Raw genomic sequence first — 254,788 nt, forward strand, 5'->3', positions numbered from 1 at the left:
GCAGCATCTGAAGGATGTTAATCCATAGCACTGTGGAAACCTTGACAAATGCTTTTCTTTTGGGTAAACCACAAGTTCTCAGTTTACTGAAGATAAGAGATATCATATAGTTATCAAATTAGGGTAAACCGGTGTGATTTTTGTATAACCTTGTTTTTTGTCACCCAAAGAAAAGATGCAAACATACAGTAGCTTTTCCCTGCTTTCTTCTCCAGACACACTGATGTTTGCCATGCACCAGAAAAAAGTCCTGCTTTCCAATTGTCTTCCCTGAGATTAGCTCAGCTAGTTGAAGCATGGTGCTAATAATGCCAAGGTTGTGGGTTTGACCCCCATAGGGGTCACTCTCCTAAGAGCTGAAGTCAATCCTTGCAGGCCCCTTCCAGCTCAGAATATTCTGTGATCCTGTCAAACTGTGGGCTCACCTAAAATCCGATGTGATCAGCAGTTTGCTGTGTCTGTTGATGCCTTAGGTTTTAACTTTCATATTTTTCAAATCCTGTACTGCCTGGTGTGTAGCTCTGAAGTTTCTTGTAGCCTGTTAACTTCTGCTCTCTCATGCTAGGTAGACATAACAAAGCCTCTCCAGGCCTGCTCTCCAAGGACACTCAGACTGTCCAAAATGTGTAAACCAAAGCCTCTAAAGGGAGGGGGAGGGCAAGCTTGGGGAAACTATATCATTAACTGAAGCTTTAATTGGAGAATTAACCCTGCAATGCAAATGAACCAAACTTATAAAAGTGTGAAGAACTCATGACCTGTTGTCCATCTTGGGGTCCATTTTGAGAGCAGCTTCTGGCTCCCCAGGGTGTACCTTTGAAGGCCTTTCAAATAAATTCCTACCTTTATTCCCTTATTCTTGTCTAGTCTCTGTTTTTAGGTGGCCACTCAAGGCATCACTGTCACCAGGAGACACTCGGGCACTGAGGCAGCTGCGCTGTTGGGAAGCCGCCTTGGTGTATAATTCAGGGAGCGTCGCCGCTCGTTTCACCTTTTCATTCTGTGTTGCACAAGAGCCACAGAGGATTTTAAGAGGATGACCCACGTCCCTCAGCAATTTCCAAGGATACTTGTCTTGTCTTTAAAATAATGCATTTGTGATTCATGGCCAATAATTTCATGGTTTATGTGTGCTTTTCTGCTGTGTCAAGGATATTTAAGAAGTCTTTGACCCCAGAATGTGTGTGTCTGTTAAGAGGTGATGGGTGCAGCCCATACCACCCACACTTCTTGCTCAGGCAGGCTGGCAGTGGCTAAAAGAGACGATTCAATCTTTAATCTTCCTACTTTCTCCCCAGTTTAAATCAATACCAAAAGCAGAGGGGATACTCTTGTGATTTGGCTTAAATCTCCTTCTGATCTGGGTAAGCTGAGTTGAGATCAGGCGTTTTTATGCTAGAGAAAGTGATTTCTTACATATAGCCCCCATCATTTCAAGGAGAAGTTGGAGAAAGGAAAGGTAGGCAAGGAAAAAGCAACAGTCCAGTAGTGACAAAGCCATTCCTGTATTTCCTGGGGAATATTGCTATGGGGACCCATCAGAGTGGTCCATAAAAAGCCCCACGCCAGCTAAACTCACCATGAAGAGACCTAAGTGCAGCTAAACCGGTCGCCCATGCCCTTTACAAGGCCTGCTAAATCTAAAGACAAAAGAAGATGTTTGGAAAATTAATTACTTGTTCCCCAAGTGGGTTCTTTGTACTTCCCTGTGTTGGCTCCCTGCTCCTTGAGAAGCAATTTGTAGGATCAGGGCATGAGTTTGCTGAATCCTGCAAAAAAACCACTGTAGATGAGAATGGTGGGGGGGGGGGGGTCTGCCAAGGTGACAAAAAAGGGTCCCTTGTGTCACCAAGCAGATCAAGGAGCAGAGCAGACACTGTCCCTTCAGAGACAAACTGTAATTAAAACCCATGGGGCAGCATTGAGAAAGGGACTGACATGGCATTACCCATTATTTTGAAGAGTGTATCAGAAAGGAAAGGCGGCGGCCAATTTTTAGGTCTGAAGCAGTCCAACTTGTGGCCCTTGCTTCATTAGCAGCAGGCATCTGCTGTGGTTCTCCTCCCCGTTTTTTTAGCTTTTCACAGGTGAGTTAAAAAGCTGTTCCTTGAACCATGGGCAGGGCTGGCACTTTGAAAAATCACTGCTGCAATAGACTGGTTTGGACCTGTGCTTGTCACAGTTTTCCAGGTTGCTGCTGGTGTTTCACACACCCATCCACTGTGGCATTTTTCATCACCGTGACTGCCCTTTGCAGAGGTCTCCTGCCAGAAATGCAACCTGGGTAGCAATTAAGGACACTTGATGAAAGGCATCTGCCCTCTAATTCATTGTTTCACTTCTTGGCATCCTTTTGTGAGTGAACTGAAATGTACATGCTAAATAATACTCACTATGAGGGATTTATTACTTTTTTAATGCTATAAGTAACATCCAAAAACTATAGCTCCAAATAACATGTGTATCAGTCAAATATGTCTAAGAGGTGAAGTTTTAATAGCTGCATTTGTTGTCCTGCATTGCACTTCTACTAGATTTAAAAAATGTAATAATATTTTACTCTGGTCCCTACCAATACAGGTTTCTAATGATCTGCACAGAAATCTTATGATTTCTGCCTTAACTGTTAATTGTAAAAGGAAGGTGAAGAGTGAATGATCTTCTTTTCTCCTCATAATCTGCAAGGATTTCCCCTCCAGCTTTAGGACCCAAGTGTATCTCCCACTGTTTGATACCACTCAAAAATGTAACTGTAATTATTAGCAAACCACCACCAGCACCCAGTGAGAGTCTGAACAGAACCCCAAATGTATTATCTACCAAACCAGGTATTTACATCTGACTGCATCTCAGTCTTCTGAGATTCTGTAGTAAGCAAAAGATGCTTATTCTGGCACTTTCCCCAAAGCAACCTACCAGGTTTCAGATATTACAGACATCAGTCAATGCAGGTTGAGCACATTTGCAGCAGAGACCCCCTGCACTGCTGTCATGGCTGTAAGATTAAATTAAAAAGCACAGTTATCTTTTGTAGCCTGCAGCACCGTTATCTCTTCAAACACAAGGAAGCCCTATGCCTTTTACACTGACAGAGCAATGCCAGGGACTCACCAAGAATGCTCTATGCAATGCTGTTTAAAACAATTAAAATCTGTGGCACTGGGATAATTATCTGAACTCTCATTTATTATATGGAAGAAGAGAAATCTGGCTGGAATTTTGGTAGATCTGGTGCCGATTTTCTGCCAGGAAAGGAATTCACTGTAGCCAGCAGGAAGGCTTTCAGTTTCTCATCCACTTGGCCCCCCTCTTGTTTTAATATGAGCTTGCTGAGTGCTGACAAGGGACATCGTGATGTGCAACTCAGCATTTCATAAAGCAAGCAGCGCTCCCGCCGAGGGGCAGGAGGGAGCACGTGGGTCTGCCGAGGGGGGGGGTCCCTGTGGGGACCCATGCAGAATTCCCCCCAAACAGAGGCCCCTGTCACTACCATTTTTCAAAGTGCATGAAGGAGGCTTGCAGGGTTTTGGGGTTTACCGCTGTTTTTTTCCTTCACTGCTTGTATTTGCCTTGGCAGCTGGGGAAATACTGAACCACATTGCTGCAGGTTTGCTGGAGGGTTTCTGGGAGGCCCTGGTGGTTTCTCACTCTGTAGCTAGCTGAGGGCAGGGAAAACAGCCTGGGAAAAGAAAAAAGACTACCACAAACACCTCTGTCCCTCTTTTTCCCATGGATCAGTTCTCTGACCTTGTTCATGACAAGCCTGCCAACCACCCATACTGGCCCATGGCAGGGGCCTCGGGGAGCAGAACCAGCCCTTGTGTGTGGGGCTAGCAGGAGGGATGACAGCCCAAAAGGCAGCAGCCCTCTCCTCACCTAAAATAATTGGTGTAAAATACCAATTTCAGCTAAATTTTAGTAGCCACACCAGGCTGGCTGACACCCAGTTCAACTGAGCCAGATTTTACATCAACTGCGTTGAATCATCATAAAACTATCTGCAAACAATTGCTTACAAAAGGCTCCCTCCCCTCTCAGTTACTCCACACTCACATTTTTTGTTCCTGCTATGTTGTCATCGTCATGCTTTAGCTTAAATAGAGCATTGCCAACACTCATACTGCTTGAGGTTGCACTTCAAATCCACTGTTTGAGACAAGCAGTGAAGCAGGAACTACAGCACTTAGTTTTCTTTTGCCCTTTTCTCCTCTCCTCTCCTCTCCTCTCCTCTCCTCTCCTCTCCTCTCCTCTCCTCTCCTCTCCTCTCCTCTCCTCTCCTCTCCTCTCCTCTCCTCTCCTCTCCTCTCCTCTCCTCTCCTCTCCTCTCCTCTCCTCTCCTCTCCTCTCCTCTCCTCTCCTCTCCTCTCCTCTCCTCTCCTCTCCTCTCCTCTCCTCTCCTCTCCTCTCCTCTCCTCTCCTCTCCTCTCCTCTCCTCTCCTCTCCTCTCCTCTCCTCTCCTCTCCTCTCCTCTCCTCTCCTCTCCTCTCCTCTTCTTACCTATTACTTTCCTGCCTTTTCTTGCTTCTGCCTGCTTTTTCTTTTGCCTTGACTTTCTTTCCTTGCTTGCTCCTTACTTCTCCCTTTTCCTTGCACTGCTGAAGAAAGCTGAAAAATCCCTCCTGGGCTCACCCTGAAGACGAAGCCAAACTCAGGACTGGCTTAGCTCAATTCCTGCTTCTGGAAAACAGCAGCTGGTGAATCTGTTTTACCAGTGGGATGGATGTCCCTGCCTAGGATGACAGCATCCACTGGTGGATGCTGGAGACAGGAATGGCAGTCATCTGCAGTGATGTGTCCCAGCTGCAGCCAGATGCCCCATGCCGAGCCTGGAGTTAATGGACCCCAATCTCCTCCAGCAGGGTCCTGGCAAGTCTAGTGCAGCACCTGGCATTGCCCCATCCTGGCCAGTGAGCCATGAGGCCTCAGTCACCTCATCCAAGTCCCATGGAATGCTTGGGATGCCCTTGTTCCAGCTGGCCCGTGAGAGTCAAACAAGGGGCTGAGGACACTTGCCTTTAAGCAAGCTCACTCGCAGCTGGCGAGATGTCATCGTAGTAAGTTGTTGTCATCACCCGCTCTGCTGGTTGTGATAATAAAAAGAGACATTTTAGAGTTGTACAGCTCCAACTGGGAGTGTTTCCCAGCTGTGTGTGCTTCTCAGCCATGCCACAGCTTTGCTCTGTGTTAAGCAGAGCTTGAAGTGCCTCAGCCTGTGTGACATGAAAAGCTCCTGTATGGAGCTCTGCAGGTTCCTCACTGCGCCCTGCCATGCTGCTGGGATCCCTTGAACACCCATGCAACTCATGTTGGTGTTGTCTTATTGCCACAGCCCTGCACCTGCAAGACCGGTTATGACAGTTTGCCATGAAAAGTAATGGCCACCAGCATGAGAACCACCTTCCTTTTCCATCTCTCTTCCTATTCCTGAGCTGCTGCTCTCAGCTTACATTAGAGAACCCCACAAAATCATTGAATCATATAACCATTTATAGAATCATATAATCATTTAGATTGGAAAAGACCTCTAAGATCATTGAGTCTAACCAGCAGTAAGTTTGAGCGGGTCAAAAAAACCTCCCAAAACCCCTATACACTTACCATGGGAAATTTGTCGGCAGAGAGGTAACAGATGTCACCAGAGAGGATGCTTAGGGGAGGCCTCTCCTCCGAAGACCTCCTGTACCTTCTCTTCCCAGCTGGTCATGGGGGTGAACTTTCCTGTCCCTTCTGTTTCTCCCCTTTCATTTTTTTACCTTTCCCAAAAAGTAGCTATTACCTCTGAAGTCAATGCACGTCACCAGCTACAGACCCTGTGAATAAAGCTTTGTGCGGGTCCAGCTCAAGTCTCAACATCCTCCACACAACAACCTGGGTGAGGCTGTGAGCAGCTGAATACCAGCCAGCAGGTGAGCACCAATGGCAAATGGTGCCCAGCTTCCTGAGGGACTCTGCCTGCCAGCTCCTGGCATTCCTGCATAGGGATCACACAAGAGGCAGGCTGCAGGAGTGATGCAGAGTTGGGCAACCAGGAGAGAAAGTCCATGTGTTACCTGGTGGCCTGTAGGGGGACATTTATCCAGTCACAGTCCTGCTGAAACACCGTCAAAGGACCTAATCAATGTTCCTCAGAATGGCAGAAAGCCATTCTTTACTCAAAGTGAGTAAAAGAAACTTACTATTTGATTCTTGTAGTTGATTCTTCCTTCATCTTCCAACACCTAAGGCAGCACCAAAGATGAAAACAGATTTCTATTCTTAACCAAAACAACTCACAAGGCTTCCCATTTTGATTAACAGCTCCAGTTCAAAGAGGGAACATACAATTATCCAAAATGAAGCTAGAATATCATTTTCTCCCTCTCCTCTTCCATGGCACCATTCCAGCGGTTTTTCACAGGGAAGAGTGATGCCTTATGGGTTCCCCGTGCACATATGCCACATCAGGTATCATTAGAAAGCCATTCAAAGGGATGAATGCGGGTCTGCTTTAAAAAGTGACAATATAAAAATGTCACTCTCTCACCTGACACATCTGACCAAGCAGAGCATACCTCTATGTGCACTCGGAAAATTGCTGTTTACTTTCATGACTGAAATGAAACCTTGTCCCCACAAGCACACACCGTTACGCTCAGCCTTATGCATACGTGGCATCTGGTTTATTCAGTCAAAATAGCTGTGCACATTGTTATTTTCAGGATTTGAGAAGCTATTGCCATGGGGACTGAAGATCCAAATAGATCCTGAGATCAGATCACAGGAGGTTTTAAAATAAAATTGCCACTTCTGCCAATAATCATGTGAAACCAGCTTCAATGTGTAAGCACAGAGACTCACCACCTTGGTGGCTTCATACAAATCATAGTTACTGAAACAAGAAGGATATTCTATATTGTTCATAGCAGCCTGGTACCAAATGTGTTTTCAGGATTTAAATATGCAGAATGTCTCCTCAAAGGAGAAGGAGATGGTGGTAGCCAGCTGCAGTAAGTTTGTGTTGGTACCATAACCATAACTCCAGCTGAATTTTCTTCCATCAAGGAACACAAAGGCAAGTTATCTCTTGTTCCAGATTCACATAGAACTGCACTTGTGACTTTCTCATCTCTGCAGGAAGACAAGCTATTACACAGAGAGAGAGAGAATAAATATAAATATGTATATATATAAAAGTATATATTAAAATATATATAAAGATATATATTAACTTAGAGTGGAGTAGAACTTGTTTAGCAGAACAGAAGTCACTGGAATCTGCCTCTTCTTCTGTGTAATCTCTGCAGTGAAGCAATCTCAAGCTGTGCTAGCAGCTCTGGCAAATGAAGCGATGTCAGGGCAGGTTAATACTTGGATATGAGAACGTGAAAGAAAATCCGCCTTTCTAAGGATGCTGTAATCAGAGCTGCATTAACCAGGGACAGAAACAGCCTGCTCTGGCTGGGTGCAGGGAGGCTCTGGTTGCACAACATGCACACAGTGTGCAAATGCATGTTGTGTTGCTGGGATCAAGGGATGGGGGCTTGGGGGATGGGGTGGAACCAGAAGCCCCCCAGATCCACCTCAGCTGCCTTTGCCTTTTTTGTCATAATTATTTTCATTAAATTGTCTTTGCTTACACACAAAAAAATTTTAGTCTGAGTTAGTGAAATCAGATCAAATCCAAGTGAAAGCTTTGGTGTCACTGCAATTCCACTTTGAGATATTTCTGCCTTTTTTCTGCAGTGCAGATGTTAGTCCTTCAGCTCTCAGCAACGGTGTTTAGGGGAAAGAGTGTATTACGACCATGTACCAAAATCTGAAACAGGTCATCACCATTTGTGATGGTGTGGTGGGTTGACCCTGGCTGGAACCCTGCTGCTCACCAAGTCACCTAATTACTCTCCCTTCTCAGCAGGATATGGGGAGAAAAACAGGACAAAGGCTCATGTGTTAAGGACAGGGAGGGATCACTCACCAATTACTGCCATCTGCAAACCAGACCCAACTCAGAGAAATTAATTTATTGCAAATCAAATCAGAGCAGAGTAATGAGAAATAAAACCAAATCTTTAAACACCTTCCCCCCACCCTGCCCTTTTTCCCATGTTCAACTTCACTCCTGATTCTTTATCTTGTCCCCCTCCCCAGCCACACAGGGAGATCGAAATGAGGGCTGTGGTCAGTTCATCACACGTTGGCTCTGACGCTCCTTCATCCTCAGGGGGAGGACTCCTCACACTCTCCCCATGTACAGGCGTAGGGTCCCTCCTATAGGAGACAGTCCTCCACAAACTGCTCCAACACAAGTCCTTCCTTCCTAATGAACTGTTCCAGTGTGGCTCCCTTCCATGTGGTGCAACCCTTCAGGAACAGACTGCTCCGGCATGGGTCCCCATGGGGTCACAAGTCTTGCCAGCAAACTTGGCAGGACCTGCATGGACTCCAAAGGTCTGCAAGTCCTGCCAGGAGTCTTCTTCAGTGTGAGCTTCCCACAGGGTCAAAGCCTCCTTCGAGCATTCACCTGCTCCTGGGGCTGCACATGGACTTCTGCCCTGCCATGGACCCCCATGGGCTGCAGGGCCACAACTGCCTCACCATGGGCTGCACGACGGGCTGCGGTGAAATATCTCCTCCAATGCCTGGAGCACCTCCTCTTCCTCCTTCTGCACTGACCTTGGTGTCTGCAGAGTTGTTCCTCTCCTACATTCTCACTCCACTTTTCAGCTGCAGTTTCCCAGGAGTTTTCCCCCCTTCTTAATTCTGCTGTCCCAGATGCAGTCCCAGTGCACCGTCCCAGTGCACCATCCCAGTGATGGTGCTTCCACCATCACTGCTGGGCTCAGCCTTGGCCATTGTTGGGTCCATTTTGAAGCTGGCTGTCACTGGCTCCATAGGACATGGAGGAAGCTTCTGGCAGCTTCTCACAGAAGCCACCCCTGTAGCCCCCCTGCTGCAAAAATCTTGCCATGGAAGTCCAGTACAGATGGTAATGTGCTGGCTCCTCACATCTGTGCTAGCTAAACACATCTGACTATGGTTGATCAAACTACTCTCTCCCATCCCCGTGTCAGCTATTGTGTGTCACTCATCACCTCTTCAAAGCATCAGTGTCCCAGTGCCATGGCATTTAGGAAGCTGTCAGTATGGCTTCTCATTATTGTTCTGGAGCTGATGAAGGTCACCCCAACCACAGAGCTCCAAACCTGCAGTTAGGTTATTTCAGAAGTGATCCTCCAGTGCCACCAAATCAGAAGCTACAGGAGAAAAGCCATCTTTTTTCCCTCGTGCTGCCAAAATACAAGACCTTATCTGATGTGCAGGGCCAGCAGTTGATGATCCTCGTGGGTCCGCTCCAACTCAGGATATTCTATGGTTCTATGAAACTTCTCATTGCTTGAGGCTGTCAGCACAAGGGAGTTTGCAAGTTGAGATATGACCTTGCAGTCTACCAGCACTCCAAAGACTTTGTAAGTGTTCACTAAAATGAGGTTGTCCTGTCCAGATTCTCTTTGAGAGACCAACCAGAGCCAACCAGGGCTCTCCTGTGTTTCATGGTCCAATTGAAGCCCTGAGGTGGGTGTACAGGCTGGTTTGCAGAAGCTTCAATAGTTCTGGGAAGGACAGGCCATGGTCATGTGTCCTGCTAGCTGTCAGGAGTGGGCTGTGACAACAGAGCTGCCTGTCCCCTGCTGAACCTCACCAACACCAGGCCTTGTCAGCACAGCCAGCTCTGAACCGTCCATCTTGGGCACACACTGTGACCACACAGAAATGTGCAACACCCTGCTGCAAGTGATGCTGACAGTCTCAATGATCCCAGTGCTATCCAGTAACTTCTGCCTGGCCCGTGACTCTTGCAGGATGAAGTACAGGGGCTTTGGGTAGCTGACATAAGTCCCAGGGCTCCCAAGACAGGCTTTCTCTCAACCACTGTGACATTCTCCACTTGCCACAGTCTCCATAACTTGCGTGAAGACTTTGAGGAGTCCTTTTGCCCAGAAGACACAGTGAGGCAGGGAATAGGAAGAGAGATGGGAAAAGACAGTGATTCTCACTCTGGTGGCCATCATAGCAGAGCTTGCAGGTGCAGGGCCATGACAATAAGACAAAACTCCCAATTATGGCAATTGAATTAGCCACTTTGAAATATAAATTAAGAGTCATTCTGTGGACAGTCACTCCCAGGTCCTCAGGGACCTTTCCTGTAAACTGCATTCCTTTAATGTCTCCTTCAGCTGCAACATCGCCTGTGCCAGATATTTCCTGGCCCTTTTTGGCTCTGGGACTGGGCTTCAACCAGTGCATTTCCGGGCTGCCTGTGCCAAAGGCTCTGGGCCATGGGGAAGACCGCCCACAGCCATTTCTACAAAACATTTTTTATAGAAAAAACAGTGAGCCCATCAGGCTTTGCTGTTTGTGGCACAGCCCAGCCCAGCCCAGCCCAGCCTCCTGAGCACCTGCATCTCAAAGCCAAAGCCAAGAGGGTGGTGGATCCATGGTTTTGCAAACAGTATCTCAGGAGCCCTGCTTGGATCCTCTGGGCAGGATGACATTCTGGCTCCTGATCATCATCTACCTTAAACTTGGAAAAGCTGGTATAAATATCCGTGACCCATCCAGTTTCTGTGGCTGTCTGGAACTCAGACATGAGGAAAAAGGGATGTCTTCAGCTCCAGGTGGGTGCCCGGGGCTGAGTACATCCCCCTCCTCCTGGGGCTTGGGCTGCCTGGGCCCAGGGCCAGCTTTGACAGTGCAGCTGCCTGGCCTTGAATCAAAGAGCTGTTTGAGAACAAGCTGTGAGGAGCCTTGGCAAGGACTCACTCCCCTTATCTCAGGCACTGTTTTTAAGTAGGGCTTTTGCCCTTGGTCTCTGCCTGAGCTACACTACAGCTATCCCTGTACCTGGCCATATAACTCCCTAGTCTGGACCTGGACATGACCTGGGACCTGCCTCAGCTCTTCTTGCCTGGGTACCATAGCAGTGGATCCTTGTCCAGGAAGCCCCTATTTCATACCCAAGTTGCTGTCACCCCCAACAGTAGCTCACCAGCTCTTGTGTGGAGCCGCCTGACAACAGGAAACAACAGAAGATGAGGAATTATTGCATACTTACTCTGGGATTTCCTCTGAGAATAGCAGAGGAGGAAAGTGATGCTCTGAACCAGAAGGAGTAGAACCTAATTCTCCCAAAGCATGGACAATGATGCTGAGACAGCAACTTGGCTCAGACAGAACACAGAGGACCTATGAATAACCAGAGGTTTTACGGTTCCTCCTTCACTAACAATGTCCCCCAGATTCTGAAAATGCTAGCAGACTATCCAGCTGCTCCCTCAATGCTTCTGTTCCTCGTCTGCAGATAATGAGGCGTTTGTAAATCCTGACCCTAGGCTGTTCACTAATTCTCCCAAAGCCAGCCTCAGGCCAGCTCCCTCACCAGCTCTTTGTGTTGCCCCCAGAAGTGACTTCTTCCAGCAGAAAGGGCAGCTCTTTGGGACTGGTCCTGGCACAGAGATGCTGGGGAGGGCCCTCATTTCCCTGAGCCCTTTACCCATCTGCACAGCTCCTGAGAGCCCACTGGAGCTGCTTGTTTTTGCAAAGTGCCATTGACCATGCTGCCTATGGGCAGTGGGATAAGGTGCTCTGCTGCAGAGAAGTATTTCAGACTGCCAGGTCTGCCGAAAGACTGGGAAATGACATCAGAGAGCCAATTTGATGAGGTGAATAGTCTCACTGCAGCCAGAGAGTGTTTTCTTGTGTGCACCATCCAAACCTATGGCTGGAGTTTTCTTCCAAAAAAGCAGCTGTTTTCACCCCAGACTGGAGTCTGGCACAAGGCAAGCTGCCTCCAGGGTGGGTGACCAGAGAAGGGACAAAGCAGCAACAGGACAACCAGGAGACACTCATAACCTACTGCTTTGAAGGAGGAGCACACTGTACTCTGGGACTCTTGGGTGTCAAATTCACACTGACGTGTTTCACTGAGCACTAACTTTCTGCTGTGAATATAAGGACTATGGTGGGTCAGACCAAAAGTGTGTCTGAGTAAGAATTCAGTAAGACTGTTGCATCTCCAACGGCCACCAGGAAATGGATGTATTCAGAAAAGCATAAGAACAAGAAAAAAAGTGATGCTCCCCCCAACACTTTCCCAGTGTTTCAGTTATTTTCAGATTAGGGGTTTCCTGACCTGGGGGTTGTGGATCTTTCTACATAGCAACTTACCACGGGCTCTTCAGTGGATCTGTCTCACCTCTCCTGGAGTGCACATTACCTCTTAGCTCATATGGCACTTGTTGGCAGCCTTTGACAAAGCTGGAGTGCCTACCAGGATTTAGCTCACAGTCATCACTAAGCCTTAGTTACAATGAGGTAAGAACATAACTCTTTCCCTATGAAGACAAATTTTTTACCTCAGTGATGGAGAGAACTGCAAACACGCATTAATGGTCTCACCAAAACAATACATGTACCTTAAGGGAAGATGAGGCGTTGCTTTAATTTACTTTATGCATTACTCATCCCTTATTGTAAGAGAGCAACACCCGACGAGACGCTGCTCAGCCAGTTGCTGGAGAGCTGTACGTACGGTGGGACAGCCACAGAGGGTCTGGGCAGGGACCCCAGCCATGCAAGGGTCTGAGCCTGCACCAGTCATGCTGTCTCTAGAGGTACTAGAAGGCAAGGCATGAAGGTTAACATCTGCTGAGAGCTAGAGAGCACATGAACAGCGCAGATTTTGTAGGGCAAAAAGGCTTTCTGTCGCTCCGGTGTGCCAGTGGTAATACGTGGTTACAGCTGTCGTGCATTCCAGGTCAGAGGTGCTCAGGTATCCCATTTTGAAGTGGGCAAGCAAGGCATGAGACCCATGGGTGCTTCAGGTAATGGCTTAAACTTAAGTAGCAATCCTTGCACTTTCCTGTGATTACAAGTGGCATGATTTACAGACTGTTCTTGCCATGTGGTTTGTAGCAAAGTGAGCAGCAGTGTTTCAAGATGATCCCACCTTGCCAGCCACCCTGCTACTCTGCTGGGGAGGCATCCATACCTCTTCTACCCCAAAGGTCTTGGGTTCAGCTGCTGATGGCTGTGAACACAGACCAAGCAGCTGACACATGTTTTACTTGTCTCTCCTGCCTCGCCTTCTAACATCCATTAGTAGGGTGGGACTGAATCTTAAAGCAGTGCACCTAAACCTCCCCAATCCTTCTTGGAGGGATTGCCAGCAATAATGCGACTCAGGTTCATTACATTTTTTTTACATGCTGGTTTTCTTCAGATCTATTGTCTGGTGGATACAGACAAAATCACTGACTGCAAAAGAACAAGTGACTACCTACCACAGGATGAGTGGCCTCTGACTCTGATACTGGAGGTGGATTCCTGAGCCAACCACATGCACTTCCCAAAATATAGCAATATTAATTGGGCTTATCCAGTTTTGCTGAAGCCAACAGGTCATCCCAGAAGCAAGCACTGCTTAACTCTGTTCAGTAATGGGACACCTGAAAAGTTCTTATTGCCCCATATCTTTGAATTATGAAAGATCTTTCCTCCTCACAGCTCTTTAAGCTACAGAGTTTATGTTAGAGCGCTGAAGGCACCCACAGACCTTGGTGGTCCTAACCACCTGCTTTTGCTCCTCTTCACCCTTTCCCATCTCCCAGCCAGGACACCAGCCCCCCACATTTGGGCCAGGGCTGCAGTGGAGCTTGAGACTGGCACCATTGCAGCATCACTGGGGCAAAGGGCTGAAATGGAGTATGGGGAGGCTGCTCAGGGTCAGTGAATCCTTTAAATGTGCTCATGGCCCTGACACTTATCTTGCAGGTCTTGGCAACGAGAACACATTGATATGAAACTCATATGGTGATGAAGAACGGCCACTCAGGTCCACATGGTTTGTTCTGTTTTCAAAGTAGCAAAGTACTCATTCATTATATTTTAGTAGTGTCTGTTAATTACAGTGCCAAAAAGCAGTATTTGCTTAACTGCACCAAAATGTTTTCTCTGAGTACACGCAACTTCAATTACCAAGTCAAGAGCTTCACCACAAAGCTTTATTCAGGAAGTAGAGCCAAGCAAACTTCCACATAGCTCTGTCTAAGAGGTGTTCAATTCCTGAGTGTCTGTTTGGACTAATGAAATGCACTATACAAACTCTGAAAGGCTTATATCAAGGAAGAAATGGGAAAGAAAAAACCACTGAATCTATAAATCCTACCTAGTGGAATGGGTAGATTTAAGGATTGGTAAATTGAGTTATTCCAACCTGGAGACACTTGATTTTCTTGTTGCAAGTTTTCCTTTTACCTCTCAGATTACGCCTGCCAAGTGGTGCTGAACAATAATCTTTTGTTCAAGGTAATGGTGAGCAACTCCTCCAGAGGAGAACTGCAACAGCCCTGCCTAGCAGGGATCACATCAGCATTGCTCTGCTGTCCTACCAGGCCTGAGTCAGCCACAGCTGGCAGCTACAGCCACCTTCCTTGGGGGGTAAAACAAAGTTGTCAGCTGCTGAATCTGCTTTAGGAGCTCTCCTGAAGACAGATAGAGAGCTGGAGCAAATTTTTCTTCAAATGTGCAAGTGACAGAGCCTAGAAGCCATCTCTGACAAACACTGGCCACATCGGTTGTGCCTTTTTGGCTTTCCCTGCTTCTGGCTCCTTCTCTTCCACTCCTAGCAACAATGGTGCAGCACATGCAGATAAAGCTGTTGGGAAAAGGCACGGAGGAAAGTGTGTTGGAAACTACTTGGAAACGAGAGAGATGGAAATGCTATATTGATCCGCCACGTTTGGCACGCAGCTCAATGACGGTGAGGAAGAGCGTTAGTCTTCCAGATTTTTACTCATCTCCATCAGGCTGCAAGCCTTGTTTGGCCAGAGCTGTGAAGTACAGCTCAGTTGAATGATACAAGTTACAGTCACTTGAATGATCCAAAGAGGGGTTGGGAGAAGGCAAATAAGAAGCTGAGCTGTCAATTAGAGGGAGAGACTCTGAAAGAGGTTTGTGAAAAACTTATATATAGCTATAAGGATCTGTTGCAGAACCTGATGTGGTATAAGATGAGGTAAATTTGAACGTTACGTGTTCTCATTATTTTGGGGTTTTGGTATTCTTGGATAATACTCTGCTTTATGCAAGGTGTTAGATCACTGCTTACCACTGTCTACAACTACACCACCCACATACATCCTCTTTTCTACCACGAAAATTCCAGGTTTGACTTCAAGGCAGTGTATTTGACCCAAACTCATGTGCCCAGGCTACCACTGATCTGGAGGTGCTGGGTCTGTCTGCACGCTGTCCAAACACCCCCAGAGCTGCACATGGGGAGTGGCAGTGCAATAATTTTGACAGTTTGAGGACAATTTGTTGGGCAGAGCCCCTTTGTGCTCTGCATTACAGTAGGTACAACACCCCAGCTGCCACTTGCACTTGTGGTATGAAGGGCATGTCGGCAAAGCGCTGGATTTGCTTTTTCCAGGTAGGGCGTGCTTGCATGGCAGACTCACCAAAGGGGATTCGAGGCTTCCCGAAACATCTGGATTTGTTAGGTGCTTGTTGTGCAGCATTTCCCAGGTATACAGCAATGTTAGTGCAGTCATGAGGAGCAGAGGGAGATGCAGAGCAGACCCACGACACAGCCTTGGCTGGCAGAGCTGCCTGAGGTCACTTTGTGCATGAGCTGTGCCAGCGGGGTCACCCCAGAGTGCATTAGGGGGGACGAACCCACAGCTAACAAGATCAGTGTAATCCTGGGACGCATCAGGAAGAGCATTGCCAGCAGGTTGAGAGAGGTGATCCTGCCGCTCTGCTCAGCCCTGCTGAGGCCACATCTGGAGTGCTGTGTCCAGTTCTGGGCTCCTCAGCACAAGAGAGACAGGGAGCTCCTGGAGCAGGTCCAGCGTAGGGCGATAAAGATGATGAAGGGCCCAGAGCATCTCTCCTGTGAGGAAAGGCTGAAGTAGCTGGGCCTGTTCAGCCTTGAGAAGACACGACTGAGAGATCTCATCAATGTCTATGAGTAAGTGAAGGGAGGGTGCCAAGAGGATGGAGCCAGGCTCTTCTCAGTGGTGCCGAGCAATGGGACAAGAGACAACAGGCAGAAACTGATACACAGGAAGCTCCACCTGAACATGAGGAAGAACTTCTTTACTGTGTAAGCGACCACACACTGGAACAGTTTGCCCGGAAAGGAGACTGCGGAGGCTCCTGTATTGGAGATACCATGAACCGTTTGGACACAATCCTGTGCCATGTGCTATAGGCTCGCTCCGCTTGAGCAGGAAGATTGGACCAAATGTCCCACTGTGGTGCTCTCCAACCTGACCCATTCCGCGATTCTGTGTGCACAATACCTTCAGGCCCTCCCCACCGCCCCCGAAGGTCTCCCGGAGCCCCCGAGCTCCCGGCATCGAGCTGGAACCCCGCGGCCGAGCCACCGCTCCACGTGCAGAGCTCCGGTCCGCCGGGACTACACGCCCCAGAATGCCATGCGGGCAGGGGGCGGGATCAGGGCGGGGGGCGGGACCAGAGCCGGCAGACCGGCGCCGCGATTGGACGGCGTCTGCCCGCCCGCCGCGTCACGTGAGCTTGCACCCCCCCCTTCTCCACCCCCCCATCCCTCTCCCAGTCACTCAGCAACGGCGCGCGCGCGCCAGCGGTTCCCCCCCCCCCCTCCCGCCCGTTTCCCCCCCTCGCGCTCGTCACGGAGCGCGTCCCGCTTCCCTCCGCCCCTCGCGCGAGCCGCCGCCGGGAGCCGCCGGAGCCGCCTCGCAGGAGTCGCCGGGAGCCGCCATGGCCGAGAACGCCGCCGCCACCGGCCTGGAGAGCCACCGCATCAAGAGCTTCAAGAACAAGGGCCGCGACGCGGAGGTGCGTGTGGGGCCGGCAGGGTCCCGGCCGGGCCCGGCCTCCGCCTCCGCCGGCGGCCGCCAGAGGAGGGGCCGGGCCGGGCCGGGCCGCGCTCGCGGCGGGAGGAGGCGGCGGGGGGAGCGCCCGAGGGGGGTTTTTTTCTTCGCCGTCATGCGGGCGGGCGCGGCCGGCGGGGGGCGGAGGCGGCGGCGGGGGGAAGGGTTGGCGCGGCCGGGCCGCCCGCGGGCCCCTCCGCCGCCTGCCCGGCTCGCCGGGGCCCGGGCAGGGCCGGCGGGATGCGGCACCTTCTCCTCTTGCGGCGCTCCCCGCTCCCACCCCGGCGGCCTCCCCGTCCTGCCACCTTCCCCCCGGCTGTGGGCTCGGATGGGGCCTCGGACAATGGTGCCGGCGGCCTTTTGTGCCGCCCCCCGGGGCGGTGGCGGCCCTTCCGCCGGGGCTCGGGGCTGCCCTGCCCTCGTCCCGCGATGCCGCTGCTGCACGCGGAGGCTTGTGCTGGTGCCGGGGACCGCTCCCACGCTCTGGTGAGCCTTGTTGCAGTGTGCTGTGCTGGCCCGTTTTGTTCCTGTCCTACCGCGTATCAACCCCTTTTTTCTTTTGAATTTTTGTGTTTTGTTTTCAAATGTTGGTAGGCACATCAGTAATGGTCTGCTGGGCGTCTGCGTCTGCATCGGGAAGGAGTGTGGTGCTCGGTAAAGCTAATGGGGTAGTAGTTTACTCCCCCGAATTTGAGAGTTTCAGGGTTATTGCAAGCTTATTCCCTAATGATGTTCCAGAGGTCTTCGAATCTGCGTGTCATTATCAGAGACATCTTCAGTTCTACTCGCAGTTGAAAGAGGAAATCCCAAATCTTGTGTTTAAGTTTCTGTAGTAGGAAAGGAAGGGGGAGTGAGCTCTGAAATCAGGCTAGGATTGAAATCGGCTTAGGCTTCGCTAGAGTGAAAACCTAAATATATGTCAGATTACTTTGACTTCACCTGAGGGTGTTTTCCATGCTTCTGTTGATTTTATCACTTAACTTTTGTAATCAGCAGACTGGAATTTTAGTCCTCTGAAAGCACATTTTGTATTTTAGCAGAATTCACACTTCGGCTGCTATTGTTTGGGTGGAGACAATTTTATGCAGGTCAGGCTTAGCAGCAGTGGTGTCTTTAAGATGACATTCACAGTGTAAAGTAGTCTTTAATTTTTATTTAACTCTGCAACAGTGAATCTTTCTCACAGAAAATACTGCATGTAAAGAGTATAACTTCAACGCTTCTGGCTAACATTAGGAAATGTTAGAAAGTAACTAAAAATTGCCCAACCTTCTGTTTAGCAGTTGCTTCTCAGGGTAAGGAGGGGGCGTGGTGCATTTCTTTTTCCCCTTCTCATCAAGTGAGGCGCTTCCTGCTGCTCCTCATTCATTTTGTCCTTGTCTCATCTCTCTGTATTGGTTACCAGCTTTGTTGCTGCTTTCTCAGTCACTGGCCTGAATCCATCAGAGCTCTAAACAGGGAAAGGTTAGGTATGTTCATGCCTAGTGTGAACTGATCTGTCATCCATGCTTGCTTACATTATAGCATGCCCAAGTCTAGGGGAATTAAATATCTGCCTCCATGGGGAGGAAGGAGGGAATGGACTGCCTAAGCTTTGCTGAGATTACTTCTGCCAGACCAGCTAAGGTGGCTTAGCTCTCATTTTCCCCTGAAGGGGAGTAATTATTTTGGAGTAGTGTATTTGCTGTTATGGAGAAGTATATCCCTAGGGTTGTCCTCCAGTGTGCTGACTGATTTCCTTTCTGTGGCTGAGCCTGAGACTGGTGCAGAGCTCCAATAGTGGTAATGTAGTTAAAGCTGTCATATCTGCTTTTGAAAAGGGTTAAAACCTAGGTAACATATTTCTTTTACACTAACAAATAGATAAAATGCAGAGGTATTTTAAAGTTGTATACCCATGGAAATATGCTAAAATGGAATTTAGGGTCATTTAAAGTTTGGAAATGTTTCAGTGTCTTTCAAAACAACTTAATTTGTATTAAATGTCTGAGATTTTCTACTAAAGCTGCTTTTTGACTCTTTTCTGATCAGGGTATTTAAAAGTTCGTGTTAGGAGTACCCTTCTGGAGTAAACTTTATCTGACTTAAGTCTCTAAAAGTAAAACAATGTAAGTTAAGTTTAGAATGGAGAATGGATGAGCACAGCAGAGCTATATAATTGCCATTAGTTACTGTGCCTCTCTTGAGGAACTGTTACACAGACTGACCGGCTGATTGCACAGATTATCTCTATGTAGTGAAAGTTATTGGCTCTTTACAAAGTATTTCTTTTCTACATCAAATATACTTAATTCCCAACTGTCAGCAATTAAATACACTTGTTTTTCTCCCTGTGCTGCAATAAAGAGTTTTACATAGAGATCCTGCCTCCAATTTTCTGTACTCAGCTTTGGAAAGCAGGAGGCATCAGTGCTTTCATTGGCATTGATCTACATCTTCTCGTTTTGTCAAATTCCACCAAAGAAAAATGAAGTGTTTAGAATGATGGCATAATAAGTCATGGTCTGATATCTAGATTATATCCTCTGGAAAATTGAAAATACTCAAAGATGTATGCTCTCAGCTTCAGTTTGAAAACAGTGGCGCTTGAGTCACCTTCTGCCTGGAAACAGTCATTGCCTTTGAACACATCAGGCCTGAACACATTTTTTAGTAATCTTCCTTTGGCTGCTGTTAAGTACTTGTGAGTTACTATTGATCCCCTCTGGGTACAGACTCTTCTGGCAGACCAAAATACTTACTCCTTTAATTTGTAGTTAACTCAGATTTTATTACTGGGTTTGCTAGGCCGTATAATTGTCTTTGCTTTATCTTAATGCAACTTTAAGGGAAACAAAAGATGAGTAAGTACTTTTGGATTTTGTTATGACAGACCTCAGTACCCCATGCAACTTCTCATTGTACTTTTCTAAGAGCAAGGGAACAGATCTGCTGAGCAGAAGTTGAAGCTTCTGAATCCTTGACCTGCACAGGTTCATTCTCCTTTTTCTAGTTTCAGGTTTGGGTGGAAGTTCCATACCTCTTTGTTGTCTTCCTCTCTTAGGAAGGTAGAGTTGTTGATATTGAACTGAAATTCTGATTTTGGGATATTAATACTTCTAAAAAGTATTTAGCCCTCAAAAAGGATAATAGCAAAATCAAATGCCAGAAATTAAGTGTTCTTCACTTAATATAAGCTTCTGTTCTTTCTTTTATTAGTGAGATTTTTTTATTTTTATAGGTACTGACATGTGATTAGCAGCAGACAAAGTTAAACTCAACCTGCAGAGATGATCAGTAAGGAGCCAAGACACTCATGGCTTCATCTGGACAGACAACTGCCAGTTCTCTCCTCACAACCTTCTATATACTCCAGAGATGTGAAAGAGCTTTTTAAATTGTTGCACATATAATGAGAAGGCTTTCCTGTGTGATTATGGACATGAGTCTTAAGTCTCAATGATTTTTTTTTTTTCCCCCTAAATATCCAGCACTGGTTATTCCAGTACAGTTGAGGCTTTACAGGGCAAGATTAAACAGTTGCAATAACTTAATTTGTGACACCCGTTGTAACTGCTGTGTTTATTTGTTTATATTGATATCTAAGCTAGCCTAGCTTTTAGAAAACCTAATTTGAACCTTCTGATTTTTGCAGTTCTTCATTCTTTGCTTAGTAACATCCTTCTTAGCCTTTACTCCTTCAATATCTTGATTAGAAGGAGCTACTATTACAGTAGCTGGCACCCATTCGTTGACTCACAGTTCTGATGTTGAAGGTGATGGATCAAACAATCAGCCCATTTCTTTCTGTCAGGATTAGTCAGCATCCCTGACCAAAACTGCGGAAAAATTCTTGGTGAGCAGAGGTGTTAAAATTTGTAGGGCTGTCTGCATGAGTTGCTGGTGTTTTTTGTGTGTGATATAATGAGACTCTGTGGTCATGTAATTAGCAAAGTTCATACTAGATTAAAACTCCATGTGCACTCATTCAAAAGAAAACAAACCAACCAGAAAAAGAAACCCAAAACCTAGTAAGGAGTTAGTGCATTATAAACTGAATAACTTTATGTAAAAACACTTTAATGATTGGGATTAAACTTTTCTGTTCGTATACTTGTCATACACCTAGTCATAAGTAAAAAGAAGACAAGTCCTTTAACTTCTGTTGCTTAGTCTGTAGGGTTGTCCTTCTGAAATTTGTTGAGGACTATTTGCCAAAAGGAAATACAGCCACGCTGTCATCCTTCACCTACTCCTGTTCTATTTGATTTTTAGCTTCAGAAGTCCTGGTCACTGATGTCTTTTCTCCAGTTACAGGCAATTGTATCACCTTTTAGTCTGTATCACCTTTGGGATCAGGAACTTTGAAGGATAAAATTTTATTCTGTACCTTCAGCATCCTCACCCCAAATGAGGCAGAGGAAGAAACTGGGCTTAGCCCAGATCTCCATCATCAGCTCTGGCAGATTCAGTGTATTTACTGCTCCTGCATTGCTAACAGTGAGGATCTAGTTTTTGAGGATGCTTGAATTCATTCCCAATTTTCTGTCATGCTGCCATGAATTTTTTTGCAAGCAGAGGAACATCATTCTGGGAGAGGCCAAATCTGTGCAGTCTCTGGGCATCTGGGAAAAGGTACAGGTTGACTTAAAGCTGTGTTCCTGTCAACTGTCAAAGGCTCTTTGCAGTGGAGGTTCCATACCTGCACGGTGTTAGCGAATGAGCAGACATGCTGCTGCCAGCTCATTGCTGGATGCTGTTCTGTGCACTGAGTTTTTGCTGTCTCCCTGTACTCCCCTCCAAGGCTTCATGAAACAAGTAAGGGTTGTAGCAGTCCCAGAAATCCTGTTTCTCCCAACTACTTTGTGTGCCAATCCAGTTTCTTTCAAGATTTCACAATACAGATTGATCGGCTCTCTGCCTTTCACTTTGGCAGAGGAAAGGATGCCAGAATGGAGTAGGGCTTTAACAGCTGGTTTAGGTAGGTTTAGGGTACTATGGGCTTTGCTGTCTTAAGAGGCTCACTGGCTTGAGTCTCAGTAGGTAAAGTGAAAACACAGGTGTCATGTAACTTCCTATTGGGAGCTGGATGTAATACAAGATCTGATACTCTCATGTGGAGTTTCTAACTCCAGCTGCTTCTTTGTTACCCTTTAAACCCAGTATATATACTCTTGGGAGAATATAAGTGTGCATGTTTGTACCTTGAAAAGAATTACATGGGTAGGAAGTAAGATACAGATGTGGGAAGCCTCTTTGGTTGCTACTGCTCCAGAATTTTCCAAGCTTTATTCTGCATGTAGATAGTACAATGCTGTGAAATGTTTGTGACTCGTGGCAGAAGGCAAACACCTAATAAGTCCACTTAGGTGTACTGTGTAGTGTTTTCATTGAGGTTCAAAATCAATTGAATGCATTGCATTTTAAAAGATTTAAATGCACAGATACATTAGGAAATAATTGTTTATTTCAAAAATACCTGTGGAGAATGCAGTTTGGAGATGGTATCTTGTGATGAACATAATCTTCATAAGCTGATTGAGATCTGTGCTTGCTATATTGAGGCCCAGTTATTGCTGTTTGCTGTTGTGACATATCAAGCCTCTGGTAATCTTCCTGTAATTACAGAATTTGTTTTTCTTAATTCTTGTGTATTTCTAACACTACAGCAGTGGCACTGGTATCTCTAAAGCTTTTTTTATGAAAGGATTGATTTTTAATTTGTAGAATATCGAAGTCTGGTCACAGATGGTAGCAGTGTAACAGACTAGTTTTAAAGAGCTCTTTAATTTTCACATAAATTCTTTGAGGCTTTTGTAATATTTGTACAGTTCCAGTACATATCCAAGCAGGATGTTTTGTCCTCTAAAACTGTGTTATATGAAAGGACAGCAATTAGGAGGATGCACCAACTACAAGTAAGTGATCAGATTTGTAATTATTGTGGGATTAGAAGTGGAATGAGGCATCTAATTTATAACAGGCTAGAGGAGGCAATGAACTAGTAAATAATGGCATGTGTCATCAAGTAGTAAAGGCAAATTGTCAACTGACCTGATCTGAAATGAAAAAGAAATCCAAAATCTCTTATCTTTTCAAGAATAGAGTCTGTCAGTTGTTTCTAAAATACCTGGTGTGGGAAACTCTGATACTGAATTGATATTCCTGATTAGTAATATAATAGCAGAAAGTGGACTTTGTAGTCCATTTCACAAAATTTGACATCGGTAGCCAAAAGCACTGGTTTCTTCCAAAAAGTTGGTCCTGCATCAGAACTGTCTGTGCCTTGGGGTGAAGTAGTTGCAAGGCTCTTCATGTTTCTTTAATTTTCTGCTCCCTTAGCTTCCTGAGCCAGCCCTTCACATCTGGAGAAGACCAGTGGTGGCTCAAAGAGGTCAGTGTGAAGGGGAGAAGGTGTATCTTGTCTAGTGGTATTTAACTGTTGGATTGTTATCCCTTCACAATCAGATTAACACCATTAAATCTGCTGGGGAGGCTCTTCTGGGTCACCTGACACTTGTTTCCTTTCTCAGGCTAAGCAAATGTTGCAGTCAGCTTTAAACTTGATTTAGTGTGTAAAAAATACAGCAAGTAGAAAATAGGAATATATAATGTAGTAGTGGCTACAGAACAGGAGACAAGTTTGTGTCATCTTCATTCAAACACCTGTTACTGAATTACTCATTTCCCTCATACTCTGTCATGTCTCATCAGCTGAGGACTTCTTCTTGAGCATTTTTAATCTTGGTTATTGTCAGATTCAGTAACAGGTGGACTTTGGAAGTGGTAATATAGAGTAAGTGATTTGCAAAATCAGTTTGGAGAAAAAGCTTCCTTTCAAGTCTTGTAAGCCTTGATAGAGATGTGTTTTATTGAGTGTTCAAGCCCCACTGCAGACTTGCTGGTGTGGAACATAGAGCTCATCTGTGTGAGGAGAAGGTGGTCAGTGACAGAGGGTGCTAGGGTGGCTTGTGCCCAGGTTTTCAGAGGTGCAGTAAGGGATTCCTGGCCAGGTGCAGTGTCAGATTTCAGGTTTGCAGTTCTTGGAGTCCTAGTCCTTGCTTTTTCTTAGTCAACTACAATGTAAGTCAGAAGGTTGAGAAGTTCTGCTGAGAGACATTGTCATGTCTTGCTCAGGTAACTGAAGTCACCCTAACCAGCAGATACTGTCTTTGCATGCAGCTTTTTGGCATCAGGGCCTCTAACTTCTTTTCATGCACACACGTAATGCTAGATGCAAAGTCAGTGGTAGTGATTTCTCTGCAATAAAAGTCTGACTTTCAGCCAGATACAGAAGGCTTTCCACATCAGGAGAGGATCCTGAAATTAGAGCCCTGCTGCAATTCATCAGGATCCTGTTAACTACTGTTCACCAGGTGTGCAAGAGGAATGTAGTGTTCTTGTCACTGATCAAACAGCACTGAAGAGCAGCCTTCCAGACAAGAAGAGATGTTCAGGGAGCACTGATATGTACAATCAATGTGACAGCACCTTTTTTTTAATGGAAGGATATATAAATTGGAATTTGGAGAAACTGAAGGAATCCTCAAGGAGAGAAGTATGATACCCAAAATGTTCATGTAATGTAAGCACACTGATTCTATGTCACATTAAAAAGTGAGGTAGAAGCATCTAGAATTCATGATACTGAAATGATTAAATCAAAAGGGCAGCTGACAAGGTTCATAAGATTGTGGGATGTTGCTAGAGTGTATTTTCTAATTCCTAATGCTCCATCTTCTTCCTGCGTTGTCAGCTGGGTTTGTTGTTTTCTCTTGCATCTTGAGCAGAATGATCTCTTCATAGATTTAATTAGGCAGCTAGCACATGTTTAATCTTTTTTTGCCTTTTGATTATATCTTTCAAAAAACAGCAAAGAAAATCTGATTTCATTTGAGCTGTGTAATATTATACCAAAAAAAGCTTGCTGTGGTTGAATATAGCCTAGCTCTCTAGGGAGTTGATTTGTTGGTTTTTTTCATGACACCCTGTGAATGTATGCAAATTGCAATTGTTTTCCCATTTTATAGATGGAATAACAAAACTTTTTTACCCACTTCACAGGGAGATGCTTATAAATACATCATGGATTCATAGAATGATCGTCTGAGGTACTTTGATATTACAGTTGAAGACTGCTTAAGTATCTGAAAAGGGAGTGTCTTTGTTCAAACATAGATTGCACAAGAAGGTATCTGGCTAGTATTTAGCCTTGTATGTTTGTTGTGTTGTTTTTTTTTTTCTTTCTAAGGGAAACTAGTATAAATATTTGGCAAGCTTAAGAATGTCTGGTCTTCTGGTGTTTGGCCAGAAATCTGTGAAGCCTTTCTGAGCAGACACTTAATTTTGTAATGAATTTCTTGAAAGTGGTTATCTACAATTTGATATAAGTTTGTACACTTAAAAGTATTTCAATCTTTATGTTGATCCAAAGATTGAAATTGTAGTCAGTTGTTTGCACTTAGTTACCATGAACAGTCCTAATTTTGCTGTGCTGTTTTCATGTCCTGTACACAAGTGAATATGGTATTTTGTCTGTGAAATATGGTAGTAGGTGGTGGATTGGGTTTCTGGTAACATCTATTAGTAAAAAAATGAAGATATACCTGAGTTGATCTTCTAGACTCCTCTTCAGACTCTTCTAATCTTCTGGACTATGGAAGGGAAAAGGGCTTCCTTCTCTTTTGGAGTGGCAGTCAGGTTTTCCACTTGCCTAGACATGTCTGCTACTTTTCCCTGCTCGATAAGGGGATGGGAGGGATGCTCGCTTAGAAACTTTGGGAGAGGACAGAGGGGGTATCATGTCTTGGGTGAGACCAAGGAATTGTGTAGGTACTTGATTTGTTTTCCCTCAAGGACAGGTTAAGCCTCTGTTTCCAGGAAACTAAAACATTTACTCCACTGCTCATGTGATATAGGAGAATAAGTAATTGCCTTTTTAGAAATGTGTACTGGCAAAAGCAGATTACTGTAACATAAAACTACCAAATCTCAAATCCTTGTACCTATTTAATGTGTCAAGAAGCCTTAATCTTGTAACTTTCTAAAGAAGTATGAATAGGAGTCAGTTGTAATTAAACTATCTTGTTTATCCACTATTCTTGGTGTTTATTTGGCATATTACAATATTTAGATAAGGTAGAGCTGGCATCTTTGTAAAATTCAGTATGCCCTTCTCTTTCCAAAAGATATCTGCATCAAGTTTTTCTTCTCCTCCTGTGTCTGTCAGTTTCTTTTGGGCTGCAGCATAAATGACCAAACACTGCAGTCAAGTTTTTCAAGGTGGACCGTTGTCAAAACGGACATGGCAGGTGACTGCATTGCCGCTGCTTTTTGGGACATTCTGTGGACAGGTTCCTTGGCCTTCTAGAGCCACTGGACAAAAGTAGTACTTAGACTTAGTTGGTGTCTGCTGGTTGGTTTGTGCCAACCAGCTGTTGAGTGATGAGTTTATTTTGGGATGCTATGGGATTACCTAGAAACTTCATTTTGCCTTCAGGTGAAGCCTGAATGGGTACATTTTGGTCTTTGGTCTGGTGTCAGTAAAGGTGTGATTAACAGTGTTAAGATCTACATCTGGATGGAAGTGCTGTAAAACGTTTGACAGGATATAATGTCCCTGATTCACACAATAGCAGTAACTGGAAATCTACTAGATTTTTGTATTCCTTCCTTGAGTTTTGATGTTGAATAGAGAATTCCAGCTCTTTTATTCTTTATCAAACCAGCAGGTAAAGTGTTGATTGTATTCCAGACAGCTTTGTATCCTTCAGTATTGGTGCAATTTGTGTTGAATTCGGCCAACTAACTTGCTTTAAGTCCAGTCCGCTGAGGGTTGTTTGATAGGTTTGTACTTATAAACTGGGTAATTGGTATATGGGAATTAAAACATGAGTGCTCACTTCTCTCTTCTTTGCTGGTAGTAGCTCAGTATGGAGGTTAAACAATTGCAGAGAGGATATCAGTACCTCGAAGAATATCCTTACAAAAGAGCTAGTAAGAAATAAAACATAGCAATTGCTTTTCTGCCAAGATCTTTTGGAGCAGTAGAAGCAGACAATGTGGATGGGCAGCTCTGTCTGCTTCCACAGGGCTTTCAGGTGAGTCAGCATCATGAGCAGTAATAATTGGAGGTTTGTGGCTTTCCATATTGGCATGAGAGTCTGACTTCAGTGAGTCATTACCCACCACCAAGTAAAAGAGTTATGGTAGATCTCTCATTCATCCAGTTTGCTGAGGCTAGCCAGGTTCAGATACTTGAATTATCTTGCCACAGACTAGTTAACAGAAGGCAGCTGGGCTTAATTTTAGGGGCCCCAAACTGGGGATTAAAAAAATGTGGCAGCTCCAACTGCAGAAAAACTAGTTTTCTTTCAGTGGTCTTTATTAACCCTGAGGAACACAGGTCCCAGACAGATCATGACATAAAATACAGTAGCATAAATACTGCACTCTGCTCCTAATGTACCTAGTACTGTGTTAAATGTTACAAGCCAAAAGGAAGCTTTAAAATATTAAGGTTCTGCAGCACACAGAGAATCTCAACTAAGTTTTAATATCTTCTGCAAAATAATAGAATGTTTACCTAACAGAGGAGCAAATACCTTTTGGGTGAAATAGTAATCAAATGAAATAAAACTGTCTTGGAGTATCAGATCAAGGTACTGACACATTTTGTTTGGCTGCTTTGGTAGATCTGTTGCTTGTATTGTGGAGTCCATGCCCCTTGCCTGCATTTTTAACTGGGTCAGCATAATTTAATGTAAGCTGTGATAACAAAGCCAGAAGTGAACTTCTTCTAACTTTGTAGTCTATACAACCTGAAAAAAAATCCCATTTTTTCTTAGAAGGACAATTTGGAGCTTTGTTTAGGAGCACTTGGTCATTAGGTAAGTCTCAAAATTGGGCTTGGGGAAGAAGAGTCTGCCTAGAACATACACTGGTGGGAGGGGGGGAAAGATGGGTAATAATTCATGATGATTGTAAGTAAGGGAATAAACCTAGCTAGGAGGGTTAATTTGGACTAAACATTTGGTTTACTTTGGCATGGATGTCAAATCTTTTTGTATGTCCAACAGAACTAGATGGGATTGGTGTGCAGAGCATCATTGTTTTTAATTCCTCCCGTTGTGATTAAGTAGTTGCATTCACATCATTGTGATGCAGTCCCAGAATTCTTCATCCTATATTGTGATATACTTGCACTTCTTGGAGTAAGCTATATGCACTTTGAAAGTGTGAACAGGTAGAACAGCAGTATCACCTTCTGTCAATGTCCCTTTGTCTCTTTTCATCTGAAGCCAGCTGTTATCAGAACAAGTGGAACAATATCATCAGTTTAAGTCTCAACTTTACACATACTAATTATATGCCTATGCAAATTAGGAATATTTAGCTTTTAATGTTAACCAAAGGTAGGCAGCTGACAATCTTAATCATCTCATCAATTGTATACAAACAAGCATTTTGATGGGGGTTTTTTCTGCCCCAAACCAGCCCAGCTTCTGAGGCTTCTGCATTTTCACGTGCATTGCAGTATTTTGTACCTGTTGAAAGGTGTCAGGGAAGGAATAAGAAAAAAAGGCCAGTAAAGCAGTTTCTAGGCAAGAACAGTGTTTACTTCATCAATACAAACATCACCTTTTACTGTCTTGCACTGGCACCTGTGTTGTGAAGTATATAAATTGTACTCTAGGATATGCTCATATGCAAGAGGGAAGGCATTAGTTAAATCCACTGGCCCAGTTCCAACAGCTCAACTGTCTTTTTTTCTTTTAGTTGGGCAGGTGGAAGTTGTCTAGAATTGACTTGTAAATGCTAAGGTGTTTGGGTACCCTGTATGTTTAATCAAGCTGCTTTACTAACCCAGCTATGTGTTCAGGGTAGCTCTTTCCTCTATGCACAAACTTCTGATTTTCTGAGACCTGTTTCTGTAATGCTGAGAGGCAAAACCAGAAATAAAGAATTTAGTGATGTTTAGATGCAGAGAAATTAGAATTGGTCAGTGATTTTGTTCTCTCCATTTAACAGCTGAATTTTCAAAGGAATTAAGTGCACATCTTACTAAAGTTCTAACTAACTAAGGTTGGTTAGGAAACATAACTTTTGTATCCACAGAATAGCCAAAGCTGACATTGGGCTGTGGTGTTCGTCTTGTCAAGATGGTCCTCGCTTTCCCACTTCCACGGGCTCGCTTGAGGCTGATATGTGCTGGCCAGCCTGCAGGAGAGTGGGGGTAGTCAGCTAGCTGGTTGTGGGGCAGCTGGCAGTATTGATGTGCTGGTTGGACATAAACATCTGTTTCTTGCCTCTTCATTTCTGATGTTTTGTGGACTTGCTTGCTCAAGTTGTAGTGGAAGTGGTCTAAATGTGTTGATTAAAAGATGACACTGCTGAGGTATCCCACTTAATGAGGTGGATACTCAGGATGAGCACCACACTGAGCTCTCTATCTTGTTACAATGCTAGGTAGATTTTTAGTTGTTAAATGCTGGTTATGCTTTAATCTTCCTTCTGACACAATTGGTATAGCTAAAAGTAGTTAAAATTAAAATTCATACCATTTACTGTTGCAGCATTTGATTATTTTTTCTGTGCAGAGAATGTACATTATTAAGCATCTTGTACATTAAACTTAATTTTTAATTTCAAGGATTCTGTATCCCAGCATACAAAATGAAATGTAATGACCTGAGCTTCTGACTAGTTGTATCATCCACACATTTAAATGGTTTTGGCTTGCTGATTTGTACTGTAACTGGGGATGAAGTAATCTTACCAAGCGTCCAGAATTCCATGAGTCCAAAAGTGATATGCTTAAGGGACTTCAAAGTGTTTGTAATCAATCAAGATTGATTTTTAGATATGAAGTAGAAACTTAAAATTAACAGAAACCCTAAGAGTAGTTCTGATACTAACTTGTGAATGAGATTGAGCTTGCAAAGAGTAGTAACATTGTTTTAAATCAGTATTTCATAAATGGAAGACTATTCCGACTGCTTTGTCTAAGGTGTGATTCTTGTCCTCTTGAATTAGCTTGAATTTTTTTTTTTCCTGTAGCCTTGTATAACTATAGTAGGGTTTGGGGTTGTTTAGGTTTTTGTTCCCCCTCACTCTGGTACAGCACACTACATTATGTATTTGCTACAGAGGATTTTGAAAAGTCTTATCTTGTTCTCATGTACAAGTACAGCTGATTGGTTTTGGGTTTTTTGGGGTTTTATTTAGTTTACAGAAGCTATATGGGTTGCCTTTTCAGGTAGTTTAATGTATTTATTATACAGTTAAATGTTTTTTATGTTAAACAAAGGCTCGAAAAGCTTGTTAGACTTACCTCCTTAGAATCTCAATGTTATTCAACACTTCAAAGTAATCCTTGTTTTTTTTTCCTGAAAGGTTTGCATGGCCCATGGTAAGGCACCAAGTGGCAGTGTGACAGCAGTGGTATTGACTCTTTAACATGTAATCCTATGCACCTTCACATGCAGTTTCATGAATGGTACTGGTGAGGCATGTGTGGTTCAATGAAAGGTTTCCAAATAGTCACTGAAAAATAATTCTTTGAATGTGCTGGTGATACAGCTTGTGCTGATAATTCAGAGTTTCAGAGGCCTTTGCTTTTTGATATCAAGAGTTTTATGCAGTTTTGTGTTCTGTCGTAAAACAAATATCAGCTGAAAAATAAGGAGGGCATTTCCCTTTGCCACAGGTGGCTGAAACGGAACTTTTGAGTTTCTTGTCATCTTGTTGAGAGACATACCACCCTTGTTGAGAGATCTGAAACACTGATCCGATGAGGACAGCTGTATTCTGTGTTGCTTCTGCCTTCTGAGTGTGTCAAAGGCAGTTTTACAGGGACTGTGGCATTCTTTTCATCTTTTTTTTTTTTTTTTCCTCCAAGGTCTAGTGTCTCTTAAGTCTCTTGTCTTTTGTCAGCTTAGTATTTTTGTGTTTTGTATCACAGTGAAACAAAGTTCCCTTGCAGCCCTTAACACAGCAGCCCTTAACACAGCAGCCCTAATGTGTGCAGTAATTTTCTTCTTTGGCATATGAAATTATTTTCAGATTTGAGGGAACTAGGAATTATTTTTCCTTCAAGTGGAAGGTGTTAGAGAGAGATTCTTCTTATGTAACTCTTTGTATCTGATGTTGGGAGAATATTCAGAAATTCAGGGTAGAAGTGAAACACTTATTTATCTAAAAACATCTAGCATCTTTTGGGGTGAGGTTTATGCTTTATTTTATACAATAACAAAGTGATGAGGAATTTGAAATTAGAAATACTGCTCAACATCTACTTTTGACTCGTAACAAGACTTACAGTACTTGGTGCATTACTGTGGTTATGTCAGCCTGTCAAACACACTGGTAAGTAATTGTTCCTTACCTATGGTGAACTGGGGAGAAGAAATCTCTTGCTACAAAAGCCTTGTGGACTTAAGTCTGACTTGAGTCATGTATAACAACTGAGATGTAATGTTGTAGCACAGCTTGGTAAGTGTTGTGTTCTTGTTTCTTAATAGTACATGCTGCCTGGTAGTTACTCATTTTTACTGTTTGCACTTCGTGCATGGTGCATTAACACCTTGTGTTTAGGAGTGTCCTCATGGTTCAGATTCTGCAGCTGTCATCGTTTTTGTGATTTGTAGGATTTTGCCTATGCCATGTTTTCCCTTTCTGAGATTTGGAGTCTGTATTTTTTATTATTCAGTGAAACAGTTCAGCTTTGGCTTGGGGGTGTTGAGATGTGCTGTTTCAGTGTTCCATGAAGTTACTTGCTTGAGTACATTATGCTGAGAAGTGACCATAGTCAGAAGCTGTGGATGTCAAACCCTGTATTAGATCCATTGGTAACCTCTTGCTAGGCTTCAACTGGTGTGGTATCTGTAGACTGTAGCAGATGTCCTCCCAGCTTGGAAGCTGGGAATGAATCCTGGCTTAAGTTGCAGAATAATATTGTCTCTTCTCTCTGTTTTATCTGACCTGTATTAGCTGGGGAGAATGTTTAGCCTTTCTACTACTGTGTAAATCTATTGTAAGTGCCTGTCCGTTCCCTACATGCTGGGTCTTGCAGGTTGTGTTAAAGTGTGTTATTCTGCTTACAGTGGTAATGATTCCTTGAAGGGAGGCTAGCAGTGCTGGTTAAAACTGCTTCTTTTTTATGCTATTACATTATAATACGTGTGCTTCTTCTGAGGCTGTAGGAAGGTGCTGATGACCTGCTGTATTTCTAAAATGGTTCATCTGAAACACAAGCTTTAAATACTTTCCTTTCAAGAAATGCCAAATCGGGACAAAAAAATTTCTGAATCATTTAAGTCTGTTTTTTGGGGAATAAAATCTGGGCTTTGCCAGTCTTCCTGTCCTATCCTGTCCCACTCTTCCCACCTCACCCCACCAGATAAGATTAGAAATTTTGCCTTTTGATCTGCAAGTTTTAAAATAAGGCTTTCAAAAGTCCAGCAAGAGTATCCAGAATATAGTGCTATATGTATACCTGCATCTTGTGTAATCAGATGAAGTTGAAACATGCTCTAGGTCTTTCATGGCAAAGATGACTAAATTGTGGACATTCAGAGTCGTATCATAGAGCAGTCTGTCACTAGTGTATCAGCTCCAATGGTAAAGAGGAGAAAATCAACCTGGGCAACAGTCTGGAGAAATCCTCAGTAAGCATCATGAATAAAACTAGGTAATCAAGCCAATGTGAAGTGCATTCATGTGTTATTTTATGTACAGTCTATAATTGCCACAATTGTCAAGTATGAATGAAGTAGAATCTGTGGTCTTAAATACATTCATATGCAATGTTCATCTCATATGTCAGGGACATGAAGTGTCAGGTTAGAAATAGTGTCAGCAGACTTCAAGCTAGGAGCACTGATCATGTCCCAGCCGTGGCAACCAGGTTTAACTGCCAGAATGCTCCACAGCCTCTTTGGGGATTTCAGTCCCATATGCTTGTAGGAGGACTCTAGCCCCAACATTGTATCACTGATTCTTGGATGATCCTAATGACCCTGACAAACAGATTTTTTTTTTTTAAAGATCCTATGCCATCAGGAGACTCTGTAAGACTGAGAGCCCTTAGTTTAGTGGGAAGTTAGATAACACTCATTGGTTCCATGGAGTTAAGGCTGAGTGATATCCCAGTTAACAACCTACTTGCTCTGTGAATGGAGAGGCAGCACTGGACTTAGTGGTGGGTACTGCCTGTCCTGCCTTTTAAAGGAGGAAGGTAAAAAGAAAATGTACCAGAGCTGCTTTAAAAGATAAAACACTCATAGTAAGTTTAAAAGGAAATACAAAAGAACAGCTAAAAGGATAAAACCCAGCTACTATGGAGATTGCCTTAAGAGTATTAGAGCTCAGAAGATCTATGGTACTGGTCAGCAAAAATGTGTGCAGAGGTGATAACCTTTTTTATGGGTCTTTCTAAAGAGTGGTAGCTTTCTAAATGAGGAAAAGATGGGAGATTCTTGCACATTAAATTTGAAAACTATAATGGAGTAGTGAAATATTTTGAAGATCAGCTTGATAAAAAACAAAAAAAAGGTAAAAAAATATTGGGACAAAGCTGTAATAGGGTAAGATCAGAGGGGCTGAAGTAATGGAAGTATGAAACAAAGATAAAATCCTAATGGAAAATCTGAGTGAATTATTTGCCCTTAGAAAGCTTAGTCTTCCCAGCAGAGACTTTATGGACGGCTGACTCTGAGTAACTGTCTTTAATAAAGCATTGTTAGAGAAGGTTTTAGAGTAAATTGACGAAATGAGTAGTAATGCCTTGCCTGGGACTGCACTGTATTTGGTTTTCTTCTAAACCAAAAATATCAAGCTGCTGAACTGTTCAGCACAGCATATAGTGTTCCTTAAATCTGCCCTGCTTCCAAAAGAGTGTTAAGTGATAAATCTTATTGTTGTCTCCCAAGGAGCTTCAGATTTTGTCTGATTTTTCTGTTTGGTATAAGTGTTCTAGAGTATTATTGCATAGATAAATGAGTCAGTTGTAAGTGGGGAGCAAATCTAAAAGTAAATTGTGCCTTGCATCAGTTAAATCACTGAGACTTCAAATTCAGCACATACAGTATTGGATTTTGGAGAGGGAAATTCTAGTGGACACTCAGTTGACTGATTATGATGGGGTATGCCTTAAAATTTAACATAATTAGGAATAAAATACGAGATTTTAAGGGAAGGTGGGATGGTGTTGCTAGTGATAAGTTCAGTAGAGTTTTGATGTCTAGAACACAGAATGACCAAGAAAAGGAGACTTTACAGCATTGTTCAACTACATTTTTTTATTGAAATGCTGAGTTACAGACTCATAGAATGATGTGAGTTGAAAGGAGCCGTAGAGATCTAGTTCTAACCCTCCCACCATGGACAAGGACACCTTCCACAAGACCAGGTTGCTCAAAGCCTCATCCACCCTGGTCTTGAACACTTTAGGTTTGGAATATCCACAGCTTTTCTGGGAAGCCTGTGCCAGTGCCTTACCACCCTCACAGTAAAGAATTTCTCCTAGTATCTGGTCTAAACCTGCCCTCTTTCAGTTTAAAGCCATTCCCCTTTGTCCTGTCACTCCATGCTCTGGTAAAATGTCCCTCTCCAGCTCTCTTGTGTCCTGCTTAAGTACTGGTAGACAGCTGTCATGGGGAAGAAGTGTTGAAAAACTTAAGGCTATATAGTATCCTTAAATTTGACATGTTTATTAAGATTATTCCAATATAAAGTTCTAATAGAACAAGAAATTTGAATGACTGGTCTTGCTAGTTGCATCTGATGACTTAATGTGTTCTTCATTTGTTCAGATAAATGAACCTACCTGATGGCCTCCCATTCCCCAGCTATCCAGTCCTTATCATACTGGGCTGTTGCAGCAGGCTCAGATGGTCACAAGTATCAAATGTTTATCAAAATGATGAGATGGGGAAATATGTGCAGTTCTGATAGATGCTGTAGTGCTGGTGTTCTCTTACTGTAGTGAGGACTTGCTTTGTTTAAAGTAGTAGAGTTCAATCTTGTAGATGTAAAAGGAGAATTTTGTCCATGTTTACATTAATGAGCAGGTTAATCAAGCAGTGGGCAGGAAGACAAGCCTTCTTTACTCTCGAGTGAACCCAAGATACTGAATTTCAGAATGGAGAAGAGACAGCTTCAGGGAGATCTTACTGCAGCCTTCCAGTACCTTAAGGGGGCTTATAAAAAGAAGGGAGGGAGGGTTTTTATACAGACAGATAGTGACAGGACAAGGGACAATGTTTTTAAACTGAAAGAGAGTAGGTTTAGATTAGATGTCAAGAAGAAATTCTTCACTGAGGAAGTGGTGAGACATAGGCACACATTGTCCAGAGAAGTTGTTGATGCCCCATCCCTGGCAGTGTTCAAGCTGATGGGGCTCTGAGCAACCTGATCTAGTGAATGCCCATGGCAGGGATGTTGGAACCAGAAGATCTTTAAGGTCCCTTCCAACCCAAACCTTTCAATGATTCTATGAAATGAGTACTGCTGTGCAAACTGGTTGAGAACAGTGAAGCTATTGCATCTATGTCCTGTATATATTCATGGTGTGAAATCTGCTAATTTCTTCTACCTGTGTTTCGTCTTTAGCATGTTTGATATTTTCATAGATGGCTGATGGGGAGTGCTGGTGTTTGCTGTATACTGCTGGTCTTCACTGGTACTTTTTTGTCAGGGAGTTATTTGCCCTAACTCAAAAGGAACATGATAGTGGCAGTGAAGGTCAGTAGCAAGGTTAGGACATAGAAAGTATTTTAAAAGGCTAATTTTAGTTAGTGTGGGTGATCTCGCTGGAACTGCCAGCAGTCATCCAGTCCTGTTCTCCTTTGAATTGCATTCTGATGGTACATGTCTTTTCTACTGATTGTTAAATGAACCTAGGGAGATTGCCTTCAGTAGGCTAAAATTATTCTTCATTCTTCTGGTCTCTCTTAGCTAAGAGGTGTAGCAGCATTGTCAGGAATGCGTTCTGAGTGCCCAGTATCTTTAAGGAGCTGAGATGCTCACAGGCTGGTTTGCTGTGTTTAGGCTGTAGATCCTAAGGAGTCTCAGTACCACTGTACTTTGTTTTCTCTTTCCACAAGCCTGATCGGTCTTGTTGCATTGAGCTCAGTCATCTTCTGATTTTAGCCAGAGAACTGGTATAGGTTATATGTTTGGGTTGTGAATATGATTATATGGGAGGATGAGATTGTCTAACCTGGATTTACTGCTGCCTGTGGTCTGCACATATAAACACGTGGAGAATCATTTCAGTGAAAACATCTGGAGAATCATTCTAGTGAAACGCCATGGGAAAGTCAATATTTTGTACCTTTGCGATACTATTTCTGGTTTGTAACACAGCTTTTTGTAAGGTGTATAATCAAAAAAAAAAAAAAAGAAAAAAGGGAACAAACCAACCAAACAAAAAAACCCAACCCAAGCAAAACATCAGAAAAAACATGTGCATCCTCATAGGAAACATTGAGTTATAAATTATGCACAATTTTCCATGTCTTTTGATAAATAACTGCACTTTTTACTTAGAAACAGCTGATTCCAAAACAGAATACTACTTTCTTGACATACAAATGATTTGGGGTTTTTTTTCATTTACAGACTATGAGAAGACACAGAAATGAAGTTACAATTGAATTGCGGAAGGTGAGTCTGCTTTTGTTTATCAGTTGTGTTACTTTGCTAACAGTGGTCTGGTGTCTTAACTAAATATTTTTCCATAAGCTTTGCTTTATAGCCCCAAACTTACATAGAAATGTGTAAACTTGTTAAATACTAACTGTGGATTCTAATTTAGTTTTCTTCTCCAATTTGCGAAGCTCAGTACAAAAGAGCAGTACTACTTCACTCCAGTGTATCACTTGGAAATAATCTATTTTCAGTTTCTATACCAGTTATTATAGTGGAGCTGTCAGCTGTTCAAATGTTTAAAATCTCTGAATGGAAAAAGGGAGAGTTTTTGCATTTAGAAAGAGAGGTTGTTCTTTTATTTTGTTTTCTGAAAATTATTGCTTCCATGCTATAAAGGGAGTTAATTTGGGGGTCAGATTTTGGCTATATTGGGTAAATGTCAGTATGGCTGGGAAGATCAGGAGTATGAGAGCTGATCTTGTTCACTGCTCTGCCTAATTAGGGCATTTGTTACACCCTTGTCATTCATAACTCTTCCAACAGCCTTTCTAGGCACCTCAAAGACTTGCTCCTAAGAGATGTTTTACAAGCTAAGAGAAGGGGAAAACTTCTGTCTGCCTTTGGGTACCTTCAGTGTATTTGAGGACTTCATACTGGCCCCTTTAGCTTTATCCTGTTGAGACACCTTCAGTTCTTCACCCTTTTCTTGAACGTTCTCTTTCCTAGATTTGACTTGTTGCTGCTCCTCAGATCCAAATTGCCTGTATTTTCCTGGAAGTGTGGAAATCTGAAAGGATGCAGGCTGCAGCTGAGGTTTAAATGGAACAGTGAAAAACAACTCTTACACAGTATTCCTCTTGATATTGAGTATGTTGTTGACAGGCACACAGTCTGTGATCCGTTATATCCTTTGTACACTTCTTAGAGTGCCACAAAGCAAATGTAGTTGTTTGTTTTGTTTGCATGGTTAAATAAATGCAGATTTTAATTTTTTTTACAATTGACTTCTGAATTACATTTCCTTTTTCCAGGCTTTCCCATTCTGTTCCCCAGTATGTTTCAGGGCCTCTACAGCTTGGCATAACCTGTATTTTCTATTAGTTTCATTAATGACCTCATAAGTGTTTGGTTTGAATATTCTGGGTATAGACCAAGCTCCTTTTGATCTCCCATTTGATGCTTATCTCCAGTTTGCCAGTTGAATCCTTGACAGTTTGAGTGGTGCTTGCTTAGGAGTGCACACCCACCGAATTCCATCTTTTTTTTTTTTTTTCATTATTTCCAAACTGAGAAGACAAAATCCTTGCTGGAATCAAAGTGAAGGGTTTGTAAATATAAATTATGTTGATAGAAATCAGCTTGACTTGTTTTTGAGAAATTTTGTCTGCACTTACCACCTGATTGTGTAGGACCAACCAAAAAATCTTGTACTAGTATTTTCCTGGGATCCTTCTGTTCCTCTTGAAAAAAAGATACTTTGTTTTTTCAGGTCTTGCAGAAAAACTTCTCTATCTCATTATATTATAAAAAGTAAATATTTCTAAGATTCATTCTGAGACTATAATAATTTGTCAAATAATTTAATGCAGATGTCTGGAAAATGATCAGCAATGAAAGTTTATGCTGACATGTTAGAGGCCCTGTTTGTTCAGAACTGGTGTAAAACTTGCTTTATAACTCTGAAATCTGTACTGGAAAGAGTCATTCATAGCACTTGGGCAGCCTGTGCCTGCTAGCAAAGCAGAGCTGTAAAAGATGGCTTAACTAATGCAGCATATCCTTATACATCTCGTTAAATTGAGCTGGAATGTGAGTATTCCAGTGCAGTCTTTGGAGAGAGCTTTGCAGTGCAAAGTGAGAGTTTTAATTTTAATTTAATTCTTAAAATTGCGTTTTGTAACAGGTCACAATTTCAAGGCCAGTTTATTACAGAAGCGTGGTGGGGAGCAAGTCAGACACTTAAGGCAAGGGATTGTTCTGTGTGGAAGGAATCCTCCATGTGCCAGTAATATGTGAGTGAAAACGAGAGGAAGCCTATGAGCTGCCGGTGACTTCTCACTGAAAATTGCACACGCAAAGATCAGTTACACGTTTAGAGGAGAAGCCTGAGCATGGATGTAGGTCAGACTGTAAATGAAGAGTGAACAGCAGCTGCAGCACTCTTAAATGCAGGAAGTGGTGTTCTTCTGGAGTGTTGGTTGAAAATCTTCACTGCAGAGACCAGAAGAAATCTGCTTTAATAATAAATTTAGCATGTGTCAGCTCAGGTGGTGCTGGTGGGCAGCTGGTTTGCTGTGAGAACTCTGTGGCAGATGAGATTCTGTAGCATTGCTTCTGGTATGGAATTGAGACTGAAATGTTGAGGGATGTGTTTTATCAAGTTCCAGCAGTGGAAAGGATAAGTTGTAATATCATTGCTTCAGTCTTTATCTTTACAGTTAACACTGCTACTCTAGCATGAGTATGCCAAATTCAGGAAATTTGTTGGCATGACCTTAGTAATCCACTGGTGCCTCTTCAAAGCAAAGGGCTATCTTCTCTTCATTGCAGCTACCCAGATGCTGCATGTATACCTGGCTTTGAAGAAAAGAGACAAATTGAGTATATTCTTGATCTGTACAGTTGAAGCACTACATAGTCATGGGTCTTTTGATTCACTGTGGATATAAATATTAAATGAATGGATCTAATGAAGTTGCTCACATCTCTGTTTAGGAAGATGGAATAAATAAAAAATCATGGCTTTGAACAGTAGTAAACAATTTCTGCGTGCATCAGTGTGAGGTGTTTATTCTCTTGAAATTACAGACATCAAGGTGCATTTGCAACACATTGTGTTTCAAGAATATATTATCTCTATTCACTATCTTCACACCACAACTCTTATTCAGGAAGAAACTATTCTTCTTCCCATTTATTTCCCAATCATTTATTGTTTGCTTAGGAATTTAATTAACAAAGGTTAATAAAGCTGTCTGGCATGAAAGGGTAGCAGTAGTCTGGCAGATTCCAGGTTGAGGCATGGGTTTGCATCATGAGCCAGTCAGATGACACTCCTGATGGTCAGATGCCCTTGTACTGATTCCATGTTGGCTTTGTGTTCTTTGCATTTTGAGAATGGATCTGCTACATTTCTGGAAAGATAGTCTTGGTCTCTGTTTGTTGTTTGTACAGCCAGCAGGCCTGAGAGCTTAAACAATAGCCATCTCCCTTACCTGACAGACAAGATAACAGTGTCAGTTTTGGTGATGGAGACTGCCTCAGGATATAGAATACAGAACCTTTCAGTGTAGTGTCTTGGTGAAGTCTGATTAAGAGTGTTTATCACTTGGTTTCAGCATCACAGAAACCTGAAGGCTGCTCTGTTAGTAACAGGAACCCTGGAATTAATTGGCTTAGTCTCAATCTAAAGGGATGTAGGGTGGATGAGCAATGGTTAGGATTCAGTTTAAGGTTCTATATCTAAAGGAATCCTGTAACTCCATTGCTCTGAGAGATCCTTTGATTCTGGGTGCTTGGCTTTCTCTGAGGATGAAATTTGACTTGGGCCACTAGTGTGCCTAAAGAAAGGTAGTCCTTAGCCAGGTCAATGATACGGTCATTGAGTTAGATGTCACGCTTCAAAGGAAGCCTTAGCACTCCTAACCTCAGCAGAAACACAGGATACTGGCCTGCTAACTGGAATCCTAAGAACTTCCACGATCTCTCACAAGGTTTATTTTTGGCTTTCTTGGCAAATTCAGCTGCCCCTGAGAGCTCATAGACATGAGCTCATGAAAGCTCTAATTGCCAATTAAGTTTGGTGCAAGGCAAAGCAATTATTTGCTAAATAAGTGGTGGATTAAAGAGTCATGGGCATAAGTCTTTTTTTTACCTCTTTCCCTGGCATACTGTCCTTGTTTCTACTCTGATCTTGCTTAAATAAGATTGCATATGTCCGTGGTAGCTCCTAAATAAAGTAGAAGAGTCCTTGAAGAGGGGAGTGTGTCTTCATGTTGCTAGGAGTGCTTGGGTGGGAAAAACCTTTTTCTGATTCTCAGTAAGTCTGAAAATCCAAAAGAAAAAAATCTTCAGTTTCAGGATAGTAAAACTTGCATCAGTTACATGTCTTTTTCAGTTCAGTATGTATGTATAGCTTTTTATTCACTGTAAAGAACATATTTTAGTACACAATATAAGTCTACCAGTTCCAAGAATGACTACAACGACAGGGACACCGAATCACTATTAGTATGTTTGTCTGGAAGTTTCCCTATCAAGTGTTAGTAGCACAAATTCTTGGAAAAGAATTTGCATTTACTTGTCTCAACTGATTCATTTAAAAAAAATAACCCTAAGAGGAAAATTACATTCCTAATGGATTCTTTTAGAGGCTTAGTTGAAAAGGGCTCTGAAGAAATTCTTTGGAGGCTTGCTTGAATCCATTTTGGTGAGACCATGCTGTTCCCTGAATTAAGAGGCCTCAATCTTTGCAATCCGTGCTTAGGGCTTAGGCCATACACTGGTGTTTACTTATTTTTAGTCAATCTGCTCCTCTTCTGAGACAGATAAGCACTAACCAAACAGGAACATTGTGATTGCTCACTGTTGTGACAAAGGGGAATTAGCAAACTCAAATGTAGAAACGTTGCCTATGTCTCCTAACTGTGTATCTGTAGCTATGTGCTTTGTCTGAAGAACAATCTTGGAATCTAACTGCCTTTGCATGCAAGTGGCCTCGTATCCATGGGTTGTAGAATCATCAAATTGACCCGTTCACCTTTCTTACAGTTCTACAGGGTTTTTTAAAATCTCTCTAGGCGTTAATGAATTCTAAGACAGTAAGTAGAAACAACTAATGGTCCTTTCCAAACCATTAAATAAGTTAACTCTTTCCCCAGATTCATATCCAAGAGCTGTTAGTAAAGGCTCACTTAGGCTACATAGCCCACCTAAGAAAACTTTCATTAAAAGGATATTCAGAAGAAGTTTTCAGAGCATCCCTTTAATATGATGAGGTTAGAGTGGTAGGCATTTTCTTTTTTTTTTTTTTATGATGCACCATGACAGGTACTCTCACCTTCTAAAACCAAAATTGGAGATTATGTGTAAGTAAAGCCTAGCAGTTCAGCTCAGCCTGTCACAGTGGTAGCTTAAAAGAGATGTCCAGAAAACCTGAATCTACCTCCACCACTGGCTTGGTCCCTCAGTCTTTCCTTGGATGTAATTGTAAGGGGAAGAGCTACTTGTTGTCATCTGTGAGTATATGTAATACTGGTGTAGCGGGTTGAGCTCGAAACCGGGCAGAAACACTAATTAAATGTAGTGGTTTTGGTTCAAAATATTCATTACTTACTTATTTTCCTTCTGTGAGATAAGAATTAGGAGAAAAGCAAAGCAGGCACAAACCTTAAACAGTTGCAGTACAATGAAAGAGTTTTATTACTAATAGAATTAAAAGTAAAGAGACAATAACAAAACAAAATTAAAGCAAATCCCCCCCCCCCCCCCCCGCCCAGCACTTCTCTCCTTTTACCTAGCTCACACAAGGGATAACAGAACATGGGATGTTAGTCAGCGTTCCAGTTCTTGAAAAGTCTCTCTGTTATGCTTAAGGGAAAAAAGGGTTTTTCCTTCAGTTGCACGTGGTTCCCAAACTGCCACTAACAGCAGACCCGCCCGGAAACAAACAATCTGCTGTGTGTAGAACATCTCTCCCATGAAAAATCTCACAGTTCCTTCACACTACAAAACATGGGCCATCACATGGGGTTATTCATCTTTTTAAGGATAAGTTCTTTTGGCCTGCACACAAAGGCTTTTCTTCACCACAAGTCTCTAGCAGCCTCTTACTACTTCTATATAGCCTGGCATAGGCATTCTTCACAATCTTCACAGGCACACGAAGATACTCCATCCCCCCATGTTCTTCAAATGGATTAAAGAGACAAACAGTTTGTGGTATTACAGTTTCTTACCACGGCATGCAAGAAGGTTTCTTTTAAGCTGCCCGCCAGAATCGCGGCACCGCCCTCTTTTCTCCCGCTGCCATTTCCAGCTCCGTCCCATGGGACTCACTTCTCTTTCTCTCTGACTCTGACACCGCCATGCTGAAGAGTGTTCTTGTTCGGGCTTTACGGTGGGGAAAGCCTCGCTCCCTCTGTGCTGCTGGCTGCGTGGTGTCGTCTTCAGTTCAGCACGAAGTGTGCTGGCTGCAGACAGGAGGCTCTGCCGGCTCCCGTTGACTCCGCCGGCTCCGCATGGAGAGGAGAGGGACCCGCCGGTCCCCAGAAGCCGCGCTGGATGGGTTTAGCTGTGAGCAGTCCATGGCTGGTTTTAGCTGCCTGTGGCTCTGAGGCAGTCCCCCCCAGCCACCCAGGGTCCGTGCCACAGCGTTGGGAAAGGGGCAGTGGCCCCAGCCCGGCCCGGCAGGGCCGGGAGGCTCCGGAGCCCCCCTCACCTTCTGGCACGCGAGCTCCGACCAAAAGAGGAAGTTCCGCCTTTCTGTGCGGTTTAAATATGTAAATTGTGAGAAGCATAATTGGTCTTAAAGACTGTCCATCAACTCAGGGTCAACCCAATACAACTGGCTAGCATTAGGAACTTCAGTTCCTGATGTTGAGATGTTCTTAAAGTTCTGCTTTTGGTCCTCAGAAGACTGAAACATAATTATCTTAAGTTTGTGCTACAAGAACTTTGACTGGCTACTGAGCTCCTAAACTTTCCCCTGACCAGAAGAAACACTTTGTAATGGTATTTGTTACCTGTGGGCAAAGATTTTCTTGTTTATTTCTTTTCCCTTTTAATCTTGAAGCCGCAGAACAGTTGACATTCTTCATAGAGCTTTCCTGCATGTCCAGTGCTGAAAAATACGTAGAAATTCCTATTTGACACCCTTCACAGTTCCATTAGAGCATCCCATTGGCCATGTCCCATAGTACTAAGTGCAGTGCAACACAGAGCTTGTTGGATGTTCTCTTTACCCATAAGGAGTCTTCCGTTAATCATGTTTTTGAACATTTGAAACCTGCTTGCATTGGTATACATTTTTTTTTAATCCTATGGCCATCTTCCAAGAAGATAAACAAAAGAAGTACCAGGATCTGCAGGACTTGCATAACTTCCTCTTCCTCTTCATGGAGCTTGACCATCCCACTGTCGATGAAGCAAATGATGGGCATCTGTCATTAAAACTGGACGAGAAAGTGCACTCCTGGTATCATTACTGTTATCTATTAATTTGGCATGTTTGCCAATGCTTTTGTTTGTATGGAAACCTTTGTAGGCTGCTGTAGGGGGATCTCTACCATAAAGTTGGCAATGCTTATAACCAGCAGTCAACAGCTGTTTATGAACTTTCATACTTACTGTACATAGAACACGTGGTTCAGGCAGTGTTGAAGATCACTTTAGAAGGAGACCTGCTGAATTTTGTTTGTGACAAGGTCTTACCCTTCATCAGAGATTCTACTCTGATGCCTCTACCTTTGAAAGGGCTATCTCACCATGCTTTGAACAGGACAGCTGTATCCAGGTACACTCATTTGTCTTTGTTTTCACCCCAGGAGCCTGCAGAAGAGGCTGGTGCTTTGATTTAGGCAAAACCTTTTTGGGTTTGCTACAATATGTCGAAATACAAGCATTTTAAGGCCACAGCAGGCTGCAATTCGTCTTCTTTTACCTAATGTAGGAGAGTGATTGGTTTGTTAAATTACTGGAGAGAGGAGTTTAGCTGTCCAGGGATTGGACTCTTGCAGATGAACAGAGCTGTTTCAAATAGCCCTGGAAACACGGTTTAGGACTGGAAGGTTTCATGAATGCTTTGACTTTATAAGAAATGCTAATTAGAATAGAAACTTTTAGTACTTCTCAGTAAGTACTAGCCTCTGCCTCAGGCTGCTGTGGAAGCACCTCTGTATTGGTTCTTGACAGTTGTTTTTCAGCCCAGCCACCTGCAAACAGTGAGTATCTACAGGAACATTCTTGCTTCTTCTTTCTTTCCTTGGCTGAGGTAATTTTTTCTGGAGCCCATTGCACCATGTGACTGAAGACATTGCCTGCACTCAGAAACTGCAGTGTCAATCTGCAGTCAGTTATGTCCCATGAAGTTCCTCTCTATCTCTTAAGGGGGAGGAATATCTTGGCCTTGGAACATGGACTGTTACTTGTACTTAGTTTGGTTAACATTAACATTGGGAGGTGTTCTCTGAGGTACGCTCGGGTTGCCAAAGGAATTGGATAGTTGTGTCTGCAGGTATAGAAGGCTTAATGGAATAGGAGAGAACCAGGCTCCTGTTCAGCTCAGTGTCTGTTATGGGAAAATCGGGTAAATACATTACAGGTCTTTATGGTGAATCCATCTGTTACTGTGTTCTGCATGATGCAGTTTATCTGCACAGTGCTACTTTCTCGGCATTTAACTGCCTGCTCAATTCCATCTTCCTTCTGTCCAGATCCACTTGCTGACAAAATGCCTGTGGTGCTTGTCTGTATGGATGTGATCCATGTATACAGCCATTACTGCACGGCTCTGGAGAGGCTGCCACAGCCAGTCTAGGTGGTCTTGTGCACTCTTTGAGGATCTAGTTTCTGTACTTAAAACTTGACTCAAATTAAACTGTGCTAAGTCTGTGGGATGTTGTCTTCTGCATTAAAGGGTTATTCTGGTGCTTGTTTGTTGTTTTAGCATTGTCTTATCTTTTAAAAAAAAAGTATTGCTTGGGAGGATTTGAAACTTGTTTTAAATTCTTTTAAGATGTCTAAAAGGTAAGCAAGAAATTTTTGGTCCTAGGACTGCTGGTTTTTTTTAACATATAATAAAATATTGGGGACTCTTCAATACATGACTCTATTTAGAGGCTTTTTATGTATTACAAACAAGGTGTGGTATAATAAAATCTCTTTAGTGAGTACTGTGGTTATCAGATAATTTGAGACTGAAAAGCCTGCCTTTCCCTGCTACCATGCTAGATTTCTTCTTGGTGTTAGAGCTGGCTCTTACTCTTTTTCAACATTTTGCATCATTAAAGAATGAAATCTTAATGTGCTTGTTGAAAAAGCAAAACCAAACATAAAAAGGTGTTCAGATACACATACTGCGTCATCATCTTCCGTTGCCCCTTCTGTCTTTGTATCTCTAGACATACCAAACAAAATATCAAGTCTAAAATTTAGAAGAGACCATTTCACAGTTTTGGTATAATACTTCTAGTACATTTTAAATTTGTAAAAAAGTGTAAACAATTGATGATTTGTTTTTCTTTCTTTTTAAATTACAGTTTTATGTCTTCAAATTTGTTAAATTGGGAATGTTAAAATGAAATGTTAAATGGGTACTTTACCACTGGAAAGATAATTTTATTCTTCTGTAAATCCTTAACGGAGCTAAGACTGGAGGGTGTCTTGTTTTAAGTCAGAAATTAGGCTAACAGCATGAGTAGGAAATACTGCAAGTGCCAGTGTGCATGGAGCAAGCTACTTTACACACAAGATGCAAATAAATGTGACCAGGGAGCTTTGAAACAAGTTTAGCTGAAAAATAATCCTACACTGAAAAAGAATTTCTGTTATGTGTGGCTAAATGTTAACGTCATGCAGAGCTTATGAGTATTGTAAATGTCTGTTGGAAAGCCAATCCCCAAACTGTAAGTTTTGATTAATTCAAATGTCATGGATTGTTGTAGATCTGTCTGATTAGCAAGCTGAGAGATTCTTACAGCTGAAATACTGCAAATTCTATTTGCAGTTACAAATACCTTTAAAAAAAGGAAACCTTATCTCTACTTATGTGTTGAAAGGGTCCATTGTGTATCACCACCCTGTACTAATAAGCATTAAAAGTGGCTTTATTTTTTGTCATTCCTTTACAGAACAAAAGAGATGAACATCTTTTGAAAAAAAGAAATGTTCCTCAAGAGGAAAGCTTAGAAGACTCTGATGTTGATGCTGACTTCAAAGCAGTAAGTTCCTTGATTCTGGAATTATTTTTAAAACTTTGGCGATTTCTCTAAACAATGCATTCTGTTGTCTTGCAAACAAATTTTGAAAGCAAATTTATGAACTAATACACTGTTAAAATAAGTTTGCTTGTATTAAATGTATAAGAAGGCTATAATTTATCAGCAAAATTACTAACACTTTTTTTTTCTTTTCAAGCAAAATGTAACACTAGAAGCTATACTGCAGGTATGTTATATTTAACTTTTTTTTTTTAAACAAGAGGGGTGTGTTCTGTGCATTTTAAATTTTTACTGTGTTTTTTAATTATTTTTTCAGAACGCCACAAGTGACAACCCAGTGATCCAACTGAGTGCTGTCCAAGCTGCAAGGTAAAAAAAAAATGAAGATACAGAAACATAATTTATACACATCTTTCATTATGAAAGTTACTTACTTTTGCTTTTAATTTGACAGAAAACTCCTATCCAGTGACAGAAATCCACCTATTGATGACTTAATAAAATCTGGAATTTTACCAATTCTGGTAAAATGCCTAGAAAGGGATGATAAGTAAGTATTCTTTTAAAAATGTTCATTGTTACTGGAAGTATGCACCCCCCCCCCCCCCCCAAAAAAAAAAAAAAAAATCATTATTTGAAATGAAACTGAGGTTTTCAGCACCATATAATCTGACACAGTGGATCACATTCCATGATGGTAAATCATAAGTTCTCCAGGAATATTTATTCTGCCACTGAAATGTCATTTAATTTTTTAGAGCTTGTTTGAGCGTATCCAGCTAATGGAGAGAGAAAACCTTACTACGTTTCTCACTGGTTTTCAGTACTTCAGTGTTTTACCAGCTGTTTTTAAGAAACCTGCCACAGGCTTGTTGTGTGTATGTGCATGAAGGCAGAGAACATGCCTGGTCTTTTCCAGAATACATTTGTCTTTTTCATTAAGATGATTAGCTTAAGTTTCTGGTTTCTTCTCACTGCAAGGTGTGTTTCCTTCTGGCTCTCTGCTGCTCTCTTATGTGATGGTAGAACATGGTGAGCATGCTCTCTGAGTCCTTGTTAGAAAACAAGAACTTCAGTAAAGAAGGTAGAGAACACTGAGCATATAGTTGCAAGAATTTAATGATGTGTAAGAAACAAAATGTGCCATATTCAACAAAGCATGAGCCCCTGATTCAAATAGATGGGGATTAACACAATTGAGGTAAATATTTTAGCCTGTCTTTGATTTTGACATAAATGTATTTATAATATTTCCATTTTCAATGTTATTTCTGAAGCTATGAGAGCTAGGAACTTCAAAAATATGGTTTGTTATTTTTGGTATATTTTGATGGCTGCAAAAATACGAGCTCTGAGTGGGGGGGGTTTCTAGCTTGTTTAACAAAACAGTTGCTTAGAAGGCAGCTGACAATAATGTTCAAATCAGGAAAGCATTTTAAATTGGGTCATGAATATCTGCTCTCGAAGTAGATGGCTCAGTGCTTTGAAAATTCCTTTAATTTGAATTGTCTGCTAGTTTTTGTATGATTTACCTTTGTAAATGTTTAGTAAGTCTTTCAAAATTGAACTCAACATTTTAAAGCAGTCCTTTTAATCGTGATTGCTATATAATACTTAATAGAGTTAAACTCTGAAAAGATTTTGCATAACAAATCATTAAAGCTGTTGTTCATGTTAATACTTGAAAGCTTATCACAAGAGAAAGAAAAAAGGGACTAGCATAAAACTAGAATTTTAATGCACTTGGTCCTAAAATTTCAAGGTTTGTAGGTAGCTGCTGACAGCTACGATTTGTTTTTACCTCCTGTTTAATTCTTTTGCAATCTCATCCTCAATAAAACCTCAAATTGCTTTGGAAATTAATACACAAAAAAGTTTAAAAGAAGCAGGTACTATGGCTATATATTAAGCATGACTGATAAAGACACAAAGAACATGGAAATGAAAGTCACCTAACAGTAAATATTCTCTGTTCTTCCTAAATGCAGACACTTGCTGTTGTGCTAATGACCACGGGCTGTAAACTGTTTTGTAGCTTGTAGAACTCTTAACCTTCAGTATTTGCTTGAACAGCAGTTTTCATGCAAACTGTTTTACTAAACTGCTGTTGGCATAGACAACGGTTGGCAGACATCTTGGAAGAGACATCCTCCCAGCTTTCATGACACTTGTAACTAATTTTATCTGTATTTAATAAGTAAGGTGTGTTGCTGTGTTTTCATACTGATTCTAGATCTTTCCCCTGTCTGTGATGGAGCAGAAAAATGTCTGTATCCAAGTATACCAGCTTGCACTTGATCTGGAATGTAATATTGGAAGAATCAAGTTTAATTCGTTGTTTGGATTTTTTTTGTTGTTGTTGTTACTAATAGTAATTCAGAGCAATGGATGGTTTACAAAAGGTCACAGAATGCAAAATTTCTTTTTTCTTACAGCTTTTCCCCTGAAATATCCAGGCTTGGATGTTGGGGTTTTTAAAATTTTGGCCCAGTGGTACTGCCTAAATGTAGAGTATTTCAGATGGATACAGCTAGTAATACTGAAATGAGCCATAAAATAGTCTTCAGATCATGTTTCAACTTACTAGTATAAAATTATTTCATTACAGTCCTTCATTACAATTTGAAGCTGCATGGGCATTGACTAACATAGCATCAGGCACTTCTGCACAGACTCAAGCTGTTGTACAGTCGAGTAAGTATTACAACTTTGGTTTTCTTGGGGAGGAGGCAGTGGTGGTGGATATTGTGGGAAATACAAAGGGAAGTATTTGGATAATGGATGCCATTTCTTATCAATGCCATTAAAGTAATAAATACATGTTTGTCCTAAAGATTTAGCAAAGACTACAGAAGCATTTCTATGTTTACTCTCAAACATTAATCTGGTTGTCACTACCAATTAATGTTAAGGATCCCAGACAGGATTTTCCCATAAAGAGGATAGAGAATGACAGGTGATACAATAACTGACAAAAGTTTTAGTCCTTTCTCATTCTCGGTTTGATTTCTGAAATCGTGTACCATTAATTGCTCCGTGACTAACACTTAAGTTAGGAATTAATTCTTTCTACCTCAAAGGTATGTTCATAAATCTTATTAAAGTTGTTAAATACGTACAGTTATGTAAGGTTGCACATTTAAATACATTGTTAAGAAAATGACCATCCTTTCCTTGTCTGTATGATTAGTATCTACTGTACGCACAAGTTTGTTGTGTTGCTTTCATTTCTTGTTTAACCAGACAGTGAGAAAGGAAAGAAACTCTGAAGTTAACTGAAGATAAATTAAGCAAATACATTTTTCAGAATTATATCTATAGCTTTGATGGATCAGCATACTTATCTTAAAAAAATCACCTTTAATCACCTTAAAATAAATACAATATGTTGTCATTAAACAGTAGATTATAGATAAGGAAATATATAATAAACTGTCTTTATTTACTCATATTCCGATTTTTATATGGGAAAATGGTGACTTAGTTATTTGACTTTTTTTAAAGTGTATGAACCTGCCTATCAAATGAAAATGCTGGTTTGTATGTTTCCATGGCTGATAAAATAATTCATTAATTATTAGATTCTGTATAGTTAAGGTATTTGAACAATAGAATAATAATTATTATTAACCAAAATAAACTTTGGTTAAAGTGATCTTACCAAAATGAGCTTTGGATAAAAATCCAAAAGCTTTAAAAAAAAAAAATCAGTATCTTGAATTTGTTTCAAAAATTCCTAATGTGATTTGGGCACCTCTGTTTTTAGATTGCTTTTCTGGTGTCTAAGTACCTTTGAAAATCTACTCCCAAGTTTTTTCTTCCTTCTCAACTTGTTCATTGGTTAGTCATTGTTTTCTTTCTTTTCCATGTCCCACAATGTTACCCTGTTTGAATGAATCTAACAGAATGGATGTTTATAGTTTTTGCGTTGCAGGAAAAAATGTGGAAAAAATCTCAAAGTAAAAATTAAAAGTAGAATAAAAGTATGTACAGCACAACTAAAAGCATTGTTGGTACCTGAACAATTACTAGAAGTTCAAGTTGGGACACAGGTCTCCCAAAATCTGTTTAGTTAATGCTTGAAAAGAAGAAAATGTACTAAAATGACTTCAGAGAATCAAAAAGCATTTTACTCATGAAGAGAAAATGGATGAAGTTTAGTCTAAAAATCTTGCTGCTTTGCTTGGGAGATGACTAAGGGAAAACAGTCTCCCAGGTCTTCTCCCTTTAGATAAGGAATGGTTTGAGGAAACAAAGCAATAGACCCTTGCAGCTACAGAAGAGGCTGGTGCAGCCTTAATACAAAACAAAGCGGCCTCCTGCAGTCAGGAGGGACAGATGGTATTTGGAAGGCCCAGCAAAAGAGGAGAAGTACTATATGCACAGAATAGCTCTTGGCAGGAGCCAGTTTGGAGCAGGAGTAATTAATCTTTTGAGAGTGGTAGGTCAGGTAACCTCAACTCATGCTCTCTCAGGTTGTCCTCCTGCTTGAGTGCTATTATGAAATAACTTCATTCCTGGTTTTGACAGCATACCAGGATTGCAGTCTGGTATAAACTACATAGTTGACCCTCTTCTCTGAAATATGTTGAATGCATATATGGCTGAATTGTCAATCTCAATCTCAATTGCTGAGAAGGAAGCTAAAATATTCCACTTGAGCTAATGGAAGTGGGATGATTATTACAAGACTGAGTGTTCTTAAGCAACAGTGTGCTGCTGTCCCTGCTAGCTTGTCAGTTACAGGCAATGGCTGAATCACTCCTCTGGGGTGGGGAAGGAATTTCAGGTTGTTTTTATTCTTCATCACTCTGTATTTTTCAGGAACACACATCAGAGTTTTTTGCCTTATTATCGCGCTACATTATCAACACAATATTGATTCACAGTTGCTCACAAACTGTGTTGCACTTTTTAAAAATTTCCGAAGCTATTTCTGCAAGAAAAATTACTCTCTAACAGTATGTAAATTGATCTAGTTTATTCAGGCTATAGGATGAGTGTGATCATATACAGATACAAAAAATTGCTGCAGGAATTACTGTCTTTTAAACAGTATGGGTTGTCTGAAGGAAAACAGTGCATGGGAATAATAGTGGGATGGTTTCTTAGCTCTATCAAATATATTTAATTCCACAGAGAATGTTATCTAAAATTAGTACCACTTCCTTAATTTGGTATGTTGCTGGCATTATATAAGAGCAAATTAAAACGTGTCTTGGGACTGGCAGATGGACATAAATCTTCACTGCATATGGAAACTAACTATAGCCACCTCTTGGGAGGAAGCTATTTTCTTAAAGTCAAGATATGAAGCACGTTTGCACAAGTAGGCATGTCATTCTGCTTGGTATGTGTTGTGATCCTGGATAACTGGAAAATCTGAATTACCAGGACGTGAAACCTCACACCTGCATACTTGAGGGTCTGCCTACCACTTTGAGAAAAATGAGAAAATGTATAAATGTGGGGAGCATTGTTGTTTAATAATTCTATTCTCAAGTCTATTTTTCCCTTCTCTAGATAAATATAGAAATGTTTAACTGAGGTTTTGTGCACGCTTGATAATAAAAACATGTATGAGGCATGGTGGAGAATGTGTTCTGTTTAAATCAGTGAAAATGTTGCTCATATACCAAGATTTAGTATTAAACAAATCCAATCTTTGCATTCTGCAGATGCAGTACCCCTCTTCTTGAGACTACTTCATTCACCACACCAGAATGTTTGTGAACAAGCTGTCTGGGCTCTTGGAAATATTATAGGTAACTTGTTGTTTTAATGATTTGAATTCAGGGAGCATTTCATTTTAGAACTTTGAACATTGGCATTATCATAAGAGACTATGTTTCCTCTGAATTCTGTGTCTTGATATAATTTTTTTAAAATACATAATGTGGCCAGAATTACATATGTACCTCCTGTTTTTTTTCTAAATAATAGTATAACTTGCTATGCAAAATATTAACAGGATAAATTTTGTGTTTCCTAAAATATACATACATGGCTGTACGTATGTATATTTAATGAAATATGACCTTTTAGTAGTAGACTGTTGGTGAGGAAACATAGAATTTCAGTATCCCAACATGTCATTGCATACATTTCAAGATTTTCCATTTTTAATGTAATTTCTTTTGCAACAATTTTCATTTCCGTAGGTGATGGTCCTCAGTGTAGAGATTATGTCATATCACTGGGAGTTGTCAAACCTCTTCTGTCCTTCATCAATCCCTCCATTCCCATCACCTTCCTTCGGAACGTCACATGGGTCATTGTAAATCTCTGCAGGAATAAGGACCCCCCACCGCCTATGGAGACAGTTCAGGAGGTAAATAAAGAATTATGAGACAGATAATGTTTTATACTCTGGGCTAGTAGCCAAATGTTTTACATTGTCATACTATGAATTTCTGCATGTTTTTTGTCACTGCACATGTGTTGTACCACTTACCAGTTGTTACATGAAATACTTTGACCAATTTGGTGGTTCTTACAATGCCTGTAATAAAGGTATTTGTAGTGTCTGAAACTGAGTAAGACTAAAGTGATGATCTATACAACAAAAAATTAACACACTAGAAAGCATTAAAATAGTCAGCATTACATGTTTTCATTTAAAAAAAGGCTACAAATGTGATTTTATATGTAGAAGAATTCAAATGTAATTATTTTCAGCAAGAAGAAGTGTAAGTAGTGTGGTTTGTGTTTCAACTCAGTGTGAACATGCAGTCCACGCCAAGTCCCAACCTGAGCAGAAATCCTGAAAAGCCTTTTAAACTGGTGAACAGAGCAAATGCTCCAGTAGATAGGGTAGGCACAGTAGTAAAATGGAGCTATTTGACTAGAACTGTAGTTGTAAGTACAGTTCTTGATTTTAAGATAAATTCAAAAGTGTAGATACAGTTCTTGAAGCCATGTGAAATATGTTACTGTTAACAACTAAACTTTAATGAAATTTTTAAAGTGAAGCAGAGAAACAGGGAAACTTGTACAAGTAATGCTTTACTAAATAAAACACTCTGTTCTAAGCAGTTTTATCACAGCCCAGTTTTATATTTTCACCATATGTGATTATTAAAAAATTAAACTTTAATCCAAGAGGTTTATGTATTGCTGTTAGGCTAATAATTTTTATTGTGTGTGATAACAAACTTTAAAAATAGCAGCGGGGTGTCTTGTCTCTGTTATTTGCCTGTTTTCTCTCAAAATACGGTCTACATTCTGTGTCTGGAATATAGTACTGTCTCATATTTTCACAAATTGGAAGTATAATACACATATTTTTGTACATACTTTGAGGGCAGGACCAGCTGCTGGAAAGTGTGTGATTACAATATGCTAAAGCAGACTCAAGCTAAGATTTGTGATTACAGTACTTGGATTCATAATTTTACCACCAATTTTGTTCTACTGTAATGACTGATGAACTTCTTTTCAGATTTTGCCAGCATTGTGTGTTCTCATTTACCATACAGATATAAACGTAAGTAATTTTTAAAGTTTTAGATATTTAGATTCTTTGTTTTTGCTAGAAAGATAATGCTGCAGGATTGTGTTAAAGTAGTAAACTTGGGTTTGTGTGTTAATTTATGTATAATTAAGTCATAAATGCACAATTAAATATGAAGACTCATCTAACTGTAGTCATTCAGAGCACAAAAAAGAAAGTGAAAATACCATTTCTGAAATACCTTTTGTAAAAGATGGCATTTTTTTATCCTGTACATTTGAAATACCTTTTAAAAATCCTATCTTGTGGAATTGAGCACTAGAAAATTAAAGTGCCAGCTTTACCATCAGCTGCACTTTAATTCTGCCCCAATTTATAATTTTGCATAGATGATACGTAATGTATGCGTAAAAAAAATTATGTGTAATTCTGTATATCAGTCCAGTCAAGTATTGTGATCATAAGGGTAAAATCTGACTTTTGTAACCTGTTGGGTGCCTGACTTTGCAATGTTTAACTAAAGAAATCACATATGAAAATATATTTAAATAAACAGTAATAAACTATTGTTTTGTGGCACCTTTGACAACCATCATGTTTCCTTCCTTCAGTACTTCCCACATTCCTGATTCATGAGTTTACCTGGTTTTTTCCAAGTAATGTCCTAGGGGACGGACTTACCTCATGGAGCCTTATATATTGGGACTTCAGAACAAAGCTCTGTGTAACCGAGGGATATTGAGCTGCTTTTCTCCTCCTTCTCCTATCAGGACTTTGTAATCCCTACAGTGATCCTTTAGTTTAGGGAAGAAGGAATTGAACCCTTGTGTCTGGTTCAGGGATAAAATAAAGCATAAGATTGGTGGGACTATCATTTGTTAGTTCAACGCTGTAGTAGTGGTGTTTCTGCTGCTTTTTTAATGGTTAAGTGGGCTTGTCTCCACAAAATATTTGTACAGTTTAATCTGGGATTTTGCCAGGGTTTTCCCAGTGTAATGTGAGTGGGAGACAGCACACGGTGACTTTTCAATGCGTAATTTGGACAAAGCTGAAAGGAATTAATTGTGAAACCAAATATACTTCTAACCTGTAGGCTCTTTTTCCCTGGCAAATTTTAAAGTTTTGCAAGCAATGATTGTATGAGAGCTTATTGATGTAGGTATGAGACTGTGATGCCAGGTTTTGACTGATCCTCAATTAGGGTGTCCATCATTTTGATCCTGAGAGTCAGGTGCTAGTTTGGAGGTACCAGTCTGGTCCCAGCCTCTCTGTACTGGAGCAGCAAACCTATCTTTGGAGATGAGTCAGTGATGCAGGTAGGTCAGCCCACAGTCCTGTGAGCGCTTCTGGCGGCTGCGGCTCTTGTCACCAACAGGGCTGTGGGGCAGCAAACTGGTGAGGCACTATCTCTCACTGCTTCTGCTGCCATAGTGGCTCCACTGCAGCACGTTCCGCTGTCCCTGCAGCACAGGAGGTGAGGGCAGCAGCAGGCTGTGGCAGGAAAGCCTTTGGGCTGTGCTGGCTGGCATCCAGAGCTCAGTGGACGCAGCCTGTGGGTCAGGACTGGAAAGTCCTTCCTATGTTCTACTACTGCAGTATTCAACTATTCTCAAAGCGGGTAATTTAAATGGGTATCTGTTTCAAAAGTAGACTAGATCTAGGTTCCTCAACAGATGATGTCCTTAGTGGGGTCCAGATTTCTTTTCCTGCAGTTCCCAACATCATCTTTATGTGATGTGATACCCCTCTTTCTGCTGGCTTTGTTTCTGCTTCAGGTACTGCCTTTCAATGACTAACTTTTGTACCTGTCTATTTTTAAGGGCTTTCTAATCGTCCTTATCAAGTCATCAGTGACTATTTTTTTTTTCCTTGTAAGATTCTCAGATGGCCCTGCATGATAGGCATTCCTCTGTGGATTTTGCTTTGCTTGAACACTTCTCAACAGTTGCCACATTACAATAGTTGCTAGTCCTTTAGTTGGTATAAGAACTCCTTTCCTTTGCTGTGTTTTTTATTCTTAATATGAAGGCAGGAAAAGGCATACATCCAGAATTGTTTGCAGTTTCACTTCAGAACTGCACTAGGGATCAGAAATGCTAAGGTGTCAGATGGATTAGAGACTTAAGGGAATTTATGTATTCCATAATCATAAAATAGCACAGCTAACAAATTACAGCGGCGCTAAGGAGGCTGTTGGTATTTTCTTCAGGAAGTTACTAGCACAACTACTTACTTGAGCTGGTTGTCTATCTTAGAAATGCAAATCAAGCCCAACAGTTTACCTTTGTGAGATGATGTATGGTGTCACTTTATGCACCAAAATGTAGTATTTAATTAAAAAAGAATTTGAGAGGACATCCAGAAATTACTCTGATGGAACAAATGGCCCTGGTTTTCATAGTTGTACATAATTAACATTTTACTGATTAGGTCTCATCATAATAATGTTTAAGTTTTTCCTATAACTAAATTGCATGTTTTTCTCCTCTCCACCCCCAGATAAGTGGAATGTTGTTCACTAAATTAAGCCTTCATTATACCAATTTTTCTGTTCAATATGTAAACCATGTTCTCTCCAATTTGTAGATTCTTGTGGACACTGTTTGGGCTTTGTCCTACTTAACAGATGGTGGAAATGAACAGATACAAATGGTGATTGATTCGGGAGTTGTACCTTTTCTAGTTCCCCTTCTGAGTCATCAGGAGGTTAAAGTTCAAGTAAGTCTGATTCAGTTGTGTTTGAATAGTCCTTTGTATGCTGTTTGCTAAAAAAATGTGCCTTACAGTATGTATTAGTGGAGTTAGTGAGATGAACATTTATAGCTACATTTTGTGCAGGTAAAACTGAAGAAAAAGTGTTACCTACACTGGGGAAAAAATATTAAAAAGAAAGAAAACTCAAGCAAAACAGTACATACAGTTTTAAGTAAAGTGACAGGTTAAACATTAATTTCTGTTGTGTGACTACCAGAGGTGCCTTCCTTTTGTAGTCCTAAAATATTTAATGACAACAGATTTTACATTTTCCAGAATTCAAGTAATATGCACTCTTGCTGTTGCTGCATACATGGTTGTGCATATTCTATCTGAATAGCTCATGGAAATCAGTATTTTGGAACCTTTAGAGTATTGAAATATTTGCAAATGCTGAGTCCTTTTAGTAAAGTAAATTTGTAATTAGCTGTGAAAGGTTAACTGAGATTACTTGGTTAATTTCAAAGACAATGGGAAACTAAAACTTAGTTAATGTGTACTGGGTTTTTTATGAACCATCCGCTGTAATACGGAGCTCTTTTGTGTATCTGCATTTGACATGTTTGTTTAGTTTGTACTTCGGATGAGATTTGGCTGTCTTGAAATTTGTCAGACTAGTTCACGTGATGAAAGAAGTCTCTCCAGTATTTTGTCACTTGTAAAGCATTTTACTGACCAATACATAAAGATGTAAAGTCCATTTCTGAAAGTCACCTGAGACTCAGTAAGTAGTTGTGAGGTTTTGAGTGCCCTAGTGGGGAGCTGAATGGAGAAGTGAGCAACCTGAGCAGACATAGAGCCTAGAAGCGGTTATTGGAATTGTAACACAGATCAGGTACATGATGAATTAATCTTCTAAGGTTTTAATATTCTTTTAATTTCTAATCTTTGCACTTTTTGAGTTGAGCTGCAGTGCATTTATTCTGTGATGTACTGTGTCTTTTGATGAAACAGTACCCATTTTTCTGATGTAGCTCAAAGGATGAAGTGCTAAATTGTATTTTGCAAAGTGTTTTTATAAAGAGACATCTTAAAATTATCTTTGTTATAGCATAAGTAACAGCATTGTCTTTAACATGCAATTTTTTTTCCTTCCCACTCTGGATATTCAGACAGCAGCACTGAGAGCAGTAGGCAACATAGTAACTGGTACTGATGAACAGACACAAGTTGTTCTCAATTGTGATGTTTTGTCTTATTTCCCACATCTCCTGACGCATCCAAAAGAGAAGATAAACAAGGTATGATTTGCTTCTTCCTAACTTAGTATTTTTAAGAAATAAAACAGTAGCCTGTGGAATATTACAGAAGAATTTCCTACAGCTGTTATTTCCAGCAATTTTGTATAAAGATGCAGCCTTTGAGGCTGATGCTTAATTAGGACTGAAACCAGACAGCCATAGTGAGTATCCGTGCATTGGTGTTGATGCCTCGTGCTTTCTGGGAGGACTGAAGGGTTTTGCTTTGGAGTGTGATACTCTTTATTTGCAAAGTGAGTAACTGGCTAACTTCAATTACAGTTTTTTATAATTTAGGTTGAGTCCAGTGAGTTGCATAAGACTGATCCAGTTTTCCCACTCCACCTTTTCAAAGTGAAGTTTGTTCTCTTGTTCATCTTCTCCTTCAAGGAAGGAGGGTGTATCACTGCCCTTTCCTGAAAATTGTCTCTGCACTTCATCTCCTTCCTTTTGGCAGAAATAACTTCACTGCTGCAAGGATTGGGTGGAGTAGAGAGAGTTTGATGCAAGTGATCAGTGCCTTGTTTTCCAGAGCTGTATTTCATGTTATTTGCTTTTTTTTAGTCATTGTGCCATCTTCCATTGCAAAGATGGTCTGTCTGAGGAGAAGGCTTTTTTGTTTAGATTATGTGATTCCCCCATATAGTGTATCATTGAGGAAAAATCTATTCGTGAGGAATCTCTGTTTCTTCAGGCCCTGTCAGCTGTGAAGATTTCTGAAGAAGTTATCTTTGATAGTCAAACTAATGTGATTTATTTTTGCCTGCCCTTTTAGCTCTTACAAAAGAATGATGAAGAGCTCTTTTGAATGCCAAGGAATTATTTTTGTACAAGAGATGTACTGAAATGCTTTGAGTTTTTTTCAAGTCTGTATTGTGAGAGGCAAATAGAAACAAAGGCAAGATACACATCCCTAAAAAAGTGGGAACCCATGTTTTTTTTCTGCAGTGCTTCATAATTGCCTGCTTGCTACATCTTTTAAAAGATTGGAGCCTTTTTAAGATGTTTTGGATTGACAAGTGTCCCTCTTTGTAACTGGGAATTTCTAACTGCCATGAGATAGGTGGTAGCTGTGTGGGTGAACCTCCTGAAGGAGTAACTGCTGAGCAAAGTCACAGGACAGAGTGTCCTGTGTGATACTTGAATGCGCTTTGTGGACACCACTTCATGTTAAACAAAGTAAATGGAAGGTGGAGTCCTCCTTTTAACATAACAGAAAGCTACTACTGAGCTGTCAGTAGTAGGATTACAGGATAAGTCCTTTTTTAATGATGCTTTACCAGTTTTCCTATTTTCTTTGCAAAACTGATTGAAAGTTTAAAGCTTGTCTGTGACTCCAGCAGTGCAAAGTGGATATAAGGTTTACATCAGTATTACTCCTGAGGTATGGAGACACTCCTTGTGTGAGAGAGAATCTGGCCCTGTGGATCAATCATATTAATTTTACATTGATTCCCTGTTGTCTTTCACAGTGCTATAAAAGTTTGTGTGCTAGAAGTGCTAGCACACAAAGGAGGAGGCCTGTTTAGTGATTGCTCATGGTATGATTTTAGGTTTTGAGGTGGTTAGGCTTGGTTGAGTTCTTTTTTTCATTTGCTGACTAGTTTTTGAAAGTGTTTTGCTTTTTTGCTTTATCCCATTGTAGGAAGCAGTTTGGTTCCTTTCCAATATCACAGCAGGAAACCAGCAACAAGTTCAGGCTGTAATAGATGCTGGGCTAATCCCCATGATCATACACCAGCTGGCTAAGGTCAGTCAAGCTATCAGCTATGCAAGTTGTCATCCTCTTTTTATAAATCTGACATGAGGAGTTTGTGATTTTTAATAAGTTTGACAGATGTTTCCATGCGGATTTTAATGAGCTATTAATTTTTTTTTTCAGGGGGACTTCGGGACACAAAAGGAAGCTGCTTGGGCAATTAGCAATTTGACAATAAGTGGGAGAAAAGATCAGGTATGTGTAGTGGGATTTCAAGCTGTCACTAAAATGTTCCACATGCAGCCATTTGTGTAAGAAGCACAATGTTGAAAGCAATTTTTTTTGTTTTTAATTCTTTAGGTTGAATACCTTGTACAACAAAATGTAATCCCACCGTTCTGCAATCTACTCTCAGTAAAGGATTCTCAAGTGGTACAGGTGGTGCTGGATGGCCTGAAAAACATCCTGATAATGGCTGGCGATGAGGCTAGCACAATAGCTGAAATTATAGAAGAGTGTGGAGGTAAGAGCTTACTAGGCTTTTAAAAAATGTCATTTGCTGGATGTTGTTCTGTCTTCTCCTTGCTGCTATTGATGTTTACTGCAGTGTTATTCACCATGGGCTATTTGAGTAAACAAGGGAGGCTTGTAATGAGAGATGTTACCTTTTTTCTGTTTAGTTTGGAGATGGCTGTGTAGAGGCAATTGTTGAAGGAGCTTTCTGTAGCTTAGGTATTTTTTAGGTTTCGATGAGAATTGTAATTCTTTTCATTTGATAGTTGCACATACTTTGTCCTGTGGTAAAACACACAATTTTTGCTCTAGTTCATTGCCTTGAAAGCAGTTTGAGGACCATAATTTCATTACAGACCAAAGCTGGATGAGGAGTCTTTCTGATATCACAATCCAAATTGTAACATATGCTAATTAATGTATTCTAGCAAAGAGATACTGAAGAACATAATGCACTGGAAGCTTTTCCCTTGTGTTATTCCATATCCAGTTTGAAAATGGGACTAGCTGCTTTGTCACCTTGCTGTTTTAAACTTACAGGCAACACACAAATGTAGCCACTTCTTTTTGGTGGTACATGGAAAGCACAATGACTAAACCAAAAGTTATGTAGTAGACAATAGTTTTAAAAAATAGAGTTTTATCTAAACCAGGAGAAGACTCCATTATCCATTGTTCATAAAATGGAATATTCCCTGGCATGTAAAGTTCACAAACTACTTCTTTGCTCTTAGAGACAGAGAGAGCTGCTGTGTAGGTCATATTGTCAAACTGAGCTACATCTTTTCTAATGTGTTTCAGTAGTAATGTTTAATCATTTTTCTTATTGAAAGTAGTCAGTTACTCTGGGTTAATCTTACAAAACTCTTCTCCATTTTCATTTATTCAGGGTTAGAGAAAATCGAAGCCTTGCAACAGCACGAGAATGAAGACATTTATAAACTAGCATTTGAAATTATAGATCAGTATTTCTCTGGTGATGATGTAAGTATGCAAAAGATGGAAGAGTATATGCACTGTGCTGTTAGCTTAGTAACTACATTGTCACTGTTCCTCAGTTCCAGTGGTCATACATTATCTTCAAAGTTAGTTTTCCTGGTCCTGGTTCAGTAGAGTTTCCCTCAATTTAAAGTCTTTGAAGAGTTTCTCAATACTAGGACTTCTCTTCAGCAAAATCAAGAGGACTACTCTAGTTTTGCCTAACAAATTGATTGATGCTGACTTAATTTTGTCACATTGACATGTAATTACTTGTGATTAGAATCTAAACATTTCTCTGGCTCTCCTTTTTATTTTCTCATACATCAGTCTTTGGAAGGGGAAGCAGATCCTTACTTTCAGATAAATTTTTGTATTCCAACTCTGAATTTGCTCAGTCTGGATTCTGCAGTGAAAAGTCATCAAAACTATTAACACTTTTTGCAGCTGATTGTTGCCATCCAATATTTTGTTGCACCCAGATTAGGTACTTTGACCCTCTGGTTCCAGCTCCTCCTGCTACTGGCTGCTTGTGAGTTCCTAAGGAGCACTTCAACATGCAATTCGAAGACAAATTATCTTTTCTAGGCCATCCAGGGTGTCTGTAGTTCTGCAGCCTAGCAGAACTATGTTTTCAGTTCTTCTTTTAAATTGAACTTGCCAAATGCCTGCTCTAACTTCAGGACTCAATAATCTTCAATTCATGGGCCCGTCACGTGATTGGGAAGTTAGTCAGCAGAGGCTAAGTAATGTGAAAAGTTTCTTATGCCTGTAGTGATTCTGTTAGCAGTGTCTTAAAGTCTCTGTAGAGACTCTTGAGACTTCTGCGCCTAGCTGAAGAACACAGTCTGGTTGATGTGGGTGGAAAAATACCCCTGTTGAGGTTAGTACTCCTTTTGTGCATTTATTTTTTACATTAATGCAATTTAATCTATGTCTGATGGGCTGAATCTGCCTCCTTTACTCAAGAGAAGGACTTTCCTTCAGATTATTATATTACTGTGTTTTCTGGAGCTTCTGAAACTTAAAATTGTAGAAGTTCCATGATTGCTCCAGGGAGACGAGATTGGTTATGTTAGCCTGATTGGCAGTGTTAAGATGGACTGTCCAGGAGTATTCTTACCTTCTGTCACTTCAGGATCTTCTGTATTCTCATGAGATGTTGCTGGCTGCTCAATATCCCTTCATTGCTAATCCCATCTGCTCCTTTCATGTGCTCTGTAAAGTGCACAGCTTGTACTTTAGGAGCAGCACCAACAGCTTCCTGACTTCAGTTTCTTGTGTTAAAGGCGGGTGACCTTAGGTGGGGTTACTTTGTAGTACCCCTGCAGAAGGCAGAAGTGCTAATTTATCAAAACACAAACATTTTGCGACGCATTCTGAAACCAGACTCAGTCTTCATGTGGGCATGATGTGCAGATTGTTGCTGTCACCAAAGGCCTCAATCTCTTCTCCCCAGTTTAGACAGTGTCACCCAAAGTAAAGAGAAAGATTTTAGGTGCGTCAGTTCTGATGTGTGCACTACTGTTCAGATCCCCACACAAGAGCTCTATCCTGCTTCAGAATGACACACAATCTCAAATGAAGCTCAGAGAACCGGTGCAGCTGGTAATTTGCAAGAGGATGGGTAGGGTTTAACTTGTGGATATTGTTGCTACTGATCGTGTTATTTGCTATTCCTTGAGGCTGTAAATACCTAAATTCTAACAGCTCTGAGGAAGCTGGGTGAAGCTGGCTGCTGATTCCTTTCACTCTGTATCCATAGAGCAATGAAGTACTTTTGGTTTAAAACCAAATTCAGATTGTGCTTATGAGACCTATATAAAACTGCTCTGAAATGGGTAGTTCTAAATCCTTCAAATTCTGATAGGAGATACTAAGAACTCTTTTAAGTTTTATGTAAGTATTTCTATCAGCTGCTGATAAAAAAATATTTTCATGTTGAAAGAAAATGGGAGAAAGTACAAAACTAATTTTGGAATCCACAACTAGTGATCAGCCAACTCCAGAAGTACTAAAAATTGGCACTGAAAATTAAACTGCGTAGCTAAAATAATAACTGCTTTAACCAAACAGCAGCACTATCCCTAACCATTACAATTTTCTGTTTCTCTGATGGTATTAGAACAGAGTAGATGAGTTGCTCTTTTTAAACGTATTTGAGGAATTGAATTGGAAAAACAGATCTAATTTTATTGCAATAATATTTTTTTAAAAAAAGAAAATAAGAACATTTGTTAATTTCTTCTCTGTGTACCCAGTCGTGCAGGGAATTGGCCTCTCACGTGTTTCTGTTGTTGTGTTTTGTAGATTGATGAAGACCCCAATCTCATTCCTGAAGCCACTCAAGGAGGTACTTACAACTTCGACCCAACAGCCAACCTTCAAACAAAAGAATTTAATTTTTAAGTTCAAAAAAAGTGCAGCTTCTCTTGTCCCACACCAGTACGAAGCACCACCAGATGGCTACCAAGTGAAGAAACAAAAGGCTCCAAGACACACATGCCTCTTCGTTTGATGCTTCTAAAGCAAGCCATGTATTGGTCACTTTGCAGTTGCCAAACATCACTATCACATGGACTGTAAATGCATATGCATGATCTCTTGAACTGTTTCACAATTCTTTTTAACAGTCCCAACTACCTTTTTTTGCCTTTTTCCTGGTGCCACATGCTGACAACCGCAATCTGCAGTTTTGTTAAGAATATTCCATAGTGGTGGCACATTGGCTTTCCACGGAAAAGTAGCTTCTTTGGAAAATGGTGCGCTGTGGATCAAGACACTTTGGTATGATGCGTACATTTTGGAAGACTTTACAGGGGCCCAGTTTGCTCTGAGCCTCCATCATCGTCCTCCACAAACATATTTTCATAAACTTTATGTGGAAGAATAGATTCAAAAATGCAAGCCAAATGAATTTCATTGGTGAAACTGAAATAAAAGTAACTTATAAAAACAACACTTGGCAATTGATTAAACACTTAAGTTTAAAACAAACAAACTACTTCAGCTATCAGTAATTGATGTGTGTTCATTAACTGCCTCAGAAACCAGGGTTGGAGAATGAACTGTAGATTTGGACTGGTAAAGCTTTTGCCATTATACCTAATTTTTGAGAACAGCGAGCCCTATTTGACCACTCACTTCAGCCTGTGTGTTCCTGCTGTTTTGAAGTAATCAAATGCTGTGCATGGTATTTTACCTGAGCTACAACCTGTTATGGACTTGAACTTCTGTTTAAGCTGAAAGCAAGAGTCCCAGACTGTAGAAAAAAATTCTGTCCAAAAATGTATTAGTTAAAAAGAATCTTGCTTTCAACTTTCAGTAGTCAATATCTTCTGTTTTAAATTGATAATTGGATATGGTTGATTTATATTGGGTTTAAACTGTGGAGCTTTCATGTTTACTGTAATTTAGTCTTAAAATATTTTTTACTTAGTAACCAGTGCTTATGATGATGTGGTTGGCAACAAACCAGCAACTACTTAGAAGCGTCATAAAAGCTTCATTCTTGGAGTATTGGAAGAGTAATTCAGAAGTTAGTCTCAAATCTTATTCATGTGATTAAAAACATACAAACTGGTTGATGTGTGAGGCTGTATCGAAGCTGCCGTTACTCAGCATAAACCTGATGTGCAGCGCACATTAAATAACTTTATATAAGGTATATGAAGTCACTGCTTTTGGAAAATCGCCTGACCCAGTCACTTTCAAAGGGATTTTGGTATTGCTGGGGCGAAGATCGGTAATTTTGAAATTCTGTAAGCTATCACACAAACTGGTTTTGTTGCTGTTGTTTACTGGGTGTAATTTCCCAATGCATTGATGTGAAGGGATAGAAAAATCTAAACTAATTTAGTTATTGGATGTGGGTTGTATTTACTGTGATGAAGATAAGGACAGATGCCATCAGAGCTTTGTGGATCAGCTGTTTTTCCACTGATGAACAACACATAGCAGGTGTGCATTCATTAAATATATATCTGCCAAGGTGGAGCCACTTTAAAGAGTGAGTTGTCTTGTATCTCAGCTGGATACAAGCGTATGTTTAAACTGCAAGATTTTTACTTGCTAGATAATCTGTTTTAATATAGTGGTTTGGCCTCTGATTATTTATAGGTTTTATAAATTTTAGAATCAATTTCTCTTTAAGGTGGCTCAGATTTTTCAACTCTTGTGCACATAAAATTGAGTTGAAGTTCATTGTGCCTTTTTTCTTTTCCCAGAAGTTGAGTTGAAGCTTCATATGGTAACTGCATCCTATTCACACACTATAGTCTAAAATCTTGAAACTGTGTGGTGTTCGCTAAAAAACTAAACAATAAAAAGTCAAAGTTAGGTAAGGTCACAAAGATTTTGTGAAATTAAGAGTTCCAGCAGATGTTATTGTGAACAAATATTTTCCCTCTTCCAATTCAATCTAGTCTCCTTTATGCCATATAGACTGATGCATACCCAGTTCAGCCTACACTCACTGTTATTCTAGAGATTACATACAAATTGATACTGAAACAAGTTTTCCTCTACTGTAAAGATTCAATCCTTTTCTTGCACTCAATGCATTACAATAAAAGTGAACATCAGAGAACTGGGTAAGGCAGGACAAAGTGCTTGCTCAGTTCTTTCTGCTGTGACCTTATCAGCTTTTGATTGGGATTGCACCATTTCATAGTTAATAAAGGAAACAAAGTATATTGCTGCACTTTTACGTTTTCAGAACAGTGTTTAAAATTGCATTGTTTTTATTATTTTTTTAAACTATCAGTTAAAATAGACTAAAACGTTCTTTCAAAGAGGCATCTAAATGTGTTCCTAATTTTGTATATGGGCTTAGGTTTTGTAACCAATAAAAAGCTGCTATCAAATACTATAAAAACATTCAAGAACTTATTTTGAAGGTTATGGAACTGCTTAGTCTTCATGGATTGACTTAGGGGTTTTTGTCTTTGACTAGATATTAGTTAGCAGAACTCCGCATCAAAGTTCAAAGTATGTTACAAGTATGAATAAAGTAAGCTAATGCAGTCATCTCTGAAACTTTGGATACGGAGTTTTATACTTTGTATGGAGATGTTTCCCAAGTGTGTACAGGGGGCTGTGCTAAGTGGGCTGCAGCTGCTCCATGTAATTACTGAAACGGTGACTTCAGTTCAAAGGCTTGAAGGTGGACCAAGAGTGTCAAGGAACTTCCACAGTTGACTTCGACCTCTAGAAATGTCCTTTCCAGGCTCCTGGTGTGAGGCTGATTGCTGATTCAGCACTAATTTAAGCTCAGGATGGTGCACAGGGGCACCCAACTCCTGCCCAGTGTGGGTTGGGAGGGAGCGTGCACCAAAACTGGCCTTGGGCTGGACAGCCTTTCATAGCCAGCATCCCTCCTCCCTGGCACGAGTGACGCCATTGGGATGCTGCTTGGGAACAGCTTGGAACCGTCAGAGGCTTGCATTGTCCAGCAGCCTTCTTAGTACAGTCCTGCTTTCATTACGGTACAGCACCAGTGGGAGGAGACCACTTGAACTGTTTGAAAGGTGCCTGTGACCGCAACCATGGCTTTGCCATCCTTTCTCTGTGTCAGTCTGGGTCACCCAGAGAAACCCCTGTCCCCATGGGTGGGAGATGGAGATGAGCTTCCAGTGCTGTACTTAAATCTTTACAAATGCTTGTCCGTGGGGATATGAAGGACAAAGATTTCATAAGAACCTAATTCCCATTTCCAAAAGCTGTTTAGTCCCTTCGGTTCCTTCAGCTTTCAGTTGACAAACTGAACTGTGTTGGGCTTTTGCAACCTGTTAATCATCCTCTAGATCCTGCCTAGAGGACTTGAATGACACTACATTGGAATATATGGAATAAATAATGCATTACTTTAGCCATGTCTTATTTAGAAAGAGTAAAACCTAGATGATATCTTAATGTTCCCCATACTTCTAAAAATACAGAGACTTCAATCTTGTTTGCTTGATCTACTAAACAGAGAAATGAGTAAGAAGGTCCACTGTCAGGCAGATTTTTAATTGATTTTTTTTTAATCTCAGTGAACTGAATGATAGTTGAGGCCCACTTTGTTATTCTGCTCTCCTCTAATGCCCTCTAGATTCTGAATGTCTTTCAAACTAGTCCTTTCCACCAAATGCAGTGTGTTGTGTTCCTTCTATTTTGTTACATGAAAAGTACTCCATTTTGTGGCATAATTATACTTCTATTCAAACATATGTAGGACAACAAATTTCGCCAAGCCATCAGGAAGTCCTTTTCAGGAAGAAAAGGAAAAAAACCCCAATCAGTTGAAAACTGTGAGCTCCAGCAGGCAAAGCCTTGGTAGGTTTTGCTGCAGGGGTTTGTCATGATTGTCACTGTCACCTTGACAGCAGCATGAGCTGGAGGTGCCTGAGCTGTACAGGTCTGCTTCAGGCTGGGACATTACTTCAGGCTGCTCAGGAAAACTGCCTCGTGTCAAGATGCAGAGTTAGGAGCTAGAGCAGCTTTCTGCTTCCCTGATCCTGCCATAGAAATGGTAACGGGGAGGTCTGCTCTGTGCTGGCCCTGGAGCTCTGCACACAAGCAGCTTCGTGTTCAAATGCACTCATGATACAGCTTTCTTGGGCAGCATCCCAGTTTAAAAAGGAACAGAAGAGCTGATTTTTTTCCAACCTCAGTTGTAAGGTTTTAATGTCAGAGAGATTGCAACCTTGTGTATCAAACCTAAGAATGTTAATAGAATGAAGGTTGAAGGCTTTAGGCTGCTCTCTGCCTTTATCTACAGCAGTAGAGTCACCACACAACTTCAGAGGAAAAGGGGCAAGTTCTGTGAAGGATTTACATACCCTGCAGGGGGACTGTTCCCTGGACACGGTGGGGGAACTGCAGGAGGAGGTTGGTTGTCCAGTTTGCTCAGTACATTAAGTGGGCTCTAGGGACAGAGGTGTGGAACATGGATTAACTATCCTCTTTCCTAAGTAGGGTCCTGTGGAAAACTGGTGGTTGGATTATTTTAATGGGCTGAAATGAAGTGTAACGGAGCTCCCATCTGTATCTGTTATTTGCAGGCTGATCATCATTAGTGGTTTTTGCTTGTTTTAACCCTAACTCATGGAGCCAGATGATTGCCTGTACAAAATTGTTTGTACACGAAGAGGGAGGATGAAACTGAAATATTTTGCCAGTGGCTTCAGCAAGTTCAATTCTAGGTTTGTGCAGAGAAATGCTTAAGGGAAGCTGCAGCTCCTGCCCTGAGATTAGACCCGTGAGTGTTCCTTTCTGTTTGATGCAGTTCACAGCTGGTTTCCCCTGCATTTCATACTTTTATATCCTGGTAGAGCTCCCTGAAATCTGCATACTGCCTGCATTTTATAATATTGAAAATATGGGATTAATTCCTTCTGTTCTTCCTGTGATGATCCCAGTTTACAGGAGGTCTGGCCCAGTAATTGTGAGAGTATTTACTTGACATTGGTTCTCAAGGAGTGGTTTGCATGGTCTTAGGTTTTGTCATTTTAAGCATGGCAGCACATAAATCTCAGGAGGTGATAGGTGTAGAGGGAGCATTTGGACTTGTCAAATTTTCATGTTTAAACCAAATACGTAGAAAATTTCAAAAAATGTGTTGTTTCATCAAAAGAAAAGCGCTCTTTCAGTTGTTTCACATCTCTCAGTCACTGCCTGTACTGGTTTAGAACAAATATTAATTTTTTTTAAAAAAAAAGAGGCTAACCCCCCCCACCTTTTTAATGCATGTTTAGTTCAATTGCTGCTAAAATGTTGCATCTCACATGGAAAAAAGTTCTGTCCAAAGGGCTCATTTGTGAGCACTTACAGGGAGCTGGATGTGCTGGATACTTAGCAATAATGTTCACTTCCAACTCTGTAATCTCAGTCTCAAATTCTCAAATTTCAGGGCTCTGTGCTGAAATATTTAACCCTTTGCTGAGAAAAGGGCCCAGTCCAAGGCAAGTAATTAGCAAGGTGGCAACTTGCTCCTGCAGTGGCAGCATGTTCCTTTCTCCCTGCTATCAAACTGCTGGGGTTTTAAACACAACCTCATTGTCAGCAGCACAGAGCCAAGTGTTTGCACTGAGTTTTGCATGGCTGTCGGTATCCAGGGAGGTGTTTTTATGGAAAGTCAACCAGAGGTCTGTTCTTGAAATATTAAAAACTGATGGAAAGGGAAGAAATCACATCTTGAAAAGGTCACAGTTTTCTCTGTATTTGATATTTTAGTCAACATCTAAACTCTTCAATTTCTGCATGAGTTTTACTGACCTCAGTTGTGTATTAGCTTAAATTTAACAGAAGAAAGATTTGGCCCCTAAAGGTGGGAAAGAAAATATGAAAATGTGAGTCCTGCATGTTTAGAAATGGAAGTTTACTGAGGTCCATGATTTTTCTTGATGTAACCTGGGGGCTGCTTCTCATGCTTCCAGTTGCAAGAATACTGCTACAAGTATTCCTCAGGGCCTTTGTTTGCTATTACCCCAGTCCCAGTCACCTGCTCAAAGAGAAGCACTGCAAGCACTAAAGTGCTAACACTGAGGACGTGGGGGCTCTCTTCTCCCACCTTGGAAATCGTCAGACAACAGGCAGCTGAACTGCATCTATGTTCCTTCCAAGCTAAGACTGTGTGAGAGCTAAAAGCGGTGGCAGAGAAGCAAAAGCTCCTTGCTGGATGGGTGTCAGTGCCGGCTGCAGGCTCCGTGCCTGGGGACTGACTTCCCAAGTCAGGCTGTCCCCCTCCATTGCACCAGAGAAAGTTGGTGTGCACATAATTTGCCGCTTACTTACTCAGTGTGTAGTTGCTCAGGGTTATAGAGTGGATGGCTGGAACTGAGCAACTGACTCGAGGCTGCCTAGCTTTTGTTTTACAGCTGAAATTTCCTGCACTGTCCCTGTTTTTTAGGGTTTGGGTGTTTGTTTTGGTGGGGTTTGTTTGTTTGTTTGGGGTTTTTTTTTAAGAGATGTATTATTTATACTGCTGTTCTATCATGGGTATATCATGCAGTCTCAAAACTCACAGCAGGCATGTCATCAAAAGCTCTTTCCTGGGGCATATCACCTTCAAGAAAATGGCAAGAGCCATTAAGTTCCAGCACCAAGAGACTGAAATAATTCGAAGGATGCATCTCCTGTGAGGTGCTCCTGTGTGGCCGTGGACTGGGCGGTCGGGGGCCGCCTTTCCGCAGGCTGCTGATCGAAGGGACAGGCAAAAGCAGGGCGAGCTGGGGCCAGCCCTGAGGGCACAGGAAGGCATAGCCTGTCAGAAGCCATTCTGTCAGAAGCATTTTCAGCCTCCCCCTCTGGTCAAGGCCCTTATCTTTCCCAGAGAATTAATGCTCTAAGGATCTGTTTTCCTGCAATTTTCCTGCCTCCAGCAGCATGTGAGCTCCCATGCAGTGGTGGAGGTGGCTAATGGGGTCTTCCGCTCTGCCAGGGAAAGGTACAACAAGGTTATTTGTTACCTGTGCTGATGGTGCTGGGGGCATAGATAGCAATGTGAGTGTTTTTATTATGTGGAAGAAAGGTAGGGTGCAGAAAAGAACAACAAAAATATTGAGTCTGGTTTTTTTATTTAAGATAGAGTGGCATCTCACTGAAGTAAGTCACAAGTGCAGGGAGGAAATACAGGAGAATAAAGGTCTTTCCAAGGGAGAAAGCCTGGGGGAACCAAGGGGACTAATCAGCACCTTCCTGCCAGGCTAAGGTGCTGTATCACCTGAAGCCCTGGGGTTGCCTGCAGCCATCTCCAACAGGACACGTCCCCCACCCTCACAGTAATTCCTAGGCACTGTCTTTGCAGAGCTGCTTTTCCTCAGGAGCATGGCACACATTGTGCCCATCCTTCCCAGGGCAGCTCTGGACACTCAGGATTATTTTCCCATGTTTGCAGCCCAAAGTCTGCTCTTCCTGGCTGAGCTTCCCTTGCTTTGCCAGTGATGGGTCCACCCCATCCTGCAGAAATAGGGCATCTGCAGGAATGGTCTGTCATGTTTTGCCTCTGTGTTGGACTTCTTCAAGGAACAGGGAGAAGATACTTCTCCATCCTTTTGAGAGCACCACCCTGAGGCACATTGTGCAGATATCTTACAGCTGGTGCAGTGCTGGACCCCTCCTCCAGCCCTGTACTGGCTCAAACCTTACGTCTCTGAAAATACTGCCTGTGTGGAAGGGTGGAGTTTCAGCATTGATCCTCATTTACACCATTATTAAATGAAAGGGCTATTGTTAAGGGCTGTCAAAAGCCAGAAAATCACGAGGTATAAAGTGTGTGTCTTTATAAGTAGTACAGATTCCCCCCTGACCCCCCAGGAAATGAGGGCCCCAACTCTTCTCTCAGCTGGTATCTTTCTTCCCCAGGAAACCCCCAGCTGGGTCTGTCCAAAGTCCTTTCCCACCATTATCAAACCTCCCACGGGCCCATGTGACTTTGTTCTCCCTCTGCAAAAACGAGTGGCTTTGTAACCCCACCACTGTTTGGTTAAAAAGCAAATATTTCTCCTATGCCCAAGGCAAAGCGTTGCTGCAGAGCTGCCGATCACCAAGCAGGGGTTTTTTTGTGCAAGTAGTTGTGTCCTGTTGGGAAAAAACCTCATTGTCACATGCAAAGGTGTTTAGCCAGCACAAGCCAAAAAAACCTAATAAAAATTTGAGGTGTAAGGGAGAATTTAAGGACAGTTTGTCAGCTCTGGGAGCTCCAGGGAGATTGTTTCTCACAGCAATTAGCAGACAAGACATTGATGGTGCTGGTCTGGTTTAAAGCATTAGAGCTTTTGAGGTGAGAAGTGCCCAGGTTGGGAATTGCCAGGAGCAGAGGTTTGTGCTTCTGGTCTGACCACAGAGAGGCAGGTGGGGCACAAGCAGAGGGGGACACACTTATCAGGTGTGGGTCATAGCAGTTGGTTAAATTATCTTTTTTTTCCCCCCTTTTGGCAGGAATTTAATGCAAGTCACGCTGTGTGAAGTATGAGATGGGGTGATGACGCACTCCTGGCCACCGATGCATGGCTGAGTTCCTAACCCAAATCCCAGCCTTCACCTGGCATTTTTAACAATATCCAGATGGCAGGCTCAGGGTTTCAACTCAAGCAAATGCATCATGAAAAAATCAAATGTGGGAAAGCTTAGACGAAGGCCAGTGAATTAACCCTTTGAAGGCTGTGATGTATTGAACAGTAGTGTGTCATTTGTCTTAATCACTATTGCATGACTGGCTTTTAATACCATTTGGCACCAGTATTGATTCTTTTTAAGAGATGGCATCACATGTGGTTCTGCTCTTTGTTTTTCCTTGGTGAGTTACCTGTGGGGAATCTTTATAGGTGGTATTTCCGGATTTCTTTAAGAGGAAGAAATTACTTTACAGCTGTTAGGAGTATTAAGCAAAAATTAAGACATTCCACTGCATTATACAGCCTGTCTCCTAAGAAAAAGGGGAGATTGGAATCTTTTTTTCCATGCTGTATTTGAAAAGAAAACTCTTCTTAGCCTTTAAAAAAATTCTTATTGACCTTTTTTCCCCCAAGCATTTTCCAGGTCTCTGGCTGCTGCCCTAACACTCTCCTCCCAGTGTTACATCCAGTCACAGATCCCTCTCATGCACCCTGTGGCTGCCTGTTCCTTCTTTAAATACTTCATTGGCAACCGTCCATGCCCTCACCCTGCAACCCCGGGATCTCGTGGTTCCCCTCTGATCTCAGGCCCTTCAGCAATACTGAAACCCATCAGGGAAGCTCCATCAGAAACTGCAGGACAAATGGCACATAGGTCCATCTGAAAATAAAGCAATGGTGCCAACAGCAGAAATCAGCTACTGTGCAAGTAGGAAGTGTTTTGTGTCATGGACTGGCTGAAAAATGGAAGTTGTGAAGAGAGCAGGGAAAAGGGGAGTCATGCTTCCTGTGCTGGTAAAGAGGAAAAGATGAATTGTACTTCCTGTACTGGTTTTAATGTTGGTTGTTTGGGGGTTTTTTTCCCAGTTTGCTGCTTTCCTGCTCTCTGGAGGTGGATGGAAAACTTCTTGACAAAAATGAAAAAATAAATCTGTGCTGGGTTCCCACTCAGGAAGCTGCTTTAGCAACCAGTCCCACAGAAATGTTAGTAAATCAGTGAGGAATGAGCTATGCCCTTTCACTGTTTGCAGTGTGAAAGAGGAATGAAGTGTCTTGATGTCCTTGAAAAAAGCAGCAAGACATGCTGGTAACTCCCACTGCAGTGATCCCTGCAAAACAGAGAAGAGATGGGAGGCCCAAGGGCTGGAATTTCTAATGGGCCTGGGCAGGGAGGCTGCTCTGGCAGCTCCAAGGAAGGGTAGATACTTACATGTATGGCTCATCTCAGTGGAGGGGGGGCTGGGAAGGTTAATGCACAGTTATGGATTTTGGTTATGTCACTGTAAAGGTTTATACACACCAGAATGCATCCAGAAAAGCTTCTAAAAAGGAATCTTGAGCAACCAGAGGAGGCTCTGGGACAAATAACCTGAAGGATGCTTCAAATTTGTGAGGAACCTGAAACAAAAGTCCAGAGGATTTTTCTTTTACCTGCTACTCAGAGAGAAGCTGTGTTATTTTAGAAATCAGTGCCTAAACTGTGACACCTATCCCATGCCCAGGAAGATGGAAATTAAGTTGGAGGGTGCTCCATGAAATCCATAAGGAGAGTGTTTTAGGGATCAATATCACTCCATGTGGCAGCGGGTCTCCTGCAGAATTGCCAGGAAGGAGGTAACAAACTTCCCTCCCTAGAGCTGGCTGCTTCCTGCAGACTGCCATGCTGCTCCCTCTGAACCAGGCAGGAGTTTTGACACTGAAACATTTAAGTGCTGTTGGGTGCAATTAAAGCAGGGCAGTGCTCATTAGACTGACTTGTTTTAGCAGATTTTCTCCTGTCCAACACAGGAGAAAAGAGAAATCATTAGAAGTAAACTCTGCGCTGCTATTTCAAATATTACGACCCGTCATTGTTTTGACAGTCTCTGAACAATGGCATAAATGGGCTGAGTAATGTGACCAAGCGTCCAGAAAAGTCTTATTCCAGAAAACAAGGATGGTAAATCACATGATGCCCCGTGAGATGGGGTGTTTTGCCAAATTACTGCTTCAGGGGAAGCGAGAACAATTTCAGCAACTGGAATGTTGCTTCATCAGTTTCAAATGTTCAGGATTTCCATTGCCCCTTCTTCCCCACCTCCCACCTTGCTGTTCTAATTTTTAATTGGTGATGTCTACCAAGCCTCGTGGTTATCTCTATTTGCTGCCAGAGGAGCCTATTTTTTATCTTTTTAAAGAGCTTAATAAACACTCAGAGGAAAATGGGAAGGCTTCAGTGCCTCTTTTAACTACCAGCAGACAATCCTGTAGAGTCAAATGCAGGCATCAAGAGACACTTAGGAGTAAGACATCACCAGAACAGCCTTTCAGTCTCTGCTGAGTTTACCCTAATGCACAATTCCCTGTTTTGTGCCGTGCGAGACACAAGACCAAAACAGCAGCAAACTCAAAAAGGACAAATTATTTGGCATGGCAATGCAGCACAGAACCTTTTGTGTTGTGCCTCTAGAACTCATGTTCAAAGTGGCCAGCAGGTCATTGGACACAGGTGCTGGAGCCTTGCGTGCTAGAGGCAACAAAGTGACCACCTGCAACAAGCTGGAAGTGGATCAACCAGCTTATGTCACCTGCAAAGATCTGAAGACGTGATTTTGTTCTCCTTACCATGCACAGAGGTCATCATGTAATTCATTACATGATTCAGTGCTGTTTAAATACACTCCTAACTCTGAGTGCTTAGGCTGCATCGATGCTGCAGCACTGTTTTATAGCACGCAGTAGTTCCACATTAATGCAGCTAAAACAGTTGGGAAGGATGACTTTATTGAGACCTTCCTAGAAAAGTCTGACTCTGTTTCTTCGTGACTGTTTGAGCTCTCTATTCCAGCTGCTGCCTTCTATGAAGTGTGGCTAATAACAGCACCAGTAACAGCTGGACAATTAATTCCTTAACAACTGTAAAATGTTCTGGTATGAACAGAAGAGGATTTTGCCATGTATTTCTCCTTGGTGTTTCTAGGCTGAGTATGCTGTTCCTTGAAAGCTGATTTCTGAACAGAAACAGAAATGAAAAATAGAAATAAAAAATTTGTATCTTATCTCTCCCCTTCTCCCATTCATTTTATAATGAAGCAGGGACTACTATGAAAAATTTTAATTTTAACTCTGGATAACAGAATCTTGGATACAGGAAGCCCTCAGGCACACATTTTATAGATCTTTCCAGTGGTAAGCTGAGCAGGATTGGACAAAGACCATCACTGCCACAAGAGACCTGGTCCTGCTAAGAGCTGCCAGGGGTGGGGGTTTTTTTGTTTGTCCTGGGCACAGCTGGGTGTGGAGAGACCTTTGGTCACCAACCTGCCTGTGCCCATAGGTGCCCCTGGTTATCAACCATTGCATGTGGAGTGGTCTCATGCAGTTTCAGAAGTCTTAGAGACAGGGTTTTGTCTTGGCTGCTCAGGCCACCATGAGGATATTTAGAGGTTGACTGGCCATGGAGACGTATTTCCAAGCATCTTAAAGTCAGGTCTGATTTCTTTATATTTAAACATAATCCAAGGAAAATGAGGGACCATTTTCATAAAATCATTATTTGATAAAAAATATGGATGGAGAAAGAAAGAACAATTACAAGAAATGCATAAATTAATATACACACATCCTCAAACTGCATTACACCATCAAATCCCAGCTTGCTTCCATGGCTCGAAGATTATTATACCTGTAGATGCCACATGAAAACCAATTAGCTGTTTGGCCATTTGAAGTCTGGAGCTTACGATGCTCCCAATCAGCCATTCCTTTTAGTGCCTTCCTTCTTTTTCAGCCAATGAACATGTGATTTGTGCTGAGAAAGAAGCAGCATGGGGCACATCCAAGCTCCCCCCAAGGGAGGATCACCCCATCTGGATAGATGCATCTGGGCTGGGAGCTGCAGAATGAAGAAAGCTTCTGTCCCTTGCACACATCTCTGTTATAATTCATAAATGTCAAAAAGCACCCTTGCTGAACCTCTGGACACACAAGTGCCGTGGATGAGCTGAACATGGTGACAGTGGGACAAGCTGCAGCTGGGGATGAGAGTCCAAGAGATGTGGCCAAAACTGCTCCACGATGGGAGTTTTGCTCAGAGACCCTCCTGCTGGGTTTTGATGGTCAGGTCCTGGGTGTTTCACAGCATGTGCCAACTGCAGCTCTGCTCATTGTAGGGGGTGCCTGGAGGCTGGAATCCTCCGTGACAAATCTGCTGGCAGCAACGAGTGGGAAGGATCCATTCAAGGTTCAGGTTTGCTCTGGAGCTTGCCTCCTCTCTGCCAGCCCCGTGATGGGCTGCTCCCGGGGTAGGGAGCTCTGCTCTGAGCCCCGCAGCAGCATTCCCAGGATGGCCAGGACTTCCTGCAGGCCCTGGCCAGTGTGGGCACTGCACCCCCGGAGCACCCAGCGGCGCCCTGCCAGCCCCCCCTCCTGCAGCATCTCCCCCAGCTCGGCAGGAGCCAGCGCTCCTGGCACCTCCTGCTTGTTGGCCAGGACAAGCACAGGGATGCCAGCCATGCTGGGGTGGCTCAGGGCTTCCTCCAGTACTGCCATTGCTTCGGCCAGCCGGGCCATGTCTGCGCTGTCGAGCACAAAGATGAGGGTGTTGATGTCCTCCAGGTAGTTAGGCCAGCTGGCCCGCAGGCTGTCTTGTCCACCAACATCCCAGAGGGTGAAGGATACTCCACAGGGTGTTTGAAGAGACTCCACGTTGAATCCCACCGTCGGGCAGGTCTCCACAGCCTGGCCGCTCTTCAGTTTGTACAGAAGGGTGGACTTGCCAGCAAAGTCGAGCCCCAGCATGACAACTCGAGCATCTCTTTTCCGCCAGCCTTTGGAGATCAGCTTCCCCATTAAGATACCGCTGCAGCTGGGGGGGTGGGGGGGGGTGGGGGGGGGGGAATGCAGCCAAAAAAAGATAGAAAGCAAGCGTATTTCCTCGATGATGTGAGTTAAAAACAGAGTGCTCAGTCCTGCCCCTCCGAAATAGCACCTTAGGTTTTGCTGAAGAAAGACACCGGCAGCCTGCTTTTGCTTCTCTCTGTAGCTCAAATGAGGTGAGAGTGATTATTTATGAGGTGTGGAGCAGAGCCAGGGAGTGATGTTCAAAACAGCAGTTTCCATACCACAGCTCCGCTGCTGCTCACTTCTTTTCATTCAGGACCCGAAGTGATTAGTGCAAAACAGAGCTAACACTTTGCAGGAAGAGGTGGAGAGACTGCGGAGCAAGTTTCCTCCTCGCCACATACATAAATAAATGAGCTTCTGTTCATTGGCTTGTCTAGGAGAAATCCACCCCCTGCAGGACAGGACAAGGAGGAACCCGCGCTTCAGACCAGGGTTACTCTGGGAATTTGCTGAATCACAGCCCAAGGGTGGGGATTTCAAGCCTCTTGAGCAACGAGACAACGATTTTGCTGCCAGTCTTACGTTAAAAAGTACAAAACAAATCACTGTATCATCAGCTTTTGCTACTTTTTGAGCAAATGGTAACAACAGCAATTTTTTAAAATGCACACAAGTATGTTTTTTTAATGTCTCACTGAAATACAGTGAGTCAAAATGCTGTTCCTGGGGCAAAAACCCCATAAAATTCTTTACATCAAAGTATTTACGACATTTCAACTTTTCTAAGTGAAGCAAAGTCAGTCCTCTGAGAGGACTGAGGTGGCTGAGGGAGTATAAAAATCCCCTAAAAGAACGGAAAACTGTTTAACAAGACAGCACCCTTAAACTTTACATGCCAGAGGCAAAAATGTGCTGCTGCAGCAGCTCCCAGCCTCGCTTGTGCAAGAGCGGCTGATGACAGCCAGCAGAGTCCCAGCAAAGCCGATGTTTATTTATCTTCTTTATTGGTTGGGTTTTGCTCCTAAGAGGCTGCTCAGAGGTGTGCAGACCTCACCTCACAGCAGTAAGGCAGAGCTGCTCTCTAGCCACCTTTATTTGAGAAGGAAATGGGAACCCTGCTTTCCCTGGGACCATGGGGGAACTTTTAACGCATCTGTGGGAGATGCAGTTTCCTCAGCAATGATCTCCACATGACAGCTCCATGTCATAACCTCTGCTGGGGATGAAGTTCAGCACGGCACGTGGAAGGGACTGTCTGGTCAGTTGGTGGTTGCTGAGAGGCATCTTTCTTCCTCTGGGGGCAAGTACTTCAGCACTTTTTTGCAGAAAGGAAGATGAATGAGAAACAAAAGAGCACAAGGAGTGCAAGGGGTCCTACAGAGCACGTTTTGCAAGATACTTCCGTGATAAATGTCTCTCCCATAGTTAACCCACAGAGCTGGTTGGCACCAAGAGCCTCCACCAGCTTTATGCAGCTTGTGAATGCCTAAGAAAGGTTTTAAGAATCACGGAATACCAGATTGGAAGGACCTCGAGGATCATCTGGTCCAACCAACCTTTCAAGGCAAAAGCATGGTCTAAAAGAAGCTCAGCATGTCCTCCAGCCAAATCTTAAAAGTGTCCCCAACTGCTGGAGAACACACCACTTCCCTGGGGAGATTATTCCAATGGCTGATTGTTCTCATTGTGAGAAGTTGTCTCTTGTGCACAATCAGAATCTCCCCAGCAGTAAATTGTACCCATTACTGCTCATCTTTCCCACAGACTCCTTGTAAAAAGGGATTCTCTGTCTTCTTTGCAGCCACCCTTTAAATATTGGAACACAGTGATAAGGACTTTCATAAGCCTTCTTTTCTCAAGATTCAACAATAAAACTGTGCAGCGTATGTTCATGTGTGATCTTTTCTAAAACCAGTCCACAAGTGCAAAATTGGCAGAAAGCTCTCTAGATGTGGATAAAAAAAGAGGACTGCAATGTGCAGTGGATTCTGCCCCTTCTGGGCACTGTCTGCACACCCTGAAGTGTGTGTTGCTGCCCCGAGGGTTATCCTTTTGTCCATGTTCTTCACTTTCTAAAGTAAATTACATTGGTGTCTGGCTCCTTGATCTGCTTGTTCACCATTTTGGAATAAACTTCCTTCCCATATTTCATTGTCCTTTAAGATCAGTATAGTTGGTATTTTCAGACATAACAGTGGGTCAAGAGAATTGTGCCTTGATCTTTTCATGTTTCTCCTGCCTTTGCTGCTGCCCATCTTCTCTGAGACTTGGCAGGCAGCTGCAACACACATCTGTTTCATCTGACCACACATTCACAGTACTGAAATTTCTTTCAAGTAAATTAAAATATAGGTACAGGAAGCAAGGTGGAGACTCTACCATTCAGTGAATAACTGAGTATTTGAAATATAATGTGATGGAGTCTTTGATTGCATCACTCCCTCACATGCTACAGAAGAAGGCTGCTTCTGAAAAAAAAAAAAGAAAGGAAAAGGGAAAGGGAGAGGGAGGAAAAGGAAAGGGAAAGGGAAAGGGAAAGGGAAAGGGAAAGGGAAAGGGAAAGGGAAAGGAAGAAATAAAGACAAAATAAAGGATGCAACTAAGCACAGTTCTACTGATGATTCCCTTCAGGTTTTCTATGGCACAAAATACAGTAATTCATGGGCAAATAGAGGAAACTCTATGTTCTTTTTCTTTTTTTACTTGCTTATACCCTATGTATTGAACCGCAGCCTATTTTCTTTCTTCCTGATAATTATTCCAGATACATGGTGCACCCTGTGCCTACAGAGCCTGTTCCACCCACAGCTATGTTACAAAAACATAGTATTTCCAATAAATAATACATAGGAGCAATTCCAAGTCTGTTTAAGATAGAATGAAAGAAAAGAAAGTAAAAGCAGACAAGATGAGCTCTGAGTGCATCTACTGCTGGAACAGAAAGGCCAGGTACTAAATAATTCAGATGTATTCAGAGACAAGGACAGCCCCTATTCAAGCTGTGTTTTCTGTGGACGGAATAAATGTTCTTGTCTTGTGTTTCATTTCCCCGAATTCTCAGGAGCAATGCTAATCCCATTTATAGTTTCACAGAATTTCAGTCAAATTATTTGTTTGCTGTTTTTTAGGCATGCATTTCTCTGCTTCCTAGATATTCATCCCAAAAAGCAATAATCAGTACTAGTAATTAATACAGGAATGCCCCCTCCTTCCTGTGCCCCAAATTTTCCAATAACAGGGATTTTGTCCTGATCACTCTATTCACTGTCATTTGTTCAAACCTGTGCAACCTCTTTGGAAGGCAGCTCCAGGGAAACAACCCTTCACAGAGCCAGGAATAACAGGTGTGGTTCTGGTCCTTACTGTGAGTGTTCATCCAAATGAGCAAGTAGATCTCAGTCCAGCAAAGGCAGAGTGTGCCTCCCCATCCAGATGTGCTTCTGTCTCTGAGAAAGGCCACCAAAGCCACCATGCACTCAGTCCTGCTCATGTTTCCTGCAAGATCTCCTCATTATATCACATATGGAAGGACCACCCATGGAGGGGATGTTCAGACCAGCAGCTGGTGAGAAAGCCCGCTGGGAGCTGAAGGAGGCCCTGAACACAGGCAGATGTCTTGACCTGGAGAGCACACCTGCTACTGCTGGCAGCCACCTTGAATGGGACTTCCCCTAGTTTGGCCTAGGAGAGTTCCTTGTGGACCTGCAGGGATCACTGGATTTGACCTAGCCAGTGCCCCAGGCTAAAACCACAATAAAGCCAAATGCGATGGTTCAGGCTCAGAGAAGTTTGGCCTTTTGCTTTTCTGCATCCTGCTCCATTCATCTTGTTCTGCCCCCGATTTCAGGTGTGCCTGCAGGAAACTCACTCCTGCTAACAGACTCATGCCAGTTCACTTGGCACGTGCCCAGGAAGCTGCCTGTTCCATCAGGGTCAGTGGGTAGCTGTGAGAGCTGGCAGCTGAAGGCAAGCTGCTTCCTCCCGAGACGAATTCCCAGAGGCTTGAAACATGGCTTAGCATAGTCTGAAAGTTACACAAGACAGCCACAGGCTACGACATGCCCTAGAAAAGCCTGCCTGCAGTGATGTCTCTTGACAAGATATGATCGCTTAAAGTTGTACCAACACCCTAAAGTTCAGAATGACAAGACTCACACACCAAAAGACAGCAGGTGTTAAGTACTTGTCCTTCTGGTGCCTGTCAAGCACTCGGAGAGGTGTTGGTACCTCCAGGGCATTCCTAGTGAGGTTGGAAATAGGACATTATTCTCACAGCTTTATCCTGTGGTCCTTGTTTTCCCCTCATGTGTCCTCCTGGGACAAACATTTGGTGAAGGAAAATGTCTTTTGGTAGCATAACTGGCAGCAGATAGGCTATCAGCTTTGTGCTTTCCACAGTTAACTCTTCCCAGTAGGGAATGACTCTAGCTGGAAAGCACAACAAGTCACCTGCTACACCCTCACTGATGCCATGTCAGTTCTCAAGGGAGGAAGCTTGGTCCTTGTCTCAGTCCCCACCTGTCTGCCCTGCTGGGACCCACCCCTATGTTGGAGGATGGCAGCCGCTAGGACACAAACATGCCCACAGGTGTGAAGTCCTGCCCAGCACAGATGCCTGATGGCAAGGGCTGGGGGTGCCCCTGTATCCCCCCCAGCCTGCCCGCTTTCTGGCTGGGGACAGTGGGACAGGTCCTGCCACCAGACCCTGCCATAACTCCCTGCATTGCACCCTGACAACAAGGTGAATGTGGAGAAATATGGCACAGAGCAAAGACTTTTTACCCTCATGTTCTCATCCCTTAGCTGGCAGGTGCTTCAACAGCAGGATGATGAGGAAATGAAAATTATTTGCCTTGCTTTGATTCCTATTTGAATTACTATGTCTTTTGTATATGACTGTAGAACAGTTTTCATAAATATTGTTACTCTAGTCTCTGAATTTATAATTTCCAAAGCTGTTTATAATTTTACCAGGATGCTGGTCCTTTCTCTAGACTTACTTGTTCAAGTGCTACCCAAGTTGTTTTAGTTTTTCCCACATAAATTGGCAGGGTTCTGTATTTTTCTGTCTATGTCACTGAAACTCTCATTCCAGGTCCTTCTTCTTATGTCTTAAATTTACAGATCTCTTCCTCCTTGACTCCTAACATCTTAGCTTTGTCTCCTCTGGACAACTCAAAACTAAGCTTTTTTGGCATCCTTACCTATCCTGACACTGTCATTCCCTTTCCTGATACTATTCATTAGCTCTTCTTATGGTTGGTCTCTATCCCAGCTTAGGTCATACACTCATCTATGCCACATACTGCATACATGTCGTTTTCACTTTAGAAACTAATTAAAATACAGCTCTGACTACCGTGAAAGGCCTTAAGCTCAATTCTTCATTATTATTAATGTTTCTAGTTGAAGAGAAAAAGAAAAAAGAGCAAAAAATGTGTACGATTACGAAAATATCAGTGTTATGTGTGCCAAAAAAAGGCTCCCGTATCCTAGTATTTGCTCCTCCATCTGTTGAATGTAAAAGCCATGAAGCAAGGACTGGCTTTTTTTGTTTTTTTTTTTAGTATTCCTTTGGTTTCTATCAAAAGGAAGCCCTACAGAAACTATGTAATGATGCTTAACTCTACTCCTATCAGCACTAAATATAATATAGGTAATATCTGTTACTTCTATGGGAAGTAAAAATGATACCTTGGAGGTATGCTGACGAGGTTCATCTCTCCAGATTAGTCTGGAGGAAATTCTGCTTTGCAATACACAAATCCAGTTCCCGTTAAGGTGGCCTTCCCTCGTTCCAGTTCCAGAAGAAGAAAGTGAGATGAAATGACACTGCAAGCATGGACCTGAAAATGCACTTTGTATGACTTCCCAGGCTCCAGAGCAACAGTGGAGTCTCACTCTCAGTGCTCCTCAGATTCAGGAGGTTTGGATGCAAGGTTTTGTTTTATCATTTGTTCATAATTTTTGTCTTAGCTTGCCTGTTTAGGACATTTTATAAACAAAATTTACTGAAAAGATACTGGAAATTAGCAACAAGAGTAAAAGCTACAAACTGTTCTTTACTACATTTCTGTCTGGTAAAATGGAAGAAAGCAATGAAAAATCGTGAAATTTCAGAAGTTGCATTTTATCTCTCTGGCCACAGAGTGTCAATGTTTTCCCACACATTTCTCAATGGAGAGTCTACATCCAGCGGAATCAGCTCCTGCCAAACAGCAGATGTCAGTGCTCCCGCTTTGGTTTAAGGGGAGGTCCTTGACACCCTTTTGCAGCTGGATCACTTTGAAAGAGATTTTGCTGAACAGCAGCTGTAGGTTTGTTTTGTGTGCCTGTTCTTTCACATCCACAGGAAGCTGATGGTGAGCACAGCAGAACAGAAGTGGAGTAAGATGTCAGCTCCATGCAGGTCACATTTAGTTCCAGACTCTTTTCACATCAGATTTAGCTGGCATCATATCCTAGGCCTCCACAGTTTGAGTGAAAACAGTTAACCTACTGATGGAAAAAAAAAAATACTTAATGAGGAGAGAAACAAGAAACACTTCGAAGAATTTTCTTCCTTTAATATCCTTTAACAGGTCACTGATAGTTGCCATCATGACTCTTCACTGTTTGTGGTCACTTACAGAGGTACAGACACAGAACAAGCTTTTCAATCCACAACTGACAAGATCACAAAATCCCCCAAATTTGGGTTTATCTATGACTATGCCGTTGTGATCTCCGGGTTTGACAACATATCCTTAGGAATGAAATTACAGAATCAGGTTGCATTATGGTTTGGGTATAATTCCATGCCATGCTATTCTCCATTTTGAATTTCAAGTGTCCCCACTTTGGTCACTTGAGGAAAGCCCTTCGCAGTCACCTGCTACTGCTGTCAAGAGACATAAGGTGAGGCTGTCGGTGTAAGAGAGAGGGATCAGCAGCTGAGTGGACCATCAAGGCCAGCAACACACATTATCTGTGTGATGTCTGGGGCAACAATTCCTTTTGTTCTACAAAACTTGTCTCTGAGTAGCATTGCTTTGCCTAGTTGGCCTATTTAATGGTTTCATAACATTTCCAGTAGGTCACAACTTTTCCAAGAAGGGTATCAGGTTTCATAACCCTTTTCCTTGTAGAAAAAGAAATGCTAGAAGAAGGTTGCTTTTTGTTATTGCTGGCTTGTACAAAAAGCCACACTGAGAGAAAAAGAACTGAAACTAGTTATTTGCAAGATAATAAAATTATTTCTGCTCCACACAGAGCATGTTTTCAGCTGTGTCAACTGCTTGTAAAGCTCAGATACAATAAAAACTGCCTTACACTACTGTTTAAGGACTTACTGCATGATAAAATTCGGTGAAAACTAATTGGTGATAACTAATAAGAAGAAACATAAACCCATGTGAATAAAAAAAACTCTGACTCAGAGCTCGTATTCTGGTGCTTGTTAAAACAACTGGGTTCCTGCATATGGTAACTAAGCAGGGCTGTCCTGCAGAACTACAATCACAGCTCTGTTTATCCAGTTCCACCTTTGCACCATTTCCTAGCAATGTCAGGAAAGGCAGATGTTCTTGACAGACAATTCCTTTGCAAAGCCACAAACACAAGCTGAAAACAAGTGCTGTGTATGTTCCCTTTCTGGCTTTTTTGGGCCTCCCATGGAGGCACTGATGACACTTTTCCATGTATCTTACTTATGCCTTTTCTTTCTGTTGCTCCAGAATTCCCACAATGTATTCAGCAGTACTTTCCTGATGCCAGCAGCACAGTAAGCAGCAACTTGGCAGGAAAATTCTCCTTTTACCCCGGACCTACCACTGTGCTTTCCTTGCCTGATATTCCAGGGCAGAATTTCTTCAGCACCACTGATTCCCTCTCAGAGCAACCCATCCACCCTTGATCCTGGGGTTTCCGAAATTGATTTTTTCATTTTCTTTTTTTTTTTTTTAATTACAATTTCTTCTTTGAATTTAGTTTTTTCTTAAATTGACCACCACCAAAAAGATATTGATACTTCCAGTGGGCTTGACCCTACTGCTTTATGTTTCAGATCCATCAGCTCCCCACTCCCTGCAACCCCCAGCTGCCTTCTGACCCACTGTCAGGAAAAGAAGTAAATTTTGAAAAAGGAGGAAGCCATCTCTTGGTAACAACTTTGTATGAACAGAAGAACTCTCTTGGGAAGGCCGCTTTCCAGTCTTCCCTTTCCTGGATCCTCCCGCACCATTCCGTCAGCTACTTGATCTGCAGGTGTTGAAACGGCACAGTAAAGCGACAGGACTGTGCCAGTGCTGAGGTCTAGCAGGGCTTTATATACTGCCTAAACGCCCTTGAATGAAGAGAAGTCGCCGTGTGACTGTTACAGAAGACCCTTAGCCCTGTCTCTGGGATCCCCCTGGACTCAGGCCTTACTGGCGCCAGCTCGCAGCAGAGCCAGCCGTGATCCCGCCCCAGCCGGGCTCTGCTCAGCCGCGGCCAGGGCAGGGAGCCTGGGCTGGCCGCAGCCCCTCCGCGCTTTGCCCTCGGCTCCGCGCCGGCGAGGATGCGGGGGCAGACAGGTGCCATCCGTTCGGGAAGGACACTGAGGTGCTGGAGCGGGTCCAGCCAGAGAAGGGCAATGAAGCTGGTGAAGGAGCAAAGTCTTACGAAGAGCGTCTGAGGGAGTTTAGGGTTGAGGGGATTGTTTAGCCTGGAGAAAAGGAGGCTTAGGGGGAAACTCATCGCTCTCTGCAGCTCTCTGAAATGAGGGTGGAGCCAGGTGGCGGTCGGCCTCTTCTCGCAGGTAATTTAGTGGCGGGACAGCAGGACAAAGCCTCAAGCTGTGCCAGGGGAGGTTTACGTTGTACATTAGGAAGAATTTATTCACAGAAAGAGTGACTGGGCATAGGAATGGGTTGCCCAGGGAGGTGGCGGAGTCACCGTCCCTGGAGGTGCGTAAGGAAAGGCTGGACGTGGCACTCAGTGCCATGCTCTGTTTGAAACGGTGGTGTTCGCCCAGAGGCTGGACCCTCGACGATGCCAGGGATGTTTCCCACCCTCTCCCGTCACACTGCAACCCGCCCCACACTGGGAGGGCGGGGGGAGGGGCGGACAAGGGGGACGTGTCACGCGCCCGCGCACCCGCGGCGCCCAATAGGGAGCGAGGATTCGCTCACGTGACGGAGCGCGCGCGAACGGTCAAGAGGGAGGGGGCTCCCCCCGCCCCCCCCCGCTCCCGCGTCTCTCGGGCGAGTCACGTGATGCGGCGCCGCTCTGCCCCCCCCGCTCCCCTCCCGCCGTGGTCACGTGCGCGGGCGCCGGCGGTGCGCGCGGCCCCGACGGCCGTGAGGGGCAGCGGGAGCGGCGGCTCCGGGGGGGACGCGCGGGGGCCGCGCCGGGCGGAGCGGCCGCGGGGAGCCCGCCGGGAGCCCGCCAGGATCTGCCGCGGGCACCGGGTGAGCAGCGCCCGCCCCTCGCCGTCCCGTTAGGGCGCTGCGGGCAGCGGGCGGGCACCGCGGCTCTGAGGAGCTGCGAGGGTGGTGGTGCCCGTGCGGAGCGGGAGAGGGTCCTTGTCGCCAGAACAGGGCTGGGGTGGGGACCCTCACCCGCGCTCTGTCTCGCCGCTAGCCTGTCTCTGGGATCTCCCCACAGCCCCCTGGAAGGCTTTAATTGCAGGTCCTTAACGCTGTGTGTTCTTACCGATTTTTTCTTTTCTTTTTTTATTTTCCTGGTTCGTGATGTTTCGGTTTATTCTTCCCTTTTGTCGCCGGCTTCCTGAAGGCTGAGTGAGATACCCGGCTGGTCGGAAAAAAAAAAAAAAGGCAGGAAAAACTCAACGCTTTTTTTTTTTTTCCTCACCTGGCTTTCTATGAAGAGTTACAGCGTTTCTCCGGCTTTTTAACACGCTTCTTCTAAATTGAAGGGGTATTTGTTTTGTTTTGTTTTGTTTTTAAGGAGCTTGCAGGGTTCCAGTTTAGAAAGCTCTTGTAAATTAGTACTAAAGGGATGTTTCCTTTTTTTATAAGGAACGTGCAGGGTTCTGATTTAGAAAGTTCAAGTGACCCGTTCGTGTTGTCCTCTACTGACGGAAGGTAAAAAGCGCTTTAATCGTTCCGACAAGGGGTGGGATTATGAGAAAGAGGTACAAAGCGTCATAAATGGAAATGTGTTTGGAGCACAGAGTTTTTTAGGAAAAACTTTAGAAGCTGTTTGGAAGATGCATTCATTCTTCAGTGCCTTAATATGGTTGTTTTCCCTTGAATGATTATCTCTATGCATCAGATTGAAAGACAGGCATTACCTCAGAAGATGTCTTGTCCTAAGTGAATGGATTTGAAAAGTTGCATTAATGGCTCAGCGTAGGGGAAAAAAAAGGAAAAAGGCGTAGTGTGGTTGTAATTACAGTTTTGTAATTGGAGTTTTGTTATGGTGGGTAGATGACTGTCATCCTCATAAGGGTGGTTTCCTGTGGCTAAACCAGTCATGTTCAGTAGTGTTCACGTGCATGATGATGCTTTTTGCTTGCTTACCTCTCTCAGCTGGTTGCTCAGAGCAACCAGGAGCTCTGGTTGTCAGCCCTTGGATCTGCAGTTCTTTCTGCCCCTGTATTGCTCATTAAAGGCATCTGAAAATAAATTGTGTAGAGGTTTGGAACACATGGGTTTTGTCATAGAAATTTTGCTTTCTGTAAGGTCCAAGGGAAGTTAAGGCACATGTTTTCAGGGAGTGCAGTCTCTTTTCATTGGCAGGGAGAATGCCTCAGTAACGTCACTTGGTTCATACATCTGATTAATTCCAGTAGTATTGTTAATATAATAGAACATAGAATCAATATATTATTTTCTCAATGCCGAAGTATGAAATCACAAAAAGCAGATGTAGACTGGGGGAAGGAGGATCAATGTTATGTGAAGGATTTGAGTCGTCTGTGGTTGGAGATGTATTTCAAAATAAAAAGGGATTAAGTGTGCCAGTCATTCTGTGTTGTTTTAAAGCCAGATATCCCAGCTTTTGTGTTCTCACTGCTGTTCATAATTCCCAAAGACAATTAAGAGAAACGAAGGCCTGAGCCTGCAGTTTTTCTGTGCAGGAGTAGGTCTGCCCGGCTGGAATAAACTGCAACATTGGAGCCTGAGGAAAGAGTGAAACAAACAAACATGTGATTGTGTTCCAACAGCCTTTGCAAGTAAGGGGATAATCCTTGAGGAGTTAACTGTAGATTTTTTTTTTGTTGCGAGTACAATTGGTACTGTTTTCCCGGTAGGATGTTGTGTTAGGCTATTGTTCTATCCAGCGTGGATTTATTTAGCTGAACTATAAACTCTGTAGAACGGTATCTAAAATCACTTTAACAAAGCATTCTGTAAATACTGTTTTTTTTTTTTTTTTAAAGCAGGGATTCATGTTTGCCTGCATGTGCCACTGTGAATCGGCTTGCAGGCTTTTTATTTAGAAAGCAAATTACTGAGGAGATGAATGCGTAGGCAGCAGATTAGCACAGAATTTTTGAGGGGCCTATGTCTCCCAAAAGTGTGTGGCTTTTTAAAATTGTGAGCAGATGTAGATGTTTTCCCCTAGTGTTGCTGCTTACTCCGAGGTCAATTTCTTTTTCATCACAATATGTGGCCAGTTCAGTTTCCTTTTTTTTTTTTTTTTTTTTTTTTACAAGTCGCCCTTTCTTGCTTATTTTTAGCCTAAGTGAAATTGAGGCAGTAATCTCTGTTTGTGTTCCTGTTTGGACACTGAGGTTATTGGATCATTTCGGAGATGTCACAGCGGTGAAAGAGGTGGTGTTGATGTAAACTCCCTCTGCTGGTTGATTTTGCAGCAGAAATAAAGCTTTGTGTTGTGTAATTGTTTATCTCTGCATCATGCAGCAGAAATTAACAGTTAAGAGGTGGCATACAGTGTTTTTAAAAGCAACTAGAGCACCCAGTTTAAGCTCAGGAGTTTTATGCTAATAAGGTTTTTAATTGCACTTAACTTTAGAGCTGTGTGTTGATACATGACAGATACTCCTCAGAGCCGCTGCTGCCTTGTTGCACACAGAATCTGAAGAATAGATTGAGAGCTAATACATTGAGAGAGCCATTAGCATGCAAGTTAAAATACCTTGATTACTTGGGGCTCCATCTGGTACATTTGCTCTTACAAAGTTACTTCTCAGCTGAAGTGCAGCCCTTGCACAGTGTGTGCTATAGCAGGGTCCTATCAGGAAAAGTAAATAACCTTAGGTCTGGGACTGATGTGCTGCAGGAAGGGTGAGTGAAGGACGCTGGGTTTTTCTGCGCTACTGCTTGCCTGGAGTCTCCTGGATCATCAGCCTTTCATAGCAAGGACTTGCCCAGAAGAAGCTCTGCATGTGCCTGTCCCCCCAGATTCAGGCAGATGTTGCACAGGGATGAAACATGAGTGTGATTGGTGTGAGGTATTGTGGTATCACAGAGCATCTGCTCTTTCGGAAAGTGTGCAGTGTGTCTTACAGGATGCCAGAACCAGTTTGGTTTCAGTTTTGATAACAGTTACTTTACTGACACCTCCATTTAATCCTGTATTTAAAAATAGATTCCTCAAATACTTTTTTCTCACTGTAGACTTTTTTTTTTTCCTTCCTGTGAGTGCCAGAACTTCTAATGGAAAACTAGGAAATTGGCTGGGGTTATTAAAGAATCTGTTTTTAGAGAGAAAAAAGATGGTGTTTCTACCTAGGTCGAGCATTTCTTTTCCGTGTAAAATTAGAAGAATAAGTAGTTAAATCAGCTTTCTATGAACAGTTACAGTTAAAAAACAGTTGTCAGTATATTAAGCCCAGAACTTCGAGGTTTGTGTGTAATTTCTCCCTCTTTAGACAAAAGGATAAAGAAAAGTAGCTGCTGTGACTGCTGTAGAAATGTTGAAAGCCAATGATAGGTACTCCAGCAAATGGCAGAATCCAAGGACAGTAGTTAATATTTCAAGAGGAGGGGAAAAGAGTGTCTTTGAGGAGAAACAGTACATATTACATAAAAGACAAGAGAGGGTTTATTTGTTATTTGTTTGGTTTAAGGATTTTTGTGATCCTTGTGGCTGGTAAACCTCGACAGACTTTAGGATTGAGATTTATTAAAGAAATGAACTTGCCAGTGGCAGATGAGTTGTCCTTAAGACCCTTTTGAGGAAAACCTCTGAAATAAGTGTAGAATTGTAGTAACAGTTGAAATGGCTGAAAGTATACAAAGTTGTTTTGGATGAAGTGATGTTAACACCTGTTAACAATTGTAAGGGTCTTCACCTGTGGATGGATTTGTTGCTCATATCTCCAATTTGGGAAGTCTCATGTGCTTGAAGGCTTTTATCTACTGGTATTTTTCTGACAAGATGTCAAGTTGAGCTGTGAGGTGCAGGGAGTGCAGTGTAACTTGCATAAGTTTTGGAAGTGCTTGGAAAGGTTTTGTCAAAGAGCAGTGATTAACTGAGTCATACAGAGCAGAAAAGAAGTCAAATGGGTTAGAGACCTAGTGCATAGATCAGGAAAGGAGAGATAAGGTAGCACATTTTAAATTCATTACTTTTAGAGTAGAATAGGTTTTCTGGTGCTGTAAAACTTGTCAATTTGCCAGGATATTCTCTAGCAAGATAACATGTTGTCTTCATGTCTTAACTTCACAGGATATGTTGAAAATTTCTTCAGTGAAGTAAATAGTTTTCTTAATATCCAGGTTGACACATTTGTGCTTTGGCAGTTGTATATTATATGAGGCAAGTTAAATAGGAGAAGTCAGAAGGGACACTTACTTGGTCTGCTCAAAAGAACAAGTCATTGCTGCCTTGTTTTAATTGATTGATAGTGTCATATGTTAAAAGATTTGCCAAGGTGAGGTAACAAATCTTAGCAGCTAAATTAGCCTGTGCTTGTAACTGGACTAGAAATTAAGAAGGCTTAAATGCATCCAAACCTGTTTAGCTGTGTAGAATCTGCTGTGCCTTGGCATCAGGTAGACCTAAAAAAAAAAAAAGCTGTTCTACAAATAAATTGATTATGAATTTGCCATCTGGAGATTTCAGGTGTTTTTAAGACCTGCTTCAAATGTGAAATGCAGTTAAGTCAGGCTCTTAGTAAGAGAGGTGCCTGTAGAGCAGAGCTGAGTTTGTTGGATCAAGGTTATGAAATCTGATAAGGAAGCAACCCTGCCTGGGTTTTGTTTGTGTTAGGGCTTTTTTTGTGGACATAATTCCACTGTGACCTCAGTGTTTCTCAGACTTATTTTTTTTACTACTATTATTACTTTTTTTAAACCCCCTTCTTCCGAGAAACATCTGTGCTGAGTAACAGTTGACTGTTGTTGTTAAATGGCTTTCTGAAGCCAAGCCTTGGTTGCCAGCACAGTTTTGAGAATCAAGCATCAGAAGAAGAACAAAGAGCCTGTCTTGTGTTCTCACTGTTATCCATATCTGATACCCAGGCATCATCAAGAAGCAGCCTGACTTGGAAGCAGCAGAGAACAGAGGGATTGGGTTGCACTGAAGCAAACAAATGAAAAGGAAAGAGTTAAGTGTTGATGAGAGGATAGCATCTGGGTGGAGACCACAATTCTTACCCCTGGAATGATTCCCTACCTTTTTGGTTTTTACTGTTTTATGATGATTTGTCTTGTCACTGACATTCTGTGGAATTCTTCACCTAATGCTCTCCACATTTCGCAGAACTTGCTGATACCCCCGGGCATGGATCATAGATTGTAAGTGGCAGAGTCCCTTCAGGGTGTGAGCGATGTTCTGTGCAGGGTTGAATGCCTAGAGAAGCTCTGGATGTTAGTGCTGTCAGCTTTGCTCTTGAGCAGCATGCTGCAGTTGCCCTGAGGAGGCTGGGAAGAGGGAGTGCTGGAGAAGGATGGACTGTGTACATCTGTGTTCATCTGCAAACGTCTCTATACCCAGCCATGTTTCCAGCTTTTAATGTGATCCACTTTGTTTCTAAGTAACAGATTAAGGCAATTTTACTTAATTACATTCTCTGATATGTTTCACTGCGTAATTGCACAAGCTCATACTTTCCGAGTCTCTCACAAATAGTTTTTGACCATAATAGCTTTTGATTACACAAGAGATGGCAGATTTGGGTCATGTTCACAACAGCCCCAGCCTTATTTTTCTTTGCATGTTTTATATACGTATCAACTGCTTGCTTACATGGCATATGTAACTTATAAGGCTACAAAAAAAAATTCACAAGTGAAAATTTTATGAATTGGAATTGAAATTCCCTTTGAAAATGCCCTCAGAATGCCACTCTGCCACCAGTGGTTATTTGCTAGGTCACAAATTTTTAATTAGTTTGCTTGTACAAGAGCAGCTGTTTGGCTGCATTGGATATTAGTTTACTTAAATACCCTGTTAAGAAAAGGTCTGTTTTTCCAGTGGCTAGCTATTTGTTCACCTAAATACATGGAAATACAATTACATGTTTCATACAGAATAGAATGTTTACTTTCAGAGCTACATGTCTTTTTTTCCTCCACATAAAGGAATTTACCTTACTGTCTGTTGATAAAAGTGCAAAATACACTTTTTAATAAGCTTTTTGATTTTTTGGTTTTTTTTTTTTGTTACAGCAATGTCCTCTTGCTTGTAGAAGCGTCATGACACACAGCAGCATCATGGTGGATGTAGGCAAGTGGCCAATATTTACCTTACTGTCCCCCCAAGAGATTGCTTCCATTCGGAAAGCGTGTGTGTTTGGAACGTCGGCCAACGAAGCCATTTACATCACGCACAGTGATGAGGTGAGCCTGGCATCGAGCTGGGTGCATGCTCCACAATTAGCTGTTTTCAGAATATTTGTAGATTAATAGCTTCTCAAAAGCATTATGTGAAATTTGTGGTTTCCAAAACATGGTGGATGTAATGTTTGGTGTGTTTTGTTTTTTTTTTTTTTTTTTTTAAAAGTTTTGTGTGAGGACGGTATAGATGGACTATTTAGAAAACTTTCAAATGGCAAAGGCCAGGTTGGATTACATGCACTTTTGAAGACAGGAAGAATTTAAAAGAAGTTGTGGTAGCTTGAAGTTAAGTGCAAACACACAGATACAAAGATAGAAAATGAGGTTATGGCTTGCTAAGTAAAAAATAAGTGGAAGATTATCTGTAGATTTTAATGATTCAGAAACTCATTATGAGTTAGCACAGTGCTGCTGAAAGAAAACAAGCTAGGTGTTCTGGGATGTATTAATGGGAAGGTTTCTCATACGACTGGGTAGAGAAGGATTTTTCTTCCCCTAAGTCCTGTCAGTAGTGCCTGTAGGATGAGCCTCCCACAGTATAGCTCTTTACATGCTTATGCTTTATTTGCTATTTACAAACTGCTTTTAAAAGAAGGTGGTGTCTTCCGCTTTTCACAGTTTCAGACTTTTTATGGTGCAGTTCCTGAAAATAAAAAGCCTAACTTCCAGGACTGTATGAATTGGAATAATTCAGACTCATCAGTTAACATCCAAACTGCCCTTGTGCTGACTCTTGGGGTTGTTAATTTCTGTGCGGGAAGTCTCTGGCCCGTGGAGGTCCAAGATGAAACTCTGTCCCCAGTTAATGAAGGCCTGAGTATTACACATCTGTGCATACCTGAGTATAAATCATCTGAAGTGAGTATGCCTTTGTTTTTCAGGTATTTGTTTTTGGACTGAATTGCAGTAATTGTTTGGGAACTGGAGATAATCAGAGCACAATAGTACCAAAGAAATTAGAAGCCTTATGTGGAAAGAAGATCTCCAGTCTCAGTTACGGAAGTGGACCCCATGTTGTTCTTTGTACTGAAGGTAGAAAATTAACAATTAGTATAGAAACATAAGTTAGAGATTTTAAGTTCCACTTCCATTTAACAGGAATGGATTAAGATGTAACTGTATTAAGTTGCTAATGTACACTAAGAGGTTCTTGTTGGTCTTAAGTGGAAGCAAATGGATTTTGTAATAGGTAAAGTTTCCATTTCCATTATATTGAAGCACTCCCACATATTTCCACAGTCTAGAGGTTATGCTGTGATACATGAATATAAAACATAGTATATAATTTTTTAGTGTACAGATGATTCTTGTAATAGTTTCCCTTTTTGTTAACATCCTTTCATTTTCATGTTGGTATTTGCTAATGTCTTGGAATTCTGTCTCAACCTTCCTGGAATTTTTAGTGGTTTTCATCACAAATATTTTTGCAGATGGTGAAGTGTATGCTTGGGGACATAATGGTTACAGCCAACTTGGAAATGGCACAACCAATCAGGGCATTACTCCTGTTCAAGTTTGCACAAATCTCTTAATAAAGAAAGTGGTGGAAGTAGCTTGTGGCTCTCATCATTCCATGGCGCTCTCATTGGATGGGGATGTAAGTTGAAACCTGTTCAAATCTCTTAATCTCCTTGTTGAAGTGAATAGTGGAGGTGACCTTGCAGTTTGAACTTCTCTCTGTTTCTACAGTGTAATTACAAACATAACCTTTTCTCCTGCTGCCTCAAACTAGGGTGTCCTTTTCTTCAGAGCAGACTTGAAAACAACTAAAAAAAAACACCCCAAAAAACAAATTAGTAAGCCCCCCTGCAAAAAAAAAGGCAACCCCAAAACCAAGGGAAATAAAGCTTAGTAAACTTTTGTGTCTCTCACAGGGGTGACACTAGAAAGATGTGCCACTTACAGGTGAAAGAATGGTTTGTGAGGTGCAAAATGTAACTTATTTGCTTGCAGGTCTGTTAGGGGGTGTGTTGAGTTTGTATTTATTGGATTAGAATTTAGCCTGTTTCTTGTAGAAATGTCTTGCATTTCCACACTGGTACTGCAAAAGAATGTTGCTCTGCACACCTCTGAATACCTTGGTGTGTAGCTTCATGCTATGTGGCTTCAGGCTACGTGTCATGAGAGACACAATTAGTTTCCAGTTATGCAGATTTGACCAGTGTATGCACAGTGGAAAATCTGGTTTCAGCTGTGCACTAACAAAAGAAAAGCTCTAATTTTAAAACCTTTTAACAATGAAAAGGGAAACTACAGTTCTTTCCATCCTGATAATCTGAGCATGTCTGTTGTGGTCCAGTATGGAATAACAGTGCAACAAAATATTTTAAGGGTAGGAAAGAGAGCTTGGGTTAAATGGTCTGTATTTTATCTGAAAGAAGAGCCTACACTTATGGAAGATTTTGTGCTGTCATGTTTGACTTGGTTAAACTAAAAAAAATCTGGTGAGCATGCAGGAAGGAGAGGGCAATCACGCATTGCTTAAACAGAGGTGCCAGCTGCTGTGTGGTAGCTGCCTGTGAAGGCCATGCTGTCTCTTGTCATAAATGTGACATGCTTGAAATCTCAGTGGAAGTAGGGAAATTTCTTTGTGTTGACCATGGAGTTGATACTTGCAGCTTGCTTGCCAGTGTGGCTCGTTAATATACTTTAACTTGGTTTGTTTGTGTGCTGAGCTTTTGCCAGAATTGAGTGCACTGAAAGCACCAAAATGTGTTAAGCAGCTTTATTTACAGAAAGATTTGGCTGCCAACCCCCTCGTGACCTGATATACCTGAAGCCTCAGGGGGACACTGAAGTTGGAAGTATTTGTGGAAATACCTGGCATATTTGGTTTGTATGGTTCAGTGCAGTTTTAATGCAGTGCAAATTTTAAAAAGAAGTATTTTAATGATAGAATTAAAGGAATGCAGACATTCATGCTTCTCTGGCATGTCCTTTGGCATTTTGATCTACTTTCTGAGATTCTCTACCTAAATATTTTCTGTTAGTGAAATTATTTTATAAAGCATCTTCAAATATTCAGTAGGAATCAAAGATCCAGCAGTTAGAAGTAACAAAAAGCAAAGAACTGATTCTTCCTTTTGTTCATATTATTCATTGTAAATGAGTTGTGTTGGTGGGGGGGTCTTTTGTTCTTGTCTTTGGTGGGTTGAGGTTTTTTTTTTTTGGAGCTGATTGAGGTGTTTGTTTTTAATGATTTTTAGTGACTCTTGTTTTGGTGTTGCAGTAAACAGGTAGCTTCTAGCACCAAAGGATGTGCAGTCTTCTCATGAGGGTACCTGTCAGTGTGCTTGTACTGCCAAGCATGTGTTTCTAAGACAGCAAACTCTTGAACTGGGTGAAGCACCAGAGAATGAACCATCAGAAACAGTTTTATGCCAAGCTGTGGACATGTATGCATGTAATAAAAATTGGAGGCACTGAAAACACAAAGTTATAAGTATTTTTTAATAGCATACTACTTCCCTGTCTTCCTGACTTTCAGATAAAAGGAACTAATATTTTTGCTTGTATTAGTACTAGTTTGCCGCTGGAAACTTTAAACTGACAGAAATTGTGGGTTCTTTGTTAATGCCGATGTATGAGATAATTTAGCTACTGTGAAACATGGGCTGACAAAAACCTGTTCTTTCACAGCTCTTGAAAGATGTGGAAGAAGTATGCTGAATGTCCAGCAGTAACCTGGTTTAGAGTTCTATGAAGAAAACTATAAAGCTCTAAACTGGGGAGTTAAAGTATGTCTGGGGAACAAATGACATTCCGGCTTGCATTCCTTTTCCCAGCATCATGAAATTATAAAGACAGTCACTATGCTCTTTGTCTTACACTCTGACTTGTATTTAATATGGAAATATGTTCCTTTTGTTTTCTGTTTTAGTCAGATACTCATTCTGTTGCAATAAGCTGGAAAAAGTGCTATATTCATACTTGCTAGATCAGTCCTAATGCTCTGTACAATTTTCATCTGTTGAAAATGAATTTCAAGCATTTTAGCTTGTTAATTAGGATAGTTTACCCAATCTGATGCTGACTACAGGAAGATTATCTATTGCTATCGTTACTATTATTAAGGCTTAAACTGTGTGGTTTTGTGTGTTTTTATGGACAGCTGTATGCTTGGGGCTACAATAACTGTGGTCAAGTTGGATCTGGATCTACAGCCAACCAGCCAACTCCTCGCAGAGTTTCCAACTGCTTGCAGGGTAAATTTGTAGTTGGCATTGCTTGTGGCCAGACCTCCTCCATGGCCGTAGTAAACAACGGTGAGGTAAGCGCTCCTGCTGCTGCATTCCCTCATTCTCTGTTACCTGAACCTACCAAGCTGGTGTCTGAATATGGAGAAATGCTGACAGGGAGTGCTCAGGCTAGGGCTGTATAGACAGAGTTATCCTGACAACTTCTGTGAGGCCAGCTGAAGGAAAATACTGCAAGTAACTGGAGATGCAGTCTTTAAACATTTCTTCTTATGGCAAAGACTGTATTGGAACACAATTCTTACCAAGTCTGCAACTGCAAGAATTTGAACAGTTGTATTAACCATGTCTGTCTTCATTTTGCAATAGATTATTTAACATAAATAATGTTAAAATCTCTTAATTTGTTAAATTAGTCTCAGTTTATTTCTGTAAAACATGCACAGTTAACTTTTCTGCAAGGATACGTTGGCTGATTGTGTTTTTTAAACACATTGCTTAATTACCAGCAACAAACCCAAAACATTCTTTTGACCATTACCCTCCCATTGTGCTACTGTTCCATTTGACATAAGTTTATGGTGCTGTCTTGCTTTTAGGTATGAACTATAACTGCAATTTTACTGCATTTCAGCAAACTCAGTGTAGCATCTCCTCATAAGTGGGAGGACTGTAAAGTCCCTGAGGTTGAGATGAGCTTTCATTGTACATACGTCATGGTGTGTCCACTGTAGCAAAACTAAGGGAAGAATTAAACTGGGGACTTCCATTTAAACTGATCAGCTTATCAGAATAACTAATTTCATGTTATCTTAAAAAAAAAAAGGGAAAGTAACGAGGAGAAAGGATGGCATAAAACGCAAAGTGTTGATGCTATGGGAGAGATTTTGGTGTAGTGTAAGTTTCTTGCAGAATTCCTAGTGCGTCAAAGACACATTTTTTTAGCTTCTTTAAAAGGTCAATGCAGGGCAGAAAAGTTGAGTGAAGTAAGTCATTGCATTTTACTTAGTATCTTTTAACCTTCTCTGTATTGCTCTTCAAATAGCTTACAATTTTTTAATAGTAAGTACTTGGCTTGTGCTTGAAGTCTTAAATGCTCTGTACTTCTGGAGAAGAGTGGCTTAATTTTGTTTTCCTCATGCACTCAGGTTTATGGCTGGGGTTACAATGGCAATGGTCAGCTCGGCCTGGGGAACAACGGCAATCAGCTGACGCCGTGCAGAGTGGCAGCGCTGCACAGCGTGTGTGTGCTCCAGGTATGCCCAACGTGGAAACAGAATTGTATTCCTGCTGCTAGCTTCTGCTGGAACCCTCTCTTTGGAATATTATACCTGCTGCTAGATTTCACTGTTCCCATGCTGAATTTTTTTTAGCTCCTAGGAATTGCATTTTGCTTATATAAATGCCAATCAGCTGTAAAATCCTTGCTTTGGTAAATACTTGGGAAGATTTAAAGTTAGCTACTATAACTATTGTAAAATACTATTTGGATACAAATTGCATTTTTGTTACAAAGCTGGATGAAATAGATTAGTCACAAGAAATAGAGGCAAATCAGATGTTCAAATTGGTTCTACTAAGTATTCTAAGTTTAGTGTTCTGATTAGAAGTTCCTTTAGAAGCAAGGGGAGAGGAAAGAGAAGAGTCATGGGGATGGGTTTGATTGTTTGGTGGTTGGGTTTAGTTTGGTTTGGATTTTGGTTGGGGTTATTTTTGTAGCTAAAGAATCAAAGTAAAATTTGGGATTTCCTGGGCTTTTAAAAAGTAAGGCTCTCTGTAGAGTTGCATGTGATAACTTGGGTTGAAGGGTTGTTGGCTGTTGAACTGCAGTTCTCCTCATTACAGCGTACTCATACTGTACGGTATTGAGAATAATCCAGCTCTGAAGTACTTTCAGAGTATTGCAAGATGTGATGGAGAAGTTCAGTGTTCATGTGAAAAGAAAGTAGGTAGCGTCTAGGGAGACTTGTGTAGTGTGCAGTAAATTACTTGGGAGTGGCCGATTAAATTAATGAAGCTGGGACTTCTCCAGTACCTACAGCTAACTTACTTTGTGTTAGCTGTAAGGACTGAGAAATAACACATTGTAGCGCCCAGTGAAGAATGCGTGAGATACTTACCATGAGCTAGTGGAAGGTAATGTGTGCGATATTTTGTTTCTCATCTATGTTTGGTTCAGGAGTAACGCTTTATACATTTACTTACAGATTGCCTGTGGCTATGCACACACTCTAGCACTAACAGATGAGGGCTTGCTCTATGCCTGGGGAGCTAACACTTACGGGCAGCTGGGGACTGGCAATAAAAGTAACCAGCTCAGCCCAGTGCAGATCATGATGGAAAAAGAAAGGTAATCTTGCTGAATCTGTTCCTGGATTGATAAAGTCTGAGCATGTGTTATGCAGTCTCTAGCACTGGAAGCATGCATGTGTAGGGCTTGGTGGATTGTTTTTCTATTGCTAATGTTAAAAACATGGGAAAGGATGGTAACTTACTGTTTACAGTAGACTGAGTGCTTTTTGCTGTCTGTAATGGTTATTGAACACAAACACACTTTGCATTTACCTGATACTTAAAGATAATGAATGAATAAGTGTTATGCTATTCTGTATGTGGTTCCTTTGCTTAAAATTGGAGCTGTGAAATCAATAAAGCAAGCCATGAATTGAGGCCTACATTAAAAAAAAAGAAGAAAAAGTGGGGAGAAAGGAAGCACCACCTTTTGCAAGAAGTGACATGTGAGGAAAAACAGTTTTTGAAAGGTTGAAAATGGTCCACCGTGAAAACAGAACTCAATTTGCAAGGTTGCTTGAGCTGACAATTAGTACCCATTTTTATTGCTTGTACCAGTTAGTAGTTTTTTAGTTTCCTGGACTCATAAAAGAAAGAAATTAACCCTTGTAAATCCTCTTTCATCATCCTCATATTTGGGGATAGCTCTTTTGCTGCTTACCTACAAATGTGGACCTCAGTCCCATTCTCTGGGCCCTTGTGTATACCTGCAGATTAATGTGCCTTGTCTTGGTCTATAGATCTCTTAATTTGCAATCTCCTCTTAACTGGGAGACACTTCTGCTTGGTTTTTCTCTTCCATCTGGAAAGTCATTCCTATTTTTTTGTTGTTTCTCCCACTGAGCATTAATTTAAAAGCTTCACAGTACTAAGAATGTTTAAAATGTCAAAAAAGGGGGTGGGGGGAAGAAGAAAGGAACTATCACAATAAAAACCACTGAGGTGGGGCCGGTTTGTCTATGAAGGAACTGACACTAGCAAGGCAAAATGAAATATTATTTAAAAAGCTGTGAAAGAGAAATGTGTATGTTTGCAGATAGATCAACTTTGTTTTGTTAGTGATTTATTTCACGAGTGAACTAAGGGGAACTGTTGCATTTAGAACTGTATGTGAACTCAAGCATGGGGTTATAATAAAACCAGCATTTGTTCAGTGGCTGAAGGAGGGAGAAAATACCATAGAACTTCTGCTTGGAATCTAAGGGAGAGATAAGTCACTTGAACTTGCTCATCTTGCTTGACTTGGCTCCCTTGGAAACGGTGCTAAAAGTGGGTGATCTGTCATTTCCCATGCGGTACATTATTGCTGCTCCTGATCTTTTAGTTTATGTAATTCTTTTGTCATTTATATTTAATGCTAGCAACAGTTACTTAGGAGGCTTCATTTGGTGGTGGTGTGAAAAATATTATCGAGACAGCATGTTAGGAATGTTTAGACTTTATTTTGTGTTAGCTGGGAGGAACAGCCGTGAAGGTCAGCTTCCTGAATTTTGGTGTTAAGTGCATGCTTAACATGTTACCCTGTACATGTACTGTAAGTGTATGTATGTGTACCATATGTATGTTTATAGGACATGTTCTGCTGTACTGCTGAAGTATAGTATAGTCTGTAAAAAAAACAACTGTTCTGCCAAGGAAAGAAAGTTTGGAGAAGGCAGTAGTTTAGCTTGATAGCTGTGATAAAAAGTAAGTTGTCCCTAAAACAAATACTCTGTGATGTGTCTTGTAGAGATGTTGCATAGAGGTTCATAAGTTGATAATAGTGTAAAACACCCAATCAGTTTTCTGCCAGAAATTATGAATACATACACTGAAAGTGATGTAGATTCTTTGAGTTTCATCTTGAAATAATTTTTGCACTTAAAATATGAACTTTGTGCTAAAAAGTTTGGTTCGGTTATTTTTTTGGCCTAAAAATCTAACTCTTAATGGATATTGTTCTGTAAAGGAACACACATTTTTGTATGTGTATTCTTAGACTGCTTGGAAAGATATTTGTTTGTCCTGGTTGATGTGTCTGGCACAAAAGCATGAAATCCTCTGATGTGTTTTTACCACAGAGAAAAAACAGGAAAGCATAGCTTTTATTTTGAACATGGGAACATCCCTGTTTTACTTATCACATTCACAGAAACTCTGGCAATGTCTTTGTGGTGTTTTAATTGGAATTGTGTTTCTTCTCTGTTCTTGCAATGTTTCAGATAAGAATCTAGGGATTGCCTGAGCAACAGAAGAACAGGATAGATAAGTGAACATCAGCAGCTTTAGTGTTTAAAAAACTGTGTGAGGTGCGTGAAAGGACTATGTAGACTTTATTTAAAAAACAACCATAGCTCTTAAAGGCTTCATTCCCCTCAAATGAAGCAGTCTGTGTTTCATGTTGGATTTCAGTTTTGAGGAAAGTAAACTTAACAGCAAAATAAGAAGTCTGAAGTACAGGCAGTGGGTCAGATCTCTGTCAACCTACAAAAATCAAAAGGGAGTAGAAGAAATTTCTTCTTGAGAATAAGTTTCTGATGTGTGTTGGTTTTAAAAGGGAAAAACAAAACTTGTTTTTTCTTCCTGCCTTCTTCCATGGCTATGAAAAAATAGGAGGAATGTCAGCTGATGAGAATGACATAGTTAAAGCAAAATCTGATTACAATAAAATCTACAAGCAGTCCGAAAATGTCACTGTGGACTTTTTTAATACCTGTTCAAGCAGTATAACATTTCAGCAGGACAAAAACCCAGGTCCAGGAATGTTGATGCATAGTTTGATTGGCTGTTATTTTGGTGAGGCCTGTGGAAAGCCACTGGATTCCCTACTGCGAGCGTCTTACCGGATTTCTTGTGTCCGCAGGGTTGTGGAGATCGCAGCCTGCCACTCTGCGCACACGTCGGCTGCCAAGACGCAGAGTGGCCAGGTGTACATGTGGGGCCAGTGCCGGGGCCAGTCCGTGACCTTCCCCCACCTCACCCACTTTGCCTGCACTGACGATGTGTTCGCCTGCTTCGCCACCCCCGCCGTCATGTGGCGCCTGCTCTCCGTAGGTGAGCTCCAGCTCCCGCAATCCCTGTGTCCACTGGTAGTGATGAGTACGGGATATTGCTTCCCTGGCAGGCCTCTGTTCCAGGGAGGGTCAGCAGCTAGTTGTTTTTTGCTTCTGAAGAAAACAGTCTGTTTCAGCAGCTGAGGATCCAGGATAGGGTTAACAAGGTTGTTGGCCAGTGTACATCCAAAACAAACACTGTTTTAACATTGCACGATGAATATTTTGTATTTCTTACATTTGTGTTGTTTCAACTCCAGCTCAGGTCCAGGAAGGAATCCTGAGTCATTTAACAAAACTTTGGGGTTTTTTTCCTCTTAAAACTATTCTTGCTTGGAAGACTGCTCCTGAGGCTTGTTTTTTTGGTATCTAACAACTTTGGATTTTAAGTGTCGTCTCTAGCTTCCCCTCATTAGTATTGGCCCTTCTAATATGACTATGAAGGAACAAATCTCTCCCCTATGTTTCATGTTTTGAAAGTAACAGAATTCCAAGTTTTCGTTTTGTGAGATGATTTGTCTCAAGTCTGTTTAGTTTGACTTTTGTCAAACACAGACAGGCTTGTAAATAATAATCCCTGTAAAACAAGACTCTTACATAATTGCTTTTTCTGTTGAAACTCTCTTCTTATACTGCCTTGGATTACCCTGTGGGATGCAGTCTCTGTGTCCAACAAATAAGCTCAAACCTTTTTTCTTTATTTTCTTTGATCCACATGCTGCTAATTCTTATTTGACCCCAAATAGGATATAAAGCACTTAGCTTGCACTTCCTGGAAAACATGAAGGTGTTTTCATGTTCAAAAAAAAAAAGGATGCTTCATCTTACATCTGTTGCCTCAGTTCTCACGATCTCTTAGGACATCTAATCTATTTTTGTATTGACAGCAGACCCTAATTTTGTTGATCCCTGTATGGAATTGTTTTTGGGGAGTGATGGATGACATCCTAAGTAACCTTTCTCCAGTAAAGCCTCTCAGACTTTACTGTTGCATTTGGCTTGTCCTAACCCAGCTCCTCTGTTTTAACTTCTCATTTAGCATGTTACCACATTTGTAGAGGTCCAGATAACAGCATCTCACCTGTAGGGGAAAACTGAGTAGAGTTACTAAAGAGAGAGGATTAGCTTGGAGTGGTCTGCTCCTGAGTAAATCTGAGTCTGCTTTTATCCCATTCATCACTTTCTCCATTCTCTAATCCTCTGCAATATGTGCTGGTCTTACTCTCTCTTGCCTCCACCTCTTGTGGAGGTCTCATGGTTGGCCAGTCTGTTGCCTTTTGCTAATAGTGTGGGCTGTTTAATGACATGTCTTCCTGGTTTCAAGTTCCAGGTTTTTATGAGGTATTTCCAGACAGAGTATAGCCACGTGTCTGAACTCTATACCTGCACTTTAATTCCTCTTAGCCTTTGGGGATTCTTCCCCACTTACTCTGGCAATCTTACTGAATATTTAAATCAAATGAATTAATTCTGTGGGCATTTTTAAACCTCCATTTTCCATATGCATGTTTTCCTTTCTCACGTTTTAATCGTAGAGGAGTAAAACCCTCCCTTTTTTTTTTTAATGTGGCTTTTTTGATGTTGTTTTGTATTCTTAGGGAGAGCTAACTCTGTGTAAAGGTTATTGTCCTACTTACAGTTATGATGGCTCTGCCAAAAAATGAATCAGCCAGTCAGGATTGGCTGTGGTGAAGTACAAATCTGCAGCCTTTGTGCAGGACTGAAAGTATCTGGAGTGAAAGTTGATCTACATAGCTTAAGCTAAGCTCATGACCTAGCAAAAAAAGATCACATGAGCAAGTGGAGAGGGATTGGAGCATGGTTTAGTTAGCCCAGAGGAGATGCAGCTTCTGTGGGTGATTCGGGTAAGTCAGAGGAGTGCAAGATCTGTGGCACAAGTGTGACTCATCAGTTCTGAGTAGCTTGTTCCAGCAGTATTCCTTTTAAAATGTGAAATAATTTAGTGTCCCTAATGGTGAAGAATGGTTTGTTGATTGTATATGGATGAACAATATACAGTCCTGTGGGACACAGGAGACAGATCACATCCCATTTAGTGGAAATCCACTTATTTTTCTTTTCTGTGTTTCACTTCTTAGAAGCCACGTGCTTTGAAACACTTTTAAGATTCATCAGAATAATGAGTTAAATTAGGTTTTCTAAAACTTTATAGGCCTTGCTTTACCAGAAGCCTTAGACAACTTGTGCTGCAACTCTTGTATGATTTCTTGTGTGCTGCAACTCTTGTATGATTTCCAGTGCCATAGGCCTTAGTAGAGGGAGCTGTGCTACTTCTGCTTTAGTCCACTTCCAAAGTTGCTGAGATTTTGTGTCTTTGGTTGTACTAAGAGCACAGTGTCTGCTGTCTTACTTCTTCGACAGCACTGATGCTGGATTTTGTGGTGGTATAACTGACTCCTAAACTGAGTAATTGTTGTCAGTGATAGTTCATGTTAATGAGCCCTGGCAAAGACTTCATCAGCCTGCAGGCTGTATCCAGTCTGCCAGCACAGAAAGGTGACCAAGTAGTGACCTGTTTTCTTTTTAGGCCCAGCCCACACCGTGTCAGTGTGGCTGGAGTGCTGCAGCCCACATTCCCTGTGAGTTCAGGGGTGTTGCAGACTCCCATTAGCAGCACTGTGCAGGTCAGGGGGCAGAGCTGAGCCAGCACGAGCACTGAGCTGCCTGGAGGCTGGGAATCTCATGGGTAGTGCCCACATGGAGATGGAGTTCTCCAGGTACTTTTCATGGTGCTGTGCTACTACTGGGATGGAATGGGAACTGCTGACCACTGCTGCCTGTAACTGTTGTGGAGCAGCCCTTCCCAACAGGAAATGCTGTTGGATTAATTAATTCTTCCCATTTTGCTGCTTAAGCCAGTGGAGCCCTGACACAGATGTTTTCCTTGACATGCTCTTGTTTGAGCTGCTAGCTTTAGTTAATGATGTATGTGTTCCATTTAAGATGCTTTTAATATCTTGTTTTGTTTGTTTGTTTTGAAATTGTTTCTGTAGAGCATGAAGACTTTTTAACGGTAGCAGAGTCTCTGAAGAAAGAGTTTGACAGCCCGGAAACCTCAGACCTGAAGTTCCGTGTGGATGGAAAGTACATCCATGTCCACAAAGCTGTTCTGAAAATCAGGTAGTGGTTGTGTTTCACAGCTCTTGTTTGTACAGAACAACCCCTTAGTATATCATCAAAGGGGCAAAAAAAGTAAAGAGGGAGGAGCAACCCCTAAACCTGTAGTAGGTAGCATCCGTTTATCCTTAATAGCTTTAAATGAAGTGATTGTAAAAGGGGTGGTCCAGATTCATTATTCACTGAGCCTGTTCGTTGTTCCCAGGATAATAAATTATGTTAAGTTGGTCTGATTGCAATATATACACAGATGTTTCTGTAGCATGGACAAAGTAAGAATTTAATCTTAATGCATAACAAAATCTACAGTGTTAGGGAACCAAAATGTGGACTGCTGGCCCTGATGGGGCGTGGTAAAATATTTGTGAGTATTGCAGAGTGCCCCAAATATGTATTTCAGGGGGACTGGAATGTAACATTCATGTGTGTGTGCAATAGTGTTCCAGATGATGTCTCTGTCTCCTAGGTGTGAACACTTCAGGACGATGTTCCAGTCATACTGGAACGAGGATATGAAGGAGGTGATAGAAGTAGACCAGTTTTCGTACCCTGTGTATCGTGCCTTTCTCGAGTACTTGTACACGGACAGCGTTGACCTTCTGCCTGAAGATGCAATAGGTACTGCTGATGGTCCAATTGTGTCAGAAAGCAGCATCCAGAAAAACTGGGACAGGGCATGTAGAATAAGTGACTAAATATGACTTCTAGTCTAGCCTATAATGCATTTTACTGGTGATTAATTAAGCTGTTTTTAAAATGCTGTTGTAACAAACTTAACTACAGCAAAAATGGTGCATGTGTAGAAATAAACTGAGAGGAGTTTTGTCAAGGCTGGGAGAGAAACTGTTTCTCTGGGTGAAAATGCTTGTGTATTTTACTAAATTGAGTCAATTACTGTTTAGCATAATATCAAAGAATCTCTATAGATCTAATGGGGAGGACTTGGACAGCAGAGCAATTACAGCAAGCTGTAATTCAAGCCCATATCTTGATAATAGTTTTTTACTCCTGTTGTGGTGCCTGCCTCTAGGTATAGAAGTCAGTAGGACAGCTTTCATATTTACAGAGATTAATAGGAGAGTAGCATGAGGTAATAAAAGGCCTTTGGTCACCTGTAATCTGCATTTTCTGAATAGTAACCTACTTGGAAAAAGCACATTATAGAGATACAGAGTTTTGCAGGAGCAGAAACTGATGTTGAAAGAACAGAGATCATTTTACACCTGACTGATATGATGGTGTTTTAATTGCAGGGCTTTTGGATTTGGCTACTTCATACTGTGAAAACAGACTGAAAAAACTGTGTCAGCACATTATCAAGAGAGGAATTACTGTGGAAAATGCATTTTCATTGCTCTCTGCTGCTGTCAGATATGATGCAGAGGTAAACTTCTGAAGTTCAATCTCTTAAATGGGTGGCTGCTTCCTGACTTAAACTGTGGAGAAAAGCAGCTGGTTACATTTTCATATAAGCTCTCTCTTACTTTCATTTAAGTACTATTTGCCACTTTCAGAATTTGAGAATGTTGGACGTACAAAAACTGTATTTGCCATGAGGTGTATCTCCTTTTGTTATTTTTGTTTTTCCCTGTAACCCAGTACTGGGAAGGTGAACTAGTATGCAGATATTTCTGAGGATGAAACACTAACTCTGAAACAAGGGGAGGGTTTAAATACAAAGAAAAGAAAAGTAATATAATGAAAAGCAGTCTTTTTAAGCCTTAAGTTACTTATTTGTAAGGCTGTTTGTTGTGTGATGACATGGTGGTAGGTTGGGGATTGAGTGCATTTGGGATTTGTTTTTGTTGGTGGGGTGGGTTTTTTTTGGCTTTTTTATTTTGTTAGATACAAATACACTTCCAGTTTTCACAGAATGATAATGAAAGTGTCAGGATAAGAACTGCTTCATGGGCCTTATAAATGTTGAAGACAGAGGAACAGTGTGTGAAAAGGGAGCGAAACCTCCTTACTGTGGAATGTCTGACTTCACTACTAGATCACTAACATGGTGCTTAGGGAACTAATCGGGAAGTATTCCCAGGCTCGCTTTGGCTGTTTGTGGTATCTGTGCATTGTGTTGGCAACTTTGCAATTGGTTGGTTTTGAACTTGCTGCTTCTGCTTATAAAGCAGTTTTCTGGTACTCAGTAAATCAACTCATTGCTTTTTCTTGTACTTAATTTCCAGCAACTGGCATGCAGGTTGCCCTAACGTATTTCAGAGCCTTGAAATGTGTTGGTTGGTTGATACATCTCACCCAAAGGCTGTGTTAATGTCTGATCTACTGTGAATAGTGATGTCTTTGATAGAAGTTCATCAAAAATAGGAAGATTCCCACATTTTAGCCTGCAAAGATGGTTTGCAGGATGGGTTTTCAGTGTGTGATTGATTATGCTTGTAAGGGTTGTAAGAAATGCAGTTACTCTGCCTTACCTGCACCTCACTAGCTAAGTGAAGTTAGAACCATATGCTTCAAAGCTGCTTCCAGGAGAGAATGGGTGATGCTGCGGGGTTGGGCTTTAAGAAGAAGTTGGGTTTACATGCTGTAATGCTGGCTGGGGGCTTGGAATTGCTTGGCTGATGTAGTTCATTCAGGGGGGTGTGTGCCTGGAAGACAACAGTTAAAAGAATTCACTAATTTAATATACCTCCATGATGTGAAACTCCTGCAGTTTCTTTTGGTGACTGACTGAAGTGGCTAAAATTAGGTCAGGGTTGGCTTCTCATTGTAGCTTTTAAAATAATCATTGGCTGTACCTCGTGCCTTTATTCACCTAAGTCTATAATAAGTACAGTTTGCTGGGAATGCATCCATCTGCAAATGAAACCCAGCCTTTCTTTTTATACAGAACTTTAGGTTTTCCAGAGTTACTTACTAATACTACAATTCTGTTTATTGTATGCTTCTGTTGCATTGACTTGGAATATGAATTTTTTAATAAAGCAGTGCAAAATATTGTAAAATGTATGATGTAATTTTCTTTAAAATGCTAGTTAATTCTGTTATTTAAAAAACCCACAAACATCAGTGTTCAGTTCTAATGAGCTTGTCTTTTTTTGTTGCACAGATGCCACACAAGTCAAGATCTGCAGCTTCAGAATGCCTGGTTTTAGGCCAGGATATATTTTTATATTATTGTTGTGTCAAGAACTCTCACTGGCACACACAGTTGCTCTAGCTTTCAGTATTGACCTTTAGAGAAAACATTTATATTATTCAGTCTTTTGTACCTCATGGGGCTTAGAGAGTTGTGCAGATTTGTTATGTCTTCCTGCAGTGCCCAGTCTGCTGAGCAGCCAAGGAAGGGTGTGTTCTCACATAGAGAGTCTCCTACAAACATCTAATAAAGAAATGAGAACAGTGTGGGGAGTTGCCCTTTTGTCAGGGCTGCGGCATCCCCCTTACAGCAGCTTAGATCTGCTCCACAGGGTAGATTTCCTCCTCAAAGGAGGAGCTGGAAATAATCTGAGTGGGAAGTGTTCTGTGGGGAACCTTACACTGACAAGAACTGTGCCTTGTGTTCTTTAAGAGATCCTCTGCCTGACATCACCCAGGTGCAATGATGGTTGTGAGGCTTTTCTGATTATTACATGGAAGGCACTTCCAAGTAAACTCAAATATCCAGAGCTCACTTTCTGCAAGAATTGCTGTGCTGCACTGTGCTCCAGTACTGCTTTTGAATCACATTTGGGAGACCTGTGAAGTACTTTGTAACACGAATCTGTTTCTAATGCACAGAAACACCTGCCTAATCTTTGCTGTACAAACTGTCCAGTCAGGATACACGTGCACTGAGCCTGGGGACATGGAACTTCAGGGCTCTAGCTGGGCCCTTCTGTACACAGGAAGGAACTCAAGCAACCTTACAAATAGATTTGAGTTTATATTATGGAACAAAAGAGCTGAATTTTCTTTATCCACAGTCTTGGTTTATACATCATTACCCCAAGATCTCCTATTTATATTGGGAGTTTCAAAGCTGTCAGTGAACGCAGATGAAACTCTTCAAGTGAGAGAACTTAAAATATATATTGCTCAGAACAGCTGATTTTTGTGACTGCTGCTATATAATGAGAAGCAAAGCTTAGTTCCTTCCCCTTGTAACTGCATTTACATAGTGAAATATGTGGGTAGAATTATTATTTTCTGTTGCATTTACATAGTTAACTGTGGGGGAGGAAACACTGAGAGCCACTTGGTGTGTTTGTCTAATTTGCTGCAAAAATAAAACACAAACAGGCGTTTGTGCCTCAATGAAATTTTCTGTGATTGAAAGCAAAGATAATAACTTTTTTTTTTTTCCCCCCCTCTTTAGGACTTAGAGGAATTCTGCTTTAAGTTTTGTGTCAATCATTTGACAGAAGTGACACAAACTACAGCATTTTGGCAAATGGATGGTCCCCTGCTAAAGGAATTCATTGCTAAAGCCAGTAAATGTGGAGCCTTTAAGAACTGAAAAAATGAGGCCGTAAGTCACGATGTTTGTAGGGTTCTTTTTGCAGCCACAACAGAACTGTGTGGGTCAAGGCAAGTGTTACGTGCACCAGAGGCCCTGAAATGCCACAGTGAAAACAAATGTTTCCAGTGCTCAAGAGTGAACTGTTGTAAAAACATCAGGCACAATACTCACTTGCATTTAGCAAACCCAGATGGTGGAACCAGCTCAAGATTTCAGGCAGAGAGGAAATGCTGCAGTGTGCAAAGGATTCCAGCTGGTGTTCTGGACTTGCCTTTCCAGCCTAGGAATCTCAGTTCTAGAACTGCCTGCTCATATTTCCAATTTACTGTTTGGGGTTGGAAAATAGTCTGACCTGAGCCACTGAATGATGTCACTTAAATCATTAAGTCCCTGGGATTATAGAGAAGCAAATGGTGCTGTTCTCTCTTCCTGCATTTGCATGACTGTGAATGAATTGGCCATTTGCTGTGTGTAATTAACCAAGTGTATCCAGTGCTTCAAGTGTGCAAAAATAATGTATCATCAAAGCCTACGCAAGTGACTTTGAAGAAAGGAGTTACTAGGAAAACTAATTTGAAGTAAATCTCTATATTTGGGTATATTTTAATATAAGCTGTAATGTGTATTTTGTGTAATCTGTTCAAGCAATATTTATAATGCTTAATGGAAATAATTCCCTCTTCAGTGACTTCAGATCACATTGGTTCCCTCTGCAGGGGAAGGGAAAGCTGGGTGGGGTTTTGCTTTTAATTATTGTCTAAATTTAAACTACATGTAATAAAATTCACTTTTTTGTACCTCTTCGTTAGCAAACCTTGGATTTTGAAGAGCGTTGCAAGCGTTTTTGTGTTACATACAGTATCTCTGTTGCTTCAATTAAAAAACCTCATCAAAACAACAAAGGGAAAACACAAACAAACAAAAAATAAAGCCAAAACCCAAGTCACCCCAGACAATGAATCTTGCTGATTTCACTGTGCCTGACAATACCTGTGATCTTGGTTTCAGAAATGAGCAAATTTCTTTGTAGGCACCAATTTTAGACCTCCGTGATTCTCTATGGATCTGATTTTTTTTACACTAAGTCCTCTGTAAGTCAAGCTAACCCTTCAGAAGGTATGTATGGACATCTTCCTCTTCTTATTAATAACAGAGCTCCTTGTTAATGCGTTTTTGTTTTAGGTGGGTTTGTTTTAGGCAGACTAGCTCTGACTGGCACTCAGGTCATGGGCTTGGGCAGTAAATGGGTGGTGTGTCTAGGCCCAGAGGGGCAGCAGACAAACTGTGGAAACAATTAATATTATATTATTTTGTTGTATGAGGCGTGCCTAATAGTTTAGGAGCTTGTTTTGGGTGCTGTTATTCTGTGCTTATTGATCCCCACCTTCCTACAGAACAAGCTCACGTCAGGAATTCTAAGTGGTCATGGAGAGAGCACAGCTGTTGTGACAGGAGGCGCACATGTAACGCCAAGTGCTGTTTGCCAGTGCTCTGCTTGCCCCTGAGGCAAGGACTGGGTAAAGCATGGCCTGACAGTGTTCACCCTCCTTGGCCCTGTCCTGTGCAGCAGAGGGGGACAGGGAGCACAACTCCACACACAGCTCTTTTAAAAAATGTTTTATTTTGTTAACTTAAATCTTTTGTGGCTAAACAAACCTTTGCTGTATTCAAACAATATTCCATAGGCAAAATACATGAATGCTGAATCCTTTCTTAATGGAGAAGGGAAGAGCCAGTCCATGGTTTTGCTCCATTTGACACTGTACATGTTCTGAGTATACAGTGCTTTACCCCTGCCATTACAGCAGAAACAGCTACACACTGACCAGTCAATAAAGAATAATTTGGCTTTTTTAATGGATCTCTTGTTTAGAATCCAGAAGGCTTCTTTGAGTGCAAGTTCTGCTCATTTATCTTTGGGAAAGCCAAAACAGCACTATGCTCCTTCAAACATCGCTGCCCAGACATGGACAGGGAGGCAGCTATTTATTGCCCAGCCAGGAGAGGGTTCCCACAGTTAAAGTGACTTTAGCAAGTGTTCTGTGGCAGCTGAACACTCCTTGGCTCTGTTGAGTTTTTGCAAAAGCTAAATTTAGTTTGTAACACTCATTTATATTCCATTGTAAAATCTGAAGATTTGAAAACTTGAAGAACTTGATTGCAATAGTGAGGTACACAAATGGGTGTAACATCCCATTCTTGCACTCATTCAGGCCTTGTCTTGGGGCTGGGGAATTGGACACTGACCAGATTCTGCTCTATGGTTTTAATCATTAGGAAGTCCTAACTATTGCGACCATCACAGACAGGGGTTATTCAGACATCGTACTGGATGTACTGGCCGTGTTCTCTGGAGGAGGAGCAATGACTGCTTTTAAGTCCTGCAGCAGCTCAATCTTGTGATCCAGTCTTTTCCTGTTTTCCAGAAGTTCCTGGATTTTTTCTTCTGTTCCTATTATGAAAAAGGGATAAAAAGCTTTTATTATTAAGGGATAAAAAATTTTATTATTATACAAAACTGTTACTAATATAGAATCTGTTGCATATTTGTTAACATTGAACATGGAGAGGCTCTGAGTGCTTGGTTTAACCTACACTAAAACCTCTGCCTTTCTGCAGCAATGTCGGTAACCCACCACCCTGCACAGCTGGTGTCTTCACAAAGAGCTGGACTCTGTGTCTGCTGAGAGAGCCTGGCTGGTGTGTCAGAGAAAGCACAGAGCAGGAGTCACTGCCATCCCTATGCTGAAATCTGTAACAGAGCTTTTGAGATTAAATTTAAAACACCTTAGCATATGTAAAAATTAGTTTAGTTACTAACCCCATGTTAACTGGGATATGAGCTTTAACAGTTCTGTTTTCAGAACCCATTTGTGTGAGAACTCCTCCAACAATGGCTTATTTTAAATCTTTAAAGATACCATCTCTAAATTGCACTCCTAAAGCAAATTTACAAGCCTAATGGATTTTAGCCAACAACAAAATCAAACCTAGAAAGAGATGATTTGGACAACTGCATTCAACAGCTCGATTCTCAAAAACACAGTTCAATAGCATTTATTCTTCTGCTTCTGGCAAAATCATTATTGACAGTATCCTGATGGGATTAACCAAGTTGTTTACCTTATTTGCAAAGCCCTGCTTGACTGCATTTCTGCTTCCCTCTGCTGCTTCCATTTCCCTAATGTTAAAGATTAGTGAAGTCAGTGAGAGCTCAGTAAGGAACCTTGCCAGCATTCAGAAGCATTACCACAACCTTACAGTGTTAATTGCAAGTTTTAAATGAAGCACCTGCTTTGTTCAGTTAACAGGACACGCAGAGGTGTGGGTGACCTCTGAGCAGCAAGGCTGGCTGTGAACAACAAACGACCGTCTCAGTGTGTGAGAATGTTGAGCGTTTGGATTCTAGTAAGAAGGAAAAGACATTTTGTACAAACTGAACGTATTTTTCCTCTTTCTTTTGGGGAAGAAAATGTTGAAGGATGTCTCCAAAGTTGTAATGAGTAGAGTGGAGAAATTCTCTCCAGATGTTTTTACCCTATGCCACTTGGAATGAGAGAGCCTTAACTGATTTGAAAGAAAAAAAAGAAAGCAAAGCACTTTGGCCCTTTGCTTCTCTGCTCCTTCTTCCTGTGTAGTCAGAAAGCACAGCACCTGCTGTCTGTGGGTGGATGTGGAAGATGATGGACATGCACACATTTTTAAATACATTACCCAGAGTTGGGTGTGGGTGTTGAAAATGGGCAGCCAGAGCAGCCACTGGGAAATTCTGGTAGCATTCACTGAAGAGGGACCTGGTGCCCCAGCCTAGCTCTGACTGAAGAGAAGCAGATGCCCCTTCCTGCTGCAGTCAGGTGACATAGATTTGAAGAAGTTGGACATACACAAGTGGAACCAGGGAACAAAACCCTCTCAGAGAGCATTATTATTATCAGAAATAAACAAAACATCTCAGCTGATTAGAGCATGGTGCTAACAATGCCAAGGTTACGGGTTCAATCCCCATATGGGTCACTTAAGAATTGGACTCGGTGATCCTTGTGGGTCCCTTCCAACTTAGAACACTGTGATCCTGTGATGATTCAGCATTTGGGAGCACTACAGATGGAACACACGCAGCTCAGACACACAGCTCAGTTTCTCCTGCCAAAAGGATGTGGCAGAAATAGAAGTAGTTCAGAGAAAGATGTCAGTGATGGGAATGAGTGGCCTACAGAAGCACTTCCACAGGAAGGCAGAGAACAGATTTGGAACCTTCTACCTCATACAGGAAATGACATGACAGGAAAGAAAATGTATTTCTGTAAAATCAGGAATGGCCTGAGGGATGTAGACCTGGAATGACTGCCCCAAGTGCTACAGGGCTCTCAGTGAAGGAACTGCACAAGTTTTTAAAATTAAGTATCATGGCCTTTGTCTCCACAACCTTTGTCTGAATTGCAGAATTTGCTGCTACGAACCCCCTGGAAAAAAATGCTGTCAAGGAGCTCAAAAGCTCCTGGCCAGACTGCTGACCAGCACAGAGGAGAGGGAAGCTGATGGTGGCATCCTGCCCAAGTGGGATGCACAACAGAACTGAAAGCAAAACTAAAAGAAGTTGGTTTTTCTTGGAGGAGAGGACAAGAACCTCCAACCTGGAAACTGCTGCTGAGGCTACAGCATATCCCCTGTGGAAGGTTTTACATGCAGTCAGGTTTGCAGTAAAGGTGCACACTGCAAAAGGACTGTGGATCCCTGCATATAAAAGGGATTTTAAAAAGCCCTTTGAACAGTTAAGAGTTCAGAGCAGCCTTGCTGTGCTGGCACCTAAGGCTTTGGAACAGGTTTTGCATGATGATCCAAGTAGCAAAAGATAAAATGCAAACAATTGAAGTTAAAGCATGGCAGATGACCCAAAACCATCAGCTTGAGACACAGTGTTTATACCAGTCCTACTTTATGTAGTCGACTTAGTACATCACCACAGAGACTTGCTAGCTAGAGCTTACAAGAGATTACAACAACAGTAACAATAACCAAAAAAAGAAAAAAAAAAGCAGGTGGTGATTTGCTTCCCTCTCTCCAGTTTCACTTGTAATTAACATGGTTTTCATTCCTTTCTCACTGGTTTATTTTAAAAGCTCCTCTTGGATCAGTTTTGGAACCAACCTCATTATTGACCTTGAAATTAAAAGGTCTCAGAAAAGAAGATTGTGTGGTACAGGAAGAATTGAGCTGCTTGAGTTGTGCAGATTTGGAGAAGGAACAACTTGTACCCATGAGAATCACATGGTTGTGTGAACAGAGGTGCTAATATCAAGAGATTTTCCTGTAAGCTGAGAAGAGGATGAAATAATTGATGCAGCAGTGAAAGAAACAAGTGTGATCCAAGGTTGTGTCACTGAGGAATTCTGAGCAGAGATGTTTTAATGTCCTCAGATGAGGCACTGGTGGAACCTTGTGTCAGACAACTGCAACACTGGACCATCCCAACTGCTGAAAAAGGAATTTAAATGCAAGAACAGGAGACTGAAGGGAGGAGCCTGGCTTTTTGAGTCACGTGAAGGGGAAACAGCAAACATCATTTTCACATACTGAACTTCAACATTAGCTAATCCCTTTTCACTGGAATAAATTAAAGCAAAAGTTAGAACAACTGTTGGGAGAGGGAAATGGGAAGCATGAGACTTGCCCTGTCTGAAAAACAGCTTCAGCCTTGTTGCTTCAAACAGCTGAGAGTCCAAGCCCAGAGTTTCCTTCCACACCAGTGCTCCCAAGCAACCATTCCTGCCTTTGTTTGCATTTCACTCTGAGCACTCTCATCTTGTTTTTCAAACCACAATTGCCCCCCAGTCCAGGTGAGTTCTGCTGGCCTTTGGCTGCTGTGTTTCACTGGAAAGCATTACTCTGACCAGCACTTAGCAGTAGAGCTGTAATGCTGGCAGGCTGCTGAAGGAAGGGAGAAGGAACCCAAATAAGCTGCAGGAGAGGGGAGTTCCCCTGGGGTGGAGACCCTTTGGCCTTTTAAATCTGTGGAACTTTGAGTTTCTCCCTCCTTCAGGTCAGCCAGCCAAATCTGACATACTGTATTTCTAAAGATTCAGGTAGCCATGGCTTTTATTCAACTGTTTATATAACATTGAGAAAAAAGATCACTGGAATTTTCATTTTAAGTGATTGCTCTATCAAAATTCTCATTAGAATAACTTCAGTGCCAATTCCCAGACCAACTGCTCTTCTGACAGCTTTTCTGCACATACCTGAATGAATATTGGACAGTATATTTTCAAACAGTCCACAGTCAAACAGTGCCATCACTGTCTCTTCATACTCTGGAGAAAGAGATAATTTGATGAAATACTACTGCATAAAGGTTTGCAGAGCCCTACATTAGAAGTACCACAAAACAGTAATTACTTATTTTCCATTGTACTGACTGCTTGAGGTTTTAACATGTCTTCCTTCTCACATATCTATATTGAGAAAGAAGGATCAAGTTGTCAATTCTACTTTCTTTTTTTGTTTCATACAGAAAATTATTCCCTTTTTGGGTCTGCACCACATGAACAGTCCATTTACAGAAGAGCAATATACTTAAGTCATATTCCACTGCAGTGTGCCAGGACTGTGATGGCAGGGCTGACTGTACCAACTCCTCCTGACAGATCACGTGTGGGACTGAGCTATCCCTGTTTGATGTTAAGAAACATCCAAGAATGCCACCTCAGTTTCATACCTGAGGCTTCTGCTGAAGCAAAATACAAAACGCTCAGAGTTCAACTGACCATTAACACACAAGCTGCTCAGGAAGGAAGACGTACCTAGCTGGGACATTTCACTTTCCATGCATGTACTTCAGTTACTTTGCATCTAAAAGCATTCTTTATGCAAAGGTATTACTCCTAACTTTGAAAAACTGGGAGGACAACTGGAGAGCAAGGTTCAAAATTTTCTTTAACTGTGTTGTGAACAAAGCAACAACAGACTGGAATTCTTTAAAAACAAAGTATTTCATACAAGCTGATAAACTCATAGAAACCCCAGACACTAACAGCTGACAGTAGAGTTGTAACAAATCATCCAAAGCCTTAAAATGTACATACTTAGGGATTTTCACTCAGAAGAGAGTGCTGATATTAACAGACAGCTGGTCCCTCTGTGAAGCTGCAAGAGCAACACAGACTTATGACCTAAGTAAAACCTGGTTCTCTTCAGGACCTCTCTGTTCTCCAGTGCCTGGGAGAAAAGACTGGACTGAACCTCCCTAAGCTTATGCCAGCGGGTAAAAGGTGGCTTCAAAAATTCAAGTCAGAAGGTCTCACTAGAGATGCTAAGTTGGCAGCTCTTACATAATTTTGACAAAGAAGTTCCTTGGAACTTTCATTTTAAGTGGTCATTGAAAAGGGAAGGTCATTCTCAACCCCCTGCACAGCTGCAGAAATAAGACAGGACCGAGTTATTTAGCACCACGGCTTCCTCAGGAAGGTGGCCCAGGGCCAAGTGCCTGGGATTCAGATCTGCACCTCTGCTCTGACAGCAGAGTCCCTGCCATGGGTCCCCCAGAAATGTACCTGTTTCTGAAGTGTTGTCATCCATCAGTTTTTCCTGAGCCAGGTGAAGTGTGTCCAGCATTTCTTCAAATATGTCATCCAGAAGCCCAGCTTGTTTGCACTTCCTAACAAAGTCTATTCGAACTGTTAAAACACAAAAGCATTCTCATTCAGAAGTGATGTGTAAGGTGGGCTTTGCTCCCTCTCTTCAGAAACTAAAACTTTGGCCAAAGCCCTTCTTCCAGTTACAAATACTTTTGCAAATCTCTGGCTCTTCCAGCCACCTATACAGCCCTTTTCAGTGGGAACAAAAAAGTAGCCAGGCAAACATAAGCACTGTTCTGGGTGTATAATTCCCTAAGCTCTAGATTTGGCTTTGTTCATCAAAAGCAAACAGCTCTACAACTCTAAATGTGCCATTCCTAAAGCCTCATGATACCCCCTAGTGATTGGTCTTGTTTGCCTTTCCACCAATCCTTAGGACCACACCACGGACTGAGCTGGCTAAAGCACTAAAAACAGTGCAATAAATGAATCAGTATTAGATTTGGTAAAAATTGAGGCTACTTTTACTCCTAGTGATCCAGGCAACTCAACTTTTTTATTACAGCCCATTTTATATACCTACTTTTCCAGATTTGGATTGATAGGGAAATAACCCTTTATCTCAGAGCAGCAGGTCAGTGACAAGTTTTAGTAAGATCAATGCAATGGGCTGTTCAAAAGCAAAGACCTATTGGACAGCTCACGGAAGTCTGCCAGTTTCCATTAAAAACAATGTTACATTTTACTGGAGACATTTGTGAGGAAAGAAATGCCATCTCACTTACACGAGACCCTCTACGAGTATTTCAGGATTCTTTACAGGTCTCCTGTTCTTTACAGTGCTAGTGAAATTCAGAAAAAAGCACTGGGCAGCCACCTGCAGTATCATGCCCATACACTAAGCATATCCATAGCAGGGTGAATAATCACCACTAGCACATTCCAAAATTCCAAGTGCCATCAGAATCCCAACAAGCAATTGCAGCATGAGCTTCAGGGTAACACAAAAACTGCAGCACTGAAGGATAGGTCCTGTCATCCATCTCAATGTTGTAATACCATATTTATGCAGTAAAACACTATATTGTGTTAAGCACCCTATATACACCCAGGCTTCCAAAGGTAAGATGTGCTGGCACCTCCTCAGAGCACCTCCTCTGTTAACCCCTTCCAGGGTTCCCATTTTAGATTTAACAGTACTGATACGGAGGAGAGGCATCAGGCAGAGGCACCCCTGTCTGCAGGAGACAGCTGAATGCAGCAGCCAGCCAGAGTGGGGCCATTCTCATCTGACATCACACAGGAAGTCTCACTCAGACAAACCACAGGCATTTGTTTGCTGCAGTTATTAAAGCCTGCACATCCTGCAAATCAGACTTCTGCTGCCGCACCAGAGCTTGGAGAGCCACTCGCCTCAGGAGAATCATGAAGATACATCTGCAGCACAGCATTTGCTACCAGCCATCTCTACACTCTGCACTTCATATAACTGATCACAGTACCTCCTAGGTGCTCCATAAAGTTGTTACCAAATGTCCAAAACATCAGAATAAGGCTCCTTAACACTGAAGTAGTGTTAAAGAGGGCATCCTTTATTCAGGCCCGAGGTCCAGCAGGGGATATTCCTAATCTTACGTGGACACATGATTCTACATTAAGTGTGTTATTTATATACACTCCCTACATGCCTATTACATATCTATTACTATAAATCCCACCCCATCAGTCCTTTGTTCCATCTATCACTGCATTCTTGAGCCAGACATCATCTTCTTATCTTCCCACTGTCCTTGTGGGAGAAGCAGTGCTTGCATGCCTTGTTTCTCCGCTAAAAGTTTCACAGGCACAGTAAAGACTGAATTAATCCTTCTGGTATCAAAGTGTGTCTCACCTTTATGCCTGTTGTTTTTTCTTTTTAGTATTCGTAAATGGTTTTCTTCTGCTGTCTCTTCTGTACTCTGTAAGAAAATCAAAACAATGTATTTTTACATCATGCTGACATTTACTGCCATTCTCATTATCACACTTCTGTCTTAGCAGAAAGATAAAAAGCAGTCCACATTTCTGTGAATACAGCTTCTCTGCATGGCTAACAATAGTCCTTTCCAGATACTCCATTTTGAAAATGGAAGCAAAAACTGCGTCAATGCAAAAACACTTAAAGAAAAGCCAAACACCTGGGACACCACCATCCTTAATCACTGCATTTGCAAATAGCAGAGAAGTTAACAAATGCCTACTGGGAACTTCCAGGGCAAATGATGTTTAATTCCCTAGACCTGATGTAATACTAGAAAGGATCTGGGAGTAAAGGAGGGGGGGGGTATTTTTGTTTTCTTTTGGACAGGATGCAGCCATTCCCTCCTCTTCGTGTCATACCATAGCACTACAAACAATTCTGAAGCTGTCACAGAACTCCACCACTGTGAAAAAGCATTGCTTACACAATGGTAAACAGTTTATACCACAGTGATAAATCCTGGAGCCCCTCAGCCTTTTATTTATACTGTTTGTATTGATTTCTCAGATTGCTGCCATGGGAGAGCAGCAGAAACAGAACAATTCTGTGGGTAACTGCTCAAATGAATCTCAGTTACAATACCAGGACTATACTTGTAGTCACAGCTGAGAAATTCTGGGAGACAAATACCCTCCCCTTATGACAGTGCTACATAAAACCTGCAAAGATCATTCACATCTGCTCACATGACTTCCCTTTAATCTCAAAACCTGGGAAAGGCAGATTTTTTTCCCCCAAGGAAAGCTGAATGCCAATTCTTCTAGAAAGGAGAAATCCCAAACCCTCCAAATGTCAAAGGGAATTCCCGTACATGCTTCTGTAGAGCCAAAAGAATCATCTCAAAATTTGAAATAATCCATATTTACAGGTTTTCTAACAACAGCCTGTAAAACAACTGCCCCTGCAACCACCAGGATGTTTATCTGATAGCTCCAAACCCTTGGGAAGGCCACCTTCACCAGCAGAGCCAACAACTGCCTGATCTGCAATGAAAGTCTGCCACACTTAGCATGAGCACAGGCTCACAAAGAAAGAAGTGAAGTTTAAAAAGCCAGGGGACTCATCAACAGCAGTTTTTTGTGGAAGCCATGTCAAGCCCTAAGCAAACCTGGTGGTATAATACTTCCAAAGAAAAGGAGCCCCAAAGGGAAACTCTTTCTGTTTGTGTCAAGATCACAGCCACCGAGCCAGCCTGGTTTGGAGGTTCCTACTGCATTTGTGCCGCGTTACGCGAGGGCAGCGCTTGCTCTGCCTTGCAGCAGCTCCAACTGCAGACAGGCTTGATTTGACTGAATGGCAAGATCCAAACAAGGCAGCTGTAGAGGACAAGTAAACTGCTTCTGTGAGGAAGGCCCTTTCTGAACAATTTCAGAATACTTTCATAAATAAGTCCTTTGCTGTAGCAGGTGTGGGTCCCCAGTTCTAGAACTACTGAAATTCAGAATTACCATTTCTTCTGTGATGGTGGGAGATGTCAATGTACGTCTTCTTTTCTTATTAGCTTTATCTAGGAATCAAGAAACAACAAAGTAACAAAAGTGACAACCTCAGACTGACCATCACACAACATTCAAATTCCTTCTTTTCCCAAAAAGCTATAGAAGTGAGGCACTTTGGGTGGAAAGGCACGAGTATGTTTCAGCTTCCCCAAACATCTGACATTTCAGCAGAATTCATGTTATTTCCGTTTAAGAAAATTACAAGCATGAACCAACCATTAGGAAAAAGTGCAAATCACTATAGCATTAGGATATCTCTTAACCTTTTAAATTCAGTAGATTTTTAATTGTGGTAGAGTGAACTTATTCATCCTGGCAGCAGTACTACCTCCAGGCAGTAAAAACTGTTTGGCTTCTTTTCCGAACAATTCTCACTTATCTTAATACACCCTCGAAACTAAGACTGCGTAAAGAATTATTTTAGGTGTCTCAAAGAAATACAAATGGCATTAGGTTTTTCATCAATATAAGGACCCTCCCAGAAAACCTCCAGAAGCCATTTGACTTGTCAGTTTATTATTATTTATGCTACAAAGTGTTTTTAGTGATGTGGTACGAGACCTCTGAAAAATTATCTGCTTTCACTGGGTTCTTTCCATCAACATGCGCCACACTCTTGCCAACATCATAACCAGCAGCTTTTGGAAACAGCTACAGCATCACCAGCAGAGAAGGATAGCTCTGGCAAGGAGGACATGGCAGGACTAGAGGAAGGCAGAGAAGAGTTCAACCACCCACCAAAACCTGAATGTTTAAAGTACAGTGGGGTTATAGCAACCCTTCCCTGTTTAATTCCAGAACCTTTGGTCAGCACTTACTAAGGCCTTTCCTGTTAGAAATCATCCTATTAAGAGGAATGAGGAGCCACTGTTGTACAAGGAGGCTGTGGAAACAAGTTTGCGCTTTGGACACTGCTGCCGTACATTTGTATTTTTCATGGCCTGAGAAGAAATCAGTCTCTCTCACTTCATCCAAAATAAACCCATAAGGACTAATTTGGGGCAGTCTGGGAGCCACTGCTGTAGGTAGAAAGTGTTCCCTGCTGTCCAGCATGATATTTTTTACACATGATGGGATTTTCTGAGCTCTCCCTGATATTTGCTGTAAGGATGCCTCATACAAGATGAACACAGTATGAAGAGCAGCCCAACTCCTGCCCTGCAGTGTTGGCTGCTCTCCTGCATTTGTCAGCCTTTACTCTGTCCACATCCAACTTTTCCAGTTAAACAGAGGTTGGAGCATGTTTCCAAATCCAAGCTGCTCTCCCATCCTTGCTGCAGAGCTACAAGGAGAGTTCTTGGCCTCTAAGGCACCTTATCCCCTCTCAATCATGCAGCAGAGCCCTGACATTTCAGCACAATAATATTGTACAACCAGAATATTGAACCAAGAACAAGGGGATCTTCCTTTACCCCATTTTCTCCAAACTCCTGGGGAAAACAGGCCTGAAGAGGCAGCTCCTGCTCCCACACAACCCAGCACTGGCTCAACCTGCCCTGGGGGAACAACTGTATCACTTAATCGGAGTTGGATCCTGGAAGCCAAACTACTATGTAGCCACAGCACTTCCATCCCAGCCTGTCTGTGTCCCTGCCCTGTGCGGAGCCGCAGCCACCTGCGGTGTTCCCTGCCTGCCCAGGCAGCCCAGGAGTGGGGCAGACAGAGCACCTGCCACCTCAGCCTCCTCGCCAGCTGATAGCCCTGGCTATTCCGAGTGCCATGTGTGCGTCCAAGAGCTGCCAAGAAACAAGACATTGGGCTTGGGGAACTAAGCGTCTTTTACCCAACTCCCCAGTTGCTCCCCAATTCCCAGGGTACAGCTACTCTCAGGAGGTGAGAGAAGCTCATTCTGGAGGCAGGGTAGACACTGCCAGCAGAATCCATTTACCCCTCATAAACAGAAGGTCTCTAAATTAAGTGCCTCTGGAAGAACTCCTCTAGCAGAAAACTCTCTTCTCAGGGAACATTTTATATGCAGCATTTGAAGACACAAAAACCATCCAGTATCTAAAAGGGGCTACAAGAAAGCCAGAAAGCACATAGTGACAGAACAAAGGGAGATGGCTTCAGACTGAAAGACAGCAGGCTTAGGTTAGATATTAGGAAGAAATTCTTTACTGTGAGGGTGGTGACACTCTAGAATAGTTTGTCCAGAGAAGTTATGGATGCCCCATCTCTGGAAATGTTCAAAGCCAGGTCAGATGGGGCTTTGAGAACCTAGTCTCGTGGAAGGTGTCCCTGCCCAGGGCAAGAAGGCTGGAACTGGATCATCTCCAAAGTTCCTTCCAATCCAAACCATTCTGTGATTAAACCTCTTAAGATTTAAGCCCTCCTTACGAACAAGGTGGTCTAGTAGGCTGGACCTAATGCCTTAACATCATCTTGTACTGGAAACAAAGTAATCCTGGCGCTGTCCAGTACTTGCACAGGAGACCACCTGGGACCCTGGGCACACCCAACAGACACTGACAACCATTAGACCACAGAAATCAAATTAATTTTGAAAAGAGAAGGAAGGTCAGGACTCAGAATTATGGATAAGTAAAATGCAAAGCTACTAAGTAAACTCGGAAGATGCATGTTAGTGTGGTTAGTGAATCATAGCAGTATCAGGTATTAGACTGTATGTCTGCCTAAGAAGCCCCAGCCCTCATGACTAAAAGCTTAACAATAATCACCTAACCTACCCCTTAAGTGTCACCACAGTGGAGCAAGACTCTGTCAAGAAGATTAACCAAAATTTGCTAGACTTCAGTGGGAGCACACCACTGTCAGCACACGTGCTCACAGTTCAGTTGAGCTTAACTTAAAAGTGAAGGCCAGTCTAGGACCCACTTCACTGTGAGCAGAGTTGTATGCATTAGGCTAACAAAGTCCAGCTTTGGTTGGTTAATTCAGTGAGATTCCCAAATACCTCTGAATCAGCAAGGACCAGGACTGCAAAATGAAGCTGCATTTCTGTAGCCCAGGAAGCAATCTTTAAACAGGGGTTGTAAACCTTTTTGTTACACTTAAAAAGCTCTTTGGGATCCTTCAGAATGAAAAGCCCTATTTTAAAAACTACTGCAGTGAATATAGAAAATGCAAATGTGAATGTCTGCCTAACTACAGATAAATCCCAAGGTGACCTCTCCTGTAACAGCCCCCTCCTTGCTAATCTAGTGCAATGTCATGGGTTAGCAAGCATAGTCGTGGAAGTGATGTTCTTGCAAAGAGGTGCTTACAGCTTCCTCTGTGACCTGACAGAACCTATCAGCTGCCCAGTTTGAATATGGACAATTCTTTAAGCCACTTAAAATTGTGACCACCTCTGTGATCCACACTTAAGAATAGACAAACCCCGGGGCAGAGCCCCTGTCTCATTTACAGTGCTGGGACAGGTGGCTGCAGGCCCCGTGCAGGGGCCAGCAGGCCCAGCCCAGGCCCTGCTCGGGCCAGGCCAGGCCAGGCCACGGCCATCCTGGAGCCGATGGACCTGTTCCATCCGTGGAAACGCACACCCCCCCAGCTCCCCCTCTCCAGTGCAGCCAAGATTCAGCTGAGGCTGCCCTGCTGTCCAGCAAAAGATCATGTGAGCAACAGCAACAATCGATAATCGACATTCCAGCTGCAAGGCCTGGGTGAGATTAACCTTTTTAGTGCTGTGAAGAGCTGAAACCCTGAGGGAAGAGAAAGAGGAGATGCTTAAAGCTGAAATTCTGTTGTGAAGCTATGATATATCAGAGTACCCACTGTAATTTCATGAAGGCATGGGGGGTGGAGTGTTCAACTCGTAAGCAAAAGCACCTGCACTGAGATAGGCAGATGCTGAAACAGCTGTAATTTCATGATAAGTTTGGACAGGGAGAGATGGACCAGATGAGGACTTTTGCTCCAAACGGGAAAGGAGAAAACCTCAGTACCTAGAGATGCTCCCAGAGATAGTCCTAGAGATGAAGATGAGGAAGACCCTTTGCTCCCAGGGAAGGAGGAGGGCCTCTGTTCTTAGAGATGAAATGCTCCCAGAGATGGGTGAAGAGAACTTTTGCTTCTGAACGGCTCAACCTTAAAATTGTACCCCAGTAATTCAAGAGTGGACCTTCGAAAGCAGTTGTGGGAAAAGCTGCAAGTCGTGGGAAGGGACTCAAATGCAAGCAGAGAACCAACCTGGGTGGCTGTCTCGTTGTGATAATGCTTTCATAGCATGGGCAAGAGAGACTCCTGTTCCTAAATGGACTGAACAAGGTTATTATGGAAGTGGTAAACAGACTGAACATCTCAAGGGTTGTCTTTTTACATTGTCACTGGGAGAAGGGAGGAAGGTGGGGGGAGGAGAAGTGTTCTGAAGGTGTGGTATGATTTTTTTTTCTTCTTTTAGGTCTGTTAATAAAGTTTTTCATATTCTTTCAAGTTTGGTGCCTGCTTTGCATTTCTCCTAATTCTTATCTCACAGAAGATAAACTGCAATGAGTATTTTGGACCAAACCACTACATGCAAACACAAAAACTAGTGGCTTTCCTGTCTCATATGGATTTTACAAGCTGCTTGGGCCTACTTGCCCAAAGAAGAGTAAGAATGATTCCATGAAGGATTGGGTCCATGGTTGTTTAAGTCTGTTTTCAAGGGGATTTGGGGAGGATTAAATTTAAACTTCTCCTCCTTCAAAAAACCTTCTTGATTTTTGTGCATACATGTGGATATCAACCAAACCACTCCTGCAATATGAGAAATCCACCACTCAATATGAAGGTGGTAATATTTATCATGTTCATATGAATTACTGACTGTAGGATGCAAACTTTTAAAACAAATTAAATCAATGAAGTCATTAAAGAAACTCACCATAGCGACTGGTCCTATTCCCTGGGTCATGTTTTGGGCAGAACACTCTAAAATTTAAGTTCAATTTCAAGAAAAAGAGAAAAAGTGTTAATGAATATGCAAACAGTTATGTTGACTGATTTTAACAGATATTTTCCCCTCTTTTCACTGAACATAAACAGAAATACAGTTAAAATATCAGGATTTTTGTTCAGCATTACCCACCTCAGAAACCACCTGCTTTAAAGTCCCATGCATGCACAACTTTGCATCTGTACTTCTAGAGCCTCAGTGGACTCTCAGCACTGAAGCTCTGAATGAGCAGTTCCATCAGCTCCCTCTGTCTGGGCCTGCTCACTGCTCAGAACCCAAGTCAGACACATTTCATGGGGTGTGGCAATCACTGTGGCAGACACACTGAAATGAGATTAACGCTCCCAAGGTGAAATGCCACAGTACTGACACTGCTCCATCACAGCCACTGTGGCTCTGCCCCCTCGCCCTGCCCCACGCAGGCCAGGAGCCTCCTCAGGCACATCTGCTCAGCGCCACCTTCCATTTCTCAGCCCTGCAGGATGCGCTGGCAGTGCCACAGGGCACTGCCACGCACAGCACCAGGCACTCACTTGCCTGGAGATCTCTGTGCCCCACCTTCCCTCTGCCCTGTGCTCAGGTGTGCCCCTCTGAGCTAGTAGGGCACCCCTGCGTGAGATCCAGTAACTTAAAGCTGCTCAGGCCATTCGTTACTTAAAGACTTCAGTAATATGTGAGATGGGAATATTTTCATTAGTTCTAGGAGAGCAATGTGAATTCCTTGGAAGAGGCAAAATACAACAAATTTATCTGAAAGTATTCCTTATCTTTCGGACGCAATAATGTGCAGAGAACATGAACCAGCTTTTACAATACACCTTTCTTACAGAAGGATCCCAAATCACTTTTTAAGCAAAAATGCCTTGTCAGGAGCATGGCTCAGTTCATCTCTTCCTTACAGATCTATTTGCACAACTGCTGCAATTGTTAAAGGGAACTGCATTTACTAGGACATTTTCTAATTATTGTAATTATTTTATTTTAACAAAAATAGAAGCACTGCCCTTAGAAATGCAGACTGTTCCCTTGATGAGGAACTTTTTTTGCATGAAATGTGTCTTGATGCACAAAAATCTGATTTAGGTATGCCTAATAATGCAATCAGAAAGCTATGTAATGGAGACACCTTATTTACACCCTGATTTTCTAATACTGCTCTTTGGAGAATGTTTTTTTGTACTTCCCCTCCCTTTAATTCTAGCCTTTTCCAGTTAAAAACAACCCATCCTAAGCATCCTAAGAATATCTTATAAAGAAGAGACAATATGTTTTACTACTCAGGCCACTTTATTTAGAAGCAGTTCCCTACCATCATTTTTGAAAGACAGCAGTGCAAATTGCACTTATTTCTCCACCTCTACTCTTACTGGCCAGTTCCACAGCATGGTATACTTTTTCTTTTTATTCTGCTCTATTTGTTTTGATGATCACTACTCATCATCACAACAATGGCAACTCAGAATTTAAAAACACCAGCTCTGCCTCTCAAAGGAATTTTCTCTTTTCAGTATGTTGTATTTCACCACGAAAAAGTGCAGGGGCCATCAGTCCACATCCACTGTTTTTCAAGTCTACTCTCCAATAATTTCAGCTAGCTACAATTTTTGTGCTTTATTTGTGTCACTGCTACTGTGCTAAAGTGTTTAGGTTCAAACCTTGAAACCTGTCCTACTACCTTTATCTAATCCAGTCCTTTCCCAGCTCTTCAACACAGGATGCTATAGCCTAGTTTCCTAGGCTACAAGTGTCACACAGTGATTTAAAACAAGGCATTTTTAAGGGTCTCTCTTCCAAATCTCCAAGGTCACCAGCTCCAAAAAGCCACCAAACCAAACTGTAAATGCAAGCACTTCTTTACCAGTTTGTATCTAGACTGCTGTCAGTCCCACTTGTTTTTCAACATCTTGAGTTCAGTCATCATGAGCCTGAGTTATCCTTTCTAAAGCTATAAGATGAAAGCCATTTATTCTGTGATCATAGAAAGTTTCCATCTTCCCAGCTATGCTCTTTCATGAGTTTTGCAGATTCACAAAGATTTTACAAGCCTCAACTAAACATCCCATCCTCCCTGTAAAGCCGGGCTTACAGCCTTGCACAGACGCGCTCATTTTAGATGGAGAGCCCTGTGAACGAGCCAGGAGTGCAAATGTCTTCCACTGCAACTAAGGACTGCACTAGCCCACCACAAGTACTGATTAGATGATCTCTGAATTAATCTAAGACTAACATGACCTGTGATCTCTCTGACCTTGCACAGAAATGAGTATCAGGGCTTTTATGCACCTCAGACTTTACTAAAAATTCAGCATTTCCAAATGTCCCTGAAGCCCCAATTTTTCAACCCCTTCATCTGCATCCTCCAAACAATTTGTTCCATTTGTCAATGACAATGCAGGCAGCCCAAGGGCACTAGCGTGATCAGGACATGTTGGGGTCCCTCCCCCCTGCCATGTAGCCCTGGGAGGGGGCCCCGGGGGGGAGGCACGGGGTTTCCCTGCCTCGTTCAGCCTCGTTCCCCATTGGTTGTTTTGTGTTCCCCTGTGTGGGCAAGGACCCTCGGGTCCCGTGATTGCCTCAGTTCCTCGGCAGAGCCCCGGCCATGCGGCTGGAGAAATAAACATCTCTGAAACATCTACCAAGAATCAGTCCATGCATATTTCTTTTCCACAGGCCTCATTGTCTGATAACATGTGTTGCAGTATCTGCACTGTAACAAGGACAGAAAATTTACTTTGAATCCATTTAATTGTGTTAATGCTAGCAACATGAAATACAAGGTCTTTGGTGGGAATCAAAGTTCTTTGCTAGCATAGGGAGGGAAAATTACCTGAATTTGCCTAATGTGAGCAGACCAAGAAGTGCTGTAACCTGCTCTGTGCTCAGACCACATTTACTGGAGCTTCTCAATCAACAAAAAATTTAGAATTTTAGTAACATTAATAAAAGTCTTGCTCCTTGAAGATTAGCTAGAGAGCCAGTAAGGACTAACTTTCTCAGTTTTGGCCTAGTGATCTTTCAGGTATGTTACGGGTTCAAACACTAGATTCCCTCCATTGCAGTGAAGTTTTCCTGTGAAATGAAAACATCTCTCCCACAGAGGATCAAGCATCACTTTGAGAGAAGAACTTATTTCCTTCCCTAAAAACCTTTTAGACCCCATGCAATGAATTCCCTCTTGCTGACACCCCCAGGTGCTGGCAGTGACAGTCAGAAGAACTCGGTGAGGTACCGGTAGATGCCGTTGACTTGGTCGGTCTCCACGGCCGCGTCGTCGCAGAGCGCGCAGAAGAAGTGGTAGCTCCTGCGGCACGCGCGCTCCTCGCAGCCCACCGTGGCCCCTTTCTTGCGGCAGAAGTTGCACACCTGTAACAGGAGGGGGTTCACCAGGTAAACGTCACAGGCAGCTACTCCAAATCCTGCCAGACAGGGCAAATGTCATCCTCTGTGGGGAAATCCAGTATTCCATTGCAAGTCACCTCTGTAATTCATCAGGCAAGGTCACTCCTGCAAACTCCTACTCTGGTATTACTTCAGCCATTTTGTGCTATCTTACCTCTATTTCATACTGATGAATTTGTAAAATGAGGCAAAGAGCCATATGACAGCACTGAGGAACTTTGCCAAGTTATTTCAACATTAATTGGTATTAATGTTTGTATTTATGTTTTCTAGGCGAACTTCATAATGAAAAAAGTGCCACTCAGGATGTACAGGGAGGAGGGCAGCTGAAGAAAAAGGTAATTAAAAAACCCCTCTTACAAATAACCTTATTTCTGCTAAACTCAGAAAATGTTTCCCTTTACAATTGTGGATTGCATTATTTTGTTTTAGGCACTGGCTTAGTTCTTTACCAAAGTCTCAGGAAACTTCTGTGGATACTAAAAAGCTAGAAAATCTCTCTGCTAGCTTCTTTGTATCCACAAACTTCGACTAAGGACATAAAGGCCAGGAAAAAACCCACCTGCATTTTAATACAGAATGAACTAAATTTCACCAAACCAAATGTCAAATCAATGACTCCACCACTAAGCCTGTAATTCCCTGATCTTACGAGATCAGAAGGACCAGCTATTTTAATGAGTTTTTTAAAGCACAGAACAGGCCAGACAACCTTCAATACCATGAGACACGACTAACTGCAGATTCAGAAACATTTCCTTACCAGCTGCTTTCCTCTCCTGAGCTCTTTTAACACTGATGCCACATCAAATCTTATTCCCAGATTTTCTGGGTTCTGATCTTCAGATTCCACAAATCCTGAGGAAAATAACTAAAGAGAAAAGAGACAATTTTAAGAAATAAGAATGACTCAGTCACCAGTGCAGAAAAGAGATGAGGAATACATCTTTTCTTCTTGCTCTTGGCCTACCTAAGGAGGTTGATTTTTCTCTGTGCTAGGAGGTTTCACCTACACTGAACAAGCAGCTGTGCTTAAACATTTCTGCAGTCAAAAGAAATTTCTCCTTCCACATAGGAGATTTCACACAACCTGAAGATGAACTAAGAAAAGATAACAAGGTGAGAAAGTTAAAAAACATGAACAAAGAAAATCTGAAATTGCAGAGTAAGGATGAGAAGCTCTTCTCAAGACCTCCACACCCTGGACATCTTGTTATGTGCTCAGTTGTTCAGACCTACAGCTGGATGCAACATTTCTCTGTAATAAGATTTCCATACAGCCCAATGCTGACAACAGTTGACTCCAGGAGAAAAACAGACACATGCACACGCAGGCCACTTTAATTCCCACAGAATTCTGAGCCATGACAATGAGTGAGGAAGGGGAAGTTCTTGGCAATTATTTCCTAAACATTATATGTAGCTAATTCCAAACAAAAGGGGCTACCCTTTCATCAACTGGCAGGCACAGTCTGTCTGCCAGAAGGTGACAGCTGACTGCAAAAAATCCCAAACAGTGCAAAGAAGCCTAAGGCAGAGAAATGAGTAAAGTTGCTTAGAGGAGAAAGGAAGGAGAAAGAAGAAAAGAGAAATAGAACAGAGAGAGAGAGAGAGAAAAAAGTTTTAACATTGGAGAAACATTAAAGCCCTAATAAAACCTGTTTCAAACAAAACATTCAAGTAACACTGTAAAAGAGGTATCAAATGTTCATGAAACATTCTGATAAAAAATAACCAACCAAAAAAAGGTATCAGAAAAATAAAGATGTGGACACAACAATTGTGAGAATAAGAAGGCTGGGACAGTGACAGCCAGAAAGCTGTTCTAGCACACTCCCCGGCACTAAACGGCCCTCAGCTATATTCTCCCTCTGCTGAAGGGAGAATACAGCAGCTGTAACTGATTCTGAACACAAGAACCAGCTCCACCAAGATTCCAGAATAAAGGGGAGGCAAGAAGAGTAGAAGGACTGCAACACACTTAGAGCTTCACAAATATTTTTATATAATCAACTTCAGACATTTTTATTCCTTATTTTAAATAAGGCACAGACTGGCAAGCTTTTTAACCATCATGTATCAAGTGATATGGATATTCTCCTGCAAAGGTTTAAGTACACAGCTTTCTGTGGTCTGAGAATCCTCATCCAGTTTAGTGTCTCAAGAAAACCTATTCCTATTGCTAGGCTGTATGTGGTCTTTGTGGTGTTTTCGTGTGCATCTAGGACCACTGATCAGCAATAGACACACATGAAAATACCACAAATCAACAGCTCCAGCTGTGCAGACACATCCTCTCCCACTCCAAAATCCTGGCCAAGCCCTGTTGCTTTTCACTGCTTTTCAATCTAATATAAACTTGCTGGTTTGAGTAACCAGCCTTTCAATCTAGACATCATTGCAAAATCAAAAACAGACAAGCAGTGGAAACTTCCCCCTTATCCCTTCTCCACTTCTCTTTGGTACCGACCAGCTGAAGGCACTCACCAGACAATCCTGATGAGCTGCAATATCTCTCTCTGTGGCAATGTACATTACAGAGCTGGCCTCCCCTTCTGAACAAAACGCACACGTTCTTCTCACCATCTTCGCCATTATCCAGAAAGCACCTGGAGCAGTAAAACTGGGACAAAACACAAAGCAATTGACAACTTCCCTAGGCAAAGCAGGACAGAGGAAAGCAGAGCCTGCCAATACCTGCCCTCTCACTGCTCCTTCACCTACATCGCCTCACCCTTGGTGCTTTGCTCCTCCAGTAACAACTACCAATACAATAGGCAAAGCCCGCTCCTGGCACAGCAGTGGGATGGAAACCAGACCCCAGGAGCTCCAGAAATTTGAGCAGGAGAACGAGTGGTTTATCTCCTCTTGGAAAGTCACTAACAAGTCATAAGGGGTAATACAAAAGTTTTCAAGCTTGCTTGGCAATATCTGCTCCAAAAACAGATCCAAGAGCAGTCCAGCAAGTCATGCCCTAAGGTGTGAAACTCCTTTTATTTGGAGAAGGGCAATCACTCATAGCAGTGTTTTCTTAACCTACTGCTGCCACATGTGGGTCTGTGAGTCAACAAAAGACAGAAAAGCAGCTACCCTGAAGCTTTGCCAGTGCTTTCCATGAGTTCATAGAAAACGAAAAGAAACACTAATTTCTTACTGTAAGAAGGATGTAGCAAAGTAGAGTGGAGAGGTCTGCAAGTAAATTGGGGCAGAAGAAAAAAATCATAAATGAAACATTTAAACATTCTCTCTCAACAAGGTGAAGCACTAACAGGAGTGACAGTTTTCCCTGAGCCCTGGGAATTGCCCCAGGGACACCTGTTATCTTTTTCTGGCCATATCCACTCAAGTCTTAATTGCTCTTCTTCACACAGTCTTTCTTTTTATCCAGCAGCTGCAAAACTTTGATGCCAGCTACTTATTCCACAAAAACTGTCGAAGTGTTTCTGCACAAGCCTTTACACACATCCCCCACCAGCAGGTTAGAGCATCACCCCACAACATTTGTAGGAGAGTTTTACTTTGTCTGTGTTTTTTGTGCAAGTCCACCACAGAAATCTTCAACAACTTCCCACTCCTACAAGGTGTGATACTCCAAAGTATCTTCTGTTGGAGACGTCACCTCCGACAGCACAAACTCCTGTATGACAAGGGGGAAGAAAAACCTGTGTTTACTTTCAAGAAATAGGAAGACCTGAAGTTAAATTATTCTAGTGAGAGGTAGTAAGGTCCAAGTACAAAACAGGCAGGAAATCTCACAGTCCAGCAAATTTTGCAACCTTTTTCAGGCTTTCAACAACCTGTTTTCATTAGTTCTCATCTTCCTTGCATAAAACAGACTGGGTAGCCCCAAGTGAAAACACCACCAGAGTAGAAGAGGATTTTTTTAATGTTTTCACCTCTCTGGCTCACACTACTGATAATTTATTTATAGTCAAAACAAGTCACTTTGCCTTTGCACACAGCTGGAGTTTTTTCCCCTCTGTCCTTCTATGTCTGGCAAGCAAGGCAGGGTAGAAACTGATTTCTGATACCCATCTATACACTGACCATCATTTAGCAGTTTCAGAACCTGAGCAATAAACAAATACAATACCAACAAACAGAAACACAAAGACATAGTGGAACTAGAATAGAGAAGAGAAAATTAAAAAGCAGAACAAGCTAGAGTTTGAATGGTCTAGAATACAGGAAAAGCTCTCTGCAGCAAAGCAATACCTGGAATCGATGCAGATACATAAGCCCTGCTCAGGCCCAGTCAGAGGATCCAGTTCTAGGAATTTTGCAAGGAAGGGGCTAAAGGTGGAGTCTACAGTCCCTGGTGTTCTTACAGGCTCCAGAAAAATCCTGGTGCTGATGGAGAACAGAAGACAAGGTCAGCCTTGGGGTTACTCCAGCACCTTTGTAGGAATCCTGAAGCAGTAGAAGTACAGCTCTTGGCCATTGCTCTGTGCAGAAGCAGCTGGCCTGCACCTACTGCCCCGTTTTTCCCCGTATCCTGTCCCTCTGTGGTGGGTTGACCCTGGTTGGATGCCAGGCACTCCCCCAAAGCCATTCTATCACTCCCCTCCACAACTGGACGGGGAGAGAAAATATAATAAAGGGTTCATGGGTTAAGATAAGGACAGGGAGAGATCCCTCACCAAATACCATCATGGGCAAAGCAGACTCAGCTTGGGGATAATTAACTGAATTTATTACTAACAAAATCAGAGCAGGATAACGAGAAGTAAAATAAATTTTAAAACCACCTTGCCCTCACCCCTCCCTTCTTTCCAAACTCTACCTTCTTCCCCCAAGAGGCACAGGGAGATGGTGAATGGGGGTTATGGTCAGTCCATCATTCATTCCTGCCACACTCAGGGAGGAGAGTCCTTCCCCTGCTCCATTGTGGGGTCCCTCCCACCAGAGACAGTCCTCCACAAAGTTCTCCGTGAGTCCATCCCATGAGCAACACTCCTCCATGAACTGCTGCAACCTAGGTCACTCTCCCACAGGGTGCAGTCCTTCAGGCACAGCCTGCTCCAATATGGGTCCCCCCCAGGGTCACAAGTCCTACCAGGAAATCTGCTCCAGCGTGGCCTCCTCTCTCCATGGGTCTGCAGGTCCCTGCCAGGACCCTGCTCCAGCATGGGCCTCCCACGGGGTCACAGCCTCCTCTCAGGCATCCACCTCCTCCACAGGCTGCAGATGGATCTCTGCATCCCTGTGGCTCTCCATGGGCTGCAGGGGCACAGCTGCCTCTCCATGGTCTGCACCAGGGGCTGCAGGGGAATCCCAGCTCTGGTGCCTGGAGCACCTCCTGCCCCTCCTTCTCCACTGACCTGGGTGCCTGCAGAGTTGCTCCTCTATTCCCACTCCACTCCTCTCTGCCCGCAATTTTATCTGTCCAATAACTTTTTTCTTTCCTTCATAAATATATTATCACAGACATTACTATCATTCCTGCTGGGCCCAGCATTGGCCAGTGGAGGGTCTGTCCTGGAGCCGGCTGGCACTGGCTCTGCTGGACATGGGAGAAGCTTCTGGCAGCTTCTCACAGAAGCCACCCCTGAAGCCCCTCCCCACCCCCTCACCCCCAAAATCTGGCCATGCAAACCCAACACACCCCCACAGGAGCCTGTGCTCCTCCTGAGCCTTCTGCTACAGAGTACTGCCAGGAAGAGGATACAGAGCTCAACGGGGCAATGGATCTGGCTGGCTGCTCCTACGCAAGAAGGGAGAGGCTAAGGGCAGGTTTCCAGTTTCACAGTTTAATTACATTTCATCTGAACAATGCCTTGCTTTTGCAGGCATTAATCCTGCCACTCAGGGATTCCAGCTGACACCCTTGGATCTCCCTGAAAAGGCAAGAAATCTTTATTCCTTACTCCACTCTTTCAGTAGTACTCATGACAGCATTGCTGTTACTATTTGTCCTGCTGTCTCTTTTTCAAGTTGAGGAATCTGAAATATTTAGCTCTTCCTTGTACAGAAGCTGGTCTGCAGTTTTTATCCGTTGTCACTTCTCTATCCCTTCTCTACTCCTCTGGTTACACTTGAAGAGGAGCAAACCACCTACAAAAGGATGGACTACCATTCACACTGCCAAGTCACAATGTCACTCTGTATTTTTCTTCTTTCCTTAATAATTCTTACTATTCCAATCACATTTTAGACTGCTTCTGAGCACAGAGCTGACAATTCCATAGAACTATCCTGGAAGCACAAAGCAGTGAAGAAAACACAAAGCTCAACACACAATGGGGCCCATAGTGATCAGAGCAGACAAAACCGGGTGGAGGGCTGGGGGTTTGTGCTGCCACAGCTTTGGGGAGGAACGAGAGGCGGCGTGGGAGCTGTGTGGTCTTGTTCTTTCTCTTGCTTACCAGGAAATGTTTTGCACCAACTACACTTCCAGGGTATTTCATGCAATGCGACCACAAACAATGGAAGGCACAGAAGTACCCCAATTTGTATGTAACTGCAGGGTGAGAATTTGACACAGAAATCATAGGGACAGATCCATTGGTTTGTCCTCCTGGCCCTCCCAGAAGGGATGCCTTTCAGTGAGACGCACATACTTGTCACAGAATCAATTAGGTTGGGAAAGGCCTCTGAGATCAAGTCCAAACAATAACCCAACACCACTCTGTCAACTAGACCAGTACTACAGAGTATTACAGTTCTCCAGATCTCTTTCCTAAGTGACATCAGATAGCAGGGAGGGCATCAGCGTTATGGTTGTTTCTCTGACACATCCATCATCTTCCACTTATCAATGCTGGATTTTCACCAGCTGTTTTACAGTCAATCCCTTCCTGTCACAAAGTCCTTCTGCAACACTTCGCTTCCACTGTCACCACCACAGGGAACCCAAGGGGACTAATTCAGCTGTAAGATTTGGGGGCCCTTCTGCTGCCCTCCACTCATGACAGAGCAAATGAAGCTGCAAAACAGAAGACAGAGTAGCAGCTGAAAGGAACAGTCACACCTGGCCACTTCTGTACGTGTGCCATTTCCTAGAAGCAGGGCTGGGTTTTTTTTTGGTTTTTTTTTTTTTTTCTGCAACAGTGACTAAAAAGACGAAAAGGGGAAATGAAACAGAAAGTAGAAAGGGACAAGAACAGTGCTGGCAAGAGCATACGGCTTGCGCCACTTTCAATTTCAGCAATCCTGCTGAAACGTTATCAGTTTGTCTAAGTAATTGCTCTCCAGGCCCAGCTCTGAAAGCATCCTTTCATGTAAATATCCTTCTTTTACACAGGAGGAGGCTAAGGCACAGAATCTCACTTAGTATATCCATAGGGGAGTAAGGAAAAGAACCCAAGTCCCCTGACTTCCAGCATGCCATTGAAACCCACTGCCTCAGCTCCTGCTCTGCTCTCCTTTCCAGCGCAGTGCAGGATTGGATCTATGGAAGTAGGAAGAAAGAAAGAAATCACACACCTGTTACCCCACACTCACCATGTCCCTCATTTGCACTTTGTGGGGAAACAAGCACGGCTGGAGATGTCATGGACATCGAGACTTCAGACGCGACCTACATTCCCCTTCCCATTCTCCCCAAGTCATTACAAAACAAATACATCCAGATTTCTCAAGGAACAAGAACAAAGCCATCTTTCTGATCACCTTTCACTTGTGACCATCTTGTTCCAACCCCCCAGCCGTGGGCAGGGCACCTTTCACTAGATCGGGTTGCTCAGAGCTCCCTCCAACCTGGCCTTGAACATCGCCAGAAACGAGACATCCACAGTTTTTCTGAGGAACCCGTGCCGGTGCCTCACCACTCTCACAAGTAAAGAATTTCCTCCCAATTCCTACTCGGGCCCCCGGTGCCGCCCTCACGGGGGTCCCGGTGCCGCCCTCACGGGGGTCCCGGTGCCGCCTCATGGCCCCCCCTCATCCCCCCCCAGCTCTACCCGACCTCCGGCAGGGTCCATTCTCGGACACTGCGGGGAGACCGGGGGTGCGTAACCAGCGCTGAGGAGGCGCCGAGCCCCGCGCGCTCCCCGCTCCCCCCCCACCCCGCGTGCCCGCGGTGGCACTTACCGCCCGCTCGCGGCCCGGCCCGGCCCGCGCGAGCTGTCACTCCCTCTGCCCCCTCCCCCACCCTCAACTCTCCCGCGCGGAAGTGAGCGTGCCCGGCCGGGACACAGAGCATGCGCGGTGCGCCGCCGCTGCCCCGCCCCGCGCAGCCGCCCGCCGCTGATTGGCTGCAGCCCCCGCGTGCCTGGGGAAGGCGTGCCGCTGCGGCGCCGCACCTGATAAGGGAGGCGCGCCCGGGGCCCCCCCGCGCGTTCGGGCGTGCCGGGGTCACGGATCGGATACGCGGGTTCGATTCCCGTGCCAGGCACTGCCGCGGGATGCCGTCGGGCAGCCATTTCCCGAGGGCTTTCTCCATGGAAAAGGCGATATCCCGCATCCCTCCCTAGCCCCGTGTTCACTTTTCACAGAATCACAGAACTACTGTTCAAGCTAAACCTCCCGTGGTGCAGTTTCCTGTCAGTTGTTGCCAGCAAGAAGATGCCGACCCCGCCCTGGCTACACCCTCCTTTCAGGCAGTTGTACAGAGCCGTAAGGTCACTCATGAGCCTCCTTTTCTCCAGACTAAACATCCCCAGCTCCCTCAGCTGCTCCGCACAGAACTTGTGCTCCTGATCTTTCACCAGCTCTGCTGCTCATCTCTGGACTCGCTCCAGCACCTCAATCTCCTTCTTGTAGTGAGGGGCCCAAAAACTGAACCCAGGATTTGAGGTGTGGCCTCACCAGTGCCAAGTACAGGGGCACAATCACTGCCCTGCTCCTGCTGGCCACTCTATTGCTGATACAGGCCAGGATGCCATTGGCCTTCTCGGCCACCTGGGCACACCCTGGCTCACGTTCAGCTGCTGTTGACCAGCACCCCCAGGTCCTTTGCTGCTGGGTCACTTTGCAGCCACTCTTCCCCCAGCCTGTAGCGCTGCAGGGGTTGTTGTGACCCAAGTGCAGGACCCAGCACTTGGTCTTGCTGAACTTCCCCCAGCAAGCTCACCAGCCACATTAACAGGCATGTTCTAGCTCATCAGGAGGCCACACCAAACACAACATGGAGTTTTTAAGATCAGCTCCCTTTACCAGCTAGATCAGCTTTGGCTTTTCAGCACTGCTGGTATCAGTCCAGCTGGTTTCCAAAATCCCTTTACACCTGCCCAGATGCAGCATATCAGAGCTAAGATCCCTGTGTCCAGGCTTGGAATTAGACTATGTCTATTAGCCAAATGCTGCTATACAATTCCAATTCCCAGATCTATTACCTAGATGATATTCAAATGAGTCAACATGATTCATGCATCCACAGGTGCATAAATCTTATGCACCAAACATAAATCTGTTCTTCAACACAGGAAAACATTCACTGTGGATGAAAATCAAGTCCAAAACCTTTGTGATCTCTTCCTCCAAGTGCTGTGCTACTGAGCCATATAGTTCTGCTGAAATACATAGAGCTGGAAATTGGTGCTCAGCAATTTTTTGTCAAAAAAAAAAAAAATCCATTAATATGCTCCAGTCCAGTTTCTTTTATACCTGTACCATAAGTGATCTTCAGCTGCCTTTGCATTTGTATGCTTATCTTAGGTACTAATATTTATTTCCATGAGGCCCTTATACATCCTCACGTCCCTACTGTCCCTCCATTGGGACCGTCTTGCTCACTGTCCTGCTCACTGTAAGAACTGTGATTCATATCTCAATGCAACTAATTCCCATCGTGCTCTCTTCTTTTTTGATACCCCCAACAGCCTCACGAGAAATCCCAAATGTGTCATTCCACAGGTGCTTTTGAGTACTTCACTTGGAATATCTTCACCTGTTTTTCCATCAGTGCTTGTGCTCAGTGCCTTTACAAACTGCTCTGCTAAAGCACAGGCGACACGAGGGGCTGTGCTCAGAAACATCCCCATCTGCGAGCTGTTACAAGCAGAGGAACAGACAGCAGAGCAGAGAGCAAGCTCAGGGGAGCGCTCCTGTGGCTATTACCTGCAGAGGATACTTGCAGGACACCCTCAGCAGAACCTGTTCTAGTAATGCTGCAGAAGCAGGCAGAAATCACACCGTGTAAGGTGATTTTGCTCATGGATAGGTTATGATCTCTGGCCTGGAGGAGGAGAATGAAGGAGCACTGGCCTAGAGACAGACGTGATAAACCTAACTAGCCAAAAATCCCTGTTTCACACACACAGCTTCTGTGACATTTATGCTCACAGCAGGCCCTCCCATATGTGCAGACCACATGGAGCAATTAAGTGCTGCATCTTCTGAAACATTAGGTCTGTTTTCCTGCATCAAGAAACAGGGCTTTTCCTCATCAGCCCAGTATCATTAATTCCTACCACTGATCTGGAAAATACAATCAACAGCAGTAAAATGTATCTTCTCCCCCCAATGCTTTAACAACATTCCCATCTTCTTTTCCACATTCAAGTCAAGCATAGACACAGAAGTTTTCTGCATTTTCACTTGTTTAAAAGGCTAATACCACTCCTGGGTTACCCATGGGTTTGTCACACACTTTGGCATGTCTCTGGTTAACACTGAAAGATGTTTATCCCAAGGCATATTCCCTCTGAGTGGAGACAGATCTTAAATGAAGTGAAAAGGAACTGAGCTGAGCGCTGTCTTCAGCTAACACAGGGGCTGCAATGACAAAGTGGCTGATGAGGGCAAGAGTGGGTAGCTCTGACCCTCTGAAGAGGTACTGCACTAACACTGGGGTAACTCCACTCTTCTACATTTATCCCTGAAGACGGGTGGTGAAAGCCCACGCAAACCCAGAGTGCGATGACTGGGACCAAAGCCGAGGAGACGTTTGCTTGCTGGATATGTCAAACTCTGGCAGAGAAGAGCTGAGGTTTCATTGTAAGCAGAATGGATCACAGGTCTGTTATCTCTCTTAAAGGTCCACTTTTAACACACTGAAACTCTGCATGCATGCTGAGACTTGAGAAATTCAAGAGCATCCTGTGTTGCAGCACAACCCCATGAATTTTAAGCTTGAAGCATCCAAAACAAACTAAAAAAAAACCACTTAGGGCCACAGATACCATGTTTGTCCACAGTTACACAGCACAGATACGACCCAATTAAAAGAGAACCCTAAGCCATGTGGGCATAAGATGTCCATTGCCTCCTGGCCTCAGGGCTGAGAACTGGTTCCTGCTTCTCCTTCATTCTGCAGTATAGGCTTGGACATAACCAGGCCAAGACCTTTATTTGTTCCAACCATTTCTCTGAAAACCGGCACAGGAAGAGGGTGACATGGTGAGCACTGAGGTAAATGGGCTTGGAATCTGGGATACCAATCACACAATTAACACATGAATAGCAGGTGGTCCTTCCAAGACTCATTAATCAAGGAACAAAGAAAAAGTGCAGGTACAAGACTCTCATGTTTACCTTCTCCAACAAAGGTAATCTGACTTCAAGCCAACCACTTTATTCCATAAATGACAGCCTGAATGAGCCTTTTTTTTGAGCTTTCATGCTAATCAGCTGGCTGTATGGCAGTGATGTCCCTGTGAGCTGGGATACCTCTCAGTGTTACTCCTTGAGGCTGAGAAACCCCTGACCAACTGCAGATCTCTGGTAAGAGACTGATGTCACACATAGCTTTGTATTACAGTGCACTAGATTTTGTATTCATAACTTTAAATCATTGCTATATCCTCTGCAGTAACAAGAGTGAACTTTGCTATCAAACTATGTTAAGTCTTACTTTTACAACGTTTTTAATAAAATCAGGTTTTTTTAAACCTTTGGCAGTGGTTCTTCAAGCATCTAAATTGCTCATCTGCAATACCTCCTTGCTTGCCCAATGCTACAACACATTCAAAAGCCACCCACCCATCCCTTGCTCCATTTCAGAGCCACCTCCTGCATCTGCACTCTGTGTCTCCTAATGTAGCTTGTTTCTCTCTTACCAACAAACCGTGGTGAGGAATTCTGTGGCCCACCTGTCCCACACTATACAATACAGCACTGAGATGAGATACATTGGATTTCTCTGTGTGTCACAAACGTGGAGAGGGGTGCAATCCAACAAAATCCAGTCATTTTTCTCCTGCTGCAGCAGGACTTGTCCAGCCCACTTTGTAGCACAAACACAGCTCTGCAGAACTGTTCTGTCTAATTCCATCTCTGTTCAGGACTATCTGTCCCACCAGATCCATCAGGCTTATGTGTATTTTAACAACTCCTAGTGCTCACACAGGCAGCCTTGCATTCATAATGATTTTCAGAAACCTGAATTTTGCTAACTCAGACCTGTGGAGGAGCACAGAAAGCACCAAGGACCTGCTGCTCTCATCAGTCGTGTCTCTGCTGCAGACAGCACGGAGGAGGAATTCTTCCAGTGCACTGTGAACTTGCAGATTAGAAGCAGGGAGGAGGAAGACCAGGAGAACATAAATTATCTAGGAAAAGTTTGATGCCTGTTCTTAGGACAAACAGTTCTAATTCTGCAAACTACAAAAGTGATGTTTAAATGTAAATTCAGAAAAACATCAGGTGAAAGGCATTTTAGCTGAATGCAGTTAGCACCACGGAAATGAGGGCTGTTCACTGAGTAGTCATCCCTTCCATCATATAAATCCCCAGCTACAAGATGTGTTGACAGTAGGAAAGCTTTGCCTATAAGGTTTTTTTCCTGCACTTCTGAACTCCGCACTGACAGGAAATCTCTGTCTCTGGCATGCTTCCAGCTTCATAACCATAATCCCATGTGAGTTCGGTTCCAGCTTTCACATGTCTAAGAAATAAAACACTTGGTTAATTTGTTTGAACTAAGTGAAACAGTACTGTGCTTACAATTTGTCACCAACAACACACATTCAAACCCAAAAATTGTAAGGGGCAGGGAGCATCACACAGGCAGCTTGTTGGGAGAGAAACAAGGGATACAAGAAGTCTCTGGCACACTGGTGCTGCTTTGCCTAACAAAGCTATGGAGATTGCAAAAAGGATTGGAGTCTAAACAATGTGCTCTAACTTAGAGGGAAATTCTGAGAAACAAAAATCAAACAAACAAAAAAACCTCACCAAACAAAAAACCAAAACCCAAACAAAAACAAACAAAAAACCCCCCAAACAAACAAACCAACCCCCAAAACAAAAAACAAAACAAAACAAAAAAAAAGAAAAAAAAAAAGAAAGGAAAACCATCTAAGTGATACATCTAAATGAGCAACATGGTTTTGTTATTTTTCCTATGTACAGTGCATCACTGAAGTTTGAACAGATCTCTAGATAAGTGGTTGAAGACTGTCATCTTTGGTCTGACAAGCTACATTTTAATGCAATTGCACTATGTGCACAAAGCCCAAGACTCAGAATTAAACACATGCTCCTCATGAACCAGCTGCTCTGACAGTACAATAGAAGAAATGTCTAGAGGTAGGAAATTCATTGTCCAAAATGAATGCCAAACTAAATACCTGAGACTAAGATGCTGATGGACAACTGATGGAAAATGTAGTAAAATATGAGTATTGTAATGAAGAGAGTAATTCTCTGATGTTTCTCCCTGGATATGATATAGGGGACATCCAGTGAATTCCCAGGCAGCAGACAGACAACAAATAATGAGGACTTTTCATACAGCACAAAATTGCAGCCTGGGACTTGCTGACTTGAGATGTTTTAGAGGCCAGACATGTAAACCAAATAAAAAGGTGACTGGGCAAGTTCATGGAAGGAACACAATTACGCTCAATGTTTCAGATGACGTCCTTAATTTAGAAAAGTTGTAAAAGGGTGATGCCCAGAAAACGGAGAGCCAGTGAGGGGAACTCTCCTTCAACAGTCTTCTTCCCTGAGTGTCTTTGCTGGTCTCTATTACCTCTCACTACTGGCCTCAGTCCCACTACACTTCTTTACTGAGTACCTGAGCAAGAAAGACTAGCTAAAACAAAACCTTTTTTTGACATATTTCAAAACATTGTCTTCACAGTTCTTGGAAACCTCCCAGTGCAATCCACAGCATCTGTGTCAGCATGGAGCAGAGCTGCAAGGCTCCACAAAAGATCAGTGTTGCCTGGAACTGGTTTGTCAGAACAAAGCCTCTCCTCTCTGTTGTATTCTCACCTAGTACTACTGCTGGCATGTACATCAGCTAACTTCATTCATAAAATTAATCTTTCCTCTTCTAGGTTTAGCTGCTGCCATCTTGTGTCTCACTGGTACCAGCTCTCTGTACCTCCCTTTCTCTTAGACACTAAGGAAATATCTGCATCTTTTACTTTCAGAACAAATTTTCTGTGGATACTAAAAAGCTAGGAGCAGAGGAATTTTCCAGCTGCTGTAGCATCTTGTGAAGTTTTTCTTTCTCATGCAAGCTAGCTGAGAAACGGTTTGAGATTTTTGTAAACCAAGACTTTATTGCACAGCTGTGAACTTGTTTTCCAAGCTGTTATGGTATATTGAAGAAAATATTTTGAATGGGTGTTGTAAAGCCTCCACCAATCATTCTAGAAGGTGGTTGATCAAGGGACCACTGGTGTCACGCCATCCTTGTGAACAAAGCTATATAAGCTGATTTATATAATTAAATATAGCTGTTTTGGCCACTTATCCCGAAACTGGACTCGTGTCGTTTTTCGCCATTCTCGGTACAACAGCGACAATTTTCACCTCTGAGTATCCTATTGTCACATCCCCATGACATGCCAGACCACTTGCTTGTCTTGATAGCTGTGAGGACAAGGACTGAAGCCAGCTTGTTTGGCCCACAAAGTGTCTCAACCTTAATATCCTGTGGGGTTCAATCCTGTCCTATGGGACCCAGATCTGGTGGCCATTCCTTGAGACACAACAGTGGGATGAGTGAATCGTGTCTTTCCAAATGACCATGCTGAGTTAAACCTATTTCTCCACTGAAGAAGATATCAGTGAAGTGGACACATCAAAATTCAGTTTCCCTACTTTACATTTCAGTGCAAAACTGAAGAAAAACTCATTAGTGATAATCAACAAGTTCTATTTCTTCTGTCTTCAGTGCACAATAAGAAGTCACCAATAAGAAGGTAGTTTTGTGCTTTCATAATCTAAGCATCTGCCCCACCCCTCAGTGTAATTATGTCCTAATAACTAAGCACTGCTTTTGTCCCCTAGTGCCTTGAATGAACAACATTAAAATTCCATAAATTCACCTGTTCGTGAAGAATGCCACCCATGGAAAACTTCTGTTGTGAGTTTCTACAAACACACTTTGTGCAAAGAGATTTGGGCAGCAGCTGTGCTGTAAAATGGAAAAATCTGAATTAGAAACAGTCCAACACCACATCGTTGGCTGAAAAAACTATTTTTTGTCACTATCTGTCACTACTAAAGGTAGTTTTCTCCTTCCCTTCTCCAGCCCACACAGAATGTTTATTACCCAGTGCCATTGCCAGGGCAGCAGTGCTAGTGAGCAAGCAATGGATTAAACGATTTTGTGTTGACCAAGTACAGGATGTGAAAGGTCACTCAGGTGCACATAGGAACGTATGCTCATGGGTGCAGAAGAAAGGTTTCTGTAAGATGCACTACTAATACTAACACCATATTACCTCTGCAAGGAAGAACAGCTTAAACATATGCAAGGGCTTTGCTGTAAGACATAATCATGCCAATGAAGAGAAATAAATTATTTGCAGAGTACCTGCAGATGTGTCTATGAATCATTTGTCTTAGCTGGAGGTACTTGGCAATTCATTGCTATTTATTTCTTGGCAAGTCAAAACTGAGAGACTTATTTAGCAGACATGTACACAGTATGACACAGCACTTTCTGAACCTATGATTGAACAGTAGGGTAGGTTTGTACAATAACACAACACCTGTCCTAAACCAGCACAAACTATAATTTGCAATGGCTGGGGAACAAAATAAGCAAGGCTGGGAGAAGGCAGGCAGCTCAACAAAATGTGCTATTTGCTCTCTGAACCCCCAAGAAAGGCCATCAGGAAAAAGTTGTCACTCATTACTGGGGAGTATGTTTCTCAGGAAGCCAATGGTGCCAAAAACTGCAGCTGGTACATAGCATGTATCAGCTTATGGAGGCACAAACAGCTGGTATGACCCAACCTACTGTCCTGTGACCTGTGATTGCAGGGAGCACCACATGTGCCTCTCTTGTCATGCACCTACCACACATACTGTTGATGTGCAAAAGCTTTCTAGTTTAAGCTTAAATAAGTAAATGATGTATTTGCAGACACAACAAAGAGAACCCATGCAACTTAGTACTTACATTTAGAAAACGACCCACATTTCCTTCTTTTGTGGCATCCAGTACGTAAATATTTTCTTCATTAGCATTCTTGGGAAGCATCCCATCACCATCAACCTCCTCACAAAGTGCATCTTGTTTTGACTGCCTGCTATTTTCCTTTTTGCAGTCAGCTTTTAGGGGTGCATTGTTAGATGGCCTCACGATACACAGGTCATTCAGCACACCTGACTTGCCACAATCAATGCCCTGCAGTGACAGACTCTTTCTTTTGCATCCTGCACTGTCCACATCAGCAGAGCCAGTCTGTCCAATTTCCATCAGATGTTCTTCCTTCTGCTGCTGGGTGGATTCTGTCAATGGACATGTATATTATTTCTCAGCACCAGTTTAAGGCCAGAGCCTTACCCTTGTTTGGCCCTGAACTCTTACCCACCCACTCTTTCCCACATCCTCCAAAATCTAAGCAGCTTCCTTGCTATCTACAAGTCTGTAACACAACTTTTCCATTACTCTCATCAATCCTCCCACAAATGACTGCTTCCTCCTTTGGAGCCTTAAGCACTTGCTTAAGGTGTCTGTGAGTGACCTAGTGTCTCACTCTTCTCAAATCCCACTCCAGACTGACTTCTTCCATGTAGCCTTTTTTATCATTCTCCACCTTAACTCCCAAGAGAATCACAAACTGTAATTAAGACAGAAGAAAGATGCATGTGCAAATAGTATCAGTTTCACACTGCCCCTCTCCAGCTTGAGGTCCCCCCACCTGAGCATTATATCCTGTTCAATTTTTGTTGGCTGGAACAGGTACTGGGTGTGACACAGCAAGATCTGCAAGACTGGCTTTCCCACAATTGCACTGTATTTGAGAAGCTGCTGTTGGGACAGTTCAACATGTCCCAACATCTACTGACAACATTGTTCTACTCTAAGAACAGGCCTGCCCAAACTGTCTACACTGAAGTCTATCACCTGGTGGGACACAACTGTACAAAGCATGCAGTATGTAGAGCTCTGCAAACCTACTTTCTTTTCCTTTCTTTGTTCCACTGGTTAGTTTTGTTTTGCTTGACTGATGAATCTGAGAACTATCATCTTCATCTGAGCTGGCACTGTGCACCTGTGTATCAAATGAAAAGGCTGTGATGTGATTTTGCTATATGCAACTCTGGGCCAACAGGGCACAGCAAGTGGCTTTTAGAACTCCAAGGCTGAATTTTCCAATCTACTGTAATGTATAGCTGTGGCTGAATTGGAAAAGTTAATACATTTACTGCAATGTAACATTTATCTTAATTTCAAATTATCCTTCAAAATAACCAGGAAAGAGCCCCCCAGTCAATAAGACATGTAAATAAGTGCTTAAGTCCCAACAATCTCACCAGAATTGTAAGTTGCCCAGCCAAATCCCAAACATGCTTTTTACACAGTTTCAATGAAATGACTGGATGTGGCAGAATTTCTCCTCTCCTGTCACAAAAAGGCAATTAGTTATGGGAGTTCTGGAATGGACAGCACTGCATAATGTTAGCATGAAAATCCCATTGCATTTCTTACGGGCAATGAATCCAGTAAAACCTACAGCATAAGTTTACACCAGTTTTCCTCCTTTGCACGTGTCAGCGTGACAACGCGTCACACTCACGAAAGGTCAGGAGTCACACTCAGATCAGCTCTCCCAACTCTGCCACTGTATGAGAAAACTGCATAGACATCCTGAGATTTTCTTCTCTCCCTGCTACGCCATTCTTTGGGAGCACATCACAAAAATATTATCACTCTGACCCCCTAACCCTGTATTTAGTTACAAGGGGTGCAGGGGGAGAATAATTACTTAAGGCTCTTGAGGCTGGAGTGTAAGGGAAGGGTGGTGTCTTGGGGTGACTTTATGATGTTGTATCCCGTATCACTGCCCTATGCCCAGAAATTAATTTTGTGCCTTTCTATGCCTTTAAACTGAGCCTGAGAGGGGAGAGAGAAAAAACCCAGCTAAATTCTTCAAAGCAGTTTGTTTTCAAGGACACAGAGACAGAGACTCCTCTCTGCGTTCAGCAGCAGCGAGAGCAAGAGCGCAGGGAAGCACTCGGCTTGCTTTCTCAGCCAGTTCTCTGCTACTTTTTCTCCAGAGAGATGGAGAGTTGAACTTTTGTTTTCCTGGGACTTCGTTTTTTTTCCCTTCTTCTTTTTTTGGACTGTTTCAACATCAGAACACATCGGGACCTTTCCCACCGAGGTGGAGGCCCTGGAGGAGGGGGCCCCACCCCATCCCAGCTCCGAGGAGGAAGAGAGAGGCTACCTACAGAAGGACTCTGAAATTTTCCCAGGTTTTCTCTCAGCAGAGCGAGAGGTTTCATTATTTAGCATTATTATCCTTTTCTGTGTGTTTGTTAAATAAATAGTTTTTATCTCTTTCACTTTCCTTCGAGGAAAATTCTTTTCTTCCTGAACCTGGTGGGGGAGGGATGGTTGTAACCTGTCTTCTCTCAGAGGATTATATCCAAATTTGCCCAAACCGGCACAGGTGGAGAAGGAAAGGCTGTGAGAGTAGATAGTGCTGGTCTGGGGAAACATGTTGAAGGATTGATAATGGAGAAGGGATGGGGTGCAGGTTCCAGCATGGCAGCCTAGCTCACGGTGTGACACAATCTCATGAAGAAAGGTCATTAGAACTATCTAAACATGCAAGATGAAAATGTCAGAATTAACATACATACTCAGCACAGTAAAAAATGAATCTATTAAAGCCACTTATTACCATTTTTAGCTGGTGATTGCGATAAACAAGTGTTCTAGTTCCAGGCCTTCTCGCAGCTGCATTACTTGAGTTCTTTGGATGAACCCTGTACAGAAAGGTCAAAAGGAAACTATAAAAGACAAACAGACCCATAAGTAACTCTCACAACAGACATTCCTCTAACAGTCTCTAGTTCCAGTCTCTTCTCTAGAAGGAACTACAGCAGAGCCTGCAGTCTGGTCTCACCCCACGTTCTCCGAATATTTTGCTTTTAAGAACTGAGAACCTAGGCTGGGTTCTCTATAGTATTTGTAAGAAAGCAGTTGCTCGAACTTTTTTGAGAGATCAGCAGCTGCTTTTACATCCTTTTCCAACTGCCCTGCTGAGAACCAAATAGCTTTACTGTTATTATATCAGATTATCTCAAAATATAGTACCAACAGAGTTTTGCCTTTTCCTGCTACTACTGCCAACAGTTTTGACAGTACAGCTTTCAACTAGGAAAGCAAAGATGTTATGGAGACAAGGGACAGCGAAGGGGACAGAGGGGGAGGACAATATATAACAGATTTAGAGAATGGTCTCCCACAAAAGAACCTCAGTCACTTACATCAGGAGAGGGCTGAGGAAGGATGGGAAGCAGTTATCCGGTGTAAACATTTAAAAATTCTAACAAGCACATTAATCTGGACTACATTCAGAGCGCAGTAGAAAATACCGGTTTCAAAATGAATGTTAATATCTGTACAATGTCTAGCAATATGTAACGGCTCTTACTCAAGAAAATTTTCAATGTAAAACATTTATGTGTGTTTTCCTGCCACAAAAATCTCCATTATGGCACTTTTTTGGGCTACTGATAATGGCAAGAAATGCTACTCTTTAAGGCTTTAAACCCCTTTGTAAACTCAGAGTGCACAGAGGCCACGAGAAGATGTGACATTATTATACGACTACATGCTTCTAAAGGCAACCTGTTTGGGGGAATGACATGTCAAGCTTAGCACACTGATGTCCTCTCAGAGGTTTCTCAGTTCAGCTGGACTGTCATTTTTTAAGGGGCAGAATAACAAAGTCTTTTTTTCTGAATTATTTTTTACATAGCCCATGTGAAAACATTTTTATTCTCAGGAAAGGAAATTAGTGGGATTTAACAGTGCACTAAAGGCAACTTAGAAACTGTCCTTCCCTGCAATTTTTAGTAACAGCACTTAGCAGAAGTAAAACTTAGCTGACTGCTTATAATTATGAAATTACAAAATTATGAATTCACTAAATTTCCAAGATGCTGAAATGCAAATGAGAATACAGTAGCAGATATTTTTAAAAGTTTCCATTTGCAATTTCATGTTGCTTCCCAAAGATCCACAATAACCTTCTACTATGGAAAGACTTAGAATTTGCAATCATTTATGAGTAGTACAAAGAAAGTGTTTACAAAGAAGTGCGGCAGAGAAAGGAATAAAGTTTAAGAAAACGTGCTCCCAGCTTCCATGTGAAAAGACTAGAGCATGCTATTGACACATGCATGCAGTTATTTGAATTTACTGGAGGAATTCTGATGGGCTCTGAGACCCTGAGTGTACAATGAAAACATATTCACTGCAAAAGTGCAGTGTTGCCAGACTCTTAACGGGAGAGGTTAAGGTTTCTGGCAGGAAAGGTTATGTTACAAATAAGAAAAGATTTAGACACTGGAAGCAAAGGGCAGAACAGTTAGTGGCTAATATGTTATCAAACCCTTCAGTGTCATCGAGTATCTTTAAACAATTTATCTTAAGTATATTTTATTAATTCTTTCAAATTAGCATTACCGTTATCATCCTAAACAGATCAAGTACACCCAAGAGATGAACTGAATTTCTAGAAAATGACAAGTGGTACCATAAGTAAAATTAATATAGAGGAAAAACTCTGTCCTACTAGAAGAAATAATCAGGAATTAAAAAAGAAGTTCAGAAAGAAAAAAACCACCACCTTCATATGAGGACATACTCTAAGTTATACAATAGAGTTTCTAGAATAGCAGAATATTAGTTTTGCTATGCTTAAGCTTATTTTGCTAAACTTACAGAGTTGATTTATTTTCATTATCCACAGTCTTAGATAAAGATTCCTCATTCTCAGGAATGTCATTTTCATCCGTCTGCACCAGTTCGATCACTGAGTCTGAACTATCAGTGTCAAGTTTTCTCTTTTTGGAAGAAAAGTCATGACCTCTGTCATTCACTGCACCTTTCTCTTTCAGCTCTTGCTCAGCATCTCTCAATACTTCAGCTCTGCTCATTAATCTACCTGAAAGAAAAAGACAAGTTTTCTTGTTTTTTTTTTTTTTTTTTTAATGCTTGTTTGCTGAGTCACATTCACTATCACAGGTCAAACTTATATTAACAAATACAAGAGCATTACTTGGGAAAGCAAAATATGGATGCTGTCTGTAATTCTATGATGTCGATATAGGCTGACATGCAAACTGAATCAGACAAGGGCATGTAGTGATAAGGCTTTAAACTGAGAGTACGTCTAGATTAGATATTAGTAAGAACTTCTTCACTGTGAAGGTGGGAGGCACTGGCACAGGTTGCCCAGAGAAGCTGTGGATGCCCCATCCCTGGAAGTGTTCAAGGTCAGGTTGGGTGGGGTCCTGAGCCACCTGGTGTAGTGAAAGGTGTCCCTGCCTCTGGTGGGGATGCAACTAGATGTTTTTCAAGGTCCTTCCAACCCAAACCATCCTACGGGTTTATGATTTTTACTGAAGGAAAATTAGCCCTAGCATAGGAGGCACAGATTTGTGAGGGAAAAAAACCAACAGTCTGAGATAGGTTTTGTCCCATATTGTTTTGATTGTTTGTCACCATCTCAGAGCAGAGCTCTTCAAAATTCTTCTGTCCGTTTGATCATATTGCAAGTTAAGATTACACTTCTCTTCCAACCCCATACTTCCCCATTCTCAAAAAAAATCCAGGGCACACACCACAGGAGATGGAGAATTATGCTACATGTCTTCACAGGTCACCTCCTGCTACCTGAGTAAGTACAAACAAATGTCCCCCTGTCAATGTCATCCAGGCAGCGGACGCCCCAGCCCTTCTTCTCTGTGTTAAACACTTGCAGCCTGACTTGAATGCCGTGCTGTACAACTCTGTTCTGACACATCAGTTTGTCACACCTGCACAACACACTGCACTCATAAATCCTGTCAAGAGGAAGAAAAACAAAACACAATATAAAAGGATGCATTATCATCATGAAGTTCCTGTTATTAATTCCCCTTCTAAGTATCAACAAGGCAGTGGACTGAAATACAAAGACTCTGGCTAAAACATGGCTGGTTGTGCAGCAATGCTCTGAAGCTTGTGACTTTCTTGATTGCTGATTCATAAATTTTAAGAGTCTGTCTGCCAAATGTTGGTATAAGTATACAAGAAAAACAAATGTTATATTTTTGTTTTATAGGAGTAACAGAAATCCCTATGAAGCACCTAATTCTGTACTGAAAGATTTTAGAAAAGACAACCTATGCCTGGACTTCACTGCAGCTGTTATGAATTTCAGGATTTAATGAAGCATTTCCAAAAGAACTCATAATTGTGCTTTTTTTTTTGCATCTGTTTCTGGGTTCTCTGACAACTTTAATTCTGCATGTCAGCCATAAACTAACATCACACAAAGGACTGAGAGGGCTTCCTTAAGCCTGTAGACTCAAGCCCTTGGCTATTGCAGAAAGCTACCTTGCACAATTCCTCTCCTGGACACCTGAAGTAACTGACACCTTCTCGAGGCCACCTACTAATCCACAGGAGCTGAGTAAGAGAAAAGGCAAACACTTGAAGCATTGGATGGTTTTGAAGATTCTGGGAAGAGTCACCCATAACCAAGACTGCCAACAGCAGCCAGCTGGTGCATCTTTAGGACTCTGGTCACTCTTGACAATTTTCTTGGAGCTTGATCTTAGCTTAGAAAATTGTAGGATCTGCAATACAAAAGCTTTTCTTTTCCTCCTATTACTCAAGTCACATTAATTTTTTATTATCCTGATCTGTCACTAAAATTGTGACAAAAATGGAAGGTTTCATTAATCCAAAAGCTCTGGTTATTTTAATCCTGTGGCACTTAGACTGAACTATTAACTGCTATTTTATTTGTATGCTCTTATTTTACTCCCGTAGTCTTTCTTACCCACTAGGAACAGGTCCCTCCAGTCTTTTGTACCGGTATCCAGGGCATCTTTTACTACCTGGAGACAGTGAAGTTTTACTACAGCCTCTTGCTGTTAGCTGTAGGCATGCACATTTTGACCTAAAAGTAAGAGTAAAACATCTCAGAATCTATTTGAAGCAGCATAAATCAATCATAAATCTAGGTAATTTGAAATGTACTTGACTAAACACACACACACTTCCACATATACACCTGTATTCCCCCTCCCTGCTCCTTTTACTCCACAGGGCTGTTTCAGTCTTACCCTACCTTTTTTCTTAGTCTCTTGATTGGTTACATGTGCTTTACAACAACCATGTTCTCTCCACTCCAACCCCATTCTTCTGCCAAGCTCCTTAAATGGCACATGCAAACAGCTGACATACAACAGAAACTTATTATAAGCAGGACACTGTCAAATGGATTGACTGAATAAAAATCACCTCCTCTGGCACAGCATCCCAGGCTGTTTGCCACTACTTGGTTATCTTCCTCCCTCCTTAGCCCCCAGGAAGTAAAGAAATTTACAGTGTGGAGAACTCAAGCAATAGTGCTTGTCTTCACCATCGTATGTCATGACAACTCCAAAGAATCACAGCAATCCTGCAAATCCTAAACCCCAAAACTGCACATCAAAAGCATCTCAATTCTTGTGGGATTTCAGTGCAAAGAGGTGGCACACTGTGTGCTTGCTGTTTCCCACCACTCAGCTGAAATGAAATTACTAAAATTACTGAAGCTTCATTATACCAAGCTGCAATTTCAAGCTTTTGTTGGGTCATGAGCAACTATGTTGCACAGCAGCATGTGCAACTCCCCTAGCTGTCAATAATACAAAATGGATGCAACACCAAGTAACACCTATAGACAGAGATCAGACAAACACCCCTCAAGAAAGTAGACAAAAATACCACCAAACTTGCATATGATAATTGTGTCAGGTTCAGACAGAGTGTCTGTAGCTCAGAGCTACCGGGATTTAGAAAAAGACGACAATGAGCAAGACTACTGGAACTGCTCAGACCACAAATGTATTCTGTTACCAGAGTTTTGTAGTTTCTGTTTAGACAAGGAGAAGGACAACACAAAGAGGTTGGGAACGGGGATATTTCTTTGTTTGCCCTCAGTAACCTTCTAAGTTCCAAATGATCTGATCCCTTGAGGCTGTCCCACCCCACCTATAGATGCCGTTTTACAGTAGGAGCTGCAACAGAAATTGTCATGCAGGATCCTTCCCTGCCTGTCGTGAAAACAAACCTGCCTCTGCCCCTTCCCTACTCTTTTTCCAAAGCCAAGATATCTGCTTGTCAGCTCCACCTGGAGGAGAAGCACTGCCAATTTGGGAAGAAAGGAAAAGGAACACAATAATCCACCTGTTGATCGCTTCCTTCCCTACAACAGAGGGTGGACCAGTAGGAGCACCCAAGTTCTGGAGAAGAGAAAGACACAATGGTGTCAGTCAACACAAAGCATGGCACAAGATATTCCAGTAGTGCTGGTCCTGTTTGGCACTGTTTGGTACTGCACCTTCACACACCACCCCCCTGCTGTTGAGGCATCATGTGTCACTGGCCTGAGATGAGATCCTTCTACCTACCTATCGATGCAGCCATCTGTGCAGTCACAGGAATCAACAAACAGGCTGGAGAAATTGTTGAGATAATATCCACGTGGCCACGATGACTTCCGATACTTGAAATAAGGTAACCTTGCATGGTCGAGAGTGTTACAGAAGGAGATGGGCACAGACTCGGCTCCGTTGCTAATATCGAACTCAAACACGAGGGGTTTGGGATTCATGGTGTTCCTGCCCAACAGTACATATGTGTTGAAGGAAAAGTGATCAAGAAATAAGAAATTGCACTCTGTTTCAAACAAGTAATTTCGCACATCTCGAAAGCTTCTCAGGCTCCGACCGCAAGGAGCTTTGTAATTCACATCCAGTGATTTTGAAAGGCAGTCTGCTTTTGCATGGCGCCTTTGAAAGTCAAACAGGATTGGGATCTTCAGAGGATTTTCACCCTTGTAGGAGCCTGCTGCTCTGTTGGCAAGACATGCACTAGAGCACTTGTGGTTCTGATAATGCACGTTTAAAGGTAAACCTTGGATTTTGCTAGATGCTTCTTCACTCCCTGAGCATGTTCTTTCCATGTCCTCTTTTTCACTGTTTGGAGTAAAGGAGGAAAAAAAAGACAGAAGTGCAGCATTTTAGACAACCAGTGAAGTTTCGGTTTTTAGTAGTTCAATATTTTTAGCACAGAAAAGAAACAGGCCATGGCTAGAAGCCCCAGGGTTTCACATGGTGTAACTGTCCTAACAACATAAAGATGTATTCAGTTGCATTAAAAAAAAAAGCTTCTTCCCAGAACTTACATGCTAAAACACAGCAAGAAAATGTAAAACAAAAGGAACGACATATTTACCCCCATCTTTCAAACCAGTACCTGAGGCTAAACACTAAACACAGAGAGACTAAGTTACACACCTGACGATCTGCACAGTAAGGAAAGCCTGAGAACTGATGCTTAAATCCTAACCCTGATAACACTCATGAACCTTTATTCACAACCTAATGCCCTATTCTGCAACATTCTCATGTGGGAAATTAGACAAGTCTACCCAAAACCTCAGGTGTTCCATAGAGGCCAAGTTAAAAACATTTTCACTTTGAAAACTGGCAGGATTCAAACTGGGTTTAAAACATTGATTTAGAAATACAAATTTGAGAACTCTCTCAACTGCAGTAAAGTATATGTCAAATAAGGAACTGAAATGAAGGCACTGACCTGTCAGAACTTTCTTTAGTGTCTGCAGCACTGTCATCTGAAAGAGGCTGCAGTTTGGGTTCGGTTTCCTGTGCACCATCCCCATTCAACTCATCACTTACTGAAAAAAATTGAATGTGAGCAAAAACTTCATCAATCCACATTTCAATTTATGATTGAATTTACTTTACTAAAGAGATAATTAACAGAACACATTACAAACAATGCATTGCCAAGAACTACAGCTAACAAAAAGCTTGTTAGCAAGTGCCCTACCGAAAATGCAGCTTTCAAAGTGATCAGAAAGAACAGCACAAGAAACACATTTACAGATTTCCCTTTGCTATCAGAAATAAAAGGATGCCAAGCTATTACAGCTAGTGGAGCCACGCACAGGATAACTGCTCAGAGACAGCTCAGGTTCATAAGGGCTTACTAGTTCAAACTCTCTTCCTGTGGTACAAGTATTATACACATACACACAAACCATAAAAATACAAACCCAGGTAAGAGTTCACAGTTCACTACTTGAGGAAACTAATAATGAGGTTTTCCTCACTGTAATGCTAATGGCCTTCTCAGATCTACTTTACTGACTTCAAAGAAGGGAATTGAGCTTCTGGTGAGTAAAACAAGACAAATTAAATCCGCATACCAAACAAACACAGTGGAGGTGCACATACCATTTGCCAGGGTTAAGAGATCACCTAGATTAGCTTCATTCACCAGTGCCCAAGCCTGCCAGCATTCTATGCAAAAAAACCAAACCAAAACAGATACTAAGTTTAATTTCAGTAATGATAATAGGTAAAACAAGATGTTAAATCCTCCAGAGACACTCGATTCTCCTCATTGTACTCATCTAGAGCATGGCAAGACTGATACTACTAGAAACATGTTGCACCACAGACCTTAGCAGACACATGTAGGAATTACTAAATTATTACAGCTCACAGTAGGTAGGAGTTGTGAATTGGCACTGAATATCCGTCAGCTTTTGGAAAGATGCTGGAATGCTTCCAAACACACATAAACTGGTGGCCTACAGTGGCAGTAATATACATAAAGACAATTTAGTGTAAGCTTCTATCTTTGTCATCAGACCAGTCATCTTCAGGCTAAGAAGGGCTGGATCTTGGCAGACCAAATTAATGCTACTTCTAAATTGGTGGAAATGGCCTTCAGATAGTAAGTTCTGCAAAGATAGTAAGATAAGTAAGATAGCAAAAGACCCATTCTGTCTCAACCTCTTACCCTATGCAATAAATATTACAAGCTGGCAGAAAACTCCCAGCAAAATCCACGTTAATGTTTTAGCTTGAAACCTTTACAAAAGAAAGCACACAAAAATTCAAATTGAACTTTATCACAGATTCATTGCATCATCTGGGGATTCAAGTTCAACTTTTATCTCTGCACTGCTTTAGTATTTTGTCATAACAGTCAAGATGTGGGAGCTCAAGAACACAAAAAATTGCACTGCTTAGTTTAGAGGAAGTGTTATATATAATGCAGAATGTGTGGCTATATTAGTTTAGAAGCATCTTACACCACTGTACGTTTTCTTAAACAAAAAAAACCAACCCAATAGGATCCATAGATTACATTTATATGGGTGACTTAACAGAAAGAAGCAATTTTACTCAATTAAATAAACCACTAAAAGGAAATCTGTGTACTGCTCCAAGCTTATCAAATTATGATTTTAATGTATTTTGATGTAGATAGAGGAAGCTTATTTCCATGAAAATCAAGAACAATTTGAAATGCATTAGTGTCACATTTTTCTACTATTGTTTCAAGCTATAACGGTGTCTCTGACACAAAATAATACTGGGATTATTATTATCCCACCCCAAAACCACTCAGTTCACTGAGATAGCTTGAAAGGCTAATAATTCTGATGATAAATGAAACACAAGGCACTGCACGTATTTCATTACTTCTCAAAAATGAGTATTTCAGTTCTGTGTGCTTAAGAGCCATGCTTGAAAAAGTATACAGGCAAAACAAGAAAATAGCTACATGCACCTGAAATCACTTTTCTTTTTCTAAAAAAAGAGACATTTTTTTAAAAGTGCTTAAAACCACCAACAGCTAAGTAATTAAAATTCAGAGATATCTGAATTATGGCAGATATTACACAGACCTACACAAAGCAGGCCACAGCTACTCTGCAGTCCAGTTTAACCACTACAAGAATTTCAAACCTTGGTTTGTGGCAGTTCCATTCTTGATCTTTTCCTTCAGCAACAACAGCACATTTTGCACCTGCTCAAATATGACATCCACTCTTCTACCTCCCAACTGTGTCCAAAACGTCTTCACATCACCTGAAATGCAAATTTCCATTTATAGCCCCTGAGAAGTCTAAAAACATGCCTAACTCCTAGTGGACTATTCAAAGATTCCCACTCATTTCATTTGGAGGCACTTGTGAAAAAAATAACCAGAACAGCAGGATGCATCAAACCTCCAGGAGCCTACTCCTAAATCAAATCAAGAGAGTGAAACAGAAGTTAAGTGGTGAACTGGAGTGGCTTCCAGTGGTACACAATGCTCCCTCTCATGCAACTGTTCAAGTAGGTCGCAGAGGGAGCTGTGGAAGCCCTTCTTCAAACACCAGCAAATGAATCCCACTAAAAATTAATCACTGAAACTCCCAAAAGTGATGCAGGAGAATATTTTTAACTGAATGAACTGAATATTTTACTCGACAAAAGACACTGGGATTTTTTTTTACAGCTGTAACCTCTCTTAGCTGCATAGGCTGACTGTCCTGTCCCATCATTAGTTTTGCTATGTTTTGTAGGGGAAAAACAATTCAACATATTTTCAGATAAAATCAGTTTGATAAATTTTGTTCAACCAGGGGTATCAGTTGAAATAATTAACACCCCCCATATATCATGCCTCCTTTCTCCATAAGAACATTTGGTTTTAAGAAATGTTTTTTAAGGTGCTGGTTTAGAACTTCTCCTCTTCCTTTGAGGTGCTAAGCCCATTCATGAAGGCTCTTGTTAAAACATTAGCTGCGCGTCTTTGTCAAGGACTGTGAAAAAGAACTATGTTTCAGTGCGGGAGTGGAGGACCAGGAGGAGTGGTCACAGGATGGGCGGGGATTCCCGACGCAGGGGGCGGTACCCTACACGTGGGAGGAACCCGAAGACGTCATTTCAGTGTGTCAAATGATGATGCCCGAAGAAGGAATTTGCTCTTTCTCAGTTAATGTTGCTCTTCTTCAATGACCAAGGACAAAAGCATAAGCAAGTCTGGTTTTCTACTCCACTCCTAGAGGTGGAGTCCACTGTCACCACACGAGGTTTACATTCCACTATCAGAAAGCAAATCTCTGTTGGCAAATGTGCTGGCGTGACACCTTCCCAGCAGTCAAGAAATACTGCATTCTTGTAAGGTTCATAAAAAAATACTCCTTCATTTTTTGACTTAGTAGAAAATGACTTCTATTGCCCAGGGCACCAGAAGCCCAGTGATGCTATGGCAGTGTGGTTACTCTCAAAAGCATCATGACAGCAGTGAAAGAAGTAACAATCTTTTGTCACCACAACCCCTGCTGCTCATGTCACCAGGAGCTAGAGGCATCATACTTAATACCAACAGGCAGTGATAAAAGTACTTCATCTTGTGAAACAGCTGATTTGGCACTAAATATCAACAAAATTTAATGATCTCTTATATTCACAGAAATTTTTTTAGACATGCAGAAAGGTTAAAGTCCAATTACAAAAGAAGTCACAACAATTTTCAGAAACTTACACTACTGGTCCAAGGGACACCACCTGCCCTGTGCTATTCCCACCCCTTTTGCTGTGCTTGACAGCATTACAAATTTAAAACAAAAAAAAGTATATTTAATATTTGTGTTTAAAATAAAATTGAAAAAACCACATTCAATTAAAAATATGCATTTAGAACTCCTAGTAACAAGTTTCTCCACTGCAGATTAAAACTGCTATCCTTATTCATTACCTATTCTCAGATATTTCCATACATTTACTAAATCTGGGTAGCACTGGTGGATGGATTACTACAGAGGACGGGTGACAACAGTTTTTTGTTTCTGGGTCCTCAGCTGTAATAATGTGTAGACCATAGGGAAATAAAACATACACTGCTGTGTGCAGTGCTCACTCGTCTTAGAAGTTCTTCCCCAATTCTCATGCTGGAGTGCCCCAAAACTCCAGCAGCAAAAGCTTTGCTTTGCATGGAGAAGCAGAGATTGCGTTTGAACTGCATAGTATAATTTTCATTTCAAAAAAGACAGATGTCCATACCACTAAGCTCTCCAGTGCTAATGCTGCTATCACCAACCACAGCCAGAAGGACACTGAATGAGCAGACATCAGATACATCTACCTTGTCAGCATTCAGAGCCATCTCTCCAGCTGATGAATCAGCTGGCATCTGGCTGGAGGGATTTTCTTTTCCCTTTATAGAATTCTTGTGGCCACATGTCTCTTTCTTTCCAGCATTGTGCAGGGTAGTGATACTGGAGCAAGATACAAGCTGCCAAGGTCAGGTCTACTTACTCCAGCTACCAGAAAAACAACTTGTGTGTGTGTTTCCTGTAGTGCTGCTAACAGACCTTACACCACAAAAGGCAAAACTATTGTCCTCCAGTTAAAATTTTCGTATCAGAAGCAGTTCCAAATACACACTCCTTTCCTCTTTCCCTCCATAAATTCAAATTATACTACCTTCAGTGCTCTCCTCCCTGGAACTGGTAAGGTTCTCCTCTTCAAAGAAGTCACACAGCACTGCAAAGGTGAAGAATGGACAAGTAAGTAAGAGATTGGGTGAGATATTACATTAATTGTAGCTACTCAGCTTTTCAAAATTTATACAAGTAAATAATACAGTGGGTATCAGGAGGAGCATTGTGTGAGAATATGTTGTGTTGAAATAGTAATTCCCTGTTCAAACAGTCATCCCACGCCTTGTCAAGATCTAGTTGAGGAACTCAAACTAAACAAGCTATGTGAGGAAATTTTTTTACTTAGGTCATTTCTTACTGTCCTTCAAGCAGGAAGGTGTCACAAGATGACCAAAACTTTCCAGCACATTCAACTGAGCCTACAGAACCCCCCTGCCCATTAACGCAATGTTTTCTTTTTTTTTTCCTAAATTGATGTGCTCAGTACAGCAGTACTACAACTAAATTGATTTATTTAGCGGGAAAAAAGAGAACGCTTTAAAAAAGTAAATAAATTGCTGAATCTGTTTCTTGACAAATGCAAGATACCCTTCACTCTAAGAATACTAAGGAGAAGTAAGGCAGCACTCTTCAACCACACTGAAGATTCCAAATTTTTATCTCCATGAATCACAGAATCAAATAGGTTGGAAAAGACCTCTGAGATCCTCCAGTCCAACCAAACTCCAGCATGTCAACTAGACCATGGCACTGAGTGCAACATCCAGTCTTTCCTTAAACACCTCCAGGGACGGTGACTACACCACCTCCGTGGGCAGCCTACAATGACACAGAGAACTAAAACGTGCCTTATTTATGTTAGCTACTTCATCTTTTCTATGCTACGACTGAAAAAACAAACCAACCCCAAACCTCTCAATTCATTCTGGATACTTCGTTTAGTTGAACGGGAAAACAGGCTAAGACAGTTGACTCCTAGAAATGTTTCTTACAAGACTAATGGCTGCTCAAAACATATATATATATATATATATATGTACACACACATATATATACACTTATATACAATTTCTTTTAAAGTCTTACTTTTTTTCTCCTCCATCCTCCGGGGATGCTGCTCGGAGAGCTGTCATCCGCACTGGGGGGGCGCCGAGCCCAGCTCAGGTCGGGGTCTCGCTGCGCTCCGGCACGGCCGAAGGGCCCGCGTCGGGCTGGGAGGCTGGCATGGGGCGTGCTGCGCTCGGGGGTCAGGCCCCAGGTCACTCCCGCACCCCTCGAGACCTCATCCCGGCCCCACCAGCTTCTTCTTCTGCTGCTTCTTCCCTCCTCCTCTTCCTCCTCCTCCACCGCTGCACCCGCACTGCCTCCCGCCAGGGGGCGCAACCCTGCCGGGGAGGGCGGAGACTGGATGTGGGCGGCCCCGCGCGCGCGCACCGCCTTTCTCTCCTTCTCCATTGGCTGAGACGGCAAGAGGGGCGGCGGCTCTGGCCAATGGAGGAGGAGGGGCGGGGAGGGGGCGGGGCCGTGCGGCGGCGGAGAGGCGGGGCGGGGCAGAGCCGAGGGCCTGGAGGTGCGTCCGCCATCTTGGAGAGGGCGGGTCGAGGGGGGCGGGCTATCCCGGGGCTGTGGGGGCGCCGGCGCCATCTTGGGGGCTGGGGGAGAGCGGGGCAATGGGAGGGGTGAGCCGGCTGGCCTGGGCGGGGCGGTGTCAGGCCGCGGTCTCTGCTTTAATGTATCGTAAATTAAAACGTTTGGTACGGGAACGAGTTGCGTAATTTCACTGCTGGTCTCTGCTTTCCGCCCTTGCTGGCTACGCCGCTGCCCCGTGAAACGCTAAATTATCATTGCCCTTTTCTGTTCCAAGTGTGAAAGTAAAAGTTCATACCGCCCTTTAAAATTTGCAGTTGCCTTGGCTTTGCGAGTGTTGGCGTTGTGGCTATGTAAAGATGGTTTTCGGAGGGGCAAAAATATATCTCTGCCAGAGACGGTAGTTTGTCAATGCTCTTTTGTCACTTCTTTTTTGCCACCACTTCAAAACTGTAGAAATAGACATGATATGCTTAAATAATTGCTAAAAGATTCCACTCTTGTAGATATTGCCAATCTTGTGGCAGGGGGTAGGAATGTGATTGTTCGGGGGCGGGGGGGGAATGCTGTGTTTACGTGACTTGGAGCTCTCATCTGACCCAAGATCCTCCAGAAGATTTTGATGTCCAGCATCTGCTTTGTGCTTCTATAAAACCTTTTAAATGTTTACACAAACGTGCCTACATCTGTGGCTGAAGGTCAGCCCATGAGAACAGCCCAGCTCCTTAGACAGGAACGAGACAACTCACAGTAACATTGCGGGGAAGAAGGTGGCTCAGCACTCCTGCTGTGCTGACAAATCTCTCAGTAAAAATAGTGGTTTACTACGTTTTTAAAAAGAGACTTCTCCCTTGTAATTGTAAATTTTAAAATTAAGCCTAAGCTTTTCTTCCTCTTGGAATATTCTGTGTTATGAGATGATGCTTGCAGATTAATTTCGCTTTGCTGAATTATTAATACATGTGCTTGTGAATACTGAATGTTTGTGGCTTTACAATTGTATATATGGAATATACCAAATACGGAGAAGATGAAGCCCAGTGCTGGAAGAATCTGAAAGAACATGACTGCCTGCCTCAGACAAAAAATAATTTATGAGTATATTAGAAAGTACTAATAGATTTTGCTTGCTATTTGAAGCAAAAAGAATGGGAAATACATCTTTCTTTATACAAAATTAGTGACTTAGGACAAAAATTATTGAGGCACTTTTGAAACTGCCTGAGTTTCCTTCATTTTGCTTTTATCCTGGAACTGTAAGATGGGCTTTCTGAAAAATAGCAGCAAATTCTGCCAGTGAACCAGTAAGCTCAGTTCTTCCCAAACGTGTTAGGTGGCAGAAGCTCACAAGCGATGCTGATCTGACATCCCAGCAACCTGCCTTCAGCTCTCCTCCAGCAGCAGTGTGAGCTTCCTGGGGCTCTGCAGTCTAGACCTGGACTGACTACCTGTACCCAGAGGTGAGAGCAGCGCTCCCACATGCCTACATGTTTGCTGGCGCCTTTGTTGGGGTGACAGCAAAAGGGTTGACTGTCCTGGTGAGTGGTGCTGTTGATTGAGTTGCTGAATTAAGCTTTCATTACATAGTTCTGGTCATATGTAGAGAGTTAAGATGAACAATTGTATAGACAGGCAGATTACAAGTAGCTCCTTGGAGTGGGAGGTGAACCTGGTCCAAAAGGAACTCATGTAGTTCTCTTATCCAGGGATGTTTTCTTCATCTTGAATGCAGTGGGGATTTGGGTTTTTCCTCATATGACCAGATAGACTTGGGTGAGGTAGAGACAGACCAGTCAAACTCAAAGAGCAAAGCAGTCAAAGCCATAGACTTTGGAAAGCCATGGGCATTCAGAAAATGTTTTTTAATTCTGATGTTTTTAAATTCTTTCTGTTCTTTTCTGATGGGCTTGGCTCTTCGTTTTATTGACTCTTTTCTTCTTAAAGTGTCTCCATATCCATTGAATACTTCTACCAGCTCCTGCTCTGTCACATCCTCCCTATTTTCCTTGGTGATTTAACTTGCTCCCTTACAGAGGAGTGTCTGCACTTCATTCTTTCAAAATGCAAATTAATTGCCAACAAAATGTTTTTAGTGAGGCAGCCTTTGGTTTATCTTAGAAATTTTGCTGTAACGCATCATTATCTATGAAGACGGGGTAATATTCCCGTAGGTATGTTGCTCACTAATTGGACTCAGACTATTTACAGACCCTCAGTATGTTTTGTTACTAAGCTTTGTCATTCTTTTGCTATTGTAGATATGGTGGAAGGTTATTCGGATATTATTTTTTTCCATGTATTAAATGAAAGAAAGGGGAGATTATGGGTCTCTGAGAAGCCTGTAAATTAATTTTGTTCTGCCTCTGGTGTAAGCATGTTTGCATCCTTGGCAACTAAAAGTCTAACAAATTGTCTGTTTGAGAAGTGGAGCTTCTAAAATCATAGGCTGTTATAGTCCTAAGGGAATCTTAAAACACAGGCAGAGACTGGCTAGGAAAAGGAAAGGAAAAATTTGTGTCACTGTTTTAACAATAGACTTCTTTCATGTGGAGGACCTAGATGTCTGTTAATTACTAACTGGCTTGAAGGTTTTGGAATCTGGCCCAATATGCTGAAACTCTTAACCATCCATTGGCTGGCATTTTCTTCAAGGTCTGCATTTGGAAACTAGTAATGTAATGGATTTCATCTTTACTGACTGTTTATGTAGTAGAGACGTTTTCAGTTTCAGCCATATTTCTGTCTTACAGTCTCGGTGCTCATTGCCAGCAGAGATTCCAGGCAGCTGTGTGAGCACAGAAAGCAAGGACTGGTTTGGATGTTAAATAATGTTGGACCAACCTGAGCAGCATGCGTTGTCTTTGCTGTGCCACAGCCCCACCACACTGATCAAGACCCAAAACTCTGCCCTCTAATTTTGGGTGACGTGAATGAATTAACAAGATCTGAAAGCCTATGATTACAAGTGCACTTAAAAGAGCCTGAGATCTCTGGAAACCAGGCAGTAGATGTATATGATGAAAGGAATCCAAAATAAATGGATGCCTAAAACCTTTTTTATCTTCATTTTTCCATGTGAACACAGCAATATATTTTTCTGAAATAAATTTTCGCTGGTACTTTATGAAGTAAGGCTTGTGGTGGTAAAGTATTCTGACCCTTTTGATGGCTCTTTGTGGGTTTGTCTGCAGAGTAAAATATGCACACAAAGGATTTTCATTAAATGAACACGTAGCAGACATTAAGCAATCTGCAAGAATTAATGAATTTGTGGTGTTCCCACTCTGAAGAGATGATCCCTGGGGAGCCCCACAACTTCCTTCTGATTTGCCTTTTAAATCCAAGTGTAGAGGCAGCTGCCCTTGTGGTGTCAGCTGACAGAAGGTTGATGGGTTGGTGCTGGTCTTGGTAGCTGCTATGCAAAGGCCAGAGAGGCAGTGCCTGGTGTAGAATTGGACTTGAACTAATAAAAGCCATCAAAAGGAGCTATAGGGCAACAACCTGAAGTCATTGTGTGTGGGTGAAGTAACTGCTTTCAAATAAAACTGAAATCTGTAAGGTTTCAAATATACTAAAAGGAATTTGAGTAAAACCTTAGAAAACAGGGTAAATATGTGTTGTGGTGTGGAGGCTCAACAATAGAGCTCTTCATAAGAATATTCTGGACTAAACACAGCTTCCTGTAGGAAAATTCATTTAGTTGAAGAAAACTCTAATGTTTTAGTTGATTTTTTTCCTTGATCCTGTTCAGTGTGTTGTATCAGCACTTGGTTTGGCTTAATTTTGTGGAGGTGTGGAACCAGCAGTAAGGTTTGAAGAACAGGAGGAGCAAGAATGGGAGACAGTATTGTCCTATTAATATTTATTTAATTTGTTTTTTTTTAATAAACATTTTGAAGGGTCAGGGAAGCCACAGTCCCCTGAATATTTAAAATTGGCACAGTCAAAGAAAGAAACAGTCCAGATGTCCCTGTGCTTCTTGGACTGCCCTGTTCCTTTGTGTCATTACTCAGGGGACTGGTTGAGGTTCAAAAAAAAAAGCCCCAAACCAAAACTTACTTGGCTCAGCTAATTTTATCTGAATAACTTTTCCCATCTAATTTGCTGTGCAGCCACTTAGTATTTCTGCTTTTCTCGGGGAACTGGAGGTAACCTAGGTGCAAAATTAGCATCTGGAAATCAATGGATTGCTTTCTAATTTTATTATTGGTGTCATTTATCCCAGTTTGAAGTGTTTGTGCAACTACTTCTATAGTATGAGCAAAGTGGTGGTATGGGCAGAATACTTACTGTATTTGGGTTATTGTGGATGGTCTTATCACACAGGAGAGCCTGGACCTCTTTGTGTTTTCAGTTGTTCTTCTTCTCAATCAAAATCCCCTCCTGCCTTTTTACAGACAGTGGAGATGAATGGGTTTCTTTTGTGAGTGCTTGCCTTTAATTTTGTTATTACCTTTTTCCCCTGTAAAATTCTTGAATAACTGGAACCAAAGAAGCATTGTTGAAAATATACTTGACATTCTTTCACTAAGTGAACTGTGGTCCCAAATCTTCTCTTTTTCTTAAGAAATGTTACTCAAGTGACTCCAGTGTATGAATTTGGTATTCCTCTCACAGAAGTGGATACATATGGTATTTGTTACAGAGTAATCACAATTTAGATTATATGCAGGCTGGCATAAAAAAATAGCTTTAATAAGATTAAATGCTTCTAGACACATAAATTTAATGCGCATTTAAAAGAAAAAGTCCACCAAACACTGCTGTTTACCATAGTGAAGTGTGCAAAATTGGTTTCTGTCAAGTTTGTGATTAACCAGTTACTTGAGAAGTTGTTTGGTGCATAATTTTCCTTCACTTAAGGATAATTTTTAAGAATGAAAGGATTTTGTTAACAAATTCATAGCAAGGTGTTACAACCCTTGCATTAGCAGATCAAGGTGGGTGGTTGCAACGTGGGTGTAGAAATCAGCAAAAAGAGACAGGATTTTTTTTTTAACTGTTTTTGCTGCCACACATTATACAAATATTTTGAAATTGCATCCCCCCTCCTCCAAGAAAATGTTCATGAATGGATGGACTTTTTTCCCCCTTTGTTTTTTTAATATTGTCCATATTGATAGAGGTAGTTCTAAAAATTTCACACAATTTACATTTAATAAGTCCTCCACACTTCTCACTTCTCCAAAAGCTGCACTTTGAGGGGAGGTAAGAGGGATTTGTTTTTTTCTGGCTGTTAAATTTTCATTGCCCAGCAGGTTGATCTGCCTCCCTCTGCAGTCATGTCATTCCTAGAACTGATGCAAGGGAGGTGATGGCAGTAAGGGCTAGAATTCTCATTTTGACAGCAATGTGTCCTTAGAGCAACTTAATAAATTGTGAAACAACATTTTAAACTTATTTTACAACATGAGTTAAAAACGCCCCTTCTGATATCACAGTAATGTTTGTACCTTGTTTTTCCTTCTGCAAGAGACAATGATTAAGATGAAAGAAAGTACTGCTGCATTACTGGATTTTGAAATGTGGGGACAGTTGTATGACAGCCATCAGATCTTTGGGTGATCTTTCTTAAAGATCCTGTGTCAATCTAGCACAAAGGCACTTGTACTAATTTATATATACAAATTAATTGCAGCAAAATTACAATTTGTTTGCTCTCAAGTGTGGGAAGGAAGTTGTGTGGGGCTTTTTAAGTCAAGGCACTGGAGACTGCTGAATATGGGGAGATTAATATTATGTGGGAAGAGTTCACTTCCAGCAGCTGTAGTGTCCTGAGCATTCAGCTCTTTGTTTTGCCTATTTTCCTATGTCAGCAGGGAGGCACGGCTGTATCAGCTTTCCCTCTTCAAGTGTACCTTTTAATTAATTTAATCTCACTTTCTGCAGTTCACTGACAGTCAGACACCTCTCTTTCAGGTCTTCAGATAAGCAAAACTTATTTTGGACTACCAGTTCATGGTGGTCATTCACTACCTGTTGCTTTTGGCTATGATAGAAGCTGTTTGCAATAGATGATTTATTTTTTGTTTGAAGTAAGCACCAAATTGAACCTTATTGTGTGGGTGCAGGACTGGTTGTAGTCCTCTGTTAGGGCAAATATTGTGAATATCATATAATCCCTGGGAAAAGTCTGTGGGGAGGGGGGTAATGTTTTTTTTTATAAAATAGTTTAAGTAAGAGAGCCAAATAAGGCTAAACTTTCTAATTAGAAGCTTATTACTTAAAATTGTGTTGACCTTTGGTCCTACTTCTCCTTATCCACAGGCCATTAGTAAGTCTTGTCTTTTACATTACAATCCATGTTTAGGTCTGTAGCTGCTTGCAACATCTGCACTGCTCTGTTTGCAGGCATCACACACAGCCTTGGACAAAATATGGAAGTAAAAGATGAAGTGTTGTAGGTTGAAGGCAGTTTGAATGAGGACAGGTTTGAATGTACTCTGAGGTCAAGCTGGCTTGGTGGTCTTTAGGTTGTGTGTTGTTTGGAAAAGTTTTTCCCTTCAAGAAAGCAGCATTAATGTAAGGAATTACATTCCCCTACAATTCTTCAGTGTTCCACCCTTTTGTCAAGGAAGGGAAGATGTTAGCAGAGGATTTGCTGAGATATCCTTATGCTGTTCTGATTTCTTGGGGAGCAGTTAAGTGCTAGTTAAAAATGCACAGAGATGTTATCCATTGTTTTTCCTCTCTCGCTGAACTCCCTCCACACTGTAAACTGAGTGTCTCTTCACCAGGGCTCGTAAGGTCTCAGCACAGGTCATCAGGCCATGGGAGAAGACTGCTGCAAAAACGAGGGACTCAACCAATCTCCTTTGTGAGATGTGATGTAATGTGCTGTTACATCGCTGATACACTTCTAGCCCTCCCTACAAGAGTGTCTCCCAAAGCTGGGGAGGCGGCTGAGGATGTGGGAACTCATGGCTATCTGGAATAGGTACAAATACAAAAAGAGGGTTTCAGTAAAGGGAGAGAACCATCTTGATTTAGAAATGGTTCCAGGGCAGCAGCCAGCATATAGGAATAAGTACAAGTAAGTTTTATAAAGATGTTTACAGAAAACTCACTGGATTTTCTTTAGGATCTAAGGCTAAGGAGGAGTTTAAACATACCAGGAGCAGAAAGAACAGTGACATTTGTCTGATGGCTGTGCTAAAGTTCTCAACAATGATGCTGAAAATACAGAACTGTTATGTACTTCTGCAGTGAGAACGAAGCTGAATATTACAAATAATCATAAAACTAGGAACAAATCCATCATACTCCAGCAGTAAATAAAGACTGAAAGAACACTTTTGAAAATTCATGGAGACTCAGAAATTTACTGATTTTTTTAATGTCCCATGTAAAACTCCAAAATTTTGAGGATTGTCATGAAGCAAAGCTATTCAACATGATTAATAGAAAGCATATTATAAAATGTCTAGTATTTCAGTTAGATTATGGGTTTGATGTATTCTGGCTAAGAGACACAACCTTGAAAAAATTACAGTTGATAAGAATATTTTAATTAATATACAATCTTTTGATGTTCAGTCATTGGATGTTTGTTTGCAAAAAAAAAAAAAAAACCCAACCTAAATGAACACACAGTTGAAAGAAAACGCACAATCCTTTCTGACAGTTTTATCTAGGCCATGCAGAGTAGAAGGATGACAAATGATGGCATAGCCTCCTGTATTTGATTGAATCAAAGAGCATGGTGGCTGACTCTTTTGAAAGATGGACTCAAAGCTTTGTGAAGTTAATAACCATGGGAAGAGGCTGGATATGCCTTAAAAGATGAGGAACAGTATCTGAAAAAACAATACTTCAAGGGGTCAAGACTCATGGGCAGCACACAGTGGACAAGACACTCCCTGTAGGTAAATGGCAGCCAAGAGCTGATAGGAGTTTAAGACACTGAATGCAGAGTGGGAGATTTATTTTGCAGTATTAATGATCTCACTTCTGTATATAATCAGGCTTGATGGGTTATCTTCAAGACATTTTTTAATTGAAGTCAGTACTGGTTGTAGTGTTGGAAAACTGTATCTATACACTTAGAGTACGTAGTGATGAAGAAGTAAATCCTGAATGTGTTGAAGTGATTTGATCACATACCTATGCATGAATAAAATGGAGAACCTTCAAAGAGCACGTGTTTGCAAACTCAGGAATCACAGCATCAGGAAGCAGAAAGTAAAACAGAATATGAATTTGCAGAAAAGGAAAAAAGCCCAAAACACTGTAAGTGGTAACTAATTAACTGTTGAATTATGTTATTAATGGACTTCACAGATTCTCCAGCACTTGAAATTAGCGTCAAGATACAAAGTCATTTAAAAAGCTCCTCTTGTTCAAGAAGCTGTTAAGTGAGAACCAGAGTAAATCTTTGCATTTTTAAAACTCCTTTGCTGGTAGTAACAATATTCATTTATTGTTTTGAGAAGAACAAAATTATTTCAAACTTCTTTTAAATCCAAATAAGGTCTTATTTCATAAGTGTAGGAAGCATACAGAACCTGTCTTTAGTTTTGAAAGAAAAGCCAGTCTGTGTAAACTGTAACAGATTCTTACTACTTGTTACTTTTGCACTTTCATGTCATCTGTTTTTAGGGTTTTTTTTTAATGGAAAAATATAAAAATAGTTAGTGTGGTTGTTGGGTTAAATGACAAGGTATTAAATAGCTTACGTTCACATCTTTGGTTACCTGGCTGCTATGCAGCTCTCTGGATACAGGCCTTTGTGTGCTGAAATGTTTCAATGGAAGTTCTTATGCTTGTGAAAGTAATTTCATCCCATGATGACAGCTAAGAGAGACTGTCTTGCTGTGGTCATGGAAAGTTGAACTGATAGGACTCTTGCTGGGTGACCTTCTCACGGGATTCTGCCTGCTCTCAGAAAACAAGCCATTTCTTTTCAGTGGTACTTGGGTGGAAACTCCAAAATTGGCAACAATGCCAGACATAATTTTGTGTCCTTATGAGCACTGCAGTTCTGAAAGAAACAGTTTTGAGACTTTTCTTTCTGAATTCTGCTATTGGGCCTACAGCTCTCATTAATTCAAGGCACTGAATGCATATATATTAGAAAGTATGTTCTGCAGGTTATCAGACTCAAGATAGCATCTAGCTGTAAATATTATTTTTTTGCAAAGATAGTAGATAACTTTTCATGTCTGGGCTGATACAGCTTGAGACTCTTTTTTCATTTGGGAGGCATACACCTTACTTATTTTCAGTGCTAAACATGACTTTTATAACTGGACAGTTGCAGTCTTTTACCCTTCAGAAGTGTAGATTTTGGTGGCAGATAAAGTTGTTTTGTGAGTGCACACTGCAAAAACACACACAGAGAAGAAAATTATCAGCTGCTTCTGCGGGAAGGGAGCAGGTATGTGAGCAACCATCAGCATGAGAAAACTGATTTTCTTGAACTGTTTCCAGAGGGTGTGACAAAGTTTGTGAGTATAGATCTGTGTGCTGTTTGATAACTGAAGGTGTCAGATTTCATTGGGAGATGTCTCAAGGAATGATGTTTGCCAAGAAGATTTCCATGAGTATATTTGACCTGTTACAACCTAGGTATCCAGAGCTTGCCATTTATGTCACGTGGCGAGTGGTTTTCTTCCCCATATCCAGAGCCTGTCAGGGATCCCTGCTGTTGAGGCTACACAGAAATGGAGTCGAATCGAAGCACACCCAGGTGCCAGAGCTGCTCTCCCTCCAAAACAGACATTGTCCTGAAGACGAGCACACTGCTCATGTTGGTCCTTGTTCAGGACAGACTTGGCTAAAAAATGCCAGCTTGCAGCATGCCTGCTGCCATTTAAGGACTTCAAGGCATGACCCTGATTTATTAATTAAAACAAAAGGAATTCAGCCCTTAATTGGACAGTTTGTAGTTGTATGTGTCTGACATAATAATTAATTTGTAATGTCAGTTGTTGGGCAATGTGGATGGGGAGAACAGCGGATGGCTTTTTAGTAGTGCAGGAATGTGCATGGATGGGTTTTCCCCACTGGGGAGTAACAGTAGCGGACTTCAAAGAATATCCTATAGGTGAATTTGCTCAATGTAGTCAACTTTTGGCCAGAATGGACTACAGAAGTCTTTAGGGAGGCACTGGAGGCTCATTCTTGGGACCAGAAAAATATGTTACTAAAATCTGTGATAGGGGCTTCGCGACAACAGGGACTGTTCACCACCTAACAGGAAGATAACATTAAAGTCATGGTAAGGTACTTACTGTGGGACAGAAAAGTGCAAGCACCCTGGTTGCATCAACTGGCCATGTATCTGTCACATGAAGGCAAATATGTTTGCAACCTGACCAGTGATGAATATACTCAATTGTTTGTCAGGAGGAATGCCTTTGGGGTACTTGTGAAGACAATGTCTCCTTGTGCAACTTCAGCTTGATGAGTTCTCAAGGTTCCCTATCCTGTTCCAATATGTTAAACTAATGTTGTTGCAGGACAAAACCGGTAAAGAGTAAAATGTGAGAAGATGTGGGTTCTCATTCTCCAGGGGAGCAGGGTTGGCCACCAGAGATTTTCTTGTTTGATTTTAGGCAAGTCATTTTAGGGCAACTTAAGCTGCTTAAGTATAGCAGCTGTTTTTCAAGAATTGTAGTAGTGCTTGGGTTTAATTATTTGACACTGGGAAAAAACTCTAATTCTTCATCTGAAAGCCGCAGTTTAGACTTTTAGCCTAATATTATTCTGGTTTTGTTTTGACTGTTCTGCTTTAGTAGGATTCTTAACCTGCACGAGAAGAGATTCAGAAGTTTGTTGTGTCTGTGGGCATGGTTTCTGGAGACCTGCATCACACAAACTGCAAGACTATTATCCCAGTCTGCAGGAAAAGGACACAAGTAAGCTAGGTAGTGCCTGGTGTGTTTGTTTGGGTTCCATCACGGTAGTGTCAAAGCACCTTATGGTTTTGAATGGATTAATTTTCCCATGGGGAGACTAAGTGGCTTTTCCAGGATCACATAATGTGACATAAATAGGAACTGACTCTTCTTAGATCTGAACTCATCTTCTTCATGGGTATAACACCCTGCCTCTATATGGGACTTTCTGGTAGTACTTGTTCCTATGTCTGGGGGTGACCACTTGAAAAATACAATGGTTAGGAAGGTAAATCCTGGCTTTGATGCCCTGAAGAAGGAACTGACTGGAATGCAGTAAATTGCTGCTGGAGCTGATGTCTTGTTTGATCCCTCATCTACAGGAAATAGCAGTCTCTGAGCTTTCTTGACTGTTCGTCTTGACAGTCAGAATCTTGAGCAATCTGTTGTATCTAAGTATTGCAGAAGTGATTTCAGAGTCCCCCTAGAAGGGGAATAGTGCTCTTTTGGGATCTTTAAAGTGAAAGCTGTGGAGCCATTTGTAGCTATTCAGCGTGGTGATTTTGGATGATGCGTCAGGAAACCTCAAAGGTGCTAATTGCCAGAAGCAGAAGAAGAGTAGAGTGGTCCTTCCTCTGGTATATGTTTCTTTTTCTACTTTGCTCTTGGTGTCAGCCCGGCTTAGAGTGGGATTTAATGCAGCTTTGTCTGATCCAGAATGAAGATTCCTGCCTCCTGATATTCTTTAACAGTACATTTTTGAGTGCACAACTTTGGGTGTTTGCTTGGCGCCACCTCAGATTCCTCATACTAAATTGGGTGCTACAGTGAGTGCCTCACAGGAGCATTTAACTTGTGCTTCAAATTAAACTTAATTTTGTTTGTCTGCAAGTCATCTTGAAAGCATCTGAGGAAAAATGTGTTAGCCTTCTATAGTAGTGGTCGGTAGAAGAAAAGTCTTAAATCCCAAACTGCCTTCCAGCTTGTCAGAAACAGCCACACATTGTGTATTAAGAACTTACTGACATCAAAAGGCAGTTGATTTGCCTAACATTTTCACTGCATATCGCCATTGCTGAGGTGAATATACACTAATACAGCTTTCAGCTTCAAGCACTCATAGGAAGTTTAAAGTTCTGGTTAGAGGTGCTCCGTTGTCTTTGACCAGCAAGGAAGTGGTAAGGAACATCTATGGGGTATTTTGCATAAGTAAGCGTGTTGGAAGCGGACGTCTTAGCCTGTAGTACCCCATGCTGCTTAACATCAAGAAAAGTGCTTGCTGAAGTTATGTGGAAACCAGCAACTAAATTCAGTGCTTTCAAGAAGACTAAACACTATTAATATTGTTTGACTATTTCAGAAATGGGAGATGACAGATAGATGTTCTTATACACATAAAAGAATTTTTTCAATCCCATGAAGAAAAGCGTTTTTTTAGCATGCTGTGATAGAAACTGCAAGATTGGCACACATCTGATGAGTGGTTTTAGATCTTCAGCAAAGCTCTTTTTGTTGCACCTCTTGAAATGATCTTTCCTCTTCCTATTTTTAATTGTGAATGGACCTTAAGGAAACAAACAAACATGGCCACTAAAGTGACTGACTGTACAGAACTGGGACAGAAGAAGTTTGGAGAGGTGAAAGCTTTAATTATTTTTAAAATACTGCTTGGCTCTTCAGGCAGTAACTGATTTTGGGGGGTTAGTTTCTGTTTGCATGAGTTTGTGGGAAAAAGCATGATGTTGTCATGAGTTTACTGTTCCTCTGCTCATGAAAGTGGGAGTGCAGGTATGTTTCTTATTTGTGTTTTATGTTGGGACATAGTATGTAAGGGGCACAATTAACATTTTATAAGTGACTTTAGAGCAGACATAAAATTTTAATGTTATATTTTTCAGCTGTTGGGCTGTAGTAACTTTCTGTTTAGACACAATTCATTTGGGAGTGGGAATGCACAAGGAAAGGGATTCATTTTAGTTGACTCTCTCTAATAATGGAGCTGGATGCCTTTAAAATGAGCAAACTTTTAAATACGCTGTCCTGTACATAAAGTATTAATACATAAAGGTTTCTGGTAGAAAGCCCATGTCAGTGCTTGGTTTCTGGAGTGATTGTACACATGAATTCAGTAAAAACTCATGAGCAGTTCACAAGATCTATTACAGATCTTAAAACTCCCAAAACCCCAACTAAAACAAACATCATCTTAGCAACTGTATTTGCATTAAATAAATCAGGAAAGAAAAGGCCGTACGAGCTTAAAAGCGCTAGAGGGAGCTAGGAGGAAGAAGAGGGGAAAATAATCGTTGAAGACGTTTGCATTTTTAGGAGTAGCTTATATAAAGTATCCATTTAAATCCTTCCACTCACTTTAGCTAAAATGCAGCTGCAGGTCAGCCACTGCTTCTTGCTGCTCTCTGTTTTCCACACTTCACTGAAGAAATTTCAATTTTCTGGTCCCGAGAGAGGCCAGAAACTTTGCTGCTTTTTGCATGGCTGTAGGGAAAACTACCTGCTCCCCCCGTAGACTGTAGCACTTTTTTTGCCTTATTTTGTATTTGGATGAGCAGCTAAATGTTAATTCGTGCTGGTGGCTGTTTTGGGGGAACTGATATACAGGCTGAGTTTGAAGCTTGTCTCCCTCCCAGATTATATGGAGAGAAAGTGTGAGTGTTGGTGTATGTCTGTATTTGGGATCTACTCGATGAAGAAGAATTTATTTGCATTAATCTGAAGTGGCCACATTGCTGTTGCAGGGATCTGAAGAAAATGAGTATCTGTGAACTCGCAGAATAACACAGAAGTATGAAGTTACTGCAAAGCATCTCGTTTTGTGAGGTTTTAGAATTCTTGTTGGACACTTTTTAAATTGCTTTGTCGTACGGCTAAATACTTTGAGTTAAAGTGTAACAGCTTTACGATGTAGATTTTATAAATTACTTGTTTTTAGTTCCCCTCCACCCCAATAAACTGCCAAAATGTTGATAACTTGGGATTTGTAAGAATAGCATGAAATGCTGTGGGGGATGTTCTTTAGTTTTCAGGTTTTGGAGGGTGGGGGAATCTTTTTAGTATTCTAAAGCTTCTCCTCTTGATATTCAGCATTACACAACTAAACCTGTTGCTGTGGAGAACTGAATTTTGATGGCCTGGGGCATTGAGCAATTTGGGGGGAAGGAAGGATGTTGTTGTTGTTATTATTATTAGAGGCTGCTTAGGGCTTTGGAATGCTGGAAGTAATCTCAGGGGAGGTAGACAGACTGGAAGTGGATGATTAAATAAGCAGAATTAATATATATACTCTGTGTGTTTATCATCTGCTGCTGTAATTTATTGCAATTCCACTCACTGTTGAAGTTCCCTAATTTCTCTTTTCCACATTAGAAAGTAAATGGAAAGGGCAGGAAAAATCAACTGGGGTTTTCTTCCTTTGGTCTTTATTAGATGGAATGATTTTAAGTCATGAAAGCAAGGACAAACATTTCTCAAAAGTACTTTAACCATGCCTTAGCCCAAGGACTCTGCTCTCTTTAAAGGAAACAAATATAATGAAATTTAAATATATGGAAGCTGGAGTCCTTTAGTAGTGCAGAGATTTTTTTTTTCCATGTATTTTGAGACTGTAAAGATTTTTTGCCTATTTATAATTACATCATTCTAGATTTGAGATGGCTACAAATTAAGAATTGAACAAAACTTTTTTTTTTGAAATATTTAATAACCTCTCAGCAACAAAAAAACCCTAACAAACAGATAAGAGCACCAAGTAATTATGGCTTAATTCCTCTTGAATGGTTCAGGGCTTTTTCCTGTCATCTGAGAATTAACTCTACTTAAGATGAAACAGAGTATTGGAATAGCAGAGAATGTTTTTCCCTTGGCCCTTTAGCTACCCTGTTTTGCACTGTTTCTTCTGCTGCAATGCAGGGATGGAGGCAGGTGGGTTTCTTGCTCTCCTGCTGTGTAGAGGGCTCCTATTAAAGCACTAAAGTATTTCCTCAGGTAGAAGATGGGCAAAGTTGAACTGTAATTGAGTGCATATTCAATTTATTCCTCTGAATCAGGAAAACAGGCATATTTAGTCTGAAACAGAGGATAGTTATTTTGTAGATAAATTTCTTATACTTCCAAAGAACCAGGATACTCAGAATGGTCTGTGAATTCTTTATGGAGCTCAGTGGAATACAGATTATCCCCAGTGGGGCCCCTTAATGTGCAACTAAACCAGCTTTTTTGTGATATTTCAGTCTTTTTTTTTTTTGTGATAGTTCAATTTCAGGGTAACACGTACCACTTTTGAACTCCGTGGTACAACAAAAAGTTGGGATTTTACCTGTTGAAGTGGTGATGGATTCACAATAGAAAAGATAAAATTTCTCTTGGGACAGGTAGAGGAAAAATGTTATTCTCTTAAAAACCCATGGTGGAAGTAGTGATGTACTTAGATTGTTGTGTTGCCTTAGGAAAAGCAGTACCTTCAGTAGTAGCCCAAGGGCAGAGTGTTTATCGCTTGACCTTCGCTGTGATATTTACCCAAAGGCCGAGGTATCCGATAAAAAAGAAAGGGCCAGAGCCAGAGTGGGTGTAAGGTACCACAAGGCCCAGCACCCCTTCCCTCTCCCCACCCAGCTGTGACAGAGCAGGGCATCCACAAAAAGGTGCCCAGTGCTGGTTTTTCTCCCCAAGTCCTTCACACCATGAAACATCTGTGCAGGTTGTTCATGTGCCTGCTAAGCTTCGTGGAGAAGGAGGCTGCCTCAAAGGCAGCTCATTCTATTCAGAGCTTGGTGTCCACAGAATCCCTCACTGAGCACTCTCTGGAGGTGGCCTGGAGAGGAAACCTGGTCAGTGGTGGCTAATGTGAAGCCTTTAATTCAGTGCTGGAAGAATATTTCACGAGGGGTTTGGAGCAGAAATTGCCATTTGGTGTTACTTGTTGCAGTGCTTTCTGGTGCAGCGGGAGCAGTGCTAATTAATGCCTGTTCCCAGTGCTGTTCAGGGCAGTCCAAAAACACAGGGCTGCAGTATCTTGATGATCTTTTAGGTAAAGTGTGAGCAGAAATGGTGATGTTCTTTACAGATGAGTTGAGAGTACAAATCTGCTGATCTGAGGTTGGCTTGGTATCTCCTGTGCAAAGGCAGGAGCAAATGCAGAGAGGTTTAGGGAGCAGGGATGGCTTCTGCCTCTCTGAGCCCATGAAGGACAGGCAAGTGGCTCTTCAAAGTGAGGATTTGGGATACTCCTGTGTGCTCCAGTTTGGAGCCAGCTTTGCAAGCAAAGGATGGTAGCCCTTTAAAAGGTGTCTGCTTCATCTGTACTCCTCAGAAATGAGGTTTCTCATGCGTTTTTGGCTGCCTTTAATGTAGGGCTGTGAATAGCTACTGCAGGTGAGCCCTAAACCAAGATCTGCAACTGTAGTGCTGCTAACTCTGAGATCAGCTCCCCAAGCAAATGTAGCATACCAATATACTTTTAATAATGTAGGACTTTGGCTAGGCTATGCCCTGAGAAAGAAGGGATGGGAGGTGAAGTTTTCCCCCCAAGCTGGCAAGCTTGGCACAAAGACATGCTGGGCACTCATCCCTGCTGGGACCCGGCCAAGATCCAGATGAGGATACATTTCAAATCCCATCTTGCATGCCCATGGTAAAGCATCCTTTTTTCCTTGCTCTCAATGCCTGTTAGACAGCTGGGGGCAGAGGGGACAGCACTTACCATTCCCTTTGGGAATGTGTGGCACTTGCAATACCTTATGATTTTTTCCCCCCATCACATTAGCCTTTGAAAATATACTTTGGGCTAATGTTTTTCTTCATCAGGATTTAAATTTTGCTCAGAGTATACTGCAGGTTGGTTTTTTTTTTTTTTTAAATTTTTTTTTTTAATCCTCCCAAGTATTATTGTAGAAAAGTATTTGGATCTTTGTGTAATAATATATAGGCAGGAAGCAGCTTAACTTTAGCTTTTCTGGATAGGACTTTGCTGAAAGATGTGGTGCGTGAGCATGTTGATTTTATTATTATCTTGTAACAACAACCCGCTGTTGGGCTCCCTTATTTTGCATTCCTAGCAGGACGGCAAGGTGAATAATTTAACTCCAGCAGCCTCCGCCACGTGATGGTGGGAGGACCCGTCAGCGATGCCTCCCCCTGCACCGACAGACTTTGGAGGGGAATGGAAACTTACAGAAGTGATGCGAAATCGTAGCATATCCTCCCTTAACCCTGGGGAAATCTCTCGGCGGAGTGATCACTTCATCCTTTGCTTTTCCACGCGTTCCTCTGACGTGGAGTTTGGGGGGTGTGTGTGTGAGCCTGTGAGCAAGACGAGTGAGGGAGTGGGAAGCGGGGAGGGCAGTGGGGGAAAAACGCACACCCAGGCACAGAGCTCGTCGGAGCAGGAACAGCGAGGAGCCGGGAGTCCAGCCGCAGGCAGCGGGGAGTGGAAATTTACAGCTGCTTGTGAGCGCCTGTGCATGTCCAAGCGATCCTTTCTGCTCGCGCTTTTCCAGAGGCTGACGGTCGCTCGGCAGGAGAAGAGCGGGAGGCCGAATCGCGGGATCCCTGGTCTCTGCCACTTGTCGGTGATCGGCGGGGGGGAATAAAGCGGAATTAAATGGCAGATCACTGACGGCGGCTGCTGGCGGCGTGGGCTGCGGGGAGGCGGCAGAGCTGTCTTCAGCACCTGGCCATGGGGCTGCTCCGGGCTGCCTAGGAGCCCCCACCTTTCCACTCACAGTAAGTGTCAGCCGAGGTGATGTCCTCCGAGTGACGGAAAGTTGAATGATTTAATGAAACTTTCCTTTTTTCCGGTTAGCACTAGCCTTTTGGTAATAAACCGCTTGCCTGCTTGTTCTCGATAGTTACGCTGGTAGCTTTTTATAGCTTTGTAAACTGTGTTACCAGGAGTGGCTCTTAAATGCAGGCAACCCTAAACAATACTCCTCCTGTTACATAAGGCGCTGGCTCTGCGACCAAGCACTCCGTGTCCATGGAATATCTCTGGAAATGGCTTTATTTACAGTGTGGTTTCCAAAAATAAAATATCTGCAATATATCATTTCTCTTGCTGCTCTCCGCGGGCTGCCTGCAGCTGCGGACTGGCTCTTGAGATGCAGAGGAATGAGAGCGTGGCCACTTGCATAAGGCAGGGGGAAGGAGATGAAGGGAAGATGAGCGTGCGTGTGTGAACTGCCACAAGGAACGGCGTACGTAAATGAACCATCTCCTTGTTTGCAGCCGGTTGGTCTTGTCCACTTGAATTGCTGATTCTGTGCGGTAGGCGATTGATGAAGTGTTTATCAGGCACAACTTTAATTGAGCTTAAGGGAAGTTGGGATTTTTCTTAAAAGTAAAGGCTCTTTATTGGGCTAATACTAGTAGTAAAGTGAAATTACTACTATAGAAGATTATTTTAATCCATTATGAAGATATTGAAAGTAACAGAGCAGACTTGCTACAAACTTGATCGACTGAATGCTGTGTAGAGGTAAGTTCAGTAATATTGGACCAAATGCAAAAAATAGTATTCGTGGTCCCCACTAATGGGTTTAGAGGAAGTCCTATTCCCTCTTGGCTGCTGCCTGTGTTACTTAAATTTTGTTACTAGTTTCCATTATTTCTACAGCTACTATTCCTACTAGAAATGGATATTTAACTTGGTTTCCCTTTTACTTAAGTAAATGAAAAGCTGTTAAGGGCTCTTCTGTTAGAATTGTGTGTACTTCAGAGACATTAGTTAAGAGAGGTCTTTCTGCATGACTGAGTTTGTGGGAGTTTTGCTATGGACTACAGTTAGGCATGGAATTGAATTCTTAATCTTTTAGGTTTGAAAGACCTCTGTGGTAGCAAGTGCAAATTGGGATCCCAAATATTCTTTACTCATCAATCCTGCAAATTTGCTGGCTGTAAAACCTCTGGTTTTGTGTCTTTCTAGTTTTATTGAACAGGAAGTAATAACTTACTGCTTCTAGCTAGTTTATTAGCATGACTGGGAGAGCCTATGTGATCCTGCAATACAGAAGTAAATGATGCTGGTGTGAGTATGGTGCCACAGGATGCCACTTCTGCATGGGTTTAGAATCTGAATGTTACCTGGCATTGCAGTGTGCAAATGCTATTTTATAATAAATATAATAATAATAATAATCACAATAATAATAGTGGATGTGAAAACATCGGACTTCCAATAGAAGGACACAAGGTAGCAAAGTCAAACACCTAAAATGCCTTAAACTTCAGTTCTGTTTTCTGTACCCTACTCATGATAGATTTAGATTAGATATTAAACAGAAATTTTTTATGGTGAGGATGGTGAGACTGGCACAGGTTGTTCAGAGAAGCTGTGAATGCTCCATCCCTGGAAGTGTTTATGTCTAGGATGGATGGGGCTCTGAGCAACGTGGTCTAATGGAAGGTGTCCCTGCCCAAGGCCGGGGGCTTGGAACCAGATGATCTTTAGGTCCCTTTCAACCTGAACTATTCTATGATTAGTATTTTGTATTACCACACATTTGTACTTCCTTTATGATCTACCTCATTCTGGCTTTGGATGGTGAATATCTGAGCTGTAGCATCTGCTCCAGAAGCCCTGTCTCTGTACCCTCCTTCCATCTCCTTCTTCCCCTCTTGTGCTGGTACAGCTCTAGACTGTATCTGGGCAGAACTGGACTGGAAACCTGTGTGACCTTTTTTTCCTCGACAAGCTGTTTTTTGTTAACCTGGGTCACTTCCCTGACCTGACTCACCATGTGGCCCTGCAACAGCTGGATGGCTCCTACAGAGGCTGTAGGGGTGTGAATACATGTGGAGCAGGGTGTCACCATCACAGAACAAAGCATTTAACAAAATGTTGCCTCAGTGGCCAGATTGCTTTTCAGTGTTTCATTTTATCCCCTGTGTTTGCTGAAAGACTGTACATGGGGGTTTTTTGTTTTTATTAAATTGGCATTCAAGCACTCAATTAAAAAGAGTTAATAATTTCTTTGAGTGCTTCCATAGACCTACACCACAGCACTTGGGTGAAGCATCACCATGAGTGCCTTCAGTTTCATAACAGTATTGAACAACTGTGTGATATTATTATTCTCATTCTGTAGAGGTGATCAGATTAAGGGCAGAGCTGCCTACTTCTTTTGCATGTCTGATCTTCAGGATGCTTTCCATCTGCTAAAAAAATGACATTTGTGGCGATGGTAGGCATTACTGTGATGTTTTGTGTGTTCAGATGAAGTTTCAGCTAATCTCCATCTTCATTTTGGGTAATGCAACAAGTAGCCAACATCAAAGCTTATGATGAGTAAATTCTTGAGTTTTTGGAAAAATATTGTTGCCAAGCAGAGATGGCATTCATTCACCCTAACCATAAAACTGTCCCATCTTCTGTTAATCTTTTGTCTCATTTGCAACACACCTTCCAAAATCTGCAACCGATTGAGAATTTGCAGAGAAGTCACTTGTTGCATAGCCCTGATTCCTTCTGCATATCAAAAAACCGTGGGTTGTGTGAGGGGACTGCACTGGGGAGGGCAGAAGGACAAACTGGGCTTTTCCAGGTGCTCATCACACATGGGGGCTTCTATCTCCTGGTTTGAGTACATTGCTCTGTCACTGCAACAACTTTCCCAAATATGGCAGCAGGGAGAAACAAGGCCCTCTTCCATTATGTAGAGACTGAATTAGACAAAATGAAGAAGAAAATGGTCTAACTCAGGACCCAAATATATGGGTCATGGGCACACTGCAGTGAATGAGAAATGAAGGTCTTTTTTTCCATTCCAGAAACTCTCACACAATGTGAGTTATTGAAAGGTTTTGATTCAGATCAGTAACTTGATGAAGGTTGGGAGCTAAGGCAAGACAAATGTCTGATACTCGATGGGAAGGAAATTTTTTGCTCATTTGTTTTTCAAGACCAAATGTTTTGTCTGGAGGAGCATCTGCATAGAGTGCATGGATGGGCTCACGTGCTCTCTCCCATTCTTACTTTCATGGGCAGGAAGAAGCCTTTGTTACAGAGCTGCTTTACTGAGTCACTTCATAGTGGGATGGGCTGCTGAGCAGAGTGGTGCTGCTGTGTGTGTTTTTCCTTCATCGGGCTTACAAGTTCAGTGCACTATAATCTTTGGAGGAGGTATATGCCTTAAAAGCAAAGAAACTGTGGAGAGTGCCTATAATCAGAACTAGATCTCTTTCTGTGCTTTATAGCTGTGTTAAATCTTTTTTAGTACATTCTCTTTATGAGCAGATAAACTGGCAGAAGAGGTATTTTGAAGCCTGATAAAGTGTAGTTGTTGTCAGATGATCTAAGTTGCATTCCTGACACAGCCACTGATTTTTTTTATGTGGCCTTGGGTAAGTCTTGTAATGTCTCTGTACTTCAGCTTCCCCCTTTGCAGAGAAGACAGAATAAAAGTAGGTAGATAGGTTTTTTGAAATTGTGTTTTCCATCTTGGTTAAATGTGTGTAGAGTTGGAGACCTCTGAGAGATGGTATGCCCTGAATATGAAGGGATGTTAACTTTGACAGGCTACTGAATACCCTAAAACTCATGTCTTGTAAACCACAATTGAATCCATCTCTGGATTCAATTCACTGCTTGTGTGGGTTTCTTTTTTCTTTTCCTGACTTGAACAGAAACAGGGCAACATTTAGAAAGCGGTTCTTTAAAGTTGCCTTTTGGTTTTCCTGTGGCTTATCTAATATAAAATCAGTGCCATTTTTTTCTCCCAAAGATGGAATGATATTCCCTGAAAGTATTTTTTGTAAAAGTAGAATTCCTAAAATGTGCTGGACACTCCAGCTCTGGTGTCTGAAATGTCATGTTCATGCTGATGGAAACAGCAGGCTTAGGAAACCTCAGTTCCTCCTACAGCACTGCCGAGGCATTTTCCTCGTGTCCGGGAGAGACAACCTCTGAGACCAGATACAGCTGTTTCTTTCCTTGGTCTCATAAACTCCTCTCAAGAGCACCAGTGAAATAACATCAAAACTAAATGTTTCACAAGTTGGCTGGTTCTCCATTATGGATTCAGGAGTGTCCACAATCCATTTCTGATGTTATGAAAACATATGTTGAATAGCCATTAGATGGAAAAAGTTTTCCTAGAAAGTAGGAAAGAAAGAGGTTCATTCAGTCCTGTCCCTTGCTGCCAGACAGCAGTGTCAAAAATTCATGAACAGTGCTCTGTAGTGTGCCTGGTAGAGTAGGTTATTTCAAAACCTCAAAGCTCCAGTGGGTGGAAACCTTTACATTTTCAGCTGAAGTTTATTCATCAGCAGTTTATAACCATTTGCTTCTGCATAAATAAAGTGTTATTGTTATTTAAGCTGAAATGACTTTTTCAGCTTTCCTGTATTTTTATTCTAAACTTAAGAAGGTGAGCACTTTTAGCCTCCAAGACATGCTGGTCTTGCCATTTTTTCTGGCCATCCAGTGTGCTTCTCTCCACCCACTCTAACCTCTGTTGATTTTACTTGACTGTGGGTGTTCAGGGCTGTGTACAGTGTTCCATATGAAGGTCTATCAAGACTTTGTACAAAGACATAAATACTTCTGGATTTCTACTGATGATTATTTTTGCGATTCATCACAGATTTGTGTCTGTCTTTCTCACATCTGTAAAATACATGTGTGTTTGTATATGTCACCAGCTGCTTGTTTTTATAATTTCTCATGCTTAAGTCCTCAGCTTGAAGCAGATATTCACAGAATGGTTTGGGTTGGAAGGAACCTTTAAAGGTCATCTAGTCCAATTCCCCTTGTCATGGATGTCTTCAGCTAGATCAGGTTTCTCAGAGTCCTGTCCAATCTGATCTTGAATGTTTCCAGGGATCTGGAACGTCTACAAACTGTGTCTCATCTACCATTCAGCATTATCTACTCTTAACTTTTATCCCATTTTTGTTATCTTGGTTCTTGACTCCATCCAGTTTCTCAGGTAGTGACATTCCAGTCCTGTTATGTGTTGATAATATCTTTCTGTTTTGAGTCACCAAAATTTTTGGATAGGCTCTGAATTCCTATGCCTCTCTAAATATGATCCTGTCCACAGATTGCTCTTCCCCTCTCAGCAGACTGACTTTACCCCCATTTGCTTCTACCTGTAATTGTGAATAGCACATGTACCCCTAGAAGAGTCCTGCATGGAGAGCCAAAAGGGACCATAACCTGCAGCTGCCAGTATGTATTTCCTGAAGTGATGGATCATCTTTTGCCAAGTTAAAAAACATATCCTGAGAAGGGATAAATCCAAAAATATTATTTCATGCACATCTGGGGCTCTTCCCCCTTTACTCTCTGCCTCCCTCCACTTGCATATAGCAGAGGCTTTGCTTTGTATATAAGACTTTGTGCATAATGAAGACTTGGCTCTGATCAACAGAGAAATTAATTAAACAGTTTCTTGAGTCCCTTCCTGCCCTATTTTTGGTGGTTTGCTGTTGTGATTAAGATGCTGGTAGGGTATATAGTGAAAAAAATGATATTTTATCACTGAGCAGTGCTGTGACTTGCTGGTGATACTGGAACTACGCAGTGGAAAAGTGCTGGTTCTATGGCAAAATTAGTGATTATTTTAAGTACAGACACCCTGCCCTACTCTACAACTACTCTAGACAGCCATGTAAGTTACTATTTGGGAGGAAATAATAGTTTATTGTCAGCATTTCAGTTAGAAATGTGAACTCCATTTTTTAAAAATCTCAGAACCTCTAGCTCACAAGTACTTCATTTAAAAAATCAATTTATCTCCCCCTTTGCTTTTCTTTGTGTGAAGACCTCTGAGAAGAAAAGATGAAGGGATGACTTTAGCAATCTGAATATACCTACCCCACCCTGGATGAAAATACTTCTTTTCTGAAATGCAACTTGCCTGTTAAGCTCCTGCTTTGAGAATCTCTCTCTCTTGCATCATCACATCCTCATGCCATGCCTTCAGGATAATAAAAACATGCAGAATCAGGTCTTCCTCAAAGTGTATTGTGAATTATTAATCTTCTATTTGCAGCACTTGTGGGATTACAGAGTGCTTGGCGCTTGCTAGCAGCATCTAAACAACTTTATTGTATAATCCTGGCATCACAGTCTTTTCCAGGGCTTGTGTGTGGCTGAATGTACCCCAAAGGGTGCATTGTTAGTACACCCAGGCTTCAGCGTTGCACCTTGTCAGGCTGAGGTGTGACTCTGCTCTGGTGGCCATTGCTGCCAAAGCTTGCGCTTGTGAGCTGCCTGGGAGCAGGACTCTGCAGCTGGGAGCTCAGCTGAGGAGTGAAGGTTATGTAGCCAAAACTGGAGAAATAAAAATGAGTTTGAACAGGACTTGAACAGTGAGGAGCTTGAAATGGGAACTCGAAAGTGGTGAAGTTTCAGACACTAAATGTGAAAATATCCCTGTAAAACTGACCTAGTAACAAATTAGAAGCTATATACAAACTCGCCTACTTTTGACACTATAAAAGAACTTTTATATAAAAGACATTTAAAAATATTAAGTAAGACATTTAAATAAGACATTTAAAAATATTTCCTGTGTGTCATAGAAACTCTTCCTATAAAGGTAATCTGCAAAAAGGTTTTGAAATGTTTTTAATAAGATGTTAGGACAGCGGCTGTATAGATTTTGCTTTTAAAGCTTGAATTTTTTACTTGGCTGTTTTGTATGGTTATGTTTATAGCTGCAATAGAATGTATGTCTAATCTGGGTATTAATGCCATAGGATATTTGGGGATTAGTAACACATGGATGTATGGTTCAAATAGGATTGTATTTCCTGATGGACTCTGGAGCGTGCCCATAGTAACAACGGAGCATGAGAGGAGTTGGTTCTTTGGGACCACTGAGTTTTCTTCTTTATGCTGTGTGTGTTGTGCTGGTTTAATTCTCTCCTTTGAAACCTCTTGTATAAAGCTGTTTTTTAATTGTAAATGTTGGAGAGTAATGGGATTGAAGTGATTTGTGTGTATATTTATGTTTTCACAGCTAGTTTTGCAAATGTGTGTGTGGAGGAATTGTGACATTTTTCTTTTGTTGTGGAAGGAGATAGGAGTTTGAGATTATTTTTGCTTTTGTTCTTTTTTTTTTTTTTCCATTTTACCTCTTTTTTGTTATTACACAAACTGGAATTCAGTCCAGAACGGTCCTGAGCTTCTAACCAGAACATATTGCCATCTGTAGTCAGTCACTGACTTCAGTAGATCTTTGTATTGGACCCTCAGCAAAACCTGTAAGAATTCACAGCCTAAGGCTTCGTGAGATCAGAAACTGACATACTTGGTTTCTTTCATATATAAATACAGTGGTGTGGTATTTGCCTTTCTAACTATACAGCAGAAGAATGTTTCAAATTAAACAAACAATCCATTTTCATTAAAATGCTCAGTTTTTCATTTAAATGTCATGAAAACATTTGTGTTCATATTTGGGCCTGATCCTCTGTTCCTTATTTAATTCAGGCAATGTTTTACACAAGTGAGATCTGATCCACAGATTCTTGACGTCTGTCAGACTTAGGGGATAGCTAAAACTGCTTCCTCTCATGGTCCCTTAGGCTGAAAAAGCAAAGCAGCTGAAGAAGAAGGAGAGATGGCAGAGAAGCTGGGATCCTAACTGCAAATCTCTAAACAAAGGGTGCTTTTGATGTGCTGGCATCTACAGTTGGTTTTCTGCATTGTGATGGAGCTGGTGAAGTCTGACAGAAATCCCTATGTGAAATTTAGTGGAGCCTGCCAAATGTGCAGGGTCCAAAATACATTTGACATAGGCATGGCCTTGCTGGAGTGCCGACCTGTAGGTCAGAGCTTCCTTCAGGAAGCATCCAGCTCCTGTCCAGGTGCTGAGTAGTTGCTTTTCATATTCTAATGGTGGCTTGTGAATCCTCGATGAACTTGCAATAACTACACATGGGAACTTTTACTGCTCCACTGAGTGGCTGAAGCAAAATGCAGTGCCTGAGGCATAACCTTTTCTTGTTCACAATGTCTTTGTGTCTTTTTATTGTGTTTTGTATAAACCTTAAAAGCTGTTTTTGTTTGTTGTTTTATTTAAGGCAGCCCTCTTCTATCCTGAAGGAAGAAATCCAGGTGAAGAAAGACCATGCCTTTGTTTAGTAAATCACACAAAAATCCTGCTGAGATTGTGAAGGTTCTGAAAGAAAACATGGCCATATTGGAAAAACAAGAAAAAAAGACAGACAAGGTATGAGGTAATGTTGTAGAAGACCAATAAGGTTTTTATGCTGGGAGAACAGTAGAATAAAGGGAATAAAATTGTGTTTGCTCACTGCCCTGATTCTGCGAGTGCTTGCCCATGGAAGTAGCTGTGTGCTTGAATGTTTCTGCTGAAACCAGGGGGCTTTTGCATAAATAAAATACATCAGATCTGGGGGTCAAACAGAAAATGCTGAGATCCAGGAGCCTCGGCCAAAATGTTTTGCTAGATTCATTACTGTTCAAAGTAGTGGGAAATCACCCTTGGTTTTGGCCGAGGCTCCTGGATCTCAGCATTTTCTGATTTCCCACTACTTTGAACAGTAATGAATCTAGCAAAACAGCTTGGAAGGTTGTGTGAAAACTATTGTACTGTTAATGGTTTTAGTAGGATAACAAATGAGATTGCCGATTAATGTGTAGCTACCCACAGAGAAAACCTCTACTTCTGATGAACATTGCAGAAAACAGGAAACCTGAGTGTATACAAATGTATATAGAAGAGATCTCACTCTGTCCATCCTTTCTAATGTTCTGGGTGCTAATGCTTCCAAAAAGAGCTGTGCTACTCATTTTCTATTTATAGAGGCTTTTGCTAATATTACTGCTGTCTTCTAATTCCATGACACAGACTCGAGTTACTTTTGCCACCTTTCCAGTGACCACTTGATAAGATGCACCCCAACACACAAAATGCTCCCAATTAGGAATTTGTGCTTGCATAAAATCAAATTATTTTTTTATTTTTTGCATCTGAGACTCTGGCCCTCTATACTATTGCTGTAGTAGAAGTATATGGTTTTAGTTAACAGCAGACCAATTTTAAGTTAAAATTGACTGTCAATGGAAGCAGAAATAGCTGATAAGTGGCACTAATATATTTTTAATGGAGCTGATGTTTGCGTGCGTGCATGTTGTGCTTCCCCCACCTTGTGCCGGAAGCTGTATGAAAACTAACCCAACCCAAGGCACAGAGCCGTTTGCACCCTTAGTGAGATCCTCTTGAAACTTTTTGGTTTAAAGCAAGTAGCTCAGAGTGTGTTAATTATGTAAGGTAAGTCACATGGATTTCTGGGAGGTCTCTGGTATTTGATGTTTCATTCTGAAATACTTTCAGTAACCTGAAAACTGAGAGAATTTGTCTCTGAACTAAAACATAAATTAAGTAACTAAATAAACCAACAGAATATGTTCTTCCCTGCTGAATTCATCCTTTGGAGCCTGATTAAAGAAGACATTCAAAGCAGAAGCTCCATACTTGGGTTTCTTTTCGATTTGCTTTGTAGAATGACTCCTCTGGGTTGTGGTTTTGAGAGTTTTTGGCTTTGAGCTGGTTTGTTTATTTGGGTATCAGTGACAAGGAGAAATTCAGACTTCTTAGAAAATGGAGTGCTCAGTGTAAGTTTTTCATAAAAGTCAGAACAGCTGGTGTGTGTTTTCCTCACAGAGCAAAAGATAACGGAGTGTTCCCCTGGCATATTAGAATGGAAACAGCTCATGAACTTAATGGTGCTTATTCTACAGGAGGAGGCTGGTTTTCACTTAGTTTTTATGTACTTTGTTGCTATGGGATAGAGGCTGTTCCTGGGGTGAATGTGGGTGATCAGGGCAGAGGATCAGTCCCCTAACAGCAAGGCAGAAGGTGAGGAAAGCCTCTTTTTGGATCAATATAGGCTTACGTGGCTTGTTGACTCAGGACTTTGTGCTGTGATGTCAAGGAAGCTCATAGGGCCCTTTTCATTGCAGAAGGAAAGATTTGAGACTCCTTGGTAATTCTGCCTTTCATCTAAAGTGTTCCACTGAGCTGTCCTGAAATAAATATCTGTTAAAGAAAACAGCTAAATTTATTCTTCTGAATTTATGGAAATAAATCATAAGGACTACCTTTAGTACTGAGATGATGATAAACTTTAAAAACTGGCAGGAAAAATTGCAAAACCAATCAGCCCAGTCACACCTGCTGCTATCCATTCAGGTTTGTGAACTTAGTAACACCGTTTCTAAGTGGTGTTTGCAGTTTGAACTGGAGAAGAAAAGACAATGGGAAGACTTTCAGTGGCCCACAGGTTTTCGAAGGATACTCAATAATGCCAGTGAGTAGGATCTTTTCATGAGTAAGATTAGAGAAATTTAACTGAAAACAAAAGCAAAGAAAAACAAAGCACAGTGCTGTACTCTGTGATCTTCAAAACCTAGCAAAGTTTTTAATTTTACCTCCAATTTGATTTCCAAAGGGAGAAGAAATTTGTCAAACTTTCATGAAAGTGCCTAGAGGTTTAGCTACTGCAAGAGCCAGAGACCCTGGATGTCTCAGAGCTGGGTTTGGACCCTGTGGCCCTGTGACCAGAGAAGTTTGTGGCTGTCCAGTTTTTCAGATTTCTAGCTCCTAGTCTGCTGTAAGAACTAGAGGAGTACTGTTATGCCTCACCATAAAACCAAGGTTCCCAGGACTTCCAGGATACAACTCCAGAGCATCCCTGATTTTGTGTGCGAAGTAGTTTCCAACTAGGACTTGCTTCAGATGCTTAAACAAGATTTATCCTGTGACAATGAAGCTGCTATTGTAGTACAGCCAATGTGGTATGTGGGTTGAGACAGCTAAAAGCTGCTAGTAGATCCAGTATTGACAGAGAAGTGCAGCAAAGCCAGAATTAACTGCAGGGCTAGCAGAGAACCCCCTTTCCTTTCCCAGCTGAGAAATCTGAAGTATGAGGCGAAGATGCTGTTGGGCAGCCAGGAGGGCACAAAGTCAGACAGAGAGGAGCTTAATACAACTTTGTGCAACTTTCAGCAGGAACCATCTGTGTCGTGGAGGGGATCTTTTTAAATAATGCAAAAAGGATCATTCCTGCCAAGCTGTGCAGTAGAGGGAACTTTACAGCAGAGCAGTTAAAACTTCTCAAGTAATGAGAAGAGGGTGGAGAATATAACTTGACAGACAGGATGCAGAGAAGCCAGTCGTAAGCATAAAGGAAGTTCTACATCTTTTCTGAAGCATTTCCGTGTGCACAGATAATATACAGAGGTTTGCACTCTTTCTTCATGATGATTTTTGTTACTCATGGAGTAGTACCAGTGAAGCTTTAACTAAACTCTAATGACTGCACTAGCATCTGTCTCCTTAGATAAGGATTGAATTTGACCCCCTTTCTCCATGTGTTTAATTTTTTTTAAACTATTAATGTGTGTAGTGTTGCCATAGTGTTTCTAAATGCTTTTTAAACACTCCCAACTGAAAATTAGGCTAATTTTTGAAGTTTGGTTCTTACTTTTATTTTATGTGTGGGTTTGTTTGTTTGCTTGCATGGTTATATGTGTGCTTAAAGCTTTTCCGTTTTCTCAGCTACATTCTTATGGGTGATAGACCACAGGTTGAAAGTGCCAGCATATCTGGCTCCTTTTCCTCTGAAGTGCTCTTTCTAATAGCTTGTTTTTACAAATTTTTAGAAACAATATCTATTTTAAAGAAGGAATTGCAGCACTGGCAAATTTAATGGAATAATTGGGAGATTAAGTAAGGTAAGACAGAGTTGAAAAAGTGGACTAAAACTTCTTCATCAACAATCCTCCTCTTCCAACATCTGAAATAAAATAAGGTGTTCTTGGAGCATATACAATTGCTGACATCCTGTTTGGGCTTTGATGTGGTGAAGTTTTATTACAGTATTATATAAATGTCATTACAATTTTATCTCAGTCATGTAGAACCAATCAGTCCTTGAATTTAATGAGGAATGCCCACTCTGGAACTAACTAGAAGAGCAGGAAAGTATTTAAATACCTAGGAAAGGAAGCCTTCAAAGCTTAGACTCTCTTCCTTCTTTCTGGCACTAACTCCTGTAGCATTTGGAGGATGCATGTAAATAGGGATGAAGAGAAGAGAAGCTGTGGTACCAAGAGGTCCTATCTGTTGAACTTTAGGAAGAATGGACAGCATGTGACACTCTGGTCACACTGCTTCATTTATTACTGCTGCGTCGCCGTGTCTTTTGTTGATGGATATTGCAAAGGAACATTGATAGAAAGGGTGCCTGACCCACCTCACAAAAAAAGGGGTGTGACATCCTGGCTTCTCAAAGCCTTGTGTTCAGCTGCTGAGCCCAGTCAGCACAAAGCAGTGCAGGTGGCATCCAGTTTGTCCCTGAAGGACGTCCTTGAACACATCACCCTCTTGCTGCTAACCAAACATCTTCGGGTGCGGCAGCCTGACTCAGTGCCATATGCGGTGCCTACAGGTTTGGTAACATTTTCTGAACCTGCCCTGCAGCAAAAGCCTTCCAAGTGTCACAGGCTTTTAATTTAGTGCAGCAAACGGATCTGAGGTTGGTTGAAACTTGGTCTAATCTTTGCATGTGGTCTAGATGGGCTGAAAGATTTGCAGTTTCTGGTGTAGCTGATCCAAGACATGGGTTTATTGTGGAAAATGAACTCAAATGCATTAGAGCAGGTTCAGAGCACTGTGCTGAGTGCTTTCCTGGCAGGCAGAACTGCAGGCTGCAGTGCCTTTAGTCAGTGTTCAGAAGCAAAGTGAAGCGAGATGTAAAATAACCTGAAGTGTCGCACTTCTGCCCCTTTCACTTAAATCTCTCTAACAAGACTGCTCGTTCAGGTAGGTCACTGTAATCTGTCCTCTCTTTCATCTCCACGTGCTGTAACAAATTTGGTGCTGTTCAGAAGGGTTGGGAGAGCAGCATTTTATTAAGGCTACAGTTAAAAGACTTCAAGATATCTGAACAAATACTTCTATCAATAAATCCTGCTTTTTTGCATAGCAACAAGGAAGCCATTACTGGCTGCTGTTCACCTTGCTGGCTGCTGCATCGACAAAGCTCTGGGGACTGGTGTGTGAGACAAGGTGCATGTGGAGGGCTCTGTGTGCATTTGCATGGAAGAACAGTTGCGTGGCTGCCGGGAACATGAATACCCATGGATGCGATTCTCCAGCTCCCAGAGCCAGTTGCAAAATTGCTTTCCATTTCATTGCTGCACACTGAAACCGAGGGAATGAGATAAGAAGGGTTTGGCACCCCTTCCCCCTAGCTCTGCGTGTCCTGGGGTTTTGTGGAGGGTTTCATGTTTCGGCTTACCTGTTCTGCTGAGGCCTGTTATTGCTCTAGAGGTGGGAGAAACTCCAGATACTATCAGGTTCTGGTGCCAAGAGTTTAAACCTGTCTCTTCTGGTTGCTTTTATTTTTAAGGACCTTAGAACCTTTAGTTCTGTCTTAAGTGCAAGATTAACAGTGGGAAAGGAATTTATGTCCAGGTGGGGCAAACCTGTCTTCCCCATTTAATCATGCATCCTTTTAAAAGGCGTTTCCCTGTTGTGCTTGCTTGGCCAAATTGTCTTTGCCAGCTTCCTTGAGTACTAGTCCATATGGTTTTGCTAAATGACAGACTTCAGGCCTCCTGATCCAAAATACCCACAATTTGGCCTTGTAGGTCCATTTAGCATGAAATTGCATCAAGAATAAGTCAGTTGGGGTGATCCTGAAGTTACATGATTGTTGGATTCAGATTCTGCTAATGGCTTTTCTTGGGAATCCTTACAGTTGCATGTGGAGAGAGGTTCATTGACACTGTGTTTTTAGGAGAAAAATAGGTTTGAATCACACAGTGAGAATATTTTAAAACCAGATAAGACCAAATCAAGGAGCTTTATGCTTTTAGTTGCAATATATAGCATGGAGTACTGGCAGATCACTGAATCACACGTTGGAGTATTTAGCATCATGCTGGCAGGCATCTCTGTGTGTTACTGTCTGCTGCTGTGCAAGAGAGCAACAGTTTATAGAGAGATTTTCAACCTGGAAATATGCTAGGTACACAAATAGAAGCTGTATGGCCCTATTTGCCATATTTTTATGGCTCTCCTCTCTGCATCCTATCCCACACATGAAGATCAACCAGTCTTTCAGGGAAGATTTTTTTCATATAGAATTTCAGGGAATCATTTCCCCATAAGCTCCTTTCTTTGTGTTATGTTCCCATTAAGTCAACAGTGACAAAACTTTGATCTGTGAGGAAAATAAACTGAGACAAGAATCTTCAAAACTTCCCACTCTGGTTGAAGCTGTTGGTAGGTTTAGAAAGACACATAAATTCTGACCAAAAAAATCAGCATTATGAGGAGGGGGTGTTGAACATGTTTATAATTTAACATAGAGAAGTTATGCAGACTTATCTATGCTGTCTGTTTTCCATCTCCAAGGATATTGTAGATCATCTAGTCCAGTAGGGTTAGCAGAGTAATCCAAGGATTGTTAGATTTCAACATTTACACAAAATCCTGTCTTTCAAAATGGACCCAAAAACCTCTTGTGCGTTGCCCGTCACTATAAACTGTACTCTGTGGTTGCAGAGTCAGTTCTGGTTGGAAAGAGACTTGTTTGAAAGACCAGGAACTTGGCTTAGGAGGTTGAGATCCTGACATCTGTGCAGGGACAGCAGTGCAAATGCTAAACTCATGTGTGTGCTGGGAATCATCTTGCATTTCATCCTTGCTTTTTTGTCCCTACCTGCAGCTTTTGACTGTCCAAACTTCACCATGTCTGACTTTTGACATTTGTCTGTAATATGTATAAGCTGTTCTGTTTAGGATTATCTGTTTAATTTTCTCCTTTCCTCTTTTTTCCCCCCTCTATTCACAACGGCGTCTCTAAATATAATGGCATAAATTCAGTCATGATGGAAAGGAGGTGTACCTAGAGGATAAAAGGAGAATCTGCTGGAAATAAGATTGTGCCTAATTGCAAGAGTGAGATGAATGGCTGAAATGCTTTGATATTTCATGAAACGGTTTCTCTTGCACTGTAACTTCTGCTGGAGTGATTGTTGCAGCACTTCGCTGTTGTTGTTGTTGCCACTGATGGAAAATAAAAAGTAGAATGGAAGTCATAATAGACTTAGGGGTTTCTAGCAAATCCTTTTTATTTTTTTGTCACTGAGATTCTGTTTGTGACATTGGGGAGAGGATGTCTTGCTGAGGCTTTTTGTTGGTTTTTGCAATTTTTCCTAAAGAGGGTCAGGACCAGTCTGACTTCTTATGCAGATATGTTTCTGTCATCTTGTATTTTCCATGTATTTGAGTGAATAAATGTGCTTTGTTGTTTGTTTTGGACAGATCTTGGGTCTTTGGATCTTGGAATGTCTTTTTTCTCTGAGTCTTAAGAAAGTTTCCATCCCAGAAACAGTACTTACGTACTTAAGGTATTATTCTAAAATTGCTGTGAGATGAAGTGGAAATGTCAAAATGGAGACTGTTAATTTAAGAATCTGTGTTCAGGATTATGGTTTTCCTCTGGATACATTGTGAGGGATAGGCACTGAGGAGCGGTCCTTAGATTTGACTGGGAATAACTTTTGGTGGCGAGTTGCATGCCAAAACACAGACCATGGCAAGGCTAGGAAGGGGGAGGAAATGACACATGAAATGTAAATTTCATGTGGAAAAGCTGAGGAGATGAGTGGATGGGATGGCAGGTGATTAGAGAAACGCAGCTGTGGTGCCCAGTTCTGCCCACCAGCACCAGTGTTCTGTTTCATTTTCTCACACTCCACTTTACTTTTTCACCTCCTTTTTGAGAATTAAACCTAAAGCTGAATCTTGCAGACCTATTTTCTATATATCAGAAATGACTACTTATACTTGAAAGGAAAGTTATTAATGTTTTTTTTTTAACTACAGAATGCCAGAGATATTCACACCCAGCCCAGCAGAAAGGGTGGAAAGCCAAAAATGTATGGGCTTTTCCTTTGAAATGAAAATATTTCCCTAGCTCTTATAAAGATTTAGAGCTTTAGTTTCTAAGATAGCACCCCTATTGTTAATCACATCTGTACTCTGTGGGATATCTCAAGTGACACACCACTAACATTTGAGGTAAAAATAGGCTCTTTTGCTGAGTGATAGTAAGGAACATCAAGACTTCTGCTGTTTGAAGTTATCACATAGTCATGCTCATTTACATGCTGCTCATGCTGACCCATCTCAAATAGCAGAAAACTGTGAGTAGGTACAAAGAGATTGGAGGAGAGCAGTCCTTATGCTGTGTGAGATCAATGCTTGAATCTTCCAGGTAGCTGCAATGTAAAAGTGGCTTTTTACTGTGGTTAGGTTTGGTTTTGGTTGTTTTTAGGACTTCTAGTTGTTTCCATCATTTTTATTCACTAATGTGAATAAAATCTGTGATTGGAAGTGTTGGGAGATCAGCAGCAGGTGAGAGATGCCTCTTCAGAGCACTGTGGGGTTATTTTATGCAGATTGATGGGGTGGTATTTGAAAACATGATGTTTTCCTTTCAATATATATGAGAGATATACTGAAAATATTGATCTGGCTTTTAACATCCATTAATTTCCAGTTAGCATTTACAAATCACTCTTGGGTTTTCTGTGTTCGTCTTGATTTTTTTTCACATGCTATGCTAACAAAAGGCTAATTTCAAGTAAAGGTTTTTCAAAGATGTGAAATGCTGTCCTATCTTCAGCATCCTGCCTGGAACTTTGCTGTCATTCTCAGCTTGCTTTCAGTCCTGTTCCTTACTTCCTTTCCACTTCTGGCCAAAGAATCCAATCGGCCTTGCTGCAGGTTGTGTGTTTAATAAATATAACCCGACCCAGAAGGAGCCATTGCCTCCGTAGCCCCACGGCTGCAGCAGGTGGGATTTAAAGCACACACACCCACAGGAAAAAATGACTCCTTTGCTCCACGGAGTCTTTATTTGTTCCAAGTGGAGCAAAGCTGTGAGGAGAGCATGAGCCAGAGCTGCCATGCTGCAGCCAGCGGTCATTTTCCGTGGGAGGTGGGGTATTATCACTCACATCTGATTTAAATCCGCTGACTGCATGAATGCTGAACAGCTGTTACCTGTTCACAGGCGTCTCTCTTCCCTTTCCCTGTTGTAACCTTGGTGATCAAAATACTTTGTAAGGTAATTCCTGATTCATCGTCTAAATGAGGTACTTGAAGCATTGCACAGGATTAGTATATGCTAGGTGGGAGCAAAAGATGTGATTTATTTTACTGCACTTGGTGGCAGCTGTGGAGCTTTACAGCTTTACTAAAGCAGATTGTTTAATTTAAAATTTTTCGACCTGAGACTGAAGTGCCTGTGCGCTCAGTGAGCAAATCCCTTGTGGAAGATGCTGGCTCAAATCACACCTGATGAGGAGCAATAGGTGGTGGCAATGTGAAGCTGTCAAGCTTTGGCTGGGATGGAGTTAATTTTTTTTCCTAGTAGCTGGTACAGTGCTGTGTTTTGGATTTAGGGTAAGAATAAAGTTGACACACTGATGTTTTAGTTGTTGCTGAGCAGTGCTTGCACTAAGTCAGGGCCTTTTCTGCTCTTCACCCCACTGCACCAGCGAGTGGGCTGAGGGGCACAAGAAGTTGGAAAGAGACACAGCTGGGACAGCTGACCCCAGCAGGCCAAAGGGATATTCCATATCGCCTGGCATTATGCTCAGTATATAATGCTGGGGGGAAGGCTGGCCTGGGGCTGCTGCTGAGGAACTGGCTGGACATTGGGTGGTGAGCAATTGCATTCTGCATCACTTGTTTATTATTATTATTATTATTATTGTTATTGTTATTTTTATTGTTATTGTTGTTGTTATTGCTACTATTCTCCCCTTCCTTTTCTGTCCTATTAAGCTGCCTTTATCTCAACCTACAAATTTGGTTCCTCCCCTGTTTCTTCTCCTGTCTCTCTGAGGGGGAGTGAGCAAGTGGCTGTGTGGTGTTCAGCTGCCTGCTGGGCTAAGCAGTTCCACAGGGCTGCAAGGATTTGTTTGGGTTCCCAGCAGAGGAGCTGGGACAGTCCATCAGGAAGCAGTGGATGGGAGGCAGCCCAACAGCCACCCCTCAGTGGGAGCAGCCGCCAGGTTTGGTACCTTCATCTGGCACCTCTTGCCCCATGTGTGCCCTGGAACCCGCTGGGGAGGACAGGGGGAGCAACAGTGAAATTGCTGCTGCTTATGCAGGGCTGTGCCTGCCTCCAAACCTGTTACAGGATCTTGCTGGCACTGGTTGGTAATTGCTTTCTTGGCCCTATTTTATGTCTGTGGTCTGTAAGTGATGGCATGCCATGTTTAAATTGAATTTATCTTGTGTAAGGCCCGCAGGATACAGTATGGATGCTCCAGCCTCCATGATTGCCTAAAATGATTAAATAATTTTGCAATAAATAATGATAATTGCAAGAACATTTAGAAACATTTGTTTTGAAATGCATGTCTTTTAAAAGAACTCCCTTTTTTTCCCTGTTTCATTTTTTTTAAAACAAAACCCATTATCTGCTGGGGGAAAGGCATCGGAGGAAGTGTCAAAATCTCTGCAAGCAATGAAGGAAATTCTGTGTGGGACCGCGGACAAAGAGCCACCCACAGAAATCGTGGCCCAGCTGGCACAAGAGCTCTACAACAGTGGCCTTCTAGTGACCCTTATTGCCAACCTGCAGCTGATAGATTTTGAGGTAGGTCAGCATCCGTAAACTTCTTTCATCTCCTTGGTCTTGCTGTTGTCAGTGAGTAAAGCTGTATTTTTCTGAAGTCTAAATAATTTCATTGCATTCAAAACTGTTTTTCACAGGCTGAAGAAAGTATCTGCTCTAGATTGGTTGGTGTCCTGAACGACATACTTGTACACTGGCAGTAAATCTGGGATTTTTTTAAATTAAAACAAAAACAATAAAGAAATATTGCCATGTGTATCCAAACAAGATAGGACATGGTGCTGGGAATATTGTTTAGGAGCAACCTTGTAAACTGCAGGGATGATCTTCAGGATAGTGCAACTAGAGCTGTCTCTGAAGAGCGTGTCCGATTTAGAAGGGGTTCAGGGACATGGAATAAAAATAATTGGAAGCATGGAAGATTTCATGTGACAAAGACTGAAAGAATTAAAATGGTTTAGTTGAAAGGAAAGGAGTTGAAAACATGTTAAAAACAGACAGCATGTCACAAGATAATTTGGGTGTCCCCTACTTAATTGTTTAGATTAAAAGAAGAAAGGAATATAACTTTTTCTTTCATGGCAGAAAGATTAATGTGAATGTATACGTTTATATATTATTTAATGTTATGTATTTATATATAGAATTATACATTATGTGAAACTTCTTGCCAGCTTTGTTGTTAAAACCAAAAACCTAGTAAACAACTGCTATGACAACTGAACTTGCGTATAAGTAAGGAAAAGAGGAGTTGTACTAGCAAAGATTGCAGTAATTCAGGATAAATATAAATGCTGTCAATTTACTCTTGTCTGGTAGGGATGGGAATAAACTCTGGCACTGTCAGGTCATTGTCATATACTTTTGGTTTGCAATCAGCTGGAACAGTGGCCCCCAGGGCCAGTTCCATGATTTCTGTGGCTTCTGGATGTTGGTGACTCCTCACAAATGTCTGACCATCAGTGGGAAATCCCCACTCATGGGAGCCAAACTGCCACCGCTGAGGTCTGGAACAGGAGCAGTACCCTGGGCATATGGGCAGCTGCTGAAGAGAAAAATCAGTTTCTCAAAGAGATCTGATGCTCTCAGAGACACCTTTTGTGGGAGTCATGTGTAGAAGTTACTTTCTTTCCATTTTGTGAATGAATGAACTGGAGGAAAATGGATGATTTATGTTTCCTTTTTCCCACTCTTCCACCTCCCTCTGGTAAATCCAGGATCAAGGACTGATTTATTTATTTTGTATTAATTTTTGAAAATGTTGTTAGTGGAATTCTCTCACTCTTGCTTGGGTCTTGAGTTCAGGAGGGTTTTTTTTTAATGCTAGAATTTAGTGAGAACGTTTCCTTTGTCTTCTCTGTGCTCCTCTGGTTACTGTTAGATGTCTAATTACAAAAAATACTCAAAACCCAACTACCCAAGCCCTTAAAAAACCCTTTAAGAAAAATGGAAAAGAGGGGAGGAGAAGATACTCTTAGCCCAGAAGGGACACTTCTGCATTTTTTTTAGTTACATGACAGTCTGTATTGCCTCTGCCAGAAAAAAAATTCTGTATGAACATATTGAACACACAGTCTTTAAAATCAAGCACTGGATGAAATACCTAATCTGTTGTTGAATTGCTGTTATTACAAACAATTACAATAATTCTTATTGCAAAATATTTTTTTTTCATTGCAAAACTTTTCAATCATTTAGCCAAGCTGTTATACACGTTCTTTTGACAAAACACTAGAAATTAAATGTCACGGAACAAGAGGACAGTAAGAGCATGTGCTGCTTTGTCTTCATGTTCCCACTGACTTTTCCAGTTTATCAACCGTTCTGTTTCCATTCTGTTCTATTGGTGGCCACAGTTGGTATTTAAGTCTCTTTGTTGAACAAGCAATTTCATCACTCTATAATATGCAAGTTAATTTTTTCATCCATATGTAATGGTAGAAAGCAAATCATAAACTACTGAAAATCTGATTTCTGAAGACAATAATGTGACTTTGCTTTGTCCTGATTCCCTGTCTCCTCCTTGCCACTACCCAATTTGATCCCAATTTTTCACAGCTGAACTTCCCTTTGAAGATGTGTTTTCAAACTCTGTGTAGGGGGGACTTGCACACATCCGTAGAAAACACATGTTTATTGCTTCTGCCACTCAACAAACAAGATATCATTTCAGTGATGATGTTGTTATGAAGAAATTAAGTCAGGTTGGGCAGGAACCCAGAATCAAGATCAGACTGGGTATGTAGGAATTTAAAATATGAAATTTATTTTTGAACTTTAAAGAACTGTGGAAAGTGTGCACACAGAAAAAGTCGACTAAAAATGTAGTTGTTACTGTGTGTAAGCCTAAAGGTTCACAAACTGTAAAGCCCCTAAAATAGGCAGCAAATAACTTCAAGCCCAGGACTGATGATGTTAGAATCTTTCCCTTACTTTGCCTTGAAATGGGGGCTAAATTATGGTATAGGTAGTATACAGTTTGTTATTTATATAATGCATCCTTGGCAGGGCTTTTTGTTCTTGATTAGCCACTTTCTTTTCATGCTGCCTTATCTTGTGCTCCAGTGGCCATGTGTATTTCATTATAAGGCAAAATTCAATTGCAGATCCAAGTAAGCAGTGTTTCAAAAGTACTTCTCCAATTTTAAGGTGGTGAGGGAAGTCTGCTGTGGTTCCCTCCTATCTGCCTCCATTCCCTCCTGGAGAACCCAGAGAGATCAACTCTGGCTTTCACTGTCACTGATCTCTAGGAAATCAGCTATAATTGGATACATAGATCTATATACCTATATCTATCTCCTCTCTGCTCATGGATATTATGCTGCAGTGCACACAGTATTAAGGAACTAATATAAAATTTGGCAGAGCAGAGAGGATCACTTAATTTTTGGCCATCTTTACCTCATCCTTTCAACAGCTCTTCTCTGTCTGGATTGTTTTCTTCTTGGAGTAACTGCTGAAGCCCGTGGGGATCGCAGGATTCCAGGCATATGATATGGGTGTTGTAAAGATAGGGGAGAATGGGATGACTTTATACAGAATTAGCCTGTTTGAAAGGATGTCCAAGGGTCAAAAAAAGTGTTGCAGACAAAGGCAGATGGACTGACCTGCTCTGATTTGATTCTCCTGTTTAATTCCCTGAGTCTCCAAGTCTCCAAGCCAGCTGGGCTGGAACGAGTAGGAAAGCAGAATATTTTGTGTTCCCCAGCACTGATTTATTTGTAGAGGTGAAACCAGGGAATTTTCCTCCATGTGAAACTATCTGCTCATTGGCTTCAAACATTCAATAAGTTCTCTGCCAAGGAATGTTTGTCCTCCCAAGGCAGATCAATGAGCATGTACAGATTATAAGTGACCTTTTGCTTTAGCTTGCCCTGTGCATAGTGACCTGCTGTTGACTCAGTGCCTTGGTTACTGGTCCTTGGTGCAGCCATCTCCAACCTCCCTTAACTTCACACATCAATTTGTCTGCTGTGCCAGGAAAGACAGCAGCAGGGGAGGAAGAGGATTTCTAATGCCAGATGTACTGGTGAACCCTGTGGCTGAATAGAACATGATTTGGAAAGACCTTCTGGAAAGCTGTTTGCACAGGGAAGCATTTGAAGACAAAATGTGATTGTGTAGATAGGTGCATACAGCACAAAATTAGGACAAAGAGAAGGACGTTAGTTTTTATTGAAGTAGAGACACATATGTGATGCAGCCATTTTACTGGTAGTAGTTATTTCATTTTTCATGGTAAATAATGGGCACAGTTTAAATCTAACCCTGGTTTTCAGAAATGCAATCACACTTGGAATTGTTTGCATTTGACTAATGAAAAGCTTTAGCTGTTTAAGTGTAGGCAGTGTGGCAGTGGTTTGGTACCAGCTCGGTAACTTACATTTGGAGGCTACAGGAGCAACAGCATGCACGGCAACAGCACGCTTGGCTCAGGGTAGTGGCTTGCTTTTATGGTGCTTTAGGGTTGCTATTTGAAATAGCCAGGGACTTGCTTAACAGTGTCAGAGGAATGCACATCTTCATTTAGGAAAAGAAAGGTGCAAAAGGGAATGGGGCAGTCAGGAGCCTTCAGAGCTGCCCGAAGGAGGAAGCCTTCTTGTGGCCTTGGAGAAACAGCAAATATGAGGTGGAGAGACTGTGCAGAAAAAAATAAAAGAGTGACTTGTTCTGTTTTCAATTTCAATTGTACTTTAAATAGATATTATAGTAAATGGTCATTTGCTCATGTTTTTCTAAGCAAAGATATATTTTGCTTCTTTAACAGGGCAAAAAGGATGTTTCCCAGATATTCAACAACATCTTGAGAAGACAAATTGGCACACGCAGCCCTACTGTGGAATACATTAGTGCCCATCCACATATCCTATTCATGCTTCTAAAAGGGTAGGTGCTTTAATTTGATTTTCATTAAAGAGCATTGCCTGGAACATGCTGGCATTGCAGTTGATCTACTTTCTCACTTTTAGTTTAAAAAAAAGGATTTTCAGATTTTGCTCCAGATTTCTTACTTTATTTTTTTCATATTGACTTTTTTTCTATGGAACTCTATACTTTTTAATGATCAAATTACTTCATTTGGATGTTATTTCTTCACCAAACTTCATGTTGAAATAATTATGTGCTGGTTGTTTTTGACTGCTCCCCATGTCATGTGTACTTCAGTTCTCACCATAAACTCTCGTGTAGCATTGTTGGTGACTGCTGAGGTTCATTTAGGCCTTCTTGCATTGCAGGAGTGACCGACAGTGGTGTCTGTAAATAACTGGAGTCAAACTGGACCACTGTGTGGTAGAACAGAGAGAAGCAAAAACGCGTTAAAAGAGTAGTTGTGCCTGTGGGACAGACTTCTCCAATGCTTGTGGCCACAAGTGAACTTCAACTTTAAATTAATTCTGTAATTAATGCTACAACATTCAGCATTAATTTTTTTTTTTTTTTTTTGTCTTTTTAACCTCAGGGAGTGAGTGCACAGCTCTAACCTGGTGGGTCCCAAGATAAAGTGGCCAGGGAGGGGGAGTAGACTCCTGTGTGGAGAGCAGATCACTTGTAGTTGCATTCAGGAGTGCACAAGTGTGGGCCTAAACCCCTTGAGGTTCCTGTACCCTTGACTTTTGACAAAAGCACCTTCTGTTCAGTGAGCAGCTTTGGTTTACCAACCCTTGAAGTGTACTGTCTTCTGCTCAATTTTCTTTTGACTTTAGGATTTTGTTTATTTTTTTTCCTAAGGAAAGGAGAATATATGTCACTGGATTAAATAATTGATGTGGGAATAAGTGTATTTATTAGCTGATCAGTATGGAACAATGTGAACTCTCATAGCAGTTGTATGGTCACACTGGTAACAGCCATTCAAAGCCATGATATAAGCCTTTTAAAATAATGGTTATTAAGAGAATGATTCTTTTTAAGTGTCTTTCTTGCTCTTGAGGTTGAAGAGTTGCGTTTTTACCATTTGCTCCATAGCCAGGAAAGTACTTAAGCACCATCTAAGGCTTGTGCATAACAAGTCTGCAGCCCCAAGGGTAAAATTCCCTTCAGCCAGCCTCCCCCCTCTCCCAGGGACAGACCCCAGCCGGGAGAAGTCTAAGCACAGGAGTCGTTTAAAATAGTTATTTCCTTCAGAAGTGACCACATTCCAGGACAGCTGAGTAAGGAAAAAGTAACCAAGAGAACTAAACAGTACCAGGGATTTCAAGAACAGTGAGCTTGTGATTGAGCATGGTGGCAAAGTTCTTGGTTGCTTGGACTAGAGGAGGTGGGGACCTGCTGCCTTCCTTGCAGGGCAGAGTTGTGGGAACCCTGGCAGGTGTCTGGGCTGAGCTGGGTCTTGCTCTTAGAAGTATAGTGATCTGTTGTGATTTAGCTTTAATTTTGAAACTCTTGACTTGTTTTGTGTTACTAAATGCCAGCTTCTTCAGAAAGGAAACCTCTAAGGTAGTTAAATGCATTTTGATTTCATGTGTTCATTAAAATTCACCATTTATATAAACCTCAAAGTAGTAGTTTCAGGACAGCGATGATAATTCTCTCCATCATTGTTACAAGCTCTTTTTAATTTCATATGTATATACAATCATTTTATTCCCTTTTCTCTGTCTTTGCTTTTTCAGTTTTTCACTCATTTTGATCTTGCATGTTGCACATGTATCGCTACCATATGTCTGGGCTTTATTTAAAGATAAAAAATATTTTTGGATTATGTCCCAGATTTTCTTTGGCAACTGTAGCAACCAAGAATATTAAGATGGTAATGAAGCTTTTATGCATATATTCTTCTGACAGACATTTTACTGTAAATGACCTGAGTCAGTGGATGAATTTAAATGGCATCACTTAGATGCTTTTTTTGGAGAATCCTGCTGCATGCAGCAGCGTGTCTGTGGTCCTCAGGCTCCTTGTTCATGATGTCTTGACTAGCCCTCTGAAGCACTGCACTGGCTCAGAATTGCCATTTCTGGAATGTCTTGTTAAAAAGTAATTTGAATCCATCAGCAGAAGTCCAGAGTCAGTCCTGCCCAGCCCTGATGCTGCTATCTGAGCAGCTGCTGCAGAACAGCGTGATGATGTCAAATGTGATGATGCCTTCCCTGCCTGTGTCCTGCTGAAACCGAAATCTGTGCCTGCAGCCAGGGCAGGGCCCTGCACACACAGCTTGCTGTGTGCCGACGGCATGGGGTGCGTGTGTGCAGTCAGCTGTGGGACTGGGAAACAAGCACTTCATGTTAGGCACCACCATGTGAAAATGTGACTTGAGGACATGTTTTCATATGTATTTAATGCTGAATTAATTATATTATTTATATAATGCAGATATAGATTCATATAATGCTATAGGAAATATAGGAAACCAAAATCTGCTTAAAGGAAAGTGGGTTTGGCTGACTTGTGCCATTCCATGTTTGTTACATGACATCATGACATTACCTGGAGAGAAAAATAAATCACCTCCACCATGACTGCAAAAGAAATGGCCCAGGACTACTGTGGCTGTTGTATTTCTATTGGATGGAAAATTTCCTCTCCCCCTGTCAGTCCCTCACAGTGAAAGGTTGCTTTTTTGCAGCTTAATGTGAGCTCTGTTGGGTGGGAAGGATCTTCAGTCAGAGCTCCCACCCAGTGTTTCCGGTCTCATACTCCAGTGGAACCGCCAGCTTGAGATAACAGTTCCTACCTTTTAGACTTCGTTTTACTTGTTGTCTGCTTCCTTCCAGCTTCTCAGCTTCAGAAAACACACTGCACATAGCTCACTTTCTTTCTCTTTCTTTCATTTGTGTAAGTTATTTGACTTTGCTGCTGCATGAGGACTTGCTTTAGTAGCATCTTATTTTCTGTGTGCAGGCTTTGTGTATAGGATTTCAGATGAGTACAGTGTTTTGCGTACATAGAGAACCAGTTGTATTTTGGCCAGTTTTTTTCTCTGGTGTCAGCCTATTGCATTAGCCCAGAAATAACTTTGGTCCTTTGTAATTTAAAATATTTTCCCTCCAGGACAGTGACTGTTGAGGACTTAGTTTACGGCACTTGCGCTGTTTCTCTCAAGTGACAAATTTAGAAGCTTCTTTGTGAATATCTATCTATAAATCTATATCTCATGCCACATGCTATCTCCAACCTAGACACTGCCCCAGCCTGTGTTGTGATGACCTTTTCATGTCACAGTACAGTTAAAGCTTTAATGGTATATTGGCTGAGGTTGCAGAATTCCCCTTGAGTTTGTCTAAGGATAAACTCAGGCTATACAAGTAGTGCAAAATCAGATCAGAATATATCTGTTTAAGACCTTGTGTCTCCCAGGCTTGATGCCTTCCAAATGTCCTGCCTGTGCTCCTCACTTTGTACCATCTTCTGCACTAACCACGCAAGAATGATTCCCTTTACGCAGAGATGCATCTCTGCTCTCAGTCTTGCCTGTTGCAACATTCACAATAAGTGTTTTGAAATACTTCGAGTCCATTGTTTCATTTTCTAGTTCTCTCCAGTATTCACTGTGTGGGGGCTTCTGTAGGTTGTAAGTTCATCCAAACAGAGAAGAACTCAGTATATTTTTCTGTTGTGGAAATACATCAGCATAGAGCACTAATTGCTCATTAGAAGTGATTTTGAAACACATTTCTATCATTCCTGCCTGGTGGCTTTCCATGTAAGTGTGGGTGAAAAGGACATGCTACCTATGACTGGGCAGCCTGTAAACTTCTTCCAGGCATATTCCAGGAGCCAAACCCAAATTCTCTCGCTTATGTGAACAGCCAAAGCTCCATAACCCACTTCCAGATAATGGAGCATTTGACTAAGAATGATTCTGTTGATACTTAATGTTTTTAAAAGTTATTGTGGTGGAAACAATGTAATTTGCTTTTATTCCAACCAAAATATTCATTAGCCAACTATTAAATATTTTCCTGGCTGCACTCCTAGGAGCAGCTCTGCCTCATTTTCCTTGAAAATTAGTGTTCCTGTTAATGGAGTTGATGCCTCTATGGGAAACATCAGCGAATTTCTGTTGTCTGAAGAGTTAGAAATTCAACTTTGCAAATGCTTCCCCAAACCAAAACAAATAGGAGCTTGAGTGCCTGCATTTCCCTGAGGGTGGGAAGCTTCATTTGCCTGTTTGGAATAGCAATTCATTTTTCATTAAGCCAACTATTGTTGACAGCAGGTTGAAGTATGCAGCTCTGGTATGCTCGCAGAACACTACTGTTCTTTTAAATTGCAAGCTGGTGGTAAATTTGAGGGCCCACTCACAGCACAGATGGCATTTTGTATTTTTCTTCTTTTTTTTTTTTTTTATTTCTTTTGGCCTAGTGATAGGAATTAATTGTGCAAAGGAAAAATGATGCTGATAAGCTCTGGGTGATAATACACAGTTCTGATATAGTATAACCAGTTTATTGAAACAGAGAGTGCTTTCTGTCCCCTTGGACTTTACCACTTTCACATGATTTCTGGCAGACTGCTGGAAGAAGTTCATTTTAAGTCCTTCTTGACTGTTGGATTTAATCTTTTTTTTTTTTGTTAAATATGTTTCTAACAGTTTTGTTTCAGATTAATTTCAGCTTTAAAGAAATCAAGACTTTATAGAAATAGAGGATGATCTGAATTGCCTCCCCCCTCCCTCCTTTCCCTTCCAAGGGCGAGATGTGTGCTGGCTCCTGGCTATGGCAATGCATGTGCCATAACAGGATTGTAACTTGAGGAATGGGTACCTGTGTCCTGAGCACAGCCATAGCCTCTGCAGAAGAGGAATTGAGCAGAACTCCTCCTAAACGGCAAAAAAAAAAAAAAAAAAAAATTTTGCAGAGCTACAGAAAGCTTAATCCTGTGTGGACTGCCTGGAGAGACTCTTCCTGCCTTCCTCATTAATACTCCAGAGCAACATCCTCTAGAAGAGGAGTGGGAGGAGATGGGTGGTCATGAAGTGTTACAGTTTTCTTGGATAAACTGAGGAGCTCAGAATTAAATCTGAAAAGGGAGGTTATTCTGTTGTATGGGCTGTGCTTTCTCACAAATCCAAAAGGGTGACGGAGCTCTGTTGATGTGTTGCACACTCCCCACGGTCTTTCCACAGAGAGGAGGTGTAGTGCAAATTTACACCGAAATGTGTTTTGGCTTGGGAAGAGAGAGGTTTGCAATGAAAAATTCTGTCAGCCTTACCTGTGTGTCTGCTCCTAAGCTTTGGGATGAGGTCCTGCAGTTGGGTACAGCATTGTGGCTGGGAGCTGTCATCCATGTGTGGTGTCCCCTCTGGCACATGCATTCCCTGTGCTACAAAGTTCCCTGTTGATAGAAAAGTGCCTGTTTATCTTTGTTCTTCTGTGTTTCAATGTTTTCTGTTTCTCTTCATTCTCCAGATATGAATCCCCAAATATTGCCTTACGTTGTGGAATTATGCTGAGAGAGTGTATCCGCCATGAACCCTTGGCCAAAATCATACTATTTTCAGAACAGTTCAGAGACTTTTTTAAATATGTGGAAATGTCAACATTTGATATTGCTTCTGATGCCTTTGCTACATTCAAGGTAAATTATTCAATACCTGCATCATAATTCGTGTCAAAAGCAGCACTCCATCAGAAGTCATCACTGAATGTTGTGTTGCTGGGTGGCTTTTTTATTGTTCAGTAAAGGATATAATTAACCCTTGGTCTGATTGTAGCAGGATTCACAACAGTGATCAAGTCTGCAAAGAATTTTTAGAGAAATGTAAATCTGTATTTAATTAACATTCTTCACTCTGATAACCCACGGTCTTTTATGCTACCATTTAAAACTCAAATTAATCATGTATTACATACAGTTCTTGTAAAATGCATAACCTTTTTCTCTCCCTACCTTCCCCCAAGACAAACCTGCTGCCCATCATGACCACACCAGTAAATAGAAGGCATCATTTAAAACTAACATTTGAAATCATTGTAATTTTTGCTATTCCTTCTGAGCTCAGCAGTCAAGTTTAGATTAATGCCAAGCCTGCTCATTATTTTACAGTGTATTCATAGTCTTACTTTTGTGATCCATGGTTCAGTGTAAGGACTGTAGTGCTAAAAAGCTAAGTTGGTGGAAGCACTTCACGGGCTCTGTGTAGAGTTTGTGTTGTATTAAAAACGAGGTTGGGTGAAGTTGCCAAATTTCTTGGAGTTTGCATGTGACCATCATCATTCCCACCAGGTGCTAGTATAGTCTTTGAGAAAAAAACAAAACAAAAAAAAACAAAAAAACAAAAACAACAAAAAAAAAACCGGCCCCTGAGGACTTCACATACAGGGAAGATTAACTTATTTCTGAAAAACAATTTAAGGAAGCTGAGGGAAAATCTTTTTAGTTAAAGACTCTTCTAAATATAGATGTAACTCCTTTTTTTCTTATATCACTGAGCTCCTTGCTGTCATAGAAACACATTGTTTATTCTTTCCTTTCACAGCTAATTAGAAACATGATTAGACAGACCTCAGGAGTAATTGTAAGGAATGTTAGAACTCAGCTCAGTGATTCAACATACGCTGAAACCTGGCTTTTTAATGGTGTTTACTAACCTACTGAATGGGATAAAGATTTGCATAATGGAGATAACGTTGCATTCTTCAGTAATGACTTGAGCAGGATTAGCAATTCAAATCACCCCTTAATCAATTGCAGCATCTTTCCCTTATTTTAAGTTTCGCTGTTGTGGTGTCCATTAGGTAAAGGTTATGAAATTCAAAGTAGCACAGAAACACAGACAAGGTAAAAAATGCAACATAACAGAGATATTTAAATCTTTTGTTTCTGGCATTTTACCCTGTGCTCAGAAGAATATTTGTCTCTGGTCAGAAAAACTGCTCCTGGACTCAGTTCCCAGCTTGACAGAACAGATTTGCTTCTTCTCCCCAGGTCCTGCTTTGAGCACGACAGCAGAGTGTGTTGGCGGTGATGGACAGTCTTCACCCCAGCCAGGAGGAAGGATGGGGACAGGGGTCAGTTAAGCTGTAGCAGGGACTGTAGGCTGCTACAACCCTCCCAAAAAAAGAGGGATTGATGTTGTTTGCAGATCTACAGCTGTAGAATATACTTCTGTCCCCTGTGAACTGAGTGTATTTTTAGCAGGATTTAAAAATAGAAGTCTACATCCTCACATGCACTGGAAAGAGTGGAGTATGAGGGCAGTTCATCGTCAGACAAAGGACAGAAATCGCCTTTTAAAATGCTTGGGGGAAATGTATTTAGTTTTAATTTTAGTTTTTTTGAAATTGCCTCTTAGCACCTGGTACATGGTCAGTTCTGGAAATAAACCAGCTGCTCATCTCATCTCATCTCCTGTTTGTCTGTTACCCTGAATAGCTGGAACAGCAAGAAGTGATGTGGAAGCAATTGAATCATGAAATATGGAGCTACCTCATTTCTAATACTGGAAAAATAAGTGCTGTGATTGCTTGCTGGCTGGATTACTGAACTCATGCTTTTGGTTCCGTTGCCCCCATGTTTGGTTTGTAGTTGCCACCAGGGTGTCTGGTTCAGAGCTGAAAGCCTCGGATAGTCTATGCACCAGAGGAGGGCTCAATTAAATATGCATTAAAGTCTGAGGATATTTATAGTAGGGAAGTACTGGAATTTTTTATGATCTGGAGATGTACTTCTTAATTAAAGTTACCCAGGTGCATTGCAGAGAGGAAACAGAGCTGTAAAAAATGCAGAGGAAAAGGGCTTGTATTTCAAGGTATAAGCTGGCTGTGGAGGCTGCAAGCAGCAGTTGGAACATGCTGGATGAATGCTGCTGCTCCACGCTTCCTCGTCATTTCCTATGAAAAACTCATTTTGGATTATATTTCATTTGTGCCCCCTGTTGAAGGATGTTGTACTTGCCTCTAAGCGCCCTGCATAAAAGCTCCTGAATCATGTGTTTCACTCAGCCTTTAAAACTGCTGTCACTGCAGTCCTGCTAAATGAAGGGATGTATTTAAAACAGGCACTGGATTTTGTAGCACTCTGCTTTCCTCTTATAATTGGTGGTAAAAATAAATTAAAGGATTAGTATGTAAAGGATTTCTTTTATTTGTGAGGATGTGTCTGTGCATCTGCTTGAGTTCCTCATCAGCTTCAGTCTCTGCCTGGGTAGGGAAAGCATGAAAAAGATTATGAAAAGGAGCAGAAACTGATTAACTGAAAAATACCAACTTGAATGGACTTCATCAGGCATTTATTGTGATCAATGTTGTGTTTTAAAAGAAGCAGTAAGATAAAAATCATACTTAAATGCCTCACACTGGCCACTCCATTTCATAGCTATTCATCCAGTAAAAAGACTCAATTTCTTGTGGAGCTGAATATTTACATCTCTGTCACTGAGCACCAGCATCCCCATTCTGTGGGAGAGGTTTTTAAAGTTTGAATTAGTTGGCCTTTTAGAATGGGAGGCAGCCTGTCCAGCTGTCTGAAAAGTCTGATACTGCTTTGTGTCAGAAAGCCAACCTTAGGCAGAAAAAGCTCTACAGAAGGGACTCATCCCACTTACCTGAGACCCTTTCCTGGGAAAGGAGTGGAGGTGGAGGGAGCCTGGATGGCTTAGCTTAGATTGGTGACTAGTTTCATTATTAAATAGTGAAATGTATATACAGTGCTTGAATTTGAGTATTCCTTGTCGTATTCTTGAAGGTGAGCAAGAGCAGTTCAGGCTTAGTGTCATTCCCAGCATGTAGATCACTTTTGGCTTGGAGACCATAGCTCATCCTCCATAAAGGATTAATTTACTTTATTCCATTTCCCCATCCCTGTTTAATGTGAGTACTGTGCACTAGGACCTGTCAATAACAAGAAAAGGTGGGAGGGAAACAGGAATAAAAAGAAAGAGTACTAGAATAGTTCTATATTGATTCTGTTAGCATTACATTAACTGAGTTCTCCCTGAAGTCCTACTAAAAACAACATGAACGTAGTATTGTCTGTAGAAATCATGTTGTAAATGCTTCTGGTCAAAAGTGCTGAAAGACATTTGAGAATCAAGGGACAATCAAAGGAGCTTGCTCTCTCAGGTAACCTTTCTCTGTTCTTCCCCAGGACCTGTTAACACGACACAAATTGTTGGTGGCAGAATTTCTGGAACAAAATTATGATGTAGTAAGTATCAATGCTGAAAGACACTAAAAAAATCTATTTATGCTTGGCTGGAAAAAAATGCACAGGGGGTTTTTGATCCACATCAACTCCTCACACAGGGCTGCAAAACCAAACACTGCTTTGTACTGGAGCAGAATCCACGCCTGGCATGTGAAATGCAGGTACCCCCTCTGCACACACCTGGGACACAGAGCAAGGTTTCAGGAGAACTCATAGTTTAAAAGCAAGTTTTATTCCTTGCTGTGTGCATCGGATCTCCTCACGTGTGAATGGAACTGAAACTTCGCATGTAAACAGATCATGGGGGGAAATTTGTGCATAGTTTTAAACAGTTTTGTGACACCCCAGTACTGATAGGGCCATACTGGTGTTATTTATTGTACTTTGGGACAGAGAAGAAGAGTTACTGAAAAATGGTTTAGCATTACTGGAAGTTACATGTACCTAAATGAGGGACTGAGGTCTGAGTATTCCTATTATCTTCCTAAGGTGATTAGTCCCTTGGTTAGCTGCTGTTTTTCACTTTGATTTTTTGGCTCCATTTTGGACCAAATATGGGTCAGAAAAATTCCATTGGATTAAACTAAAATTGGACCGATACAGATCATGGAATTAGACTGTGGATTATGTTTTCATGTTACCTGAGGTATTCTTTATTTCATTGCCAAAATGAAAAGACAAATTTCTTTCATTCTGGTTACCATGAAGGTAATAAAGAGCAGGCTTATTATTGCTGAGTCACAAATGCAGCTTAGCTGGAGCAAAACAAGTGTCTCTGCTAATCTTTTCTCTTAATACTGAAGCACTGCACTGGAACAGTCCCCATTCTACATTTATTTAACATTTAAAATTTTTAAGTATTAATTGCCTAAGCGAGGTTTGGGGTTTTTTTGGTGACTATTGGACCGCAGTGTTGATTTTTCCCGCTTGTTTGGTAGATGGTTTGAACATACTGCAGCCTTCTCTCTCAGTCTGCTTGACCACAAGGTTCCCTTGGACCATCCCTGCAAAATCCAGCACACACTTTGCTCCTAATGACCCTTGCTGGGCAAACAGCTTTAATGAGTGAGGGTGCTGAAGGCAGGCGAGGTAACACCTCACAAAAGGAGCATTTGGGATGCACCATCATCATTTTGGGGTGTTGTATTAAGTCACACAGCCAGGCATGACCACGATATGAGTGAGTGGATGTTATGTGCTGGACCCACGTGTCCTTGCAGCAGTCACCCCTCTGTAGGAGAAGGCTGTCAGGCACTGGCTTACTTCTGTCCCAGTTGGCTCACACTGGCCCCTGTTCCATCCAGTCCATATGTGGTATTCTCCCTCTGCAGCACTTGGAAGAGGAGTGTTCCTGGGCGTTAATTCACTGCATGATAACCAACCAAGAGAAAAGGCCACAAGAGCTGGGCCTGGCATTGCAGGGAAGTGTTAGAGGGTGGCACTGCTGCAGCCTCTGCTGCTCCTCTGAGGTGAGAAGGACCAAGAGAAGGAAGGATGCACTTGAATCTGATGCATTTGTGTTTTCTTGTTACTCTAGATCTTTGAGGATTATGAAAAACTCCTTCATTCTGAGAATTACGTAACAAAGAGACAATCTTTGAAGGTAAAATCTCTCAGCACTTTCCTCCTAAATTTGTACTCTCTGTTATGCAGAATATCAAGGTGCATGTATGGTGATGGAGCAGCCATTTTTCTATCAAAGGAAGAACTAAGGGCTTATGATGCTCTTCCTGAAATGCACAGGGTTACAATGAACTTGGGAGTAACATGGCAGTCTCTGGTGCACCAGGTGTGACATGGCCTGCACATGGAAGCAGAGGGGGGTGTGAATGTAACCCGGGAATGAAATGAAGGTATCTTTGTGGGACAGCTGCACTACACTTGCTTCTGTCCTAACTGCTCACACCAGCTCCCATTACACCCAGCCTATACACAGGATCCCTCTCTATAGTATTTAGAAGATGAGCATTATTGGGCATTAAGTAACCCACTGCATGATAAGAAGACCAGTTCCTTTTTTTTTTTTGTTTAAAGGTAGTGACATTGAAACCTCTTAAGCAAACATTGAAATAGGCTGCTGCTTTCTTTGTGTTCAAAAATGATGCAGTGAACTGAAAAAAAATGTGTTTTTTTCTAATTGTGCTTAAAGCTTCTGGGTGAACTGATTCTGGACCGACACAACTTTGCCATCATGACGAAATACATCAGCAAACCAGAAAACCTGAAGTTGATGATGAACTTGCTGCGAGATAAAAGCCCCAACATTCAGTTTGAAGCATTCCATGTGTTCAAGGTGAGCCAGTATGAGTTGTAGAGGTGTCAGACTTTCTCTTCTCCTCCTAAAAGTGTCTTTCAAGCTGGATGAGAAGAAGTCCAAAAAAGTAAGGCAAAGGTTGGGGTTTACAGTCACTTCTAGCATTTGAGAATGTCATAATTGAAAACCTTTCTATCACTCACCCTCTGATATCTGTTTGCCTGCCTTCAGGTGAGACCTAAAGCAGCATTTTTTTGGTTTGAGCTGGTGGTAGTCAGTCAAGTAGCCATGAGCTACAGGTAACAAATTATACAACTTCTAGGTAGTATCCAGGGGACCTTCTCCCAACTCCTGGATCATTTTACCATGTGATTCTGGGTAAAGATAAAAAAAAAAGGTCTTAAAACTCTACATTAAGATTAAAAGTAGATGGTGCTGGTGCTGGGCATCAGGGCAAACACAGGGTGCTTCTAAAGGTATTAAAAAGGCTTGGTAAATCTGAGCTTGAAATGAGTTTAATCCTTCCATCATTTTGCGGTGACATTAATGCGGTGTTAAACAATTACCAGACCCAACCAGTGTCCCTTTTTTCATGATGATTAATGTTAATAAGTTAGAAGTTTACCATTTTCTTATCAAAAGAGTTCTCTGCTCTGGGACAGAGAGTGAGTCAGATTGTTATGCAAAACTAAGTCTTAATTTGGAATGAACATGTTAATTTCAAACTATAAATAGAGTTGTTAATGATTATCAGAAGAAGAATTTTGAGCCTCTAAGGATATCCCTTCCCTAAGTTGGCTAAGAAAAATACCAGATAACACCAAATGACTGTGGAAAGAGGTTACATCACCCTTCACAAATTCAGGGTGTTTCGTTGCGTTTTATACTTATGCCATTTCTGATTTGGAAAAAAAACTTTCAGATCTTCAGTGTGGAGACTTAGAGAATGTGCAGCTTCTCCAAAAAGCTTTTAGTTTTCTAAAAGGAAAAAAAAAGCTTCAAGGAGGATTTAAAAAAAATTCCTTTTGTGAAATAAGCAGCTTGGTAAGCTGTTCCCTTGCTGACTTCCTCCAGTCAACTAAACCACTGTGAGTAACTTGTACTCCTCCTCCTTATCTCCTCCTCCTTATCAGGAGGTGTGTGGCTCCAAGATAAGTGAGCAGTCTGGCTCCAGACACTTGCAGCCTTTGAGATGCCAATGGGGAGAAGGTATCAGAGGATTGGGCTTTCTTAGCCAGTCTGTGAATAAAAGCAAGATTTTTATTTATGAAAGGAGTGAGTTGCTGTTCCTGAATTCCTTGGGAATTGCTGATTTCACTTATTTTAGGAGGCATTCAAGAGGACTTGGAATAATGTGAAAGAATTCCAGTGTGCAACCATGCCACACATTGCTGTTCCCCCCATTCTGCCTTCCCATTCCTCCTTTCCAATATGTTGCATCCCTATTTCCAGTTAGAGTGGGGATATTGCAGGCTCATCCTTGCTTGACCACTTGCAGTTGCTGCCATGTGGACATAATGCTTGGACCTTGGAGTGCCGGCAAAACAAACCATGAGCAGCAGTGGTGTTGTATCTCTTGAGTTCAAAGGGTCAAACTTTGTCCTCAGATACCTCCATAAAATTTTGTTGGTCTTTTCCAGCAGCATTCCCATGGCATTTCTCACACTGCCTCACACACAGAGTGCTCACTGGGTGGGGGGGAGGGGGGGAGGGAGCTGCAGACTCAGAGCAGAACCTGATCAGCTGGAAATTGCTCGTTCACAAGCACCAGCAGGACACTATAGAGTAACTGTGGAGGTGCAGCAGCTCCCCTCCTAACTGAGGATCTGGGATCCCTGGATGTAGCAGCCTCCAGGTCCTCACCAGGGGGTGGGTCATTACAGGGTATGTTACAGAAAATTACACTGTGAATTAGCTTTGTAGAGGGGTCAGAGAAGCTCTTTTCCCTCTAATTTCACTTCTTAAATTGAGTTCTAACTTCTTGAAAACCACTGAAATCCTTAAGTATTTAAGGCTGTTTGTGCCTGTTCTGCAGTGTCCCTGTCTCCTGTTGCTGGGTTTGTGTCCCTCAGCCTGGTTCTCTTGTCAACTGTAATAATTCCATGTTAATGTAACTGGGAGAGGAATCTTGTCCTCAGCTTCTAATCTCATAAATTTTAAACTGTGCCTGCATTTTTAAATTATGCTTGCAAAATACCTATGCAGTCCTGGATTAAATTACAGTAGGCTAACCACAGTGATTTGGAATCAAAGCTCTGCAGAGAAGTGGATACTTGCTGCTCTGTCTGAGCTACCAAAAGATTTGGGTTTAAATTACCTGATTTAGATGTTTCACCAGTTAGACACAGTTGAAATGAAATGTTTTTGCTTTGTAAGCATCCAGATTCCAACACTCCCATGCCCCAGCTGACCCAAAAAAAAGGCTTATGACTCTTACTCCCTGAGGCAATTTCTAATTATTGCAGATTTGAAACTGTAAAATAGAGATTAAAGTGATGAGCACTTGTAGTGCAAACTTATTTTGCAGGAACATTTTGTGGTTGAAAATGCCAATATCCCCAAGATCTGAGAATATTTCATTCATCCAACCTACTGTGAGTGGGAAAATGAAGACAGAGTGCCCACTTGCAGTGCCTCTTTCCATTCTCCACTTAGGAGATGGTTGATCTTCCTCCTAACTCCAGCCCCTCCTCTTCCTTTTGCCTGAAAAAAATGGACCTTCCACCTTGCAGCACCATCCTAAAGGTCTGCAGCTGCTTTGTAAAACTGGATGTCGCAGACAACGGTATGCAAAAGGATTACCCAGTATTTAATCACGAGGAAAAGCTAACACACCTCACCCCTTCCCTCCTCCTTCATAAATAATCCAAGGGGATCAGTTAGAGTTGTAGACTTGGAGAGTCACCGGTTTTTCTCTGCAGTGATTTCAGTGGATAGATGTCAGTCCCAAGTGCACACATTCTGGGGATCAAATATTGGGAAGGGCTGTCCAGCTCCTGTGAGGGGTTTGTGATGTGTTTCATTAGTGGAGCCTACTTTGAGTTTGCCTGTCTGTAGGGCAGGCCGTATCTTTCAGATGTATGTGAACATGGTGCAGCTATTCCTTTGATCTCACATATTCACAAACAAAGGCTAGGAACAGCTCTCCTGGATTTCACTTAAACAATTTGCTGATTTTGAGGAAAACACCCTGTAGCAGTGAGCTGGGATTATGCAACTTTCTTGTTCTTAAGGACACATTTAGCAAGATATATTTTACAGTTTAAATCTAAAAATAGAATGGGTACACTGTGTTTTGTGACCTCAGTTTCATTTTTCCATTCTCTTTCATGCACATTACGAGCTACCTCCTGCAGCTTGCTCTGCAAATGGCCTCACATAATTTGACCATAGTGACAGTTAGCTCTTGGTATGAAGCTGAGGCTGTGTTTGTGGGGATGTGTCCTCTCTGTTTCTCAGCTGGATACTCTAAAGGGCAGGGATTATTATGTGAAGCATTGTGCTATAAGCAGCATGAACAGTGTGTGTTCTGTGTGCGCAGTGTCCTGACAGCAACACTGTGCATGACCCCAGGGTAAGTCTTAAAATACTCGGTCCAGGGCATCCAACCTCTGTAATCACTTTTGCTCTGCTGTTGTCCCAGAGGGTGGTAATGCCTGGCTATTAATTGCAAGGAAATAAGGTCAACTTCTCTAATTAAGTAATTTTGATGTTTGTTTGAAGAAATACATTAGGACTTTTAATGGAGAAGGTAGCAACAGTTGCAACAGTTTGGACAACTTTTGAAGCTTCAGAGTTGCTTTTCATTCCAGGCCTTTTGCAAATACTCATGAAATGGAGCTGTCTCTGTGTTGAGACAGCAATATTTAGAGTTAGAATTTTTATATGGGTACTGTCTTTATTTTGGGTGTCTGTTTCTCTCATCTATCTGAATTTAGTGCTCTAGAACATACATCCTTTGATAATAAAACCACAGGTGAAACAAAGTTCTCTGTGGTTTGATCCAACTTCATTTTAGTTGAAATGTTCCAGACAGCATTAATAATGTTTCTGGTTTAGGGATTGATCTCCTTCTCTATGACAATACAGACTTCTGAATGAGGGGGACTCTTCCTAACATAAACTCTTGTGGTGGTCCTACTCCTGGGCTCTGTGAAACTGGTCAGTTGATACTGGCAGAATTGATTTTGTTTGCTTAGCCAAAGTATTGAATAACATTTCAGGAATTTTCTGGTCCTTGAATATTCGCTCTTTATGAGTCCCTGTTGACACTGAGCAAGACTGGCAGTTGAGATGATCTTTGTTTGAATGTTCACTTTGCCAGTTTTGCAAGGGGAAGATTGTAATCTATAAATAATTGAGCAGGAAGATAAACAGGATGTGAGGGCTTCTATTAAACTAAGTTCTTTGTTATTTGCTATGGTAATACCAGTGGTAGGACCAATATGAAATGCTATTTACTAGGTTTACCACCAACCTTCCAGTTCTGTTTGCAGAGCAGAGACCTTTTACAAGAAGAATCATTTAGATTTCTTCATTTTGAGAGTCATCCTTCAGACAAATATTAGGAAGGCCTAATATTCATTGAAGGAAGATGTTCAGCACATCAAGGTCAGGCCTTTGATAGCTTCCATTTGCATTGTTATCAGATGATTTCTGAACATGTGGGACCTGACTGTGTATTTAATGGTTTCTTCTCCTTGTCACCAAGGGGGAACTGAACTGCAAAATAAAAATTTCTTAGGAAGATCTGTAAATCCCTGTCTGTAGGCTTATATCGTGCATTTTCCCCAAGGCAGTTCATCCAGATGACTAGGGGCTTATCATAGTCCAAATCCTGGAAGTATCCAGCTTCCATCAGCATGATCACCTGCTGTAGGTCAGCACACAGAGAGCTGCTTCCTGGGGCTGCTCCAGCTGAGAGCATGAAGTGCTGCAGCCTCATCCAGAGCCAAACATCCTTCTGTTCCTGAATCTTGTGTGAGATCTCAAGATTCATGTTTCCTAGATAAAGCACAGACTGGAAAGCTGTAAAGTACCTTCAGTAGTGATTTACCTCCCCAAACCCTTTTTCTCCCAGCCTTAGGGGAACCAGTGCATCAACAACAGTGTATCAAAGTTATTTGCAAAGGAGGAGATGCTGTTCTCAGATGCAGCAGCTGTTGAGAGTCCCTCAAGTGTGGTGAGAGCTGTGAACTGGCCATCCTACCCACAGGCAGATGTGGCCCTGGTATGAGGCTGCCCTGTGAGTACATTGGGCATCGTGCAGGAAAGTGGCTGCTCAGAGGGGATCCTTGGGAGTGGAGGCTGTTAGTGCTGCACTTGGGAAGTTTTAGGTGGCAAGTGGGAATGAAAAGGAATTATTTAGGATGATAGCTCAGGGTAATTAGGGAAGGGCAAGGTGAAGGCTGGTGTGAATAGCTGGAGATAGTGTACTGTCACTGGGACCATGGCCTGGCCACTAGATCAAGGAAAACTGTAATACACTTGGGGAGTGTTCAGCCAGCATGGCAGAGATTGCAGCTCTTTCTGCAGAGCAGAGGGCAAAGTACCTTGTGGCAGGGACTCCTAGGAGCAGCCTGAGGAGGAGGGATCCAGAGGAGACAAATGCAGAGACAGAGATTAAGACTATTCTGGCATCAGGATGCCAAGGTTTAAGAGCAGATGCTTTGTCTCACCTTTGTGAAATAAAAAAGTACTTTTAGCTTCCTGTTTGGGCAGAAGTACTCAGTGGGGTGCTGTTGGTGTGTGTTGAATGCCACACCTTCCACACGTTCCCCTGATGTGGCACTTTCCCCACCACTTGTATAACATCCTCTGATTTTGGAGCATGAAGCCTAATGGTGGGTCCAGTCTGAACCCTGCCCCGTGCTTTGCCAGGCATTATCTTAGGGACAAGAGGCTGTAGCACAGCCCTCCAGGACAGAGTGTGTGTGATCCTCATCAGGTAGCACAGCTCCACCCTGAGCAGCTGGATGTAGCCCAGGTTTTCCTGTGGGCACAACCTCAGAGGAGACAAAGGGGCCTGCAGAAGAGCCCCAGATCAGGAGCCAGCGGTGGTGCCTCCTGTGCTCGGCAGGACAACATGCCATTCTGTACTGTCAGCAGATGTTTGTTTTCATTCTGGTTTGGATAGGCTTGGAGGGAAACTGGACACTTTCCAGTTCTGTCCATCCTTAATTTCTTCTCATCGGGTAGAGAATAACTGGAGTTATTTCTGTCGTTGCACAAGCGCTCAGGCGGTGTTTGTTGACCAGCCATGGTAACCTCGGTGCGAGCCAGATGTGGGAGCTGCTCCCAGGGTGGCCAGGGTGCGCTGCACGTGTGTTCCTACCACGAGCGCTGTGTCCCCTCTGCCCCTCCTAGTCGACATCCCCAGAAACCCATCTCTGTGGCATCCCGAGGTCCCTGAAAAGAGCCTTTCACCACTGGCCTTTGCAACCAGCCTTAGGTTTGCACTTAACCCAGAGAAAATGTTAAAGAAACAGTGTTGTGGCATGAGGGGTCATGTTCAGAGCTGTGAAACGCAGCTTTAGTGATTACAGGAGGAAAAGTCAGAGCATGGGTAGATTTATCCTTAAAACCTACTATTGAAGAAGGCCAGTAAGCCCACACTGCTGGGCTGGCTGTGCCAGGTGAGTATCTGTGTCTCATGTCACCTTCCTGCATTGCCACTTTCCTCTGGTCAGCAAGGTCTGCAAAAGTGCTGGGCACACCACAACCCTCCTGCTCCTGCTGCTGTAAATTTCCATGCTCCCATGAACGGATTAGGCAGAGGGAAGTGAGGCCTCTGACATATTTTTCCAAACCAAAACAAAGCTGGCAAGTCTAATTTTAGGCCTGGTTTAATATGGCAATGATATTGATACTGACACAAAGCTTTTCCATTCTCCTGATAATTAATTTCTGTGTATTTGTCTTGCGGGTGGGAAGAGGCTGAGAATTGATAGCTCCCTCTCAACAGCTGGGTTTATAGTCAAAAGCTTTTATCAACAAAGAGCAAAATTAAAGGGAAGTGATACCACACATGGGCATAGTTTTGCTTCCAATTTGCTCTTGAACCAATATGTTTGAATTCCTCTCTCTCTCTCTGCCTTGGAAGGAGGCGAGTAGCAGTAGAGTATCGGCCTGCTAGCCTTCAGCTGACTTGTTAGAAAGTAACTTATGGGGATGTTGTGACTGATGTTCCTCTGTCCCTCTCTGTGTCCCCACCCCCTTGCTGTCTCTCTGTGCTTGATTTTGTTTGCATGTTAGGTTTTTGTGGCCAGTCCAAACAAAACACAGCCTATTGTGGAGATCCTGTTGAAAAACCAACCCAAGCTAATTGAGTTTCTGAGCAATTTCCAGAAAGAAAGGACGGATGATGAACAATTCACTGATGAGAAGAACTACCTGATTAAGCAAATCCGAGACTTGAAAAAGCCAATGGCATGAAGAACACCTCTTGTTTTCCACTGTAGGCATTAATCTCAGTTGTTAAGTTCCTCTGTGTCCCTTAAACACCACAATAGTGCTTGAGAAGGCACAGCAAGTGCCTGGTTTTTATTTTGTCTTTGTTCCTAGATGTCAAGAGTATAGGGGTTTTACATGAGAACTAAAAAAAACCAAAAATCTAGAATAATATATTATTTTTAATCAAGACTATAATTATTTATGTCAGTTTAGAATCTCTCTGTAATAGACGCTGGTTTGACAGATTTTTTTTTTGTGCTCAAGAAGAATGAACCTCTTTGCTTAACTTTATCAGCAAACTCAAGCTCTGGCAAGTGCACAGAGCAGGTCTTCTGAGGACTGTGACATTGTTCCTTTGCACCTGTAGTTGTGACTTGGTTCTAGCGCTGCACACACACACAAGACTGTGAAAGAGTACATTGGTCTCTGGAGTTAGCTGCACTTATAGGTCAGGTTCTTTAGTCAAAACTACAGAAGATGAAAAAGCAGCAAAGGTCACATTTTTGCTTCATTTTGTGTTCTTTCCTAATTTTTTCCCCCTCGATCAGAGGTTTTCTATTCAGTGCTAGGGAATAGATGGATATATCAGCCATCTGAGCTGTTTCTGCCTAACTCCCATTTCCCTGTATGTCATCCATTTTGTGCTAGAGCACAGGCTTTTCCTACCAGCTCCCAAGCAGTCCCATGAGGAGCAGCCCCACGTACATGGTGCTCACATGCCTCGTAATGGGAAAAGGCAAGGGCAACCCCCCTCCATCAAAGGCCATGCTGTATTGCCGATAAAGTGATCCCACACCTATGGAAACTATCCATAGTCAAGAATATTGGGTGATAGCCAGAGCTACTTGGCTGAATTGTGACAAGGGCTGAGCCTCAGCACTGAGGAGGGTCCTTAGTGTCCTTCCATCTGAATTCCAGTCCTGGCTGTGCGAGCTGGGGCTAAGCTGAGTTCAGCAAGGGAATAATGAAAAAGCCTCAGCCAGATCTGTTGCATGGGTTGAGGTCCCTGAGCCTGCAGGTGCTGAGAGCCTTTACTGCATACCAAGGCTGGGAGGCCCCTGGGCAGCCCCAGGCACCAAAGGCCATCCGTAGTCTGGCATTTTCTGTCCTTGTTCATCCTGACATGAATTCAGGTTCTGTGTTACAGTTGTAGAAAAGGAGGTTGTTGCACCATTTATGTTGTAAGTTTAATAAGCTCTATGGTACAGACAGTGTTTTCCTTGTGTGTTTGAAGAGGTTTTGGGGTCTTTTGTTTTCTAACAGGAAAATGTTATTCTGATGCTTTGTTAGGAAGTGGAGTTTGAGAGCAGGGAGTGGAAATTTCTTGAATTTTTGTGGACAGCCTAAGTTCTGAGTTTTCCTATTTGCTGTAAGAAAGTTCTCTAGCTAAAACTCTAGCTAATGCTTCAGGTAATAGGTGACACTGAATTGTAAAAACAGAACAAACCCTTTTCTTTCATTGAACTGTTGTATATTGAGGTGACTGATACTTTAATTTATGTGCTTTAGAAAAGGGAAGAAACAGAACAGATTGTGGTCTCATGTTTTTTTCAGATGTCAGATACACACAACAAATGTACATCTTAGTTGCCTGGAATTTTAAAAAAATTATTTACAAGCTATTAAAGGCATGATTACTGATCACCCTTTATTTCTGTCTCTGGGGTTTATTTTCCTCTTGACGTTCTGGATAGCCAGACTCCATACAGTGCTAAATTCCTTCTCTCCTTTGCCAACTGGTTTCCGCAGATGGAGAGGGATGAGCACTGCCTTTGGAGCTAATGCTCTCTGAAACATCACCTCTGCAGCCCTGGCAGCCCCAGCCCAGTTTAGCCTGGCCATGAGCCTCACTCCCACCCCGCGGGTGGTGTTTGCTGGCAGTGGTCACTTGCAGGTCGGTAAGGGACCATCTCTGGAATCACAGTTCTCGGAGCCCGTCATTTAAGTCTGATCCTCTGAGATTTGGAGCTGAATCCTAAGGGTGCTTGGCTGTGCTCTGAGCTCCTGGGGTGCGGCTAGTCTCCAGGGCTGGATTAACACAGAGGCACATGTCCATTGCCTCAGCCTCTGGAGGCACATGAGAACACTGGGCTTCCAGCCTGTGCTAGGAGAAAGTGTCTAATGGTGTGTTGCTGGGGAAGGCCTGCCCTTGACAAAGTGAGCGTGACCCACACAGAGGTGCCCAGAGACTCCATGAGGGGTCACGCTGTGAGCGCTTTGTCTGCATGGTCTGGACACAGAGGAGCACTTGAAGAGATCCAAACCTGGCAGTAACACGAGCAGCAAGGTTATACCCTGGTGTCTGCGTAGGCAGAGTTGTGTCAGGCCAACAGGGAAGAGGGATGGGCCCCATCTCTGCAAAGGAAACCTTTTCCAGGGCAAGAAGTCTTTGGACCACATGAGAAAGTAAGTGGTAAGGAGGGCTTATGAAAAAGGGGATCTGTGTGTGTGTCTGCAGCGGGGGGGTGGGGGGGGAGAAGTGGTCTTACACATAAAATGACACATATCAGGGACCTTGCAGCTTGTCTTACGAGAAGCTGGTCCTGCAGTAGATACTGCCAACACATCTCAAAGTAATTGAGTCTTCCCCAAGCTCAACTTGCTTAGGTCTTTGAAAGAATAAAAAGCATAAAAAATGGTGAAGATTAAATTAAGCACCATAATAATATTTCACAGCAGGTGGGGACACATCCCTAATTAAATGAAAATTAGGTATTTTCTAATGTGACTTTGAAATAATGATAGAATTCCCAATTTCCTTTGGTGAATTCAGTCAAGGTGGTTCTTCTGCCTAAGGGAATGCTCCCACCAGGAACTCACAATTTATCTGAAATTACTACCTGAGGGAGCTGTGTGATTGCGGGACGTGGTTCATCAGAGTGAAGACAGGAAAGAAGATTGTAAACTGGAAAGATAAAGAAGCTGAAGGAAGCCTCTCCATTCTATTCCGCACACAGCATTCAGGGGGTTTGGATTCTACAAATGAATCTCTGGCAACATAACAATGTATGATCCTGCAATGTCAAACCTTATTTGATTCAGCAGAGTGCCAGGAATCTTTGAACCATAAGCTTCTGTCATGGGACTTGGGCAGCTTGTGCTGAAATCAGAAAAATCTGATTAGAAGCAGCCACAGGCTCCCCAGAGTGTCCTGGCGTGTACAGCAGCAGGTGTGAACCTGGGAGAGGCCAAGGACTCTGGCCTTCCACAAATGTGGGCGTTAAGACCGCTTGAGACTCTTAATCTGCATTCTCCAGAGACAAGATCAGATGAGAAGGAAAGAATGACTTGGACCTCTGTTGTCTAATGATAACAGCACTCACAAGAGGGAGAGGAGATCCAGATCCCATTTGTTCTCTAGCACGTGCTTTGCTCTTGCTTGTGAAATTGGAGCAGGGCTAAGAGAACCCAGGCCTCTTTCCAAGGGGTGCAGTGGTGTTTGGTCAGTAGAGATGGTTTTTCTCTGGGCCAACAAATGCTTCCTTTTTCTTTCTGAAGCAGAAGCACTTCAACATTTTGGCTGAAAGCACCTTCCTGCAGAACATCTTAAGCTGGGCAGTGAAAGTTGTTATGAAGCAGAGAGGATACAGGTTTTGGTCTCTGTGACATAAAAGGGAATTGTACGTAACTCTCCCACTCCTTGACTAAGAGTTCTTGCATAAAGATGCAGGTTTCCATGGACTGAGTATAAGGTGTCCCAGAGCCTCCAGTGGGAGATTCAGCCCCATGGTGAGAGGCAACCCTGCAAGCAAAAGCTGCTGTGGCCTGGGGAAGAGAAGGAGCTAAAGTCCCTGCCATCCCAGCCCAGGATGAAGGGGAGCCTTGCCTCCAGCAAAGTTGCTCCAGTTCCTCAGGGTCTGATGTGTGAGGCCATAAGGTACCAGCAGCCCAAGCCAGCTCTGAGCACAGTTGATGCTGGGCATGCAACAATGGGATCAGGCTAAGGGGAAACCCAAAAACAAGGTTAGCAGTTTGGTCACATGGCACAGCTCTAAGCCAAGCGTCTCACAGGGCTGTGAGTTGGCCCAGCTCCCCCAAGAACCCCAGGGAGAGGCAGGCAGTGAGCCCAACCCTCCTGACTTATGGTCCTGCTCCACAGCACCTGCCTTAAGCTGGCCCCTCTTTCCAGGAATGTGAGAGGAGGAAAAACAATCAAACAACCCACCTCCTTTCTATGGCATTGATTGTAAGGGGCTTTCCAAAGCCACGGTAAAAATAGCCTTTCCTACCTTAGGCTGTGTCACACTGAGTGGCAGCACGGGGACAGCCTGTGCCGGGGGTGTAGTGCCAGCCATGGCCCAGCGTGCGCGCAGCTCCTCCCATCTGGCTCAGTAATGACGGCGTACTGGGGACGGGGACAGGTGGGGTGCCAGCACATCCTGTGAGACAGCGGTGTGCCTTGCACCGTCACCACTGCTACAAGAACCCAGTGGCTGTTTCCATCGCCCTACGGGCACTGGCAGCCGCTGGGAGGGCTTTGCTGCTGAGCATTGGCCCAGGAAAGCCCCGCACTGCCCTCGCTGTCTGTGAGACTGCAGACCCCCGCTGTGGTGCGGCACATCAGGCATGCCCAGGTGTCCCACACTGTCTCAACCTCCTCTCTCTCTCTCAGTCTACCAGTTCTGCACCTTGCTAGTGATGCCCACAGGGCCATGGGATAGGGTGTGCTTGTCTTCAGAGCCTCTCCCCCAAGCACAGATTTGGGAATGAAATTTCCAAATGTCATTGTCCCATGGCCAAAAATGTAATCCATGTATTTTAACTGCCACACCGTGCCAGTAGGCACCTCCAGCATGTTGATCTTTGACAAGTAGTTGGACACAACCAGCACCTGACCACCAAGGTGACAAGTAGGAACAGTTTTTTGGCTGCACAACAGACACCAGCTCAGTCACGGCACCATAGCCCTGCTCCTCAGTTAAACAAACCCCACCCAAATCCCCAATGCCGGTCTCCTGCGGAGAGCTACCAGTCTGCCAGTGAATAGAGTTATTTCTTCTGAGTGCACAGAGAAGACAGCCCCATGTCTTTGGGGCCATGAAGTGCCTTACTCAACTCTTATGAATAGAGGCCCTTTATTTCCAAATCGCTGGGTATGTTGCCTCTACTGACGCTCAGCTTTGGCAGTGCCCTTCAACTGCCTTGTAGAACAGCTGGCTTGACAAGCGTTTGGAGCGGGTTTAAAAATACCCTTGTCAACGCAGAGCCCGCTGCATCTGTTTGTGCAAACATGCCGTCAGGGTGGGCTTTTCGGCACACCCGGCACAGCCCTGCCCCGGCAGCCAGCAGGGAGCAAACAAACCTGGCCTTTGCTCAGGCAGATGGTCAGATGCCCAACGGGTTCTGCCTGCATGGGACAAGTGGGAGCCTGCAAGGAGCAGGGCTCTCAAAATCCCACGGGGGAAGTGGAGAAAGTCATCTCCTCCCCATTTTAAATCTGGGTGTGGGAGAAAATATATATTCCCAGATGGGCTCGCCTTGTGCCCCAAGGAGTGTCAAGGGCAGAGCCACAATTAGCTCATAGCACAGAGCAGGTTCTTGCTGTGGGCTGACAGTCTTCCTGTCAAAGGCTCAAAGGAAAGTGACACTGGGGACTAGCAGGCAAGAAAGCAGGATGTCCCAGGGGACAGCAGGCACTGCAGAGGGAGGAGAGACATATGTTCATTCCAACAAAAGACCCAGCTCTCCTGCTAATACATACCACTTCTAGCCATGCAGTTAAGCTCCTCTGCTTCCTGCTGGCTTTAGTTTTCTCTAGCTAAATCTGTCTTGCCCCACAATAGGAATGAAAGACTAAGTGAAGGTGAATGTACTGGCATTCACACTATCTTACGTCTTTCAGGTAGTTCTGAAATAACATTGGGGAGGAGCAAATGTGTCTATGCTGGCATTTGTGTAATATGTCCCTAAGGCCTGGCTCTTGTTGAAGTTATTGTTCAAGTGCTTCATGGTTTCCCCACACTTCTTCAACCCCTTGTTTTTCTTCCAAGTTAGAAATTTAGCTGCCCTGGAGGAAAATTTACTGGCAAAGCAGTGAGGTGACCTCACTGGAGCCAAAGTACAGATAGATGAGCAGTGAGGGCAAAGAAGGAGGAAAAATTCGGGCTTAGTTGTTAGTATACCTGACTTGTGCCACTGAGGAACATGTTGAAGCTGGCACAGACATCATCCCTTCAACAGTAGTCCTGTAGCTACAGGAAGACACCCAGTCCTGAGACAGAGCCTGGCTCCCTGGGAAATCTAAGTGGAAAATTTCCCGTACAAACAGTTGATACTTGGGGTGCAGAAGATAAATGTCACACTGCAAAATACCCCACGGAAAAAGCCATGCTCAGCATTTTCCTCTGCATGTCTGTTCCCAGCCCAAGCATGGTGAAGCCTGTGCTGCTGCACGCCAAGTGCGGAGGCCCCTTACCTACACAACAGATGTGCCAGCCACAATTTTTCCTCTTCCCATTTATGAGCTGAGCTGTCTTGAGTATTCTGACATTTACAATGAGCATCAGCACACCTTTGTCTTGTTCCGTCTGCAGCAGCAGGACTCTGTGAATCGGTCACAATCACAGAATCATGGAGTGGCTGGGGTTGGAAGGGACCTCTGGAGACCACCCTGTCCAACCCCTCTGCTAAAGGAGAAACAGGTTGCACAGGATTGCACCGTGGGTTTTGAGTGTCTCCAGGGAAGCAGACTCCACAGCCTATCTGGGCAATCTGTTCCAGTGCTCTGTCACCCTCACAATAGAGAATTTCCCCCTCATATTTAGATGGAACTCCCTGTGTTTCATGTGTACCCATTGCCACACGTCCTGTCGCTGGGATCCACTGCAAAGAGTGTGGCCTCACCATCCTTCATACACCCAGCCCTAAGACATTTGTGTGGACTAATATAATATATATAAATAATACAATATAAATTTTACGACGTGGCAGACGAGAGCCGCTCACTCGCTGCCCGCTCCTGGGCCGGAGCCCGGCACGCCGCGAGTCCCGGCATCCCGGTAGAGCCCGGCACTCCCCGGGTCCCGCTCCCCGGGCTGCCTCGCCGGGCGGCATTTCCCTGCCAACAGCGCCCTCTCCCGGCCTTTCTTTGCCTGCTGGCGGGGGCGGGCGCACCGGGCAAATTAATATAATTTATTGCCAATCAAATCAGAGCAGGGTAATGAGAAATAAACACATCTTAGAACAACTTCCCCTTACCCGTCTCTTCTTCCCGGGCTCAACTTCGCTCCCGAATTTTCTACCTTCTCTCCTCCAGCAGCACAGGGGGAAGAGGAATGGGAAGTGTGACCGGTCACCACACGTTGTCTCTGCCGCTCCTTCCTCCTCAGGGAGAGAACCCTTCACACTCTTCCCCCGTTCCACCGTGGGGTCCCTCCCATGGGCGATAGTCGTCCACGAACTTCAGCACGCATCCTTCCCTCGGGCTGCAGTTCTTCATGAACTGCTCCATTGTGGGTCACAAGTCCTGCCAGCAAACCTGCTCCAGAGGGGCTCCTCTCTCCACTGGCTTCCCACAGATTCTGCCAGGAGCCTGCTCCAGCACGGGCTTCCCACGGGGTCACAGCCTCCTCCGGGCATTCACCTGCTCCAGTGTGGAGTTCTCCACGGGTTGCAGGGGGACACATGCTCCCCCATGGATCCCCATGGGCTGCAGGGGCACAGCTGCCTCTCCATGGTCTGCACCAGGGGCTGCAGGGGAATCTGCTCTGGTGCCTGGAGCACCTCCTGCCCCTCCTTCTCCACTGGCCTTGGTGTCTGCAGGGCTGTTCCTCTCACATAGTCTCACTCCTCTCTCTGGCTGCAATGGTGCAGCTTTTCCCCACTTCTTAAGTCTGTTCTCCCATTGGCACCATCATAGCTGCTGCTGGGCTCGGCCTTGGCCAGAGGTTCATCCATCCTGGAGCCGGCTGACATCGGATCTGTCAGATATGGGCAAAACTTCTGGAAGCATCTCACAGAACCAACCCCAGAAGCCACCCACTATCAAAACCTTGCCACACAAACCCAATACAACATTCACCCAGATCTATTTGAAATCAGCATACACTATCAGTCTTCTTTGCTTTCTTATTCTCCAAGCAATGTCCCTTACTGGATCCAACAAATTAAAGCCAGGTATTTGGAGTCTGGTTTGCAGGCACAATGGCTGAAACAAAAAAAATCTATTTAGAGGACTACAAAGCTTTTCAGAGTAGTCCCCACATTAAACATGGCTCTGGGAAGCCTGTCACTTTGCCAGCCTGGCTGTATCCCACTGACTGCTCACTGTGGTCTACGATGACATTTCAGTTCTAGAGCACTTCTGAAAAACATCTCCCATCTGTCCCCACTTACAGCATGTGGCCCTGTGACATGAACCAGTTTTGGAGGGCACTGAGTGGATTCCTTTCAGCTTAACAGGAAAACTAACTGTAGGAATAGCCATTATGCACTCCACTGGCTATCAGGCCTTTAGTCCATATGCCTGGGCTGGAACCCAGTGGATGTGAAACCCCTGGTGGGCCAGAGCTCCAGCATCACCCACTTCATGCTACAGCCTCGCTGCGCTACAGCCGCACTGCGGACTGGCACAGCTCTCACCGCAGTGATCTCGCTCTGCTCTGTGGTGACTGGGAACTGGGGCACCTGGATATGCCCGTAGAGGAACTCCAGGGCAGCAAGGCAGGAAGCTAGCAGGGGCCAATTTTACTGGTGGATGGTCAAAGCTTTGTCCACTTTGATCCTCTTCCACCAAAGAACAGGCTGTGGAGGTGGCAGCTTGCAGTGCTCCCTGATGCAGTTCCCACTCTCCTGAGGAAGAGGAAATCAATGCTCACAGGCTGAGGAAGAGGATCCCAGCCCTTTCCCAGGGCTTACAGGAGGCACAGTCTCACGTTGAGACAAATTCTTCAGGCAGAGCAGAGGGAGGCGCTGCAGCTCAGCAAACAGTACCGGGCCTGAAAGGAATGTGAGCATTCCTAAACACTCTGTAATGTTCCTAACAACCCAAAGCACTTAAAAATACACTTCAGTACTTACTGTCATATTAATTTATTAGCAGGAAGCATGTTTTGCTGTAAGGCAGACAATTAACAGAGAATTTCTGTAATTCTCTGTCAGGAGGCCAAATATTACTGATAGTTAATACCTGCAATTAAAATGATTGTTCTGAAATGAACAAAAGAATCTCAAAATGCATATGGAAATTTCATACAATCTATAAAATATGTAACTTTTACATTTCTTGAGTAAATAATTTGCAGTTTTTATGGAAGAAACAAATATCCTACAGTTGATTTGCAAAATAAGCACTGCAGGAGATGTCCAGTATTCTGTGTCTCTCCCTGGTAAGCAGACAAGCAGAACAGCACCTACAGAGTCCAGGCTGGGAGAGGAACCCCACTTGCATTGCTCCTGTTGGCCAAGATAAAGTCCCTACCTTGTAATTCCAGTAAAAATTAAAGAAGTAGGGTTATACTGAGAATCAGAGCCTACAGAAATTTTTGAGCCTCTGAAAGAATCTGCAGAATATAGTAAGACAGAAATAAAGCCAGGTTTCCAAGCCTTCAGCCTTACAAGCAATTCCAAGTTTCACAGAAAGTTTTGTTAAAAACTCCTCTTTTTAAAAAAAGTAATTAAAAGTAAAGGTAGACTCGTAACTCCTCCTGAAGGAGAGATTACCAGCAGCATTCACTGCACTGTAGTTATTTCATGTGTGTGATATTTGACTTAATTTACTTCTCTGTGTACCCAGGCCGCCTATGATGTTTCAGGGACTTTTCAATTTCAACTGTTCCTATGAAGATACAGATTTTACCGATTTGATACCAGCAAACGGATCACTATAAAACTTGAAGGGGCCTTAAACCTCACCCTGTTTTTCCTTGCTTCTACTTGAAGTAGAAGAGCACTGCCAATGGATTATGGAAACAAGGTTTCAGTGGGTGGAGTAGGGCAGACTTTTTATTCTCATTTGGACAGTGTACACTATCCAGTCACAGCCCTGCTATCCAGTTCCAAGCTTTCCCAAAACCTAAAAGAAACAAAAAGAACCTACAGGTGCATCTTAACACATGATTCCCCTTCCAGGATTTTAAGAAGAGCAGCAAAGACAAGATGCATGAAAGAACTGGGAAAGAGCTGTTTATATATCCTACCAGCAAGAGCAGAAAAAGATTTATGGTATTTGCACTTGAGAGCTCAGCAGAGGAGTGAACAGAAAGTCTTGGAACATCTGCTAAAACAAACAGTTAGAGGTCAGATTCAAAGCAGGAAACAGATGGGAATTAGGAGAGAGAACTCTCAAAAGATTCTGGGTGCAACTCCTTGTTCTGGTTACACATTACTTACCCCCTCTAAACTAGCAACAACACTAGGCTGCAGTTTCAGTAGCTGTTTCAATGTCACCCTTGTAGTGTAGTCATCCAAGAGACTGGCACCTGAAAAGATCTGGGCTATTCCACTGGTACAGATCATCCTATCTAAGAAACAACAGGACATTGGTGATTTACTAGCTTCTGTAGTCTAGGAGCCTGTTAGTGAAGGTTAACAAAACCTCAACGCTAGCAGTCTTCACATGTATGTAGGTGCCAGTGAGATGCATACAGCCAAATGCTTTTATGCCTGCCTCCAGAAATTGAGAAAAAGCAAAGCTAATCTTTGTGTTCATTAACTCAGATGGACTACACTTGAGGAAGCACACAGAGCAGCAAGGCAAGTACCACAAAACTGAACAGCTCTGCTGCTATGGTAGGAAGTGTATATGGGAGACAAGACTGGTCTCCAAGTCATTTACCTAGCAATGATTGCTATCCCAATGGTTTTGTGTTCTTCATACTGAGAAGCAGACTGAGAGGCAAAAGCCACTTCCAAGAACAGAGATAGTTGCTGGTGATTGTTTATCTACCATTTCCTAGAAGATTCCCTTGATGATTGTATTTGAAGAACTACAGCTTATTTCTGCCATTTGCTAGCCCAGAACTTATAAATCCATTCCCTTAATCCATATACTAAGCAAATAAGACACCATTTTATTATTACTCTGATCTACCACCAATAAACTTTCAGTATATTTTTTTAATGTGTTAAAAATGATCAGCCACCCAGTTACTTTCACAGAAAATACAAGCAGCATTTTTTCGCCAGGAGCTTCTAAATTAAAAAGACCTTCAGGTAACACTGTAAAACATTAAAGACATCATAAATAAACTTATTCTAAAATTCACTTTCCAAACAATAAATAAAACTCTTCCTTATTTGAAAGTGCAAACAGGCTGTATTATAAAAAGTACGAAGCAAGACTGCAGGAAGTGCTTAATTATTCAGTAATGACCAAGACACAGTTTCTTGCTTTGGTGCTGCTGGTCATCCAGCGATTTTGTTTTCTGGACCCCATCTAAAGAAAAAAACATGCATGGAACATTAATACAACAGCAAGTATAGCCTAATACTCAACATGGACAGGCACAGTGGAATACTGGGAGTGGGGAATGGGATGGAGATTGTCTTCTTCCCCTTACAGAAGAACATACAATAGTCATAGCAAAGAGGAGTACACTAAGGAACGAGAGGAACTTAAACCAGTTCAATATTGAAAATGGAGGCACATCACATTAAAGAAAACAGTTAGAGAAATGAGCCCTGTTAAAAGTTGTCAAAGTATGCCAGGACGAATCTGTCTCAAGCTGGGTCTAAAAACCATGAAGAGAGAGAGGGACAAACAAGCCCTAACATTTTTGCAGTGATCACTAGTGCCATAAACACTACTCTGAGCCCTTCCATGCCCCCCTTCCCCCAGCCCTTAAGGAAGTAGCTAACAAAGAGAGTTCTCCACTAATCTATCTCAGTACATGTTAGGAATTTGCTTGGAGTACATGGCTATTTGTGGGCCACAAAAACAACCTTCAGTCTTTTTTATGCTCCTGGCACGGTACTCAATGCATCTTTACACTGCATCTTCATGCTTGAGGCACAAAAATTATTTAGTTGCCATTTTCCATGTTGTTTTCCCCTCTGGATAAGTAACATTTTAAGGATTGGTAGCTGACAGTAGACGCCTATGGTAAGTCTCTTTTTGTAGCAAAAAAGGCTTCGAAGTAAGACTTATCTAAACTGTTTTGAGAAGATGACAGCTCCCTTGCTACAGAGGTGCATGTCAACAACGATTTTGTGACCTTTATATTATACATGTGCATATATATACACAAATGTAAAAGCACTGAAATGTTCTGCAGAACATACTTAAATGACTTGAAGGAGTCCAGTACAATTTCTCTTGAAAAATAATGGTACTCTTGATAGAACACAATATAAAAAGTCTTCATAGAACAAAATTTAAAACATGGTCAAGTAGTCTGAAATGATCTACATGCCAAACAGCATGTTGCTGACCTCCATAATAGCATTGCTAGATTTTGTAATGTGTGTCAATGCCAAGCATTTTGTTACAAGTCAGTTCACCTACAACAGTTAGTTATTACCTGTTACAGTTAACTCATCTATTCAAAAAACTCAGAAAAGTTTTCATAGCAAAATTTAACTCACTGAAATCAAGACTAATTAAGACTAAACAATCCCAGAGGGAATCAGGTTTGTTTAAAATGTGATCTCACTTATTGAGTTCAGTCATAAAATGAACTAATGAAAAAATACTTACTTTCCCTGGCTGTAGGGTCATGGAATTCAAGGGCATTCGTGTGCAATGGACTTAGTTGCCACTGGTAAAAGAAGAAGAAAACATTTACTTATTTCAGAAGACAGAATAAGGAGCAAAGGGAGAAAGAAAAAGTACCCTACAGGCCTTCACTGAAAGGCATGACTAGGGGTGAGGTGGGAAATGAAGGACTCCCTCTTGAACACACACTTGCTTTGAGGACAAATAACTATTAAGGCATGCAGACATGAACTCCCTTGAGAAGGGGGAATGAGGCTGCTCACACTGACAGTGCTGCAGTTTGTCATGGTGAGCGCCCTGACTGCAGGTGAACTTAGCCACATTCGAAACCCACTGCAGCTCTTTCAGGAGCTGCTGGAAGGGCCAACAAAATCACACAGTGACCTCCTGCATCAGCTGCCATGCTATGACAGGGGAGGCTTGGAGAGAACTTCACCATGTGAAGAGACCACCTCCAACAACAGCAAGTTAGAGGGAAATCTTCCATGTAGATACAGGAAACAGAGGGGCTTGGCCCCATCATCTGGCACACGGCACAGCACTACTCCCCAGAATTGTGACGGAGCAACCTCTCAATTCCACTCACCTGACTAAACAGCACAGCGCTCCTCTATGCTGGCTGTAGATGACTGCTCACTCCACTCTCCCATCAATGCTGCCCCCAGTTTTTAGAGTACAGTATATATAGACACTTACTGTGAATTTGCTTACACCCTCAAGTTCACCAAACTTCATATAGGATATGTCTGCTTTCTTTTTTCCAGCATCAACATCTCCTGCATAGATCTGCTTGATACCAGCTCCTTTAATTAAAGGAACACATTCATCACATGGACATTTTGTGACAAATATCATGCTTCTCTCATCTGGCTTTATTTCTCGACACCTACAAGCAGTCAGAAAACAGAATTTCAGAGTTTGTATCTTGATAGTTTTGAATTGTGACAAATTTGATACCTCAAAAAGCAAGCAAAGAAGTGGTATTTACTCTCAGAATCAATTTATTCCTAATCAAGTGCACAAGTACACAATGGAATCTGGTTTGGTTTCACTATCTGGGAGCAACACCCATCCCATGTCTCCACACCTATTATTGTTGGAAGCTTTATCAACTGCCACCCTTCCGCATTACAGGTTATAGCATGGTCTAGCAAGAAGCAGAGCCAGTGGCTTGTATCTGAAGGATAACTGAAGGAGCCAATATCCTTTAAAACCCAGGTTCTTACAAGAAATCTGAGGAAACCCCAGGAGCTGACTGTGTCCATACACATCCAACTTCTACATCACAGGCATAAAAAATACTGCGATTGCAATCCACAGTTCATCACAGAGACATCACACATTGTCCAAGTTTTGGCTGGGATACAATTAATTTCTTCTCAGCAGCTCGTGCAGTGCTGTCTTTTGGATTTAGTATGAGAATAATGTTGAAAACACATTTAGTTATTGCTAAGTAGTGCTTACTCTGAATCAAGTGCTTTGATTCATAGTCTGGCATATTCTGGCAGTGAGGAGCTGCACAAGAAGCGGGAAGAGTGACCCAAACTGGCCAAAAAGATATTCCTCCATGCTAAAGAGTGTCACACCCAGTATATTAACTGAGGGAGTTACCTGGAAGAGACATTGATCAGAGTTCAGGGATGGAGTCTGGCATTGATCAGTGGGTGGTGTGCAATTGTATTGTGAATTACTTGTTTTTACCTTGGGTTTCCTATTTATTATTATTTACTATTATTAATAAATTCTAATTTGTTTCCATTACTAAACAGTCCTTGTCTCAACCTGCAAGTTTTACTTTTGATTCTTCTCCCCATTCCAGCAGGGCAGGGGGGTGAGCGAGAGGCTGCCTGGTGTGTACTTCCCAGCTGGGTTTAAACCACATTCATTGTCATGGAGCTGTTTCCAAACCATCTCATTCTTCTCAGTGGTAAAAATAAATCCATTACCTGAATGTCAGGGCGTTCTGCTCCGCATGGATAATGTATCTGAACTTTCTGATTTCCCGATCTTTTTGCTTATCATCCATGTGTGGAAAATCAGCATATTCAGATCCAACAGGAAAGGCATTGTAACCACAGCCTACAAAATACATGGCTCCTGTTCCATCACAGCCTCTCTGCAACAGTAAACAAAGCATCACATTTGGAGGTATTTAAACTGAGTTCTTAGTCAAAGTGCTGTGCAATGTATACTTTTGTATGATCAGACAGTTCAGCACTTGCCAACTGCTCAATAACTGTATGGAGCTTTTCCACTGAGCCCTGTAGGAGCCACACAAGCAAAGTGTAACGCTTCAGTTACCTGCACCAGGCTTTCGAGGCTTTCCTTTTGGCAAGTAATACTGACAAGTAATAGGGACAAGAAGTCTGAAGGATTTATTCCTTAACAATGTACACAATTAAAGACAGCTGGAGTTCATGCCTGATGTGCCAGATCATGTTTTGCCATCTCTCAATAGACCCGGTGACCAGTGGGCTGATAAGAGGCAATCGGTGATTGAAATCAGAAAAAGAAACAAAACCGCAATCAGCAGCTGATGACTGAAGTGTTAAAAACAAATGAAGAGTATATTGCAGCTGCATGAAGAATGAGGCTTCCTGGGATTGGTAACATGCATAAGCAGAGATATGAATGAAAACTTTCTGTTTGGATGGGAAAAAGCACTGTAACAATATTAGTAGAAAAATACCACTTTGATCCAAAAAGGAATGTGCTAAAGCCCGTACAGCATTTCAACTGCAACAAGAAGCTGCAGGAGATTGTCAGGCTATAATTGCACTGAGACCTCTCCTAAAAAGATCTGCAAAGAGGGACCATGCAGGACACATGCTGCCTGATCAGCAGCTGTGGCAAAACCTTGTAGCCAGGATATCTGGAATAACTGACAACGACTAGGGAAGCAGGCGTACTGAAAATCCAGACGGAAAGACTGTCATAGTTACTAAAATCATTTATACTTCCCCTTCATCTTAAAGCATAACAATGAACCAGTCACTAATGTAGTTACTAAACCTGTGTGTGTATGAAAAACAGGACTGTATAAACTTCAAGGAAAATAACAAGCTCAAAGCCAGTGTATGAATTGTGAGTGCAAGAAAAAGTAACTTTTTTCAATACTTACTGATTTTTCTTCTGCCCAAATAATAGCTCCAACTCCCGTTTTATGATCCTCTAAAATACATAACATTTTAGGAGTAAATAACAAATAAAGCAGTTCTGAGTTACCTATACATTAACATATGACTTCCTAGAGTAAGGAATAACAGTTATTGCTGCTTTGTGGACAGGAGGGAAGAAATGCAGAAAGATTAAAAGCTTTGAAATCATGTGAGTCTACTGTAAAAGCTGGTTGTGCTCTAACTGCAAGGCAGTCATTCTAAGGCTTTACTGTGTACATTTGTTCACGAATGCAACAAAGCAACCAACACATAGCTAAGAAAATGTGTGCAAAGAATATGTGTGGATAGGTTCATACTACTTAATGACTTAATTTCTGCCATTCTTTAAGTTTATGGTTCTGTGGTCTGAAATCCTATCAAAATGAGTTCTGTTTTACACCCAATTCAGAGACAAAATATTAACAATTAGATTTTGGGGGTGAATTCTATTACTACCATAGAAAAACTGGTACAGAGCTTTCATTATGTGACTTGGATGGTTTTTATGGAACTTGAAAATCTTCCCCAGTAGCTATTGATGAGAATCTTGACCAGTTAAAACAGCGCATATCAAGGAGAAAAAAATGTTTCAGGCTTCCATTGATTAATATTGCAGAACACACTGCTTCCATTACTTGTTTCCATCATCCTTAATATCACTACAATATGCAACCACTCAAAGAGGGTCTTTGGGGTCATCCTGGCAAAGATGTATTTTATCAAAGCTGACTACATTTATATTCTGCATATTTATTAGTCACTGATGAAGTGAGCAAGATGATAATGACTGATTAAGCCAGCATAGAAAACATCCTATATTCTTGCTCCCTTTATATCCACCTATATAATAGTGTAAAGCATCTAAATATGTGTGTGTGAGCTGCTATTTATTTTAATTTCATTACAGTGTAATAAGAGTTGGCTCAAAAACCAGACCTGAGTCCAGGCTGAATATTACATTATTTATCTGAATACTACAGATAAACCTGAACTTTGCTGCCCCAAGAATGAGTACTCAAGCTTGGTCATTCCATCTTGTTCTGTATAACAGCAGCTGTGCAAAGAACTCATAACTGGTTCCATGAAACTCCTGAATTACATCTAAAAAATGTGATCTCCTCTGCAATTTTTGGAGACAAAATTTGCTGAGGGTACCTGACTTAATAGGTTGGGTCTAGATGTGCGTGTTGGGGGATGAGTTTTGGTTTAAGCTTTATATATGTACTATTTATTTGTTTCAATGGTTTAAAAAAAGCAACTATCACATCTAGAGTACAAAAACATCACTGAGGAGTACCATCAAGTTTGAAGTCTTCATATTCTGTTCTCTGGAAAAACTTAGCAGTCTCCTGCATCGGTACCCAGAGAGAATAAAGTAGGTAACAGAATTCATCTCTGTCAAGAGAAAGTCAATAACTATCCTTCCACCTCAGGAGCCTGGACATAAAACTCCAGCATCTTCGCAAAGAAAACCCCCATCAGATATATAAGCACTTCCACTAATAAGATTAGAGCTAGGAGACATGATATAACTGTACTTAATGTCCTACTGAAGGATATTATTTCACTGCTTTTTTCTGAAGTGTACATAATCTGCTTGAAATATTGACATTTATTGGATAACAGAAGCACCTTGTGAGACCTTAGTAAAAAGAGCCTCAGAGCAGCTTGAAGAATTTAAATGTCGTTCTGTTCTATTTTCACTAGGGTGTTGGACACGTTGGCAGGGCAGGGCTTGCCAGCACTGTATGTGAAATACCTGCACCAATTTCCTCATGGAAAGCTTTCACACACAATACTGTGTGTCCCTGGGGAGTCTTTACTATTACTGCTGCACTTGTTTCACACATGTAGGAATGGAATCAAGCAGCTTGCTCAAGCAAGCGTGTGGAAGAATAAGACAGAAATCAGGAAATCGCTCTAGTGGTGAGACCCCACTCCTCCTGCGCTCTGGTAACAACTCACCTGTCCGATACGCAAGCAGCCTGGCCTGTATCATACAGTGCCTTGCCACGTCCTGGGGCAAACACTGATCGTCTGCTTCATTTGTTTGTTGTGATCCACTCTTGTAAAATCCAAAGTATCCATAGACAGGGACACTGGCAGCCACTGATGCCAAGACCAAGACAAGATCTTTCATATTTTGCCTAAGGTTACTGAAGTACGGGTTTTCACAGAGGTTCTCCAGTCCCATTGTCATCAATATTTGCTTGTGCATTTCCTCATTTGAAATTAGAAATAAACTTTCATACTCTTTTATTCTCTCTTGCCTACATGCAGTATAAAAGTCAGTATTACAGTCAGGCTGTGATTTTGCTATTTTCTGAATAAAATCAAACTTGGTGGAAGTTTCTTCAATAAACTGCACCATGTAGCACACCAAAGGCTGAAGCAGCACACACACACGGGCACGACTGTTTGACTTCAGTCTTTCCACTGCTTTGGCATCCAGCTTTGCATCCTCAGTGCTTGTTGGATTGGATACCTCGTTCTGCAAGCTGATTTCAGGATCTGCAGGCCAGTAAGAAATCCTGTTCACCCCGGCTGGAAGAGAAGATAATGCAGCAAAAGAAACTGTGCAAGTTCAGTGGAACATAAACCTCATATCCAACACACTATTGCCTAACCCAGGTTTTACTTCTTTGAGGCCCCAAGTGCTGCTTAAGGGGTGTCCAGACAACAAAAATGCTGGTAGATACAAGTATCAAGCATTATCCAATTTATTAGTCAGACTACAGACAAAATTTGAGTTTCCCAAGTTCTCAGATCTTTGTGACAGCCTAATTTTGCATCTTACATCAAACAGATAAATTAGCAACACACGAAAGAAGTTAGCACTGATAGACATTGCTGCTGAGATTAAAAATCAGTATTTGCAGAAGGGCTGTACCAGCAGATCCCATTTCAGGAAGTGAATAATCTGGTTTGTCTTCATCTCCCTTGGGAAAAGGAAACCCTTAAGTACTCCCTGTGATTTCTGCATAAAAATCCACTCCTCCCTGGTGCCAGTGACAAGCAATGGGAAGCAAGGAAAAATTCAGCAATCTAGGCCTAGTCATCAGGCTTAAGGTTGTCCTGGCAGAGTGCAAGAGGACTGTCAGAATCTGAGCAGTGCATTCCAGCTGAGAGACAAACACCAGCAGTGATAATGGTTGCACATAACAGAGAAACATGGTCTAGGTAGCAAACCCCAGTTTCTTGACCATCAGCTCCAGGAAATGTACGTTCACCCTTATGGAAAACATCAATGCAGGCTACACAAGCTAGGGATTAGCATTCACAGCTGAGACAGCCCAAAGAGAAAAGAGGCTTTCTGTTTTCAACCACAAGCATTACATTTACTCCTACTCTACTACAGTCATTGCTTACCATTTACAATCATTTTTAAACAAGTTGAGCATGGTTTTCTGGAAAAATAAAGATCACAGTTTTTAAGTCTTGATCCGTGTTTAATGAGTGCAATCTGGCCAGCATGCAAGTCTGTACTGGAGCAATGCAGACCAACAATCTTCATATTTTTCACCACAACTAGACCACTCTTCTTCACCTACAGAAAAAGGCATCATTATTATTTTACTTTTTTCCAGCACTGAATCCATAAAGACATTACAGCTCTTCCTTGGATAACAGTAACCAACCAGCAGCAGACCATAGAGCTCTTCAGTACAAATGAATCATTAAACAATCTGCACTTTCCTAAGCATTTTGTTTTCACATGTGCCTGTTAATATCAGGGTGCTGTGTCTCTGTCAAACTCCAAAGAGGGACTTGTCACAAATTCCTGATTTTTTTCTGGTCATTGCTTTGCCTGTAACAAAATCCAGAAGCAGCACAGAAAATTCTGTCAATTATAGCTGAAACCTCCTCTGAATCAGACATCTGGAAATGCTCGTGAATTTAATTTCTGTCTTAAGCTTGACCATCCTGGGAGCCAGTATCTTCTTTAGCTTTATTTCTGTCTCTTCATTTATGTAATGAATCCTGGTTCTAAAGAATCTTCCATGGGAGAAGTCTGCATACCACAGACGAGAGCTGTTACAGCTGGATTCCCATGTATTGTGAGGAAACTGGATACAAGCTAGTTTGATAAAGCTGGTGAAACAGACCTCATTATGCAATCCAGCTGCTACTGAACACTGTTGCCTTAGATCTGTAAATTATTCAATTGCTTTGTGGTTACAGAAACGAGACTTTATTAAAGCTCTAGATACAAGCCAAGTACCATTTCTAACTGAATTACTAAATTTCAAATTGCTTTTGAAGGCTGTAGGTGCTGCTCATCTATCCCTCTTTTGGATCTAGCCTGGGACATACCCAGCTCTGAAAATGAGGCCTAATTGTCACTCAGATTATTTTCCTGTCTTTTCTTGCGCTGGCTGATACATGTGCTATGGATCTTAGCACATGGGTATGCTCTGCACAAGGCAATAATCATTTAAAGAGCACAGTAACAACTCTGATCACAAAAGGAAACATCCTGTTCCAGGTCAGTCTGAAAATGCCTCTTGACTTTGAAGAGTAACTGGCTACTGTTTAAAAGACCCACTCTCAAGGGCAGTTTCTTTTCCTTGTCACTAAAGCAGTTACCTACAAGTTCTTCATCAGTAAACATTTCAAGTAGTTGTGTGCACCTCCACTGTATAAAAAACTCATCTACAGTCATGAACATTGTAACTCTAAGAGTCTCTCTACACCAACAACCACATTGACTTTACACTCATGGTATACACCACGCCTCTTCTGTCATGCTCTTTAAAACGTCTGCCATTTTTTTGGGCTTGCTTCACCTCTTGGGGTATATACCTTGCCTTTCAAAGTTTTTCAGAAATAGCATGCTATTTAGCCATTTAGTGTTTTTCTCCCACCACTGGATTTTTTTCTACTTTTAAGAAATATTTGAAAAAAGTTTATTACATTTGGTTGGTTTTGTTTTTTACATCTTGACTATGTGTCATCTAAAGAGCAGTTGGGTTAAATTTACTGAAGGAGCTCTTCAGAAAGACCAATTAACAGTAAGCACAGACATTTTACCTGGGATTTTTTCTGTTGCTCAGCCGAGGGAAAGAGCTCCATCCAGAGACTTAATAAAGTAAAAAGATTGACCTTAGAAAGTCTTGGCATTTGACCTGTTTTGAAGAAAAAGAAGAAATATTTATTAGAGAATATTTATAAAGAAACTCCACACTGTTGAACATTATTTTTCAAGCCTTCTACACTGCAGCTGCTACAGAAGCTGGTTCATCAACCCCTTCGGCTCTTTCAGCTGCTAAATCCACACTGTCCTTTTCAGAGCAGTCATTGCCAACTCAGGATACTCACATCTGGGTGCAAAGATCAGATTTGTGCAACAAGAGGAAGTGGTGAAACTTTCACCGAAATTCAGTGAGTTAGTTCGACTCAGAGGTGTAGAGCAGAAATCGCAGATTAGATCATCAGACCCCACATAACTTAATGTGCTCAAACGATTCACAGATGGTCACTGAAATCTGAGACAGCTTCTGATTCAGCTTCAGGCTCACCACAGAAGAGGGCAAAAATTTCCAGGCACATACCATGATCTTACACTGATGCCCACAGGAAGAGTGGACGAGTCATCATGAAACCTTCCAGTTATATCGATACTGGAGATCCTGCTTCTGGATTCTGACAGTCTGCTTAGATTTTGGTTAGGTTTGTAAAAAAATTTAAATGTTTTGCTCAGGCCGTCACTTCTGACAAAATACCCAAATGCAAAAAATCCCTTCTTGAAGCACCACCTTGTGCTGTGCTTCTATTCAAAATCTGGATGTTGGACCGTGAGGGCCAGTGCTCAGCATTACTGAGTGTCCCACAGAGGAAAAAAGAGGAAGTACTGCACTGGTCGATAAAGCTTGCACTGCTCCACATGTAAAGCTATCTTGCCTCACACTTGGCAAGAAGTTAATTAAGTCTTTGAAAAACCTCCAGTCCCTGTTTCAGGGGTGCTTACAGAGAGCTGCAATGAACACGTATTCCTCTGCAGGTCTCACATGTGCTGTCTGACAATAGCATTATTTCTGTTTCTATCTTTTCCCACAAATGTTACTGGTTTTGCGAAGGAGGAAATGGCAGTGGCAAGAATGGAACAGACTAGAGATAAACATTCTTTAAGTAGTTCCAGCAGCTTGGAAGAGACATAATCAGATACTAAGATGACCTGGCTGGGGGAGAGGGTTAGTTTAATGGCATGTCGGTGAACCCAAACAATTAGGACAGCAGATAAACATATGCAATCCATGACTGAAATACCATTTTCAGACGGTATTTTAGCAGCTTTTTTCACACATAAGTGTGGTTTGGGAAAGCAAAGATAGGCCTGTCAGCAGCATTATCCGATGTCACATTGTGCACTACTCCTTAGGCTGCCAAGCTCTGCTACCCCACAAGCACTGCAAGGGGTACCTGGTTAGCACAGTCAGATACCTGCACTGGAAATGTACATGGCAAGCAGCACACACAAAGATCTGTTGTCACTTGAACTAAAAACCAACTGTAAAAGTAAGTCTACAAGCCACATCTAAAGAAGCAGGATCTGTTTTCTTAAATGGGCATTTGAGCTCATTCTCATTAGAACCCCTGTTTACTCCTGTCATAGCACACACACGTACAGTTCCCAAGTGGCAAGTTAAAACAAACAGTGCAAGTTATACCAATGCACACACACACACCTTCGTGTTTTCTAGAATGGACTACAATTTGGCACACAGAGTAGACTTAAAACTGCATGCACCACATAAAAGTTTTAATTACTCTTTGTTTTCTTGCACCTAACCCAAATGTGACCTGTCAAACACATGGGAAACAAACTGAAGAACATCCTGACATGAACTTATAATGAGAAGCAGGAGAATATTATGAAGAAAAAGGAAAGACCTTTAGTTACAGTTATCCTATCTATGCGTTTGCATTTTCACTCACTCAGGTAGTTAAACACTCCCTTAAGTTCAACAGGGTGAAGAGAAGGCTGATTAAAGTGGACTGGAAAAAAGGCAGAAGATGTCTTACGGAATTAAAAGCAACTACAGAAGACTGGGGAAGTAAAGGAATCCGGCTCTCTGCTACTGAGAGCAAAGCCACAAATAAAAGGAGTGCTCTTTCCAGGTGCATCAGGCCTACTTCACACAAAGGTATGATTTTATTCCTCCTGGTTATGGATCTTGCTTCAGTGAGGCGAGGCATGCTCCAGGGAAAGCGTGCTATGAAGGCTCGCGCAAAAAACCCTGCTGCTCCTGCACCCTGCACCTGGAAGCAAAAAAGAGCAAGGCACTGCCTAGCCGGACATGGCTCAGATCCAGGATTATGTCCTGGCTGTAATGTGGGAGTTCCTAGTCCAAAGTCTGAAAGGCTTATAACAAGTGCTTGACACCAAGGAGGAAGCTACCAGTGACAACACTCTGCTGCCTGGGAAAAGGAAACTATAACCCATTTTCAGACTTAATCGATTTTGCTTGCTTGGAAGCAGGATTTCCATAAAACCAGGATGAAACAAAACTCATATGCCCTTCCAGGAGACCTGGCAGCCCTGCCATGGTGCTCAGTCTGAGAACCATATATACAACACACCACTGCCTTGGGACCACAGCACGGGGAACTGTGGAATCCATCAGCATCCGCTTCACCTGGGCAACCCCAGCCCTGTGAGAAAGTTGTTCTCTACCAAACCCATACCATGGGCCTGCTGTGGGGTTAGTAGGAACACCCCTCAGAAGGCGAGCATTTTCCTGCACATTGCATTGTATGCACATTAAATACACGTGGTATAGGGCTGGAAAAAGAAATCGCTGTAATGGGATGGGAGAGGGGAGCAAAACACAACCTTATGTTATCAAAAGGCCCTTATGGAGAAGGGCGCTGTCGAGCAGGGGTGGGGGAGGAAGGAAGAGATAATTTTTTTTTAATTACTTTTTTATTGGATGTATAGATATATGCTTACAGATACTATACACAGAAGTATATATATACTTTTTATATATATATATATACACTGTATAGCATATATATATACACACACTATATAATATACACACACTATATAGTATAAAGTGTGCATATATATAAAGTATCTACATATTTACATACTATTGATATACTATATTTTTATATATGAAAGTATACTTACATGTAAGTATATATATGCTTTATATATACACACACTTACACATTCATATATATATAGCTACATATATATATGTAGCTATATATATATATATATATATATATATATATATATATATATATATACACTTTATCGCACTGTCTGTGAGGGACAGGAGTACTCTCTGAAGCATCACCGGAGGAGGGGGAAGGCGCGGGTTCTCTGAACAGCCCCGGGAAGAGGCGGGAAGAGCCCCCTGAGGAGAGGACAGACCGGGTGGGCCCTGGAAGGACGCGGTGGGTGAGGCCAGACCCGCGAGGGGCCGGCCAGTGCACACCCCCCTCACCCGCACCCGGCCCGCCCGGCCGTCAGCGCGGCGGGGCCGCGGCTCCCTCACGGCGGGGAAGGCCCCGGCCCGCCCTCCCACCCCCACCCCCGCAGCCCGGCTCACCGGCCATGCTGTCGGTCTGCGTGCTCGCCGCTTTCACCCGCGACCCCCCGGCCGCCGCCGCCACCTCCTCCGCGCCGTGCATGGGTGCCGGTGCCGCCGGGAGCCCCCCGCCGCCGGCCCCGCACCGCCCCCAGGGCGGCCCCGCCCCCATGGCCGCCCGCTCCTCCCCGGGGCGGGGCCGGTCGCAGGGCAACGGCCGCTGACGGGCGGGCGCCTCGACCAATGGGAAGCGCGAGAGGGCGAGGGGGCGGGGCTTGCTGGGGCGGGGCGGTGGCTCCCCGGGGAGGCGCTCTCCGTAGCGGGAAGTTGACGGGGGAGCGCGGGGTTGCGGCGACCCGCAAAGATCAACCAGTCCAACTCCTGGTCCTGCACAGAACCATCCCCTGAGAGCGTTGTCCAAACGCTTCTTGAACTCTGTCAGGTTCCAGTGCCCAACCACCCTCTGGGCAAAGAGCCTTTTTCTAGTATACAAACTAAACCTCCCCTGACACAACCTGAGGGCATTCCTTCGGGTCCTGTCACTGGTCACCACAGAGAAGAAATCGGTGCCTGCCTCTCTTCTTCCCCTCACGAGGGAGTTGTAATTGCAATGAGGTCTCCCCTCAATCCCCTCTAGGCTGGAGACCAAGTGACCTCAGCTGCTCCTCACACGGCTTCCCCTCAAGGCCCTTCACCACATTCGTAGCCCTCTTTTGGACACTCTCTACTAGAATCACAGAAGAAGACTCTCAGAATATTCTGAGTTGGAAGGGATCCACAAGGATCATCAAGTCCAACTGTAGCTTGAATGGGATCCCAGAAAGTTATTTCCTGCAACAGGCAGCTCAGCTGCAAATGGTGCAGGTAGAGCAAAGACCAGAGCCTCTGCTACTGTGCTTAACTTTCTGGTGTTACGAGGGATTTGGGGGTTGTGCTCTGACAGATTATTCAGCTTTCACCAGAGGTGTCTAGAGGGACCAATCTCCATTAATAAGCTCTGCTGGGCATCATGGTCTCTATAAACCAAGGCATCTGCTTGTGACCTCTGGGCTTTTTGACCAGAGCCTCTGTGGTGGAGTGTTTAATGCCCCTGCCACTTTTTCTAAATATCAGGGCATCTAAAAGCTTCTCTGTGGGTACATTTTTGGAGATATATCTGTAAGCTGCTGTCATGTATAAAACCCAAAAAAATTATTCAGAATCAATGACAATAAAATCCCATCTTGAAGAGTTTCAGAAGTCCTAAGACCATCTAGACTAAAAACACTAAGGACTAGAAGGACTAAAAATTAGTAAAAGAATTCCTGAGGATGTGACCTAAAGCAATATAGAAATAGTTGAGTCTCAAATCAAGACAATTGAAGCCTAGAAACTGGATAAGAGCATGAATTGGGTTAGAAATAGTTTCTTTTTAAGGATCCTTTTGTTTCCTGTATGGCCTAAAATTTATTTTTTTGCTGTGCATGCACTGCATGACTATTTCAGATGAATTTTTCTTCTGTTTGGAAAAATTCCTTTCTAGGCACCCCCTTCATGAAAGACTACAAAAATGATGTGTGCGTTTTCACTTACCAATCTCTCAAATGTGACTGGACCATTGCTGAATTCTGTGTTAAAATAGACCACATCAAGCAAAAAACACTTTTCAGTATGTTTTTCTCCTGGTACCCCAAAACCAAACCAAGACTTGCAAGGAATCTGTTTTCTCTATTTTGAAGTGGTTTTTTTCTCCCCCCACTGTGTTAGAGAATCTTCTCTCACCAGTAGCTTGTTGATTCAGACACAGTATTTGACTTGTGTGCTCTAGGATTTCCATTCAGAGCTGGGCATGGAGGTGGGATTTTTGAGGGTCAGTAAGCCTGAAGTAAGTGGAAATCAAATTTACTGCAACATTAATCTGTAACTTGCAGTTACCTCATTGTGCTGGAGTTGTCTTCATAAGAGGGGAGGCAGCATGATAGATTGATAGGTAGAGAGAGAGAGAGAGAGAGAGAGAGAGAGATAATGTCCCATCCTACAATGGCTTTTCATCTAATTATGATCTTGAATTTGAAAGCTCCCACTGTCCCACTGACTGGACTGGGACTAAAGGATTTGCTGCTTCTCTTTGCCTTCCACCAAAAGCTGCAGGTGAAAGCTAGAGGGCAGCTGACAACAGCATCTCTGTGGGCACGAGGAGGGTACTCATTCACTCCAGAACCAAGAGAAATCATGTAATTCCCTAAAAGTTGTTGAAAGGAAAATGGAACCAATCCTACTGCAGAAATCATCCCTGCCCAGGGACTAAGTGGGCTTCTTTTGGCAAGATAACAGTGGAGAAGAGGATGGTAGTAATGAGGAAAAGTGGGTCTTAGTCTTGCTGTTCTTTTATATACAATTCAAGGCAATGCAGCCTTTCCAGTTAACCAGCATGTTGCCCTCTGAGCTTCAATTTTGAATACTTTACAGGTTGGCAAGAGTTTCTGGATGGGCCTTTTGTCCTTGAATAAGACATGCTGAAAAAACCTACTGCTTCTCTCAACAGCTGCACTTTGTTCCTGCGTCTGCATCTTACAAACCCAATTCATTCAAGTGATTGATTGCTTAACACCCCCTTCCCCCCACCCCTTTTTCCTTTACTTAGCAGACCCATTTGCTTGGATGTCCTAGCAATGTTCCAGAAGGCTCTCATTGCTGATATGTTGTGTTTTGATCTGACAGATGGGAGAAAGCAAAAGCTCTCTGTGCCACAATGTGCTTTGGAAGCTGTCATGTCCTTTGTGTTCTCAGACCTCTGGTATGTTTCCATTTGTGCAGGTACCTTCTGATACACAGCTACAGCGCTGTGTGATTGTCCTGGCTGATGACTTTCAGGATTATAGCCTTTGCAATCATTTAATAGCCATTTGCTATAACAACAGTGCTCACTCAGAATTTACTGAGATGTTTTGCTGGGCTTTTCTGGTGCTTCTTGTACCACTGTTAGTACGTTTTTACACCCTCATCTTCATGGTACAAGTGGACTAGAAATCTCATTCCCCATCACCATCTCTTTTGGGGCTGGTTTGCTGAGAAAACTTATTCCTGCATTGCAGTTACCTACTTTGCAGTATTTTTCTGTGTCTGTGCACTGCAGGTTTTAGATCCTGGATCCAGGTTTCCTGCACTACAATGAACTCTCTTCAGGTAGATGACTTTATACCTACCTCAAAATTCTAGCTGGAGTATAATGATAAACAGTGAAGCTGTTAATCTGTTTAAAGACTAGTAAGAAGAATTTACAGTGCTAATTCTTGGGGTTTTGGATCTTTATTAATCTTTAGGAGTTCTACTTTGACCTTTGTTTTGCCTTCTGGATTTAAAAATAAACCCTCTCCTCTTAGAAAGTTTTATCTGTGAGCCGTTAAGCATCTGTAACAGCTAGGCCCATGAGTTCATGTAGGAAATAGCTGATATTTGTTAGTACTAAATACAACAAGGTGCTCTTTTTATCTCTTAACACCCCTTGTATAAATGACCTTGGAACAGATGTACTTGCTTTATAAAGCAGCGTGCTGAAGTACACACAGTGGAAACGGAAATAGTTAGAGTGTGTGCTGGCAGGAGTGTGATTTGTGATGGCTGCAATGCTGAGCAGGGAAACATGCCCTGAGCAGGAGCCCTTCCAAGAGCCTCTGTCTTTATCACTCAGTGCCTTTTTCACTGCTTTGAAAACCAGCAAGATTAGGAATCATGTAAAAGTCAGTTTGACAACAGTGAAGGCAGCATCTGTCAACTACATCATGGAGGTAGAAAAAATGGTTTTGCAGCCTCTGCCTGTCTCCTGCTGTAGAAGTTGTAGGCCCTAGTTCCTGCTTTGTGAGGGGAGAGCTCAGTGTCCTGCCATGTTAGTGGTGCATCGCACCACTGATAATTTGTTTATGAGTAGCTTTTTCCTCACTGGTCACTGAAAGCAGCCAGTGATGCCTCTTTCTTCCTTCCTCCTAGCAGGGCCAGGTTCATGCAGACAGCCTGGAAGTGATTGCTTCTGCAGTTACCTGCAAATACTTGGAGTCAAACACTCGCCTGCTTATACCGCCTGGTAAACAACAGCCACTGAGGCACAGCAGAAGTGTTTTGTGGGGTGGTGAGTGAGCATCCTTTGGCTGTACCAGGGTTCCTCCCAAATGGCACCAAGCACTATCAGGTTCCTTTGTTGCTCAGCAACCACTTTGAGTTTGCTCCACTGGCTTCAACATAAGTGTAAGGTCCTGGTCACTGCACACCACCCTGCCCCGTGGGTCTGTGACCCAAACTCATTCACGGTCCAGCTTCCCTGCGCACAGCTGTGGGATTTTGCTCCCTGTCATTTGTGCAATAAAGCTCATGGTTCTGTTGTGTAAATATCCCAAAGGCTGCCCAGCACAAAACCAGCACCCTGTCTGCTCTTCCAGTCTGCAAGCCCATAGAGGCAGTTTCTTCTAAGGTTGTCTTTTTTGACATCAGTTGTAATGCAGTGATGTGTACTCTCAAATGGTCTAACTTGTATTTTTCTCCATTTATGTAACAGAAATTACCTGTCAATTTTTTCTTACTGATATGTGTTTCCTTTGACAGCCTTTCCCATGTTTTTGTGACAAGGAGGCAAGAAATCAATTTTGTTTCTGTATTTAGAAATAAATGCAATATTCCCAGAGCCCAGGCAAAAATGTAATACATTTGACATTTCCACATAGAGACACATTATTCCTCACACACACTGCACTTCACAAAGCAAGAGGTGTCTGAGAAGAAGAAAACAAAATGAAAGTGAGGACTCTGGCTATTACAAGCTCCTGATGAGCTGTTGTTTCTCACCGACAGCTGTAAAATGAAGACTGAATCAGTTAATGAAGGGAAAATGCATAAGGAGGGAGGAGTATTTGAGGAAGACATGGATCTGGGTGGTAGGGGGTTCTGCTCCATGGGACCAACTCCTGCTGCTCTTCCATGTTTTCCTTTGCCTTTCCCAGGCTTGTCTCAGCCAGGGCTATTTTCAGCTACATCCATCCTTTCCTGCTTCTTTCCCATCCCCAGGCTCTGCAGGAGAGATCTCCCTTCACAACAGGGAGCATGGAAAGGAGCAAACATATCTTTGTTCTGAGTCTGTGCCTTCTGCATCTTTGTGGTAACTTGCCAGAGGCAGGAAAATTGGCCTGCCACTCTCTGTGGGAGCAGCTTCCCTTGTCTCAGCTGCCTTAGCACACAGGCTTGCTCTGGAGGAGCAGAATGCTGTGGGCAAGTGGATGAGATTATTCCCTGGCACAGATACAGCTTGTCCAGGTCAGTCCAGCAGCCTACATAGCCTCAAATAAAGTCCAAGGCTGGGAATCCTGCCTGACTTGGCAGAATTAAAACCCTGGAATAAGACAATGTTCCCTATGCTGTGCTCAGCTGCTGCAGTAGAGGGGGAAACAGCCTCTCTCCACATTCCTCTTCTGTGGTTGTGGACAGCTTGTGCTTCCACAGGTTCAAAACACAACTTGTCCTTGGGGCGTATTTGCACAGCACAGACAAAAACCAGACCTATATTCAAATTAGGGAACTGATTTCCTCGTTAAGATGGGGCAAATTTGTTGCACAGGAGCCACACATTTGTTGGGCATATGCTTCCCTTTATAATCAGTTTAGCTGCAAGCTGGCCAGTGCTGGTATCCTTGATTTATAGCAGAAGCCAGGTCATTTTTGTTGCTTTCAAGGTTTCCTGACATTCCTTTGTAACTTCTGCAGAGCTTCAGAGTGCAGAAACATTACGCAGAATTGCACAGAGTATTCTGAGCTGAAAGGGACCCACAAGGATAATCGAGTCTAACCCTTAAGTGAATGGCCCATATAGCGATTGAACCCACTCACAGAGTCCTGCTGTGCTTGCATACCCCTGCTACAGCAAGAGTCTTGTGGAACTGTCATGGGCTCTGTGAGCTGACATCACAGCTGAGTTTCTGAGAGCACTGACACAGAGCTGACTTCTTTTTGCTGTGGTGAAATGCTGCTCCTTGTCACACGGGATGAGAGGTTAAATAAGTTCTGGAGGGAAAAAAGGTTACTTTTATCCTTTTGCTGCCTTTTCTCTCTTACTCTGGCCAGGGTAGCTGTCACCTCTGACACAGCAACTGCACCAACCTCCACAGGGATTTGAGTGCCTCGTGTTGCAACAATACACTGGTGGTGGTTCTTCCATTCCAGGTAAATACACGCTCCCATCTGGCTTGCATTCCTGTAACTTCCTACCAGTTTTAGTGATTTCCAGATGATGCATCTCAGGCTGGTTCACTGTGCTGAATTTGGGCTCTTTGCTAGGGACAGCAGTATTTGGTGGAGTCTCAGGTTTAGGGCACCTGACTTCAGCCCACACTGAAGGTTGACCTTGTGGATACATCCCTGGTTGCATGCAGGGGACATGCTGGGGTCAAGGGAAAACACTCTGAATTTCTTCTCCTGCCCTGCCTTTTTGCCTGTGGGCCCTAGGACAGTGCCCACGAGGGGCTATGGGGAGCGATGTACCTGTGCAAGGGCTTCACATGGCCTTCATATCTTGGGAAAAAATTGACCCAGCCCTTCTTAAGGGTTAATCTTTTTTTTAAAATCAGCTCACACAGAGGTGCTGTTAAAACTTTAAACAACTTTAACGTGAGTTCATACAGGCTCATAGCTGACGGGAACAGGCTGTAGTCAAAGCATCTAGCTCCCCACCAATCCCTGGCAGCCTGGATGAGCTCCTTGGCAGAGATATTTGTCACAGACAACTTCTGAAAGAGAAATAAATGAATCCATCTGGTGAGTTCTGGCTGGGAGAAGGAGAGGGAAAAGGAGGGAAAGCAGATGGCATTATCCATGCAGCGAGGGAAGGAAGATGAAGTCCAAAAGTGGAGATAGAAGGAGCAGAGACTCATCTTGGAATGGCATGCAGATGGGGTGATCTGAGGGGAAGATGAGGCAAGTGAGAGGCAGGACAGAGTTGTCAGCCCCACTGCTCTCTGTCCTCTCCTGCATATGCCACCCCCATCTGGGGTATATACCCTTGGAGTTCTGCTGTTCCAGGGGGCCTGGAAGCCCCCAGCCACTGGAAAGGAGACTGAGATGGTGTGTAGGGGAGCTCTCTCTGATCCTGGCTATGGGAAACTGAGGACATGGAGTCTTGGATGCATGCAGTCCCAGGAAAAACAAAGCAGTGTTGCTGCTTAGAGCTGCTGCAGGAGGTTTCAGCCTCATCTCTGTTAGGTTCTTCCCAACCTGGACAGCCATTTTCTGGTCCAAAGTTGGCTTTTCTAAATGCTCTGGAAACCTTAGGCTTTGGTGGCATGCTTGGAAATCTGTGTGACCCATGGAAGCACTGGATGACATCAACCTTAACATTTTGGGTCACCAGAGGGTTCCCACAGTGGGGACACTGAGTAGAAGACAGCATTGCTTTTGCTTCCCAGTGTTTTGAGGCTCAGTTTGAGGTTCCATCTGTGACATCTGGGCAGGCACCAGATATCCTTGGTCCCTTGATATTCACCTGGATGTTGCAAGCCCTCATCTGCCTTGTCATGAGAAGCACTAAGCCTGCCTCAGCAATAAACAACAATGCAACAACTAGACTTGAGCCTGTGGAAAATGCTGTGCTTTGCCTGATGAGAAAATCTTTTAACATCTACTGGTACCAAGTGCACAAGTGGTTAAATTTTGTGTCTGCTCCCCAACTCCTCAAATGCAAACCAGCTGCAGTGTTTTCCCCCAGTTTTCTTCTAAGTTCCAGGAAATCCCCACCAAAGCTCAAGTGCAGCATCACAGGTGACCAGAAGCATATAGCAACAGTAAAGCAGTTTGTAAACAGTTCCCTAAAGCTGTGAAATATACTTCTGGATACTAATTTTATCATAGAATTAGCTTATTTTGGTGATGTTAAGCCTGCTCCTCAATCAAATAGGAAGTGGCCCCTCAGGGATGCTGGGGATTGTTCCCATAAGACTCAATTGATCCAAGGCCAAGACTATGTTAGTCAGTTTAGCTAATTCAGAGCAGTTTGGGCCATTTTATGCCTATTTTTTTTCCATCTTACTTTGTATTATCCCTTTGTTTTATTGCTGAGATGGCCTTAGGCTTTGTGTTCCCTGTGGGAGTGATGCAGCACAGTGACAAATGGAATTTTAAGGGGATGACTGTGGGGAGGAATTGTGTCCCTGCACCTCTCTGTTTGCCAGGCCAGCTGCACATGGCCCTTGGAGACAGCATCACTCCAGCAAGCAAAGGAGCAGCTTTGAACTTGAGAGGTCTTTGTTCACCGTGAATGCACCAAACCTCTCTTAAACAGCTTCCTTCCTCCTCTCCTCTCCTCTCCTCTCCTCTCCTCTCCTCTCCTCTCCTCTCCTCTCCTCTCCTCTCCTCTCCTCTCCTCTCCTCTCCTCTCCTCTCCTCTCCTCTCCTCTCCTCTCCTCTCCTCTCCTCTCCTCTCCTCTCCTCTCCTCTCCTCTCCTCTCCTCTCCTCTCCTCTCCTCTCCTCTCCTCTCCTCTCCTCTCCTCTCCTCTCCTCTCCTCTCCTCTCCTCTCCTCTCCTCTCCTCTCCTCTCCTCTCCTCTCCTCTCCTCTCCTCTCCTCTCCTCTCCTCTCCTCTCCTCTCCTCTCCTCTCCTCTCCTCTCCTCTCCTCTCCTCTCCTCTCCTCTCCTCTCCTCTCCTCTCCTCTCCTCTCCTCTCCTCTCCTCTCCTCTCCTCTCCTCTCCTTTCCTTTCCTTTCCTTTCCTTTCCTTTCCTTTCCTTTCCTTTCCTTTCCTTTCCTTTCCTTTCCTTTCCTTTCCTTTCCTTTCCTTTCCTTTCCTTTCCTTTCCTTTCCTTTCCTTTCCTTTCCTTTCCTTTCCTTTCCTTTCCTTTCCTTTCCTTTCCTTTCCTTTCCTTTCCTTTCCTTTCCTTTCCTTTCCTTTCCTTTCTCCTCCCCTCCCTCCCCTTCCCTTTTCCTTTTTTCTTCTTTCTTTCTTTCCTTCTTTCCCTCTCTCTTTTTCTCTTATTTTATCTTCCTTCCTTCCTGGTGGGCATACCCCAATGACACCCTCGTGCTGGGGGCCAAGCTGTGCCTTTCGACTATAGTTCATGGGAAGAATTTCTTTCCTCTCTGTTAAGAAAAACCTGTTTATAGGTTTAAGAATGAACAGTTTTAGGTTCCTTTCAAGCTTCAGGTGGCTAGCTTTGGGTTCAGCTCTTCCTCAGTACAACCACAACTCTAGCAAG

General features: G+C 42.4%; 7 protein-coding genes across 20 annotated transcripts; 3 read left to right on the forward strand and 4 right to left on the reverse strand.

Annotated features, from left to right (window-relative positions):
• Positions 1–16,662: 16,662 nt before the first annotated feature.
• KPNA3 (karyopherin subunit alpha 3) lies at positions 16,663–66,030 on the forward strand. Its single transcript, XM_082277985.1, has 17 exons — positions 16,663–16,860; positions 36,498–36,542; positions 46,376–46,465; positions 46,662–46,691; positions 46,782–46,834; positions 46,920–47,015; positions 49,074–49,159; positions 52,144–52,230; positions 52,627–52,796; positions 53,907–53,951; positions 56,505–56,636; positions 57,785–57,913; positions 59,556–59,660; positions 59,793–59,864; positions 59,970–60,132; positions 61,012–61,106; positions 63,411–66,030. Exons 1-17 carry the CDS (start codon positions 16,783–16,785, stop codon positions 63,507–63,509), a joined length of 1,575 nt encoding a protein of 524 aa, XP_082134111.1. The 5' UTR covers positions 16,663–16,782; the 3' UTR covers positions 63,510–66,030.
• Positions 66,031–76,423: 10,393 nt separating this feature from the next.
• On the reverse strand, positions 76,424–77,029 carry ARL11 (ARF like GTPase 11; the record flags this gene model as incomplete). Its single annotated transcript, XM_082279231.1, has 1 exon — positions 76,424–77,029. The coding sequence occupies one exon, from the start codon at positions 77,027–77,029 to the stop codon at positions 76,424–76,426; it is 606 nt and encodes a 201-aa protein (XP_082135357.1).
• Positions 77,030–86,311: 9,282 nt separating this feature from the next.
• Positions 86,312–110,584, forward strand: RCBTB1 (RCC1 and BTB domain containing protein 1). 5 transcript variants are annotated; one of them, XM_082279186.1, is made up of 13 exons: positions 86,312–86,451; positions 86,777–86,920; positions 92,587–92,757; positions 93,636–93,786; positions 94,185–94,351; positions 96,866–97,024; positions 98,099–98,206; positions 99,158–99,300; positions 102,085–102,275; positions 105,289–105,415; positions 105,879–106,030; positions 106,666–106,796; positions 109,728–110,584. In XM_082279186.1, exons 3-13 carry the CDS (start codon positions 92,614–92,616, stop codon positions 109,866–109,868), a joined length of 1,614 nt encoding a protein of 537 aa, XP_082135312.1. In that variant the 5' UTR covers positions 86,312–86,451; positions 86,777–86,920; positions 92,587–92,613; the 3' UTR covers positions 109,869–110,584. The 5 variants fall into 5 exon arrangements, with proteins under 5 accessions (XP_082135312.1, XP_082135311.1, XP_082135313.1 ...); XM_082279185.1 differs by lacking the exon at positions 86,777–86,920 and having other exon boundaries at positions 86,321–86,451; XM_082279187.1 differs by lacking the exons at positions 86,312–86,451; positions 86,777–86,920 and adding an exon at positions 88,072–88,181.
• Positions 110,585–111,522: 938 nt separating this feature from the next.
• On the reverse strand, positions 111,523–137,328 carry PHF11 (PHD finger protein 11). Of its 3 annotated transcripts, none has more exons than XM_082277438.1 (12): positions 137,289–137,328; positions 133,473–133,607; positions 132,776–132,894; positions 131,745–131,880; positions 130,021–130,128; positions 129,088–129,221; positions 125,787–125,833; positions 120,914–120,972; positions 119,337–119,403; positions 117,422–117,544; positions 116,111–116,182; positions 111,523–112,323 (listed from the first exon to the last, which is right to left on the reverse strand). In XM_082277438.1, the coding sequence occupies exons 4-12, from the start codon at positions 131,850–131,852 to the stop codon at positions 112,184–112,186; spliced, it is 858 nt and encodes a 285-aa protein (XP_082133564.1). In that variant the 5' UTR covers positions 131,853–131,880; positions 132,776–132,894; positions 133,473–133,607; positions 137,289–137,328; the 3' UTR covers positions 111,523–112,183. The 3 variants fall into 3 exon arrangements, with proteins under 3 accessions (XP_082133564.1, XP_082133563.1, XP_082133562.1); XM_082277437.1 differs by lacking the exon at positions 137,289–137,328 and adding an exon at positions 134,314–134,590; XM_082277436.1 differs by lacking the exon at positions 137,289–137,328 and having other exon boundaries at positions 133,473–133,889.
• Positions 137,329–140,875: 3,547 nt separating this feature from the next.
• On the reverse strand, positions 140,876–161,198 carry SETDB2 (SET domain bifurcated histone lysine methyltransferase 2). 3 transcript variants are annotated; one of them, XM_082279450.1, is made up of 14 exons: positions 160,943–161,198; positions 159,900–159,959; positions 157,392–157,514; positions 155,865–155,930; positions 155,203–155,302; positions 154,014–154,580; positions 152,396–152,515; positions 151,243–151,412; positions 150,289–150,511; positions 148,238–148,322; positions 146,509–146,602; positions 145,504–145,835; positions 144,422–144,510; positions 140,876–142,023 (listed from the first exon to the last, which is right to left on the reverse strand). In XM_082279450.1, the coding sequence occupies exons 1-14, from the start codon at positions 160,956–160,958 to the stop codon at positions 141,906–141,908; spliced, it is 2,163 nt and encodes a 720-aa protein (XP_082135576.1). In that variant the 5' UTR covers positions 160,959–161,198; the 3' UTR covers positions 140,876–141,905. The 3 variants fall into 3 exon arrangements, with proteins under 3 accessions (XP_082135576.1, XP_082135577.1, XP_082135575.1); XM_082279451.1 differs by having other exon boundaries at positions 144,422–144,505; positions 148,238–148,346; XM_082279449.1 differs by having other exon boundaries at positions 148,238–148,346.
• Positions 161,199–162,774: 1,576 nt separating this feature from the next.
• Positions 162,775–222,884, forward strand: CAB39L (calcium binding protein 39 like). 5 transcript variants are annotated; one of them, XM_082278434.1, is made up of 10 exons: positions 162,775–162,903; positions 178,794–179,019; positions 187,327–187,475; positions 197,794–197,958; positions 202,205–202,323; positions 207,789–207,957; positions 211,468–211,527; positions 213,065–213,130; positions 213,677–213,820; positions 221,036–222,884. In XM_082278434.1, the coding sequence occupies exons 3-10, from the start codon at positions 187,374–187,376 to the stop codon at positions 221,213–221,215; spliced, it is 1,005 nt and encodes a 334-aa protein (XP_082134560.1). In that variant the 5' UTR covers positions 162,775–162,903; positions 178,794–179,019; positions 187,327–187,373; the 3' UTR covers positions 221,216–222,884. The 5 variants fall into 5 exon arrangements, with proteins under 5 accessions (XP_082134560.1, XP_082134561.1, XP_082134559.1 ...); XM_082278435.1 differs by lacking the exon at positions 162,775–162,903 and adding an exon at positions 178,438–178,582; XM_082278433.1 differs by lacking the exon at positions 162,775–162,903 and having other exon boundaries at positions 178,668–179,019.
• A 7,363-nt stretch (positions 222,885–230,247) lies between these two features.
• On the reverse strand, positions 230,248–245,702 carry CDADC1 (cytidine and dCMP deaminase domain containing 1). Of its 2 annotated transcripts, none has more exons than XM_082278254.1 (9): positions 245,608–245,702; positions 242,075–242,169; positions 240,413–240,590; positions 239,009–239,587; positions 237,007–237,056; positions 235,832–236,001; positions 234,582–234,771; positions 233,868–233,928; positions 230,248–232,607 (listed from the first exon to the last, which is right to left on the reverse strand). In XM_082278254.1, exons 1-9 carry the CDS (start codon positions 245,687–245,689, stop codon positions 232,534–232,536), a joined length of 1,479 nt encoding a protein of 492 aa, XP_082134380.1. In that variant the 5' UTR covers positions 245,690–245,702; the 3' UTR covers positions 230,248–232,533. The 2 variants fall into 2 exon arrangements, with proteins under 2 accessions (XP_082134380.1, XP_082134379.1); XM_082278253.1 differs by having other exon boundaries at positions 239,009–239,617.
• Positions 245,703–254,788: the final 9,086 nt, after the last annotated feature.

This window comes from Coloeus monedula (assembly GCF_965178545.1).
Source record: "Coloeus monedula genome assembly, chromosome: 3".
Classification (NCBI taxonomy): Eukaryota; Metazoa; Chordata; class Aves; order Passeriformes; family Corvidae; genus Coloeus; species Coloeus monedula.

Bases quoted from the DNA above. Each gene is read 5' to 3' on its own strand.
- SETDB2 (XM_082279449.1), bottom strand. The intron at 157,515-159,899 runs GTAGTATAATTT...TTTGCATTTCAG, and splicing joins CAGGGAGGAGAGCACTGAAG to GTGATGTGAAGACGTTTTGG. The intron at 146,603-148,237 runs GTAATAAGTGGC...TTTGATACACAG, and splicing joins GCAATCACCAGCTAAAAATG to GTGCACAGTGCCAGCTCAGA.
- PHF11 (XM_082277438.1), bottom strand. From the start codon at position 131,852: ATGGCGAAGATGGTGAGAAGAACGTGTGCGTTTTGTTCAGAAGGGGAG. The intron at 130,129-131,744 runs GTGAGTGCCTTC...TTTTCTCTTTAG, and splicing joins CAGCTCATCAGGATTGTCTG to TTATTTTCCTCAGGATTTGT. The intron at 120,973-125,786 runs GTGAGTTTCTTT...CTTGATTCCTAG, and splicing joins GAATAGGACCAGTCGCTATG to ATAAAGCTAATAAGAAAAGA.
- CDADC1 (XM_082278253.1), bottom strand. From the start codon at position 245,689: ATGCACGGCGCGGAGGAGGTGGCGGCGGCGGCCGGGGGGTCGCGGGTG. The intron at 242,170-245,607 runs GTGAGCCGGGCT...TCTTCAAAACAG, and splicing joins GCAGACCGACAGCATGGCCG to GTCAAATGCCAAGACTTTCT. The intron at 236,002-237,006 runs GTAAGTATTGAA...TTACTGTTGCAG, and splicing joins TTTGGGCAGAAGAAAAATCA to AGAGGCTGTGATGGAACAGG.
- CAB39L (XM_082278434.1), top strand. From the start codon at position 187,374: ATGCCTTTGTTTAGTAAATCACACAAAAATCCTGCTGAGATTGTGAAG. The intron at 207,958-211,467 runs GTAAATTATTCA...GTTCTTCCCCAG, and splicing joins ATGCCTTTGCTACATTCAAG to GACCTGTTAACACGACACAA. The intron at 213,821-221,035 runs GTGAGCCAGTAT...TTTGCATGTTAG, and splicing joins AAGCATTCCATGTGTTCAAG to GTTTTTGTGGCCAGTCCAAA.
- RCBTB1 (XM_082279186.1), top strand. From the start codon at position 92,614: ATGACACACAGCAGCATCATGGTGGATGTAGGCAAGTGGCCAATATTT. The intron at 94,352-96,865 runs GTAAGTTGAAAC...TTTTATGGACAG, and splicing joins CGCTCTCATTGGATGGGGAT to CTGTATGCTTGGGGCTACAA. The intron at 105,416-105,878 runs GTAGTGGTTGTG...TCTGTCTCCTAG, and splicing joins AAAGCTGTTCTGAAAATCAG to GTGTGAACACTTCAGGACGA.
- KPNA3 (XM_082277985.1), top strand. From the start codon at position 16,783: ATGGCCGAGAACGCCGCCGCCACCGGCCTGGAGAGCCACCGCATCAAG. The intron at 53,952-56,504 runs GTAAGTAATTTT...TCCAATTTGTAG, and splicing joins TTTACCATACAGATATAAAC to ATTCTTGTGGACACTGTTTG. The intron at 61,107-63,410 runs GTAAGTATGCAA...TGTGTTTTGTAG, and splicing joins AGTATTTCTCTGGTGATGAT to ATTGATGAAGACCCCAATCT.